At 44.1% G+C, this 286994-nt stretch overlaps 1 protein-coding gene across 5 annotated transcripts; it reads right to left on the reverse strand.

Moving 5' to 3' along the window:
• Positions 1 to 96167: 96167 nt before the first annotated feature.
• Positions 96168 to 238764, reverse strand: TBC1D30 (TBC1 domain family member 30). Of its 5 annotated transcripts, none has more exons than XM_088467776.1 (15): positions 238563 to 238764; positions 236952 to 237954; positions 180871 to 181035; positions 143688 to 143749; positions 138360 to 138425; positions 137954 to 138079; positions 136715 to 136900; positions 130805 to 130973; positions 120186 to 120354; positions 110480 to 110585; positions 108918 to 109030; positions 106120 to 106259; positions 104719 to 104925; positions 99310 to 99369; positions 96168 to 98122 (listed from the first exon to the last, which is right to left on the reverse strand). In XM_088467776.1, the coding sequence occupies exons 2-15, from the start codon at positions 237439 to 237441 to the stop codon at positions 97380 to 97382; spliced, it is 2802 nt and encodes a 933-aa protein (XP_088323902.1). In that variant the 5' UTR covers positions 237442 to 237954; positions 238563 to 238764; the 3' UTR covers positions 96168 to 97379. The 5 variants fall into 5 exon arrangements, with proteins under 5 accessions (XP_088323902.1, XP_088323903.1, XP_088323904.1 ...); XM_088467777.1 differs by having other exon boundaries at positions 238533 to 238764; XM_088467778.1 differs by lacking the exon at positions 99310 to 99369.
• Positions 238765 to 286994: the final 48230 nt, after the last annotated feature.

A 286994-nucleotide genomic window follows, 5' to 3' on the forward strand; every position in this document is an offset into this window, starting at 1 on the left:
TAAAGTGTTGTTTATTTAATATTCAACTTACAGCAAACTATAGGCATGGGTAGCTATTCTGACTCAATAACCAGGCTGTTAAGTGTAAGGCCCCTGAGATAATTGCTCTGTGTTTATCTGTATTGAACCAGTACTTACACCAAGAGACTTTGGGCCTGATTCAGAGCCGTTCGTTAACAGCAGTACGCTCGTTGCGTTCCGATGTTGAGTAACCGCGCATGCGTCGGTGTAACACTGCGCATGTGCGTACGGCAGATTGCGAGCTTTTTTTGTCTCGTTCGTCAAATAGCGTACAGGAAGTGACATGTCAAATGTGATTGACAGAACAGGGCATTTTGGGGCGTTGACGGGGGTGGAGATGGAAAAACGCAGGCGTGGCAAGGCGTTTTTGGGGCGTACATACATTATCAGATGCGAACGTCAAATGTGTTCGTACCAACTCATACGTCACTGGATGATCCTCTTTCCCTTCAAAATGCTCGCACAGCTTAGGGTCTGGATTACTCGACCACATTGGCGATGGCCTTCTCCTCCGTCCCGGCACTCCACGATGTTGCATCGATTAATCACGGCTTGTCAGAAAATCAATTAGTGTTGTATTGAAATCCGGCTTGGTATGTGTTTTGAAATCAGTTTTTTGGGTTAGCACAAAACCGTACGCAGGTGGAAATCATAGCTGCTAATGTCAGGATTACACAATCAATTTGCGTACATTTGTGGGGGTTTATTTTTGGGTTGATATTTGGTTTTTGGCCTATTGTAACAATAATGACATCATGTTTGTGTGTTTTTGGCCATTTTGCTTTTGCCTGGTGAATTTGCATCCTTATGTAAATTTTAAAACGTTCCTTAAAGAGCCCTTTTTTTTTCTCATGTAAAATGTTTGTGTTGCGCGTTTTTGCCTTGTGGGCCAGGATTAAATGTAAACCATTTCTACAATAATGTCAGAATACAATGTCGTACATTTTTGGCAAATTTATTGGTGAAAAAAATCAATTTCATGCACATTTTTTACCCAAACATTTTTTGCAGTGTTAATTCCAACAATTTTAATAATTGTGCAAACATAAAAGTTATGGAAACGTAAAGCTAAAAATTAAAAACAATTCACAAGAAAGGAGAGGGAAGTTTTGGCCAGAAAGGAATATGGGGCAAGCACAGAAGGAGTGTGGGAAAAGTAGCCAGTGCTGTCAACGTTTTTTCCCCCGTTTGGCAGGGGGAGGGTGGGCGCCAGACCAGGTCCGGGATGTCATCGGGCTGGCCCGTCCAGAGGCAGATGTTGTGGCCTCTGGACTAGGCACAGGGCTAGGCACATATTGGAGGATTGGCTGATGTTGTGCCAGAGGTGGAGGATCCTGATGTTCCGGCAGGAAGGGAGGTCGGCTCCACCATGTGCTGGCGAACGAGCTGCTCCAGGGCATTGGCGATGCGGATGTTGGCCCTGGTATTTTCCGCCAGGGCCTGAGCAATGGTCACGTTGGTAGCAGCATTTTGCTCCAGGCCTCAGCCACCCGTACCAGACTGGCGTCCATGCTCTGCAGAATCTCCGTATGGAAATCCGATTTAAAATTGAGTTCTGTGAGGAGGGACACTGCCTGCGAGGGGGATTGCCCAGGACTGGCTTTTGCACTATATTATGTTTCAAATTAATCATTGTTTCCAAATGCCTGAAATACTTACCGCCAGACTGTTGCCCATTGTTTCCCTGGTCTGTAGCCATGTCTTAGCTCCAAACAAGAAATACACCAGAACTTTTTGGTTGGCTCGTGACGTATTTATACATGCGTCCTTATTTTTCGGCCATATCATTGATTGTGCGTTCCTATGATCCCTCCTTAATTTGTGCGGGAAACTAAACACTATTTATGGCTTGGGGCGTCTCGAGTCGAGGTGGCGTTTGTTGATTGTTGGAGGTTACGTTGGTTGGAGTTGATTGTTGGCGGGTTTTGGAGTTGGCGTTGGTGGGAGTTGTTTTTGTTTGCTATATTTTTTTTTTTTTTTTCCGTTCGCTTTTTTTCTGGTGGTTTTTTTTTGAGCATTTATTTATCTGGTAAGTTTTTGGCAGTCTAACTTTTTATCAATTTGTGTCTCCTTCTTTTCCTGAATTTTGGAACGTTAATTTATCCAAATTTCATCTTTGTTAGGTTTTTTTTGGCTCTGCCCCAACGACCTTTTGATCCAGAGACTTATATATTATCTATTGGTAAGTTTATTTTTTCACTTGGTTAATAAATGTTCATGTTTGTATTTACGCAACTTTGTTTGACCTTACACTTGTAACCTTTGTTTTGATTAGTCAGAAATGTTTCAAATAATTCGTGTTTTTCTATCTGCGTATTTTTGTACTTGTATTTGCAAACTAATTAGCGCATTTTTAACTGTTTCTATTGTGACTGGTATTTGCGAACTAATTAGCGCATTTTTAACTGTTTCTATTGTGACTGGTATTTGCGAACTAATTAGCGCATTTTTAACTGTTTCTATTGTGACTGGTATTTGCAAACTAATTAGCGCATTTTTAAATTCTTATTTAGACCCGTTAAATTGGTTGTTTTCCCTTTAGCATTTGTGGATTACATTTGGTCCCAATTTGAGGTAGTCTGCGCAATGTCGTTTTGCTATTTGGGCAAATGTGTGTTTCTCCCCTTTTATGTTTTGTCTTGCACCCAATTTTGATTCATAAATGCCCAGCATAAATTGTTGCATTTTTATATTGTGATTATTTACAGTTTGGCCCAATCATGACAATACCCCGGCATGTAAGCATCAATGGATTGTATCATCAAGCTAAGTAAAAATCTATTTTTTTGGGGGGGAAAAAAGCCTTACATTCAAATCTTGCCATTTCAGGTTGATCTGGGTCGGATTGTTCTGGCCATGCTCCCGGAAGCCGACCAACCTCAATCTCGTCCCAGGCGTAGGCATCGTAGGCGTGCAAGGCCCCAGATATTTTGAACACGTGTCACCCTTTTTGGAATGCCCGATGATGAGGTTTTAAGACGCTACCGTCTTCCTCCCAAAATCATCATAGACACTCTCTCATTAATAGAGAGTGATCTTGAGCGGCAAATTGACAGTCCAACAGCAATACCACCACTTACGCAATTTATGGCGGTGTTACATTTCTGTGCCTCTGGATCGTTTCAAACAACGGTGGGAATAGTGGCGGGCATCTCCCAATCCTCCTTTTCTCGGATTCTGAGGGCAGTGATGGAGGCACTTTTCAAGCACCTCCATCATTTTATTCAAATGCCTTTGGATATGGGTGCCCTTAGTGTGGCCAAGGCCAATTTTTACCAAATAGCTGGCTTCCCACACATCATAGGGGTTGTGGATGGTACTCACATACCACTTCAGCCTCCAGCATGGCTGGAGGCCATATTTCACAACCGTAAACACTATCACTCCCTGAATGTAATGGTGGTATGTGATGCCTCCCTCCAGATCCTGTCACTGAATGCAAAATTACCAGGAAGTGCACATGACTCATTCGTCATCCGGCAATCAGGGATATGGCACAAATTAAACAACCTACAAGCTGGTGATGCGTGGCTTCTGGGTAAGTGAAGACCTTTAGTACATAACAATGTTAAGCTTGATACACAGTGATCCTGATGTTATCACTTCTTTTTCACAGGAGACAGTGGCTACCCTTGCACGCCCTGGCTGTTCACTCCTTATTTGGCTCCCACACCAGGGCCACAAAGTAATTTTAATGCCGCACTTACAGCCACCAGGCAAGTGGTGGAGCACTGTATCGGCCTTTTAAAAGGCCGATTCAGATGCCTCCACCGCTCTGGTGGCGAGCTCATGTATTTGCCGGATATGGTTTCGAAAATTGTGGTCCTGTGTCGGATATTTCACAACATCGCCATAAGGAGTGGTGTCCCAATGCAGCCAGAGGATGCCTTACCTGAGGATGGCCCCCCCGAGGTTGGTCGGAGGTCAGTATGTGTGGTGGCCAGATATTTTAGGTAATTATTGGCAACACAACAGTGTTTAGACACAATGTGGTAAGGATTGTTTGAGAACATCTAATTATTTTGTGCTTTTTTCTCCATCTTCTGTTTGTTTTCATAATCTTTGGGACTCCAACGATGACTACTTCCTGCTACCCTAAAAAAAACCTTCATGTGAAAACTTTGGGAATATATTATGGAACCCATATTGCAACGCCACATTTGTGGAATCATGTTGGCATGGTCCTTCGTCAACCAGTTCTTGATTTTTAGTTTGAATTTTAAAAGTTTGGTGTATGTGTTGTATTTATGATTATCACTGTGTGTTTTGTTTCTGAGTGAACACTTTGTTATTTTAGTTATGTTGTGAATAAATGTTTTGAGAGTGTAATTTTGTACCTTTTTTTGCCCATTACAAGCAAGTGTAACCAGGTTCACACACGTTACATTTGCCTAAGGGGTAAGCCTGTAATGACGCAAGTTGAGCTAAAATGTAAGATGTTTTCTGGGTCCAAACCAACACCCAAAGGAATCCTGTACAATCAGTTGGCTTCGTAATATCGGCCTAAGCAGCTTGCCCCCCAAATAGGAACATGTAAAATGTAGTAATATATAATTTGTACAACACCAAAAAAGGCCAATCAGATTGTTACTGTTAGGTGTTTCTTGTGCCTGTTTTCCTAAAAAATACAACACACAATCTTAGTGACAATAATTGCAAATCCTTGCTGGAAGAGTCTACTTATGTCAGTGTAAACAATCTCTGATTTGGAAACAAGGAATGAGACAGAACGTTAAGTTTAAATTTTTTATTTATTTAACTTTTGTAAAAAAAAAAAACTAAAACTGGTTCCTAAGGAGGACCGACATATGGTCAAGGACCACCAGCAGCCCGATGATGTGGTCACGCATACGCCCCACACATCCGGCTAATTCAGCCATACACCTCTGTTCCTCTGTGGGTTAGAAAAGTGTGGGGATTACTACATCAATAATGAAACCACATTAAAAAACAAGCCAAACCAAGCTACCCAAAAATGCCAATATTGTGGCCCAAAGCAGAATTACACCGAAAAAACCAAGCCCCCCAAAATGGTCTACCCCAAAATTACAAGTCAAAAAAACAGATTCAGACAGGTGTGATAAGTGTATGGTGAAATCAGCAGTAACAGGTAAAGACGAACCGAAAACTCCCAAAAATTCGGCCAAAAAACACAAAAAAAGGGACCGACACATGATTACATACAAACAGTTTTTGACAAAAAAAAAACAAAAAGAAAACCCATACCGTTCAAAATAACGGCCGCTCCAAAAGCCACTACAGAACGACCTTGGCGGGGTGATTTGGTATTCAGGGGAGGGGGTAATTAGAAGAGGGGTGGTTGGAGGAGAGGGGGAATTGGGATGGAGGGGAAGGGGCCCCGAAACATCCTCCACAGGGTCTGTGCAGGCTGGGGAGGAGGGGGAAATAGGGGAATTTGGGGGTGTGGAGGGTTGGCTTGGGGTTGGGGAGAGTGGGCGAGAGTGCCGTCTTGGATGGCGATGACGCCGTAGTCTTCGCTGTGCCCCTAAAAGATGTGAAACAAATTGTGGTTAGTTTCAATCAAAACCGAGTTAAACACTAATTTATGACAACACAAATATGAAAACATGGCCATGCAGATATGAGTACAATGAATAAATAGGATATACATGAAAACATGGCCATGCAGATATGAGTACAATGAATAAATAGGACATACATGAAAACATGGCCATGCAGATATGAGTACAATGAATAAATAGGACATACATAAAAACATGGCCATGCAGATATGAGTACAATGAATAAATAGGACATACATGAAAACATGGCCATGCAGATATGAGTACAATGAATAAATAGGACATACATGAAAACATGGCCATGCAGATATGAGTACAATGAATAAATAGGATATACATGAAAACATGGCCATGCAGATATGAGTACAATGAATAAATAGGACATACATGAAAACATGCACACGCAGTTAGGGACACAAAGATAAACATGAAAACCACAGTCCCAAAAACTTACTTTCCGCGATCTGCATGCGAAAGCATGCCAGCAAGCGGGGCGTCCGCCGTTGCAGGTCCGACCACCTGCTCTCCAGCTGGCCGATCTGGCGGCGTGAGCCGAAGGAACGCAGGCGGCCACGTACCTTCGCATATGCGGAACGCTTCTCGCGATTTGTGATGGGTGGAGGCTGGCTGGTGATCCGCCTATCCATCACCTCGGTTAACACCAGCAGCTCGTGCCTGGTGAATGCCGAGGCTCTCATGATGGCAATGGTGTATTTGTTAAAAATCATTTTTAATAAAGACCCGAAAATAAATTTGATTGGCTAATGTATTTGGGTAATTAACAGGACCAATTCTATTGGTTAGTGTATGAGTCATGTGTTCGACAGGGCCAGAAATCTCTTGAGAGTTATGATAGGCTTGATGCAGTGACATGCGTAAGCAAATTTAAATAAAGAAATGAACCCAGGAAAATATGCGTGGTTAAAAACAAATAAAACAATTGTTTAATTGGCTCTAACATGTAATTTTGACAAATAAAAGCGAATGTTTAAGCCGTACGTATTCTGCGGGTAAACACAAACACGGACAAGATTAAAGTTTATTGCATTGTCAAAAAAAAAAAAAAAAAAACAATTAAGCTAATTGATATATTGATTGGCATGATACGATTGAGGGAGGTAGGCAGAAAAAAGGAGCAGGTAATCGGAATCTGACAGTCCCACTTCCGGTTTGTACTTGTGCGTGCGTTCCCTTCAAGCCACTTCGGGGATGTACGCTCGCTATTTGGCACGCTAGTTAGAGGAGGGGTCGGTAGAGTTTGGGGAGGATGTTTAGCTGCGTTCGAAAATACGAGCGAGTGCTTGAATTTACATATTTTTTTACGTACGCAGAACGTGAGAACGGCTACTTGCGTCCGGGTCTGAATGAGGGCCTTTGTCAGACAGTGTCAACTCAAGTAGTAAGGCACGTATGAAGAATCCAGATGAGGGTTTAAAATGGCAGACACACACACTGAGCTACAGACAGGAAGAAATGAGGGCTGATTACATCAGATCCTAGCTACAGAGAATCAGGTAGGACAAAATTAATAAGATGCAAAGTCTTGCAATAATAACATAACAGAAACTAAAACAGCATATGAAACACATATATCCTGGGACATGACACTCCCCATCTAAAATATTTAGATTTCACGATAAATCAAACATTATAATAATGTCCTTAGATGAAGTCCAGAATTGATCTTGGGACCTGTAATCTATAACAGAAGGGAAATGTTAGATCAAGTTCAAAGCAATAACCCATGTTCGGATTGGGGAAGTCGCAACTTGCAAACACTTCCACCTACCCACAGTATAATCCAAATAATAAAGTGTTGATGGTATATCATAGCTGGAAGTTTGTGGTAGAATACTCTAATGATGAGCTGAATCTGGTGGCCAAGTCCTTCTTTATGTGATATCTTCTTTTGGAAGAAGAAGCACTAGTTCAGTGATTTAATGGAGGAAAACTTGGACAGAGCCTCATTTGGTCACTTTGGCCTCCACCTTACGAACATTTCCATCATCACTAGGAGCAACCTTGGTGATAAGACCCATTGGCCATTCATTGCGATGAGCCTCCTTATCCTTCAAAAGAACAAGGTCACCAATCTGGAGGTTGGGTTTTGACATCTGCCATTTGTGACAACTTTGAAGCATATGTAAATACTCTGTCTTTCAGCGATGCCAGAATGCATTGGACAGGTGTTGAACCTGTTTCCACTGACGCCTGTAAATGTCACTGTGGTCTAAGATTTCAGGAGGAATTGAAGCAGTTCCAATCTTCTGGGTAAAAAGAGTGGCTGGAGTAAGAATGTTTGGAGAATCAGGGTCTAAGGATACCGAGACAAGTGGTCTTGCACTGATTATGGCAGATACCTTTACAAGAAAGGTAACTAAAACTTCATGGGTAAGAAATGACTTGTGGTCCAGCAACATCTTGCCATGGATGGTGACCGGGGCTAAAAACACAAGAGTATCATATATACTATTTATGAAAGATAAAACTCCTCATTTGGTGAAAGGTTTGTCATAGGATGATACTTGGAATGTAAATATGTCCTGTTTGATGTCCCAGAGTAGGCCTAGGTTGCGTTGTATGGGAGTAACATCAGAACCAAGATTAAGATCCTTCAAGTTGGTGGCATGATCATCAGTGGGAAATGCTTCCATTACCCTTTGGCTGTTGGAGATAATCTTGTGGAGCCTGAGGTTTGCTACAGAAAGCATTTCTTGTGTTCTGGTGAGAAGATCAATTGCCTCTTCGCTTGTGGGTAAGGATTTTAGTCCATCATCAACGTAGAAGTTCTTTTCAACAAAATGATGAGTGTCAGATCCATAGTCCTTCTCACCCTCTTGGGCTGTTCTCCTGAGTCCATAGATTGCTACTGCAGGAAAGGGGCTGTTGCAAAATACATGCACCTTCATCCGATAATCTATTACTTCATTGTTGACATTGTTGTCCTTGTGCATGAGAGCCTCAGGTAGTTCCGATTGTGGGCATGGCTGAAAATGAGTGCTGCGACCATTAGGCAAGATGTTTGTCTTATATGAGGATATCCTGGTAGGCTTCCTCATCTTGTCTATATAGACATTGCCTATGATAACCCAGCCTAGATCAAGACATTGGGCAAACGGAGCATCATTTGGTCCATTGATCTGCTGGCGTACTTTATGTACTCTGAGGATGTCTCTACTGAGCAGAAGTAAGATCTCTGCATTTTTGTCAAGGGCTGGTATTTCATTGGCTATATGCCTTAGGTGAGTGTGATGAAGAGTGACCTCTGGTGTAGGAATCTCCTCTTTGTTGGATGGAATCTGGTTACACTCAACAAGTGTGGGTAAGGGTATCTCAAGATTGTCCTTGAGAGAAGCTACAACCAGTCCACTGGCTCTTCTTCCAGAGACCTCTGTAATTCTACTACAGGTACCCAAGGTGTAAGCATCTCCCTTTAAGTTAAACAGATCAAAGAGTTCTGGTCTTGTGAGTGATTGGTTGCTCTGGTCGTCCAAGATGGTGTACACCTTGGGAAGCCTTTCTGGCTGTCCCTTGGGGTATACATTGACTAGACATATATTTGCACAAGACTTGTCACAAAGATCTTCCCCACAGACTACAGATACAATACTTGCTGGGGATCTGCATTCTCCCCACCATGCCTTGGTGCAGAAGGAAAATGTGCAGGCAGAGTAGGATTAGATTGAGATGGGTGAAGTGCCTGCACGTGGTCCTCACAGCCGCACTCTATGCACTTAATAGTGGTTTTACAGTCCTTAGCAAAATGTTCAGTAGAGGCACAATGTCAGGACTATGACTATCCCAGTACATAAAGATAAACTACATTTGCCAAAGTTCCATTGTGGTCGTTGGAGGAGCTATCCTGGTTGTTGGCATTCCCCACATACAGGGGATAGAGAGTTAAAATGATCAACTGCATCAAAGGTGTTATCAGGTTGTGGGATTTCTGATTGCTTATTATTTCAAACCTGATTCCATTTGGGTCACATGTTCTGAACTTCCTATGGAGCACAGACCCATAGTATAAAGCCTGTTACTAACTGTGTCTCAGTGTCTGTGCAACGTTACTTTCAGGTCTTTCTTGGACTCCTGCCAGATCCCTGCTGTGCCTGTGGTTTGCTGTGGACTTTGCTATATCTCTGCACGTGTCCCAGTTAAACTTCTGATACTGGTTACCAGCCGCACTACAGAGCTCAGCATTGCCAATGCCTAAGTATTGTTATCATGCTTCCATCGCTGTGGTTGCATCCCCTGCTGGATTATTTACTCTGCCTGTTGTCTTCTACTTCCATGGACATTGAACTCACCTCTATTACAGTTGTCAACTGCACCGTTACGCTTATCGTCGCCGGACCCTTCGTGCATCGTGGGACTCAACCCCGCTCCGGATCCCCGTTACGCCGCAGGGCTCAAGCCTGCTCCCGACCTTCACAGCATTGCAGGGCTCAACCCTGTCCCAGATGTTCACTACATCACACGGCTCAACCCTGCTCCGGATCTTTACTACATCACAGGGACCTGGTGACTTACTGGCATATTGGTTTGTGACCAGATGTTTGTATATTGGGCTTGTTGAGGTGTTGGGCCTTGGTGCACTGTGGTGGGTGAAAATGGGTCAGGATGATGAAGTGGTTGTGCATTGATCCTACCTTGGATGTGGCGTGTTGCATAGGGATCTGAGTCCTTTTGCTCTGGAAAAATGTCCACAATGTTAGGAATATCTGCAGCAACTAGGGGTTCACTGTTTTGACTTAGGACATAGTCTCTTGTGCGCTTAAGAGAATCCTCTGCATACACTTCACTTACACTGATGCTGTCCCTTTCACTTCCACTGGCAGCTTATTCCAAAACCTTTAAACCATACCATTTCTGTTGTGTGCTCACATTGTTTCTCTAAAGCTTCTATTTCCACTGCTCTAGCTTCCAATTCTGCCTTTTTTTGTGCAAAGTCGGCTTGTATTTTGGTAGTCTCTGCATCTGAACGCGCCTTTATAAGTTGCTCGCTGAGCATGGAATATTTTGAACATCGAGACTTAGTTGATCGCTTTGAACGTCTGGTGGACACAGAAATATATGATGATGTTTGCAATAATTGTGCGATTCTTGCTGCTGACCTGGATTTAACGTCACATAATAAACTGTCTTGATCCAAGTTAAGATCATTAAAGCTTTGCAATTCTTCTAAAGAATCCTGAGTATTGGGTTTCCTTAGAATGCTTACATATTCCTGGCTTTTCAGTGTATAAAGTTAATATACTGAACAAAGCTGTCCTAGGGCTCCCTCTAGTGGTGACACATTAGAAACAGGTTGAGAGATGGTGGACATATGATTTAGCAACTTTTGCCATAAGTTTAGGACATCGGAAGAAAGTTCATGTTTCCTACCTTCAAGATTCTCTGTAACCTTCCAAGTAGGCTTAGCAGGGCATTTAAACTGCAGGTTGGGATCCAGTATTTCTCCTTGTTCTGATTGTAGATATTGTTCATCTTGATCAGGCTGTGCAGTGCTCCATTCAGCCATGATATCACACAGGTAGAATGGATCTGAATAATACTGGAGTGAGTTTGTAGCTTGCTAGAAGAATCTATGCTGAAGTGTGTAGCTGCATACACTGATGATTTCTTCTTACACTGTATGCAAGCTTATTGTCTTTGTATCTGCAGAAGCTGCCACTGGCTTACTGGTGTATAAAACAGTATTTATCAACCTTCTTTTCACTATTCTGACTCAATAACCAGGCTGTAATTGTAATGCCCCTGAAATAATTCCTCTGTGTTTATCTGTATTGAACCAGTACTTACACCAAGAGACTTTGGACCTAATTCAGAGTCTCTCGCTAGATGCAATCGCTCGCCCCCAGCGTATGCAAATTCGTCAAAGTGACGCCACGGGAAGCGATCGCTCACCAAGGCATAAGCACGCCCACAATGTCTTAGTGAGTGGCCAGCATACGCCCAATTGCATAGGCAGAGCTGAAGTGTGTAGCTGCATACACTGATGATTTCTTCTTACACTGTATGCAAGCTTGTTATTGTCTTTGTATCTGCAGAAGCTGCCACTGGCTTACTGGTGTATAAAGCAATATTTATCAACCTTCTTTTCACTATTCTGACTCAATAATCAGGCTGTAAGTGTAAGGCCCCTGAGATAATTCCTCTGTGTTTATCTGTATTGAACCAGTACTTACACCAAGAGACTTTGGACCTCATTCATAGTCTCTCACTAGATGCAATCGCTCGCCCCCAGCGTATGCAAATTCGTCAAAGTGACGCCACGGGAAGCGTGCATTCGCACCCCTCCACTCCCATGTTATTAGTGTCCTGCCCCTGTTACCACCCACAAATGATCTTTCCTGTTACTCATTTCACTGGGCTGTCTTTGCTGGGCGAGCGAGTGGCCTGCGATCACACAGAGTAGTTTGCGCACGCGCAGAATGAAGCATGCGCATGCGCGTACACAAACCATCAGACCGCTTGTGAGCACACAGCGCTAGCGAGAGACTCTGAATGAGGTCCTTTGTCAGACAGTGTCAACTCAACTAGTAAGGCATGTATGAAGAATCCAGATGAGTGTTTATTTCAAGCTGATATTCTTGTAATTATGCACAACATAGTAGGTGAAAAGGTGATAGTTTACCAGAGCTCAACAGGATCAACTGCAAGCTAAAATGGCAGACACACACACTGAGCTACAAACTGGAAGAAATGAGGGCTGATGACATCAGATCCTAGCTACAGAGAATCAGGAAGGACAAAATTAACAAGATACAAAGCCTTGCAATAATAACATAACAGAAACTAAAACAGCATATGAAACACATATATCCTGGGGCATGACAGTAGCCCTATCAAGGGCATTGTTAATGATCAGGAATCAGTCAATGTTATGATGGTTTCTTCTATGAAAGTTGATAGTTACAGCACTAAAGGCATATTATCATCAAACAAAACATCAATATCTAAAATAGAGTGATAAAAAAAACACTTTTTACAGGTAATAGACCCAACCCTAGAAACACTATGGAGGGTATCCTATTACAGGGGGTAGTTCGTTGCTTGTAAAAAAACGGGCTTTTATCGCAATAAAAGTATGATGGTCATTATTGGGCTATCCAAATATAGCCCATTTTCATGCATTAAATTAGCCTTTATTTGCAGCAGTGATCGGGGTAATAATGCTTATTGGAGATTTGGTTTCGACTGCCTGAGGCAGGCGAAACAATATCCCTGATAAGTGTCGGCATTGGAGCTAATTGGATGGCCCCATCGGTTGTAATTAGCCACGGCAAATTGCCATGAGTAATAGGATACCTCCATAGGCGAAACTAGACATTTGGTAATGGGTGGTCCCAGTTCCAACCCATCACCAGAACTTATGTCACCTTCAGTGTTACAAAATAAATTTAAGAGACTCTTTGGAAAAACAGTATCTTACACCCAGCATCGGGGCCAAAGGGGATATTAGATAATTAACAAACAGATAATGAACACAATGAGAAGCAGAAGGGTGAGCAGCTTATTATGTTACCTGCACTGTGTCTGAGCTGCTCCATGGGGACCCCACATGTTGCTTACATAACGCTGCCAGACCAGAAGCTGCTCCCAGCCATTTAGACTTTTAACCGACTTTAAGGCTCTAACAGCAGCAGCAGCGCCGCCACCCGGGGAAGCTAGTGACCTTACTGCTGTGCGCGCACTATGTAATACAGCAGCCACACCCGTGTAGTGAACCAGCAGTGATTAGTTGGGGAGACGCTGCCTGTGGTGATTGGCTGCTGCACACATGCACACAGAGCTTCCTGCAGGACCCGCTCTGTTTTAAAACAGGGTCCCAAAATGCCTATAGAGAGTAAAAATGCACTATAGCGCATATTTTGCGATCACTTAGTACCCTATCCACATTATGCCACATAACTCCACACAGTAGTGCCCACAATGCCACACAGTAATGGTCCTTATTCACATTACGCCACACAGTAGGGCCTGTTATACACATTATGCCAAACAGTAATGCCCCTTATTCACATTATGCCACACAGTAGTTCCCCTTATTCACATTATGCCACACAGCAGTACCCTTATTGCACATTATGCCACACAGCAGTACCCTTTATTCACAGTATGCCACACAGCAGTACCCTTATTACACATTATGCCACACAGCAGTACCCTTTATTCACATTATGCCACACATTAGTTCCCCTTATTCACTTTATGCCACATATGAGTTCCCTTTATTCGCTTTGTCAGACAGTAGTGCCTCATCCACATTATGACACAGTAATGCCCCTTATTCACATTATGCCAGCCACAGTATAGTCCTCTTACTCACCTATTCATCTTCTTTCCTCCGATAAGCCCTGCCACCTTTTTTCCTCTCTCCAGCCCCTTGGGTTCCTGGGAAAAGAAACCCTGGCTCCCCATTGGTCGATGGTGATCATCTTTAATTAGCTTTCTATGGGGACAGCCATTTTCTGTTAGCCCCTGCTACACAGAAAGAGCTCTCTTGGCTGGGGTTACAGCAGCACAGAACGGCTGGGGAACAGGTGAATGGGCAGACCACCCCTTAGCTTCGTCTATGGATACCGCCCTATAACTTAATAAATACTCATGAGTTTGTACATTTTCTTCCCCTCCTTTCTTTCTCCCTCATCTTATCTGCCTCCCTTTGTTTATCTATTTGTAGATGGACTTTTTAAATTTAATTAAGGGGAAAATGCTTAGGAAAATAAATCCATAAAACTTTTGTATATACATGTTGGTACCTGCTATTTCACATAATTCAGCTTATATTTTAAGTGTAGTAAAACTTTTATCATGTGTACATAACACATACACTGAGTTCTGCTACTCACAGTCTATCTAGAACACCTACTCGTACAGACATAGGGCCTGATTCGGATTTGTATGTAAACTAGGGGTGAGCGGGTTCGGATTTCTGAAATCCGAACCCCCCCGAGCCCCCCCGATCCGAGTCCGATCCGAATCAGGCTCGACTTTTCCCGCCTGACTCGGATCTGAAATCGAGGCAAAACGTCATCATCCCGCCTTCCGAGTCTCGCGGGTTTTGGATCCTATATAAGGTACCCACGTCGGCGCCATTTTCTCACTCGGCTGTGGACAGTGAAGAGGGAGGGTGGGAGTTAGGGCTGTGTAGTGTAGTGTAGTGTAGTGCTGCTGTTGTCCACTACTTCAAAGTCCATAGGGGCTGGCTGTGTTGTGCTGTGCTGCTGTTGTTAATAGGGGCTGTGTCCACTACTTCAAAGTCCATAGGGGCTGGCTGGACTGTGTTGTGCAGTCAGTTCTCCATAGGGGCTGTGTCCACTCCAAAGTCCTGTGCAGTGTCCCAGTCCTAAAGGAGTGCTGCAGTGTTGTCCAGGGGGTGCTCTGTCCATCAGGGGTGCTCCCCCCAAGTGCTAAAAAAATAATATATTTTCTGTGTTTGTGAATTGTATGCGCAGTAGCCGCACGTGCATCAACAAAGTAGTGCCAAGCGTGCGCCTGTGTCATAAGTAAAGGGCCGGCTGGCTTGACCGTTAAGGGTGCTGTAACCCCCGAAAGTACACTCCAGTCCAAACCAAAAAAAAAATTATTTTCTGTGTTTGTGAATTGTGTGCGCAGTAGCCGCACGTGCATCAACAAAGTAGTGCCAAGCGTGCGCCTGTGTCATAAGTAAAGGGCCGGCTGGCTTGACCGTTAAGGGTGCTGTAACCCCCGAAAGTACACTCCAGTCCAAACCAAAAAAAAAATTATTTTCTGTGTTTGTGAATTGTGTGCGCAGTAGCCGCACGTGCATCAACAAAGTAGTGCCAAGCGTGCGCCTGTGTCATAAGTAAAGGGCCGGCTGGCTTGACCGTTAAGGGTGCTGTAACCCCCGAAAGTACACTCCAGTCCAAACCAAAAAAAAAATTATTTTCTGTGTTTGTGAATTGTGTGCGCAGTAGCCGCACGTGCATCAACAAAGTAGTGCCAAGCGTGCGCCTGTGTCATAAGTAAAGGGCCGGCTGGCTTGACCGTTAAGGGTGCTGTAACCCCCGAAAGTACACTCCAGTCCAAACCAAAAAAAAAATTATTTTCTGTGTTTGTGAATTGTGTGCGCAGTAGCCGCACGTGCATCAACAAAGTAGTGCCAAGCGTGCGCCTGTGTCATAAGTAAAGGGCCGGCTGGCTTGACCGTTAAGGGTGCTGTAACCCCCGAAAGTACACTCCAGTCCAAACCAAAAAAAAAATTATTTTCTGTGTTTGTGAATTGTGTGCGCAGTAGCCGCACGTGCATCAACAAAGTAGTGCCAAGCGTGCGCCTGTGTCATAAGTAAAGGGCCGGCTGGCTTGACCGTTAAGGGTGCTGTAACCCCCGAAAGTACACTCCAGTCCAAACCAAAAAAAAAATTATTTTCTGTGTTTGTGAATTGTGTGCGCAGGAGCCGCACGTGCATCAACAAAGTAGTGCCAAGCGTGCGCCTGTGTCATAAGTAAAGGGCCAGCTGGCTTGACCGTTAAGGGTGCTGTAACCCCCGAAAGTACACTCCAGTCCAAACCAAAAAAAAAATTATTTTCTGTGTTTGTGAATTGTGTGCGCAGTAGCCGCACGTGCATCAACAAAGTAGTGCCAAGCGTGCGCCTGTGTCATAAGTAAAGGGCCGGCTGGCTTGACCGTTAAGGGTGCTGTAACCCCCGAAAGTACACTCCAGTCCAAACCAAAAAAAAAATTATTTTCTGTGTTTGTGAATTGTGTGCGCAGTAGCCGCACGTGCATCAACAAAGTAGTGCCAAGCGTGCGCCTGTGTCATAAGTAAAGGGCCGGCTGGCTTGACCGTTAAGGGTGCTGTAACCCCCGAAAGTACACTCCAGTCCAAACCAAAAAAAAAATTATTTTCTGTGTTTGTGAATTGTGTGCGCAGTAGCCGCACGTGCATCAACAAAGTAGTGCCAAGCGTGCGCCTGTGTCATAAGTAAAGGGCCGGCTGGCTTGACCGTTAAGGGTGCTGTAACCCCCGAAAGTACACTCCAGTCCAAACCAAAAAAAAAATTATTTTCTGTGTTTGTGAATTGTGTGCGCAGTAGCCGCACGTGCATCAACAAAGTAGTGCCAAGCGTGCGCCTGTGTCATAAGTAAAGGGCCGGCTGGCTTGACCGTTAAGGGTGCTGTAACCCCCGAAAGTACACTCCAGTCCAAACCAAAAAAAAAATTATTTTCTGTGTTTGTGAATTGTGTGCGCAGTAGCCGCACGTGCATCAACAAAGTAGTGCCAAGCGTGCGCCTGTGTCATAAGTAAAGGGCCGGCTGGCTTGACCGTTAAGGGTGCTGTAACCCCCGAAAGTACACTCCAGTCCAAACCAAAAAAAAAATTATTTTCTGTGTTTGTGAATTGTGTGCGCAGTAGCCGCACGTGCATCAACAAAGTAGTGCCAAGCGTGCGCCTGTGTCATAAGTAAAGGGCCGGCTGGCTTGACCGTTAAGGGTGCTGTAACCCCCGAAAGTACACTCCAGTCCAAACCAAAAAAAAAATTATTTTCTGTGTTTGTGAATTGTGTGCGCAGTAGCCGCACGTGCATCAACAAAGTAGTGCCAAGCGTGCGCCTGTGTCATAAGTAAAGGGCCGGCTGGCTTGACCGTTAAGGGTGCTGTAACCCCCGAAAGTACACTCCAGTCCAAACCAAAAAAAAAATTATTTTCTGTGTTTGTGAATTGTGTGCGCAGTAGCCGCACGTGCATCAACAAAGTAGTGCCAAGCGTGCGCCTGTGTCATAAGTAAAGGGCCGGCTGGCTTGACCGTTAAGGGTGCTGTAACCCCCCGAAAGTACACTCCAGTCCAAACCAAAAAAAAAATTATTTTCTGTGTTTGTGAATTGTGTGCGCAGTAGCCGCACGTGCATCAACAAAGTAGTGCCAAGCGTGCGCCTGTGTCATAAGTAAAGGGCCGGCTGGCTTGACCGTTAAGGGTGCTGTAACCCCCGAAAGTACACTCCAGTCCAAACCAAAAAAAAAATTATTTTCTGTGTTTGTGAATTGTGTGCGCAGTAGCCGCACGTGCATCAACAAAGTAGTGCCAAGCGTGCGCCTGTGTCATAAGTAAAGGGCCGGCTGGCTTGACCGTTAAGGGTGCTGTAACCCCCGAAAGTACACTCCAGTCCAAACCAAAAAAAAAATTATTTTCTGTGTTTGTGAATTGTGTGCGCAGTAGCCGCACGTGCATCAACAAAGTAGTGCCAAGCGTGCGCCTGTGTCATAAGTAAAGGGCCGGCTGGCTTGACCGTTAAGGGTGCTGTAACCCCCGAAAGTACACTCCAGTCCAAACCAAAAAAAAAATTATTTTCTGTGTTTGTGAATTGTGTGCGCAGTAGCCGCACGTGCATCAACAAAGTAGTGCCAAGCGTGCGCCTGTGTCATAAGTAAAGGGCCGGCTGGCTTGACCGTTAAGGGTGCTGTAACCCCCGAAAGTACACTCCAGTCCAAACCAAAAAAAAAATTATTTTCTGTGTTTGTGAATTGTGTGCGCAGTAGCCGCACGTGCATCAACAAAGTAGTGCCAAGCGTGCGCCTGTGTCATAAGTAAAGGGCCGGCTGGCTTGACCGTTAAGGGTGCTGTAACCCCCGAAAGTACACTCCAGTCCAAACCAAAAAAAAAATTATTTTCTGTGTTTGTGAATTGTGTGCGCAGTAGCCGCACGTGCATCAACAAAGTAGTGCCAAGCGTGCGCCTGTGTCATAAGTAAAGGGCCGGCTGGCTTGACCGTTAAGGGTGCTGTAACCCCCGAAAGTACACTCCAGTCCAAACCAAAAAAAAAATTATTTTCTGTGTTTGTGAATTGTGTGCGCAGTAGCCGCACGTGCATCAACAAAGTAGTGCCAAGCGTGCGCCTGTGTCATAAGTAAAGGGCCGGCTGGCTTGACCGTTAAGGGTGCTGTAACCCCCGAAAGTACACTCCAGTCCAAACCAAAAAAAAATTATTTTCTGTGTTTGTGAATTGTGTGCGCAGTAGCCGCACGTGCATCAACAAAGTAGTGCCAAGCGTGCGCCTGTGTCATAAGTAAAGGGCCGGCTGGCTTGACCGTTAAGGGTGCTGTAACCCCCGAAAGTACACTCCAGTCCAAACCAAAAAAAAAATTATTTTCTGTGTTTGTGAATTGTGTGCGCAGTAGCCGCACGTGCATCAACAAAGTAGTGCCAAGCGTGCGCCTGTGTCATAAGTAAAGGGCCGGCTGGCTTGACCGTTAAGGGTGCTGTAACCCCCGAAAGTACACTCCAGTCCAAACCAAAAAAAAAATTATTTTCTGTGTTTGTGAATTGTGTGCGCAGTAGCCGCACGTGCATCAACAAAGTAGTGCCAAGAGTGCGCCTGTGTCATAAGTAAAGGGCCGGCTGGCTTGACCGTTAAAGGGTGCTGTAACCCCCAAAGTACACTCCAGTCCAAACCAAAAAAAAAATTATTTTCTGGGTTTAGCCGCACGTATATATCAAATCGATATAACATAAATGGAGGACCAGACTTTCTCCGATAAAAATAAAATAGAGAAAGATCAAGAACCACTTCCTCCTAGTGCTGAAGCTGCTGCCACTAGTCATGACATAGACGATAACATGCCATCAACGTCGTCTGCCAAGGCCGATGCCCAATGTCATAGTAGAGGGCACATACAATCCCAAATGGCAAAGTTCAGGAAAATGACCTTGAAAAAGACATTTAAATCAGCTGAAGAGAAACGTAAACTTGCCAATATGCCATTTACGACACGGAGTGGCAAGGAACGGCTAAGGTCGATCCCTAGTATGTTCATGACTAGTGGTTCAGCTTCACATGACGATGGAAGCCCTCCTCCCACTAAAAAAATCAAAAGAGTTAAGCTGGCAAAAGCACAGCGAAGAACTGTGCTTTCTAAGAAGATATCACAAATCCCCAAGGAGAGTCCAAGTGTGGTGGTGGTTGCGATGCCTGACCTTCCCAGCACTGGACGGGAAGAGGTGGCTCTTTCCACCATTTGCACGCCCCCTGCAAGTGCTGAAAGGAGCACCCACAGTCCACTTGCTGATATGCAAATTGAAGATGTCACTGTTGAAGTACAACAGGATGAGGATACTGGTGTAGCTGGCGCTGAGGAGGAAGTTGGCGAGGAGGATTCTGATGGTGATGTGGTTTGTTTAAATCAGGCTCTGGGGGAGACAGTTGTTGTCCGTGGGATGAAAAAGCCCATCACGGTCATGCCTGGGCAGAAGACCAAACATTCCACCTCTTTGGTCTGGCAATATTTCTATCCAAATCCGGACAACAACTGTCTTGCCATATGTACCATATGTAAAGGTGAAATAAGTAGGGGTAGGGACGTCAACCACCTAGGAACATCCTCCCTTATACGGCACCTGCAGCGCGTTCATAAAAAGTTACTGTCAAGTTCAGAAACTTTGGCTAAGACCGTAAGCAGTCCAGGGACACCTAAATCCCGTTGTCCTGTTGTATCCAAGCGCCTGCAAACCACACCGTCAACTCCCTCCTCGTCAATTTCCTCCTTAGTCAGGATCGGAAGTAGTCCTGCAGGCCATGTCACTGGCATGACTGACTCTCCTATCCGGGATTCCTCTGGAGGATCCTGCATTGCTACGCCTACTGCTGCCGCTGCTGCTGTTGCTGCTGCTGGGAGTCGTTCATCATCCCAGAGAGGAAGTAGGAACACCACTACTTTTACTAAACAATTGACCCTCCAACAGTCCTTAGCGAGGAGGATGAAGTACGACAGCAGTCATCCTGAAGCAAAACGTATAACTGAGGCCTTGACTGCTATGTTGGTGTTAGACGTGCGTCCGGTATCCGCCATTAGTGCAGTGGGATTTAGACAATTGATGGAGGTAGTGTGTCCCCGGTTCCAAATCCCGTCTAGATTCCACTTCACTAGGCAGGCGATACCGAGACTGTACAGAAACGTCAGAAAAAGTGTCCTCAGTGTCCTGAAAAATGCCGTTGTACACAATGTCCACTTAACCACGGACATGTGGACAAGTGGAACAGGGCAGACTAAGGACTATATGACTGTGACAGCCCACTGGGTAGATGTATCACCTTACGCAGCAACAGCAGCAGCGTCACCAGTAGCAGCATCTCAGAAACGCCAGCTCGTTACAAGGCAGGCTACGCTGTGTATCACCGGTTTCAGTAAGAGGCACACCGCCGACAACCTCTTAGAGAAACTGAGGGAAATCATCGCCCAGTGGCTTACCCCACTTAGACTCTCCTGGGGATTTGTGATATCTGACAACGCCACCAATATTGTGCGGGCATTACATCTGGGCAAATTCCAGCACGTCCCATATTTTGCTCACACAATAAACTTGGTGGTGCAGAATTTTCTGAAAAGCGACAGGGGCGTGCAGGAGACGCTTTGGGTGGCCCGAAAAATTTCTGGCCACTTTCGCCATTCAGCGACTGCGTGCCGAAGACTGGAGCGCCAGCAAACACTCTTGAACCTGCCCCGCCATCACCTGAAGCAAGAGGTTGTGACGCGGTGGAACTCAACCCTCTATATGCTTCAGAGGATGGAGGAGCAGCAAAAGGCCATACAAGCCTATACATCCACCTATGACATAGGCAAAGGAGGGGGTATGCACCTGACTCAAGCGCAGTGGAGAATGATTTCCGTGTTGTGCAAGGTTCTCCAGCCCTTCGAACTTGCCACACGTGAAGTCAGTTCAGACACAGCCAGCTTGAGTCAGGTCATTCCCCTCATCAGGCTTTTGCAGAAGCAGCTGGAGAAAGTGAAGGAGGAGCTAAGACGGAGCGATTCCGCTCAGCATGTGGGACTTGTGGATGAAGCCCTTCATTCGCTTTGCCAGGATTCCAGGGTGGTCAATCTGTTGAAATCAGACCACTACATTTTGGCCACCGTGCTTGATCCTAGGTTTAAAGCCTATGTGGTGTCTCTCTTTCCGGCCGACACAAGCCTGCAGAGGTGCAAAGACCTGCTGGTGAACACGCTGTCAGCTGAAGCGGAACGTGACACGTCAACGGCTCCTTCTTCATTTTCTCCCGCAACTGGGGCTGCCAGGAAAAAACTTAGGTATCCTAAGCAACCCGCTGGCGGTGATGCAGGGCAGGCAGGACCAAGTTTGGACATCTGGTCCGGACTGAAGGACCTGGCAACAATTTCTGACATGTCTACTGTCACTGCATATGATACTGTCACCATTGACAGAATGGTGGAGGATTACATCGGTGACAGCATCCAAGTAGGCATGTCAGACAGTCCATACCTGTACTGGCAGGAAAAAGAGGCAATTTGGAGGCCCCTGTACAAGCTGGCTCTATTTTACCTGAGTTGCCCCCCCTCCAGTGTGTACTCCGAAAGAGTGTTTAGTGCAGCCGGGAACCTTGTCAGCGAAAGGCGTAGGAGGTTGCATCCACAGAATGTGGAGAAGATGATGTTCATCAAAATGAATTATCAGCTCTTCCAGGGAGACCAGCCTCCAGAAGGTACAGAGGGACCTGTGGTGGTGGATTCAAGTGGGGACGAGTTAATACTTTGTGAGGATGAGGATGTACACACTGAAGAGGGTGAGGAATCGGTGGATGAGGAGGATGAGGATGACATCTTGCCTCCGTAGAGCCAGTTTGTGCAGGGACACATTAATTGCCAGCTTGTTTTGTGGGGGCCCAAACGAACCAATCATTTCAGCCACAGTTGTGTGGCAGACCCTGGCGCTGAAATGATTGATTTGTTAAAGTGTGCATGTCCTGTTTATACAACATAAGGGTGGGTGGGAGGGCCCAAGGACAATTCCATCTTGCACTTCTTTTTTTTCTTTGCATTATGTACAGTTTGGGGCCTAGTTTTTCTAACTGCCATCCTGTCTGCCACTGCAGTGTCACTCCTAGATGGGTCACGTTTTTGTGCCGCCCACTCGTGTCGCTTAGCATAGTCATCCAGCTACCTCGGTGCAACCTTTTGGACATGAAAACACTATTGTGAGGTGTGAGGTGTTCAGAATAGACTGGAAATGAGTGGAAATTAAGGTTATTGAGGTTAATAATAGCATAGGAGCAGAGAAACCAACAAATTCTGTGATTTTAGCTGTTTTTATGCTTTTTAAAAAAAAAATACAGATCCAAAACACAAAACCCAGAACCCAAAACACGGAAGGGTGGTTTTGGCAAAACCAATCCAGATCCAAAACACGAAGAAAGATCCAGATCCAAAACCAAAACACAAAACACGAAAAGTGGCCGGTGCACACCCCTAATGTAAACCCGATCGTTTACATACAAATCCAATGGTTTAATACAGTGCTCGAAGTGAGCCAGTATACAGAGGTATGCCATACCGATACTTCAGCCAGTGTCCCAACTTATTCTTCATGCTGGGAGCTAAAGAGCAGCTGCAGCATAATGTGGAGATGTGTCCCGCTGGGGACACATCTCCAAGCAGCGCTGGCCTGACCGAGCATGAGGTGAGGGTCCCGGCACCATGAAAGATGCGGCCACAGTACTACAAACACGTCGCCGGTCGTAAACCTATCGCGTATCGGCGGCCATTTAAGGACTCGAGAATCATCACGGTGGTCCTTTTAACCTTGGTGCTGGCCGCTAGCCAATCACGGCTTGCAGACCGGCAGCCAATCAGAAGCATGCACGTGGCTGCATCTGATTGGCTGCTGGTCCTTGCCATGCTTGGTTTACAGCCAGCACCAAGTCTAACCTGGAAGGAGGATGCTGATCTGCCGCGGAGCTTCACTGCCAGCTGGGGAATGGAAGGAGAAGCCAGACTGTCAGCGCTGACTCCGGACATGGAACAGGTACAGGGGGTAAGAGAGCGAAGTATTTAGTGTGATGTACAGGGAATGGGGCGATATCAACTGAAACTGCCATACCCCCACTTCAATTTTCTCACTTCGAGCACTGGTTTAATAGATATAAATATCTGTTATTCCTTTAAATCTGGCTTTCCTATGGTAGTCCAAATGGAAATGGCAATTAAGTGATGTTAATTGACACATATATATTTTAGCCATGATGTTAATGATTCAACAGTTATCTACTAGAAAGGTCAAGTCTTAAGCAGAAGTGAATTGGTAGTGCTGCTCATAGTCATCATTATCATCATTGTTATAACTGCTCTAGCCCTCAAACACCCAAAAAAGATACACCTCCTAAAAGGTGTATCTCCGGATATGTCCACCTGTAGTTGTGTCGTATTCAAGGGTGCAGAGAGGGAAGGGGGCAGGCACTAGTTGCCTAGGCTGTTTGGGGAGGCCTGGTGGGGGCCCTGGTCAGCTGCTGAGGGCAGATGCAGCAGCCTTCCACGCGAGTGCTGCATTATGAAGCTATGGGCCCGCAGCCAATGGCTGAGCTCAGTAGCCAACAGTCCACACAGGACATCTGATGCTACCCCCTTCCCCCACTCCCCAAAGCCACCCCTGTGCATAGTATTTTATTCAAATTCTATGTTAGAATACTTGGCTATGCCCATTCTGTGCTCTTGAAGGCTCTGGTCATAATTATACCACCTTTAGTGTACTTTGCTTGCTATGCTTGTTTGGTCTACAGGCATAAAAATATATATTTGAACATATGCATATAAAACGTATTTCCCTACTGCATGTGGACAAAAATGACGCGATTCAGTATAAATCGTGTCACCGCCCCCCCCTGCTTGCCTGCCTTTCTGGGGGGCAGGGAGCGGCACCCGATTTTTGGGAGGCTCCCGGCCGAATTGGGAGGGTAGGCAAGTATGTATATATATGATTTTTTTTTGGTGGTGTGTGTGCGGGGAGTAGGTGGGGGATTACACCATGAGTTACAGCACCGGGTGACACCAACCCTAATGACGCCTCTGTCAGCAGGATCAAGGTCCTTCCATCTTAAATTGTTTGGTTCTGTATCCCCTGTGCTGTCAGACTCTTTTGAGTGCTGGAGGAATGGTGCCGCTGCGGGGACTTGGTTACGCCCCCTGAGAACAATCAGTGTTCGGCTCTCAGCTGCAAGTGCTCTCTGGAGCTGTAAGTTATCACCGTCGCGCCAAAAACAGTCATATTTTGCCTAGAAATGTGCGCCGACCCTCGTATTTTGGTTTTGGATCTGGATCTCCCCTGGTTTTGGATCTGAATCTGGTTTTGGATTTTTTTCCTTGGTGTTTTGTTTTTCGGTTCTAGATTTTTTCTTAGAATATCAAATATTTTTGTTCCTACAGTATTATTAACCTCAATAACATTTATTTCCAGTCATTTCCAATCAATTTTGACCACTTCACGATATAATTTTTTTCATCTAGTTGACTAAGCTAAGCGACACAGTGGGCGGCACTAACATGTGGCAGTTCAGCTTCCAATTTCCAACATGGATATGTTATATAGTGTGGGTTGGATACACCATTAGTGCACTTACTGTGACAGCAGTGTCGGCAGAGCGGGGTTCTGATGGTGTCCCCAGTACATGTAATGGCAGTGCTGTGGTGCTGGCAGTGTCCTCAGTGCAGGGTACCAGTGGTGTCAGAGGAGCCGGGGTGCCAGCGGTGTCTTCAGTGTAGGTTTGCTGGCTATGTCGGGAGTGCAGGGGTTGCTGACGGTGTCCTCAGTACATGGAATGGCAGTGCTGCGGTGCTGCCAGTGTCCTCAGTGAAGGGTACCAGCGATGTCGGCAGTGCCAGTGGTGTCTTCAGTGCAGGTTTGCTGGCTGTGTCAGAAGTGCAGGGGTTGCTGATGGTGTCCTCAGTACATGGGATGGCAGTGCTGCGGTACTGGCAGTGTCCTCAGTGCAGGGTACCAGCGGTGTCAGCAGAGCAGGGGTGCCAGCAGTGTCTTCAGTGCAGGTTTGTTGGCTGTGTTGGCAGTGCAGGGGTTGCTGACGGTGTCCTCAGTGCATGGAATGGCAGTGTGGGAGTGCTGGCAGTGTCCTCAGTGCAGGGTAGCAGCGGTGTCAGCAGAGCGGGGGTGCCAGTGGTGTCCTCATTGCAGGTTTGCTGACTGTGTCGGAAATGCAGGGGTGTTCTCAATGCAGGGAGCCAGCAGTGTCGGCAGCATGGGAGAGCCAGTGGTGTCAGTTCTAATAACAAATGTAAGAAAAAACTCAGTTACTAGAATTCCTGGAGGACATATTTGATTGTTAGAGTTGGGGTGTAGCATTTGTATGCCTACATATTCTAAAGAATTATGGCCCTGATTCAGACCCACTCGCAAGCGGGCGCACGTACGTTAGGCGTACGTACAAAAATATTTAAATTCAATGGCTCGCTCGTATTTTCGTTCGCATCTAAAATTCCTCCCTAAACTCTGACGACCCCTCCTCTAACTAACGAGCGTACGAAATAGCGAGCGTACATCCCCGAAATGGCTTGAAAGGAACGCACGCACAAGTATAAACAGGAAGTGGCCTTGTCAGATGTCGATTACCTGCTCCTTTATTCTGCCTACCTCCATCAATCGTATCATGCCAATCAATGTATCAATTAGCTTAATTGTTTGTTTTTTTTCAACACAATGCAAGAAACTTTACTCTTGTCCGTGTTTGTGTTTACCCGCAGAATACGTACGGATGAAACATTCGCTTTTATTGTTCAAAAAACATGTGAACCACAATTAAACAATTGTTCTATTGCTGTGGATCCCCGCATATTTCCCTGGGTTCATTTCTTTATTTAAATTTGCTTACGCATGTCACTGCATCAAGCCTATCATAACTCTCCAGAGATTTCTGGCCCTGTCGAACACATGACTCATACACTAACCAATAAAATTGCTCCTGTTAATTTCCAAAATACATTAGCCAATCAGAAAATTTTTACACACTTTATCAAAAATGATTTTTAAGAAAAACACCATTGCCATCATGAGAGCCTCCGCATTCACCAGGCGCGAGCTGCTGGTGCTTACGGAGGTCATGGATCGCCGGATCACCAGCCAGCCTCCACCCATCAGCAACCGGCAGAAGCGCTCCGCGTATGCGGAGGCACGGTCCCGCCTGCGGTCCTTCGGCTCACGCCGCAACATCGGGCAGCTGGAGCGCAGGTGGTCCGACCTGCAACGGCGAACGCCCCGCTTGATGGCATGCTTTCGCATGCAGATACTGGAAAGTAAGTGTTATGTATTGTGGTTTTCATGTTTGTGTTTGTGGGGCAAACTGCGTGTGCATGTTTTCCTGTCTGTCCTATTTATTATTTGTACTCATATCTGCGTGTGCATGTTTTCCTGTCTGTCCTATTTATTATTTGTACTCATATCTGCGTGTGCATGTTTTCCTGTCTGTCCTATTTATTATTTGTACTCATATCTGCGTGTGCATGTTTTCCTGTCTGTCCTATTTATTATTTGTACTCATATCTGCGTGTGCATGTTTTCCTGTCTGTCCTATTTATTATTTGTACTCATATCTGCGTGTGCATGTTTTCCTGTCTGTCCTATTTATTATTTGTACTCATATCTGCGTGTGCATGTTTTCCCTCTATTTCTGATTTATTCATTCTACTCCTATTTGGCTTATTTTTTGGGTTGTGTTTTTTTTTTAGTTTTGGTCCCCGGATTTGTCCATAAACTAACCGCAATTTCTTTGACATATTTTAGGGGGACAGCCAAGACTCCGCCGTCACCGTCCGTCCAGACGGCGTTCCCGGCCACTATCCCCAACCCCCAGCCAACACTCAACCCCAAATCTTTCCCCTATTCCCCACTCCTCCCCATCCTTCCCAGACCCTCTCCCGGAAATGTCGGGCCTCCTTCCCCTCCGTCCCACTTCCCCCTCTCCTCCACCCACCCCTCTTCCAATTACCCCCTCCCCGGAGTCCATCATAACTCCTCCCCATTCTTTGGGGAATGACAGATCCTCCGAGGAGGATCATGGAGGCATTTCCGGAGCTCCCGTTTTGGCTCCCGGTATGTTTTTATTTTGTTTTTTTTTAAAGCACAAACTGTTTGTATGTAATCATGTGTCGTGCCTTTCTTTGTGTTTTTGTGGCTTGACTTTTGGTGATTTCGCAGTTTGCCTTTACCTCTTCCTGGTGATTTCAACATACACATATCACACCTGTGGGAATTTGTACATAGGCCTTGTATTTTTGGCAGCACCCCCTTTTTTTATTTTTTTTTAGGTTTAGGAGTGATTTTGTTGTGTTTTTGTTTTTTTAATGTGGATTCCCTATTGTTGTATTAACCCACACACTTTTCTCACCCACAGAGGAACAGAGGCGTCGGCAAGAGGTGGCGGATAGTGTTGGCCAGATGCGCCAACATGTAATTGGCATTCTTGTGGCCCTCGACCGGCTGTCTGGCCTCCTTCGCCAGTAGTTTTTTTAGTTTTGTTAACTTTTCAAAATAAATTTTTTCATACAAATATACGTTCTGGCTCATTTTTTAAATCCAAAACCAAGATAGTTTATCCTGACATAAGTAGACTGTTCCTGCAAGGATTTCCCTTTGTTAAAAGTTAGATTGGGTTTTGTCTTTGTATGTCAAACAGACACAAGAAACACATAACAGTAACAATGTCATTTCCCTTTTTGGGTGTAGTGTCAATTACATATTTCTACATTTTACAGGTTCCTAGTTGGTGCGCAAGCTGCTTAGGCCAATCTTACAAATCCCAAGGTTGGGCCAGGCTTCCTTTTGGTGTGGGTTGGGAAGCTGAAAACATTTCAGTTTAGCTCAACTGGCGTCAGTACTGGATTACCCCTTAGTCAAATGTAACTTGTGTTAACCTGGTTACACTTGCTGTTAACGTCCCAAAAAAGGAAGACCATTTCACTCTCCAAACATTTATTCACAACATAACAGAGAAAACAAAGTGGTCACTCCCAAAAAAAGAACACAGTGATAAATTCAAATACAACACATACCCAGAAATAATTAAATAAAAACAAAAAATCAAGAACTGGTTGACGAAGGACCATGCCAACATGATTCCACAAACATGGCGTTGCGATATGGGTTCCAGAATATATGCCCAAAAGGACCAGATCCAGGTTTGGTAAGGGTAGCAGGAAGTAGTGAGCGTTGGAGTGCCAAAGATTATGTGAACAAACAGAAGATGGTGAGAAAAAAAACACAAAATTAGATGTTCGCAAACAAACACAAACACATTAGGTATAAACACTGTAGTTTTGTTACAACTTACCTAAAAAATCTGGCAACAACATCATCGCATATGGCCCCCCCACATACTGACCTCCGACCAACCTCGGGGGGGCCATCCTCAGGTAAGGCATCCTCTGGCTGCATTGGGACACCACTCCTTATGGCAATGTTGTGAAATATCCCACACAGGACCACAATTTTAGACACCATATCCGGCACATACATGAGCTCGCCACCAGAGCGGTGGAGGCATCTGAATCGGCCTTTTAAAAGGCCGATACAGCGCTCCACCACTTGCCTGGTGGCTGTAAGTGCGGAATTATACGCACTTTGTGGCCCTGGTGTGGGAGCCAAATAAGGAGTGAGCAGCCAGGACATGCAAGGGTATCCACTGTCTCCTGTGAAAAAAAATAGACAACATCAGGAACACTGTGTATCAAGCTTAACATTGTTATGTACTAAAGGTCTCCACTTACCCAAAAGCCACGCATCACCAGCTTGTAGGTTGGTTAATTTCTGCCATATCCCTGATTGCCGGATGACGAAGGAGTCATGAGCACTTCCTGGTAATTTAGCATTCAGGGACGGGATCTGGAGGGAGGCATCACATACCACCATTACATTCAGGGAGTGATAGTGTTTACAGTTTCTAAATATTGCCTCCAGCCGTGCTGGAGGCTGAAGTGGTATGTGAGTACCATCCACAACCCCTATGATGTGTGGGAAGCCAGCTATTTGGTAAAAATTGGCCTTGCCCACACTAAGGGCACCCATATCCAAAGGCATTTTAATAAAATGATGGAGGTGCTTGAAAAGTGCCTCCATCACTGCCCTCAGGATCCGGGAAAAGGAGGATTGGGAGATGCCCGCCACTATTCCCACCGTTGTTTGAAATGATCCTGAGGCACAGAAATGTAACACCGCCATAAATTGCGTCAGTGGTGGTATTGCTGTTGGACTGTCAATTTGCCGCTCAAGATCACTTTCTATTAATGAGAGAGTGTCTATGATGATTTTGGGAGGTAGACGGTAGCGTCTTAAAACCTCATCATCGGGCATTCCAAAAAGGGTGACACGTGTTCGAAATATCTGGGGCCTTGCATGCCTACGATGCCTACGCCTGGGACGAGTTTGAGGTTGGTCGTCTTCCGGGAGCAGGGCCAGAACAATTCGCCCCAGATCTACCTGAAATTCAAAGTTTACAATGTAAGGCTTTTGAGCCACCCCAAAAGTAACATAAAACAACTTAGCTTTATGATACCATCCATAGCTGCTTACATGCCGGGGTATTGTCATGATACGTATAAACTGTAAAAAAGCCAAAAATGAGACATCAAAAATTTAGAGGGTGATTTTATGTTTGTCAAATTGGTGCAAGCCAACACATAAAATAGGCGAAACACACATTTGGCCATCGATGAAAACGACATTGCACACCGTACGTCAAATAGGGGTCAAATGGACCCCAAAAATGGAAAAGGGAAAAGCAAAACTGGTTTACATGATGAATAAGCCTCGAAAAATGCGTTAATTATTTCGCAAATGCAAGTCACTACACCAACAGTCCAAAATGCATTAATTAGTTCGCAAATGCAAGTCACTACACCAACAGTCCAAAATGCGTTAATTAGTTCGCAAATGCAAGTCACTACACCAACAGTCCAAAATGCGTTAATTAGTTCGCAAATGCAAGTCACTACACCAACAGTCCAAAATGCGTTAATTAGTTCGCAAATGCAAGTCACTACACCAACAGTCAAAAATGCGTTAATTAGTTCGCAAATGCAAGAAAAATAATGGACTTACCAAAATCGAATATATAAGATTTCCCTCAAAAAGGTCTTTGGGTCCGAAAGCCAAAACAAACTAAAATAGATGAAATTAGTGTTAAAAAAAAAATATCAAACAAAAAACCAGAAGTAGACACCAATTGGCCACAAATTAGACTGCACAAAACTTACCAAATCAGGAAACGATGGCAAAAAATAAACCAAAAAAATGCGAACGGAAAACCAAAACAACTGGAGCAAACCAAAAAAAAAACAAACACCGCCAAATCCTCCAACCGCAAACAACAAAATCCAACCAACTTAACCGCCAACAATCCAACAACGCAACCTCGACTCCACACACACCAAGCCATAAATAGTGTTTATTTTCCCGCACAAATTAAGGAGGAATCATAGGGACGCACAATCAATGATGCGGCCGCAAACTAAGGACGCATGTATAAATACGTCACGAAATCACATTTAATTTCTGGTTGATTTCATTCTGGAAGCAGAGACATGGCTTCAGACCAGGGAAACAATGGCCAAAATTCCGGCGGTAAGGCCTTCATGCATTTTGTCTCAATGATTCTTTTAAAACATAATATTGTGCAAGTTGTGAAGTGGCTAAATCTGCATATTTACCCAAATAGGTGAGGAGGATGACATGGAAGAGACTGCTGGCCCCAGTCAACCCGCCAAAGCTGCCAAAAAAAAAAGGCAGCCACATTTCACAAGCAAGGAGATGGAGGTTTTGATCCAGAAGTGCGTTGACATCCTGCCCCAGGCAGCCAGGAATATGAGCCAAAGCCAGAAGTGGAGAATGTGGGAGGAGGTCGCCGTTGCTGTCAATAGGGTGGGTGATTATGTCCGTCTAGCCCGGGATGTCAAACGGCGGTAAGTAAACACTTTCCCATCCTATAAACAAACCCCATTGTAAAAAAAAGGATAATGGTTCCAATTTCATTCCACAGATGGGCAGACTTCAAATATCGTCTCAAGCAAAAACTTGCCGACAGGGCTAGGCATGCAAGGGGGACAGGTGGGGGTCCCACCCCTGTGTCATTGGAGTTGACAGACTTAGAAGAGCTGGCACAGGGGTGTGTGCAGGCTGTGGAGGTGTTTGGCGTGTCCAACATGGATACGGACATGCCAGACTTTGCGGCTCCTCATGTTGGCCAAGGTAAGTCTTGTGATGTCACCAACTCTGAAATGCTATTGTGCCAATATGTAGATTCTAATGTGAGTCTTTTGGCATTTTTCCTAACAGAGACAGAGGCGGATGAGTCTGCTCCAGAGGGGAGCCTTGGCCGCAGAATTTCTGCTGGCTCTGCAGGGGAGGAACCAGTACATCCGGCTGAGGACCCTGCAGAAGCCAGTCCAGGGCGTGCCCCCTCGCAGGCAGTGGGCCTCCTCACAGAACTCAATTTTAAATCGGATTTCCATACGGAGATTCTGCAGAGGATGGACGCCAGTCTGATACGGGTGGCTGAGGCCCTGGAGCAAAATGCTGCGGCCAACGTGACCATTGCTCAGGCCCTGGCGGAAAATACCAGGGCCAACATCCGCATCGCCGATGCCCTGGAGCAGCTCGTTCGCCAGCACATGGTGGAGCCGACCTCCCTTCCTGCCGGAACATCCGGATCCTCCACCTCTGGCACAACATCAGCCAATCCTCCAAATGTGCCTAGCCCTGTGCCTAGTCCAGAGGCCACAACATCTGCCTCTGGACAGGCCAGCCCGATGGCATCCCGGACCCGGTCTGGCGCCCACCCTCACCCAGCCAAACGGGCGAGAAAACGGTGACAGCAATGGCGACTTTTCCCACACTCCTTCTGTGCTTGGCTCATATTCCTTTCTGGTCAAAACTTCCCTCTCCTTTCTTGTGAAATGTTTTTAATTTTGGTATTTACGTTTATGTTACCAGTTATGGCTTTTTTTTTTTTTTTAACAAATATCTTTGCCACAAAAAAAAGGCAACAAAATATTAGGCCAATTTGTTTGTGTTTAAACAATAAATTTAAAACAAAAAACTGACATTGTATTGTGACATTATTGTCCAAATGGGTTACATTTAATCCTGGCCCTAAAGGCAAAAACTGACCCTCTTAAAAAAAAAAAAAGGCCTCTTTAAGGAACGTTTAAAAAATCACATAGCGATGCAAATTCCACAGTAAACCAAAAAAAAGGGGAGCTAATTAAAACATGATGACATTATTGTTACAATAGGCCATAACCAACAAATTGTGGCCAAAATAAAACACCAAAAATGTACGCTAATTGATTGTGTAATCATGACATTAGCAGCTCTGATTTCCACCTGCGTACGCTTTTGTGCTATCCCAATAAACTGCTTTCCAAACACATACCAAGCCGGTTTTCAATCCAACACTAATTACTTTACTGACCAGCCGCGATTAATCGCAGCACCATCGTTGAGTCCCGGGACGGAGGAGAAGGCCATCGCCAATGTGGTCGAGTAATCCTGACCCTAAGCTGTGCGAGCATTTTGAAGGGAAAGCGGATGTTCCAGTGACGTATGAGACGGTCCGAACACATTTGACGTTCGCATCTGCTAATGTATGTACGCCCCAAAAACGCCTCGCCACGCCTGCGTTTTTTCATCTCCACCCCCGTCAACACCCAAAAACGCCCTGTTCTGTCAATCACATTTGACATGTCACTTCCTGTACGCTATTTTAGGAACGAGAGAAAAAAAGCTCGCAATCTGCCGTACGCACATGCGCAGTGTAACACCGACGCATGCGCGGTTAGTCAACATCGGAACGCAACGAGCGTACTGTTGTTAACGTGCGGCTCTGAATGAGGGCCAATATCTGTTCCTGATTGTCACCCAATTCCATGTTATACCCCTTTCACACTTGCTGCAATAACCCGGGTTATTGCATGTGAACGCGCAGCAGCTTGGATTACTGTGCAGTGTGAAAGGGCCAGATGTTGTGATCCATGGCAGCAGATCATCTTGGTGGCAGGTCCCGGTCATGTTAGGTGACTGGGACACTGCATCATGCCTAGATTCCAGTTCTGGCTGTTGTAGGCAGCTGGAACTCTGGGCCTGATTCAGACCCGGACACTATATGTGGACGGTCGTTCAAAAAAAGGGGCCGGCTATTTAAATTGTGCGCTCGCTCATTGCGGTTTTTGGACGCCTCTATGTCTGAGCGAGCGAACGAAAAATGCACTCGCTATTTTGTAAAGACGCCCCTTTGCCGTTCGCATCACACGTCATCTCCGGTATTTATTTGATTAATCGGGTACATCGAAAGGCATCTGAACTGCTCGCAGTGCTTGTGGTAGGTTTTTCCTACCGCAATCACTGCGAGCAGTTCAGGCTAAAAGACAACCAAGTGACGTGGTCGATGATGCTCCTTTACTAATTATGCACTCCCATTAAACGCCCTTTTTACCGTTAGGCACGCCAGCGTTCAGATCTCCACTCCCCCGTTGTCAAGCACCTTCCCCTGTTACCACCCACAAACGGTACATTCTGTCAATCAAATTAGCAGCCCCTCGATGTTTGGCGAGCGCTCGAATCAGGCCCTCTGTCTGTGTCTGTGCAGCTCATAGCTGCTTTCCTGACTGCCAGTCTGAGTGCAGCTCACGGCTGCAAACCATTCATTCATCAGGGAGGCTCTCTGCAGGGAATGCTTTATTTGGTCCCTGTTTCTGATAAGTTACAGCCACCCCTATACTTCCTGCCGGTGATATTGCCTGACTTCCAGAGTATGTGTTTTTCCCTGTGCTCAGAAACCAAAGTTTTAGCCTGTCTCATCTCGTCCTGTAGTTTTTGTGTTCTGAGGTTATTGTCACCACTTTCCTGTGCCTGTCTGTTTGATCAGAAGTCACCCTGGTCTCATCTGCTGTTGTTCCACCTGCTCACATTCTTGCTGTTGGTACCACCCAGGGCAGCGACTTCTGCAGCTGCGGCATACCTCTCCGCAGCCCACGGCATTTCCACACCACAGCCTAAGTCTAAGCCGCATCAGTCAGTGATCAGCCGCTTCAAGTCAGCAGTGCCCTCCATCTCGCTGCCTCCAGTTTGTGTTCCTACTTCTCTGCAGCCTGCTGCATTTCCACACTGCAGCCTAAGACTAAGCCGCAACAATCAGTGATCAGCCACTTCAAGCCAGCAGTGCTCTCCATCTCGTTGCCTCCAGCTTGTGCTCCTAGCCGCACCTGTGATCATCTTTCTGCCATACTTAAGTCGGTGGCTAGTCGCACCTCAGCCCTCAAGGCTGCATCTTGCTACTCTTGTCGCACTTCGGCCCTCAAGGCCATACCTTGCTACACTTGTCACACCTCAGCCCTCAAGGCTGCACCTTGCAACTCTTGTCGCACCTCGGCTCTCAAGGTCGCACCTTGCTACTCTTGTCGCACATCGGACCTTAGGGCCTGATTCAGACCCGCTCGCGAGCGCTGAGCGCTCACAAGTGGGTCAATGTTGGCCCAGTGCACATGCACACGACAGACCTGGCTCCGTCGTTGTGCGCATGTGCGTGACCCGGATAGCGACAGGCAAGCCGTCGCTATGGGTCTCGCTACAAAGGGGGTGTGCTGTCGATGGTGAGTGATAGCACCTCCCCTTCCCCTAGCCTAACCCTGACCCTTCCGGGGGGGTCCCCCCCGAGTGCCCTAAACCTAACCCTCCCCCCCCGTGGCTGTCCGCTCGCGGCACCTGGCATCCCTTCGATTGGGATGCCAGGCGCCGGTCTCCCGGCATCGGGTAAATGACAGGCGTCTAGATATAGACGCCGGTCATTTATCCCATGCCGGGATAAAGCAGCTGGAAAGCTGGCTGTCGGTATTAAGGCAGCCAGTTTCCAGACTGCATACCCAAGCCGCACCACGGCACCCAGTTTTGCAACCCAGTGTGCTGCTGCTTGTGTCAACCTGTCGGCGCAAGCCACACTGCAGCATCAAGTGTACGCAAGCCAGCGTACTGCCGCTTGTGTCAACCCAGCGGCACAAGCCGCACATTAGGGTCAGGTGTACACAAGCCAGTGTTACTACTGCTTGTATCAACATGGCAGCACAAGTCTCACAACAGAGAAATTCAACCAAGGGTTCTCAGGGCTGCTACACGGCCCAAAGGCCGCATCCTGCTGCACGGCCCAAAGGCAACATCCCACCAAGAGTTCTCAGCCCTCAAGGCTGCTACACGGCAAAAGGTCGCATCCTGCTTCACGGCTCAAAGGTCACCTGTCGTCACTCCTCACCAGCCCTCGAGACTGTAATGGTCACAACTTGCCAAGAGTTTCAGCCCTCAAGGCTGTTGTAGGACTGGTTCCTAATCATAGCTCTGTATTCCACTACTACTAAGCCCGGAGGCTGCATCAACAATTAACTATCAACTATCAATTCTTACTTCAGCCAGTGGCTGCACCAATTATCATGTATCAGCTCTTCTTACTTCAGCCAGTGGCTGCACCAATTATCAAGTATCATCTCTTCTTACTTCAGCCAGTGGCTGCGCCAACTATCAACTATCAATTCTTCAGTCAGTGGCTGCACCAATTATCAAGTATCAACTCTTCTTACTTCAGCCAGTGGCTGCGCCAACTATCAACTATCAATTCTTCAGTCAGTGGCTGCACCAATTATCAAGTATCAACTCTTCTTACTTCAGCCAGTGGCTGTGCCAACTATCAAGTATCAACTCTTCTTACTTCAGCCATTGGCTGCGCCAACTATCAACTATCAATTCTTCAGTCAGTGGCTGCACCAATTATCAAGTATCAACTATTCTTACTTCAGCCAGTGGCTGCACCAATTATCAAGTATCAACTCTTCTTACTTCAGCCATTGGCTGCGCCAACTATCAATTCTTACTTCAGCCAGTGGCTGCACCAATTATCAAGTATCAACTCTTCTTACTTCAGCCAGTGGCTGCGCCAACTATCAACTATCAATTCGTACTTCAGCCAGTGGCTGCACCAATTATCAAGTATCAACTATTCTTACTTCAGCCAGTGGCTGCGCCAACTATCAACTATCAATTATTACTTCAGCCATCGGCTGCACCAATTTTCAACTATCAATTCCTCCTTAAGTCAGTGACTATCAGTTATCAAGTATCATTCTTCAACCCTCAAGGGGTGCCCCAACCATCATCTTTGCACAGTCCTCAACTTTATTTATCACTCAGTTTTGAGCCAGCTAGCTGGATGCAACCTTTTGGCCCTTAACTAGATGAAAAAAATCAATATTGTGAGCTGTGAGGTGGTCAAAATTGACTGGAAACGAGTGGAAATAAATATTATTGAGGTTAATAATACTGTAGGAACAAAAACAGACCCATTTTATTTGATTTTAGCTGTTTTTATGATTTTTTAAAGCAAAAATCCAGATCCAAAACCAAAATACAAAACACAGAAGGGAGGTTTTGGCAAAACCAATCCAAAACCAGAGGAGATACAGAACCAAAACCAAAACACGTGGGTCGGCACACATCTCTATCACCCATCCCAGTGAGGCCACTAACTTTTATTTTTGCCACACACTGTCTGCGCACAACATCCCTATTTAGAATATAAGGAGGGGGGGGGGGGGGGTTTGCCAGTCCCTTACTTTTCCAGGGGCATTCGGACCCCTAGATACACCCTTGTAATTAATTAAAGGAATGCAAGATATGCACATGGAACAACATTCACAAAGGGAATCAACTCCCAAAAGACAAAAAGAGAGAGTAGCTGTTTTAAAGATCTCCAAAGGGAATATAAGGCCAAAGATGGTAATGAGCAATAACATAATGGGGCATATTTATCCTCGTAGACACCTTTTCGGGGAACTACCTGCAAATATTATGCTCCCCCAGGATGTTTGTATGGGGGACTTCAGAAGATATAAAAAAAAACCGTGATCCCTGTTTTTGACCACAAAAGCACCCACCATGGGTTTCTATGGAGCTGCAAAAATGCCAAATTTAGCTAACACCATCTTATGGACTACACACTGCAAAAGTTTCCATGAGAGGGATCCATATGATCCTTCCCTGGCACTCTTTGCAGTAGCATGCCGGGTCTCGAACCTGCAAGTAGAGTGATAAGCAAAAGCCACAAGGGTGTAAGAGGAGAATAATTCTTCTTTCAAGATTCTATTATTAAAATGTTAATTATGAAATAGAAAGTCAGAAATATAAAATCAGAAATATATCAAAAAAAGGAGCTTGGGAGAAAGTTTGAATATCAAGCAATCTCAAACTCCCTAGACTAGTGTTTTCAGGGGGGCATTTGCTGAAATTTGTTTAGTAGCCATAAAATATAGCATTTATATCAAGCGGACATATAGAAGGAAGCCAAATTTCTGAAGTTTGGAGCCAAATCTAAAACTTTTCAACATCAAGTGAAGGAGAAGACTGGGATCCCCAAATATGTTGGATAGTTGTCAAAACCTTTCTGACTTTGGTGACTGAATGTTGTCCCCAGATAAACTCAGTTTGATCTTTATGAATGATGTCTGGGAGCAGGGCCACAATCAAGGGGGTCTCCCGAGACAGAGAGGAATACCCGCCCCTGGCTCCTCCATCGATACCTGGAGAGCTGCACAGTGGCAGAACTCCCGGAGGCCATGAAAGCATTGGCCTCCAAACGCCAGCTGTCAGGGGGCACAGAGAGATCCATCAATAACTGCTGCCTGTGCCTTGCTGATCACTGCAGTGGTGCAGGCAGAGGTTATAGATGGGCCTATCCTATGCATTACTGTGGGGTTCCTCTTGTCAGCGGATGCCTGGTACATTAAAGGTTTTTTTATTGAGACAAAGTGTGCTTGACATTCATGACGTCACTCACAGTGCACTACTGGCAGAGGAGCCGGTCGCAGCGTGAAGAGCTGCTGCCGGAAGACACAGGAGAAGGTAAGTGTCTGTGGGCTGCAGGGGTTGTATGTGCTGGCTGGGGAGACAGAAGGGGGGCTGGCTGAGGAGACAGAAGGGGTGCTGACTGGGGAGACAGAAGAGGTGTTGACTGGGGAGACAGAAGAGGTGCTTGCTGGGGAGACAGAAGGGGTGCTGGCTGGGCAGACAGAAGGGGGGCTGGCTGAGGAGACAGAAGGGGTGCTGACTGGGGAGACAGAAGAGGTGTTGACTGGGGAGACAGAAGAGGTGCTTGCTGGGGAGACAGAAGGGGTGCTGGCTGGGCAGACAGAAGGGGTGCTGGCTGGGGAGACAGAAGGGGTGCTGGCTGGGGAGACAGAATGAGTGCTGGCTGGGGAGACAGAAGTGATGCTGGCTGGGGAGACAGAAGAGGTGCTGGCTGGGGAGACAGAAGAGGTGCTGGCTAGAGAGACAGAAGTGGGCTGGGGAGACAGAAGAGGTGCTGGCTAGAGAGACAGAAGTGGGCTGGGGAGACAGAAGAGGTGCTCGCTAGAGAGACAGAAGTGGGCTGGGGAGACAGAAGAGGTGCTGGCTGGGGAGACAGAAGAGGTGCTGGCTAGAGAGACAGAAGAGGGCTGGGGAGACAGAAGAGGTGCTGGCTGGGGAGACAGAAGAGGTGCTGGCTAGAGAGACAGAAGTGGGCTGGGGAGACAGAAGAGGTGCTGGCTGGGGAGACAGAAGAGGTGCTGGCTAGAGAGACAGAAGTGGGCTGGGGAGACAGAAGAGGTGCTGGCTAGAGAGACAGAAGAGGGCTGGGGAAACAGAAGAGGGCTGGCTGGAGCTGGAGAGACACTGCAGGGCTGCAGTTGCAGAAACATAGGTGGGACCATTCCTATTTTGTCATACCTGGACACCACAATATCTGATGGCAGCCCTAGTTGAGAGAATATTTTTTTATCTCTCAGGTAAGATTTTTGTAAAAAAATTGTAATCTGTGTTTATGAGAGAGATTGGGTGATAAGATCCTAGATAAGAACAATGTAATAATGTAAAGGTATAATCTTATCTGTAGTAAGTATATCAAAACATTTTTTTAAAGGGGTAAGTATCTGGTGTTTCAATTTTTTTTTTAAATTAACTTGTGAGATTATCTGGACCTGGAGCTTTAAGAGGTTTTAGGTTTTAATCACTTGGTTTATCACATCCACACTAATAGGTACAAGAACAGTAAGGTGGCCTGTTGCTCTTTGAGCTTTTTTAGCTTAATCAGGTGAATCTTGTGTTTATGGGTCACTGTAGAAGAGTGTTAAAATATAATTATTAATTTCAGTACCTTTATACTTCAGTGATGCTCTTTAATCTTTGGAAGCTTGGATACCTGTAGAGGATCTGCAGCATTTTAGCACTTTGCCAATATATGGTAAGGTGGGGTTATTTACCTTAGTGGCATTGAAAAACAAAGATGGCAGATGGCATATCCTTAAATATTTGAGAATTGGATGGAAATTTCCATTGTTTGCCTGAACCTCATGGGGGCTTTTCAGAGTTAGCCAAATCACGGTGCTGACTGAGACCAAAATATGGTCTATGCCTGTATTAACCCTCCTAGTGCATAATCATCATGAGCCAATCATCGATCCTAGAGAAGGATTTGTGAGTAGGGAAAAAAAATAGAACTCTAGGGATGATGAATGGTGGAGTCTCCAAATATTGGTTAAATATAACTGGTCACAAATATATTTTATTTCCACTTTTGCATGGGAGCAATTTCATCTCGCCAAAGCCCTCTGCATCTAATAACGCACACTATGTGACCACAGTCCCCTACATCTCACTACAACCCCCAGCATCTCACAACAGCCTACTGCTTCTTACTCCTAACCCCTGCAACTGACAAGAGCCTCCTGCTTCTTACTCCTAACCCTTGCAACTCACAAGAGCCTCCTGCATCTTACTCCTATTCCCTGCATCTCACAACAGCCACCTGCATCTCACTAGTGTCTCCACAATCTCCACTGCTGCTGCCCTGAAGCTGACTGGGGCCCGGCCACTGGGATGTGCTGTGCTGGAAAGAGCAGGAGGATCATGGATGAGAGATTTGTATTGGAGCTACCTTAAGCATTATCAGCAGCATGACACCGGGACTGGGGCACCTGTGTACATTCCGGCAACCTATATGCACAGCCCTCCCCAGCTGCCAAAAATAGCGATGAGCAGTGTCCTCTTTGCACAATGTACCCTGTATTTCCTGGGCTTCCTATTGAGCTTCCTCACTATAGTGCCCCTGTCCGAGAATATTGGTGACTTCCATGGGAGGTGCCTCCTGTTCATGTGGCTGAGTGGGAACATCATGCTGGAGAAGGAGCATTTCACAGTGGAGGAGTGGTGGCCGGAGTCTGCCTGCAGGTTCAATGTATGGATAGACATCGGAATCTGATGGATACTAACCATCAGTGTTTTTGTTCCAATGGCAGTGTTTTTACCATTTGATGGTGGTGGTCTGATGTCTGCCAAAATCGAATGGAAATCATTTGATGGTGTTCTGATGGTTGTTATTTTTTAAATTCCTGATCGCTATGACTCCCTGGCTCCTTCCTGGCTACTGTGTCTGCATCCGGGCCTCTTCAGGAGTTTGTTGGAGGTTGTCTCTTACTCTCTGTCTGCCTCAGACGTGATCCTGGTCAGTCCCAGACTCCCTTCCCTCTTTAGGCTTCTGCTAAGCAACAGGGCACATTGTTATCTCTTATTGGCTTTCACTGTCTCAGAGATCCAATCAGAGCGTAGCCCTCGTCGGCAGCAGCAGTCAGTCACTCACACAGCACAACAGTTTTTTATTTGACTTGCTTCATTCCAAGCCTCAGTTTCAGATGCTCTCTTGCTGTTTAGTCACCCTGGCCAGCTCCTATACAGCAGCTTGGTGCAAGATTTTTTCTTGCTTCACTAAAATTGTCACTGCTTGGCTTCCTTGTGTCACAGATGAATGGTTTATACACTTAAACTTTCTCGACCAATGCTGTTTAGCAGGGATGGGGAACTTCAGGCCTGGGGGGCCGTATAAGCGCCCTGGAATCATTTGGTCTGGCCCTCTGAGATTTTTTCTGCTAGCCTCATCTGGCTAGCAGGTTGCCTAGAATGGCACCCTGCAGACATAATCTATGCAGCAGTGCCGCTTGAAGCATCCTCAGGACGCTTCAGACAGTCAGACCACTGCCCTTACAGCTGCCCGGAGCATCCTCAGGATGCTTTGGGCATTGCTGTAATCACCGGCGATTGTGGCCCCGGAGGGGGCATGACCTGCACCGGGCCCGCAGACATTATTTTATATATCAAAATAGCCCTCAGCAGAAAAAAGGTTCCCCACCACTATTGTATAGAATACTGAATACCCCGTAAAAATCCATCCAGTGGTTTAAGAAATTAGCCCGAATGAACAGACGGATCTCCTAAACACTGGGGACTTATATATATATATATATATATATATATATATATATATATATAGCACAAAGAGTGCACTGCTAGGTCATCAGCTAGGGTGTACCATGTGGTTTGGGTCTGATGACTTCATGACAGCGCTGCCCGCTGGGGTGTGGTCCCAATACGGACATGGCACTTGTTCACTGGGTGAATGAACTGTTATAAGTTAAGATGTGTTAAGTTTGTTTTATTAGTCCTGACGAAAAAGCCATAAATAAAGGCTTTGAAACGTTGACTACATACGCTGTTTAAACCTTGTCATCTGTACCAGGAGTGCCGATTGCCTTTGCAATATATATATATATATATATATATATATATATATATTATTTGGGAGTCTGTTCTGTTGAATAAGTCCACATTGTGTTATGGTATTGTATCAGAGTGTGTTTATATGTTCATTATAGCAGAGGCTCCCAAACTCTGCTATTTTAGATCACGTTTTAAGGATATCCATGCTTGTACACAGGTGTCTTAAGTAGTACCTCAGTCAACTTAATTTAATCATCTGGACTCAAGTATGGATATCCTTAAAACCTGGACTGTAATGGCAGAGTTTAGGAACCTCTGCATTATAGATTATTTCCATAACGGAACAGTAAACATGGTTGCCTTGGCTTTGAGGAGTGGAAAAGTGATATCAGATAAGCCTGCTTTATTTTCACCTAAAATTACTCATAAATTTGACACCTTATTTAAGGGCACAATGTTACAATATCACACAATGAGCATTCTTCTCTTATCTATAGCTCCTTATCTATAGCCATAACATTAAAACCACTGAAAGTTGAAGTGAATAACATTGATTATCTTGTTACATTAGTACATGTTAAGGGGTGGGATATATTAGGCAGTAAGTGAACACTCAGGTCTTGAAATTGATGTGTTGGAAGTAGGAAAAATGGGCAAACATAAGGATCTGAGCAACTTTGACAAGGGCCAAATTTTGTTTGCTAAATGAATGGGTCAGAACATCTAGAAAATGGCAGATATTGTGGGGTGTTCCGGGTATGCAGTGGCTAGTTCCTAACAAAAGTGGTCCAAGTGTGCTACCCTGACCACTAGGATTGATTTGTGTAGTAAGGTGTGGATTTCTTACCAAATACAGTTCCTGGTTCGTCTGTTAGTCTTCCAAATTATTCAATACAAATATCAACAATAAGTTGAATTTATTCGCACATAACCATTTCACAAAAGAGCAAAGTGGTGCAAGACAAAGTTGAAACAACAATTCACATGAAAACAATGTATACATGCATAAGACTACAGGAAAGACACTTGGATCCCTGGGTAATTTTATTTACCAGAAGCACTTTGTTCTTGTGCTGCAAGGTAAAGGGGTTAGCAATACACTATTTTACCCACACCACATATAATAATACCATTAACCATTTGTATAAAACAATATTTGCAACCTAGTGAACATTTAGTCCCTGAATGTCTGGCCAGAACCCCTTGCGTTGGTGCACTTTTCAATAACCAAGGCCTTAAGGCTATGTTGCTAGGACATCTGAAGTTATCTGTGAATGCTACACTGCCACTGATGGTAATACTGTCGCTGGCCCTTGAATGCTGCAAGCCCGGGCTTGGAACCTCTTTAAGATAGCCTGTAGCTGTCCCTGAAGAAGGCTGCCTTTGCCTACAATGAGTATACTCTGGTAGTTTTATTCACGGGTGTTAGCAGAGAAAGTTTAACCCCGTATAATACAACATTAGTCAAGTTTAGTTGGTCTGGACGAAACAACACAGTTCCTTAATAACTGTTAATTCAAGCTGAGTATCTGGGTATAGGAGAAGGAATTATCCTGCTGCTATAAAGTAGATGAGGAATAAATTAACTCCATCAGGCTCTATCTATGGCTGTATTGTAGTTAATCTCTTAGTGTTGCAGACACTACTATGAGCTCACAGGTAATTAGCCCTTTAATTGTCTATACCTGTCTGCAGTTTCTGTCAGTTCCGTGTACTGCAAAACACTGGGCATCTAACAGACCTAATTCTTGTAGTCCAGTTGATCAGCGCTTGCAGCACCTGTGATAGCATCCATTCCTCCAATCCAGCCCCCGCTGTCAGTCACCACAGAGGGGGAAGGCTTCAGGACAGTCCCGCCTAGGCTGCTTCCTCTCCCAAGCAGCAACAGCTTCCTGACAAGCTCCGGGTGACCGCGCTCCGGTCAGTCCATCCTCTCACCCTGTAAGCGGCACCAGCGGCTCCCGCTGACAATCTCACAGCTGTCCGGTGAGTGCGCGGACCCTGCACTGTATCACACTGCCTCAGGACTAACTGCCAGTCAGCTGGACAGCTCCTCTTAAAGGCTCTGTCCGGGTCCTTGACACGCGCCGGCTCTGTTCCTGCCGGGTGTGCATGCTACATTACAGTTACAATTGCCATATATCACTGTAGGAGGGCGAGCTGGGCTCCCCTCAAGTCCAGTGGGGCAGTTCAGACCCTGCACCACCCCACCATTAACAGACCATGGCTGGGGACAGTTCATAATCCTGGGGGAGGGGGGTAAAGGGGAATAGAGACTGTCCAGCGGGCATAATATAAGACATACAAGTGCCAGTGTCCAGTACATAAATAATATACATCACAGCCCTGGGGCATCATGTATACCCAAATAAATATTAGACACATCTATCCCACATAAACCAGGCATCTTATTAGTGATACTCCCAGAATTGGGGGTATCACATAAGAAAGGACAACCGGTGAACAGGCAACAGGGTCATGGGCCCCCAAGGCTCATTGATGCACACGGGGATTGAAGGCTAGACCATCTGTTCCTATAACACAGAAGAGCTAGTGAAACACAAATTGCTGAAAAAGTTAATCCTGGCTATGATAAAAAGGTGTCAGAACACACAGTGCATCACAGCTTGCTGCATATAGGACTGCATAGCTGCAGACTAGTTAGAGTACCCATACTGACCCCTGTCCACTGCTGAAAGCACCTACAATGGACACATGAGTGTTAGAACTGGACCATGGAGCAATGGAAGAAGGTGGCTTGGTCTGATGAATCACGTTTTATTTTTTACATCATGTGGACGGCCAGGTGCGTGTCCTTCTTTTACCTGGAGAAGAAATGACACCAGGATGCACTATGGGAAGAAGGCAAGCTGGCGGAGGCAGTGTGATGCTCTGGGCAATGTTCTAGGAAACCTTGGGTCCTGGCATTCATGTGGGTGTTACTTACCACTCAACTAAATTGTTGCAGACTAAGTATATTTTTTTTTATGGCAACAGTATTCCCTGATGGCAATGACCTCTTTCCGCAGGAAATGTGCATAAGGCACATTGTAAAAATATTTCAGGAATGGTTTGAGAAACATGACAGAGAGTTCAATGTGTTGACTTGGCCTCCAAATTCCTCAGATCTCAATTTGATTGTGCATCTGTGATATCTGCTGGAAAAACAAGTCCCATGGAGGTCCCACATCGCAACTTATAGAATGTTAAAGGATCTGCTGCTATCATCTTGGTACCAGATACTACAGGACACCTTCAGAGGTCTTGTGGAGTCCATATCTCAATGGTTCAAAGCTGTTTCGGCGGCAGGAGGGGGAACTAGACAATATTAGGCAGGTGGTTTTAATATTATGGCTGATCTACACACACATATAAATGTAGAACTGGCAAACTGAGCACTTGACTAGATTACTAGATTGCAGTCAACACCCTGATAGCCAAAGGTTGCTGACCCCTGGTTTAGAGGAACTTTGTAGATGGTATGTACGTATGCTGAAGATGAGGGTTAGTATGGACCATAGGTTAGCAAATTAAGAGGCACAAGAGGATAAACATAATGAGAGAGTTATTCTTCTAAAAAAGTAATATATCTGCACTTCCCGTTGGAAACTGCTATGAAAACATAACTAGTGTATTTACTCTCCAACATAAATATATATATATATATATATATATATATATATATATATTAATTCCCAAGGAAACATGTCTTGTGGCATTTAACTGCATCTATTTCATTAATTGAAAAAGTTTTAAAAACCTATAAAATAGTATGTGAAAATCTGCCTTCAAAGCATCACAGAGCTGCACTTCACTAGCGGTCAGGAGCAGAAGGACAATAATGTTAGAGAGATGTTGTGTTTAGCAGCTGGTTGATATTAGCTTGTGATGATTATGTCTTAATGGTATTTATGATGGGTTTCTGCTGCCAAACTGTTTGATGGAATTCCACCTGGGGAATCTAGCAGCAGACCAGCAGTAACCGAGGGACCTCGCCAGTGTTTTCATTACTAACTGAACTAGCAAAGGTGGAGAACAAGCTAAATAGCTATGTATATTTTTCCTTTTGCAGAGATACTGTAACCTCACTCACACCTAGGCTCATTTAAAAAATATACTCTTGAATTTATAAGGTAGGTTATTTCAACAGATTTAAAAAATACAACATTTCACTGTTAGAACATTGGCTATTTTATTTAGACTAAAACATTTACAATGTGTATTAACTTCTTTATCATAATCAGTAGGCTAGACACACAGTATAAACTACTGCTGGTTCTCCTGATGTTTCCTAATATAGCAGGGCTCCCACGGGCTGGGGGTGTCTTATGGCTCCAGCGGTCTGGTCATGCAGTAGTAAATAACATCCCTAAACTCTAACCCTCCCCCTAGTTCCTAAGCCTAACCCTATGCTCTCACAGCTTAACCCTAATGTTGGCATTCCACAGTATGTTGACATTTCTCATGTCAACATATTGAAGGTACCATGTCATAACTGTCAACATTGTACTGGCGACATTATGACTATCAACATTGTGATTGTCACCTTGGTGACTGCATCCCATAAATACAGTATGGTATAAACGAAGACCATCAACACTTTCAATTGTGTTCAGAATTCTGTTGAAATAATAAAAACAGTACTCTACTACTATATCATAGGCGCCGGATGAAGAGGGGGGAAAGGGGGCACTCTCCCGCCTCCCCACAAACATTTCAGAGTTGCCACTCTGACATTAGAGAGGTGGCAGTGGAGTGGCGGGTGCTGAAGGTCAGTGGCTCTGCATTATAGCAATAGGCTGCAGGGCCCCTGCACTCCATGAAAGATCTGTAATGTGCAGTCTTTTAAGTTAAAAGGCCGCACATTACACCACCTCCTCCATGCAGTGTAAGCGTTGTGCAGCCTATTGCTGTCTCCTGCTCCACTGTGGTGCTGCCTCCTCATCACTGGTGGTCCTGCCCTCCTCTTCTTCCGTGGTGGCAGCCTCCTCCCTTGTAGTACCACTTCTGCCTCCACCCAGCAACAGGTAAGTTGGAAAGTGGGGAAAGGAGGGGGGTGCCAAAATGAACTTATATCTTACCCTCCAACATAAAAAATGTTCTGGAGTGGCCACAAGGAGTGAGGAGTAACATCTACAAGTGTCTGGGCTAATTTATATAAGCCTGGTTTTATTGCTGTTCAGGGAATGACATATGTCCTATTTTTGTGTAATAAAACATTTTATACATGATTACGCTGTGTGATATCTATTAATTGGAAGTCAAAGGTTGGAATAATATGAAAATGTCCTGTTTAGTTCCATCAATATACAGTTTAATCAGCTGGTTCCAGGGAAACTGAAATCAGATAAGCACTTTTTACTTTTTACTTGGTACAAAGCCAAACACATTAACATTATAATGCTATATTTCACTTGGTGAATGTTATGTACATTAGTGTTACATACACACATATATAAATACGGTACATTCTCACGTTAATATGCATTCCAGACACATGCTTCAAAAGGTACTCAACAAATTCCAGTCTAAATAATACAGCTCAGCTCCTTGTACTGTTCTTCAACTGTACATCAAATCCATGCAGAGGAGAATAAATAGGCAAATAATAAATATAGAACAAATAGTGCTATCTTTGGATAACACATACATCCTACGCCATATGGGTGCCTACAGGGCTTCCGCAATGCGGTTAAGCTGTCTCTGCGCAGTAGGGGAATGCCCATCTAGAAAGGCGCTGCCTTCTCCATTTGCCGGGCGCCCGCAGAGATTTTGTTACCAGCGCGTTCCATCCCTGCAGTCGGAGGTTGGAGCAAACTCCCGACTCCACCTTCCGGCTCCTGCAGTGTGTGTAGGGAGAGATGTCATGACGTCTCTCCCATAGTGTCAAGCATGAAGAGCTGTCGGAAGGCAGCGGGCCAGAAGTGGGGCTTCAGGTAAGTAGAGTGTTGTCTCTATGTGGCATTACGTGTAAAGGGCACTGCTACTGTTATGTGTAAGGGGCACTACTACAGTAGGCATTGTGTGTAAAAGAGGCAATACTACTGTCTGCATTATCTGTAAGGGGCACTACTACTGTGGGTATTATGTGTAAGGGGCACTGCTGCTGAAGGCATTATGTGTAAGGGCCACTACTGCTGAAGGCATTATGTGTATAAAGAGCAGTACTGGCGGCATTGTGTATAAGGGGCACTACTGTAGACATTGTGGATAAGGGGCACTACTTGTGGCATTATATGTTTAAGGGGCACTACTATGAGCATCATGTGTATAAGGGGCACTACCACTGCGGTATTATGTGTATAAGGGGCACTACTACTGTGGTATTATGTGTATAATGGGCACTACTACCATATGGTGTAACATGAATAAGGGTCACTACTGTGTGATGTAACTAGAATATGGGGCACTACTGTGTGTCATAACGTGAATAAGATTGCACTACTGTGTGTCATAATTTGAATTGGGGAGCACTATTGTGGGGTCATGCCCCTTCCTTGTAAGACCATGCCCCTTTCTGTAATAAATTGGGAGAGCGCAAATTTATAGTTTGCAAGGGGCACCGAACACCCTAGCATCGGCCCTGGGTGCCTATGTACCAATATATTATGTAATCAAAGGCTATAAGCCAGTTATTTAGATTCTAATTTCACCCATGCCAAAAATAGTAGTGTGATATCATTAATTACTACAAAGCAGTGAAAGTAATAATAAGTGAGGGGGTACCAAAAATGTGTATATAATTATCTGCTTATCTGATGTTACTGTACTTCCATTTTAATATATCAAAGTAAAATCACAAGAGCTTATCTGAACGTCCTCCTAAACACAGCCCAACATACATGAATAGAGGATGAATCCTGGAGGATTATATATGATATACTGTATATAAAATTAATGTTTATTTATTTTTTCAACAAGCAGAATATATCCTGAAATTTCAGTGGACCTTGCATGTTGAAGGAGTATAAATGACAAAGGGGCTGATTCAGCATTGCACGCAAGTCCACTGCTGTATCAGATTATCAATTATGGGGAATCTGCGTGTGCACAGTGCTAAATGAGGCTTACTCAGCTGGCTGTCAAACCAGCGCCATCCACCATCGCGACCATCGACCACCGATGGTGATCCCAGCCTGGGACCTTGGTCTCAGTGCTGGGATCGCAAATGCAGCAATGTCATGCAGAGGAGAAATATTCATATGTTAAAAAAATGGAAAGATTTAAAACAATGTTCAAATTTGCATGTAACATATCTGAGAAAAATGCAAAAGGAAAATAATATAGAATGAAGATGAATAAATGCATTAGTTATATGAACAGATAGGTTCTTGAATACATTACCACAGCTTACACGCTGACATAGCTTTGTGCAACACTGACATCTAGTGTGCAAAAGTAGAGTATCAGTTTTGAATGCAATTTTTTTTTTCTTATCTGGTAAAGTGACACTTTGGGGCCTATGTATTACAATATATTACAGTATATTTGCGGCATATCCCCCAAAACTACTACTATTTGGTGTAATGTAAATCAGAGGTACAACGTGCTGTGTAATGTAAATAAGATTGCGCTACTGTGTGGTGTAATTTGAATTGGATGTACTATTGTTTGGCCATGCACCTCTTTTTGCGGTAAGCATCTTCGGTGCGCGCAGTCACTTTGTAAAAATGGGAGGGCGGGAGCAAATTTATACTTGCAGGGGGAGCCAAACACCCTAGCACCAGCCCTGGTTCTGAGTATATCAAGCATTCATTAGAAGAATTAGCGGAATAGAAAGGTGCAGCCTGTACTTTGAAATTATCAGTATTCTTACTTTTGATTGAATGTACAGCAAATCCATCCGAAGTAGATGAGCTGCATTGTTGTGGGTTAGGAAAGATTTTCAGGAAAGGTTAAGGGAAGGGGTACAGTAAAGGTAGGAGATGCTGTCTGGTCACTGTCTATTTCATTTGTACTGGTCCTCACAATTTCTAATTGCAGCCCTCTTATTTTAATAATGGTGCTCGGTTATTAGAGACCAATGGACAAGCAACCCAGACTTATACCCCTTTCAGACATCTCGAGATTCCCGGGAATTTGCCCTGCTTCAGCCAAATTCCCGGGAAGCCAAGTCTGTCTGAAAGGTACCTACCCGGGAACACGTTCCCGGGTAGCCGCCCCTGCAATCGACCAGGGTTTTTCCCGAGACTCAAGTCCCGGGAAACTACCCTGCCTCTGTCTGAATGGTGCTACCCGGGAATTTACTACTCCCGGGCAGCACCAAGCAGCTTTTACATGGAGTTGGCATCCTATAGGATGCTCAGCGCTGCTGCTTTGAGCTGACAGCGCAGAGCGTCCTATAGGACGCTCAGCGCTGCCGCTCACCACCCGTCCACACTCCCGCTGGACCACCACTACTGCCCCTATTTCCCGGGCATAGCATCGGGTGACAGGGTGAGATGCTGGCTCGCTGGGGGTTCTGCCTGCCCCGGCCACTGTAGAGGTGAGAGGCGGGGAGGGCTGGGTGGGACGCTGCTGCTGCCGCAAATATGGGTGGGCGACTGCTCTTCGTGCACCTGTACCCGGCCTGTCTGGCCCTGGCACCTCGGCCGCTGCTCTGCTCTTCTCTGTGCCCGTGATCAGTGCCAGGCAGGAGACTTGTGTCCAGGGGCAGCCCAGCCAGAGACCTGGGGATGGGGGCGAGCTGCCAGGGCAGGTAGTTTGGGGACATGTTGGACAGTGATTCAAATTATGTGCACCCCCACATACACAGCATGCCAGTCACAGGGGGCACATTGTTGTGTGTGATCAGGGCCTGGCACCACTCACATCAGCTCCACCTCATCTTTGTGTCCAGCAGTTGCCATGTAATCTAAAAAACCTGCTTTTGTCTGAAAGGGGTCTACCTGGGAATTTCCCGGGTAGACGTTGTAGTGTGAAAGGGGGGTCTCTACCAAATACCCGGGAATTTGCACAGGAGAAATTCCTGGGTCTGAGCAGGAAATTTCCTGGGTCGTATGTCTGAAAGGGGTATTATTAACATTTTACACAAAAAACACAGACTATACTCAAAGAGGACGAATATATTTTCAAATCTATTTAACTGAGGGATTGGAAGTAATTGGCCATGGACAACTCAAGTTTAATACAGAAACCCCTCGGCCAGAGACAATTTCAAGTGAACCACCATGTAAGCAGAATACCTATTTGACTACTTACTAAACAAGCCATCAATGTGTCTGATAGTAGAACTTTGAAGGGAATGAAATGAGCAATCTTGGAAATGTGCCCTAGAGGCAAACAGCTGACAGCAGAAGTGAGAAAGTAGATTTAACTGCAGTATAGTTGTCAGTACATATCTCTTACTAACTGTTCACTGCTAATCTGGCACACAGTGAGCAGCAGAATTTGGAATACAATATCCCACTATCCTATAACCATTCTCCTTGAATCAACACTGATTTATGTTGTGAGTGTATCATCAAAATCTGTTTGGTGTATTTCTCCAAATAATTGTGATGCAGCAATAACCTTAAGAAATGTATACCTTTAATTACACATGGTGCTTTTTAATTATGTGTATGTGATCATTGTTATTTGTATTGTAATTGTTCAGTCGTACTGCTTAGACATACTGAACACATTATCCTTATCATGTTACGCTTCAGCACCTCAAATACCTTATCTGTCATTTGTTATATGTCACTATCCCGACCAGAGCCGTAACTAGACTTTTTGGTGCCCTGTGCAAGAGAAAGCATTTGCGCCCCCCCCCCCATTTTTTAAATAGGGACATAAGAAAGTGCAACTGAAAAAGGGCCATGGGTAAGGGCCAGGGAAGAGATAGGGGAGGCCAGGAGATGCTGGGGATAAAAGAAGAGTAAGCTACAAGTGAGAATGATAATAAACAGGAAAATTGACAGTCCCAAATAGCGCCCCCTGCCCTGCGGTGCCCAGGGCCGGATTAAGGTCTATTGGGGCCCCTGAGCAACAAACATGTGGAGGCCCCTATTAAATGTGACAAGCTTGGCTATGCGCAATGGGGACCTTATGCAGAGCCCCCAGTAGTGTCAGTGCCCACAGTGATAGTGCCCCGTATGCAGTGCACCCAGTAGTAGTGCCCCTTATGCACTGCCCCTATGCAATACTCCCATTAGTAGTGCCCACTGTAGTAATGCTCTCTGTATAAATGCCCCCAGTAGTAATACCCCTGTAGTTGTGCCCCAAATAGTAATGCCCCCCAGTAGTAATTGGGTGTGTGCCCAATAGTAATGCCCCTGTATAAATCCCCCAGTAGTAATACCCATGTAGTTGTGCCCCCAATAGTAATGCCCCCAGTAGTCATTCCCCCTTTAGTAGAGCCCTCTGTAGAAATGCCCCCAGTTGTAATGCCCCTCTATTAGTGCCCCCAATACTAATGCTCCCTCTCTAGTAGAGCCCCCAATAGTAATGCCCCCTGATTAATGCCCCCAGTAGTAATGCCTCCCCCTCTGAGTAATGCCCCCAGTTGTAATTCCCCCCCAGTAATGCCCCCAGTAGTAATGCCCCCCCCAGTAATGCCTCCCCCCTCCCCGATTAATGCCTAAGTAGTAATGCTCCCCCCTGAGTAATGCCCCCAGTAGTAATGCCCCCCCGCCAGTAATGCCCCCAGTAGTAATGCCTCCCCCCTCCCCGCGTAATGCCCCAATAGTAATGCTCCCGCCCGAGTAATGTCCCCTGTAGTAATGCCCCCCACCAGTAATGCCCCCAGTAGGCCGCTTGCACTAAAAAAAAAAAAAAAGCTCATACTTACCTTAAGCTAAGCCCCACGTCCGCTGCTGTCTGCTCGGCTGCTCCTCTGCACTATGGCAGAGACGTTATGACGTCTCTGCCATAGTGCACTGCGTGAGCCAGAAGCTGGAGCTCACGTGAGCTCAAGCCTCCGACTCCGGCTGCCGCTGCGGGGAGGGAGCCGGGCGCTAACCAGCAGGCGCCTGGTAAATAGAGCCTCCCTGCAGCGCCGGGGTTAGGTTGGCCGGAGGAGGCGGAACTGGTTCCGTCTCCTCCGGTCCACTTTAACCCCGATGATTGTGGGGCCCCTTGCCGTGTGGGGGCCCAGGGACGATCACCCCTGTCGCCCCCCCGTTAATCCGCCCTGAGCACGCTCACTATGTCTTAACGTGCGATCGCATTGTGTATGCAGACACCCACTAGCCTGTCTTAAGATGCTCACTAATGCACGTCATCTCCAGGAAGTGTATGCAACCATCGCTAACATCGAGTACCATCAGAAGCGAATGCAGCACTTGTGGTTGACCATACTCAAGCACTTCAGCACTTCAGTGTAAAATTCACAAGCCATACCAAGCACTTCAGTGTAAAATTTAGCCAAGTGACGTGTACTATGATGCTGCCACTTAATTATGGCGTTAAGACGCTCAGGCACGCCTGCGTTCGCACCTCCACTCCCCCGTTTCTAGTGGCCAGCCCCTGTCACCACCCACAAGCGGCTTCTCCTGTCACTCATTCAGCCATGCTGTCTATGCGCAGCGAGCAAACGCTTCCCGATCGCTCGTACTGGTTCACGCACTGCAATGCGTATGCATGCGCAGAATGCAAACATCGGCTGGTTGCATGCAAATGCATCCTAGCGAGAGCGTCTGAATCGGGCCCAGTGTTTGCACTCCAAATAGTAGTGCTGGACTTGAACTGCAGAAATCATTAAGATGCATTGCTCTCAATGCCTGCTTGCTAGTACTCAGACTGCACACCAGAGTTCCTTTCAAAACTCAGTTTGGGCGCAGCCATGTTGGACTCACATGACTCTCCCCCACCACTCAGAGCACTGCTCCCAGACCAGCTGACCACAGCAGCCAAGCCCCAACAGTCCAGGGATATATAAGGATTTCCCTGCAGTCTGCTGGTGCCAGTGCTTTGTAGTCTGTATCCTGCTGCAAACTGATAGAGAATTTCTTCAGATTCTTCAGCACAGTGACCTCCAGCACAGTTCTCATCTTCAGCACTCCTGGTTTCAGCTATTCCAGTTCAATCCCGTTGTCCAGTATTCCATTTCAATTCCGGTGTCCAGTATTCTGGTTCAATCCCGGTGTCCAGTATTCCATTTCAATTCCGGTGTCCAGTATTCTGGTTCAATCCCGGTGTCCAGTATTCCGGTTCAATCCCAGTGACTAGTAGTCTGATTCAATCTTGGTGTCTAGTATTCTGATTCAATTCCGGTGTCCAATATTCTGGTTCAATTCCAGTGTCCAGTATTCTGGTTCAGTTTCGGTGTCCAGTATTCCGGTTCAATCCCGGTGTCCAGTATTCCGGTTCAATCCCTGTGTACAGTTCTCCAGTTCAATCCTGGCACTCAGTATTCCAGAATCCGGAATCAGTCGTTACCACTCCTCTCTAGGCCACCTGACTGCATGAGAAAAAGTTACATAAGATCTCCCAGCTTCTGCCCAGACCTCTCAGACATTTTTACAGCCAGAACCCTTAGGGCTCTCACACGGTATGATTTTTTAACGATATGGCTGTTTTCGACAAATTGGAACAACATCTCATTTAAAAAGTGCAGTATGCGGACATGATAACGATGCCGATGCTCCCGCTGTCATTGATCATTGAACATGCAGAAAGATCTCGACCTATCTTTCACGATTTGGCACACATCGTCCATGTGTATGCACGCTGAACAATGTCATGGATGACACAGATGCACACACGGATCTAATCTAATAATATGCAAATCATTAGATTGTGCACAATAGATCTGGTGTACATCATGCAGCTTTTGCTGCACATCGTGCACTGGAGCTGCCAGCGAGAGTTCAAGATCATTAACTACATTGTACCATATGTACCCACCTTAAATCTTGTCCACAACCAAACACATCCATGATATTATGTTATATGTTTTAAGTGATATTTTACTTAAGATTTCCAATAGAAGTTGTTTTAGAATATTGATTTTTATGAAAAACAGTGCCTCCTCCAATAGAGTACTTTCCTCTATCACTTCTTCATTTCATAAATTGACTCTTAGGGAGGACCGCAACTACTACTCTATAGGACCTCACAGTCCTCACTTTCTGTATAGTGGTTTTTCCTATACTCAGTACGCTATTAGCCAGTTCAGGTGTCCATTTTCCTTAAGTTCCATGGTATGTAATCGTTCTCATTTATTGTTCATTGGTTGTGGACAAAGAGAAGGAAGTACACTGTAGTGCCAAAAGTAATGGGATGGCAGTATGTAAAGGTATTGGTAGGTGGCATCACTGTACTGTGACATCTTGGAAATGCCCAGACCTGCATCAGATGTAATCTGACATCTCGTGAGACAGTTTGAACACTGGCTAGGCTGCTCCTGGCAAGGCAATTTGAATTATTTCAGTTCGAACGGGGCATGATAGTGGGTGCTAGGCAGATGGGACATTCCATTTCCAAAGTTTTGCAGACATTCAACATTCCTCGATTTTCATTATCATGTTTGTACCGGGAATACCTCATGGAAGGCATTACAGCCATGGACAGCGCATTGGCCGACCTCGGGGACTCAATGATTGTGACCAGTGATATCTGGATAGAATTGTCCGTGGTAACAAACAAGCGACACTGGCTCAAACCACTTCCACATTCAATGCAGGAGGTACCAGATGCATATACAGCAGGTCAGTGCAGTGTTCTTTAGCTACCATCATATATGGGAGCAGAAGACCTACCAGAGTCCCCTTGTTAACACTACGGCACAGGGCCTCACCTGGGCTTGTGATGTCACTAATTGGACGCTGGCGGACTTACAACATATTGCGTGATCTGATGAGTGATTTTTCCAGTTGTTTGACTAAAGGTAGAGTCGGGTGTGGCTCAGACCACATGAGGCCATGGACCCCAGTTGTCAAGGCACCATTCAGGCTGGTGGTGCTTCCATAATGGTGTGGGGTGTGTTCACATGGCACGGGTTGTATCCGCTGGTCTGCCTGAACACATCATTGACCGGTAACCGCTACGTTGCACTGCTTGATGATGATTTGCAGCACTTCATGGACTTCATGTACCCCCACAACCATGGAATATTCCAGCAGGAAAATACACTGTGTCATCGGTCCAAAATTGTCCAGAATTGATTCGGGGAGCATTCCGGAAAGTTCCGACGAATGGTATGGCTGCCATGTTGACCCATCATGAACTCAATCAAGCATATATGGGACATGGTGGAGAGGTCCATTTGCTCCCACGATCCTGCACCTACAAATATCATGGAGCTGTGGGAAGCTATCCAGATGACATGGGTCAACATCTCTCCAGCGGACTTCCATCCACTAGTGGAGTCGATGCCACAGCGCATTGCTGCTCTTTGCCTGGCTAGAGGAGGTCCAACACGATACTAGGCATCAATCCCATGACTTTTGGCACTTCTGTGTATAATCTCTCAATTGATATGAATAGTAGAAAGTACCTTAGCTAAGAAACTAGGGGATGAATTAACTAAGAGGTGGTTTTGCCATCAATTACAAATCCATGAACATCACCAGCGGTTTAGTGTCTAAAAATACATCATTTACTAAACATCGTTTTTTACTGTCTATTGAATTGCACTGTCGATGTCCATCTATTTAGAATATCTAAAAGCTTCATCGGTTTCTATTTTCTCAGATGGAAGCCTCTGTCAAATGCACCTGTAAAACCTACTGAAAACACTTCCAGGTGCTTTTCTATTGATTTCACCATACTACGTGCTATTTGACATCACAAACCATTTATAAATACCCCAAAGAGTGTAGTGAGCTGCTGGTTAGTAGTTGTTGGTTATTGTTGGCGATTTTGGAAACATAATTTCAAGTTTTGATTGCAGCTGTAAATTGTCTTATTTTCTGTTATCTTATGTATATATTAAATTATTAATTCAGTCCTGTCTGTTTTTATTTGTATGTGCCAATGGGGTGCTTGTGTGTAGTGTAGTGTTAGTGTAGGTTTTATTTATCAGTGTTTCTTTGTCTTCTCTTTTGTGTTCTTTGTTAGTATGGAAGGGGAGAGTCGGCTATTGGACAATAGGAGAGGGAGATAGAAGTTGGAGAGGAAGTGCAGGAGGTGGAGCAGGAGGCAGGGGAGGGCAGCCAGCTCTCAAAAACCAAGTCTGGACATAATGTGAAATTCTCTTATGATGTTTCTGCTATAGCACCTAATTACATAATACTTGAAATTCAGGCAGCTAAGACTTCTGTTAGGCGAAAGTAGCAGATCTGGTTATCGATAGCGCAGACTGTCAATGACCCCTCTGAAGAGATCCCAGCTATGGGAAGAAACACATTAGGGAACAGATTTACCATATGCAAGTTGAACCTCTGTATCATCTTCAGATAGGAGTCCTCCGTGGCATTATCTATCAAGTAACAGCCGGCTGCAAGGTGCATGTCAAGACATGCTGGACCTCTACCTGCAGAGATCTCCAGCCTCTCAGCTACACCTGCAAGCAGTAGTCGGCTGTAGCACACAAGTGTTTGTGAGGGGTCACCGGACATCTGCCCCTTCAACCCACAGTGGTTTTCAGCCTCTCAGCTACATCTGAACTGTACAACCACCCAGGGGCGCCATCAGGGGGGAACTGCCGGGACTGGAGTCCCTGGCCCGGACACTTGGGGGGCCCGCCCGTCCGCTCCTACCCCCTGCTGCTGCACAAGCCCATGTAAGCCCTCTAGCTCCGCCACCTGCTCCTAACCCCTGCCGCCGCACAAGCCTAGGGAGGGATGTATGCCCTCCCGCTCCATCCCCCTTACAGAGCAGCAGCCGGACACTCGGGGGCCCTGCCCGCTCCTAGTGCAGCCGCCAGCCCACGCTGCACATCCGTCTCTAACTCGTCATAACAGCTGCCGAGCAAGACCATAGAGAGCTCAGCAGCGTGGCACAAGCCCTACCTGCAGGACTGCTGCCGGTGCAACGCTGACCATGTGACATAGCGCTCCCTGCAGAGGAGAGGAGGAATATACCAAGAGAGGAGCTGTTGGCCGGTTGGGAGTCCCGGACCAGCAAATGGTAAGGGGGACATCAGGATGGAAAGACAAGGGGGTGGAAAGGGTGCAGGTGGCTGGATATACAAGAAGCAACTGGTTGGAAAAACAAGGGGGCAGGAGGCTGGCTATACAAGGGGGAAAGAGGCTGGATATACAAGGTGGCTGGATATACAAGGGGGCAGGAGGCTGGAAAAACAAGGGGGCAGGAGGCTGGAAAAACAAGGGGGCAGGAGGCTGGATATACAAGGCGGAAGGAGGCTGGATATACAAGGTGGCTGGATATACAAGGGGACAGGAGGCTGGAAAAACAAGGGGGCAGGAGGCTGGATGTACAAGGGGGAAGGAGGCTGGATATACAAGGTGGCTGGATATACAAGGGGGCAGGAGGCTGGAAAAACAAGGGGGCAGGAGGCTGGAAAAACAAGGGGGCAGGAGGCTGGAAAGACGGGGCAGAAAGGGGGCATGAGGCTGGAAAGACAAGGGGCAAAAGGCTGGAAAGACAAGTAGTGAAAGGCTGGAGTGCCATAAGGCAGGAAGCTCAGGTGAAATGGGACAGGAGGTGACACAGGGATGAGGAGACTAGAATGACATGGAGTAGTAGGCTTGAATGACACAGCGAGGTGGAGGTGAAACAGAACTGGAGGCGACACAGGGCAGAGGGCAGGAGAGATACAGGAGGCTGGAAGGAACATGGGGCAGGAGACACGAGGTGACACAGGGAGCAGGAGGCTGGAATAGACACAGGGCAAGAAGCTGGGATGTTGCTGGAGGTGACATAGGGAGTAGGAGGCTGCAGGAAACATGGGTCTGGAAGTTGGAATGGTGCAGGGATCTGGAGGTGACACAGGGCAGGAGGCTGGAATGACGCAAGGTACTGGGGGGGAGACGGGGCAGGAAGTTGGAATGTTACAGGGATCTGGAGGTGACATAGGGAGCAGGAAGCTGCAGATGACACTGGGTATGTAGCTGGAATGACAAGGGGATAGATGGGACATGGAGCAGGAGGCAGGAGTGACACATGGGCAGGAGGGAAACAGGTGGTTGAACCTGTGTTGTATGATAATGACATTAATTATATTTCTACACAAACAGGCATCTTCCGGACAATGGGATTTCCTACATGAATAGTGAATATCGACTGAAGACACCGTCTGCTCAGGGAGGGCTATCATAACGTCACACTGCGTCACTGAATAAGAGAGGAGACGTGGCATGTGAGGACTGGGGAGCAGTTAGAACGGAAGAAGAAGAAGAAGAGTGGTAACTATGGTAAGTGTCTGGGGTTGTGAGGGTGGGGGCCTGCCTATCTTGGCAGTCCCGGGCCCCATAAATTCTGATGGCAGCCCTGCAACCACCACAGCACCCACAGCCAAATGACATCAGGAATTACCTAGTACCGGTAAATCAAGAACGCCAGATGTGGCTGCTCTGTTAAGGTACAATTTATCAGGGACTTATCCTTCCAGCCAGTGGGCACCAGCACCTAGCTGAACTTTAAACATCATTGCGAATAATAAAGGTACTGTGTTTCTACTAGATTTATTAACTCCCAGTCTCGGAAGCTTGTGCCATATGTAAATAATCTTCAGGTACAAAATACTGATAATATAATGATACATAATGATGAAACTGAGGCCCTGATTCAGAGCCGGTCGCTCTGACAGAGCGCTCGTTCTGATTCAGGGCCGGTCTTTTTTTTCAAGACCATCGCGACCATCAAGTTTGCAACGAGACCCTTGTGGTAGGGTCTCGTGGCCGCAAGCCCCAGAGAGCTTCTGGCTCTAATGGAGGCGGAAGCTCTCCCACTGACATCACTGGTGATGTCAGTGAGGCCGCCCACAAACAGCAGGAGTTCACATGGGAACGCCTCCGTTTGTGAAGCCACCCCCACACCACGCCTCCAAAACGCTGCGAGCTGTCGATCAAAATCGACAGCCACCCCCTTTTGGTGCGAGACCCGGAGCGACAGAGCGCCCGTTGCTAGCCGGGTCTCGCGCATGCGCACGTTGGAGCCGGCTCCGGCGTGCGCATGCGCAGTGGCCTAACATCGACCTGCTCGCGAGCACATAGCGCTTGCGAGCGGGTCTGAATCAGGCCCAGTGTTCGGTCTCCACTTGCTGCATTGGTACAGCACAGGTTTTCATACAAGATACAGGATCCATTTAAATTTTCCTAAATAACCTTATCTTTGCTGCTACAGAGGGTTCTGTGATATTTTACCAATCATTGATTTAGCAGTGCTGCCCATTTGGACATTTGTTATATCTAAATAAATATATATATTGACACATGTTTTTCTTTGGTTGTGGTTGTTTAATTTCTTATGTTTTTGCTTGTTGTATGTATGTATGTATGTATGTATGTATTGCGACAGGGACAGCATGTTTTCAAATGAAGTTAATGCATACTTGCCAACTTTCCCTCATTGTCAGGGAGACTCCTTGAAATTACAGCAATGTCCCTGTCTCCCTGAAGAGTCTAGCAATCTCCCTGATGCACCTTAACCCCCATTATGTAGCTGTTATATTCAAAATTATTTTCTAAAAAGTATTAGTGTGTTCATCAACAAGCAGATCTTACTAACTGCTTTTGGGCTCATTTACAGTTGGATAAAAGTCAATTTAATGACACGCCTCTCAGATGTAGCAGTACATGTCGACTTTATCGTCTGTCGAATTTTACTCTGGTCTATGTGATTCTTGTCACATTTGGTGCCTGAACAGGGGATATTACAGCCATGGCCAAAAGTTTTGAGAATGGCACAAGTATTGGTTTTCAGAAAGTTTGCTGCTTCAGTGTTTTTAGACCTTTTTGTCAGATGTTACTATGGTATACTGAAGTAAAATTACAAGCATTTCATGTCAAAGGCTTTTATTGACAATTACATTACGTTTATGCAAAGAGTCAATATTTGCAGTGTTGACTCTTCTATTTCAAGACCTCTGCAATGCGCCCTGGCATGCTGTCAATCAACTTCTGGGCCACATACTGACTGATGGCCGACCATTCTTGCCTAATAGTAAAGCATCGTGAGACCATTCATGTGTGGGGTTGCTTCTCAGCCAAGGGAGTGGGCTCACTCACAATTTTGCCTAAGAACACAGCCATGAATAAAAAATGGTAGCAAAACATTCTCCAAGAGCAACTTCTCCCAACCATCCAAGAACAGTTTGGTGACTAACAATGCCTTTTCCAGCATGATGGAGCACTTTTCCATAAGGCATAAGTGATAACTAAGTGGCTCAGGGAACAAAACATCGACATTTTGGTTCCATGGCCAGGAAACTCCCCAGACCTTAATCCCATTCAAAACTTGTGGTCAATCCTCAAGAGGCAGGTGGACAAACAAAAACCCACAAATTCTGACAAACTCCAAGCATTGATTAGGCAAGAATGGTCGGCCATCAGCAGAGGTCTTGAAATAGAAGAGTCAACACTGCAAATATTGACTCTTTGCATAAATGTAATGTAATTGTCAATAAAAGCCTTTGACACTTATGAAATATTTGTCATTTTACTTCATTATACCATAGTAACATCTGACAAAAAAAGTCTAAAAACACTGGAGCAGCAAACTTTGTGAAAACCAATACTTGTGTCATTCTCAAAACTTTTGGCAATCGCTGTACTACACAGCAAGAGTCCAAATACATTGACCGGATCCACCCACAGCGGCAGTGAGACGCATTGCAGGATGCTACCCACTGCACAGCAGCTTGAGTCGCAGTCGCATTCTTAGCAGCTAGGTAGGTGAGTGTGGCAGGCCAGCCATAAAATGGCAGTTATTCACAGTGATAATCTGACCATATGTATATGCAAATTGTGCACAATATAAAACTGCTTAATTCCTGTGTATGGGGCTGGGAGCCCAGGAAATGTAGTGCAGTTTTAAGGGAAGCCAGCTAATATAGATTGCTGTGAATCTGGATTGCAAGAGAGAGTTAATTAAGCCTGCTATATTTATCCACAAAGTGGAAAAGCAGTGTAATATGGAGGAAGTGGTGAAAGTGTTTGCTGAATTGGTTGCAGGGCAGTAAACTCTGGCTGCTGGGCAGCAAACTCAAATACAGTTACTACATGCTGAATTACAGGAAATAAAATATGCTGGACAGGAGCGTGTTATAAAAGCTTACACCAACAGATGATATTGAGGCATTTTTGTGCACATGTGAACGCACTACTGGTCGCTTAAAATGGGCAGAGGAGGAGTGGGCTGCCAAATTAGCTCCCTGTCTCACAGGGGAGACACAAAAAGCATATGTTGATTTAACAGTGTCTGAGGCCAGCTCCTAGCCTCTTCTGAAAGAGACTATACTCAGCAGGGTTGGGGTAACTGGCCCCAGTAAAGCCCAGGAGTTTCATGAGTGGCGGTTGAACCTGTCTGAGCCTCCTAGAGTACAATTGTCAAAAATAGCCAGACTGAGAAAAGCCTGGTTGCAGCCGGATAAAAATTCTGCACAGGGTGTGGTGGAAATGGTTTCTCTAGACCTTGTTATACGGGCATTAGACCGAGTTGTACAACAAAGGGCTCTACAAGCTGACCCCCAAACATTTGAGGAGTTAGCGGTGGTAATTGAGCAGTACCTGACTCTTGGAAAATTGAATAAAGCTTGGCATGATCACAGCAGATGGACCATGTCAGAGGTGTCCCGAGTACCAAGCTCTGCAGTATCCCAAAGTTTTGTGGCTGTAACACCCTCCTTGGCCAGTGAGCAGCAGATGGGGAGTGAGACCGAGGCACAGTGGATTCCCATCGGCAAGGAAGTGTCTTTACAGGACTTTGGCCAAGACCAACAGAATGATGGGAACTTGATAAATGCATTTGAAAATGTTGTAGAAGTAAATGGTAAAGTAATTACCAACAGAAGGTGTACCATACTTTGCATTGGAAAATGATTATTACTTGGCTGAGGTGCGGCCCTGGGGCCGAGTTGCAGCCTTGAGGGCTAATGTGTACTTGTCTAAGGTGCGGCCTTGGGGATGAGTTGCAATCTTGACAGCTGATGTGTACTTGATTTAGGCTTTACTGTCGTAATGCAGCTGAGACCGCCGGGATGTAAGAAACAAAAGTCCACTCAGATGCTGCAGTGTGGCTGAGACCGCTGTGATATTGGTAACAGGAAGTCCACTCAGACACTAAAGTGTGGCTGAGACAGCGGGGCTGTCAATTACTAGAGTTATTCAGATGCTGCAGTGCGGCTGAGACTGTTGTGAAGTTAGTACCATAGTCCACTCAAATGCTGAAGTGCGACTGAGACTGCAGTGCAGTCTAACAACAAGAGTTCACTCAGACACAGCAGTGCGACTGAGACTGCCATGATGCTTAGGAACTAAAAATTCACTCAGATGCAGTAGTGTGGCTGAGACTGCTGAGATACATGCTGGACAGGAGGAACTGGAACACGCACACAGGAACCGGAAGGCACGTACTGAACGCTATCACCGGCATCAGAGCAGAGAACCAGCAGTGGTGAAAAAGGAAGAGGATCCAATCAGAGCAAGGTGGAGGTGATGGAGCAGTCAGGTAGGAGGATCTAATGGAGTAACCACCTGGCGTCCTCATCTCCTAGCAACAGATGTGAGAGAACCACCAGGAGCACTGATGTCAAACAATGGGCACATGGGTTTACCGCTGACCCTGAGAAATGTGCCATTGGAGTGGTGGAGGCAAAAAACTTGGGATATATCATAGGCAGAGGGCAGGTTAAACCTCAGCCCAGTAAAGTGGAAGCAGTCCTCAACTGGTCTAAACCCAAATGTAAATCACAACTCAGAACATTCCTTGGTCTGGTGGGCTATTATCGCAGATTCATACGTGATTTTTTCACTAGGGCGGCTCCACTGACTGAGTGCCTTAAGAAACAATCCCCAGACCAGATAATGTGGTCTAGGCCAGCAGAGACTGCTTGGCAAGATTTAAGACAAGCCTTGTGTGTAGAGCCTGTTTTGCAAGCATCTGACTTTAAGAAGCAGTTTGTGTTGCAGACTGATGCCTCTACCTCCAAAGAGGTAGATGGGAAGGAGAAACCTATACTCTGTCTTACCTGGAAATTGCTGCCCAGAGAAAGCAAGTGTGGAACATGAGTGCCTGGCGATTAAGTGGACAATAGAGTCGCTAAAATATTATCTGTTGGGGCGAGAATTCCGGCTAATCACAAATCATGCTCCCTTACAGTGGTTGAAAATACAGAGGTGACCTGCTGGTTTTTGGCTTTACAGCCATTCAAATTTGAGGTACAGCATCGACCAGGGAAACAGCACCTCAATGCTGATGCCCTTTCCAGAAGGTTTGTGGGTCCCGAACCTCCAAGCAATCGTATGGTGAAGCTAGGGGAGGAAGAAGGGGTGCAAGGCGAGCTCTGGAAAGTGGTAGGGGAGAGCTCGCCTCAAAAGTTTTAGCTTCGCAAGGGTGGTTGAAGCTAAGGGGGGGAAGGAGTATGACAGGGACAGCATGCTTTCATATGAACTTAATGTGGAGCAGCAGGTTTTTGCAGAGATGGAGCAATAAACAGCATGGTAATGAGATCCAGTCCAGGTTTTCCTGGGATTACTTGTAAGCCACAAGCAAGGCTAATTAGCAGCACTTGTTATCTGTCTGTAAAGTTGTGTCAGTGCAAATCCACAAGGATCCTAATGGTGAATTAGTCACCCAGGTTATAGGCCCTGGGAGTGACTAGTTTAGGGATCCTGGACCTGAGGGTCCACTAAAAGAACTGTGTTGCTGCATGGAAGATTCTGTGTACCTGCTGTAACATCTTGCCTGTGAACACTGCACTGACCTGTATATCTGTCTATGGTAAGAAAGTAAACTTCTGTTGGATTTTACTCCGGTCTATGTGATTCTTGTTACAGTATGTATGTATGTATACAGACAGTCTCTGTGACATTATTCTTATCATAAGTCTCCAAGTGCCATCCACTTGCCTGTATATATACTATTCATTCAGGCAGGGCACTGAAGCACTGAATTTTGCTGTATCTGGAGTGCCAGACTCTATGCATATGTGTGTGTATATATATATATATATATATATATATATATAAATACATATATATATATATATATATATATATATATAGTCCAGCAGAGGTCCGGCACTCCCAATAACTGGCAACAATGTCTAGAGGTGCCCTCACATATAAAGTAGTATAGCCATGCGAAGGTGCGGCACTCTCAGTAAATAAAGCACGACAACTGTGTCTTAAATAATAATAAAATTTATTAATAATCAATTATTTAAGACACAGTTGTCGTGCTTTATTTACTGAGAGTGCCGCACCTTCGCATGGCTATATATATATATATATATATATATATATATATATATATAGTCAGGTGCATAAATATTGGGACATTGACAGAATTTTCATATTTTGGCCTCTATTCACCACCACAATGGCTTTGAAATGAAACAAGATGTGCTTTAACTGCAGACTTTCAGATTTAATTTGAGGGTAATTACATACAAATCAGGTGAACGGTGTAGGAATTACAATGGTTTCTATATGTGCCTCCCACTTTTTAAGGGGCCAAAAGTAATGGGACTATCAACTCAAAAGCCATTTCATGGACAGGTGTGGGCTATTCCCTCATTATTTCATTATCAATTAAGCAGGTAAAAGGTCTGGAGTTGATTCTAGGTGTGACATTTGCATTTGGAATCAGTTGCTGTTGACTCTCAATATGAGATCCAAAGAGCTGTCACTATCAGTGAAACAAGCCATCATTAGGCTGAAAACTCAAAACAAACCCATCAGAGAGATAGCAAAAACATTAGGTGTGGCCAAATCAACTGTTTGGAACATTCTTAAAAAGAAAGAACGCACCGGAGAGCTCAGCAACACCAAAAGACCCCGAAGACCACGGAAAACAACTGTGGTGGATGACAGAAGAATTATTTCCCTGGTGAAGACAAACCCCTTCACAACAGTTGGCCAAATCAAGAACACTCACCAGGAGGTAGGTGTATATGTGTCAAAGTCAACAATCAAGAGAAGACTTCACAAGAGTGAATATAGAGGGTTCACCACAAGATGTAAACCATTGGTGAGCCTCAAAAACAGGAAGACCAGATTAGTGTTTGCCAAACAACATCTAAAAAAGCCATTACAGTTCTGGAACAACATCCTATGGACAGATGAGACAAATATCAACTTGTACCAGAGTGATGGGAAGAGTAAGGAGAAGGAAAGGAACTGCTCATGATCCAAAACAGGGGCTGGCTGGCAACTTTTAGCCTGGGGGGCAAATGCATGCAGGTGGCCCTGGCAGAGGAGTAGCGTGCAGCCAGGATGCCTGAAAGAACATGCGTGCTACGGCGCCCCCCCTCAGGAGAGGACACCCTTATGCAGGCCTCAAGTAGTGCCCCCAGTAGTGATCCCCCCTATGCAGTGCCCCTTGTGCCCCCAGTAGTAAGCCCCTTATATAGTGCCCCCAGTAGTGGTAACCCTTATGCAGTGCCCCTTAAATAGTGGCCCCAGTTGTAGTCTTCCCCCTATGCAGTACCCCCACTATTGCCCTTTATATAGAGCCCCCAGCAGTGGTCCCTCAATGCAGTGCCCCCAGTGGTAGTCCCCTCCCCCCTATGTAGTGCCCCTAGTAGTAGTCCCCTCCCCCCTATGCAATGCCCCTAGTAGTAGTCCCCTTGTAGTGCCCCTAGTAGTAGTCCCCCCAGTAGTAGTACCCCCCTTGTAGTGCCCCCCTTGTAGTGCCCCCAGTAGCAGTAGTCCCCCCCTTGTAGTGCCCCCAGTAGTAGCAGTCCCCCGCTTGTAGTGCCCCCAGTAGTAGTAGTCCCCCCTTGTAGTGCCCCCAGTAGTAGTAGTCCCCCCTCTTGTAGCGCCACCAGTAGTAGTAGTCCCCCCCTTTGCCCTTTGTAGTGCCCCCAGTAGTGGTCTCTTCCTTATAGTGCCAGACCCCCCACAGTAGACACACATAATATGAAAAAAAAACAACACTTACCCGCTCCTGCTCCTGGTCCCGCCGCCGAGATCAGCTCCTCCATCTGCCGCTTTGCATTATGGTAGTGACGCGTCACTCCCATTACCCACTGCGGGAGCCGGAAGATGTCCGGCTCTGGCAGTGGGAGCAGCAGCCGATGAGAGTCTGTCTGACTCTCATCAGCTGCTAAAGCAAACACACAGCTGCCGGCTCCAGCGGCTGTGTGTTTGTGCTGTGTAGCGCTGACCGAACTCCGTCCGGTCAGCGCTACACACGCGGTGCAGTCTGTGTCACAGTGACACAGACTGCCCGCGGCCCGCATGACGCTGCGGCCCGGGGGTCACATGGCACCCTGCCCCCCAGCCTAGCCCGCCACTGATCCAAAACATACCACCTCATCAGTGAAGCATGGTGGTGGTAGTGTCATGGCGTGGGCATGTATGGCTGCCAATGGAACTGGTTCCCTTGTATTTATTGATGATGTGACTGCTGACAAAAGCAGCAGAATGAATTCTGAAGTGTTTTGGGCAATATTATATGCTCATATTCAGTCAAATGCTTCAGAACTCATGGGACGGCACTTCACAGTGAAGATGGACAATGACCCGAAGCATACTGCAAAAACCAAAGAGTTTTTTAAGGCTACAAAGTGGAATGTTATGCAATGGCCAAGTCAATCCCCTGACCTGAATCCGATTGAGCATGCATTTCACTTGATGAAGACAAAACTGAAGGGAAAATGCCCCAAGAACAAGCAGAAACTGAAGACATTTGCAGTAGAGGCCTGGCAGAGCATCACCAGGGATGAAACCCAGCGTCTGGTGATGTCTATGCATTCCAGACTTCAGGCTGTAATTGCCTGCAAAGGATTTGCAACAAAGTTTTAAAAAGTGAAAGTTAGATTTAGGATTGTCTAGTTTGTTCCATTACTTTTGGCCCCTTAAAAAGTGGGAGGCACATATAGAAACCGTTGTAATTCCTACACCGTTCACCTGATTTGTATGTAATTACCCTCAAATTAAATCTGAAAGTCTGCAGGTCAAGCACATCTTGTTTGTTTCATTTCAAAGCCATTGTGGTGGTGAATAGAGTCCAAAATCTGAAAATTCTGTCAATGTCCCAATATTTATGCACCTGACTGTATATATAATATATATATATATATATATATATATATATATACACATACATGACTCCAAAAAGCAGCACTCAGCGGTCTTGTAAATAACGACTCCACACAGCTTTAATTAAGCAATGTTTTGGGCTTTAATGCCCTTCATCAGGCTGCATACATATAAAAAATACATAATGCAAATGTTTACCATAAATACCTGAGATCGTCACCTGCCAGCGTCCGGTCCCCAGAAGCAATCCTCCGCCTCATGGGCTCGGCTTCTGGAAATGCCGGATGTGCGTCACTGCAACACCTGACCGGAAGATTGCCATGGTAACCCGATGCCAGCCGGGGAAGATCGTGTATGCCACAAACATTGTTATATCACCTATAAAAAAAAGTTAAAGAAAGAAAAAAATGGAATACAGAAAATAAAGGTGAATAAAGTGTACCTGTGCTTACGAATAAACACAACTCCCTTAAAGGAAAAATCTACCATCAATTCCTCAATTGGCAGTTGAAACTAAGGGACTTTTTAACAATAATCCAAACCCACATCCTAAGGTGGAGAATCCCTTGAAAGCTAAATCAAATTTTGAACCACCCTCAAATAACATTTCTATAAACAGTTATTTCAGATATCTGGATACGAGAATTAGTGGGGATTTTAAGGAGGAGGTACTGTACCCTATAGAAATAATCTTAATAAAGAGGAATGGATAGCATTGAATAATTTAAGTTCCTACAAGGATATTGTGATTAGACCAGCGGACAAGGGGGGTTGGGTTGTAGTGCTTGATCTAGATAAATATTGTGATGAGATCTATCAACAACTATCTGAATTATCTGTATATGAGAAGTTAAACAAAGACCTCAAAGATACATTCAAAGGCAAAATATACAACCTACTTGGGGTGGCATTAAATGGAGGAACCATCACAGAAGATGTCTACAAAATACTTAACAAATGAACAACCAAGGGTACCATTACTTTACACCTTACCCAAGATCCATAAGAGCCTCAACCATCCCCCTGGATGCCCTTTAGCCTTGGCAAGGGGCTCTCTTTTTAGTAACATCACAGTCTATTTAGACTATTTTTTACAACCTTGCGTCCAAGCTGAGAATACTTACCTTAAGGATACTGCAGAACTTATACTTTGGTAGAATTAAACGAGATACCTACTGGGACATGGTTATGTACGCTGGATATATCTAGCTTATATACCAATATACCCCATACAGAAGGGGTGAAAGCAGTAAGAAAACTTATCACCAATAATGATTTATACCAAGGGTCAAAGGTGGAGTTCTTTCTATTTCTACTGGACTTATCCCTGAGAAGAAATTACTTCTATTTCGACGGGCAATACTACCAACAAAAAATTGGATGTGCAATGGGATCGCATGTTGCACCAACATATGACAATGCATATATGGGAGAGGTCGAGAAGGATTATTTTTTCAATAGAGATACACGGGAAAGTATTCTCTGTTATAAGAGATACATAGATGATGTATTACTTTTTTGGAAGGGGAGATGCAATGATCTGATAGACCTTATAGAAAACATCAATCATTGGATCACCCAATTAAGTTTACACACCATATGAGCCTAGAGGAAATACATTTTCTGAGCATCACTATCTCAGTGAAAAATAAGAAAATATCTACAAAATTATTTACTAAACCAACGGATAGAAATACCCTTTTGCGAGCAGATAGTTTCCACCCGAAGTCAACAATCAACAGTTTACCATACAGTTGCTGAGAGTAAAGAGGATCTCTAGTGACCCTAAAATCTTGGAGGAGAAAATGAATAATATGATGAAAAAATTCAAACATAGAGGTTACTCAGAATCAGCATTACTCTCAGCTAAAAACAAGGTGGATCTCATTGCCCGTGAAGACACTCTGAAGCATGTGCAAAAAAGAAAAATCGGATGATGTCATTAATTGGGTACACACATATTCCACCTCATATGACGTCATACGAAAGGTTAACAACCAACTTTGGCCAATGGTACAAAGTGATCGAGATTTACCCACTCTCAGAAAGACGAGAATTAGAACATGTTACAAAAGGGGCAAAAAGATCAGGGACTGGATAGTCCGGTCTGATATTATGGAATATAATAGATTACCCAATTATACATGTAGACCTAAAAATGGGTGTCACAAATGTGTAGGCTGCACAACATGTGGCCACATGATAATGGGAAAACACTTTGTTCACCCACATTCTGGATACAAGTTCGAAATATGACATCGACTTACCTGAACAAGCTCTTTTGTCACATATTAATTAAATGTCCTTGTGGACTTTGCTATGTAGGGAAGACCATGCATTCTTTTAGGGAGCGCATGGCCCTACATATATCCTCCATCAGAGCAGCCAGTAGTGGAAAAGGGTCTAAACAACCCGTGGCTCTGCATTTTGCCAAATTGAGACATAATCTATCTAGCCTCAAACACATGATAATTGACCATGTCCCCGATAATGGGAGAAGAGGAGACAGGAACAAGAAGCTTATGAGGTTGGAGATGAAATGGATCCACCTGTTGGACACGATTAGACCAAGGGGACTTAACGATCATCTCAACTTTAATGTCTTCTTGTGATGTCCCGAGTAGATGCCATATTAGGGAGATATTTATATATTTGGATTGTTAGTACATCATGCATATGCTCTTTTCTCGCTAGTGCACTAGCTTCCCTCATGTATGGATTCACTTTTTAATTGATTTTTTCATTGTTTTAATTTTTTATTTATATTATTATTTATATTTTGTATGTTTCAACTAGTATTTGGTAATTATTTTTTCAGGTACACTTTATTCACCTTTATTTTCTGTATTGTATTTTTTTTCTTTTTTTTAACTTTTTTTATAGGTGATATAACAATGTTTGTGGTATACACGATCTTCCCCGGCTGGCATCGGGTTACCATGGTAACCTTCCAGTCAGGTGTTGCAGTGACGCACATCTGGCATTTCCAGAAGCCGAGCCCACAAGGCGGAGGATTGCTTCCTGGGGACGGATGCTGGCAGGTGACGATCTCAGGTATTTATGGTAAACATTTGTATTATGTTTTTTTTATATGTATGCAGCCTGACAAAGGGCATTAAAGCCCGAAACGTTGCCTAATTAAAACTGTGAGGAGTCGTTATTTACAAGACCGCTGAGTGCTGCTTTTTGGAGTTATGTGTCTGAATACTACTGCGTGCACCGCGGCAGCTTGTGACTACATGGGAAGGAGTGTGCCGCGCGATTTGGAGTTCTATATATATATATATATATATATATATATATATATAGTGTGTGTGTGTGTGTGTGTCACAAGTCCTGACACTCTGTTATATTTTCTTTTGGGTGCTTAGTCATATATTAATAAATAGCAGCAAATGTCCAGAAGATCTGACGACCAGCACACCAATATTATGCAGCAAAAGTAATTTATGTCATCAGCTTATTTGTCCAAAAATGAAACAGGTAGAAAATGTCTGTTCACAAAAGAAAGTGCATTAGTGCCAAAGTGATCATCATAGTATTCATCGTATAAAGTGAACCATCGCTGCGGCATCAGTGTTTATGGTCCGGCCCTTCAGCTGTTTCGGTACCCGCCGGTACCTTCTTACAAGGGCACCGAAACAGCTGTCGTGCCAGACCATACACACTGATGCAGCAGCGATGGTTCACATGTAATAATCAATCATAAAATAGACAAAGGCATACAAAGAGTTATAAATAGTAATATATATATATATATATATATATATATATATACACACGTCTAAGCCTCCGGCACTCACGGGTTCCACAATGTCCTGAGCCGGGTGCCCTCCACAGTCAGCCTCTGGAACCAGGACGGACTGAACATAACAACCACAGGGCGGCACTCCGTAGAAAAAATGACAAACTGTAGAAATTATCCTCTACAGTTTGTCATTTTTTATATGGAGTGCCGCCCTGTGGTTGTTATATATATATATATATATATATATATATATATACAGTCAGGTGCATAAATATTGGGACATTGACAGAATTTTCATATTTTGTCCTCTATTTACCACCACAATGGCTTTGAAATGAAACAAACAAGATGTGATTTAACTGCAGACTTTCAGATTTAATTTGAGTGTAATTACATCCAAATCAGGTGAACAGTGTAGGAATTACAACTGTTTCTATATGTGCCTCCCACTTTTTAAGGAGCCAAAAGTAATGGGACAAACTAAACAATCCTAAATCTAACTTTCACTTTTTAATACTTTGTTGCAAATCCTTTGCAGACAATTACAGCCTGAAGTCTGGAACGCATAGACATCACCAGACACTGGGTTTCATCCCTGGTGATGCTCTGCCAGGCCTTTACTGCAGATGTCTTCAGTTCCTGCTTGTTCTTGGGGTATTTTCCCTTCAGTTTTGTCTTCATCAAGTGAAATGCATGCTCAATAGGATTCACGTCAGGGGATTGACTTGGCCATTGCTTAACATTCCACTTTTTAGCCTTACAAAACTCTTTGGGTGCTTTTGCAGTATGCTTTGGGTCATTGTCCATCTGCACTGTGAAGAGCTGTCCAATGAGTTCTGAAGCATTTGACTGCATATGAGCATATAATATTGCCTGAAACACTTCAGAATTAATTCTGCTGCTTTTGTCAGTAGTCACATCATCAATAAATAAAAGGGAACCAGTTCCATTGGCAGCCATACATGCCCATGCCATGACACTACCACCACCATGCTTCACTGATGAGGTGGTATGTTTTGGATCATGAGCAGTTCCTTTCCTTCTCTTCTCTTCCCATCACTCTGGTACAAGTTGATATTTGTCTCATCTTTCCATAGGATGTTGTTCCAGAACTGTAATGGCTTTTTTAGATGTTGTTTGGCAAACTCTAATCTGGTCTTCCTGTTTTTGTAGCTCACCAATGGTTTGCATCTTGTTGTGAACCCTCTATATTCACTCTTGTGAAGTCTTCTCTTGATTGTTGACTTTGACACATATACACCTACCTCCTGGAGAGTGTTCTTGATTTGGCCAACTGTTGTGAAGGGGTTTTTCTTCACCAGGGAAATAATTCTTTTGTCATCCACCACAGTTGTTTTCCGTGGTCTTCCGGGTCTTTTGGTGTTGCTGAGCTCTCCAGTGCGTTCTTTCTTTTTAAGAATGTTCCAAACAGTTGATTTGGCCACACCTAATGTTTTTGCTATCTCTCTGATGGCTTTGTTTTGATTTTTCAGCCTAATGATGGCTTGCTTCACTGATAGTGACAGCTCTTTGGATCTCATATTGAGAGTTGACAGCAACTGATTCCAAATGCAAATATCACACCTAGAATCAACTCCAGACCTTTTACCTGCTTAATTGATAATGAAATAATGAGGGAATAGCCCACACCTGTCCATGAAATAGCTTTTGAGTTGATAGTCCCATTACTTTTGGCCACTTAAAAAGTGGGAGGCACATATTGAAACTGTTGTAATTCCTACACCGTTCACCCGATTTGGATGTAATTACCCTCAAATTAAATCTGAAAGTCTGCAGTTAAAGCACATCTTGTTTGTTTCATTTCAAAACCATTGTGGTGGTGAATAGAGGCCAAAACATGAAAATTCTGTCAATGTCCCAATATTTATGGACCTGACTGTATATATATATATATATATATATATATATCAGTGTAGAATGGCAGCGGCACTCCAAAATAGACAATTGCCTTTGCCATTCTACACTGCTATTTCCATTACTGCAGAGGGCACCCATGTTTCTATATGTCTGAAGGAGGAGTGCCGAGCCTATGCTGTACATTATATATATTTATATATATATATATATATATATATATTATAGTACTATTTAGATCTCTTTGTATGCATTTTTCTATTTTATGATTGACTATTAAATGTATCTGTTTTAGCATACCTGCAGCAACAATTTTCTTTTTCTATTATCATTTATTGACACGGTTTTTCAACATATGTAGCATGCACATGGCACTGTTTTTTTCTTCTTAGATTGTCATTGCTGTTTGGTAATTCGAGTTCTCTGAGACCCATTGTCAGAAGAGGGTTCCCGACATCAAAAATGAAAGACAAAATGGCAAAGAACAAAGCTGCATTAAGGACAGGTGCTGGGCCTGGCATAGGAGGAGCAGGTGCAGGGGATCCTTCCACCTGATCTTATCCATATTTAAAAGGTCTGCAAGTATTCATTACACGTAAATGTTATGACATAACCACATCATTTCAGGTTTAAGTTGTCTTATATTGTTATACTGTTTATTTCACAGCACTACCATGAAGATGCAGAGGCAGACATACAACTCAGGAAGTAGCAGGTAAATACTTAAACTAAACCTGGATTTTGTATAATGTTGCCAGAGGTCTTTATCAAATAATTTTTCTTCATAATAAAATTGTTTTATTCTCCCACACGACCACCGCGCCCAGTTGCAGGCACATCTTCAAGGGATGTTGATGAGGAGGAAGCAGAGTTGTAACTAGACATTTTGGTTCCCTGTGCTAGAAAGAGTATCAGTGCCCTCTCCACACACTCACACTCCCATGACTCTCTTTCCCAGATGCAGCACTCACTGGCCAATAGATTAAAATGAACATACTGTTCCAAGTATAAGGTAATAATTTAACAGGTGCCAATAAACAATATCATCTTCGTGTTTGCCATAATCTTATTTAAATGAACAGAAGTGCCTTGATGTGGCCCGGCACTTAACCATGTATTTGCAATTTTATGTAGCAAAGACCTTTCTATTATCACATAGTATACAAGCCTTTTTGCTGGTTTTTTTGCTGTGCGCTGGAGGGAAACTTTTTTCTTGTTTTTTTCTGTAGTACAGAGTAATCCCCGCCCTTTACCAGCACCTGTGACAGACCATTAAATTGATATGAGCAACTTCTATTTTGTATTGCAGTTCTAAGAGGCATGGTTTGGACCAGCATTGGGAGGGTGTACTGGTTTCTGTAGTGCTATTTGGAGGTTTCTGGGGTACCTCCTAGTTGAGTTAGCTCTCAACTTAAATATATTTATGTATATGCCGTTATCATGTGGCACAGCAGTATGCAATTATGACCAGGGCTGGTGTAGGTTTCTTGGCACCCTAGGCAAAGCGTCAGCTTACTGCCCCTCCTACCCCCAATATCAATAATAAGCCCCAATCATTTTATTACTGTTTCAATATGTTTTATGTTGGGCTCCTGCTTGTTTTCTTACTTTAGATTTATTTTGTCCTATCCAATTACTATTGCTGCCATTATAAAATCAACCAATAAAAAAATATATTCAGAATACCTTACAGCACCATTTTCTAACTATAATCACCACTTACCTAACCATTTCATCACATATTTCCTCCAAAACCCCTTTCTCCTAACGACACACCTCAAGGGCCTAGTTCGCACCCTTCTACATATAAAATAGAAAGAGTAGCACCAGCTAAGGCTTTACTGGCACTGCCACTTACCATCAGGCTCTCTGCAGGCTGCACACAGGTCTTCGTGTTGTCTGGGAGGTGAACGTCTCGCTATGCCTGGCTGGGAAGGAAAGGGAAAGAGAGAGCAGGGCATGGACACAGTGATGGCAGCATCACAGTCCCATGACATGCGTCCTCCATTGAAATACCCCACACCTGCCACCACACCATGGCACCATACCTCAACCACTGAAATATCCTTCGCCCACTATGACTTACCAATTGTAATTTCTCTTACTCACCATCACTTCCTAACTCTATGCCTCACCTATACCCACTCCCTGGCACTATACCTTACCCACAGAATCCCTTTTCCAAAATCTGACAAAAAGAAAAGAAATTGTAATTTATTAAATAAAAATTATATACATTGTCTTACCTCTGTATGACACTTGTTGCTATTCATTCCTCCTCCTACTGTCTGCATTTGTTGGAGGCTTTTTTTTCAGACCAACAACGGTTGGGATACAGGGATAGCAGTTCTAATGCTGGGTACATACTAAATGATAGGTGTACCCAGCGATGCGATGAACGACACCCCCACCTCCTCCCCGCCAATGGGCCAACATATCAGGCGTTCCGTACACACTGGATGATCCAATGCCCAAATGCCCGATGTTGGCCCCTTCCACATACCACGTTAGGGGTAATCAGTCACATCGTCTGATTGGACTGCACGTAGGGAAGATCAGACGGGCATACTAGGGATGAGCGGGTTCGGATTTCTGAAATCCGAACCCCAACGAGCCACCCCGATCTGAGCCGGGAACCAAGTCCGGCTCAGGTTTTCCCGCCTGACTCGGAACTGAAATCGAGGCAAAACGTCATCATCCCACCTTCCGGATCTCGCGGGTTTGGGATTCTATAAAAGGTCCCCGCGTCGGCGACATTTCTCACTCCGGATGTGGACAGCGAAGAGGGAGGGTGGGAGTTAGGGCTGGCTGTGCTGCTCTTGTCCATAGGGGCTGTGTCCACTCCTCCAAAGTCCATAGGGGCTGGCTGGGCTGTGTTGTGCTGCTGTTGTCCATAGGGGCTGGCTGGACTATGTTGTGCTGCTGTTGTCCATAGGGGCTGGCTGGGCTGTGTTGTGCAGTCAGTTGTCCATAGGGGCTGTGTCCACTCCAAAAGTCTATTGGGGCTGGCTGGGCTGTGTTGTGCAGTGTCCCCTAAAGGCTGTAGTCCTAAAGGGGTGCTGTAGTGTTGTCCAGGGGCTGATCTGTCCATCAGGGGTGCTCCACTCAAGTGCAAAAAAAAAACATTTATTTCTGTGTTTGTGAATTGTGTGCACTGTAGCTGCACATGCATCAACAAAGGAGCAGGGCCAAGCGTACGCTTGTGTCATAAGTCTGTTAAAGGGTGGTGTAACCCCCAAAGTGCACTCCCAAAAAAATTAAAAATTCTTCTTTTCTGTGTTGTGAATTGTGTGTGCTGTAGCCGCACGTGCATCAATAAAGGAGTAACACCAAGCGTGCGCCTGTGTCATAAGTAAAGGGCCGGCTGGCTCATCTGTTAAAGGGTGGTGTAACCCCCAAAGTGCACTCCAAAAAAAAAATTATTTTCTGTGTTGTGAATTGTGTGCGCTGTAGCCGCACGTGCATCAACAAAGTAGTGCCAAGCGTGCGCCTGTGTCATAAGTAAAGGGCCGGCTGGCTTGACCGTTAAAGGGTGCTGTAACCCCCAAAGTACACTCCAGTCCAAACCAAAAAAAAAATTATTTTCTGTGTTTGTGAATTGTGTGCGCAGTAGCCGCACGTGCATCAACAAAGTAGTGCCAAGCGTGCGCCTGTGTCATAAGTAAAGGGCCGGCTGGCTTGACCGTTAAGGGTGCTGTAACCCCCGAAAGTACACTCCAGTCCAAACCAAAAAAAAAATTATTTTCTGTGTTTGTGAATTGTGTGCGCAGTAGCCGCACGTGCATCAACAAAGTAGTGCCAAGCGTGCGCCTGTGTCATAAGTAAAGGGCCGGCTGGCTTGACCGTTAAGGGTGCTGTAACCCCCGAAAGTACACTCCAGTCCAAACCAAAAAAAAAATTATTTTCTGTGTTTAGCCGCACGTATATATCAAATTGATATAACATAAATGGAGGACCAAACTTTCTCCGATAAAAATAAAATAGAGAAAGATCAAGAACCACTTCCTCCTAGTGCTGAAGCTGCTGCCACTAGTCATGACATAGACAATAACATGCCATCAACGTCGTCTGCCAAGGCCGATGCCCAATGTCATAGTAGAGGGCACATACAATCCCAAATGGCAAAGTTCAGGAAAATGACCTTGAAAAAGACATTTAAATCAGCTGAAGAGAAACGTAAACTTGCCAATATGCCATTTACGACACGGAGTGGCAAGGAACGGCTAAGGTCAATCCCTAGTATGTTCATGACTAGTGGTTCAGCTTCACATGACGATGGAAGCCCTCCTCCCACTAAAAAAATCAAAAGAGTTAAGCTGGCAAAAGCACAGCGAAGAACTGTGCTTTCTAAGAAGATATCACAAATCCCCAAGGAGAGTCCAAGTGTGGTGGTGGTTGCGATGCCTGACCTTCCCAGCACTGGATGGGAAGAGGTGGCTCTTTCCACCATTTGCACGCCCCCTGCAAGTGCTGAAAGGAGCACCCACAGTCCACTTGCTGATATGCAAATTGAAGATGTCACTGTTGAAGTACAACAGGATGAGGATACTGGTGTAGCTGGCGCTGAGGAGGAAGTTGGTGAGGAGGATTCTGATGGTGATGTGGTTTGTTTAAATCAGGCTCCGGGGGAGACAGTTGTTGTCCGTGGGATGAAAAAGCCCATCACGGTCATGCCTGGGCAGAAGACCAAACATTCCACCTCTTTGGTCTGGCAATATTTCTATAAAAATCCAGACAACAACTGTCTTGCCATATGTACCATATGTAAAGGTGAAATAAGTAGGGGTAGGGACGTCAACCACCTAGGAACATCCTCCCTTATACGGCACCTGCAGCGCGTTCATAAAAAGTTACTGTCAAGTTCAGAAACTTTGGCTAAGACCGTAAGCAGTCCAGGGACACCTAAATCCCGTTGTCCTGTAGTATCCAAGCGCCTGCAAACCACACCGTCAACTCCCTCCTCGTCAATTTCCTCCTTAGTCAGGATCGGAAGTAGTCCTGCAGGCCATGTCACTGGCATGACTGACTCTCCTATCCGGGATTCCTCCGGAGGATCCTGCATTGCTACGCCTACTGCTGCCGCTGCTGCTGTTGCTGCTGCTGGGAGTCGTTCATCATCCCAGAGAGGAAGTAGGAACACCACTACTTATACTAAACAATTGACCCTCCAACAGTCCTTAGCGAGGAGGATGAAGTACGACAGCAGTCATCCTGAAGCAAAACGTATAACTGAGGCCTTGACTGCCATGTTGGTGTTAGACGTGCGTCCGGTATCCGCCATTAGTGCAGTGGGATTTAGACAATTGATGGAGGTAGTGTGTCCCCGGTTCCAAATCCCGTCTAGATTCCACTTCACTAGGCAGGCGATACCGAGACTGTACAGAAACGTCAGAAAAAGTGTCCTCAGTGTCCTGAAAAATGCCGTTGTACACAATGTCCACTTAACCACGGACATGTGGACAAGTGGAACAGGGCAGACTAAGGACTATATGACTGTGACAGCCCACTGGGTAGATGTATCACCTTACGCAGCAACAGCAGCAGCGTCACCAGTAGCAGCATCTCAGAAACGCCAGCTCGTTACAAGGCAGGCTACGCTGTGTATCACCGGTTTCAGTAAGAGGCACACCGCCGACAACCTCTTAGAGAAACTGAGGGAAATCATCGCCCAGTGGCTTACCCCACTTAGACTCTCCTGGGGATTTGTGATATCTGACAATGCCACCAATATTGTGCGGGCATTACATCTGGGCAAATTCCAGCACGTCCCATGTTTTGCTCACACAATAAACTTGGTGGTGCAGAATATTCTGAAAAGCGACAGGGGCGTGCAGGAGACGCTTTGGGTGGCCCGAAAAATTTCTGGCCACTTTCGCCATTCAGCGACTGCGTGCCAAAGACTGGAGCGCCAGCAAACACTCTTGAACCTGCCCCGCCATCACCTGAAGCAAGAGGTTGTGACGCGGTGGAACTCAACCCTCTATATGCTTCAGAGGATGGAGGAGCAGCAAAAGGCCATACAAGCCTATACATCCACCTATGACATAGGCAAAGGAGGGGGTATGCACCTGACTCAAGCGCAGTGGAGAATGATTTCCGTGTTGTGCAAGGTTCTCCAGCCCTTCGAACTTGCCACAAGTGAAGTCAGTTCAGACACTGCCAGCTTGAGTCAGGTCATTCCCCTCATCAGGCTTTTGCAGAAGCAGCTGGAGAAAGTGAAGGAGGAGCTAAGACGGAGCGATTCCGCTCGGCATGTGGGACTTGTGGATGAAGCCCTTCATTCGCTTTGCCAGGATTCCAGGGTGGTCAATCTGTTGAAATCAGACCACTACATTTTGGCCACCGTGCTCGATCCTAGGTTTAAAGCCTATGTGGTGTCTCTCTTTCCGGCCGACACAAGCCTGCAGAGGTGCAAAGACCTGCTGGTGAACACACTGTCAGCTGAAGCGGAACGTGACACGTCAACGGCTCCTTCTTCATTTTCTCCCGCAACTGGGGCTGCCAGGAAAAAACTTAGGTATCCTAAGCAACCCACTGGCGGTGATGCAGGGCAGGCAGGACCAAGTTTGGACATCTGGTCCGGACTGAAGGACCTGGCAACAATTTCTGACATGTCTACTGTCACTGCATATGATACTGTCACCATTGACAGAATGGTGGAGGATTACATCGGTGACAGCATCCAAGTAGGCATGTCAGACAGTCCATACCTGTACTGGCAGGAAAAGAGGCAATTTGGAGGCCCCTGTACAAACTGGCTCTATTTTACCTGAGTTGCCCCCCCTCCAGTGTGTACTCCGAAAGAGTGTTTAGTGCAGCCGGGAACCTTGTCAGCGAAAGGCGTAGGAGGTTGCTTCCACAGAATGTGGAGAAGATGATGTTCATCAAAATGAATTATCAGCTCTTCCAGGGAGACCAGCCTCCAGAAGGTACAGAGGGACCTGTGGTGGTGGATTCAAGTGGGGACGAGTTAATACTTTGTGAGGATGAGGATGTACACACTGAAGAGGGTGAGGAATCGGTGGATGAGGAGGATGAGGATGACATCTTGCCTCCGTAGAGCCAGTTTGTGCAGGGACACATTAATTGCCAGCTTGTTTTGTGGGGGCCCAAACGAACCAATCATTTCAGCCACAGTTGTGTGGCAGACCCTGGCGCTGAAATGATTGATTTGTTAAAGTGTGCATGTCCTGTTTATACAACATAAGGGTGGGTGGGAGGGCCCAAGGACAATTCCATCTTGCACTTCTTTTTTTTCTTTGCATTATGTACAGTTTGGGGCCTAGTTTTTCTAACTGCCATCCTGTCTGCCACTGCAGTGTCACTCCTAGATGGGTCACGTGTTTGTGCCGCCCACTCGTGTCGCTTAGCATAGTCATCCAGCTACCTCGGTGCAACCTTTTGGACATAAAAACACTATTGTGAGGTGTGAGGTGTTCAGAATAGACTGGAAATGAGTGGAAATTAAGGTTATTGAGGTTAATAATAGCATAGGAGCAGAAAAACCTACAAATTCTGTGATTTTAGCTGTTTTTATGCTTTTTTAAAAAAAAATACAGATCCAAAACACAAAACCCAGAACCCAAAACACGGAAGGGTGGTTTTGGCAAAACCAATCCAGATCCAAAACACGAAGAAAGATCCAGATCCAAAACCAAAACACGAAAAGTGGCCGGTGCACACCCCTAATATATATATATATATATATATATATATATATACACACTGCCGGCCCTAGCCCAAATGTTTTGGTAAGCGAGTAGGTTTTTTGGCGCCCCCCCCTATGCAGTGCCCCTTGTGCCCCCATTAGTAAGCTTATATAGTGCCCCCAGTAGTAGTCCCCCTATGCAGTGCCCCCAGTAGTAATCCTCCTTTCTAGTGCCCCATTAGTAATCCCCCCTTCAAGTGCCCCCAATAGTAATCCTCCCTTCTAGTGCCCCCAGTAGTAATCCTCCCTTCTAGTGCCACCAGTAGTAATCCCCCCTTCAAGTGCCCCCAGTAGTAGTCCCCACAATAGTAATCCTCCCTTCTAGTGCCACCAGTAGTAATCCCCCCTTCAAGTGCCCCCAGAAGTAATCCCCACTTCTAGTGCCCCCAGTAGTAGCCCCCCTTCTAGTGCCCCCAATAGTAATCCTCCCTTCTAGTGCCCCCTGTAGTAATCCCCCCTTCAAGTGCCCAAGTAGTAATCCTCCCTTCTAGTGTCCCCTGTAGTAATCCCCCCTTCAACTGCCCCCAGTAGTAATCCCCCCTTCAAGTGCCCAAGTAGTAATCCTCCCTTCTAGTGCCCCCTGTAGTAATCCCCCCTTCAACTGCCCCAAGTAGTAATCCCCCCTTCAGCTGCCCCCAGTAGTAATCCTCCCTTCTAATGCCCCCAGTAGTAATCCCCCCTTCAAGTACCCCCAGTAGTAATCCCCCCTTCAAGTGCCCCCAGTAGTAATCCCCCCTTCTAGTGCCCCCAGTAGTAATCCCCCCTTGTAGCCCCCCCAGTAGAGACACACGTAATCAAAAAAAAAAAAAACACTTACCTGAACCCCCTGCTCCTGCTCCCGCCGCCGCTATCAACTACTCCCGACCATTCTCCAGGGCCGCTTTGCATTATGGGAGAGACTTCATGATGTCATGAAGTCTCTCCCATTACCCACCGCGGGAGCCGGAAGATGGTTCCCGCAGTGGGAGCAGCAGCAGCCGATGAGAGTGACAGACTCTCATCAGCTGCTGAAGCAAACACACAGCTGCCGGCTCCAGCGGCTGTGTGTTTGGCACTGTGTAGCGCTGACAGAACTCCGTCCGGTCAGCGCTACACGCGCGGTGCAGCTGTGTCACAGAGACACAGTCTGCACCGCGGTAATTCTGCGGCCCTGAATATATATACACAATCACATACACATAGATACACTGCTGCATCTTTGGGTGCGGCAGTGGATAACAGGAGCTGGCAGAACATGTCTATTTACAAAAGACTACTCCTGCGGCATTGACATACTACTGCACAGCAGCTGCAGACAATGGGTCGTGTTCAGTTAGAAGCAAAAAGCCGTTGTAACCCATTTTTTGCAAAAATTTTGCCTGAAAATTTATCTCCGTATTGAATTCCAGTCTATTTTCGCCTATGCATAAAGTCAATGCACTGAAATAGGCGATACTTTTTCTCCACAGAATAGCAGAAGAAAAGAAGTGCAAAATCTATATTTTGGGGTGCAGATGCTGGGAAACCACTCTAAGCCCTTGGACAATTCATCCAAAAAGAAGAATTAAAAAATTCCGGTAACACCACAAAAAATGCATTAGAAATTTGGGATGAAAATGTAAAAAGTGGGGGGACAACTTCAAAAACTAGCGAATTAAGCTTCTATGGGGGCTGCAAGAAGGGGCCAAGTGTTTTGGGGATTGCAGGTGCTTGTATGACGGAGGAATTTCATTTTTCTAAAACTTCACTTTAGAGACATTAAAATATGGTAGTACCCATTTTCAAGCACCCCAAATTTGATGGGACTACTTATTTTCTCAAAAAAAACGTTGCTTTATGCCATTCTTCACCACTTTTACCTAGACGCTAATACCAAGCAATTACCACCACTTAAGTACCCTAACTAGTTCAATTAGGGCTAATACTAAACTACCATCATGATTTCCGAAGTCAGTCCATCTTTTTCAGGTGTACAGAGTGATTCCCTCAATTCAACCTGCACTTTTCGCCTGTTTCACAATCGTCGGGTCTCGTTCTCACCTGTTTGGCAATTGAATACAGAGTAAATCTGGAACGCGCACAAAAAGTTTTCGCTTCCAAAACACGCGAAGGTGGCAAAAAGTGAGGCAGGCGGAACTTTCTCACCGATGCAAAACTAATTGAATAAGGCCCAAAGTTGTAAAACTCTGTCCATGTCTCACCAAGCTAATTAGTTCATTAGAAAATCATGCCATTAAGTGACCTTGTACAGTATGTGAGGGTAGTACCATCATTGTACAAGTTAGCACACAGTCAGCAAGTGAGCAGGTCAAAAGGCTCCAAATCAGCTTTGATGAACACAGAAAGATTAGCAGCAGGTTTCCTTTTGAGCTGCTCAAACAAGTCTCTCCAGCACAGCAAGCCGGTGCTATATAAAGATCCGTGTGGGTAACACTAGTGAACTCCCACTAAACTCCCACTGCTGAGTGACTTTTTCTCTGCACAGCTCACAGTACTGTGTGTGCTCCTACCCCCTCTCAAACTATCGATAAGTGGCAACATTGCATAATCGTGACTGTCTCTTCTGTGACTGATGCTGCCTGGAGCAGAGATCAGCTGCTGCAGTACAGTCTCTGCTTGCTGATGTCCGGGGACTCTGAGATCATCAAGCTTTATTAGGAAGAGCCTGGTGTGCGTACCCTATGTTCCCCCTCTCACTCAGCGGGACACATACAGCAAAAGTAGGGATATAAGGAAAGGGGATAGACCAAATTCTGCAGGCTCACCACTGATGTAGAAGAAAGATGTCTGTGACATCTTTAATTTTGGAGGTAGGCAGACTCTGCTGCGCCCCCTAGGTGGTGGCGCCCTTAGGCAGCTGCCTAATGGTAGAGCCAGCCCTGATTAATAGTGGGTGCTATTATTATGTAGCGTTAGGGATGCCGGTACAGAGGAGCCTAGACGCGGCCCGGTGCTTAACCATGTAGTTGCAAATATATATAACAAAGACCTCTGGATTTCTGTCATGTTGTATTCAAGCGTTTTGCAGTTTGCTGAAGGATAAAACTTTTTTTTCCTGATGTCCAGAGTAAACCCCTCCCTTTACAAACACCTGTGAAACACTGTGCACGAGCTTTTACGTACGATGTGCCATTCAATGGAATCAGTTTCATCAGGTATTTGATAAACAGGTACCTGAAGATTATTTATATATGGCACAAGCTTCAGAGACTGGGAGTGAGTACATTTCAACGAAATATAATATTATTAACAATGATGTGTAAAGTTCAGCTAGGTGCTGGTGCCCACTGGCTGGAAATAAGGATAAGTCACTGACAAATTGTACTTTAACAGAGCAGCCACATCTGGCTGTTCTTGATTTACCGGTACTAGTTAGTTCCTGACGTCATTTGGCTGTGGGTACTGTGATGGTTGCACAGCTCAGATGTAGCTGAGAGGCAACAGCCACCATAATATCCTAACAATGTTATGCAGCAATTATTATGATATCCCTTTAAACATTTATTTTTTCCAAAAACGCTCAGAAATTGTCAGTTTTTTATGATTGAATTAGGACAAGAACATCTATTTATAACATACCCAACACGATTATTTTAATTTTTTTGTAACACATAACATTTATATCAATTTTGTAAAATATCGACCAATGATATATATCAATGTTCAGGATCACATTTCCCCGATGACCACTCCTTTGAGCAGCAGCTGGGTATACACTGGGCAGCTGTTTCACTTACATTTTTCCTACCTGCAGGTTCCGGGTGGGGGGTGCTGACGGGATTCCCGATCAGCAGTGATTGGCAGCATGGCAGGCACTAGGGAAGAGTGGAAGAATGCAGGGTGGCCAGGAGGTCCCAATGTGATTGGCAGCTACTGGAAGCATATTTCCCAACAACCATCCAGCAGGCGTTTCTGACTTGTCGCATTGTTTATGACAATGTCAAGGAATGCACAGCCTGGCATGGTCGCAAACAATGACCCAGCCCTCTTACTACAATCAACCTTCCTTAGGGACCTATATTCTTCTTCTTTTTTTTTTTTTTTTGGGGGGGGGGGGGGGTGCAAATATTAAGAATACCCAGTATGTAAGAAGGCGGGATCACAGCATATACCTCCATTTTCGACAGCAGAAGCAGCCTCAAAGGATTCTATGGGGGCTGCTAGACTGTCAGATTTACCAAGCTTTGGAATGCATTCAGGAGCTTGGCCATGGCAGCTAACGCTATCTTCAGAAACCTAGCGGCAGAGGGTACCTCCGCTCCGCACATGCTCAGTAGTCCTGTGGGGTCCTGATAGAGGAGTGAAGTGATCACATCTAACGCTCCTTTCTGAGCCTGTTCCTGCATGTGTATTTTAATATATAATTTCAAATCTTAATTTCTTATTGCCTTGAATAGCGGTGATATGAAATTATAATTATCGGTCCTGGGACACATTACACAATATAGTTGTTAATGCCCAAAAATTAAACATTTACTACTACTTACAATGTCAAGCTACATCTCCTGGCATAAACCCATACTTGCCTACTTTTGAAAAAGCATGCCAGGGAGATTGTGAAAGCATCACTGTTTTTTTCTGGGATAAAGTATCGGGCGCGTGCCCGCTTTATCCAAGTATTCAATTAGGATCCGAGAGCGAAAACGGGACCCGGCGGAAAGGTAAGTATGGAAAAGTCCAGGGAATTTTCAGGAAATCATCCTGGGACCTCCCTAAAGATGTCCTGACATGGGGGATCACTATGGGACCGTTTTGGCCTGCAGAAGGTAAGTCGGGTTTTTAAATAGCCGTGGCAGGTGCATAAATGCGCCTGTGAAGAAGGGGTGAAGAAGAGCATTTATCTTTTTTTTTTAATTCTTCAAATATGCACCTGCCGCTACGACCCGCATTCTAGAAAACACCTGCCGCATACTTGGGAACCCCCCCGAATCAATTTCGCTAGTTTAAAACTTTGTTCCCCAATATATTTTTTTTCACCCCCCCCCCAAAAAAAGTACATTTTTTGGGGTGTCCTGAGGATTTTTTTTTTATTTTTTTTACACAGATTACTTTAAGGGGACACTCCCAGGGCTGCAGGCTATTTTTTTTAAGCCTGCAACCCTAAACCCCAATTCTGCACTTTTTTTCGCCATGTATTGGTGATAACTTATGCCTGTTTTTTAACAAAGACTTTTCGCACCTGCGAAAAGTCTTTGTAATTGAATATGGGGATAAGTGAAACAGGCAAAAATGACGTAATCGCAGCCTAATTGAATACGGTCCTTAAGCTGGGTACACACTGAAAGATATATTAGCCAATCAATTGACCGGCCAATATATCTGCTGCCCGTCGGCCAGTGTGTACGCGCAAGATGTTGTTCGCCAACATATCACATTGGCTGTGCTGCACAGCCAATGGACAGATATGTCCTCAGACATCTGTCCATCGGCGCGTGTGTACAGGCGGTCTGCAGACTGTCCGTACACACCCAGTGGCAGCCGCCGAGAGGGGGGCGGGGCACATCCCCAACATGCTCCCCAGCCGCCAGGACCCGCGGCCAGACACAGATGATGGCCGATCAGTGTATAGGAATGACCATCATCTGCAGATATATCTGTATAGTGTGTACCCACCATTACATCTAAATGTAAACAAGCAGTTAGTAAGATTTATTTGTTGATGACAACACACTGATACTTTTCAGAAAATGCATTTAGCCATAGGGATTCTTGTACCTTATTAACCAATGCAGGGAAATTATACTAGTGATTCCATTTGAATGTATATTTCTCTGGGTTATTTTTTAATATAACAGCTTCAGAATGGGGGTAAGGTGCAATCAGGGAGATTGCCAGACTATTCAGGGAGACTGGGAGATTGCTACTATTTCAGGGAGTCTCCCTGACAATGAGGGAGAGTTGGCATGTATGCATAAACCATGTACAGTACATATATTACTGGTTACTATGGTTTTCCCCTGTAATCGAACAGGCCCATTTTCCACAGTTCTAAAACGGCTCATATGTTACACTTGTGAATCTGTATGCATCTTCCTGCACCCCATTTATGGCCATATTTTGCAACTGTGCCTTTGGCAGCAAATACATCCAACTCCATGCATGAGCTCCTGCCTGTCTGCCAGTCTTCTAAATCCTATATTTTTCATTTTCTAGCTATAAAAGTAACTCAATTACTTTTTTAGATACTCCTTTACCTCTTAGCAATGACCACTCAATCAGCACACCCTCAATATCCTAGTTTTTGGAATGGGTTGCAGATGATCCGATATGTTTCAGAATCATTACACAATCCACAGGGAGTGTGGAAAAAATGGTATCACTGCCATAACTTCCATATGCTAGTTTGAAATTCCGTGGCATTAATGGGGCATCTTTTGCCTGTTCTGTTGCTTGAGGATGCTATCATCAAATCTATTTTAGGAAGCCCGTATTTCTGTACAAAGGGTTGAAAAATCTTTGTGTAAGGCCCATTACCCTAGATAGACTGAATAGCAACATGGCCACGATCGGGTAGTACAGGGGGGCATGTGTAAGGGGCCAAGAGTATTTTGCGTTGTCCCACTGGTATCTTATTTTCTATATTATTTTTTATCATTCTTTCAATTCAACCAGGGGAAGGGAGTGTGTTGAGGGCAGCTGTCCATACTCACCAGTGCTCACCGTTCAGCAGTGACTTGGCAGCCTAGCAGTGAATCAGATTGGGTGCCTGTCGTTACAGTGCAGCAGCCGCACAGGGCACTCAGTCTGCATGCCAGTGTGGTGAGCAGGGAAGAGCTTAGGAGTTTCCCTGTTCACCACATGTACAGACTGCAGAGCTACCTGCTCCGATGGTTACGTCTGGTGCCTACCCAAACTGCTGCGACCTGCGGGGTAACAGCCTCAAATTCCAAACCTTGCAGGGGCCGTGGTAAAGACCTGTGCCCCATCAGACTCCACATCCCTTGGGAAGAAGAGCTGTACCAGTACTGACTGAACCAGATTCATAATATCACTTTGTATTGTGATAGTAAGATCTGGCCAATACATGTATCCGGCAGGGAATCCTACTGCAAATAATATATATATATATATATATATATATATATAGAGAGAGAGAGAGAGACAGAGAGAGAGAGAGACAGAGAGAGAGAGAGAGACAGAGAGAGAGAGAGAGACAGAGAGAGAGAGAGACAGAGACAGAGACAGAGAGAGAGAGAGAGAGAGAGAGAGAGAGACACACACACAGAGAATGGACCGGCACTCTGCTAAACGAACTGGACAACCTGCTCCTGTGCCGACAGTGTAATAGAATAGGACAGCGAATGAACAGCGGCACTTGGAGACTGTCAGAGAGGTTTTAATGTGATCCTTCACAGCACCAACATTTCGGGGCTTACACGCCCCTTTGTCAAGGTAAATAGTGCTAAATATAGCCACTATTTACCTTGACAAAGGGGCGTGTAAGCCACGAAACGTTGGTGCTGTGAAGGATCACATTAAAACCTCTCTGACAGTCTCCGAGTGCCGCGGTTCATTCGCTAATAAATATATATATATATATATATATATATATTACAATTTCTGCCAGTGACTTTTTGAAAGCTTTATCTCCTCTGATGTATGCTCTTCAAGCTTCCTTGGACTGCTCCACCTTCGCCACCATCTCTCGTGCTGCATGAAGAACCAGGTGTAGCCTTCTACAGTATTTTGTGTATTCCTACTTCTGTTGGGGCTTTCTGAAGCAATGTGCCATACAATTTCAGATGCAGCCTGCTAATTTCTTGAACGATAGGACCAGGGTGGCCTACGTCATTGCCCTCCTTACTTGTCAGGCGTTCACCTGGGCATCCCCACTTTGGAAGAAGAGTGATCCGGTACTTCAGAGATATACCTATATATTTGATTGTTTTTGCATAATTTTCTAAGACCCAGGCCAGGTGGCCTCCCCTACATCCAGTATGCATCAGGAATGGTCTCAGGCCGTGGGACAGTATGTGGTCCAGTTCTGTACCTGATCTTCAAAATTGAAATGGAATAATAAGTCACTCATAGTGGTAATCTGAAAGGCTTCTCTAATAGTATCAAGGATTATCTGACATCACAGGGGGTGATCTCTCGATTTCGTGAAAGATCACTGAAAAAGGAGGACAGTCAAGGAGGAATCAGACTCGCTTCCCATTACCAACTCCCACCCACACATCTGAGGAGCCCATGCAGCTTTGTCAATGCAGTACAGTACAGTCTGCATTGTACTGGTTCTGACTACCTGCTGACCAGCTAACTCAAACGTCTGGGCAGTCACCAGATACTACTTGGCATGAATTAAGAATATCATCTAACTTAGCTTTAAGTCCCAAGACTGTTCTACTATGGTTACTATTGAATACCCTTCTGTTTTAGTTACCATTCCTACATTGTTTTATTCTGGTGCTGCTGGAAATTTCATATCTTCAGTACTTGGGGTAGATTTAATAATACTTCTACTTTTCACTTTTAGAGGTGTTGCCCGTTGCAACCAATTAGATTATACCTATTATTTCTCTGATGCATTCTAGAAAATCACAGAATCTGATTGGTTGCTATGAGCAATACCTCCACTTGTCTATGTTAGAAGCTTTAGTAAACCTACCCTTTGGTCTCTATGCTGGCTCTTTACTTGCTTCCAGTTGAAGCTCCCATCTTTCTCATCACTATCAATAGAGGCAGGATACCCAAGAGCACTGTTCATTTACAAGTGGCTCCTCTACAGCTTAGAATGTGAGCACTTCATGTGGAAAGAATCTCCTCCTTCATGGTCATTGCTTGGATTGCCATGGCTCTGACATAATTATTTTCATCTGAGTTGGTCTTCCTTCCAAATTCTCTCTTGGGATCCTTCAGTCATCAGATGCTGTCTCACTAAAGTGGTGCCTTCCCGAGCTTTTTCTACTGCTACCACAAGTTCAAACTTCTCAATCCACCAGAATCTTTGGGCTTCCGTATTTTCAATAAGCAGCGGGCTGAGGTTCTTCCACCACATTAGACTTGCCATTGACCCATCAATCTGGTCCCTAGTAAGATTCCTCCCCAAAGATGGGTATGTGTCTTCCCTTTGTCTTGGACTGAGGTGATATCTGATTACATTAAAGAAAACCACCAGCTGGGAAACATGCACCCTACCTCAACTCCAAAAGGTGGCAGCTTACTCTGGCCTCCGGTCCTTTATCGCTTGCTAAATGCTGTTGCAATTAAAAATTGATATCCTCTTCTATTTATCACAAGCTCATTTTAATTAAAGGAGCATCCGTCTTTACAAAGTTAGATCTACGCAGGGCATATAATGTCATTAGGATTCACAGTGGGGATGAATGGTAAACCACTTTTAACCCTTGGGATGGACGCTACGAATATTTAGTTATGCCCATTGGCCTATGTATTGCCCCATCTTTTTATGAAAATAAGATATTCTGGGACATGCTTTATATCTCGATGCTGGTTCATCTCAATGGTATTCTAATCTTCTTTCGGGACCTTCATTTTCACCGGGGCCATGTAGCATAGGTCTTGTCTAATCTCTATAAATATAAGTTGTACTGCAAATTAAAGAAGCACCTCTTCAAGCAGGAAGAGATAGTTACTTTTGCTATATTGTCTCTGGCACAAGGCTCCAAATTAATATGGAGAGGGTGTTTGCTATTTTGAATTTTCTGCAACCCACTGATCTCAATTCAGTGCAATGTTTTTTATGCTTTGCCAGTTACTACCAACAATTTATCCTTGAGTACTCCTCACTGGTATCACCTCTCTCAATAAAAAGCATAATACTGTAATCCGAGAACATGGTTCTCCCCCATGGCACTTAAGGCTTTTAGAAAATGAAACATGCTTTCACCACGACCCCATTCGTGACAAGTAATTTTTGACTATGCAACTGGCCGTAGAGGAATGAACATACCTACAGTAAGGGCTCAGATTCTAACCTTTACGACTCAAAAATACCTCCTGTGTCTACTTCCATGCCAAGCACATTGATCCCTATGGTTATCCTACTTAGAGAGGCATCTGCCAGAAGGTAATTTGAATATCAAATGCCTTCCATTCCTCAGAAGATCCTGATCCTGCCAAGATTTGCCCCATAATTGTTCGCAAATGTCTGCTATATACATCAACAGTTTCCACTCCCACACAACCTCTTAGAAACTTTTAAAAGGCCTAGACCATGGGTCTTCAACCTTTGGCCCTCCAGCTGCTGAGGAACTACAGATCCCAGGGTGCCCTGCCACAGTTTTAGCATGCTGTTATATCAAAACGGTGGCAGGGCATGCTGGGATGTGTAGTTCCACAGCAGCTGGAGGGCCAAAGGTTGAAGACTCTTGGCCTAGACTAAGAAACTCCTCTTGTGGCACCATTTTTCTCAATTTGTTCGTGCCCAAAAACCGCTGGAGCGCATCCGCCGAGACTACTGGTGGCCTTCCCTTCATCAGGATGTGAAACAATTTGTAGCAGTATACTATAAGTATGCACTAAATAAGGCTGCTCTTCAGGCCTCTTCATCTTCTATCTATTCACAACAAACCCTGGAATCATATTGTGATGGACTTCATTACTGACCTCCCTCCTAACAAGAAGTTAAACACAATTTGGGCTGTTGTGTTTTTTTTTGTTGTTTTTTTAAAAAGCCCACTATGTGCTTCTCTTTGGGCTACCTTTTGCCGCAACTTCTTACTAATCTTTTTGATGAAGTAGTAATCTTCCATTTTCATGACTGCCCAGCTGATATAGCTTCTGAGTGGGAGGCACAGTTTCTCACAAACTTTTAGCGATCACTGCACAAAGCATTACATGCCTTGATCAATATTTCTTCAGCCTCACCCCCAGTATAATGGACAAACCGAATTAGTCAGTCAAATCAAGACCTGGAGACATTCCAAAGAAGATATATACTTCAGCCACTTAGTATAAGTGCAATAATTTCTTATCCATAACAATAATTTTCATTATCATGAATATCCAGCTTCTACTCCTTTCTTTACAGTCTACGATACTCATCCCTGGCTACCTCAGTTTCCATCAGATATTCCCCCAGCAGAGTCTCTACTTCGAGACTTTTGGAACAAGGTTAAAGTAAGTCTCAAGAAAACACCAGACTATAATAATTTTTTGGCAGACATGAAACTTCAGGCAATTGCTAATCTAAAATCAGGAGACAGTCTGGCTATCCACCTGGATTTACGCCTTTGTCGCTCCTATGAAGTGCACCTCTAGATATTATTTTTGTGTAATTTATCCAGTGACTTACAAACTCCAATTACCTTCATCTTTTCACATGCCCAATGTCTTCCACTTATCCTTACTTCAACCTTTATTTATCAATCGCTGACCCAGGCTCCACCAGAAATGAAGGCTAAATGTGGAGAATTCAAGGCCAAGCAGATTCTTTATTCATGAGTTCTGTCACAAACCATGCTAGAGACCTCCATCTCAGACCCCTACATCTTCCCATGCGGCTTTGCCATCGCTACCTGCTGAGCTGTTGGCCTGTTGTTCCGATGATCCCCGATGCGGGGCTTCCGCCTGAGGATCGTCTGCAGCATCCCCGCTGTTGCCTGTGTCCCTCTGCCGCAGATCTAAGCGCGCACGGCACGACAGTATGCAAGTTTTCTGGAACATGGGCACGGACATCTTGGGCCAGGTCAGGTGATACTCGTGTATCCAGTCAGCAGCCGTCTCAAGTTGCTTCAGCCAATCTGCTTCAGCCTGATGGTATAAAAGACCTTCCTGTAACACATGCTAGTTGCCAGTGCAACAATGTCCATTGCTGCTGCATGACTTGTGTTCCTGAGCTCCCAGTGTGAAACCTATGCTTCCTAGCATAGCTAGGCTGATTCTCACTTAATACCTATGTTCCTGAGTTTCATGCGTGTTACCAGTGCTACTCCAGTCTGGAGTCATATTCCAAGTTATTCAAAGTGAATTCCACGTTACTCCAGTCCGGAGTCATATTCCAAGTTTTACAAGTTCAATACTCGTTGCTCCAGTCCGGAGTCAAATTTTATTCTTCAAGTTCATTCAGTTCCAAGTCTACAGTTTCTTTCTACAGTTCCTTTCCAAGTCCAGTGACTATTCAGAGACTTTTGTTTTACAGATTTATTCAGTATCTTCTAGTTGCGTTATCTCTGCACAGAGGACTATATTATAACATCTTATATCAGTCTCCTCTATTACTGTATGAAATTGGATGGTTTAATGTAGTTTCTGCTCAAACTACCTGTTGGTTCAGGTGTATCTGTCTTACAACCCAGTTCAGGTACACAACCCCAAGTTCCCCAGTCTGTGACAGTTTTACAAGGTGAAACTGCAATATTTAATTGATTGGATGGGATACGGTCCAGAAGAATAAGCCTGGATTGATGTGTCTAATGTCTATGCCCAGACTTTGTTTTTTGCAAATTGATGGAATTTTTTGACAAACATTCTCGGGTGTTCTGAGTCCACCCTTAAGAAGCAGGGTACCATGACTAAGACTTAATGTGTCCCGCAGTGATGTGCAGTGAGGTGAAGCAGGTGAGGCAGAGCCTCTTCTGTCATACTTAGGCATACTCCAGAGTTTTGACTATAAAAATAAAAAAAACTTTAAAGAAAATATTATAAATATATTCTTTGTATTATTTTTAGAGACAAAACTCTGGAGTAAAAAGTGTATGGCAGGTGAGGTAATGCCTTCCCTGTCTACATTTTTTGCAGATCCCTGATCAAAACACACCAAATTTTCAGCACTATATACTGCTGCACCTTTGTATAATGCCCACATGAACCCTCAGGTTCATATATGTATTTGTAAATCTTGCTCTGATACTAGCCAGTGCTTCCCCAGCCATTTACCTCACTGCACGTCACAGAGTGTCCCGTGTACTAGGCATTAACTTGCTGGCTCCAGATAATCCTTCAGCTCACAACAGAATGTGAAATATTCAGGGTGATATCTTCCTGCAGTAGGCTGTGCTAGCTTCCTTTATGTAAACTTTAGACATGTGATCAGCTGCTCCAAATGACTGATTCTCCTCTGTTTTAGCACCCTATGTAAACCTACTTAGATTGCTGTTCAGTGTCAGATCTTCATATTACCTTCTAGATAGAGGCATTTTAAGAGAGGATGGGGCCCGTGTGCAGACTCAGCATGGGCCCCCTGCTCTCTCAGTGCCGTGCTGGGTGGTGCAGCAGTCGATTCTAGCTTAGTGCCAGAATCTACTGCGGTCTCCGGGAAAATGTCCGCCGCCATTTTCCCAGTGATTTTTGCTGCTCTGCAGTGCCAGGCCGGCGTTGTAGAACAGCACTCTGGAGACAATGGACAGGTAAGTATAAATAGTATATGGGTGCGGTGTGGGCCCCCCTGGACCCAGGGGCGTGTGTGCACCACACACACTGCACCCATTATAGATATGCCCCTGCTTCTAGATGCTTGATGACTTGACTCCCTGGGATTCCTGGTGACTCCCAGCAGACTATGATTCTTACTGCTATTGTGTCTGGATTCTCTGTGTCACCCCTTATGCTGCATGGTACGAATATCTGCCTCCTGGTGCTTCATGCCTCCCTGTGCTGCATGGTGCTAACATTCACCTCCTGGTGGCTCGTGCCTCCCCGGACTGCATGGAGTTAAACTCATACCTCCTGGTACCTTATGCCCTCCTGTGCTTCATTATGTTAAACATATACCTGAATGCTCTCCGTAGTATAAGTTATCATATTTTGCCTTCTGGACGGTGTATCTCACAAAGTCATGCTGTTACCAATGCACCTCCAGAACGCCTGGTGACTTATGCCTTAAGCCACCTCTCTTCCTTTTATTCTCTGCCAGTTACATCTAGTGTCTATTTGTAAGAATTTCCAGCCCTGGGCTGACCAGTTTGGGGTTATGGCAGGGGGACCAGCCGCTGGCCGTCAGATGCATTCGTTTCATTTTATTATGACTGTCAACATTATGGCTGTTCACATTTTAACTGTATCTACATTTTGGTTGTTGACCTTAAAATTTGTCTACATTTTAACTGTCGACATTTCAACCTGTTATATATTGTCTACATTATGTCCCTGTTGACATTTTTGACTGTCTACATATTAAATTGTAGACATAATCCATGTCAACATTTTAGTCGTATAAATAATGTTCTTGTCGACATTATGGTGTCTAAATTTTGTCTAATATATTTATTAGCTCTTTCTATATATGCACACAAATAGACATCAGTCATAATATTAAAGTGAATAACACTGATTATCTCATTACAATGTGGTGGAAGTAGAATAGGTAAGCATAAGGATCTGAGCAACGTTGACAAGGGCCAAATTGTGCTCTCTCATGGTGTGTATGCAGGGAAGATGAGGGAGGGGGAAGTATGGTGGTGCATTGACTGAAATTGCGTAGATGGATGACAGAGGTGAAGGGGGTCTGGTGGTCATAGGGAGGAGGAGAGGGATTGGGAAAAAGGGAAGAAAAGAGGGAAGAGTGGAATTAGCACCTGAGGTGTTTTGTAGATAAAGGGTGGGATTGTGATTGTTGGTCCGGTCTGTAATGATTAATAAATGTGTTGGAAGGTGGTGGATGTATTGAGGTGGCCAAGTCAGGTAGTCTGTGGGAAATAAAAGGCGGACAACAAATGTGCAGGGCCAAACAGTTTACTGAGGAGACACAGTGCTTCTCTGGAATGGTGGTGAAGGTTTGAGATTGGTTCTAGTGTAACAGTCCTGTCCGGTCAGTGTTTAGTGCTGAACACTGCTGATGTAGATGGTATACGACTAGCCCCGAGCTAGTCGTATTCCAAAGGCAGATGGTTTTGATGTTATGGCTGATAATATGCAATTCACTCCCCCATGGTGATAGGGTCTCTTCATAACATGATACTCAAATCAATACAACAAAACAAGATTGTTTCAGTACTTTATTACTCAAAGAAAGAAATCTAAGCTATAAGACAATACATATCAAATGTCTATTTCCAGCCCTGTAATTTTACCTTTCCAAAGAAACCATGCATTTTGGCACTTTAAATATTCGTGGGAAACAGTAAAACAGTTGGGCAGACATTTTAAAAATAAAAATATAAAGTAAAGTTACTATATAGGTGAACTTTTATATGAAGACAAAGATCACCATGAACATCTTTACTGCATTCTAGAAAGTAAGAAATCTTTCCAATAACACATCTGAAGAGCAGGGCAACACAAAATGCAAATGACAGCATGCAGAGGTTATGCATTTAGTTGGAGACTGTCCCTTTCATCTTTAAATAACTGCATTTCCCAGTCCTTTGCTAATGATTAAAGACACATGCATATTTGCATGCTGTCTTACTGCACAAACCCCAGCCAAAAACAGACTATCATCAGGTCATGTAGGACAGTTACCGTCCCAATTAACTACATTCGTAGGATGGCAAAGGACAAAAATCATTGCATAAAATATATATTCAACTATTCTGACAGTATGCAATAAATTATTGAAAATGTTGAGCATACATACAATGCTACTGGAGTAATACAAGTGCTTCCATACATGGCTCATACCTTTAAATATGGCACCTCATATTGGCTATAGTAATGTCCAGTTTTTGCATTACTTTAAATAAAGTTATTTTACAGAAAATTAATAAGAGCATATTAAATGGTGAGATTCACTAAATGATCATATGCAAAGCGTTGTGGTTCAACCGAAAAAGTGTAAAGCAGTTATGTGGCTTTCTATGTGCAGAACTTCAATACTCTACATGTTCTGCAATCTAAGGATCTACTCATGAGTAGAGTACTTTACACTATGAGAACATGCCACCAGCAAGTAAAGGACTAATTTATTTTGCAGTGCTCTACCTTTATACATAAATGACTGCTAAAAGCGTATACATAGGAAATGTATAAACAATCGATGGCAAAATATTAAGAAGCACTTAAACATATGAATTTGCTAGCATATTTTATTTTCAGGCTTGAACTGTGTAATTTCAATAGAATCACCTTCAACAACGAAGCAGAGTCTCCCGCCCCAATGAACCACAAATCTACACAAAGATTTCAGAAATACCTGCATGGTCAGAATAGGGACAGAAAAAAAGTCTGCATGAAGGATAAAGTGGTAGTGCTGCGTTATCGTTTCTTACTCCCAGTGACACCATTGACTTGTTTGTTGAAGCTCCTGCTCATATGTGGGAAGTTTACTGTCGGGGTTCTATTGTTTGGCCCGTACAACCCCAAATTTCTTGCCGCTGTGGATTTTCTAAGCGGCTTAACGCTTGGGAAAGGACTGAAAACATGCCCTTTGGGTGATCTTGATAATGTTTCACTTTCACTTGGTGAATGGTGTAAATCAGACTGGATCACCCCAGACTTGTCTTTATTTTTGTTACTGGAGTTCAGCTCCAATGCCTCCAGCTTGTTCTGTACAACAGTCACATTTGCATTTTCATCTTGGTAAATGGGCTCTGGAGAGTGTCCATCAGCCTTCATAACAGTCCTATCCAATCTGCTTTCTTCTCTCACCAAAGCAGGAGGCGGCTGCACAATGTCCTCACTTTCTTTAGCTGCATCAACCTGATCTTTGGGGACTTCATTTTGCTCCTCTATAAGTCCAATTGTGTCTCCATAGCCAATCTGGCTTTTGGACCTTGCAATGTTTTTTCGGTGAACTCTGATGTGGGACCGCCATGGTGAGTTCAGCTTGCCTTTGGTTTCTTCGTTGGGAAGGATCATTGACTTGGATGATGGTAATTGGATGACTGTACCTTTAGAAGACCTATTTACTTGTTTTAACTTCTTGCCGAGCAACAGATGGTTTATAACTGGGGAATGATTAACTTGTGAAGGCAAAATGCTGCTCACAGGCCCTTTATCTGGAATGAAATTAAATATAAGAACATATTTTAGGGAGAACAGAAGAAAGAATGTATATATGTACTCATAGATTAGGTAATTTTGAAAAGTAGTGTTTCATAATGTGACACATTGAATATAATACTAAATATTAAAAACATATGAACATAATTAAACCACTAAAACAATGAGTGCTAACAGAAAGAAAAACATAGCAACTCAATGGCATAAGAGAGGTACTACTAGCCAAGAATGATATTATGAATAAAGGGTTGGGGGGGCAGAAAACAAAGGAGTGATATTTAGATAAAATGTAGACCTACTTACAGGGCCGCCAAGAAATTGGCTGGCCCACAATACAAGGGGGTATGCTCATGTGCAGGTTATTGTTTGCCCTCTCTACACAGCTAGTGCTAGAACGGTACTTTAGTTATGATGGGTACACTTGTATGTCCAGAACAACATAAAAAACAAATGTTGATTTGGAAGCATCATAACTATTATCTTGCATGTAAGAAAAAGAGAAGTGTTTTTAGTACAGGCTTGTAGAAAGAGGACTACCTCATTGTCCATGTTCTAGGTGTGAAGGGAAAGGCGGAAAATACCAAAATATCTGTGAAGTTATTAAAGAGAGAACGAAAACGGAACACACTCTTAAAAGTCTTTAAATCATGATTTGTGTAATCGATTTGTGAATCCTTCCTCATTTAAAAATAATATTGGGTCATTCATACTGACTTTGGAAAGCAATCAGTGCAAAAATTACACCACCATCCACCAATTACTACCACATATGCAAGTGGTTAAAGTTAATCATTTTCATGTACTTTGAATTGAAGAAAAAGTTTGTAGAGCAAGATAGTAAATTTAAACATGACTTCTATAGAAACATACATAGTAATCCTTTTCAGTGGAAAACATCTGTAGAGTCAAACAAACTACTCCTATGAGCTACAATATGGTAGACAGCTATAGCATCAAGCTGGCTATTATGCACAAGATTCTAATGTAGGCAAATATGGAACAGGTATGTGCAACCATATCCCCAAAGTAATAAATTATCATACACAATACACAAGAAATATACATATTGCACACTTATTTTGTTGACTACACATTTATCCAGACGTTCCATTAAAAAGGATGACCAGGCATATTGGTTAGAAACCGACCCAAGAACCCAAAAAATAATTTTTAATTTAAGTACCATTAGTCAGCTGATCCCTGGGATCAAATGGGATCCCAGGATCTTTTTCTTCTTCAAGTCCTATGTTAATAAAACATAAAATGTGTAATTAAATGACATTGCAAAGCAAATGAGCTACGCTTTAGCATTACTCTTTGTGCAAATTAAATTATTAAATCTAATTAACTGCGCAAAATCATGGATTTCAAGAACAATGAGAGATATATACACACACTCTGTATATATATATATATATATATATATATCTATATCTATATCTCCAAAGTGTCCGCACTTGCAATAAATGAATTAAGTTTGGGGTGCTCAATTAAAGACAAAAAAAAGCTCAATTAAATAGAGAAATTGGAATCGGCACTCACCAGGTAGCTGACAAAAAATATTTAATTACCCATTCTTGATGGAGGAAAAGTGCATAGAGCCATAAAGTGCAGAAGTCTATGTTTGGGTCCAATGATGGACCTTCATCAGGACATAGCAGCAGACATGTACATCTTAACAACCAAGGAGAGACTGAACACTACCACCACTAGCTGACATATATACCCACATCAATTAGATAAGACTCCGCCCACACAGAACACAAAGCCTGCTGGGACAAAATCAATATACCTATTTAAAAGTCAGAGTGTATACATCTAAAACAACAATAAAGCCAACCATTCAATAGTATTAAGTCTAATTGCTATGATAGCGCTGGATTTAACTCCAGAGTATAATAAATAAACAAGTAAGGAAAAATGCTACTACCGGAAGTTCTATGCGTTCCAAAGCAATGGAACGCATACCCTTAAACGGAACTACCGCACAGATCACAGAAAGTGAAGCCACTGAACCCGGAAGTAACAAGCGCTCCACCTCAGTGGAACTCATGCACAATCCCAGAAGTGGCATACCGCTACATCAGAGAAATCGCACATACACCAGCGTAGAACAAACGCCGCTATGTGTACGTAACAGCCCTCATAACAGGCAACCTCCAAATCTGGCCCATAGAGCTGCGTGCATAACCACAGAAGTGGAAAGCATGCAGCACTGTCAGAGGTAATTGTCACACCCTCCCTAGTGGTCGGGAGGGTAAATACATCATATAAAAAAATATATGTATGAAAAAAATGTTGATGGTAATAGTTGCATATAATATCCACCAGCCAAAAAAGGACATTATTTAAAAGAGGATATCGGTATATATGTCAGCATACCACATAACACCCAACATTGTGAAAAAAATGAAACCATTAAAAAATTCATATGAAAAGCAACAACATATATGATATACACAATCTGTACAGAGGTCATTCCAAAAAAAAAAAAACTCCCATAAAAATATTGGGATATAACTCATTTAAAAAAAGATATTGAGTGGGATGGATTCGTTAAGTCCCCTAGGAACTAGAGTATCTAACTCAAAAATCCATTTTGCTTCACATTTGCGTAGAGCAGCTTCCGGTCACCACCTCTTCTCAGAACAGGAATATGGTCTATCATCATACACTTAAGGCTACAGACCGAATGTCCAACATGTAAAAAATGTAGTGCCACGGGTTTAGCGGTTCTCGGCGTATCTAAAGCCAATCTGATGGATGAACGGTGATTGGCCATCCGTTCCCTGAAGGATCTTTTTGTCATGCCGACATAATATAGTCCGCATGGACAGATAAGAATGTATACAATAAAGTCCATAAGACAATGTAGCTTGTATTTTATTCTGATCCTTTTGCCATTGTGCGGATGAGCAAAAGTCGGACCAGTCAACAATGACCGACAGGTCGTACAACCTGGACACTTGAAACATCCCATCTTCTGATTAGAAATCCAGGTACTAGGCCTTACTTCTGGTGTCATAGTGGGCCCATCAGAAGAATCCGAAGATTGGGGCCACGTCTATAAGCACACAAAGGCAGCTTCTTGCCAAGTGCTCCTAGTTCACGATCCGACGTAATTATCGGCCAGTGTTTGCGAACAATTAGCATCCTTGTTGGATCCAATCTGGGATCTTCTGTCAGACCTGTCTGTGCGTGCAATATTTTTGCTTTAGAAAGACATCTACGTAAAGTAATTTCCAAATACCCCCATTCCAGAAATCGCTGGGACATACCAGCAATCTGTGATTCTGCTTTTAAAGCTGAAGAGTTATTCCTGAGAATGCGTAAAAATTGGGAAATTGGCAAACTCTTTTTTTAGATGACTTGGATGTTGACTCATAGAATATAGGAGAGTGTTGCGATCCATGTCCTTTCTGTAAAGGGTGGTGCCAAGGGTGCTGTCATCTCGATAAACTGTGACATCTAAAAAGTTGATTTCACAGTGATTTTTATAGTTGAATCCAATTTATTCAAAAAGCTAACCATGTCCATAAATTGAGCCTCAGAGTCCAACCAAATCAAAAACAAATCATCAATATAGCGTTTATAAAATAAAATTTTTGACCCAAACAAAGGTAAGATATATGTCTGTTCAAATTGCGCCATATACAAGTTGGCATACGCCAGCACCAAATTGTACCCCAGAGCGGTGCCATTCCGTTGTACAAAATAACTGTTGCCATATTGAAAATAATTGGTCAAAACCAATTCAGTAAGTTCTAACAGAAAGTCAACCGAAGGACCCTCTCGTCAATCCAACCATGTTGGCATGCCAAATCAATGGCAGAATCAACTTTACGTTTCACCCTAAACATGGGACTGACATCAACCTTGGTATAAGTATTTTCATCAGACAACTGGCGTTTGATCTCCCTGTCATAGGCATGCCAGTCCTGCACGACTGTAGCTCCGCCCTTGTCAGCTTGCCTAATCACAATCTGATCATTCTGAATTAGAGCTTTAAGGGCAACTCTCTGGGCTTGAGACAAATTATCATATTTCGGTTTGGAATTGACAGACATCATATCATTTTGAAAAAGCCGTAGAAAGGTTTTGATGCTTGCATTACTACTTGGTGGGTCAAAAATACTAGATATCTAAATGATGGATCAGGCATGGTGTTGTTGGAATTGCCAAAAAATTCCCTGAGTCTCATTTTTCTACCAAGTCAACTGACCAAATAAAGCTGTTATGTCTATTGGTGGGAACAAATGAAAGGCCAAGAGATAAAACTTTCAACTCTGCCAAATCATAGCTAGATAAGTTGAACACTGTATCTAATAGCGGCTGCCCCTGCATCTTCTTCTTCTTCTGAAGAGGTGGTGACTGGGAAGCTGCTGTACGCAAATGTGAAGCAAAATGGATTTTCAAGTTAGATACTCTAGTTCCTAGGGGACTTAACAAATCCAACCCACTCAATATCTTTTTGAAATGAATTATATCCCAATATTTTTATGTTAGTTTTTTTTTTTTTTTGGAATGACCTCTGTACATTAGATTGTGTATATCATATATGTTGTTGCTTTTCATATGAATTTTTTAATGGTTTAAATTTTTTCAATGTTGGGTGTCATGTGGTATGCTGACATATATACCGATATCCTCTTTTAAATAATGTTCTTTTTTGTCTGGTGGATATTATATGCAACTGTTACCATCAACATTTTTTTCATACATATATTTTTTATATGATGTATTTACCCTCCCGACCACTAGGGGGGGTGTGACAATTACCTCTGACAGTGCTCCATGCTTTCCACTTTTGTGGTAATGCACGCAGCTCTATGGGCCAGATTTGGAGGTTGCCTGTTATGAGGGCTGTTACGTATACATAGCGGCGTTTGTTCTACGCTGGTGTATGTGCTATTTCTCTGATGTAGCGGTATGCCACTTCCGGGATTGTGCATGCGTTCCACTGAGGTGGAACGCTTGTTACTTCCGGGTTCAGTGGCTTCACTTTCTGCCTTACTTACTTGTTTAATTGTTATACTCTGGAGTTAAATCCAGCGCTATCATAGCGATTAGACTTAATACTATTGAGTGGTTGGCTTTATTGTTGTTTTAGATTTATACACTCTGACTTTTAAATAGGTATATTGATTTTGTCCCAGCAGGCTTTGTGTTCTGTGTGGGCGGAGTCTTATCTAATTGATGTGGGTATATATGTCAGCTAGTGGTGGTGGTGTTCAGTCTCTCCTTGGTTGTTAAGATGTACATGTCTGCTGCTATGTCCTGATGAAGGTCCATCATTGGACCCAAACATAGATTTCTGCACTTTATGGCTCTATGCACTTTTCCTCCATCAAGGATGGGTAATTAAATTAAAATATTTTTTGTCAGCTACCTGGTGAGTGCCGATTCCAATTTTTCTATTATATAAAATATATATATATATATATATATATACACACATATACATATATATATATTCACACACATATACACACATGCATACATACACAGTATATATATATATATATATATATATATATATATATATATATATATGCAATGAACGGCGGCACTCACGGGTCATGCAATGCATTAAATAGGAAGCAAATGTAAATTCAACGTTTCAGTATATTCGACCTTTTTCAAGAATTGAAAAAGGTTGAATATACCGAAACGGCGAATTTACATTTGAATCCTATTTACTACATTGCATGACCCGTGAGTGCCGCCATTCATTGAATCTACAATTTGGGCTTGGAACACAGACCCTGGAGGGCACCTGGGCAAGTTCAGTTTTACAGTTGGAGTGCCGGCCTGCCTATCATATATATATATATATATATATATATATATATATATATGTACATACATACGTACAAACACACACACATACACCCACCTACATACATACATACACCCACCTATACATACTTGCGATCCCTGTTGCGTGGGTTATTGTAGATATTACATATTTTATCATTTCCTATTTGTACCTTCTGGTTTTATTTGCTTATTTGTTTTCTTGCAGTGCCACAGCGGGTCCCCTTGTTAAGATAGAATTATGCTATTGTTTTACATTGCTGTGCTAGGCAAAAATGTTATATATGGTTACGGTACAATTTGCTGGCATTTTACTTTGAAACAAAATACATACAGTACTCCCAGTTGCCTGTTTTTTCCGCTGGGAAGATTTAAGTTCTATTACTTTGTCTGCAGTCCAATAGAAGACAGAACTAGTGGAAATTATTTCCTGGAATTGTTTTATTCTTCCAAAGAAACCAGGGGATGGTGTTACTGGACTGAACAAACATTATGTAAGAAGGGCATCCCAGTTTTGCATTTCAAAAACAAAAAAGTGTTGCCAGTATGCTTGTCAAAGTAGTGTCTACATCGCTAGACCACATCGGACCCTGCCATAAATACATGGACTGAACTCTTCTACCCTGCATTCTTTGTATCTACTTTGTATTTGTTTAATTTAGCTTAAAAAAACATTTAAAATAAAAAATGATCTAGTTGATCAAATCGTGAAAAGCTTAACAAACCAAACAAGGTTAAAATTGGGTGTACAAGGCTCAATAGTAAAGAGTAGTACCTGCTCGAATGTAAACTTGGTGAATTTGCTGCAGTTGTCTTTTCTTAATCCTGGAATATTGCTGTTTTAGGGCATTGATATCCGTTGTCATGCGCTCCATCATCATACTATTAAACACAGCATGGTATTCCCCCCTACAGGAATCAATTGCACCTGGGCTGAGTTCTGCAATGTTGCCAAGTTTCAAACTTTGTTCCTCTTTTTGATCTGATTACAAGACGGAGAATGCAAAGACTTCAGTTCTAAAAAGTATAACAGGTATCTTTAAAAGGGCCACTGAAACTCAGAAACAAGTTGGACACCTTATGAAAAGCCAACTAGTAAATCTAAAATTATTAGTTCCCATGCTCGATATATTTGACATTGCACAGTCACTATGGAGCTCATATAGAGTTGGGCGCATTTTACTGGTGAAAAAAAAATGCAGGTAGAAAATGCTCTTGATAAAGAGATGAATCTGGCTCCGCATACTGTGAAAATGCATCTAAAACTGCAGGGTTACATCTGAAGAACACTGTAGAACATGTGACTGGTTTACACACTAGGATAAAAAACAGTAGTGTATGTGACTAGTTTATGCCAGTCGATGTGGGTTGGCAATATTAGTAGTAAATGCTACAGTTACAGTAGACAATCCTCACATGATATAGTACCTTAATACAATGTCATACATAAGTTGCATTATCATGAAAAATAAAATTAAATACAAACACAAAATAAAAGCAGTAATTAAGTTCAAGTAAATACAAACATCCGTTGTCTACCCCTCTCAAAATACATTGGATTATTTTTTCCTGCCACGGACCAAATGCAAACACCAATAAAATCATGAGAATAGACTGCAGCAGCCATACTACTAATTAATATACAAATGAGTGGGAGAGATAAGACGCACACAGACAAACAAGTGATTGCTGAATGCTATCGTAGTAATCATCATGCTCCCACGAGATACAACATAGATACAGTAAGTGGCGTAACCAGGGTATTTGGAGCCAAGGGCAAGATGAAAAATGGAGCCCCACACACACACACACACTATGCGCGAGTGCCAAAAAAGTGGGAGTGGCCGCATACCACAAGGGGCCTGGCCACTGAAAAAATGGGGCGTGTCAACATGACACCACCATTTCTCGTCACTCTGGGAACATTCCTTTTCATTCCATATGCACCTTAATGCCCCCAGTAGTATTACCCCTCATGCAATATCCTCAGTAGCAGTGCCCCTTGTGAAATAAAGACACTTATGAAATAGTTACCCTTCGGAATGCCATTACTATTTCACTCATACAAACCAATATAACAGTTGAATGGTTTTATAAGAAAAAGAATAGTTTGGCAGACAGATAATACTATCAAGACTCAAATCAATTCTGCATTGTGAAAATTATTTCTATTTACCTTTAATTTGTTTCTGGTATTTTTGAAATTCTGGGGACAAAAGTCCACTAAATGGGCCAAGACATCCAATAGAATTGGCATTTATATCTTCTTCATCAATGTCATTTTCCTCATCGCTGTCTCGCATTTTACTTGGGTTCCTGTAACAAGAACGTTGACAATCCACATAATGTGTCTGTATTGGCTTGCTTTTGATTCAGGATATTAGTGTTATTCATAGTGTGTATAACCATTTATGAGATAATGCTTGTGAAATACTGCTGTGTTTCCAGAAGCACATGTTTTCCTGGTCTATACTGGAAATCAGTCAGTTATAACATTTGGGATAGTATCTATCAGGAACATTTTTCTGAAGTTATCACCAAAAAAAAAAAAAGTAAAAGCAATTATTGATCAAATAAACATCATATCACGAGTGTAATTTATTCTAAATATATGTACACACACAGTCAGGTGCATAAATATTGGGACATTGACAGAATTTTCATATTTTGGCCTCTATTCACCACCACAATGGCTTTGAAATGAAACAAACAAGATGTGCTTTAACTGCAGACTTTCAGATTTAATTTGAGGGTAATTACATCCAAATCAGGTGAACGGTGTAGGAATTACAACGGTTTCTATATGTGCCTCCCACTTTTTAAGGGGCCAAAAGTAATGGGACAAACTAAAGAATCCTAAATCTAACTTTCACTTTTTAATACTTTTTTGCAAATCCTTTGCAGGCAATTACAGCCTGAAGTCTGGAACGCATAGACATCACCAGACGTTGGGTTTCATCCCTGGTGATGCTCTGCCAGGCCTCTACTGCAAATGTCTTCAGTTCCTGTTTGTTCTTGGGGCATTTTCCCTTCAGTTTTGTCTTCATCAAGTGAAATGCATGCTCAATCGGATTCAGGTCAGGGGACTGACTTGGCCATTGCATCACATTCCACTTTTTAGCCTTAAAACACTCTTTGGTTGCTTTTGCAGTATGCTTCGGGTCATTGTCCATCTGCACTGTGAGGCGTTTTGCATCTGAAGCATTTTACTGAACATGAGCATATAATATTGCCTGAAACACTTCAGAATTCATTCTGCTGCTTTTGTCAGCAGTTACATCAATAAATACAAGGGAACCAGTTCCACTGGCAGCCATACATGTCCACGCCATGACACTACCACCATCATTCTTCACTGATGAGGTGGTATGTTTTGGATCATGAGCAGTTCCTTTCCTTCTCTATACTCTACTCTCCTCCCATCACTCTGGTACAAGTTGATCTTTGTCTCATCTGTCCATAGGATGTTGTTCCAGAACTGTAATGGCTTTTTTAGATGTTGTTTGGCAAACTCTAATCTGGTCTTCCTGTTTTTGTGGCTCACCAATGGTTTACATCTTGTGGTGAACCCTCTATATTCACTCTTGTGAAGTCTTCTCTTGATTGTTGACTTTGACACATATACACCTACCTCCTGGAGAGTGTTCTTGATTTGGTCAACTGTTGTGAAGGGGTTTTTCTTCACCAGGGAAATAATTCTTCTGTCATCCACCACAGTTATTTTCCGTGGTCTTCCGGGTCTTTTGGTGTTGCTAAGCTCTCCGGTGCGTGTTTTTGTTATCTCTCTGATGGGTTTGTTTTGAATTTTCAGCCTAAAGATGGTTTGCTTCACTGATAGTGACAGCTCTTTGTATCTCATATTGAGAGTCGACAGCAACTGATTCCAAATGCAAATGTCACACCTAGAATCAACTCCAGACCTTTTACCTGCTTAATTGATAATGAAATAACGAGGGAATAGCCCACACCTGTCCATGAAATAGCTTTTGAGTTGATAGTCCCATTACTTTTGGCCCCTTAAAAAGTGGGAGACACATATAGAAACAGTTGTAATTCCTACACCGTTCACCTGATTTGGATGTAATTACCCTCAAATTAAATCTGAAAGTCTGCAGGTAAAGCACATCTTGTTTGTTTCATTTCAAAGCCATTGTGGTGGTGAATAGAGGCCAAAATATGAAAATTCTGTCAATGTCCCAATATTTATGCGCGCGTGTGTGTGTGTGTGTGTGTGTGTTTACATTTTTTTTTTTTTTAACAATGCAAATAAAATATAAAACATAGGGGAGAGATACGAAAATTGGAAAAAAACAGGTTTAGCTGTGGAGCAGTTGCGTAAAAGCCGAAAGCTGTAGTTATGTGCTTTGCATAGCAGACAGCATTTACTCAATGCTGCTGCAGTAATAGTTGTAGCAGTAGTAATATTCCCCAAAGGCTGACACTAGACGAATAGGATGGACTTCTGGGCAAGAGATTCCTGAACCAGCCAGTACACAGAATTTGTAAAACAAAAAAAAAACATTTTCTGAATTTCTTTTTTCTTTACATTTAAAAAAAAAAAAAAAAAAAAAGGGGTTCAGACATTTTCAATTTTAAATCAATAAATTATATAACTTGGTGAACTGCAAACCTAAAATGTGTATGAAAAAAAAGTTGCAATACTTTAAATTATCTCAATATGTTATTTAAATAGTGATCAAAAATCTATTTTTTAAAAACTTATTTTAAACCAAATGATCCACGAATGATGAACATAAGCCAAACCTGAATCTCGCTCAGTTGGCAAACTGCCCACCAACATGATCGCTGTACATTGAATACACTCAATTCAATCAAATGTAGCTATGCATTTAACTATATGCATATGTTATAAAAATGTAAGTGGCTAGAATTTTGTATTATAATCACACTGATAAAACATTACATTGCAAATCCACATGTACCCTTTCCCAGAAAACAAACTTGAGTGCCTACCCGGAAAATGAAGCCGATTTGACTGGTGCTGGAAAAGGTGTGATGTTATAGGTGTACTTCTCTCTTAGCTCAGCCAGTTGTGGGAATGGAAAAGAAGCCATTGAGTAGACAGTCTACAGAAAACAGATTTAAACACAGAATAAATCAGCACAACTTTAATTATTAATATCATGAACCAACCTTGTACCAGCTTTGACTAAACATCTTTGCATGCCATACAAACATTTGTAAATGTTACAACCAAGTAGCGCATGGTACAAAAATGATATACATTAGTTTAGCATAGACAAATGCCACCTTGCTTACGCACCACCTTGGGAAATGTTCATTATAACAAAATCCATGGGTGCAGTATCAAAAAACTATAGGCCTACTGAGAACAGAGTAGCTGCAGATAAGGAGAAAAGGAGAGTCATAATCAGCAATAAATGCAAGGCAGCATCCATGAGGATGTTATGGACAGTGACAATTGCATTTTAGGCCACATTCTGGCCATAAAATGGATATAACAGTAACATAGTGGCTCGCATTGCTCCCCCAGTAGAGACTGTGTGGAGTTTGTATGTAGGAGTGTTTCCTCCAGATTTTCCACATTCCTCCCACAAGTACAAAAATATATATCTAGGTTAATTCATTGCTGTCAAAAACAGCCTCTAGTGTGAACAGCCTCTAGGGTATTGTAGAGAATATAGACTGCAAGTTTCAAAGGGGTAGAGACTTACAGAAATGTGTAATATGGAGGCACAAAAGATAGATAGCCGAAGGGAATGCTGATCCTTGTAGTGCCATATTGGGGGATCTTGGGGTGCCTCCAGGTGAGTTGGCTCTCATTGTAGAAACACATGAATATATGACCCAAAGTGGGGCTATTATTATATAGCATAGGACCACAAGAGCAGGCCTTGACATGGCTGTTGGCTTAGTCAAATGTTTGCAAATGTGTGTAATGGAGAAGTCCTCTGCATTTTATTATTAGGCACGATGCATGAATCTTTTTCTGACCCATTGCAGAGTGCTGGGAGAATTTGTGATTTGTTTTTTCATATAACTAGCTGTAGACCGTGTTATTGGCCGCGATTCAATTTAAAGCGATGCTGGACAGCCCTGGGAGGGAGCTCCCGAAGCGATTCAATTCAGCGCGATGTTTGGTTAAACTAAAGGATTTCTTCTCGCACCCTCCTGAGGGTGGAAGGAGAAATCCGACTAAAATGCCGGTAGCGTGGCTATTTGTCGGCTTAGCGTGGCACCTCACGGCCTGCACTTTAGTCGGAGAATGCCGGTTTTCACGACTAAACACCCAGGGGCTATTCAGCATCACTTTGAATTAAATCACGGCCCTTGTTAAAATTTTATACAAGAAATTAGAAAATTAGTAACAGTGACAGATTATTAGAGAGAGAGAGAGAGAGAGAGAGAGAGAGAGACTAGTTCTAAACAGAATACACTCACAATTGTATGCAGATTTAGGTGAAACCTGTAATATACTGTGTAGCTGACATACTCTATCATGTTTCTGTAAATTACAACATTTTTAGCTCATTAGAAAGGAAACAATTTATAACCTGCATTAGCTCATTGCTGTCCATCAGATTGTCCTCAAGCATCTCTTGGGTCAGTCTTCCCATTGTACTGTAGAATTCATCTGCATTTTGGCAACATTCAATCTGTCTGAAATTATACAAAATAAAAAAAATTTAAAAACACAATTTTGTAATGAATTTAGTTGAATTACAATCAAACAATCTTTGCCACTACAATATACTACTATAGACAGGGACGTGAAAAAGTTTTTGCCCCCTTCCTGATTTCTTCTGTTTTTGCAAATTTATCACACTTGGGGCCTCATTCAGCAAGCAATGCAAAAGAGAGAACGCATGCACTTGGCCGATGTTTTTGTACTGCGCATGCATCTCACAGCGCGAACTAGCCAGTGCGATCGGGTAGCGTGCGCAGACTACACGCAGCATGCACGCAGACCCCTTCCAATATTGACTGACAGGAAGTGCCGTTTGTGGGTGGTGACGGCGGGCGGTTGGGCGTATGCAGGCATGCCTGTGCGTTGGAACGCTGTTTTAGGGTCATCCATAATCAAGCCAGTGCGGCGACGGATGCAGTGATGAGACTCCATGCACACAGGAAGTTGCCAAGATCCTGCTCGAGGTCTGGTCAACCACTATTATGCAAATATGGTCGATGGTTCTCGATGTTTAAGCTATCTTGAAAGCTGAGAGTAAAGGGAGATGGGCGGTTTAATATGGGCATCTTGTGCTGCTGTCTCCCTGCGTATGCATTGATTAGCATATTCTCGCAGCGGACAGGTGTGCGCGTTCTCTCCTTTGCGTTCCTCGCTTAATCAGGCCCTTAGTTGTTTTGGATTTTCAAACAAGTTTTGTTTCTATACATTTTATTTTCAAGTACATTTTTCAGTATACAAAAGTTTTATCAATAAAATAATATAATATGTAGGTATGACAATTTAATTAAATTAGAAAGCATTACACACACAGATAAGAACAGATTTGACTCATGCGTATGTGTTCACAGTGGGTTGCATAGACTTAAGATCATGAACACATCAACATGAGGAAGGAAAGATAAACCAGGAACACACAAGGGGGGGTAAGCGAGGGGAGGAGGGGGCATACGGGGTGGTAAAAGGCAGTTGCAGAAACTGAAGTTGTACAATGGGAAGAAGTAGTCTTTCAAAGTCTAACCAGCAATCTATCGTTCAACGAAAGCTACGAGAAACAGCCAGAACCAGATATTTAGCCTGCGTCCTGGTGCATCAAGGCCTTATAGGAGGAGGAAGATTTGAAATCCATCCAATTGAACCATAGTGTCACATATAATAATGAGTGCTTCTCAAATGGCGAGCGAAAGATATCGTCCATGGACATATAGAAATCGAAGCATCAATTCCACACTGAAGGAGGTATAAGAGACCGCCAACGAACCGAATTATTGCTCTGGCCACATTGTTCATATGTTTTAGAAGAAATTTTTTATAATTAGATATAGGGATGTCTGAGTGCGATAATTACCAAAAGTCAGATCCACCTTCGGATGATCCAAGCGAACGACTTCGGAACACAACGGAATGACATTTAAATGAAAGTATGTGGATATAGACTACAAGTCCACCCATTGTTTCTCCTCTGAACCCCTGGTCTAATCTAAAATCCTACTTAACACAGAGCTTGAAAGTGATCTGAAATCATAGGCAACTTCCTACCTCCCTGGGATCGCTGTCAAAAAAGTACCTGATGCTTAAACCTGGGTCTCCTGCCGCCCCACCCAAACTCGCGAACAAAATTATGTATGGCTGGAAAATGTGAGGGTGGGCCCCACAGGGATCGTTTGAAACAGAAACAAGAGTCCAGGGGGCACATTAATTTTTATGGTCATTCGACCTACCCACGAGATTTTCTGTGAGAGCCACTGGGTCAATTCCACACCCAGCTTGCTAACCATAAGAGCATGATTTAAGGGGAAGCAATCGGGAAGCAGACTGCCTAAATACCGGCAGCCGGCTTCCTGACTGTCTTATCCCGGCATGGGTGAAATGCCGGGCGTCTAGATGTAGACGCCCGCATTTCCCCGATGGCGGGAGACCGGCGCCTGGCACCACGATCGTAGTGATGCCGGGCACCGCGAGCGGACAGTCGCGGGGGGGATGGGTTAGGTTTAGGGCTCCCGGGGGGGACTTAGGGTTAGGCACCCCCCCGGGAGGGTTAGGCACCCCCGGGGGGGACTTAGGGTTAGGCAGCGGGGAAGGGGGTGGTTAGGGTTAGGCACTTGGGGGGGAAGTTAGGGTTAGGCACCCCTAAGGAGGGTTAGGGTTAGGTTAGTCTATACTTACCTATCCACGATCGGGATTTCCAGCGCTGTCGGGCTTCCGCTGCTTCTAACTCTGCTCCTGTCGGGCTGCCGCTGACGGGAACAGTTGAGAAAACCTCAATCTATAAGAGTATGTGGGGGAGAGTAAAATGTGTAATCCCTCTCTGCTGGATGAAGCAACCTCCATGTGTCAACTAGTTGAAAATCGTGAGGTCAGTTGGTCTAAGATTCTTAGAGAATAGAATGGCAACATCTCTACCCTTGGCACCAGAAAAAAAAAAACTGTTAATATACCCTAGAGGAAAATGGCGAGAGGGTAAACCTGGAGAAGGAGCCCTTCTGAAGGGTGTCTGCTGTAGAAAACCAACATCAATCCTATCAACATGTAAAATACGTAGCAGGTGAGACCGCTTCTCCGGAACATTGTTAGAGAATTAAGATAAGTTAACCATACCGGAACAACAACATATGAGCCTGTAGCAGCGATGACCGCTGTGCAGCTTCCGCCCTAATGCCGACAATGGTGGCATCTGCCTGACAGGAAGAAGGGAAAAGGGGGAAGGGGATCGACAAAAAGAAAAGACAAAGGGGGACAGCAACACTAAACACAAAAGCACATTAGTATAACAGCTTAACACAGTTGGTAAGAAAAATAAAAAAACAAGAGATAAAGCAAAGTGTTAATAGAACACACTGCATGAGAAGCCATGGTAACCCCTAGCTGGTCCACGGTCAACTTTGTGCAGAGAAGGGGGGAATTTGAGGGTAGTAGCGTATATGACGCCCTTTAACGGACTGTCGAAGCTGGATTAGTGGCTGAGACGGAATCAGCGTAGAAATTGGCGTGCGTGACGCCATCTTGCGAATGGCAGCTAGACTCCATTTTAGAAACAAGAATCTGCAAGACGCCATTTTACGACCAGTGCCATTTTGAGTTACAACTCACGAGCTAAGTACAGATGGCAATGTTTTTGATAATCTACCAAGGGCAACTGAAAGAACAGCCTCCTGAGAAAAAGTAAATAGAATAGACAATGCACCAGAATACTGTGAATGTTTTACATACAAATTGGGAATCCCTGTATGTAGAAAAGTATAGTTGGGCAATTGTAATATAACCCAAACATTGATCTACACAATTGAATTTGTCTGAATCCTAAACAGGTTTTATTCCCACACCCAGACAGAATGGCCCCCGGCTTCACAGCTGGGGTAACACATTTGCATTGCAGTTTGAAACTGAGTGAGGAATGAGATGTGAGTGAGGAATGAGATGTATGTATGTATGTATGTATATATGTGTATATATATATATGTATGTATATATATATATATATATATATATATATATATATGTACATGTATATGTTAAGTCCATCGTAGATGGAATCTCATGCATAAACACCGCACATTATGCACAGTTGAGCTGCTAACATGACGCTCAGTAGCGAATGCACAATATCCTGCATGCGAATGCTGTTTATTAGCCTCAGGCGTACGCATCTGCCCCAAGTTAACTAGCGTCTTTCTATCGAACCCCACATACTTACACATTACATATTTACATACAAGGTTCCATAAGCTTTAAAGTATAAGATTCAAGTTTGTTAATTTATTATAATTGCTGTGAAATAAAAGTTATTTAGTAGCTCAGGTTTAATACATAAGCATGCCGTGCTTGGTATTATACTGATCTGCACCCTCTCCACAGCTTCCCGGTATCGTCGGTGGGAAGATCGCAACATGCACTCGCAACTTATGGGCCGCAGAGACTTCAAGCACCGAAATGTACATTATAAAACCAACTGTTAGGATTTGCATGAGGCGGGAAACAGAGGCAACCAGCTGTCGGAGGCTGGACTGTGTCTATTTGAATCAACCTGTTAAATGCTCTAACAGATGCGTCCCCCTTGGGAACCAATGGCATCAGCAACAAGCCTTTCTATTGTGTTGTCTATTTCTAGGGAGGTATAATTATGTGTGCTCTGACCCTGGGTTTCTAGTCTTCTTGCTGATTGCTGATTGACGTAGGTTATCTTGCTGATGCCGGGATCTGGTCCAGAGCGCCTGCGTATGTATAACTGTACTTGGGTCTGTATAATTTCTTTGCGCTAAATTGTACTTAGATCATAGCGTGTAACTGACTGTACTTTAGCGTGTACAGGTTCAAGGTCTGGAGTCTTTATTTACTGTATGACTGCGTACGTAAAATAGCATCATCCTTAGAGGTTTATAGGAAGGATATTAGAAGGTATAGGCAGGAGTGTACAGAGGTTAGAATACAGAATCCTTAGGTCCCACCTATATGTGGGACAAACTTGTAGGAAATCTTCAAATGCCTATTCCAAGGAAATGTGAAGTAAACATGGGTAGCATAGAAACTAGAAATAAGTGAGGTGAAGAAAAAAATATATAGACTAAATTGTAAGCTTAGGCAGAATACATACAATAATATTTTAGGTGGCCAAGGATCAGATTTTAATGGAGTATAACAGTTCTAACTATCATAAGAAAGCACAAATTTAACAAACAGAAAAAACATAGCGAGACTGTTACTGCAATGAACATCACAATGAAGATACACAGACTGGACACGAAGTCCCAGCTCAGGTGACTGCAGCAGCGTCGTTACGCAGCCTGCGCCTGGAATTGCAGACTTTCTGTCAAACTTAACTTTGTGGTTGAGACGTGGCAGGAGGTTCAGGAGGGGCTAAGCCTATTTGTCAGCGACATAAGATTGTGGTGCCAAGGAGGAACAAAACTGTGTAACATCCTCAAAGTTCTTCAGTGTACAGAGAACCCCCTTATGCACAACCTGAATACTTATAGGGAAACCCCATTGGACTCTAAATGTCCCATTTCCATAGTTCCTCAGTAAGCGGATGAAGCATGTGTATCTGCTGCAACATGTTCCAGGATAGATCTTGGTAAATTTGAACTGGATTTCAATTAAAGTTTAACTCCTTAGCCTGCCAAGCCTTTTTCAGAATCTCCTCTTTAACCATATAGTAATAACGGAGACGACATATGATGTCCAGGGTCGCTCCGAGTGCATACCTTCGGGGCACAGAGCTCTATGCGCACAGCCGAACTGTATCAGGGACTCCGGATCTGCCCCCGAAGTGTATTAAAGATTTTGGTTAGTACATCCACTAATCCTTGCTGTGGAGACATTTTCTGGCAACCTCAACTCTCCAATTTTTTGACATCCCCTAAATTATACATCATCAATCCGCTGCTACATGTCAATCAGCAGATGAGATCGACAATGAAAGACAGCATTGAAACCGGTGTGTTTGGAGTCAGTCTCTTCTTTATGGTCCTGACTATACACAATCCGCCACGTGGATAAAGTTTTATTGGATGAATGCTATGCAGGTCGTAACTGTTTTTTGAATCCTCTGTTGTAGGAGCTGCAGGTCTTGTTGTATGTACTGTGTGGTTGAAAGAGACCGCAGATGGGTTAATATTTCGCTGACATTTGCGACATCGATGGTAAATGAGGGGAGCAGGGCTCAGGTTTAGAGCAATGGTCAGACCTCCCAAAGGCCACAGGTGGAGACCTTGCACCCGATGGGGCAGCTGCTGTTGCGGAGGAAGTTCCAAAAAGAGGAACACAGTGATCGGAGAAGACTTAGCAGGAGTTGCAGCAGGTCTTTTAGAGGTACTTTGTCTACCCAAAAGGCAGGTTGTTATGATAATCCCACGTAGAAGTTATGCATATATATGTAGGCAGTGTGAAGTAGGTGTAACATCTCAGGTACCCCTCAGCACATCATAATCAGTGCCAAGCAGTCATCATACGCTCTTGAGGTCCTGAACAAGCACAGCAGAAATCAGGTGCATTTGCATACATATGAGGAGGGAGGTGAGCCAATAAGAGTGGGTAGAGTAATGTGTGTCAATAACGGACTACAAGAGCACAGATAGTGGTGTAGTAGGGAAAATGACAGTAGAGTGGAATTATAGAGGCCATCCACAAGAGGGAGCTCCAAAACCAGAGACAGGTATCTCCTTATATTGAATTAGGGAGGTAAGTGAGATACACATAGCCCACTCTATACGGGAGCCACATAACATTCACCCCAAAACTAAACCGAAACTGGTGCTGGAGGCCCCAGAAGTCTAAGGGAGAGCCAGCAATCAAAGCGTGGCTGACAGGTCCCCCACTGTCCTCAGGACTCACCTCTGGCTGGCTGAAGGTGCAATGGATGGTGCCCGCAGGACCTAGCGGTGACAGCGGCTGCACAGCTGTAGGGCACTGGGTGTGGACGAGCCAGCTACCCCAATACATCTAGAGCCAGCCGTGATGCAACGGTGGTCGATAATTGCACCAGGGAGTACAGCAGAGAGGTCAACAGTTGGGCTCCGGGTCCAGCAGTCCCAATTGCGGTCTATGGTAGGTGTCCCCTCGGTGTAGTGTCCGGCAGCTGGTGGGAGGCAGCAATGGGCAGGTGATTTGAGGTGGGAGCCTCCAGGTCACCGGCCTCTGCAGCTGGATCATCCCGCAGCCTTTTCCTTCCGTAAATTTACTCCCCGCCTTCAGATGGGTGGATAGGCTGCAAACCGCAGACACACAACTTCGTGGATCTTATCCTCTGGTGTGGCCAGGCAGCTGTGCGTTTGGGAAGGTGAGCAGGGGCCCCAAACAATCCCAAGGGAGACCAAAAGGATGCAAATAGCAGATGCCAAGCAGGAGCTCAGCTCAGGCACGTCTGCTCCAGTTGCCTGCTAGGCCATGCACCCTTTCAAACAAAATGTAATACAAGACAAAGACAACTCAAGTAAATACAAAACAGTTTTTAAATGATCATTGCATTTATTGAAGGAAAAAAGTTATCCAACACCTATATCACACCCATGTGAAAAATGAATTGCTCTCCTAAACTTAATAACTGGTTGTGCCACCTTTAGAAACAACAACTGCAACCAAACGCTTCGATAATTTGACATCAGTCTTTCAGGAGGAATTGTGGACAACTCTTCTTTGCAAAACTGCTTTGATTCAGTCACATTAGTGGGTTTTCGAGCATGAACAGCCGGCTTAAGGTCCTGCCACAGCATCTCAATTGGTCAGGACTTTGACTAGGCCACTGCAAAATCTTGTTTCTTTTGAACCACTCAGAGGTGGAAAGCTCTTGTACTTCTGATTGTTGTCTTGCTGCATAAATAAGTGTTTGCTGGAGTGCCAGTCCTAAGAAATGGCTTTATAAACCTTTCTAGACATATATTTCAATAACTTTCTCTTTCTCATCTCTTCCGGAATTTCTTTTGTTCGCGGCATACTGTGCTGTTTGTCGAGACCTTTCAGCCAACTTCACATTGCTGGAAATGTTCTATTCAAGTGATGTTTAGATTCAGCATAGCAGGCAGTAATCAAAAAAGAAATAACCTATACATCGTAGCCGCAAGGTTACCTCGCGACATTGTATCATTGATGTAACCACAAGATTAACCTCAATTAATCTTGCGGTTACGATGTAGCGGCTCCCTGCATAGACTTCTATGGGGAATTCTCACCATAGAAGTCTATGGGAGACACAGGCTGACCGCATTCAGCCAATCAGAGAGCTGCTCCGACGGAGATGCTCCCTGATTGGCTGGCGGCCCCTTCACTGACGGGGCACATGTGTGTCCCCCAGTCATTTACGCGGAGCAAAGGTATGTGAACACACATACCTTTGCCCAGTCCGCATGGATCGGGTTTTTTGCGTGTTTGTTATTTTAACCCCTGGATTGCCTACTTGGACAAGTGGACGCGATCGACGCATAGGAGAGGTGAGTATGGATTTTTTATTTCAGGTACACCCCTATGGATTATTTCGGATACTAGGTGAGTATGTGTGAGTGTGCATATATGTTTAATTAAAATTTTACAGTCACGGTGTATGTTTGTTTATTTACGTATTTCTTTAGTTGTGGAACTACAAGTGCCAGCGGGCCCGTAATGCACCGCATGCTGGCATTTGTGGTTCTCCAAATACCAGCATGCAGGGGAGGCTTGCTGGTACTTGTGGTTCTACAACTAAAGACAATATTTAAACTTTATTTTTACACTTTACACTAGCACTATCAACCCGGCACCCATGGCCATAGGGTGCCGGGGATAGCCCCGGGCTATCAGTCTAGGCCTGGGGTGCCCTGGAGAGGGAGGCCCCTTTATTGGGGGGGTCCCCAACTCCCCAGGGACCCCCGGCCTGGACTGACTAGCGGTCAGGGATAATGCTTTGGCCGGGGAAACCGGTGAAAGGGTTTCCCTGGCTGTGGCATTATCCCCCCCACTAGAAAGAGTTCGGTGCTGGTTCTGGAATTTTCAGGGGACCTCTACTCGTTTTGTCCCCTGATTTTCCAGAAACAGGACCAGCTCAACAAAGCCCTGTGCTGGCTGTTAATATACAGGGGCCCCCTACTCATTTTGGCCCCTGTATTTTTAGAACCAGAACAGGCTTTATAAAGCCTGGGGCTGGTTATGCTTTTGGGGAGGGGGTGCACGTAATTTTTTTTAAATTTAAAAACATTTTACATAAGTACACACAGAAACAAACATATCTCATGGATATGTGCATGTTTCTGTGTTAATCTGACGTGCTCAGGATATACTCGCTAGCCTGAAGCAGGTCTAATATTTGGGGACTTTTGGTAATCTTTTTTTTGCGAGTCTGAAACAGACACTCTATTACATTGGGCGAGTTGATTGTTTTCAATATGAAAACATCTGGATGCAAGTTTGAGAATGGGGAGTTTTAGTAACTCTGAAAAATGCGAGTTTTAGTGAACAGACGCCCTATTACATTGGAGAGTTGTGAAAAATTGCGAGTTTAGCACCAAACTCGCAATTTACCAAAACAGATAACCTATTACATTTGGCCCCTTGTGTTTACTTAGGGTGTCTGTCTTCTATTCAATTATTGTTGAAGATCTAACACAATTAAGTGTGACAAATATGCAAAAATAGAAGAAATCAAGAAGAGGGCAAATCTTTTTCAGGCCACTATATGTAAACAGATACAAAGTATACCAGACTGCAATACATTATCAGACAGTGAGCTTTACCAAAACCCAGCTAATGAAAACTAGTGCATGTCAGTAGTTATTGTCATACACAGGAAGCTTAGATTACCCCAATACTAAAAAACAAGTCAATGCAACATGACAAGTCACTGTGGTACATATATAGACATGTAATTGATCCCATTCTCTGAACAAATATAGAGCTGAGGGCAAGTAGCCATCTGTGTGCTGTCTCCATCAAAAACCTTAAAATTGGATGTCTCTTTACGAATACATACGGAATTCATGGCTATTTCAAATATGTTTCGTTTCTGAAGTGTCCAAAGCATTGTTTGCATGTGTGTGTATGATAGTAGCCACACCTATATAAAGACACTTGCATATTAGGTAATGTAGACTTTGCGATCAAACTAAACTTACTCTCCTAGCTTTGCCCAAATGGCCAGTGCCACCCTTAGAGTGATCTCCGATCCTTCGAAAAACACAGAGTCCCAGATTTTCAGAACGGTGTGGTTAGGAAGACAGGTTGCAAACAGAGTCAAGAACCACTGCATGGTGAAGACATTAGTGAGAGGGGGCTCATAACCTCCTGTAGAGAAAATGGCAATATAGATTAGTCTTCTTTGTGCTGAACAAAAACATAATACTTCTAATAGCAACTAAAGCTGTGAATCAACACATTTTAAAACTCTGCAAATGATTAAAAAAGTAATAAATTGAGAACTAAAAGATTAAAGTAACTGTTGCAGAAAACTTCAGTATTGTTATTCTAAGGTAAATTGGGACATAAATATATATTTCCAAACATGGTAGGAAATGTATTAAGCACTGGAATGTGATAAAATGGGAGGTGATAAGCTACCAGCCACTTGGCTCCTAACTGTCACGTCACAGGCGGTGTTTGAAAAATAACAGTTAGGAGCTGATTGGCCATTTATCATTCTCCAAATTATCACTTTCCAGAGCTTAATTCCTCTGCCCCAATATGTCTAAGATGGAGGGGAAAGCCACAAAACAGGATCAGAGTCCAATTTAACCACACACAAAGTGGACAGATTGCATGACATGTGCCCTTTCAGCGCTCAAGCTGAGCAGCCGGATCACTCTTGGCATCACTGGGACCTGTTAGTATGATCTGAAGGTGATGGTGTATACATATACAGTCACCTTCTAACTGTGTTTATCAACATGTAAGATAATGGTATGGACTTTGATGAGATTATCTTTAGCAGTTTGTCCAAAAATGACCCCCATGCATGATGTAGTATACACTGATCAGCCATAACATTAAAACCACCAGCCTAATATTGTGTAGGTCTCCCTTGTGCCGCCAAAACAGCTCTGACCTCCGATGGTGTCCTTGTGGTATCTGACACCAAGACGTTAGCGGCAGATACTTTAAGTCCTGTAAGTTGTGAGGTGGGGCATCCATGGCTCAGACTTGTTTTTCCAGCACATCACACAGATGCTCGATCGGATTGAGATCAGGGGAATTTGAATTCTTTGTCATGTTCCTCAAACCCTCCCTGAAGAATTTTTCCAGTGTGGCAGGGCACATTATGCTGCAGAAAGACCACTGCCATCAGGAAAACTGTTGCCATGAAGGGTTGTACTTGGTCTGCAACAATGTTTAGGTACGTGTAAAAAGTAACTTCCACATGAATGCCAGGACCCAAGGTTTCCCAGAAGAACATTTCCCAGATCATCCCACTGCCACCGACGGCTTCTTCCATTGCTCCATGGTCCAGTTCTGACTCTAACAGAGCTACTGTAGGTGCTTTGGGCAGTAGAGAGGTCAGTAAGGGCACTATGACTAGTCTGCGGCTATACAGCCCCATACACAGCAAGGTGCGATGTATTCCTACACCTTTCTATAATAGCCACGATTAACATTTTCAGCAACTTGTGCTACAGTTGCTCTTCTGTGGTATAGGAACAGATGGCTAGTGTTCGCTCACAATGCACATCAATGAGCCTTGGGCGCCAGCTTATTAATTAGAGGATGGACAGAAAATGGAGTGAGAATGTGAATTAAACATCAAATTACTATTTAGAATCTTTAAAAGCTACAGCTGATTTTTATTGCTGCTTCTCTCAAATAGTCTCACTAAGTACCCAGTACTTAGTACTTGCTGCGTTCCAATCATACGTCAAATACTACAAGCCACAAGATCTATTGACCCCTAAGGGAGTATTATGATTTACGTGCAATGCAAAACAAGTACTTCCTGAAAAACACTGTACTATATTTTAACTCCTTCACAACCGCCCACCACCCCTTTATGGCAGACATACATGGGTTTGAAACCAATTACCATGTGCTTACAGCACACAGGAATGGGATACCATAAGCTGGTTTCTGCAGCCACACACCTGAAGACAACTTCCAGAAAGGTGGGCAGGTACCATTATCACATTCTACTAATGACTAATCATGATTATAGAAGTATAGACCTAGAAAAGTAATTTTTTACCATTTTCAATTAATTTAGCTGGTATCCATTATAAAATTGTACCCTGATCTAAATGTGTTCATCACACACGACTGCGTGATGACCTAATTGCGGCTGTAGCATGGGAGAGAAGAGGACCAGGCACAGGAGGGTAAATATAACGGAAGAGAAAGGGCTGGGAGCGATGGAGGGACAGATGATGCTGCTGCTGTGGGGGCAGGGCAGATGAGTTGACACAGCAGATGCCAGGCCCATTCATTTACTAGTAACGAACAGTGGCGGCTCCTACCTTTAGACTTGCGGGGGGCTGCAATATCAGTTCAGAGTTTTATATATGCATTCATTTGGGGGGGGGGGGGGGGAGAGAGGTTGCTGCTGCTGTGGGGGCAACGCAGCTGGGTTAACACAGCGGATGCCAGGACCATTCATTTACTAGTAACGAACAGTGGCGGCTCCTACCTTTAGAATTGAGGGGGGGTGCAATATCAGTTGGAATGTTCTACATGCATTCATTTTTCAAATACTTATATAATCATAGTGGGTCGTGTTCTAAAATGGTTTTCGTTAGTAATGTTATTAGGATTAAATTTCCACCTGTCGGCAACTTGATCACTAAAAAACAAAAGCTTAATTATAATTTATAATTAACTACCTTAGAGTTCAAAAGATAAACCTCCCGAAAGGTGAAAATTTCAAAACTTATAACATTAGTAAGTAAAATCATTTTAGAACACTAACCCACTTTGGTTATATTAAAAAAAATTATGCATTTATAACACTACAATTGACTTTTAGGGGCTGATTTGTACGAAAACCCTATTTGGATTTTACTTTATTAAATGTTTGTGTCAGGGGGCGTGTCCTGGCAGGCAAGGGAAGCAGCCACGTTTGCAGGAAGCTCCTGACCACCGGAGATAAAAGCCTCACTATCCCTGGTTACCTTACCCAGCGATGACCAATTTTATGCCACAAGCTCCCTCAAGTCTCTCTCACTAACAGGGGGTTGTTTGCGGAGCCGGGACGCATTTATTAATGCGTTTGCAGGTTGCGCCTAACCACCCCGCTGAAGCCGGGGACTCGCGACCGGAAGTGTGCCCGAACAAACTGTACTTTACCTGCCGACTCATAGGCCCCACAGGGACACGCTGACTGTGCCATTGTTGAGCGCCAAGACCAGAGACCGACTAGACTCTCAGGTGGGGTGTAGTGACTGAGCGCTTCTCCTTCCTTCCGATGCGGAGAGCGCACATGGGGCAGTTTGCTCCTTGCTACATGGCCCGGTCTCCCCATACATCCTGGGCCTTAATTCTATACAAAGCCCAGTGACACCCCACGGTCCACGTGAAATGTTACACGTGGCTCCGCGACCACTTCTCAGGCCACAGGTGCTCCTTTACCACTTAACCCTACAGCCCTCTTATTCAGTATCCAGCTAATGACTCTGCTCTGGACTGCAGATAATTGCTCTCTAGAGACCCCATAGACAACCATCTATATAAACAAACTTTAAGGCAATAAGGGGGTACACTGAATTTCTGAAAGTTCCCAGATAGAAACTGCCTCCTTGTGTCTACCTGGTTGTTTTACTGTTTGGGAGATAAATACATTGATGAGTCCCATAGTATCACCTGAACACGACAGATAATGTGTGACTGACACTCTGACGATCCTTCTTTGGGAGATATAGCAGTAAACAATCTTTATGTAAGTCAACTGGGAGACCACATGGCTGCCCTATGCTTTGCTACTTGATGTAACTTAATGTCAATGTAATGCCAGACCACAGGGAATCACCGTATGCAGGATCTCAACCTAAGTAATATGCCTGCAACCTGATGTCGCTTACTGTGACCTACGCTACTATTTACTGATCATCTTTTTATGCTACATTATGGTCAAAAATAAAAAACCACCTCAAAAAGGCAACACACCTTTATCAAAAGGGCACCAATCTCAGGCAGATCTGCGACCATTTCTTCATACTACTCCGGCCACGGACGGAGAAACAATGGCCCTCATTCAGAGCCGTACGCTCTGAGCAGAGCGCACGCTCTGAATGAGGGCCGGGCTCAATGAAAATGGAGCGTCCTCCTGGACGCTCGTATAGCTGTGGGTCACCACCCACAGGCTATACGAGCGTGCATTGTGATGGCCGCGATGGTCGTGACCATCGTGACCATCGAAATTGCGAGCCGGAGCCTGCGGTTGAGGTTTTCAACCGCAAGCTCCGGAGTGATTTTGGCTCTATCAGAGCCAAAATCACTCCCACTGACATCACTAGTGATGTCAGTGGGCCGGCTTTTGACGGGAGGCGTTCCCGTGGGAACGCCCCCGTTAGGGAGGCACGCCCCCGGCACGCCCACCAAAGGGGGCGTGCTGTCAATCAACATTGACAGCACGCCCCCTTTGATCGGACACAACGAGCGAAGGACTTTCCTTCGCTCGTCGCGTCTGGCGCATGCGCACGACGGAGCTCCCTCCGTCGTGCGCATGCTCAGTCCATAACATCGACCCACTTGCGAGCGGACAGCCGCTCGCGAGTGGGTCTGAATCAGGCTCAATGTTTGTATTAGAGGTCTACCAGAAGAAGTCCCCTAATCTGGTCTGATAGACGCACTTACAAAGATATTTAACTAAATTCTGGGAAATGAACCGAATGAGCTTATCACCTTTGATAGAGCTCACCGAGCCTTAAAACCAAGAGGTCTTCAAGCTGATCGCCCCCCTGTGATGTCATACGTTGTCTGCACTACTATTCACAGAAAGATGAACTTATGCGCAAAGCACGACAATTGGACGGAATTGACTTCGATGGGGCAGTGATCCAAATATTCCAAGATCTATCCTGGCATACGCTCCAACAGCGTAAATCCCTTAAACCTACCACAGATGAACTTCGTAAGCGCCAACTGAAATACAGATGGGGCTTCCCCTTTAACCTCCAAGTATCCTCGGCTGGGAAAACGCATTCTTTAACCTCGTATGCCGATCTGCTTTCATTCTGTTCTGGACTTGGTATACCAAAGCTTAATGTCCACAATTGGGAATTTGATCTGCCTTGAACTGCAACTACCTCAAAAGACCCGAGAATTACCCTCCTTGGCAAGAAGTTCGTAGCTCCAGGAGAAGACCTCACGTTTTGTCACCTTCACTGGCAGAAGGTACCACCTGAACGGTCTTATTTGCTCTCAGTCTGAGTTTTCCCTCTGTCGGAAGCGGGTGAGATCCATCTATTTGTTGATTTCATTGTGTGCCAAATATTTGCTTTATTTACCAATTTGGTCTTTTCAAGTAATGGATGGTTGAGATTTTTTCAATGATCCATTAGGATGTCATTTTAGATATCTTTGAACTATTAGGTGTGTTCTCTTTTTTAGAATTCATTAAATAATGTTAGACATTTGTATGTTATGTTTCGTTGCGACATTACTATTTGTTTTTCTAATAAGTTTTGTGCGGTGATCCCCTAACCCCATACCCGCCCTTGGCTTAGATGCCTATTGGGTTTCTGGCTCCTAAGAGTGCCAGTTTCTCCACTGCGGGTTTAACCCTGTTTTTGCAATTCCTTCTCTCCTCATGTCTCACTCTATATTTCTTTTCAGATGTAATTGTTTTTATTTGTTTTTCTTTTTTTCTTTATTTGACCATGTTGGTTTTGTATTTCTACAATTACATGATCTCCCCAAGTACAATTAAGATACACTCGATTAATGCTCGGGGCCTCAATATACCTGAAAAAAGATCTACCCTGTTGAGATCCCTATGGGCTGATAGGGTAGATGTTGCACTGATACAGGAGACTCACTTTAAAATTTCGTCCCGCGGCCCATCCCTAACTAACCACCGATACCCACTCGCATACTACTGCAACACCCCTGACAGCAATTCCAAAGGAGTTGCGATCTTATTTTAAAAAAATCTACAAATTTCTATAACTTCGGTTCACAAGCCAGTCCCGGGTAGGATACTCCTAATAAATTGTAAAATATATAACCAACCCTATACTTTTATTGCAGTCTACACCCCTAATCAGGATCAAACCTCCTTTTTTCAATCTCACCTTACGAAGCTTTAATCTCTTTGCTCTGGGATTATAGTTCTAGGGGGAGACCTTAATTGGACTCTGGATCCAACCCTTGATATCTCGACCAAAGTACCTAGATATTCCTAACAGAAATATAGTAGAGTCAGGAAATTGTTTCACGACCTTCAGCTAACTGATACATGGAGGGTCTCTCACCCGTTAGGTCGCGATTATTCGTTTTATTCACATCCTCATAAAACATATACACGATTGGATTTGTTTCTAAGTCACAAACACCTTCCATTCCTTTTAGATGCCTCGATTGGCTCAATTACTTAGTCAGACCATGCCCACATATCAATAACTATCGGCTCGGCATCAATCTCCTAGTCAGTGGACCTGGCGCCTAAATGAATCTTTGCTACACGATATTACTTGTAGAGATGAAATCAAACCCTGATTGATTATTTTTCCATTGACGATACTGAAGTGATCTCTAAAATTACCTTATGGGAAGCTCATAGGTGCGTACTGCGAGGCAAGATTATCCAGATTGGTTGCCATATGAAAAAAGAAAAAATGCAACGCATGGCGAGTCTATTGCAGCTGATTCATTCTTTAGAGTCCTCACACAAATCCACTTTGTCTGGGCCAAAGTATGCCGAGCTGATGGAGGCTAGAACCCAATTGAAGAGGCTACTTTCTGACAACGCCCAACTTTCTCTCCGTAGATGTAAACGTAGATATTATCAATGGGGTAACAAACCGGGATGCTTGCTTGCTCAAGCGCTCCGGTCTCAGAGAGTGAATTAATTTATTAGCTCCATGAAAGATGAAACTGGTTCTCTTCATTTTAAAGACACTTGACATAGCATCCTGCTTTCAAAAATATTATACAACTTAAACAAAGCCCCTAAAACAGCAGACCCTACCTCCTGCTTATTAAATGCTAAAGAATATTTGGCAAATGTCACATACCCCACTCTTTCGCTTGCTGACCGCGATACACTTGAAAAGCCTTTTACCCTTCAAGAACTAGAATATGCCATCTCATCTATGCCGTCGGGCAAGAGCCCCGGCCCAGACGGATACACCATAATTTATTATAAAACATTCAGAGATATTTTGGCTCCTAGACTCCTTCAAGCTTTCAATTGTATATCAGCAGACACTCATTTTTCCCCCCAGTCTTTGGAAGCTCACATAACTGTGATCCTTAAGCAGGTTAAAGACCCCTCAGTATGCTCCAGTTACAGACCTATTTCCCTCTTAAACTTGGATCTAAAATTATTTGCAAAACTAATGGCAAACAGACTGAATAGCCTACTCCCCTCACTGATACACAGCGATCAGGTGGGATTTGTCCTGGGCCGAGAGGCAAAGGACAACAACACTAAAGTACTCAACCTAATCCACTTAGCTTCCAGAAGTCAGATTCCTACTGTTTTGCTTTCCACCGATGCCGAGAAAGCATTTCATAGGGTGAATTGGCACTTTATGAGATCTGTGTTGGAGCATATCGGGCTTGGCTCTCAAGCATTGCATAGGATCTTGGCTCTATACAATATGCCCACTGCTAGGGTTTGGGTCAACGGCTCTCTTTCTGATCCTTTTTCAATAAGTAATGGGACGAGACAGGGTTGCCCACTGTCCCCACTAATTTTTGTTCTTTGTATAGAAGCTCTAGCTAGATCAATTAGGGCCAATAGACATATATCCGGCCTTCAGATGGGTGACGAGGAGTATAAATTAGCTATGTTTGCAGATGATATTTTGGCATTGGTCTCATATCCTGAGGTATCCCTGCCTCATCTGATGAAGGAATATGATTTATATAGTACACTTTCAGATTTCAAAATTAACATGTCCAAATCATGCGCCCTTAATATATCAACTTCTACTTTACATATGGTGGTAGGGTTGAAACGCTCTTTCCCTTTTCAGTGGCAAAACTCATATATCACTTACTTGGGTATCAAATTGCCTCGAAATTTATCCTGATTAGTCTCATTAATTTACACTCCGCTCCTTAAAGTATTAAGAACTGACTTTAGCAGATGGCACTTTAACCAACTCTCGTGGCTAGGAAGGATAGGAGTCGTCAAAATGAACACTCTCCCTAAGTTGCTATATGTCCTCCAGACATTGCCGATAGGTGTTCCCAATTTCTGGTTCAGCTCCAGTCCATACAGCTTTTGAATCAACAATTTATCTGGTCCCGTAAAAGACCCAGGCTTAAACGATTAATTATGACGCAATCCACCTGCAGGGGAGGGTTTCAACTCCCTGACATTAAAAATTACTACTATGCGATTCATTTAAATAGGGTGTTGGACTGGACCAGGAGTCGGGAGGTCAAGCAATGGGTAGAGATGGAGGGGGTATGCATTCAGCAATATCCCGAAATTTTCCCATGGCTTCCGGCACTGCCGAGGCTTCCTTACTCCCACCCGACTGTTACCCCGACCCTTTCAGTTTGGAGAACTCCACGCCGTACACCCGACATCTCTTCAGTATTCGGCCCCCTAACTTCATTTTTAGCTAATGCTGACTTTCTTCCTGGCATGACTCTTTCACACTTTTCGGGCTGTGCGGTGGAGGGGCTTTTTAGGGTCGGCCAGCTGGTGACTTCCAGCAGTGTAAAACAGTTTTCAGATATTAAGACTAAATGGAAAGTTCCACAAAAAGATTTCTGGAAGTTTTTACAGATCAGACATTATCTCCAATCGGGGTCTAGGCTCACATTGGCTTCTACAGAGATGACACAATTTGAGAAGATTTGTGTGGCCCCTTTAAATCCTACGCATATGATATCCAAAACATACAAATTTCTACAACATCAAGGATCCCAGACCCCCCTCACTTCACCTTAGCCTGGGAAAGAGACTTAATTTAAATCTAACCGAAAAAGATTGGGAAAACATATTTCTTAAAGCTCATAGTAGCTCTGTATATGTCCAAACCAGAGAGACCCAGAATAAGATACTAATGCGCTGGTATAGACACCCTTTGTTATTACACACAATGTTCCCTTCAATATCAGCTAAATGTTGGAGATGCCTTGACACAGTAGGATCTCTGTTACATATATGGTGGTCCTGTCCTCTCATCAAGCCCTTCTGGAAAGATGTCATTGCTACCTCCCATGATATTCTTGCGATACCTGTCCCTACAGATCCAGCCTTTTGGTTGCTAAATCATTCTTCTACCCCACTGTCACAATATAAAAAATAATTGTTACGCAATTTAAGTAACGCTGCTCGAGCGTCGATACCTATTCTCTGAAAATCATCTGTCCCCCCTACTCATAAGACATGGTTTGCCAGATTAGAGTATTATATGTCAATGAAGGACCTTCTTCTATCTTCTATAGATAAACGGTCTATTTTTATATCCACTTGGCACCCTTGGTTTGATTATAAATCAATACATATACCAATTATATTTCCACGTGTATCGATGCAAACTGATTTATTGTTAAAAAAAAAAAAGGTGTATGGATTTTCCCTTATGGAGGTGTCCTCTAGGGTCAAATATTTTTGTTTTTATTTTTTCTCTTCCCCTACCCTTTTTCTTAACCCCTTCAGTTCTTCAGTTCAGAAATTTGATGTGTATATTATTTTGAATGTTTCTTCATCTGTATATTGTTATGTATAGCAATGTTAATTTCTCTCGCTGTGTCGAGACTTGAAACAAAGTTTTGTAAAACAGAATGCTTTTTCACCAAGACTGAATGGAAATTGTTTTACTTTATTATTCTAATAAAAAACAGAATTTTAAAAATAAATAAACAAACAAATGTTTGCGTTCGACCGTGACACATAAGTGAGCATACCTTGGGGGTCTGATGTTTGTGATTCCTGCCTGACTCTGACATGAACGTCATTCGGATGCCCCCGCAGCCAGTATGCAGTTGCACTGAAGCAGCTTCTGGGGACTGCATAGTCTGCAGCCGCTAGAAGCAATGCAAGACTGGTGATTATCACAGTGTGGGCCTCCTGCTGGAATCTCTAACTGCTAATCATCACACTCCGGACAGGCAGTCCCAGGGGGAGTGGTTTCCTCCCCCTGGGGCGGCTAGCTCTGTGAGAGAGTAGCAGTAAGAGTTTCCAATGGAAAGCTCAAGCCAGTACATATCACCTCTGGCTCCTTCTCATTAAGGGCGGGCTGGTGTCTGCATTGACGGCAGGGTCCAGGTTCATCTCCTGCTGTGCCCTTCTCTACCAGTGAGTAACAATCATACATTACTCACTGTGGGAGTCCTGTCTTGAGCTTATTGTGGGGTTGAGAGTGGTGGCAGATGTTACTGGGGGGGCTGCAGCCCTGCAGCCCATAGGTAAAAGCCACAACTGGTAACAAATAAAAAAATCTATCAATGTTGCCAAAAGAGAGTTTAACATGGCATCATGACAAGTAACAGGACGAATGCTAAAACATGCCTGTTCTCCCTAAAGGATGTTAAAACAATAAATAAAAACAAAAAACCAGTAATGACCATGTACATTTAAGCAGGTTGCATTATAGGATTATACACTACTGAGGAATGAAACAACTGAGCATACCTCCACTCTCCCTATTTGCGGTTCTCTGAAGTACATCCAGGTGGTAAGATAAATCTGGCAGCTTCATTCTCAGGAGGTCCCTGAAAACAGCCATATCCACTGACAGCGCTCGGAGGTTATTGACAAAGTAGCTGTCAGGCAGCACTTTGTCTATAAGATAAATCATTATCTGTAGAAAGTAACAAATTGAACCTATTTTAGACAAAAATGTAAATAAATAAAAAACAGTTTAAACTTTACAATAGATTCTTGCAGTACATTGTTTTTATGTTCTTATATCAAATGCTTTAATTCAGCCATCTTGTTTTTACTCTTAACATTAGGACATTTTCGGAAAATCACCTTTACCTATACATGACTGTACCAGCTAGAGATCTGCAATATTTTACTAAGTGGAGAATTCTAAATATTGTGAATAAGATTTTTATGGGAAATTATGTTATTTTGATATTCATTATGTAGACAAGCAGGAGTTCAATAAGACCACAGTATGTCAGCAGCACTATGTTGACAAGGTTAAAATGCATTTTAAAGGTGTCTGCAGTATAAGTGTAAACATGCTAGTAAAGGAGCAAGTTTACACTTCTACTGCCGACACCGTGTACATACTTTAAGCTGCATCTTAACCTTGTCTGCATAGTGCCGCCAATCTGCCTTTCAGTATGATTTTCGACCTCCCGACTGCATCCGTTTTTATGTACTTTGCTTACAGCTCTCTGGTACACAGCTTGTACTGTTACGGATTCAGCCAAACCACTTCATAATGTAATTGATTTGAGCAAGTAGCAATGCATTACTAACGAAGATGCCTTTATTTGTGTTTAGGGGGGAGGGGGGGGGGAGGGATATTGTGCATCTTTTCTCTCCACAACAATAGTTTTATAGTGTGTTTAATTTTGTCTATCCTGGAAGAAATATCATAAGAATAACGTAAAATATGTTCCTTTTTAAAACCACTGAACTGAAATAATGAACAATTATTGATAAAAGTAGAAAATCAGTATCCAGGATAATTTACAAAATTCCAGAGTGTAGTTTAGAACTTCAACTTTTCATTTACCGCTCTATTTTTCAGGGTCTAGGGGCAGAGGAGAGGTGGTTTACAGAAAATAGAATTTCAAGATGCATTGACTGGACAAGCAAATAAATGAGACAACACTTGTACAAGCAGCTGTGATCAGATACCCTGCCTCAGCACAATTAGCATCTGTTGGTTTATCCCGGGAGTCTCCTATTCACTGATTTTATATATTACATAGAAAAAAAAATAGATGAAGTAGATTTCTTAAGTATATCTTTGATTTTGCTTCATTTGTACTGAAATAAATGTTGAATGCAAACAGCTTTGAAGAAATTAACACATGACTAATTAATGATTCTGTGAATTATGAGGCTGATGTAATCCATAAATTATTAAACAAAACCAGGAGCTTTTTGTATAGTTTGTTGCCAAGAATGTTTCAATCATGCATGCGTTGAGTGCGCACCGGAAATATCCGAATAGCTGCTCTTCTATCCAAAGAGAAAAGATTTAGGGGTCGATTCAGACCCGGACCCTAATCCGCAATCACTCGCTTCCAAAAGAGGCCGGGTATGTAAATTCCGCAATCGCACTGTCTGGTGTAAGGACGCCCTCTATGTCTTAGAGAGCGACGACAGAGTGAGCACACGCCGGTATAAAGTCGCCCACTTTTCTTCCTTAGCACACGTCATCTCCAGGAAGTGTATGATTAATCAGAACCATCGAGAGCCATCGGAGCTGCACGCAGTGCTTGAGGAAGACCCTACTCCACCGCAAGCACTGCAGGCTGAAATACAACCAAGTGACACATACAATGACGCTTCCATGCTAATTATGCACACCCATAAAACTCAGTTTTGACGCCCAGACACGCCTGTGTTCTCAGCACCACTCCCCCGTTCACAAGCACCTTCCGGTTACCACCCACAAACGGCACTATCTGTCAAAGTAGCACTCAGTCTTTATGCTACAAGCACATGATTCCAGATCGCAGTGACTGGTTTGCGCACGCGCACTGCGATGCCCATAGCGTGTATCCAAGGCTTAGCGTCTGGGTCTGAATCAGGCCCTTAGTGTGGTGCATCAGGATGTAAGAAAATAATATGTGCTAGAACTGCAACTTTTTAGATTTTAGGTATTAGTTGCTTTAAAAGAATCTAAAGGGTTCACTAAAAAAGCTAACTTTAAAGAAATATTAACATCTTAAATGTCATTAACATATTAAAATTGTTATAAATCTGACCCAAATAATATACTGTTCGCTACCTCTATCAGTTGGAGTACCACAAGGCTCTGTCTTAGGTTCTCTGCTTTTCTCATTTTATACCACATCTCTTGGCAAACTTATTAGCTCTTTCGGATTCCAGTATCATCTGCATGCAGATGATACTCAAATCTACCTATCCTACCCAGATTTGTCACCGTCTGTATTAGTCCGAGTTACTGAATGTCTCTCTGTCATTTCATCTTGCATGTCAACTCAGCCACCTCAAACTTAACATTTTCAGCACAGAAATAATAATATTTCAACCGGTTATTAGTAATTACCAACATCTCTATCACTGTTGATAACGGAACAATCATACCCACCCCACAATCTCACTGCCTAGGTGTCATCCTTGACTCAGAACTGTCCTTTGTTCCCCACATTGAATAGGTCTCCAACCATGTTACATACAGTGCCTTGCAAAAGTATTTACCCCCTTGGCTGTTAATTTTATTTTTTTATCTGAATTTTATGTGATGGGTCTGCACAAAATAGTCTAATTTGGTGAAGTGAAGTGAGAAAAATATATATAAAAAATAATCTTTATAAATAAAATTCTGCAAATTGGCATGTGCATATATAATCACCCCCTTTGCTATGAAGCCCCTCAAAAGTTCTGGTGCAACCAATTACCTTCAGAAGTCACATAATTAGTAAAATGAAGGACACCTGCTAAAGCAACACTTGAGTGGTTTAAGGGAAAACATTTAAATGTGTTGGAATTGCCTAGTCAAAGCCCAGATCTCAATCCAATTGAGAATCTGTGGTCAGGCTTGACGATTGCTGTTCACAAGCGGAAACCATCCAACATGAAGGAGCTGGAGCAGTTTTGCCTTGAGGAATGGGCAAAAATCCCAGGGGCAAGATGTGGCAAGCTCAGAGACTTATCCAAAGCAACTCGCAGCTGTAATTGCTGCAAAAGGTGGCTTGACAAAGTCCTGACTTTAGGGGGGTGAATAGTTATGCACGCTGAAGTTTTCTGTTATGTTGTCCTAAATGTTGTTTGATTCACAATATAAAAAAAACACAACTTCACATTTGTAGACATGTTCTGTGAATGAAATGATGCACACCTCCAAACAATCCAATTTAATTCCAGGTTGTCGGCAACAAAACATGAAAAATGCAAAGGGGGGTGAATACTTTTGCAAGGCACTGTACATCTAAAAAACATATCCATAATACTACCATATCATACACAAGACACTGCAAAACTACACCAACATACATTCACTTATCTCAAAATATATCCCAACCCGATCTTGCAACAAGATCTGCATCTCTCATCCACGCGAATCACTTGCTCCCACTTTTTTCGTTCTGCACCCACTCTGTGAAATGCTCTCCCATGCGTAATAAGGCTATTTCTAGTCTCCAAACCATCAAGCGTTCCCTGAAAACTCATCTCTTCAGACAAGCTTACCAAATTCCAAAATAACCTTCATAAGCTATCCCATTGGTTCTCAAACTCAGTCCCCAAGACCCCACACAGTTCACGTTTTTCAGGTCACCATGCAGGTGCACAGGTGTAGTCATTACTCACCAACATATTTTTCTATAGTATGTAAGCTTCTGCTATTACCCAGTCTTGTTTTATTACTGTTTATTCCCAACTGTAAAGCGCAACGGAAAATGCTGCACTATATAAGTAACTTATTATTATTAGTAATACTACATCAATGAGACTGATTGTGGTATTAGAATCTAATCTCACTAAACAAAATTATTTAGTCTCTTACTGGGACATTTTGTGTTTCTCTATGCTTTTATCTAATAGATATTAAAATACTGTATAGAGAATGCATGTGGCACATAAGAATCTGCAAATAATAAAAAGGAAAGGAATGAGATGATATGAAAGTACTTGTTGAAACAGGCATTAATAGCAAGAAAAGGTAATTAAAATGAGCAGCTAGGCTGCAAAACAAACATGAAATATTTAAATATCTGAAGAAATAACAAGAGAAAAACAGTTCTCATGACAAACACTGAACTATATCAAAATTGTTTTTAAAGTTTATGAAGATAGAGGGGTCTAATTCACCAAAAGTGACGATGTTGCCCAGAATATTATCGGGCAACATCGTCACGATATTTTATCAATTATGATAAAAAAAGTAAGCTATGTAGCAATATTTTGAGCAGGGACAGCGGTTGTGGTAACACGCTGTCCCTGCGATGCCACAGAAGGGATTGTTTTCGGGATTCCGAAAACAATCCCTTCTGTTTGTTCCCTGCGCATGCTCAGTCATGTGCTCGGGAACAGTCTCCGTCCCTGTTTGCGGTGACCACCGACGGGGTAAGTACAGCTCCAGCCTCCCGAAACTGATTGATATGTGTATACAGGCTTTATACTAGCCTGTATACATGTATATTTATGTGCTTTTATATTTAACATTTATATTTAAATGTTAAATACAATAGCACATAAATATACATGTATACATGCTAGTATAAAGCCAGTATACACATATCAATCAGTTTCGGGGGGGTTTAAAAGTGACTTACCTGCTTCCTATCACTGGGAAACAAGGACGGAGGCTGGGCGGGCGGGCTGCAGGGACTTATGGGAAAATTTCCCTCTGTCCCTGCAGTTTTCGGGAAATGTAAGTATTTTCTTCATTTAACGCCATTATGAAATGGCGTTATATAAAGGAAATATTTATGGAGTGATTTAACACTTTTTCCTCTGCTGAATAGTAAAAAGTGTTAAAGCACTGTATAGATCAATGGCTGATCCCTACAGTGCGGAACTCTGCGAGATGGGAAGTAATGGAGAAAATAATTGCGTTATCTTCTCCATTATCCCCTTGCAGAATAGTGGATTTACATAAAAAAATACGGAAATCATAGTTTCCGTATTTTTTATGTAAAAATATCAATGCTGAATAGACCCCAGAATATTTAAAAATAAATGGATTTCTAGCACAGTCAGTCAGTCTGACATTGTTGGGGTGGGAACTTTACACAGAAAGTAACTTTTTTTTTTTTTTTTTTTTCACAGAAAAGGTATTGCATCCATGCATCAGTAAAATAATTTAAGAGTGCAAGGTGCAAACATTTTATTATGTATTAGATATCAGATATTAAGAGAAACAAAACCCTACATGCACACAGAAAACAGTTTGTTGGACGACCATTTCAGTGGCCATATTTCATCTACAAACGAAAAGAGGCATAAAAATTTTTACTCAAAAGGAGACTAAAATAAATTTAGCAATTACCATCATAAAGAAGTGTTTGTGTCTTACTGTATAATAATAGTAATAAGGAAACTAAATTTGTTGGATATTAAAACTTTAATCAAAACTTTTTTTAAGCAAGTATTCTTTAAAAAAAGAAAAAAATGTAAAGCTCCTTTCTTACACATACACGACCACCTTAAAACATTCATGATCAGAGTGGCAAAGCCCAGATGATTTGTTGAGATGTTGATAATAAACAAACAATCTGTGCCACAATATATGGTATGCTAAGTTAAGAAGCATGTTATTTAGCCATCAGAGAACTTTTAGCAAAGGCCAAAGAAATTGTGGTGATTAACCTCCTTATATGCACAGTTATGGAGCATAACCAAACTTTTTTAAAGTTTCTAGTTTTTAGTTAAAGTAGCTATACACACCTTGAGTGCATCCCCCTCATTGCCCTCCATCACCTCCAGGATAAGGGCAGCCAGAATATTGAACCCTTGGCAGTAACCAACAGACTTATTCCATCTGGCATAAGCCAAAAGCACACGTTTCAGTACTACTCTATCTTGTTCTGCCTCCTGCCCACAATAGGAGCTGCAACCTGTTCTGTGGAGATCCTAGGACAGATAAATAAAAAATAAATAAAACATAAAGCAATAGATTATAAATGACAGATTTAATTTACACTGAATTAAAATGTTAATTATAAGGAACAAATCACTGCAGATATTGCCAAGAAATCTAACTGCAGTCTACTTTTTAAAAACAATGTATAATTTTATTTCACTATAGCTAAATGGGATAAGCAAAGGTCTATGGAGGAAACTCAATTCTCTGTGATGGCCACAAAGTGCCTATCAAAAAAGTTTGCAAAGGCACTTTGTGGAAAATCACATTGCAAATGTTCCCATGCACCACATAAAAGTGTGCAGAAAAGTTAGCAATGTTTAGCTACAATGATACAAGTTTATGTGCACAGCCGAACATTGCAGTGGCACATCTCTGAGAATGAAATCTATGTCTATAAAGAAGAAAACATATTAGTAAGTGAAATGCATAAGAGTAGAATAGATTTGTGGACTGGTCTTCAGCAAAATCAACATTTTGTGTTTCATGGCTTCTTTAATTGGAATTTTACTACTTCAAAATATTAAAAAAACAAATGCTAACTTTTTTTGTGTATTCTTGGAATAAAGCTGCACACATGGCAAATTTTGTAATTTCTGCTTACATACAACTTAATAAAAGTCTACAATGCTAATTTAATTTATTTTATAAAGCTAACTTGTATGCTTTAGTGACTCAACAACTCAAAACTACTTATAGGCAATTTTAAGCACACAAACAGACAGTTTGTGTAATGTCAATTATGCAAACCTGCACTGTACACGCCCACATTGAGAACGCACAAATATGAACCAATGCAGAATTTTATTTTAATTTTTTTGCATAATTTATGGGCATTTTGCAACCAACTGTGTACCAACCACATACTCTGTGTTTGTGCTGTATCCATCCTGAATACATTTGTATAATTATATCCATGGATGCCACTGATAATTATTAACATCTATGACACTGAATTTCAGAACACAATCAATCAGTTAAGTGTTATATAGATCATAATGATGTAACACAATCTACTGATCCCCAGCTTTAAAGAGAATTACCTTGACAATTTGTATTCCCATTGAGTCATCGTCAGGATTGCTCCTTTCATTGAATGTAAAGCGCATTGTTTTATCCCAATCTATAGAGATGCTATGCAAGTACTGGTCTGCAAGAGTCAACCATACCTGAAAAAAACAATGGAAATTTATAAATATTAACATAGTTCAACAGTCCATTATTAACAAAAATCAGGTGTTTTTTTCATTGTTTTTTTATAGAATTTTATTTTACATTAACAATAAATTTAGAAAAACTATTGAAAGCTATCTATCCAATAATGTACATTAATTATTGCAATATTTTGCATTACAATGTGGATAAGGACACTTGGGTGCCACGTGCATCACACAGAGAATCATCCACTTCCTGCATTAGGAAAATATAAGAATATTTAAAAGAACTTACTCTACGTCTCCATTCTTTTGGTATTCCAGTGGGCAGTCTGGCAACCGCTTTGAGAGCATCATACCACTAGAACAACAAAATTGTATCACAAGATCACTAAATATTCATAGGCAATAATATTATAAAAAACCACAGACACAAATTATCGGGTTGGGTACGGAATGCCGTCACTCGGGATCCTGGCGGTCAGAATCTCGATGCCGGCATCCAGACAGGGTTAGGATACAGACAACTGTCAGGTAAGTATCCTAACCCTACCCCTCCCTTTTCGCACCCTAAACCTAACCTCCCCCCCCAGTGCCTAAACCTAACCATCCCCCACCTAGTGCCTAACCCTCCTCCTAACTTCACTACCTACCATCGGAATGTCGGTGCTGGGACTCTGACTGGTGTCGGAATTCCGGAGCCAGCATCCCGACCTCTGGTATTTTAACTGCCTCCCAAGTCCTCCCTTGTACATATTCTACAGTAACTTGTTGAATAATTCTGTCCAAAAAGTTAAGTATACAAATAACTGAAAAATGTGGAAGTCTATGGCTACCTTGTATTTAAATACTTAATAAAATTCATCAAACTAAAAAAATGCAATAAATACTCTAAAAACAGCTGCTTTAGGAGGATTGTCACATTAAGTATCAGGCCATTTACCAAAGTGGTCCGCTCCCACTCTTTATCCACACAAAAGCAGTCTAAAATTTGTCCACGCAAAATAGACCTATTTACAGTCCAAAACTCTGAAAATCTTAGCTTGTAGCCTTTGGGCTACACTTTAAATTTATTTTATTCGGAGAGGGATCCTTTGGATCTTTGTCCAGCAAATACTGCTTGCACATGTGTGGCAAGATGACCACTCTTGTGCAGGGGGCTCAGTCGGGACAGGCTCTTTTCGGAGATGTCCAGGCATGTTACTAATTAAATAGCCCTGAAAGTAAATTCCACATTACTAGATTGCTGCATTTTTTGTTGACTGGAAAGGATAGATTGAGCGCTAATATGTACTTGTGTTATTGTGAAGTGAAGAGTAAAATAAAAGTGGGTAGGAAGAAGCAAAAATTAGGAGGACTAAGAGGGATAAAAATGAAAAAAAAACATAAAATGCAAAAAAAAAGAAATAAAGTTAAAACCAAATGAAACAATAAAAGTAAATAAAATAGAATTAAAACTCCAGCACCAATGTTTATACTCTTTTTGAAAAAAGGTGGGCTGTAGCCCGAATCAATAGCGGTAAAACTTTCCCTATCACTCACCCTACCTGGTTCGGGTTCTTCAGACTGATGCTGCAGTCCTGCCAGTTACACTATGGTGCTGCTGGTCCTTCTCCTTCCTGTCAGTCTGCCTCCTTGGTTCAGGTAGCGTGCAAGTATTATGCACAACTTATAAAACAAACACTATTTTACAATATAAAGCAAACAAAAACAGCTTGCAGATGGAGTGAATATATCCTCAAGAAGTATCAAAAAAAAGGAAATGTCCTGTGTGGGCAGTCCCAATGAGTTTCATCCCATGTAGGGACTTTTTCAAGGGGGAAGAAAAAAAAAAAAGCATAAACATTGGTGCTGGAGTTTTATTTCTATTTTATTTACTTTTATTGTTTCATTTGGTTTTAACTTTATTTCATTTTTATTGCATTTTATGTTTTAGTTTATTTTTATCCCTCCTCTTATTTTTGCTCCTTCCTACCTACTTTTATTTTACACTTCACAATAACACAAGTACATATTAGCACTCAATCTATCCCTTCCAGTTAACTATCATTTATTGAGCAGCTCTCTAATACTGACTGAGCGCAGATAACCTTTTTCATTCTAACTTGCTTTTTTTTTTCTTTTCTTTTTTTAAATAGACCGCAGCATCTCCATGTCAGAAAGCAAATGATTTATATAGGCACTCCTTTCCATAAAAAAAAAAAAAAAAAAAAAATTATACTTTCGGAATTAAAGGATAGCCTATATTTATATTAACTTTCAGTTTTATAATCTCAATGTTTGTTAATTGCGAGTTGCCATGACGAGCTATATAATGTGAGTGTTGAGGAACTGATCCTGAGTTGCATGCAGCAAGTCGCAATGTGCACACATCTCTCGGATTTCAGCATACTGCGCATGCACCAAAGAAATCGGCTTCTGCCTATGCATCGGATAAGGTATCTGCACATGGCTGGAGATCACTAATGCGTACAGATTGATCAGTCTGTCAACAGACCACACTTTCCATGAAATGGGCATTTCTTGGCAGTGCCCATGCGATCGCACTAAAAACTTTTCTGTGCCATGGGAGTATTATTGGCGTATAAACGAACTTCAATGCTCGATCGTAACATGCGGACAGAGATGGGTCGTCTGTTTCAGCCAGATCTTTTGCACTCAGCATGGCTCTGTTGTAAGTACTAAGGGTGGCTGTGGACATAACATTGGGCAGAATAGGCTTCCACATCACGCAGTCACACAGACTTTTAGGCCCATATGCAATTACAGGCAAAAAGTCGTCAAAGTTTCGCCTGTCCGACTTTCCACCTCATTCGCCTGTTTCAGAAGCGAATTCTTTCCGTGCGCGCCCCCGTTCTTCACCTAATTCAATTCCAGAACAGGCGAAAATGGAAAGCGGTGAATGTGAAACAGGGGGAAAGAATTGGGGAACTCAGTCTGTACCCCCAAAAAAGATGCACTAACATAAGAAATCCATATAGATGTGTACTAATAGCCCTAATATAACTATTTTGGGTACTTAAGTAGTTTAAATTGCTTGCTATTAGAGTCTTTGTAAAAGTGGTGAAGAATGGCATAAAGCAGTATTTGTTGGTGAAAATAAGTTGTCCAGAAAAATTGGGGGTACTTGAAAATGGGTGCTAGCATATTTTAAAGTCTCTAAAGTGAACTTTTAAAAAACTTGTAAAATCAACCTACTACATGCACCTGCAATCCCCAAAACACCTGAGCCATCCTTGCAGCCCCTCAAGTAGTCTATTTCGCTAGTTTTTATGTTTGTCCCCCCACTTTTTCGCCCCAAAAAGGACGTGTCATTTTTTGGGGTGTTCGGAGGTATTTTTTTTTTTAAATTGTCTGATTTGTCCTTTGGGGTCTGTCCCAAGGGTTCTGAGTCTTTTTCCCATATTTGCACCCCAAACTAAAGATTTTGCACTTTTTTTCACCTCCTAGTCATTGGAGATCATTTTCCGCCTATTACAATGCATTGGGTTTCCGCTTAGACGAAATCATCCTAGAATTGAATATGTAGATACTTTGAGAACAGGCGAAAAGTCCAAATCGGCAAAAACTTTTCTCCAAACTGCACTTTTCGCCTCTAATTGAATCCGGCCCTTAGAGGGAGATTTAATAAAGCTTGGAGAGAGATAAAATTGGAGATAAATAGCACCAACCAATCAGCTCCTAACTGTCACTTTACAGGCTGTGTTTGTAAAATGACAGTTAGGAGCTGATTGGTTGGTGCTATTTATCTCCAATTTGATCTCTCTCCAAACTTTATTAAATCTCCCCCTTAGTATTTAAAGGCGAATTCTCACATTATGATCAACTAGTAATCAGGCTGCAGCGGCCATATGGGAGAGTGGCGCAGAGGCCTCCAACTCAGAGTCAGGCCCTTAATGTGTATGTTGAAAGCAACTGAATATATCAGTGAAAAATAGACATTCTATTTTTTTCTTATTTAGAAAAGAGAAGTGTATATAGATAAAACAAAAATGTTGTCCTTTGTATATATTGCTGATAACAGAGTAGCGCATTTACTTATCCAAGTAAGTGGCTCTAAATGTGTGACCATGTTAAATAAAATAAAAAATAGAATAGTTTGAGGCAAACAAAATTAATTTTTCTGTGTAGACAAAGCTGTATGGACAGCCAAAAACATTCAAGACAGTAACATTTCACTTTTTAGTAGAACATTAAAATAAGGGTTTTACTTTTAAGTCTACTGTAACAAAAACAGATATGAATACTACACACTGAATACAAGTCCGCTGTCACCTCTCTTTTTTGGTATTTTGCATGTCCCAATGTACCTGGTTAAGCGATTGTCAGTCAGTTCCCTTCTCAACTCTGTATTTTGGACGCAGTCATACGCCGGGTCGCTAGCTCTTGTGACCACCACATAGCCTCATCCTTCCTGTGCCTCTCCAGCCTCAACTCTCAAAGATTACTCCGGCCTCATGTCACCATCCTGTCTCTCTCCAGCCTCATTCCACCCTTCCATGTCTCTCCTGCCTCATGCCACTCCCCTTCCATGAATCTCCTCCCTCATATCCCCAGGGTATCTCTTTGGCTTCATGCCCCTTTCCCCTCCTCTCCAGACTCGTGCCCCCCATGTCTCTCCAAGGGTGTTGTGGAGGCATGTGCGCACCACCCGTGAAGTTTACATGCAGCAGCATTGGGAGTTTGCCATGAGCACAGTTCTAAGTAATGTAGTGTTCCAGATATTTTAACGTAGGTGAATGGCTCTGTGAGTAGGGCCGGGCAGGGGAATATATTGCGTCTTACAGAGCTGTGTGCTGTTGCGGAGTGCACGCCTCCCTTTAACTGCTTTTAAGTGGGAGAAGTGTCAAGACTATGTAGAGCTATGAATGGAAATGTGAGAAAGCAAAAATACAGGATGACATTTAAATAGCTAGAAACTTCACTACATATAAAAGTAACCCTTTTAGATGACTGAACTCTAACCTATAATGTTTAAGTGTTTAATCTAAAAATCTACTTTTATATCTATTTCTGGCAACTAACATACTACTGTGCATGTGACATCAAATAAAAAAAGCCTCACTTCTGTGTTACTATTACCACAGCATTGCCACGTATTCTGCAAAAAGTATCTGGACTATCAATATGTAAAAATCTGCCCAAAACTTTTTAAAATGTGTCCAACCATTTCATCCTGAGGCCTAACCATAGATTGTACTTTATGGTGGAGTGCTGAAAAATAGTTTTAAAGAAGGCAACAGTACTTAAACCATGTTTGACAAACAATAGGGATTGGGGTATTACCTTACAACTATCATAATAAAATCTTGAACATCACCTGCTGTTTACAGTGATTAAAACAAACAGCCAAAAATGAATGTTTATCTGCTGAATAGTGCTCTCTCTACTGTTTGTTTTCACATCTGCATTTATTCTGTCTTGCTTGTATATCCATGTTTTATGTATGTATGTATGTATATTCTGTTTGGTGCTCAATGACAATATTATTAATAAATGCTTTCAAATTAGATATAATTACCAATAAAAGTAGCTATACTGTAGATTGTACAGACCTTTAGGGTAGAAATTGCAGTTGATAAGAGCAAAAACGCATTTATATACACAATATTGCACACCGTACCTGTTGAAAGCCATTCTGTCCTAGTGAAGGCTCAAGTGTAAATTTCAACTTTGTGTCTACACCTAGTGGGAAAAAAAATAATTTAGCCATCTAGTAATACAAATCAACACACCACTAATGCATCCTTCAGCTTACATTTCAACTTGAAAAGTGAATAAAAAAAACACATTACAGTGTAGAGTGCTATTCCTCCGGGCGTGGAAAAAAGCTTTAGCTACAGATATAGGCAACACCAACAACACGAAAACGCTGTACGGTTTATGTTTACCGTAAGTTCCCAGCACTAATGTGGAACACAACAGCGTGTTAGAAGGGCGCTGTCCAGTGCTGAAACACTGCTGTCAACCAGCGGACGAATCACAGAGCTAGCGCAACTCTCACTGCACAGTACATACAGGCCTCACATTTGTTATTTAATCATACATTGATCAGATTCTGCAACATGTTCTTAAACAAAACCCCTCATTGCACTGCCCTGCAATGAAAGCTCCTGCAGCTTTGGAGACAAAGGACGGCTATCTGCAGGAAAAGCACCACTAGCAAAACATAACAAGCGATCTCCAATATGATTTTTCCCTACCGAGCAGATCCATCGTGCACGCTTATAGTAGCATCCACGTCTCTAGTCTCCCCTGCTTGTGTCACTGGGTTATAATGCACACACACACACATAGCACTGAAACTGGTACTGAGCCGATTACTCATAATGCCATGATTAATAACTCATTCCTAAGTAGAAGGACTGATTGCCTTATGACTGACTCCCATGTCATACGCAGCCAAGGATTTCCACAAGCTGCACGTCGCCTTCGTGACACTCTTTGCTGCAGCCGTGGGCTGAACGATTGGGGCTATGTAACCTCACCTGGCTCCAGGGTGCAGAGCAGGCGGGGAGCCGTCCGGGAGATGCAGTTCCTCTTCTTCAGCACGTTACTGAGGATGTTGCCCACTCCACCTCCTCCTCCTGCATTTTGCCTTTTCAAGCACCTTCCCCCTCGCCGCAGGCTGCAAGCCAGTCTCTCCTGTCTCATGGAGGAACACCGGGTATAGTCTTATGGCTAAGTCCCAAAGGCAGGAGGGCAGCAGCCTCGGATCAGTCGGCTTTCAGAGACAGCAATGACGCAAATGCGTGTGTGAGATAACGCAGCCTCTGTGCGGCGGCTACCTGTGAGGCTCCCTGCAGAGGACCAGGCTAGCCGCAGTCTTCCTCCTATGCAGGATCCCTTCCAGGCCCCCCAAATACACGGTCCCGATCGCTGCTGCGTTCCTGGTGGTTTTCTTTTGTGGAGGAAATCTGCAGTGCAGAGGTAACCACCGAGTATAGATGCAAGAATGAGGAGGGACTGGGAGAAAGAGAGGTGGCTCCACCTACCCACCATTATATCATTCTTCCAAGCATCACAATCTCTCGTTCGTTTTCTTCCAAAAACATATCATTTGTTACCGGATTGCTTTTTACATCAATGACCTGTGTCAGACGGAAATTCTATACTAGTTTCTTAAACATCTCTTTTTTTAACAGCAGTAAATACATTATTATTAATTTGAAATACAATGCAACAGGAGCCACGTCAGGGTTGGGAGCAGGTCATATTGTACCTTAGATGTCATTATTTACAACTAACTGAACGAGCCCTAAACAGGTAACTAATGCTATTCATACCTGTAATACTGCAGCGTATTAAAGGAAGGCTAAATCCTGGAGGATATGCACAAACTCTAGTAAAGTTTAAACACTGGTCAAGAAATTATATACCATTTTTATACATAAAGTCCAAAACAGCCATAAAACACCACAAGCGAGTAACATGCATCACTGAGGGTCACGGTGATTGCTGTGATGTAAAAATGGATATTACTATAGATGGAAAACAAATATATATATATATATATATATATACATATATACACACACACACACACACACACACACACACATATATATATATATATATATATATATATACATACATACACACACACACACACACAGTGCATCCGGAGAGTGTTCACAATGCTTCACTTTTACCACATTTTGTTATGTTACAGCCTTATTCCAAGATGGAATCAATTCACTTTTGTCCTCAAAATTCTACACACAATACCCCATAATGACAACGTGTAAAAAGTTTTTTGGGGATTTTTGCAAATTTAATTAACAACAACAAAAAAATCTAAGACATAACATGTACATAAGTGTTCACAACCTTTGCTCAGTACTTTGTTGATGCACCTTTGGCAGCAATTACAGCCTCAAGTCTTTTTGAATATGATGCCACAAATTTGGCACACCTATCTTTGGGCAGTTTCGCCCAGTCCTCTTTGCAGCACCTCTCAAGCTCCATCAGGTTGGATGGGAAGCGTCGGTGCACAGCCATTTTCAGATCTCTCCAGAGATGTTCAATTGGATTCAAGTCTGGGCTCTGGCTGGGCCACTCAAGGACATTCACAGAGTTGTCCTGAAGCCACTCCTTTGATATCTTGGCTGTGTGCTTAGGGTCGTTGTCCTGCTGAAAGATGAACCGTCGCCCCAGTCTGAGGTCAAGAGCGCTCTGGAGCAGGTTTTCATCCAGGATGTCTCTGTACATTGCTGCATTCATCTTTCCCTCTATCCTGACTAGTCTCCCAGTACATGCCACTGAAAAACATTCCCACAGCATGATGCTGACACCACCATGCTTCACTGTAGGGATGGTATTGGCCTGGTGGTGAGCGGTGCCTGCTTTCCTCCAAACATAATGCCTGGTATTCACGCCAAAGAGTTCGATCTTTGTCTCATCATCGTCAGAGTCCTTCTGGTGCATTTTAGCAATCTCCAGGCAGGTTTCCATGTGCTTTTTACTAAGGAGTGGCTTCCTTCTCGTCACTCTACCATACAGGCCTGATTGGTGGGTTGCTGCAGAGATGGTTGTCCTTCTGGAAGGTTCCCCTCTCTCCACAGAGGAATGCTGTAGCTCTGACAGAGTGACTATCGGGTTCTTGGTCACTTCCCTGACTAGGGCCCTTCTCCCCCGATCGCTCAGTTTAGACGGCCAGCCAACTCTAGGAAGAGTCCTGGTGGTTCCGACCTTCTTCCATTTACGGATGATAGAGGCCACTGTGCTCATTGGGACCTTCAAAGCAGCATATATTTTTCTGTACCCTTCCCCAGATTTGTGCCTTGAGTCAACCCTGTCTCAGAGGTCTACAAACAATTCCTTGGACTTCATGCTTGGTTTGTGCTCCGACATGCACTGTCAAGTGTGGAACCTTATATAGACAGGTGTATGCCTTTCAAAATCATGTCCAATCAACTGAATTTACTACAGATGGAATCCAATTAAGCTGTAGGAACATCAAGGATTATCAGTGGAAACAGGATGCACCTGAGCTCAATTTTGAGCTTCATGGCAAAGGCCGTGAATACTTATGTACTTGTGATTTCTTAAAGGGGTATTCAATATGGGAGCGATAACATCGTTTTTGCGTTAATATCGCATTTATGACGTCATTATCGCAGGTTTTAGTTTTACATCGTATTCAATTTCAAAGACTTATCACAGTTTTGAAAAGTCTTTGATAAAAAAACGGTGATAACTTTTCACCATTGAATAGGTGTCGAAAAAAGTGCAGAATTGGGGTTTAGGGGTGCAAAAAAAAATAGCCTGCACCCCTGGGAATGACATTTAAAAAAGAACTGTGTCAAAAAAAGTTTAAAAAAAAATAGGGACACCCCAAAAAATGAATTTAAAAATTGGGGTGAAAAAAAAAATGGGAAAAAAATGATTAACAATAGGGAAATAGGTTCAGGGCTATTCTGCAAGTATGCGGCAGGTGTTTTCTAGAATAGATTTATAGCGGCAGGTGCACAAATGCAGAATTTCTAAAAACTTACTTTAGGGACATCAAAATATGCTAGTACCCATTTTCATGTACCCCAAATTTGATGGGACCACTTAAAAAAAAGAAGAAAAACAAACCTAAGTGCTCTTCTGCATCCCTTCTTCAATGTCAGGAAAAAACACCTGCTGCGGCTATTTAAATGCCCGACTTTCATTTAAAGGCTAAAACGGGGGTACCCATAGTGATCCCCCATGTTTTTACAACTTTAGGGGGGTCTTACAATTTTTTTAAGGAAAAATTCGTAACTTTATGCAAATCAAACTTCGGAGGCTCCCGTTTTCGTTAATTTTATATTGAACACGGGGATAAGCGGGCGCGCGCCCGATACTTTAACACAGGTAAAAACTTCGATATGAAACGTAAATTTCGACAGTGAAGTTAACGTTTCATATTGAATACCCCTCATAGTGTTTTTTTTTTTTTTCAATTTGCAAAAATCTCAAAAAACTATTCACACGTTGTCATTATGGGGTATTGTGTATAGAATTTTGCCATTTCATGCTCATCAAACCATTGGGTAACCACATGTACTCTGAATGGGGCTCTGTCATACTAGGAGACACACCTCCAGTCGGAGGAGAGAGGCTGCAAAAGGGTTAAGATTATCACACACAACGTACTTAAGTAGTGCTTTGCATTGATTTTACATTCTAAAAGGAATGACTGCACCCAAACTATGCCAGGAAAATAGGCCCCACAATATAACAGAACCACAGCTCTTCAGTGTTTGAAACAAACAGACAGAGTAGTAGAATTCTACAGGTTGGTGCCACAAGTGCACTCATCCCTTTTCTCATCAAGAACATGGTGCAAGATAACAATCCGCCACTCGGTAGTCTACGGTCTGATCTTTTTGCCACTGAATTTGCAAACATAAATTGAGATGTGTGATGTGCATTTTAAGCACAGCAGACTAAGGAGTCAATCCTATTCCATGCCATACGAAGGGTGCGAGGTGCTGTTGCAATTGTGTTAATTCTCCGGCAACAGACCGGAACCTCGCTCCGAGCCTGAATTTGCTTAATTTTGCGCGAAGCCCTTTTAAGTAAATCTGAGCTGCCGTCAAGCGCGGCCAATTTTGCGATGACTTGCACCCGCAAATATATGGCATGGAGTACGACTGACTCCCTAACACAGTGTTGGCTAACCTTGACACTCCAGCTGTTATGGAACTACATAACCCAGCATGCACTGCTACAGTTTTGCTATTAGGGCATGCTAAAACTGTGGCAGGGCATGCTGGGATATATAGTTCCACAACAGCTGGAGTGTCAAGGTTAGCCAACACTGCCCTAGCATGATACCCTGCTATGTGGAAATAGTTATTGATTAAGTTAGCTGCTCAATGAAATTTGCAGTCAGTTGATTTGCAGGTACTACATTTTTTTGCCTTGCACTTTAAATCAATGTACAATCATGGAACATGCACTGACGCCCAATGAAATTTGTCAATTAAATTTTTCACTTTGAGTTCCATGCTAACAGTATATTAGACATTATTGCATTTTAACACAATATTCTGCCCATGATTTTTACACTGTCCCTATGCATATTGTGACACCTTCAGCTGGCTTTGCACATTAGGCTTAAAGTGGTGAGACAGCTATTTTACATCTTAAGCACGGTATACAGGCTAAAAATCAACCCTCAATAACCCAAAATGATCATGTTTAGCAGATTTAATTTTTTCAGAATGTGTCATGTTTCACTATATATCAAAAACTTCTTTCACTTTTTCTTGGTCAAAGGAAAGACCAGCAGATAAAATGCTGTCTATTCTCCTAACAGGACACAGCACACTGCAGACAAACCAAATCAGGCTTATAATGTGCAGCTGTATTTAAAAAAGGTGGCTGCTATGGAAACACATGCTGGAGGTTATAATTTGATTAGTGTCCTGTTAATTTAGGAAAGTATCAAGTTACACACACTACTAGTGCTAAATTATGGAGAGCCATTTCACACTATCTGTATTTTAGCAGAAAACTTCTGTCTTATATTAAAAAGTGTGTGGCAAATTTCTATGAAAAATGTGAAATCCACAAACTAAGGGGTAGCTTCAATTCAAAGCAATATGCCACCGATCACGTCAATACCCATATATCAGCCATTTACGGTTGTGCAGACATTGCAAGTTAGCTACTAATAACATTCTGCGCAGGGAAGTGGGGGGGGGGGGTTATGCTGCTGTGTGCTAGGCTGGAGGGGGTCCAGGGAGTCTATTCTCTCTCCCTGCCTGATGCACCGCTGCACTGCTATACAGCAGCCAGTGGTAGTAAGCAGCCCCATTTCTGACTAATCCTACATAGAATACCATATGGTGTAAGTAAATGTTTTTCAAATCCATTCCTAATGCAACCCCAACAGCTCATGGTTTCAGGATTTCTGTCTGTGAAACATTATATTTGGCTTGGACAGTAATTATTTTAAGTCACCTGTTCAAATCCTGAAAGCATGAGCTGTTGGGGGCATGTGAACCAGATATGCGAGACATTTGTATTAGCTTTTTATGTACCAATTTTAAACTCTTTTTCTGCTACGTACACTGTCGTTAAATGTGTGTTTTTAAGATGCATCAAAATTCATTTAAGCACACGTAAACCATTCATTCAACCAGTCATTGTTCATTACACTAAATAAGACTGTACATATTTGCACATTTACATGTTTAACTTGCATTTCACTGCAATGTGTTTTTTTAATGCTTGTTCCATTTCAGTGTGTCCGAGGTACATGAACACAGTTGAAAATATACATTCAGCACAATGGGTGCACATTGTAAAAGCCAGCAGTTAAGAAGTATTTGCATGCTATTGTCGTATAACAAAATTATTTACGGTTGTCTCAGACGGGTTAAAAAAAAAATACAGATTGAAAGCTTTAGTAAATGTGTGTGTGTGTAAAATATATATATATATATATATATATATATCACATACACACACACAATATGCCGTTGACTTTCATGTTTACTCATACTTTAACGTGCAATTAAAAGATGTATAGCAACTGGCAGTGTGTATATAATCATAGACCAAAATCACTGAACCTATTTGTAAAGGAGTGAAAGTGATGTACCACAACTTAACAGTTATCTCCACCGGAATCGGTATGATTTACCGCCAGACCCATGCTCGGCGGTTGGAATCCCGACAGCAGCATCCCGGCAGAGGAAATCCCGATCGTCCAAAGTAAGTATTTTCTAACCTAATTCTACACCCTAACCCTCCCTTAGGGGTGCCTAACCTTCCCCCCCAGTGCCTAAACCTAACCCCCCCCCCCTTCCCTAGCCTAAACCTAACCTCCGGGGGGGGGGGAATAACCCTAAGTCCCCCCCTTCCCCTAGCCTAAATCCAACCTCCGGAGGGGTACCTAACCCTAAGTCCCCTCCGGGAACCCTAGACCTAACCCTCCCCCCCTGCGGCTATCCGCGCTCGGCATCCCTTCGATCAGGATGCCGGGCGCTGGTCTCCCGGCATTGGTAAAATGACAGGCGTCTAGATTTAGACGAATGTCATTTAACCCTCGCCGCGATTAAGCAGTCGGGAAGCCGGCTGTTGGGATTAGGTCCGCCGGCTTCCCGACTGCATACCATCTCCACCATCTATTTAATTTTCAAACCGTAGAGGAAATGCAACAACTTAGGAAACTTATGTTCCCTGATTCTGTCTCCTGCAGCATACTGTCTCTTCTTCACCAAAGTGACTGCCTTATCAAAATGATCAATCTGCACATCAATTCAACAAATATAGAACTCGCTTAAAATAAAATGCTCAACAATCTCTTCACAATGGTTACAGACTGCTATAGAAAACAGTCGTTTGAAAGATGTCATATGCTGTAGTGAAGTTAAATTATGTTCAAGCTTATACTGAGGTGCTCCTGCACATAAGCTACGGTGTGAGTCAGCCATAACAAGCTCAAGGCAGTAAAAAGCATCTGGGACACTGCTGGGATGCTAAGTTCAAATATATATTTAAAATGTTAATGGCCATATTTAGTTAACATCGGGGAAGAGAATTGGGACTTCAAATTAGGAGAGGGTGCACATAACCCCTAGAAGTTTGTCTAACCCGTTATAAATAGAGTCAGTTATATGGAGTAAGACATAGGGGTAAATTTACCAAGAGTTATGTTTAGTGCAAGTTTAAAAATGGTGGGCATCACAGGGACACATGAACGTTTTTCAAGATCAAACACTCAAATTTACTAAAATTCATGTGACAGAATCTGGTTTTCAATGGTGTGTTTAGTCGTGTTTATTAGTGTGCAAGTTCTGGCGTGTTGTGCCAGAATTCTATAGACAACCCAATCAGCATGTTTGCAGAAGCCTGCACAGATCAGTGTGATCTGTGCACTGCTACTCTGTGTGTAAATGTACAGAAAGACAAAAATCTTGAAAATAAATTTGTGTAGGTTTCCTCCAAAAGCATAACCAGCACCGGGCTCTTTGAGTCTGCCCTTTTCCTAATAATATGGAAAACAATTTGCGTAGGGATACCATGTACTTTAAGAACCAGCAGCAGTGTCAACTAGCAGGGAGACAATACCACAGCCAGGGGACACACCTGACAGGGTCAACCCATCAGAAAAAGCATTAACACCTTCAACTAGTCAGCCCAGGCCAGGGATTCTTTAGGTGAAGTCCCCCCCCCACAATAAAGGGGCCCTCCCTCCTAAATATACCCTAGGCCAGGGCCATCCCCAGCACCCCTGAGCAGTGGTTGTGGGATTGATGGGTGTCAAGTACAGTAACATTGTCCTTTACAGTAAGACTACAGGTACCAGCAAGTCTGTCCCGCTTGCTGGCACTTAGAGAACCATAAGTGCAAGCAAGCTCAGGCATTAAGGGCCCACTGGTACCTATAACTCCCTGTAAAGAAAATATATTAATATAAGCACAATATACACAGAATGTTGTATTTTTTATTACATACTCACTCACTGAACAATACTTACCTTGTCCCTTGTGCCATTTGGTCCCCTTGTCCAGTAGGCATCCTAGGCGCCAGTCGGTCCTCTTCTCCAGTAGCATCCCTGGTGGGTGTGAAAAAAAAAGCTAACCCATTCCTTGCAGTCATAGAGGAGCTATATGTGGATACATATAGCTCTTCTCCTGAAAGTGATGGAACCCACTTGTGTTTACTGCACTTCTATGGCTGAAAGCCAATCAGCGGCCACTACCATGGGAACAGGGCACTAATTTGCTGTGAGTAGTCAATATCGTAGTCAATCAGGCTGTTTTTCAGTACTTTTTTCCAATAGGCTGTGTGGCTGGTTACAGATCTTCCAACATTTAGTTTAGTATTGGGATGGGAGTCATGGCTACGGAACGTCGGGGATGTGAATTCACAATAGTGTGACTATGTAGTGGCCACAACCTAAGACCACAGGGGAATACTTAGACTTCGCTTGAATTTCAAATGTTAGAGAGAACTGCAACATTTGTGTTCCTTCCAATCATCTTCAAGCCAAACTAAACCTAAAGGCTCCTACACATGATATATTGAACGATATGGCAGATTCCGACGCATCGGAACGACAAATCATTCAAATCGTCAAGTGTGTACGCACAATGCGCGCTCCCGTGGCATTGCCTGTCGCATCTTCAGATCTTCCCTACATGCAGGAAGATCTGTCAATCTCGTTAAAGATTCCCCCAGATCGTGCAGTTTGTACGCTCTACCGAACGACAAGGCGATATGGTTACCGAATATTCATCTGAAACATCCCTACAGGAAAAAACAGAAAAGAATAACCTGCAAGAATGTTGAAAAAAAGGGAGAACCCTATGTGGGGGCACAACTTATATACAGACAATGGTAATTAGAATAAAACATAACTTTTAATATTACTAAAATAAAAAAAGATTAGTCAAGCTTGTGAGGTTTAATGGTACTACTTCAAATATAATACATATCCTTCAGGTCATACATGAAAGAAAATAAATGTGATCAGGACATATATAGTAGCATCAACTTTGTTTATAAATATTGGTTGATGTAACTAATCCTAAAAGAAAAAATACGTAATCTTATAGTAGGCTAATAGTGAATGAAATTGCCCAGTTTGGTGAATATTGTCAGGTTAATAAATTCTCACAGATTATATATGTGATATCTGGTGAACAAGCCCCGCTGATTTAGGGTGAAATGTGCGTCCAGCAACAGGTCCCGCCAGCGCCGATGTGAACTTCTATTTCTGGGCATTAGGAGGAAACCCGCTGCGATTGCTGACCAAGCATACTCATAGGCACTCCCCTTGCTCGTCACCCTCTCATGCGGTCTGGCGCAGGTACCATGCAATACTTTGTATCAGGGACCTCGCCGGTTAACTTTCTACATGGACAGCAGAGGTGACCTACTGTATCTTTCTTCTACATTGCTATCACCATATGTCAGATCCCTGAGCTGTTTGTTCACTGCTCTAGCACACATCCAACCTCAGGTTTTCTGACCACGAACGTGCAATTTCTTTATTATTTTCTATTTAGACTCATATTTGTACTATACTCTAATTGATCTCACATAAGATCTATTCATCATGCACTGTATGTCCTATTGGGTCACTACACCATAGATACTCTTGATTTATTTATCGACCTATTTCTGGTTTATCTTGGAGTATATTTTTGTGGACAAACTCACTACTATGCTAATTCCATCTAATTAACTTGATAGTTGTTATTTTGACACTTACAAAAGATCCAGGTGACATAATGCATCTCTCTAACTTGCATTGATGTATTTTATACCCTCATGTTACAATTTATCGCTTATGGTGTGTACACACTATACAGATATATCTGCAGAATAAGTGATCTGCAGATATATCTGCAGATGATGGTTGTTCGTACACACTGAACAACCATCATCTGTGTCTGCCCGTAGGTCCCGGCGGCCAGGGGACGTGTCGGGGGTGTGCCCCGCCCCTCTCCTTGCGGCTGCCGACGTTCACCGACATATCGTGGGTAAACACTGCCCGACGGTCAGCAGATACATTGTCCAATCAATTGATCGGCCAATGTATCTGTCAGTGTGTACCCAGCTTTACAAACAGCAATCTATTTTTATATTTGTATTACCTGATATCTTTGCATTACCATGATAAATTGTTGTATTAGATTTTCAATTTGCTAACCTGCTAATTGCTAGATTAATCTGTTAATCTGATAATTACTTGATTCATTCTAACTATGTAATATATTATATATCTTTTTCATCCCTTATTTACCCCAACAAGTGCATTTGTACAATTAGGATACTGACCTTTGTTCATTGTTACAATTATGTCCTCTTAGAATACTCATTTCAGATGTCAATGTGTTAACGATAAGGACAGAATGATTATCTAACAGAACATTTACAAGTAACAGAGAATTGAGCTGTCAAGATACAGAATTTAGCTTACTGTTATAGCTTCTAAATAACAGAGATTCTGGCAAATAACTTTTGAAATTCCTGGGTGCCTTAATCTCCATGAAAGGGTAAAGGTGCCTATCCACTAGACGATTAAATTGAGCGATCGAACGATAAGGATATCGTTTTAGTTCGCAAACAGTTTTGAAAAATGTCTAAAACGACCAGCGATGCGCGCTCCCGCAGGTCGTTTAGACATCTATCATCGGGTAAATGTGCTGTACAACCTGACGATAACGTCAGGTTCAGCATGTTAGAAGATGATTGATGTGCCTACACTGACTGACAAACGACTGCAGGATTACAAAGTCGTAATCGTGCAGTCGTTTTGATGTCTTTTAGTGGATGGGCACCTTTACATTGTTTTTCCTCCTTCCTTTATCTCACACATATATTATCTGTGAGAATTTATTAACCTGACAATATTCACCAAGCTGGGAAATTTCATTTACTATTAGCCTACTATAAGATTACGTATTTTTTCTTTTAGGACTAGTTACATCGACCAATATTTATAAACAAAGTTGATGCTACTATATATGTCCTGATCACATTTATTTTCTTCATGTATGACCTGAAGGATATGTATTATATGCGAAGTAGTACCATTAGGCCTCACGAGCTTGACTAATCTTTTTTATTTTAGTAATATTAAAATTTATGTTTTAATCTAAATACCATTGTCTGTATATAAGTTGCGCCCCCACAAAGGGTTCTCCCTTTTTTCAACATTCTTGCAGGTTATTATTTTCTGTTTTTTCCTGTAGGGATGTTTCAAATTAATATTCTACAATATTGTTTCTTACCCTGGGGAGCACCACCAATAATATTTATCTTTATTAGGGACTATTTGATGGTTGGTTCTAAAAATGTATGATCTCCAATTATCATTATATGATAAGCAATTACGCCTGTGCAGGATAACCACCATTACCTTGTAGATATGGTTACCGATACAGATTATATAGTTAACAATCTAACCACCAAACGATACAAGATATATTGTATGTTTGATTGCACAGTGTGTATGCACTAGATCACTTGTCCGTGAGTTCAAGGGAAATAGTTGACGACATTGCATTGTTTGCAAGTCATCTAGTTTGTACTAGCTTAACCCAACTTCCAATCTAATCTATATTAGAGGGCAATGACACCATTTCAACATACACGTGTCCTCATACACTGTTGCGGGAAACAGCCCACCCCAGAGCAACAGGTCCCGGGCGACTCAGCTGTACCTTGCGGCTTTTCACACAAAATGAATAAAACTAAAATAAAACTAGTCGAAGTGACAGAAGTGCATTGCTGAGGTATGCAGACCACTGATTTGTGAAATGTGTACATCTGTATGCGACTGAGTTCGAATCTGTGACTCTAATGTGAGCAGCCCCAGCTTTTCCTCACGCCAAGTTCCGTTGTGCTTAATCTGCGACTTTGTATGTGTGTAAAACCAATTCTTGTGCGGTTACAGTCGCAGCCTAGGAATTCTAGCACTCTGTGTATGGTTTCTCGCTGATTCTGCAATGCGTATAATATGCTAAATGTAAAGAAATATATAAAGCATCTCAGTCACGCTCAGTTTTTTTGTTAGTTTAATAAAATACAAAAACAAATTAAAAACATGTAGGCAGAAGTTTTTCCACAACCTCAAAACATTTCCTCTCTACTTATGTTACATTTTAAACTTCCATGACTGGACTATGGTCACTGTTTCATGTGGCATCTGTTTTAACAGGAAATATTAAGAGTTATGGTAAAACTTACCCTTGTTAAATCTAGTCAGGTCCATAAATATTGGGACATTGACAGAATTTTCAGATTTTGGCCTCTATTCACCACCACAATGGCTTTGAAATGAAACAAACAAGATGTGCTTTACCTGCAGACTTTCAGATTTAATTTGAGGGTAATTACATCCAAATCAGGTGAACGGTGTAGGAATCACAACGGTTTCTATATGTGCCTCCCACTTTTTAAGGGGCCAAAAGTTATGGGACTATCAACTCAAAAGCTGTTTCATGGATAGGTGTCGGCTATTCCCTCGTTATTTCATTATCAATTAAGCAGGTAAAAGGTCTGGAATTGATTCTAGGTGTGACATTTGCATTTGGAATCAGTGGCCATCGACTCTCAATATGAGATACAAAGAGCTGTCACTACCAGTGAAGCAAGCCATCATTAAGCTGAAAAATCAAAACAAACCCATCAGAGAGATAGCAAAAACATTAGGTGTGGCCAAATCAACTGTTTGGAACATTCTTAAAAAGAAAGAACGCACCGGAGAGCTCAGCAACACCAAAAGATCCGGAAGACCACGGAAAACAACTGTGGTGGATAACAAAAGAATTCTCAAAGTCAACAATCAAGAGAAGACTTCACAAGACTGAATATAGAGGGTTCACCACAAGATGCAAACCATTGGTGAGCCACAAAAACAGGAAGACCAGATTAGAGTTTGCCAAACATCATCTAAAAAAGCCATTACAGTTCTGGAACAACATCCTATTGACAGATGGGACAAAGATCAACTTGTGCCAGAGTGATGGGAAGAGAAGAGAAGGAAAGGAACTGCTCATGATCCAAAACATACCACCTCATCAGTGAAGCATGGTGGTGGTAGTGTCATGGCATGGGCATGTATGGCTGCCTATGGAACTGGTTCCCTTGTATTTATTGATGATGTGACTGCTGACAAAAGCAGCAGAATGAATTCTGAAGTGCTTCGGGCAATATTATATGCTCATTTTCAGTCAAATGCTTCAGAACTCATTGGACAGCGCTTCACAGTGCAGATGGACAATGACCCGAAGCATACTGCAAAAGCAATCAAAGAGTTTTTTAAAGCTAAAAAGTGGAATGTTATGCAATGGCCAAGTCAATCCCCTGACCTGAATCCGATTGAGCATGCATTTCACTTGATGAAGACAAAACTGAAGGGAAAATGCCCCAAGAACAAGCAGGAACTGAAGACATTTGCAGTAGAGGCCTGGCAGAGCATCACCAGGGATGAAACCCAGTGTCTGGTGATGTCTATGCATTCCAGACTTCAGGCTGTAATTGCCTGCAAAGGTTTTGCAACAAAGTATTAAAAAGTGAAAGTTAGATTTAGGATTGTTTAGTTTGTCCCATTACTTTTGGTCCCTTAAAAAGTGGGAGGCACATATAGAAACCGTTGTAATTCCGACACCGTTCACCCAATTTGGATGTAATTACCCTCAAATTAAATCTGAAAGTCTGCAGTTAAACCACATCTTGTTTGTTTCATTTCAAAGCCATTGTGGTGGTGAATAGAGGACAAAATATGAAAATTCTGTCAATGTCCCAATATTTATGGACCTGACTGTATTTCTTTGAAGTCCAGTGTCCACAGGGATCACCATGGGGTGTACTTGGTTGGAGTCAGCCGTGCACCAAACAGTTAAAAACTTTAGCTTCCTGGATGCACTGGCACTCCTCCCCATATTCCCCACCGGCCAGTTTTGTAAGCAAGACCAAGGCAGGAGAAAGAGAAGGAAGAACAAAATACACAAGAAACACTCACACAAAGGATGAGGGAATCAGTGACAGAGAAAAATACTCATCGCCAGGTGCATCAGGGTTGGCGTCCTGTGGACCCTATTGAAACAGAGTTAACAAGGGTAAATTTTACCAGAACTCATAATTTCTTCTTCAGGGTCCATAGGGGGGTCCACAAGGATCACCGTGGGGATGTCTCAAGCAGTTTCCCCTAAGGGTGGGGAAGCTCCTGAGCAGAAAGGAGAATGCTGCGCCGAAAGGCAAAAATCCTAAGGAAGGTGTGGACTGAAGCCCACGTGGCCACCATGCACAAATGTCTAGCAGAAGTGCCACAGCAAACCGTACATGAAGTTCCGACAAACTGGAACCACACACTCTTCAATCAAAACGAAAAACCCGGGATACCACTCTTGGAAGGTAACCATCCGGGTACTGAGGACAACACTGTCCTAGATTAAAAAATATAAAAAAGCAAGCACCCAGATACCACTAAAACATAGGGTCATAACATCTGGGTGAGCAACCTTAAAAATAAGAGAGTGTTAAGTTCTGTGACAGATATGGGCTGAGGAAGGCTTCCTCGCCCCAAGCATTGTCCTGACCACAGAGCTAGAGACACCTTTGTCTTTGGCGGCGTTGCTCTTGAGCTATTCCCTCTTAAGAGCTAGACGAGGTAGGTCCGAGTGCAGACAAGGACCCTGTGCTAACAGGTCCGGCCATAGAGGAAGTGAAAACGGAGTGTCTATGGAGAGACTCCGTAGATCGGTGAACTAGTGGCGTCTGGGCCAGGCTGGAGCCATCAGTATCACTGTGGCACCTTCTAGCTTGAATTTCTGGAGAACCATTGGGAGGAGGGAAAAAGGTATGCAAGATTAAAATTCCATAGCACTGCCAGAGCATCCACGAAAGCTGCCGAGAGGTCTCTGGTCCTGGACCTGTACCTTGTGGTTGTGACGTGAGGTCATGAGGTCTACGTCTGACAGGCCCCATTTGTCCACCAGGAGTTGAAAGACATCCCGGTGAAAAGCACATTCTCCTGCATGTACATCCTGACGGCTTAAGAAGTCCGCTTCCCAGTTAAGGACTCCGGGGATGAATACTGCAGAGATTTCCGGGAGATGACGTTCGGCCCACATTAGGATGTGTGCTACTTCCCGCATGGCTGCCAGGCTTTGCGTGCCTCCCTGATGGTTGAGGTAGGCAACTGTGGTCGCATTGTCAGACTGGATTTGGACCGGCCTGCCTTGGAGAAGGTGTCATGCTAAAGTGAGCGCTTTGTAAACTGCTCGAAGCTCCAGGATGTTTATGGGCCGGCGACTTTTCCTGGGTTGACCATCTTCCCTGAAAGGTATGATGAGCCATCTGTGATGGCTGGTATCCATAGTGAGAAGCTCCCACTCTGGGATCCAGAAGGGGCGACCCTTGTCCAGATGGGATGTCTGTAGCCACCATGAGATGGAAAGCCGAACCTCTGGAGAGAGGAGGATCGTTTGGGACCGGATCAGACAGTCCATTCCACCGTGATAGGATCAGTTGTTGAAGAGGCCTGGAGTGGAACTGGGTGTATTCACCATATCGAAGGTGGATACCTTGGACCACAGGAATTGCATTGCTGCGTAAATGGATACTCTTAGATTGCAAAGCAATTTGCGCACACGCAATTGCAGTACCGAAATCTTTCCTGCTGGCAAAAAGATCCTTTGTACCTGAGAATCCAAAAGTGCACCCAGATTTACCATCCTCTGTGTTGGAGAGAGGAAGGACTTTTCCAATAGATGATCCAGGCGTGTGCTTGCTGGCAGGCAATGGTCCACTGGAGATGGCGTTGTAAAACAGCCTGTGACTGTTAAAATTAAAAGGGCGTCTAGGTATGGCAGGATTCTGACTCCCTGACACCTCAACTGCCATTATCTTGGTAAAGACGCAAGGGGCCATTGCCACACCAAATGGCAGTGCCTGAAACTGGTAATGTCGCTGCAGAACAGCAAACCGTAGAAATCGTTGGTGGGATAGCATAATAGACACATGCAGATATACGCATCCTGAATGTCTAGGAAAACCATAAAATCCCCAGGTTCCCTTGCCAGAACAATAGTTCTGTTGAGAAACCTGTTGAGGAATTTGAGATTCAGAAAGAGAGTGGAATAGAAACCAGTTCCTCGAAGATCTGAAGGAAACAGGTATTACCACACCTGAAGTCGGTAGGGAGTGAATGGCTTCCTCGAAGGTCTCGGCCTTGATGGGGTCTTATGGAAGAACTGTGAAAAAAAATTGCTGGGGAGGATGTCTCCGAAAGGTGAGAGCGTATCCACAAGAGATTACTTCTCTGAACCAGGCATCTGTGGTTGTCCATAAGTCGGCGAACCGCAGAAGTCGGCCTCCCACTCTGGGATCTCCCAGGAGGAGGTCCGCCCATCACGCAGATAGTTTGTAGTCAGACTTGGAAGCTGGACATCTGACCACTTAGATCTAGACTTTGTGGTCTTGTTTGGAAAGAACAGTTCTTCTTGGAAAGAACTGTCCTTTTGCCTTACCTTTGGTATGAAAGGCCCGCATATAAGGGTAGCTGCTCATGGTAAAGATGCAGATTTTGATGTTGCTAGATTAGCCACAATCTCGTCCAACTCTGCGCCAGCTTGTCTCCAAAGAAGGGTAAGGATTCAAGGGCCTTGGAGTCCATTTGCGCTGTCCAGGAACGTAGCCAAAGAACTCTGTGGGGTGACTTCCGAGGTCGCAGATGCTTTAGAAGCAAGGAGTTCAGTATTCAATGCAGCTTCTCCTAAATAAGAAGCTGCTTCCCGAATATGGGAGATGTAGGCCAGTTGCTCCCTGATAGCGTCTGATGACATGCTGTCTTCCAGGGCATCTGTCCATCCTTCAATAGCCTTAGCTACCCAGGCTGCGGCCCTAGCCGGCCTAGTAATAGCACCAGAAAACGAGTAAACAGACTTAAGACAAGTTTCTAGTTTACTACATGTAGCGTCCTTAAGGGAGGATGCGGATGATATAGGCAACGTAGAGCTCTTAACTAAACATGCCACATGAGAATCCACCATAGGAGGGACTTCCCATTTAGTACACTCACCAGGTGGGAGAGTGTAAAAATACGCTAGTCTTTTCGGAACTCTGGAACAGTTTGTTAGGATTATTACATGCTTCCCCCATAAGCTCAGTGAGCTGTTCTGATTGAGGGAACTCAATCTTAACCACCTTTTGTCTCTTAAACACAGAGGCTTTAGGCTTAGGAGCGGGTTCCTCATCCTCTATATTCAAGATTGATTTAACCACCCTCACTAGGGAAGGAATATACACTGTCACATGATGGTCTTCCTCACCAGTTAGGGATCCTGGAGGAGAACCCTATGTATCATCTCCCTCCTCAGATGATGTGTCAGAATTTGAAAGCTGGGCAGACTGTTTAAGTAATGCAGTCTGCCTATGTGCTTTGGTGGCTAACGGTCTGTCCGCCTGTAGCATATCTTGCTGAAAGGCGCCAGATGTATGAGCCATATTCTGAGCTTTGTGGGCGTAAGCATTCATCCAGGAAGGATATATGGGTGGTACAAAATATAGCAGGCTGAAACTGCTGTGGGTACTCCACAGTGGGAGAAAGCATGGGGGCTCATAAGCGATCCACTAACTTCCCCATAAACTCTGCTAAGGAGGACATCTAAGGTGGCTCCTGCACCAGTACTGGTAAGGTAGGCTGGTGAGAAGGTTCATGACAATTAGCACACTGAGCATCCTGCACAAAATCCTGAGAGAACACGGCTGCTGAACAGGTTTTGCATGCAAACAGCACAGGGGCCGCAGCCTCCTGTTAATCCTTGCCCTTGGAAGACACAGTAATACCAGTAAGCAGCACACAATACAGTGTATAGCTAATAATGCAATATGACACCCTTCACATTTACAGGTAAATGTGAAGTGCAAACAAACCCCTACACACCTGTTAGTGATGAGTTAAGAAAGAGCAGCAGGGATAGCTATAATGGATAGTCAAAGTTAAAGGCAGTATATCACCACAGCAGAGCTAGCACAAGTCACATACAATGAAAATAAATACAAATATACTTGCAATGGGCACTGAATCAACTACTTGAGTGCATAACCTGCATAACCTGGCTCCGGGGAGAGGTATACAGGGAGACCGGACCCGATCTCCTGAGACCTATAGCTTCAGAAAAGCCCTGATTAATGGCCACGGAGCATCTCATAAAAGAAGGGTGTAGGAAGAACAGCCCAGAAGTTGGAAAACTCACCTGGGAAATCGTGCTCTGAGCTGGGAGAGAGTCTGTCGAGGGAGAGCCTTCCTCCCCATTGCTGTAATAACCACCAGGTCCACTGGCCTTATAATTGCCCCAGACGGCAGTATTAAATGCCCTAGTGGTCTAGTGGGAACGGAGGCATCAGTGGCCCCACAACAGCGGCCTCCTGCTGCTCTCTACAGCCGAAGGCAGGGACTGCATAACAACGCGATTCCCCACTTTCAGGGAATCGCCTTACCCGACATCCCCACTATCCGGCTGCAGTCCAGGGTCTCCCAGGGAAGCACTAGCCAAGCCCCGCTGGTGCCTGTTGTAACCACCGGACCGCTCACAAGTGTTGCGGCACCAGCGGGGGTAGTAGGAGCAGGCACGCAAGAGTGACGCTCTTTAAAAAAATAATAATAGGGGCATGGCCTGACTGGCTTCCTGGGCAGCAGCACTTCTCCGGAGCTCTTGATACCCGCGCCTTCAAAGGCAATTTAACACGGCTCTTTGCCTCCCAAACATCTCCCTTCACCTCCCTGGTGTGCCCACTCTCCTCCTGCTCAGATTCCCGTGCTTTGCTGCGGCTCCGTCGGACCCCGGCTAAATTTTGGAGCCTGCTGGCGGGCCGCGTGATGTCATCGTCGCGGCCGCCGCTGCACTCCCAACACACCACCACCTCTGCTCCTGACCAACAGGATCTGAACCCCCCCTCTTCAGGAGTGTCTCCCCCCTGGATGATACAGTTATCCCTGGGGATCGACGGGGCCGCCATTTTGACTGACAGCCTGCTCTCCTCAGTGTACCTGGACGCTGTCTCCTGGGACCCTGCCAGCTCCTGCTAGTTGTTTATGGCTCTCATGTCTCCTTTCTACTCCTACACCCAGGTTGGTGATTGACGTTTATTTCCTATTTGCCTTCCTGAAAGACTGTGACCCCCTGCATTTCCATGCTGTTCCAGTGATACTTTTCTACCCTCCCGATGAGACCTCCGCAGCTCCTGCTCTCCTGATGGAATCGCAGCTAGTAATATCTTCCTAATGTGATATACAGTATAACACTCCATATCTATTTGCTGAGATATATGCATCTCTTGCCTATGTGATACAAGAATCCAGCATCTCTAAAACCACTTAGTGTGCAATTTTTCCTTTTCGGACATCCGTGCCTCTGACCTCTGAAGACAGTCATGCTCACCAAATGAGGCAAACTTTCAACCCATGCACCTCCTATTAAATTTGTTTCACAAAAAAACCCAGACACCGTGTCTGCCGGAAAGACCTCGGTAGCGTCCACCTCCATGGCTAATTCTCCATCTAGTCTTACGACCAGCCTGGACCCCCCCCCCCCTACTGATGCACCGCTTACAGTTCGTATGCTCCATCAGATGCTCCAGGCATTTCGGACAGGCCTCACCTCCGACTTCCAATCCTCTGTTAAGCAACTATCTGCTGAGGTAACGAATGTGGGTGACCGCACTAATCATTTGGAAATAAAGATGCCAGAATGTGTCTCCTCCCATAACAACCTTCCCACCTCCCATAATTCCGTCCTGATGGAGTTAACAGCGGTTAAGGATAAACTCGGTAACTTGGAGGACAGATCCAGGAGAATTATCATCAAGATTAGAGGTGTCCCGGAGTCTGTGCTTAATGATAGTCTCCAGGACTATGCCCTGGCCCTTTTCCAGAAATTATTACCGTCTGCTGAGGACCGTGACATGCTAATTGAACGTATCCATCACCTTCCTAAACCCCGCACAGCCCCTGGCAGTTGTCCCCGCAATGTTCTGCTATGCCTTCAATTCTTCCATATTAAGGAGGACGTCCTTAGAGCTGCACGGATGGCAGAAAATAGAGAGGTGCTTAATCTCCAACTTTACCCGGATCTCTCGATCCACACCATTAACAAACATAGGGCCTGATTCAGAGCCGGACGCTCTGACCAGAGCGCTCGCTCTGAATCAGGGGCCTCCTCCATGAAAATGGAGCGTCATCCTGGACGCTCGTATAGCTGTGGGTCACCACCCACAGCATATACGAGCGTCCAAAAAGATGGTCGCGATGGTCTTGACCATCGCGACCATCGGACTTGCAACGGAGACCCTGCGGTAGGGTCTCCCTGCCACAAGCCCTGGAGTGATTTTGGCTCTATCAGAGCCAAAATCACTCCCACTGACATCACTAGTGATGTCAGTGGGGCCGGCTTCAGACGGTAGGCGTTCCCATGGGAACGCCTCAATCTGGCAGGCACGCCCCAGGCACGCCCACCAAAGGGGGCATGCTGTCAATCAACATCGACAGCACGCTCCCTTTGGTGCGAGACCTGGAGCGATGGGAAGCCCATCGCTCCCCGGGTCTCGCGCATGCGCACGACGGAGCTCCCTCCGTCGTGCGCATGCGCAGTGGGGACCATCGACCCACTTGCGAGCGTACTGCCGCTCGCGAGTGGGTCTGAATGACCCGCATAGATCTTTCCAGCCCATCACCAAAGCTCTCAGGGACAATGATATTCAATACCGCTGGGGTATCCCGGTGAAGCTCTTGTTACGGAAGGATGTATCTACATTCATCAAATTGTCTTTAGAAGCTGGTGCCAAACTGCTGTCAGAGTGGAAAATTTCAGTCTCTATTGCATCGTCTTCTTCAAATCCCCCTCTTCAGTCGGAGTGGACCCAGGTTGGATGAAGATTTCCTGGATTTATAAAATTTCTCTTGATATTTTATTGTCTGAGCCATATGCATTTTCCTAGACCGAGCCACTGCTTGTTAGTTTATTGTAGCATCATTAATGTTTGCCCCTTCTCGGCAAGACATTTCTATGGTTCCTGTTCCTTGTTGGTCACTACGTTCCAGGATACTACGCATTGGACTTCTCAGCCACAAGTATTCATAAGTTTTAGGCCTTTGCTGACAATTTGGCCACTGTTACTTCACAGGTTTTACGACTACGATGTTTTTTCTCTCCCTCTGTTCTTCTCTTATTATATCCTGTTTGTTATAATAACTAGGATGTTTATTTTCCTGTATAGGTTTTGAGAGACGACTTACCTGTTAATGTTTCCACTTGCTTCTTGTTCTCAGCAGTACTGATATTCTTATTCTTTACTGTATTTCATATATGTCAATATCCAAATGTAATAGGGTCGCTATTCTATTTCATGAAAATACCCCGTTTGTACTACATAGGAAAGTTGAAGATATAAATGGGCGATTTCTTATCCTTACTGGTATTTTGAGGAAGTCCATATTACTCTAGTTTCTTTATATGCTCCCAATTCTCGTCAGGTCCTTTTCCTTAGAGAAACTTTCGAAGAAATTGCTAAGGTCCGTCAAGGCGCCCTTATATTAATGGGTGACTTTAACCTGGTCTTTGATCCAAACTAGATCGCTCCTCCCCACAGGGACACTCCTCTTCCCCCCCGTGATGTAGGCCCCTCGCTTGCTTTTAAGAAACTATTAGCATTGATTTGTATGACACCTGGCACACCCTTTCCCCAGATGAGAGAGACTACCCCTTTTTCTCCTCGGTCCGTAATGGCTACTCCAGAATAAATCTTATTCTATTAGATAAAAGGTTCCTTCAGTCCACTAAGAAAAACAAAATTCTCCCTATCACCTGGTCCAATCACTCTCCTGTCCTATGGTCCTGGAATACTGATAAACACTCTCCCCCTACATGCCCCTGGCGATTCCCTGATTACCATCTCCATGATCCTGAGAGTCTAAGGGCTCTTACAGATTATCTTACGCTATACACAGACCAATTCGCCTTCGGACACTTCAATTTTTACATATTGGTGTGCGCTAAAAGCGGTACTTCGCTGCACTTCTTTTCAAAAAGGTGCTCAACGTAAAGCTCGCACCCGTAAAACACAGAGCAATTTGGAGTCTACCCTTTGATCCTTGGAATCTCAGAATCAGGCCCTCCAACTAGAATGTTGCGTAAACAACTGCAAGAGGTCTGACAAGAGCTCCAAAAACTGTTCTTGCTCCGCATGCACTCAGCCCTTACTCGTTAACGTCATAAGTTCTATACTGCCGGGAATAAAGCTTCTTGTCTTCTAGCTCGTAAACTCCGTGGCCACCAAGCCCGAAATAGAAATCAAATGCCTTCTTTCCTCCTCCAGTTCCAGGTGCCTTAACCCCCTTGATATTGCCAATCTGTTCTCGGAATACTATGCAAAACTATATAACTTGTCAGAGGACCCTTCCATCCCTCAACCCATAACCCCTATTATTTGCTTTCTTAGATAGTTTGTCCCTTCCTACCTTAGATGCAGGTAGCCCGGCATCCTTAAACTCCCATTGGTCACTGGAGGAGATACAGTTTGTAATCCGGCAACTCCCTAAAGGTAAGGCCCCGGGCCCAGATTGCTTTATTAACTCTTTTTACTCTGAATTCAGAGGAGTCCTTTCCCCAATAGTTCTACAGCTGTGTTTGGAGGCTTCCAAAACTGGCTCCTTTCCAGCCGAAATGGTGGAGGCACAAATTGTGACTATCCTAAAGCTGGGCAAGGACCCCTCAGACTGTAAAAATTATAGACCTATAGCACTTCTTAACACGGACATTAAAATCTATGCTAAATTAATAGCTGTCTGAACCCACTACTCCCTCAGTTAATACACCCTGACCAGGTGGGCTTCATTTCTGCATGTCAGGCTCCCGACAATACACGTAGGGTTCTGGATTTAGTGGAATGGGTCTCATATAACAAAACTACCATTTCTCCTCCTATCACTAGATGCTGAAAAAGCATTTGATAGACTCCATCGGGACTATATGCGCCAGGTGTTATGCAGATTTGGACTTCAAGGTGATATCCTCAGCTCTATCAACGCTCTTTACACTGGCCCTTCAGCCCGGATTTTTAGTAACTGCTTTCTCTCATCATCTTTCCAGATATCTAACGGTACTAGGCAGGGATGCCCTCTCTCCCCACTAATTTTTGTATTGGCTATAGAACACCTCACTCAAATGATACGTTCATCCACTGATTTCCATGGTCTCTGGATAGGTAACGCTTCTCATAAACTGTGTCTCTTTGCACATGAGGTTTTATTATTTATTTGTGACTGCCCCGGAGACCTCGTTGATTCCCCTCCATAATATTTTAAACAGCTATAGTGCTACTCCTTATTAAAAAATGAATACAACTAAAATGTAAGCCCTACCTATCAATGTTCCCCCTTCAATTCTTCAATCCCTGAAAGGGCACTTTAATTTTTCCTGGAAAGACTCTTCCCTATCCTACCTAGGTATTTCTATCCTCTCTTCTATCCATAATGTTCACATAGTTAATTATGCCTCTTTGCTGATACAGCTAACAACTTTAGCCAATGCCTGGATGAACCTCATGGTCTCCTGGTTAGTCCGCCTAGCGGCATTCAAGATGATTTTACTGCCTAAAATTGATGTACCTGTTCAGTGCTACCCCATATGCAATACGCTGTAAGATGCTACAGCAAATGCAGAGACAAGCGGGTTTACGTATGGAAACGCAGAGCTCCCAGAATGGCTTATAGCCCCATGATTCGCTCTAGACAACAGGGAGGCCTCTCCCTGACCTGCTTCGATTCCACGAAGCAGCACTCTTCTCCCAGCTTTGTGATTGGTTTCTACCCCCCACACTAAGCCTTGGGTGGACCTAGAACGTGCCCTTTTTCAAGGATTTCCTTTATCGGACCTTCTATAGCTACCTAAACAACTACGTCCACATCCCATCACTCCCCAAGTCTGCCCTTGACACCCTAAAGATATGGGATATTAGGCTCCCGACTCATTTTAACTTCACTCTCCCTCTAAGGCCATATCCCTCCAAGCATTAGATAATTTGTTTCCCAATCTTCATATGCCTTATTGGACGCGATTGGGTATTAAGTCCCTAGCAGATCTTTTCCCCGTCCTCTCTTTAACCATTCTCTGACTTATGTGCCAAATTTAAATTGGGCCCATCGGCCTGGTTTTACTATCTTCAACTTCAACATTGGATAGCTTAATTAAATACTGGCCCCGCCTCATTCAGACACCACCAGACCAAATTCTAAATAGGTTATCTAGATCCTCTTCCCGTGGGGCCATATCCTTTTGGTATTTACTGCTGTCTCCTGCTGACCTGACGACCAAATCCTCTGTTCAGCTTCGTTGGGAAATTGATGTCCAATGCTCTTTTACCTTTGAACAATGGGAAACTATTAATTTATCCTCCTTATCCCTACCTAAATGCACTAATCACACTGAAATGCATATTAAACTCCTAAATAGATTATATTTGACCCCTTCTAGACTACATGGGATATGGCCTACAATCTCTAAATATTGCTGGCATCTTTGCCACTCTGAAGGTATGATATTTAATATTTTCTGAGAATGCCCCTCTCTACGCCCTTTTTGGACAGAAGTATTTTCCCTCATAAGGGAAGTTCTCGGCCTTACTTTACCTCTAGATCCCTCTCTAGCCCTTTTACGCTGGTATCCTCTCACTATTCCCAAATCTGCTCGTTATGTTCTTGGTCACATTTTAATATCCGCTAGGGCTACTATAGCCCAACATTGGAAGTCTCCTCTCCCCCCCCCCCCCCCCCGCCAAAGTCATTACAAATACCCAATTCCATTTCGAAATGGAGACTAGGGATGCTAGTTATTCTATGACTTTCCTATTATGAAATGGTACCCATGGCATATCTATGTCACTGATGGCAGAGGTGCACCTTCTACGAGTCTTAGTCCTCTAAGCCCGTCCTCCCCTTGTAATTTAAACGAACCTACCATAGGAGATTCAGATGTCTAGTCTGTCCATTTGCCATACTTTTGTATTGTAATAATTGTTAGATATTTATGGATGTCCTGTTACTGCTTTATAATTTTTATTGTTATTCCTTTTGCCTCCTCTTTCTGTACCCCAATTTTTTCAATAAAAATTTACTGATGGAAAAAAAAAAAAAAAATAAAACACAATAAAAGCATAAAATAAAAGCTTGGGGCTGCCTAACACAGGCCCACTGTTATAAAGGTGCGACTCTTCTGCTTGCACCAAACGTAAAAAAACTGGCTGCTGTGGCTGTGGGCAGGGTATATAGGTAGGAGATCCAGTGCATCCTGGCAGCTAGTTTTTAACTGTTTGGTGCATGGCTGACTTCTACCAACTACACTCCATGGTGATCCCTGTGGACCCCCTTATGGACCCTGAAGAAGAAACTTCTGGATTTTGGCATCATGATCCCTAATGGTAAGTTATGGCAGTTGATCCCAGGGTTACATCTCTAACTGCCCTGGAAGTTAAGTAACAGAATCATTCAATTTTGCCTCTCATGGAACAGTATCAAAGCTTCTTGGCTTTATTGGTTCCAAAGCCAGCTGGGTACATTATTTGGACTCAGGGCCACCATAGATATAGGTTAGGTTTTATGGTTTTATTTGCAACATGGTCTCTACCAGCTACACATTTCCATGGGATGTAGTTACTTAACCGGTGGTCGAGATGCCGGCACTCAGAATACCGGTGCCGGAACATCGTCAGCAATCATAATCCCAGCACCAGAATCCCGACTAAGTATTAGGGTTATTGGGAGGGTTAGGATTATGCTGTGGGGAGGGGTTTAAGGTTAGGCTGCACTAAAAGTAATCGAGGAAGGGGTGTTATGGAGAGACACAAGCATGCACATATGTAAACCATTTGATACCACAATGCTTATGGCAGCACAAAATCTAAATACAGTGTGTACGGCACAATGATATCTATCATATATACGTGATATATATCTATATAAATATAGAACTATCTATACTAATCTAATAAGAACGTTGTGTCTGTTTGTTCCAAGATGTTGCAAAAACTACTGAACAGGTTTCATGAAAACTGCAACCTTTTGTAGTGGAAACTCCTAGAAATAATCAGAACCTTGTTCTATCTTGATCAATCAAGTTAAAGCTGAGCAGTAACAAAAACAATGTATTGACATCATCAATGCAAGATATATGTGTGGCATCATGCGCGCGGCTGGTAAGGGGTGGGGGAAGAGGTGCTTTGGGCCCGTGGTCACTTGAATAGGATAGGCTACATAGCAGTCTGTGCATAGGGCACAGAGAGACATTTGTGTGAGTGGTCGGTGAAGGCGCTGCTGCTACCAGTCTGTAGAGTGCTGCTGGTCATGTGGGTCAGTCCCGCAACAGGGTCCCTATGCAAAGCAATGCAACTAGAACACCTCAAACAAAAAAAAAATGGTCAGGAGCAATTTTATCGTGGGTGAACCTGTGGGCAACTGCTAATTAAATATATATAATATTATATATATATTTCCCCCCCCCCCCCCCAACTGACCGCCACTCCTATGCAATATGTCCAAACTTGCCCGAGTGCCATCTACAGAAAAATGCTAAATATCATACATATCCAGACTGGCGGCACTCACTAGGACTTCTTAAGATGTAAAACAGGCTCTTAAGCTTGGTACACACTATACGATTTCTCGGACGCACGATTCAGATGGATCCGTACGACATATCATCAAAATAGCGTAGTGTGTACCCACTATGTCAGCTGTTGTGCACTCCCATGGGGTCGTCAGCCGCATCGTCAGGTCAACCTGATGATGCGACTGACTACTCCATGCAGAGGGATGCGGCAGTAGCAGACATATCGGACAGTTGGGCACTGGTTCGTCTTTTGTGTACTGGCAGGCCAATAGTTCGGCCCGTCGGCGGTGGAAAGGTCACCCATAGTATCGCTGGGTACACATCATATAGTGTGAACCCAACTTTAGGTAAACAATAGCAAATCTGACGTTTCGGTTTTATTCCAAACTGTATGAGAGAGAGAGAGAAGTATTGAACACAACAACATTTTTCTCCGTAAATATATTTGTAATGGGGCTATTGTAATTAAATTTTCACCAAATGTCAGCAACAACCCATGCAATCCACACATGCAAAGAAATCAAACCATAGATGTCCATAAATTAAGTTAAGTGTAATAATGTGAAATGACACAGGGAAAAAGTATTGAACACAAGAAAGGGAGGTGCAATAAGGCATGGAAAGCCAAGACACCAGCTGAAATCTATCACTAATTACAAAGCATTCCTGCCCTTTGTCAGTGCAAATTAATATAGGCTGGTTCAGTCCTAACTGATGGCCTATAAAAAGGTGTCTCATTACCAACGTGTCACACAAGAAACATCTCATAATAGGTAAAAGCAAAAAGCTCTCTCAAGACATTCGCAACCTTATTGTTGCAAAACATACTGAAGACATTGGTTAAAGAAGGATTTCCAAACTTCTGAATGTTCCAGTGAGCACTGTTCAGGCCATAATCTGGAAGTGGATAGAACAGCATTTCACCATAAACCAGCCACGACCAGGTGCTCCTCGAAAGATTTCTGACAGAGGAGTGAAAAGAATCAGAAGAGTTGTCCAAGTGCCAAGGACCACTTGTAGAGAGCTTCAGAAAGATCTGGAATTAGCAGGTACAATTATTTCAAAGAAAACAATAAGTAATGCACTCAACTTTCATGGCCTGTATGCACGTTCACCACGCAAGACTCCATTGCTGAAGAAAAAGCATGTTGAAGCTCGGTTAAAGTTTGCTGCACAACATTTGGACAAGCCTGTAAAATACTGGGAGAATATAGTCTGGTCAGATGAGACCAAAATTGAACTCTTTGGATGCCATAATACACACCATGTTTGGAGGAGAAATCTCACTGCACATCACCCCAAAAACACCATACCAACAGTGAAGTTTGAAAGTTGGAACATCATGGTGTGGAGCTGTTTTTCAGCATACAGTACTGGAATACTTCATATAATTGAAGGAAGGATGAAAGGAAAAATATACAGAGACATTCTTGATAAAAATCTGCCGCCATCTACCACGATGCTGAAGATTAAACAATGGTGGACATTTCAGCAAGACAATGATCCCAAACACACAGCCAAGGACACTCAATTGGTTTCAGAGAAAAAAAATGAAGCTGCTAGAATGGCCCAGCCAATCAGCTGACTTGAATCCAATTGAAAATCTATGGAAAGAACAAAAAGATGAGTTCATAGAAGAGGCCCATGGAGCCTTCAAGATTTGTTGACTGTGTGTAAGAATGGGCCAAAATCACACCTGAGCAATGCATGCGACTAGTTTCTCCATACTGGAGGCATCTTGAAGGGAATGGGATTGAAATACCAGCGGCTCAGCCGCCGCCGGTTCAAATCCCGACAGTGAGTCCGACAGTGAGAGATCCCGATGGGCATTGGTAAGTACCCCAACCCTCCCCTCTCCACCCCCCCTAACCCTCCTTTAGGGGTGCCTAACCCTAACCTCCCCTCCCCTCCGAGTGCCTAACCCTAACCTCCCCCCAGGGGTGTCTGAACCTAACCTCTCCTCCCCGTAAACCTAACCTACCCCCCTAGTGCCAACCCTAACCCCCCCCCCCCCTTCACCGGAGGGGTGCCTAAGCCCCCCCTCTCCAGGCTAAGTGTTATACTTACCCGTCAGCAGACAATTGGGATGGCGGGGGTCGGTCACCCGGCGTTGGGATTAAGATAAGATAGGCATCGGTATTTCAATGCCTAAGTCTCTTGTCGGGCAGGTCGTGTCGCGATTTAGACCAGCGGAATTGCGTCCGCCGGTCTATTAACTACTTCCCGTCTTGAAGCTGTCATTACCAACAAAGGCTTTTGTACAAAGTATTAAATACATTTCAGTAAGCGTATTCAATACTTTTTTCCCGTGTCATTTCACATTATTACACAATTTATGGACATCTACGGTTTGATTTCTTTGCATGTGCGGATTGTATGGGTTGTTACAGACATTTGGTGAAAATTTCATTACAATAGCCCCATTACAAATATATTTACTGAGAAAAATGGTTGTGTGTTCAATACTTATTTTACACGCGATAGATATAGATAGATAGGCGTAAGTTCATCCCAGATGCAAGTTATAATTTGGTGCCCCCCATCACAGCTGCTGCCACTGTAACATAGTATTTTGCATGCAGATACAACCACAATTGCACACAAAATATAGACATGCGGCATATCATTGTAATCAGCAGAAGCTGCTTGTGTGTCCTAATTACATCGCAAATAAGACTTATTTCAATGGAAATATTCGCACAAAAAGATGCTCGGCGCTACAGAGTCACACTGTGCTCACACGTTGTGTGTTACATGACTTGTAGCGCACGGAGCAGTGGCGTAACTATAGAGGGTGCAGGGGGTGCGCATGCTATGGGGCCCGGCGGCTCAGGGGGCCCGCTGGCCAAGCAAGCAACCCCCTGCACCCTGCTACAGTAGTTTAGTCTGGGGCCAGTGGCAGCCCACTGAAACTGCAACCCCCTCCTGCACGTTGACCGGCAGTTCAAGTAGTGTACTGATTACTGAATGATCCTGGCGGTGGGACTGGGCTTCATAAGCTCTTCCATGCACTGCGCTCTGTTATTTTGTCTCCTCGTCTGTTGCGTGACATCACTTGTAGCCGCAACCCCAGCGCAGCTACCATCACGTCAGCATCAAAATGCCCTTCACCTATGGGACCCTACCATCACGCCCAACAAGCTGAAGCTCAGCTCTGTGACAGTGGTTCAGGTGACAGGTAACAAGCTCTTTGGCTTCTGTTGCTGCAGTTCGGGGACAGGCTGCAGCTGATCAGGAACATGGTGTCCTGGAGCCTGATTGCAGTGCCTCTGGACATGGTATGCTCCCTGGTGAGTGCACTGCCACTGACTATATTATTTTTATGTTTGTAATGTGATATATTGGTATGTGTGCATAGTGTCTGTAGCTATATTGACGCATGTGTATATGGATATATTTAAGTGTATGTATATACTGTGTATAATATATATATATATATATATATATATATATATATATATATACTGTGTATAATATATATATATATATATATATATATATATATATATATATATATATATATATAGGCGGAACTACCGTAGATGCGGCTATGGTGCCCGACCCAACCTGGGGCCGGCCCTCCCCCTGCACCTACAGTGCCAGGCCTCTGTCCGTGGCCCTCCCTTCCGCACTCCTCCATCCCCCAGCACTCTCCTCACTCCCCTGTACTTCACTTACCTGCTCCGTGGTCGCGTCTTCCCAGTCAGCTTCGCCTCCGACCCTCCCCATTGACTGATACTGGCAGGATGCGTGGTCACCTCCTCTCATCATCAGTCAGTGAGATGGAGCCGACCGGGAGAGAAGGTGCGCCTGCCCTGCGCAGTGCGACCATGGATCAGGTAAGTCGGGGAGTGAGGAGGGTGCGGGGGGGTGCCTCAGGCGAAGGGGAGTCCACGGGACGAGAGCAGGGGCAGTAGGCTGAAGGGGGGGGGGCGTGGGCTGAGAGGGGGGGGCCTGTAAAATTATTTGCTATGGGGCCCCCGTAAGTATAGTTACGCCCCTGGCACGGAGGATAGATGTATGGTGTGGGATGGGGAGTTGTAGGTGAGGGAGTGCGCCAGGACTGCTGAATGGGTCTGAGACTAGTGCGACCAGGAGTTGTGTGTGAGGGGGGGTGCCGGATGTGTCACACTGACATGATCTAATGAGCAGCAACACCAATGAGTAGGGACAGGCTACATAAATGGATGCATCAGCTGCTGGTCTGACACAAAGCTCTCCACTAGTGTATGGTGGCTTCTCAGGTGCCAAAAAGAGGTGCCATGTATTAGGCGGCCGTGACAGTACACTCTGGGTACATAGTTAGAGCCTTAAGTGTGGTGTATATTGTGGGCAATGGAGGGGGTGCCCCTTCAGTGCTGGCACCCGCGGCAGATGCCTCCATTGTCTCCCATGGTTCTGCCCCTGCATAGATAGATAGATGTGTCCACATACAGCTTACCTCGATGAGCTAAAAGTCGCGTTAAACTGAATGCGTGAGCGCTGTGCCACTTGGTAGTGCCGAGCATCTTTACCTTCTACTTTTTGCCGTCAAATGCGTCTTATTCACAAAACGATGCGATAAGACACACAAGCAGGTTCTGCTGATTAAAATGGTATGCGGCATGCCTATATTCTGTGTGCAACTGCAGGTGTATCTGCATGAGAAATACTATGTTACAGTGTCAGCAGCTGGGACACTAACGTTGCATTTCTCATGCAGATACATCCGGAGTTGCACACAGAATGTAGGCATGCCGCATATCGTTTTAATGAGCAGAATCGGTTTGTGTGTCTCAGTTGCAACACTTTGTGAATAAGATGCATTTGAAGGTAAAAGTTGCCCAAAAATACGCTTGGTGCTACAGAGTCACACTATGGCGCGACTAAAAGGGTTGTTTAAAGTGCAAGGAAGTAAGATGTATGTGGACACATCTGTAGATAGATTAGATAGATATATGGGTGGTAGTTGAAATTCGGCTGTCGGGATGCCGGCATTTAGAAAGCCAGCACCGGGATCCCCACAACACTCAGAATCCCGGAGCCGGCACCCAAAACGGTAAGTAGTGGGGTTTGGGGGGAGGGTTAGGCACAAGGGCGGGGAGGGGGATCAATAATATAGGATATCGGTTTTATAATTCACAACCATCTGCTAAATAGATTTTAGTAGATCATGGCTATAGTGTTACAACACAACAGCATCCTCATTCTCTAGGAAATGTCCAAACACCATTTTCCTGCTTTTCCTGACACTTTTCATAATGGGTTATAAAACACCAGAAAAAAAATAAAAAAGATAGAAAATCATAAACACCAACAGAATAAAAACCTAAAAAAGATCAATGTCTGAGACAATAGACAGATGAGATGACTGAGGAGCAAACATTGATGCAGAAACCATGCTCTCTGTATGTTTACCATACCTTAAAATAAAATATTGCCGTGCTGCATGTCAACAAAACAGAGACAGAGGTGTTAGCTTATCAACGTTATAACACATTATTAGGTTTGTTACCCTAGAGAAATTTGCTGGCTTTATTGAAATATTCTATTGCATTTATTAATACATTTCATATCTTGAATCTGATTATCATCTGGTTATGGTACTTAGCATGTACAGACGTGGACAAATTTGTTGGTACTCTTCCACGAAAAGATGAACCCATATTTTTCTCTGAAATAACTTGAAAATGACAAAATTGGCATCAATCATTGTTTATTCCATATTTAATTGAAATCAGACTTTGCATTTGATTTTTGATTTAACAGAATATTTTAAATAATAAAACAAATGAAAATGGCATGGACAAAATGATGGAACCCATAACCTAATATTTTGTTGCACAACCTTTAGAGGCAATCACTGCAATCAAGCGATTTCTGCAACTGCTGCACCTGTCAGCAGATACTATAGTTTGTCCCACTCCTCCTGAGCAAAGTACTCCAGCTGTCTGAGGTTGGATGGGTGCTCTTCTCCAGACTGCATGTGTCAGCTATTTCCATAGATGTACGATAGGATTCAGAATAGGACTCATAGAAGGCTAGTTCAGAATAGTCCAATGTTTTGTTCTTATCCAATCTTGTGTTTGGGTCATTATCCTGTTGGAGGAACCATGACCTATGATTGAGACTGAGCTTTCTGACACTGGCATAGCGACAGCGCTGAGCGACAAAATATGTGAGTCCCAGGGACCCGCCATGTTAAAAAAAAATGGGGTTCTACCCGACCATTTCTGGGACTCATCATAATTTATGCTGTAGAGCTCCCCACATGCCCCTCAGACCACACCACATGCCACCACACTTCCCATAAGTTTTGTACACAGATGTCAGACTTCAGTACCCATTGACAATAATGGGGACTGCAGTCTGTTTCGGTAGTTAGTCTTCTGCAGGAGATTTCTGTACATTTTTCTGCATTAGACTGTTCTTACATAGCAGTGATACATAAAATTATGCAGAAACTGTAGTTTCTGCATCATTTTATGAAAAACCACAAACCAATAAAATATAAATACATTTTAAAAATATACCAAAAAGATTTTCTTTTCTTACCTTTGAACAAAAATGCTCAAATAATTCTCAGTTTCTAGCTGTGCACTGTTCTGTATTTTTTTGTGTGTGAGCTGGATGGGGGAAGCTGCACTCATGCTGCTGGTCCATATGGCTCCTCATCTTCTTGATGTGTGGGAGGCAGAGTTGGGGACAGGAGGAGTAGGAGGTGGGGAGTTGGGGACAGGGCATAGGAGGTGGGGAGCTGGGGACAGGAAGAATCGGGGAGTCAGATTATAGGTGGAGGGGAGGTGGGGACCCAGGGACAGGAAGAATTGGGGAGTCAGATTATAGGGGAGCTGGGGACAGGAGGCTTAAGCAGGGACAGGAGAAGGGGCTTGGTGCCAGGTATTAGATGTGGAGGGAGCCAACTTACAGGAGGAGGTGGAGGGGAGCTAGGGACCACGGGAGTAAGCAGGGACAGGAGAAGGGGCTGGGTGCCCCTGTGTATTAGATGTGGAGAGGAGGCAGGGATTAGAGGCAGAAAGCCGGGGACTGCTGGGGCCAGGCGTGCTACAGTACTCTCCATCCTCATTCACAGCACTATTGTCACTCTGCCCCCCTGTCCAGCCTGCTGCTGGCTTCTGCTCCTCCATGTGATCCTGATCTACGCCTCCAAACAGTAGGAATGGTGTCAGCGAATGACGTTACTTTCAGCACCCCCAGACCCTGTTTGAAATATTAGCAACACCGCCAACGCTGCGCATTGTAGCCAAACACCCGCCGCTCCTAACCAGCCCCCACCCGCTGACGCACTACCCGCTATACACTCACCTGTCCTAGGGAGTGCAGATGCATGCGCAGTGTCTTGCCTGGTCAACGGCGCCAACTGTATACTGGGTGCTGTCTTCAAGCCAGGGGCCAGGCCGCAGTCTTCACTCTGGGGGGCTGGGCCGCAATGACAGTCTACGCGCCAGGGCAGTCCACACCAGTCCTCATGTATGAGCTGCTGCTGGCTCCATCCCATTCTAGTTCTCCCTGCAGCTGGGCCTGCGGATACATCAATCATCTAACTAGGAGCCAAGGGATTGGCTGGCAGCGGAGCGTGACCCTGGGAACTCTCCCATTTTGAAAAAGTGGGTCCCCGGTCCTCATGTGTGGGTAAAATACGTGCTATAGCGTGTATTTGCGATTACTACTGGCAGTATATTTTTGATCCAGAATACCTCGATAGTCTTGAGCTTTTATTGGACCCTGCACAGAGTCAAGGCACCCTGTGCCAGATGTAGCAAAGCAGCCCCAAAACATAACCAAGCCTCCTCCATGTTTTACAATAGGTATGGAGTTCTTTTCTTTAAAAGCTGCATTATTTCCTGTGAGAAAGAGTGGACTTCCAAAAAAGCTCCAGTTTTGACACATTCTCACAGAAGAACTGTGGTTTGTCAATATGCATTTTAGCAACTTCCAGTCTGGCTTCTTTATGGTTTTTTTTTTTCAAAAGTGGACATCTTCATGAAGCCCGCTGTCGATCGAAAGGCGTCAAATAGTGCGATCAGACACTGACGAACCTTGACCTTGGAGTTCAGCTTGTATCTGTTTGAAAGTTTTCCTTGGCACTTTTGCTACCATTTACGCTATCCTTCTGTTTAATGTGGGGTCGATTTTCCTCTTTCGGCCACGTCCAGGGAAGTTCGCTACAGTTGTAACTGTAGTCATGGCAACATCAAGCTGCATGGAAATAGACTCATAGCCCACATCTTTAACATGCTTGTCTGAGGAGATCAGACATAAAATGATGGAAAACTCTCTCCTTTGCTTCCTCTGGTCCATGTTCAGTGTGGTACATTTTAAAGAGGCATAATAACTAAATAGAAGATTGAAAACAAGTGCTAATTCAAGAAAGCAATTATAGTTTGAAATATCACTATAATCCAATTATCTTACCAACAAATCTATACAGGCCATTTTAGAATATTTTTGATGAATAAGTAATAATTTATTCTCTTTTCACAGTTTCTTTGCTTAAGACAATGGGCTCTATTTACTACAATCCGCATTGGTAATGCAGATTGTAGTGTGATATTACCGAGTGAATTTGCATTGCGAATTCAGGCAATATCACAGGGATTTACTACAAATCCCTTGAAGGGACAGAGCTTGTGATAAAGCTCTGTCCCTGCTAATCCCCTTCGGAGACTTATCACGGTATTTTCGCAAAAAATACCGTGATTAAGTGCCCGCGCATGCGCCGACCGGTCGCCGCTGCTACCCCCCCTCCGGCGCTAAGCCCCACCCCCCGTGATCGCGGACCTCCCGCGACCCCCCTCTCCCTTACTTACACTTACCTGCATGCTCCAGGCCTCCGGTGATGTTCTCCATTCCTCCGGTCAGGTGATCTCCCATACTACACTGGGGCCCGATCACCTGATGACCGGGCAGCAGTGCACTGTGGGAGACCAGCTGACCGGAGGGGAGTCATCACCGGAGGCCTGATCACCGGTCCCTGGAGTCAGGCAAATATATATTTTTTTTTACAGTAATCAGCTTGTGGTCTGTTTAGACCACACAGCTGATTACAGAGACCGACTCCCGGCTCTGCTCTCCACGTTAGAGCAGGGCAGGAGGCCAGTAACCGGGGGGAGACCCTGGATAACGCCACCTCCAGGTGGCGTTATTATCACAGGGCTTTCCCTTGTATTTTTTTCACATTTATTTTTAGTAACTATGGTCAGATCGCATTTCCCATTACAGTTATGGGAAATGCGATCTGCTTTACTAAAAATAAGTGATACTTAGGGCTTGGAGTAGAATTTTACAAATTCTACTCCATTTGCCCTGTAATAACTATAGGTGATACTAAAATAATGTGAAAAGGGTGTGAAAACACCCTTTTTCACATTATTTTAGTAAAAATAATGTTGATAAATAGAGCCCATTAGCTTTTAATTTCATCAGTTTTCAGGAAAAATGAAGCATTGATTCAATGAGCTGCATGAGTACCAAAACATTTGTCCACATCTTTACAAATAAGTCCCTGACCATCTTTTTATAATTTTTTTCCAACAAGCAAAACATACCCACTTTTATAAATGAATCTGGAAAAGAAACCATAGCAAATACATTTATACATGTGTTGCTTAATTCATACAACATTTATTATTCTCAATTTTAAACATATTTCACCACTTCTATAAATAAATGCCAGCATCAAGCTTCCCAATGGATACTCACGACGTTTTTGTGACACGGCCTGCAGACACGCGGTCACAATATCACAATTCTTCTGCAACTTGTGCTGGAGTCTGTCCTTCTGCTTCAGCTGCCGTAGTAACTTGGCAGATTGAACCCGAATACGGTGTTTAAGTTCTCCTCTTATAGTCGTCAATTCATTGCAATCTGTAAACATGCAGAAAAATGTCAAATAAAATAAACAAACAAAATCTAAATTGCTTTATATTTGCTGATTGTTTTGTTTTCTTTACCAAATGGGCCTGCCACTAATGAACACTGAACAACCATCATCTGTGTCTGCCTGCAGGTCCCAGTGACCAGGGGCGTGTCCTGGCAGGCAGGGGGCGTGTCCCTCCCCCCTCCTCGCAGCTGCCGCTGTGTGTGTACGAACCTGCCGATGGTCAGATATGTCTGCAGCCAACGCGATATGTCGGTGAACGCCGGTGCTCACCGACATATCGCGGGTACACACTGCCTGACGGGCAGCAGATATGTATCGGTCAGTGTGTACCCAGCTTAACATCATGCATTTGCTCAATCAGGTTCTAATTATATTTGATTGAGCATGATAACCACATTGCACGCTTGTGTTTTATCAGATGACAAGGATGACTGAGGTAATTACCAAATGACCAGACGTGCACAAAGCTGTGGCCTAAATACTTACAGATTTGGCCATTAAGTAACTGTAAAATCATTGCAGCAGAAAGTGTGTGCCCAGCTTAAGCCAAGACTACAGAACTAATGTCATGTCCTGCCAAAGTCAGAAATATTAAATACACTCATATATCATTATTTAACATAACGGCATATTCTCATGGCATATTTCAAAAAGCCATAACCGGTGTGTATTTCTGTGATCTATACACATACATCACTTTCTTCAAAGGAACCTTATTCCATTCTATTGACACCATGTTGTTAAGTAACAAATTCCAAGGTTTGGTAAACAATAAAGGCTTGTTGTCCCCCCCAGCAGACAGGGTGTCATAAAAGGTGGTATTTCTATTCATTAATAATCCTCCTTTACTTGGTTGTGTTTGATGTGTAAATAAGCTTGTCATGCCTGGGATCCACCATAATTTATGACTTCTTATCTGCCAATAACATGGCTCCTCTTTTGACCCATACTGGACAATAGACATGTCAGTTTATAATTACCAAAAGGTACAATACTTTGATCCTGATTAAGAACTGTAGGCATACACCTATGCATACCACTATCTGTGTGTATTTTTAAGTGATCTAAGCAGGAAAAAAAACCTGTCTCTTATACAATGACCCATAGTCTCATTGTGAAAAATAAATCTACATGCATGCTACTAAACAGTTAACTTATACAGTGTGTTCAAACCTATTTAATTTATTTATTTGAAGAAAAAAAAATTTAGAATATATATTATATATATATATATATATATACACACACACACACACACACACAGTAATCATTATCTTACTCTATTGTAATGTTAAATATATATATATATATATATTTAACAACGAATTACACATTTATATTACAATTAATAATGTCCAATGTATTATAAATATCCCTGCTTTCATAGCTCACACAATACAGACCTGCCTCCTACCCAACAGCTTACCGTACACATAGTAGTCACACATATAACCAACAGTTTACACAAAAATACAAATATATATTGAAGAGAAGAAAAACAGTTATACATATAGTCCAGGGATGGAACCACATATTAACATCGCGTTTGGGGTCATAATGTACAGAATTGTGTTAGCAGTAATTCAGTGTTTGCGAATAGATTGTCACACATTGCATCAAGCAGATATTAGCAATGCCGGATTTATGTTTAATATCGAATATAACAGTGGTTTATTTGAATTAGCTTTCGGAGGGAACCCAGAGGTGAACTTCTGTAACAGCATCCTGAGCCTAGGCATCACCCACTGTTTGAACCAACCAATTACCCCCAGTGAACTGGAAACGTCCCGCCCTTGGACCAATGGAAGAAGACACAGCTTACTATTATACTCACCCATAATTTAACTGTATAAATTATGCTCCCCTGATCCAGAGAGCAGTAGCTGTATTCTACCAGTCATCTGGTGACGACTGTACTCTGGATCCAGGGAGTGCATGAACGTATGTATACTGGTTTGTAACTCTGACCTCTTTTCTTGAACTATATTGTACCACTGTATGACTTGTAATAATAATGTTATATATACTTTTAATACAATATTTACTTTTGGGCGTTGGAACACAGAAACTGGCCTGCGTGTGTTCACTTTCTTTCACATAAGGTTATTATACTGTGATATATTGCACTGTAATTCACATTGTATTTTTGATATAAAGATAGCCACTATTATGCATACTAGTGGTGTTACAATAAGGGATGGTATTGTGTATGCATCACACGTTGCATGCACTGTGCATACACATTTTCATATTGCCATACGCAAGGTGCATCCACGTGGCATCAACAGCCATAGTGAGATTTAAAGTAGGATTCCACAGTTCTCACTTGGTTAACTTGATTATCGCATTTATTTTTAAATCAATTTTTTATCTCCTGCTCATCAGTGTCTCATCTTTTTTTTTTTTTTACTTTGTTTGGGATAGAGTAATCTGTAATCAACCAGTTAATTACAATGTTCACTGCAGCACAGAGTACTTCAGGAGAGGAGTGGGGTGATCTTGTGGGAAACCGTGACATGTCCACTCATGCGATTGTCTTAGAGCTTAGCTGAATGCGAAGGGACAGTTTCATGCTGTGGGGAAAGGAATGAAGACAAGCGGGAAGCTATATAGAAAATGTAGTGGAGGACGCAGGATACCCCTTTAGCTCAGAATAGTCGTGTCTTGTAAACTGTTGCAGGATGATTGTTTCATAGAGAGAGGCAAGTATTACAGCAATGATTAATTTTATTTGATCAAACAGTCGATCCTCCCACTATACCTGTTTTTGAGAATTGTAAAACTACTTAAACTTGATTATATTATGCAAAAGTTTTAATGGATAAATGGTAGGTCACTTGGAAGAAGCATTTTTTCTATAGAACATCGGCATGTAAACCAAAGTTTATGCAGGGAACATTAGTGATTCATATATGGTTATGGACACGTACATGCAGGGGGGGGGAGTTCTGTGCACCTACAAACCTCCCCTACCCGCCGATCAGTAAGTGTAGTGCGGACCGCAGTGAGTCTGGGCCGCACTGCACAGTAACAAGCACACTGCCGCCAGTTAGTACACTCAGTTTGTTTTAGCAGCCAATGAGAGTCAGACAGACTGTCACTGGCTGATGCGCCCACTGCCAGAGTCAGGCTGGAGCTCCCTCATGAGCTCCATCTTCCAGCTCCCGCAGTGGGTGATGGGAGACACGTCACTACTGGGGGGCCATTCCATGTCAAATCAACACACTTTTTGTTAAAATTTTACCTCACCAGCTCAGATTTTGTTCAAATTTGGTATATGGAGGTATATATGTAGTTAAGAAAAATACAAATATTTAATTTAAATATCTCAAGCCGTTTCCAAAATATGGCTATGTAAAAGTTTCAAAAATCTGTCAAAAACACACAACCAGCATATTTTCAAATTGCCATAGGACTTCTCCTAATTAAGCTAGAGAGGTGAGAGTGGAGTCATTTTACTGTGTTTTTATGCCCTATCCTATTATATACAACACAATAGGCATTGTGAGGGAAAAAAATTTCCAAATTCAGACTGAAATTTTTTTATCATGATTACCTCAAAAAATGCGTAGACAAAAAAGTTTTTAAAAAAATCTGAAAATAATCTATACGAATGTTAAATGTTTTTCAAAATTTAAAAGTGGGAGGATAATGAGTTGACAGTTAAACATAATTTTAAACAGGAGTAGGCACTACGTTTGAAAAAAAATCAGGGCCTACTTTTAAATCCAATTATATGATGGAACAACTAAAATTATCCCAACACTTAATATTTGAAGTACATGTAAATTCTCTTTATTACTTTTTGGCAATATCTACATGTGAGAATATATAATATAGATATTATATATTCTCACATGTAGAGATTGTCAAAAAGTAATTAAAAGCATTTACAAAAATTCAAATATTGTCGGCCTAATTATAAAAGTTCTTATATGACTTTATTAACTAAAAACAATGAATAATGCTTGCAAGAAAATAAATAAATGATCTTCAATAATGTTGATGCATTGTTTATGAATCATGCTCATGAATCATTGTTCTCATGAATCAATGGTCAGGAATCATGCTCAGTATTGCAGGACAGTTTGTGGCATGTCTGTGCAAGAAAAACTTCACAAACTTGTGTTGTCACAAGCTAGATTTCGATGTTGAGGCAGAGTGGCATTTTTCGGCCACAGCACATGGGAAAGGCCCCTGTGATGGAGTTGGCGGCTCAGTCAAGAGACTGGCAGCTAGAGCAAACCTACAACGTCCATATGTGAACCAAATCCTCACACCACTGCAACTTTATGAATGGGCAGTAGAAAATATATCTGCAATTAATTTGACGTTCACAACGCAAGACGACTATATTGAGTCTGGACATTTTTGAATGATCGTTTCAGCCAGTCAGTAATTATTCAGGGAACACAACATCATGCTTTTATGCCTGTTGATTCAAGTACATCAAAAATATCTGTGAAAACCTTTTCTAAGGCTACAATATCATCTATAGTATTCGTTACAAAATCTCTACACAAACTCCAGTTGACACAAACAAATGGCTATATATCCGTTGTGTATAACAAGAAATGGTGGCATGCTTATGTGACAGACAAAAATGAAGATGAATTAAAAGTGACCTTCCTTCATCCAGCTGGACCTTCACCATCATTCTTCTATCCAAGGAAGCCTGATGTATTATGGATACCTCTAATAGGTGTCTTATGCAAAGTCGACCCTATAACTCCAACTGGAAGAATTTAAGTCATGTCTCCTGATGACACTGTAAAAACCACTGAGGCATTGTCAAACTATCTTCAGCTAACATTGCTGACTGACTATTACAATGTCAAGTATTTCTATTCAACTTGATTTATATAATTAAACTAATGAAGCCATGAAATTTATTATTACCTTTTACTACTTCAAATACACCCGTTTTTCTTGAATAAACCACCTTGCTTTAAAATTATTTTTAACTATGAACCCATTATCCTCCCACTTTTAAATTTTGAAAAACATTTAACATTAGTATAGACTATTTCCAGAAATGTTTTGAATTTTTTTGTCAACGCACTTTTTGAGATAATCATGATCAAAAATTTCAGTTTGAATTTGGAAAACGTTTTTCCTCACAAAGCCTATGGTGCTGTATATCATAGGAAAGGGCATAACAAACACAGTAGAATGGCTCTATTCCCACCTCTCTAGCTTAATTAAGAGAGCTGCTATGACATTTTGAATATATGCTGGTTGTGCGTTTTTGACAGATTTTTTAAAACTTTACATATTTTGGAAACGGCATGGTACATTTAAATAATATTTTGTATTTTTCTTAGACTACATATATAGGGCTCCATTTACTAAGAGTTTCAGCTGTTACAACTCGTTAGTGATGGTAAATAACTGATCCTGATATTTATTAATGGCATGTTTAGGGTGTGTTTATGCAGCGCTATTTCTTAGCCTCTCACCATTGTTATCAGATGGTCACCTTTATTTAGGAATGAACGGTAATGATAACTTACCGTTCGTTTTCAGTAAAAAAATTCGCCAGGTAAAGGGGTCTGTTAAACAGCGCTCACATGCGCTGCAGTCCCGGCGGCCAATCAGAGGATGGCAGATGGTCATCCTGGAAGTTCCTGTAGCGTGTACGGGAGGACACAGCCGCTCATTACCCCCTTGGTGCTCGGGCTCCTCAGTCACTGACACCATCAGGGGTTACCCATAAACCCCCTGTACAGCACCCGGCGCCCCCTCCCCCAGTGCACATCAACCGCAAAGCCCCCATTTTACCCCCACAGTATATTCCGCCCTCCGAGTCCCGCAGCAGCCCAGCACGCCTAGTTCCTTGCTTGGCAGCAGCTACAGCCTCCCTCCCCAGTCCAGCAAACAACACTATATGCTGGGCTGGGAGGGGAGGTTGCTGCCGCTGCCAAGCAGAGATCCTAGAGGTGAGCAAAACAACATATAATAGAAAAGCCGGCCGGGAACCATACAAGCCCTCCAAGTAACCCACCATAATGACGTTCGCCGGTCTCACCACACGGCGCATGCGCCTATTACAGAAGATAATAAACCACAACTTCGTCAGCGCTGTTTGGACAGATAAAACAGCGCTGACAAGGTTTTTAACACTACCGCTCGCTGGGGAGCAGGTGGTTGTTAAATACCAGCAGAATAACGGAAAAAAGCGCAGAGAACGAAAAACTAAAATATCACTCGCCCTCAAACTCGTTTGTAAATGGAGTCCATACTCTCCATATAGCAAATTTTAACAAAATCTGAGCTGGTGAGGTAAAATCAGTGTGTTGATTTGTCACGGAATGACCCTGGGGGCACTGTATAAGGGGCACTGCATAGAGGGACCACTACTGGGGGCACTGTACAAGGGTGCCCCTTATACACCCTGGGGAGGGGGGTCTTTAATAAATCATGCTGGCTGTATTTATTTAACTGCTGAATTAATAATGTTTTTTAGTGATCGAGGTGTGTGTGTGTATGTCTGTGTGTGTGTGTGTGTGTGTGTGTGTCAGTGTGTGTAAATGTAACCCCCCCTTTTATCACTAAAGGGTCACCAGGTTACTACCACCTTTGTTACTCCTAATGTACCCACCCTTAGCATTCCTCTAAGCGGTGTACATCCCTATTGTCAGTGCCTCCACCCAGGTTAATTATTTTAAATGTCAAAGGGGCTTACCTGGGAAAACCCAGTGATAGAATATACAGTGTCAGTACACATTTTCTTTGACTACCATGTATGCTGCGTGTGTAATATATATATATATATATATATATATATATATATATATATATATATATATATATATATATATATACACACACACACACATATTCAACCACCTGTTATTTCTTTTTTTTCAGGTCTCTCAATTCTCCACTGGTGACGCTGTTCCAGTTCCTAAAAGATAAGTTCTATGCACCACTCTTGAATAGGTTAACACTTTGTATTATGTAATTCATGAAGCTAAATAACTCATATCATGACATGTTGCATAACAAACACAATATACTTTGTTTCCATATGCAAATGGAATATTCAATTACAATATAATCACTTAACTCTGAATAATATGCCCAACACTTTGCCTTTGCCTACGAGTCTGTTAGCGTAGAGAATACTGAGTGCTTAAAGGTCCAGAACCCTAGAGCATAAGTCCTGTTGTACTTAAAGTAAAAGGAAGTTCATATATTTATTCCAGTTCAAGGCTGTATTCTCTAAGTGCTGGCGTGAATAATATTGTATATTGACACTGACAAGTATTATAACAACCAGGGCTGCAACTAGGTGGGGGCTGGAGGTGCACGTGCACCGCTGCACCCCGCGCCAGTGTCCTACAGCCCGGCGCTGCAGAGAGACTCCAAGCCGGACGCCCGCTGAGATATTAACAGCGGGCGCCCGGCTCCTTCTCTGCAGCGACGCGGTGTAGCCAGAGCCTGGAGTTCTCTCCTGAACTCCAGCTTCCGGCTCTCCCCACGGGCACTATGGGAGAGACATCATGATGTCTCAGCCATAGTTCAGAGGAGCAGCCGGGCGTACCGAATGCGACGCTGGATGCAGGAGCAGGGTTTAAGGTAAGTATTATTATTTTTTAATAAGCTGCACTACAGGGGCATTATTATGGGGGCATGGACATTAGCACAGGGGCATTACTATGGGGGCATGACCAATACAGGGGCATTACTCTATAGGCACTATAGGGGCATTACTATTGGGGCATGGGCAACTACAGGGGCATTACCACAGAGGCATTACTATGGGGGCATGAGCACTCCAGGGGCATTACTATGGGACCATGGGCACTACAGGGGCATTACTGTATGGGCACTACAGGGGTATTACTATGGGGGCATTTCTTTGAGACCATGGGCACTACAGAGGCATTATTATGGGGGCATGAGCATTTCCACAGGGGCATTACTAATGGGGCATTAACACTACAGAGGCATTACCACAGGTACATTACTGTGGGGTCACTACAGGGGCATTACTATGGGAGCATGGGCACTACAGGGGCATTGCTATGAAAGCATGGGCTCTACAGGGGAATTACCACAAGGGCATTAATATGGGAGCATGGTCACTACAGGGGCATTACTGTATGGTGGGCACTACAGGGGCAATACTATGGGGGTATTAACATATGGGCATTACTATGGGGGCATTACAATATGGGCACTACTACAGGGGCATTACTATATGGGCTCTACTACAGGGGCATCATATGGGCACTACTACAGGGGCATTACCTCAGGGGGCATTAATATAGGGGCACTGATGCAGGGGGGAATTACCAGAGGGGACGCCAAATTACTGTCTTGCCCCTGGTGACAAAAATCCTAGTTTCGGCCCTGTAACAACTTACATGTTGAGTCTTAAAACATTGAACTACAGGGGCATTGCTATGAAATCATGGGCTCTACAGGGGCATTACCACAAGGGCATTAATATGGGAGCATGGGCACTACAGGGGCATTACTGTATGGTGGGCACTACAGGGGCATTACTGTATGGTGGGCACTACAGGGGCATTACTGTACGGTGGGCACTACAGGGGCAATACTAAGGGGGTATTAACATATGGGCATTACTATATGTGCTCTACTACAGGGGCATTGCTATGGGGGCATTATCATATGGGCACTACCACAGGGGCATTACTATATTTGCATTACCTCAGGGGGCATTACTATAGGGGCACTGATGCAGGGGGGAATTACCAGGGGGGGCACCAAATTACTGTCTTGACCCTGGTGACAAAAATCCTAGTTTTGGCCCTGTAACACCTTACATGTGAGTCTTAAAAAATGGAATTAGTGCCTCATCCTTACAGCTAGAATATGCTGTTTTCAGATAGTTGTAGTAAGAATATATATCCAATATCTATATCCTATGCTGTAATCCTCAGGTATAAGTTAAATTGCAGTATTATGTATTTAATTGTATCCTTCCCTCTCTTCTTTCCCTTATGCTGAAAGCTATCTCCTTTTGATATAATAAAATGTCTCATATAGACACTATGAATTCTTCTCTTTTTCCTTTTCTGTTCTTCCCCGAATGTAATGTAAAGATTACTGTAATGTTCCTTGAATGGCATATACTTCTTATTACCACTGCCACTATTTAGAGCATCATCCACACAGCTAACATGCGCTGAAACTCTCTCTCCATATGAGTGTCAGTACCACAACCAAGTATGTACTCCTTGTGGACAGAGTATATGAGATATTACTGCTCTTCTGTCCTCAACAGCAGTCTCTATATATGGGCTATATGTAGCTGTGTAGTGCCAAGTACTATTTACTCACAGTCCCCTCAACATTGCTGCTTGTATAAGCGCTGCTCCTGCTTTCTCCTTGTCACTGCTGCTACCTCAGCACTGATGCCCCTGTCAGGGCTGCTGCTACTGCCATCCTTTACACTGACACGGCCCCGCCTTCTGGCTCTCTCTCTCTCCCACTGGCTGCCGTCCTTTGCACTGAAATGGACCCCCGCCTCCTAGCACTCTCTCTCAACTGGCTGCTGGCTGAGCTCACATGAGCCAAAGGAGGAGGCTTGTAGCTGACAGAGAACCCTGTAACTCCGGAGGTGCTGCCCAGCATAGCGGGGACTCACCAGGCACTCTCACCCACACTGGCCACTCCGTGATCAGCGCGAGTCCCTCCGCTCCTCTCCGCCGCCGGGACCACCTCCCGCGATGCCGCCTCTCCTGCAAGACAGGGTGAGTACCCTTGTCTCACCTTCTTCCCCAGCTATGGCTGGGCTCCCTCTCCGGCTCTGTCCCCCTGCGCCCGGCAGCATATCGCTGCTCACTGGCTGCCTGGGTCACAAGAGGGCAGGCACTGGAGGGAGGGACCTGCAGACTGCCTCTCAGCTGCTGCTAACAGCTGTTATATATCCTCCCTCTCACCGGATCCTATTTTCCTGACAGGAACCAATTCACTCTATCTATATTACTCCGCCCCCTTCTGCAACTATCACCAATGTCTGTGAAATGTGTATTTGCAGCATGAAGCACTAAAGTCCACTGGCACCATAGATATCTAAAATGCACAGGGTACATACATTTCCACTTATTTACATCACATCACATATATCCCTACAGTATATTTAAAATTTACCTCATAAATGGCATTTTGCTGTAAATAGATTAATGAAAATATATACCTGTTTCAATTGTATATATGAATTATATTTATATGTAATATATCTCCGTAACCCTAACCAGGGTTACATAAATATATATTTGCGGCTAGATGTTTTTTCATTGGTTCAGCAACCAAGGAGTTGGAAACCTCCCCTTTCAAAATCTTGCGTTTGCCACTGCAATGGCTTACATGCTGATAGCCAAAAGAATTACACTTTTATCCCCAAATAAGTAAATAGTGCCAGGAGAGGGTTTGGAAGAAGGCAGTGAAAATGAATTATATTGTGTCGTGCAATATTGACCAACATTAAAGAAGCACTGAAGGAGACTTCTAAAAATGCACATAGACAACTATCTTATACAGTCCAAGATTGCAATGAGAAGCAAACAAGGTCCAAAAAATTGTTGCCACCTAATTCCAATGGGTTGGGTATGGGAGACCAACACTCGGGATGCTGGCTGTCAAAATACAGACAGCGGCATCCCGATGCTCATAATCCCAACAGGGACTAGGTAAGTATCCTATCCCTCCCTAACCCTGATCCTCCCTTCCTGCATCCTAACCCTCCCGGTTAGTGCCTAAACCTAACCCTCTCCCCTTAGTGCCTAACCCTACCACCCCGCAGTGGTGCCTAAACCACCCCACGCATGGTGCCTAAACCTAGCCGCCCCCCCCCTCTCCGCGGCTACCAGCTACTCCGGTCCGCTATACTTCTGATCGGGATACCGGCTGTCAGGATTCCGGCGTCAGAATCTCAACTGATGTCGGGAGTCCGGCGTGGGATTTCAACAGTCGGCAACCCGATCCTAAGTAAATTCACTACATCCCAGCTCAAAATATTTAATGTGCTGTCACAGAATTGAATTAAGTAGATATACTATCCTCATGTCAAATAAGAACAATATACTGCACCTCCCAAGTATTCTAAAGTTTCTCATTTTCATTACACTTTCATTAGCTCTTAACATGTTTGTTTGGCTTAAAATAGGTCAAAGACATACATTCATGTCCTCAAGTAATCGGTCACACACTTATCTTTACATTTCATTGTGCAGAGAATTATTTTATGAATGTGCCTTGAGCAACAATTGGTGGAGAAAACGTAATCAAGAAGGCATGGTAATGCTCCAGCAGAGACCTTACACAGTTCTTCCCACCCTCCCTTCATACACTAAGCTGGGTACACACTGACAGATATATTGTTCGATCAATTGATCGGCCAGGGTATTTGCTGCCCGTCGGGCAGTGTGTACCCGCGATATGTCAGTGAGCGTCGGCGTTCACCGGCATATCGCATTGGCTGTGCTGCACAGCCGATGGACAGATATGTCTGCAGACATATCTGTCCATCGGCAGGTGTGTACGCGCGGTCAGCAGAATGCCCGTACACACACAGCGGCAGCCGGAAGGAGGGGGATGGGACAAGCCCCCCTGCCTGCTGGGACACGCCCCCTGGCTGCCAGGACCTGCGGGCAGATACAGATGATGGTACTTCAGTGTGTATGAACAGCCATTATCTGCAGATATACAGTATCTGCAGATCACTCGATCTGCAGATATATCTGTATAGTGTGTACCCACCATAATACACATACACAACAGTAATAATTTCAGCCACACATTCACATTAAACAAAGACCGGGACCACTTTAGCTAACATACTGTATTTAATATTTGAAATTGTTTTTTAAAATGTTCATTTGTATAAACTACAAGATGACTTTTAAATCATCAAACATTGTATTTTTCCGCAATAGATCAAATGAAGGACCCTTTAAAGCAAGCATCTCATAGACTTTGTCCAGACTCTGTCTGGAATGCCTCCGTTTGGCCGGGCAAACCCCCGGCCCACCCAGCAAACAGGACGAGCTGTCACTCAACATCGACAGCTCGCCCCGTCTGCTAAGAGACCCCTAGCGACTGAGCGCCCGTCGCTAGCCGGGTCTCGCGCATGCGCACGGCGGAGCCAGCTCAGTCGTGCACATGCTCTGTGGGGACCATCGACCCGGTTGCGAGCACATCGCCGCTTGCGACCGGGTCTGAATGAGACCCTAAGTTTGAAGCTGCATACACACACAACGATTTTATTACCAACGATTTTATTACCAACGATTTTCTGAACGATTTTCTGTCAGATTATCTGCCAGATTTTTTAAAGTGTAAGGAACAATTTTTTTGAACTACAAACGATTTTTACATATTCCCTTAATGAAAATCGTTCAGTTGGTCAGTCTGACTGAACTACAAACGTGAACGCGCATGAACGATAATCGTTCGTTTTAACTTAGAAAGTGAACGTTTTTTTCAACGATTGAACTATAAACGATATCGTTAATGATAATCGTTAAAAAATTCATTGTGTTGGTATGCACCTTGAGTGCTACTTTTATGTCAGGGGACAGTGTGTGAAAAAAGGGAAGCCACACAGAAAAATTTACCTGCCAATTTTTCTTTATGAATGGATGTTTATTATTTTCTTTTAATACATCTTAGAAGGACAAACAAAAATATGGCTGCTACAGACATGAAAGTCATACGAAGTCAGAGGGGGAGAAAGAGGTGTAAATGTCAAAGTGAAAAAAGAGCTGAGGGGATGCATTCTAAAGTATCTCTGCACACTATAACGTGCCATGTAACTGTGGATGACATGCTACTCACATAACACTGGAATAATCTTCAGTTATCTATCAGCAGTCTAAAGAACCAAACCAAGTCGAAAAGGCATTTGTCAAGCTGCTTTTTTTAGTCACCACCATGATTTATATGAAGAAAAAACATACTTCACTTTTAGAAAGCGAAGGTTGCCTAAACGTGAGATGAAATAAGATTCCTGGGGTTTTTGCTGATCGGCTGTCTTGACAGCCTTGTTACTAGGAAGATTAAGTGGGTTCAGGTGGTTAAGCTGACCAATGCTGTGAATTCTGGGTGTGCCTGTGACAGGGGTATAAAAGAGGTGGTGTGCATGTGATCTGCCTCTTTGCTGAATCTGGAGGACAGATAAATAATAAAGCTGCAAGCAGCTGGATACTCATTTTTCTTAATCCCCTTCCAGTTCCCCCCTGTCATCCCCCCCCCCTTGCTCCTTTCTTTCCATAAGTGCTTTCCTCCTATTTAGCACCCCTGTAGGCCGAAAAATATGATTGTCTAATGTAATACTAAATATGGAATACAGCTGAGGAGGGAATGGGTATGAAGTCCCGATGGCATATCCCGACGCCGGCAGCCCAGAGGGAGAAGATCCCGACAGGGCAGGTATGTTCCCTATCCCTATCCCTCTCCCCCCCCACAACCCTCCCTTAGTGGTGCCAAACCCTAACCTTCCACCCTAGTGCCGAACCCTAATCTCCATAATCCACAGTTTCCCCCTTACCGCACCCTAAACCTAACCCTTCCGGGGAGGGTGCCTAACCCTAACCTCCTCCCTCAAAACCGAACCCTAACCTCGCTATGCTCTCTAACCTAACTCTCCCGCCCTTCGCGGCTAGCGCTAAGGGCACCCCGGACTTACCTCTTTCGGGCTGGCATCCTTCAATGTTTCGGCGTCGGGATTAAGATTGGTGTGGGTATTTCAATGCCTATCTTAAGTCCCTTGTTGGGATTTCCTTGTCGGTATTGAGAACGGCGGCATCGCTGCCGCCAATCTCATAATTACATCCTCTCAGGAGAACTCCCCTCTTCCAGTGATGCAATCTTTTCCCCATTTCAATAGCCAGGATGAGGTTAGAGTCAAAGAAAGCAGTATTAGCACCTTGTCAACTGAACATGTGATGCCTCTGTCCCATCGGTGCCCGTATTACTGACATAACAGTTTTACTTTGAAAGGATCCATTTTATATGCACCTAGACAAAGAGCCCTATAACGGGAAAGGGGGACAGATGCCCTAGCATAAAATGTTTTGGGGTTTAGTTGGTCTTTAAACTGTAGCAAGAATACCATGAGTCATAGTAATTGCCTGTGCTATAATGAATAACCATCACTCTTCTTCTTTGTTGGTTATTTAATAATACATTTTATAAAATATTGCTATGAAAAATAATTATATTCAGTGAGTTGTAATGTCAGAGGCCACTGGTTATAAGCTAACAACAGGGACGTGCAATGAGGTCAATGGCTGGGAAGGCACACATGGATATGGGTGAGTGCTGGGAGCCTCTCTCACCCCCTACTCACTGTAACTCTCCCCTCACTACACCAAGCTTCAGTATCCATTGATTCTCCTATCTGCAACACAGTCTTCTCATGCTGCTGTTGACTAAGCTCTGATCTCTAAACAGTGCAGTGCACTTCCTGGTCACATGACACATCCAAGGTGTCCATCAGTGCTCAAGGCATGTCCCCCAATGCTCAGAGGCATGCCTCTATTAGCTCTCTTTCTGTGCAGTTTACTGCCTGTGGTGTGGCTACACCCCCAGCTCTGCAAGCAGTGGCTGACTATACAGAAGCGAGGCTGAGCTGTTGCTGCCTCCTATCACATCTCCCTGCATTCCCAGGGAGCTCCACAAAGCTGGTGAGTGCTAACTATAAAAATGATTACAATAAACAAAGAAGATGTTTAGAAGTTATAAATATATTCTTTGTATTATTCTAATAATTTTTAAATAAAATCTCAGGAGTATGACAGGGGAGGCTCTGCCTCCCCTGCCTACCCTGACTGCACATCCCTGTTGCACACAGACTCCTTCAGCACACCGTTCATATATAAGGAATGAATTGTATCATAGTGCACAGAACAGCAGCGTATGTAAAGAAAAAAAAAAGAAATACCCTCCAGTTTCCATAATGCACTTTGCAACAGGCTATTTTTTACCACAAATTGGGGACAGCCTTTACTATAATCATAGAAACACAAAGCTGATTACACCTAAAAACAGTCTATACATAAACTACTGTACATTTCCCACACCTCACCCTTCACCTGACAGCACTTTCAGTCAGGGCCAGATTTAGGGGTCAGACTGTCCTTAGGCACAATATTGGGAACCCTTCAACACCCCCCCACCCCTTCCCTAATGTGGTACAAGAACCTCTTCTTCCAGGCTTCCGTATTGTACATGTGAATGCATCCAAGGCTCAACCTGCTACGAACCAAACCTACTGGGCTTCTGGACTGCACATGTCCCCATACCCCAAACTCCCCCTGATACACCATGGGGGATGTAGTCTTTGTACAGCATCCAAATTGCCACAGCTCAATTGGGGCACTTTAAAGCTCTGTTGTAAGGGGACATCTAGTCACATGCCTAAACAGAAATCCAGCACTGCTTTCAGAGACATTTTATTTAATTAACTTTATAATTCAAGTATTTTAAATTTATAAAAGGAAAGCATACTTTAAACTTTAAAGGATTTCAAAAGTCACTTTTGTCGCACCTTTATGTATGGTGGGAAAGTTGAGCGACTTATAATGTACTTCTAATTTATAGTATAGTACATATTATCTAGGGGCAAACGCAGGAATTCCAGGGGGAAATGTGTTTGTCATCTCTCTGGTTAAGCATTTGGGCACACCTGTACCGATTGGGATGAAACCAACGCGAGGTGGTTATAGATGTGTATCCTGCTAGCAGGGCCGTAACTAGGGTGGTGCGACCTGTGCCGTGGCACAGGGCACCGCAGGGCAGGGGGCGCTGTTTGGGCCTATCAATTTTCCCATTTATTGTCACTCTCACTTGTAGCTTCCTCTTCTTTTATCCCCAGCAACTCCTGGCCTCCCCTATCTTTTCCCTGACCCTTCCCCATGAAACCATGGCCCTTTTTTCAAGTGTACTATCTTATGTACCTATTTAAAAAATGGGGGGGGGGCACCAATGCTGTCTCTGGCACAGGGCATCAAAAAGTCTAGTTACGGCTCTGCCTGCTAGGACCCTGCAGGATGAGACTTTCTCTGGATCTATGCATGCTGGGAGGGAGTTTCCGGTTGGTTAGTCAGTTCAGTTAAACTAAGTAAAAGGTGTCTCCTGCTCTCCAGAGTCCATGAGTCTTGCCTGATCTACAGCACATCTACATGGTGAAAGAAGTGGGATACAATGGCTCAAGGACTCCACCACATCGACCCCCTTGTGTTTGATGAAACTATCGCTGACAGATGGGTGCAGTTCAGGAGAGAATGGGCTGTGTATCGCATTGCTGGACTGTCTGAAAAATCAAAAAAGGTACAAGTATACACTGCTTAATCTGGCGGGTGCAGAGGCAATTATTAAAGTTGACACATTTACATATGCAGAGGGGGAAGACAAGGAAGACCCAGATGTATAACTTGCAAAGAGATTATACATCTGGTACAGGTAGAGATTTGTATACCTGTTAAATATGTCATAATGGACAGACACACATTCAACTCCACAAACCAGAAAACGGGAAAATATACAATCATACGTGTCCACTTTAAGACTGACCGACGAGCTGATCAGAGACTGCATCGTATGTGGAACCCATAGTGATGCAGTACATGCACACTTAGTACGAGGAAAGGATCTGACCTTAGACCCCACCATTCGCATCTGCATGCAACACAAGCAATCAGAACAGGGAACAATGGAGTTACGGAGGGAAGCTGAAATATGCAGTGTAAAGCGCACACAAACGCAATACAGGCCATGTTACAACTGTGGGGGACGCCATGCATTTGCACGGGAGACAAGCCCTGCTTTTAACAAACGCTGCAACCACTGCAAAAAGCTTAACCATTTTGCAAAGTGTTGCAGATCCAGACATACCCTGGCTTATTTACTAAGCCTTGGATGGAGATAAAGTGAATGGAGATAAGGTACCAGCCAATCAGCTCCTGTCATGTCACAGGCTGTGTTTAAAAAAATGACAGGAGCAGATTGGTTGGTACCTTATCTCCGTCGACTTTATCTCCATCCAAGGCTTAGTAAATAGACCCCACAGTGAGCCACATACGACACAGGGAGAAAGACAGATGCATAAAGTCAATCACGTGGGCACGGAGTCAAAGTACACACCTCTGAGATCATATACTGTGAAAGCATATATCTAATTGCAAACCAAGGAGAGATTTTCACCAACCTGTGAGATAAAAGAGTGGCAACACATTGAAGATTAAAATGGACACCGGTGCCAAATGCAACGTAATGTCCAGAACCCTGCTGCACAAAACCAGCCTGCAGGCAACAATAGTCCACACAGACACCGTAAACTTAGTGGTATAGGGGGGTCAAATTATTAAGACTATGGGCACTGCCACCATCGAATACACGTGTGCACCATTGCTATTCCACATAGTAAATTGTGGCGTTAGACCATTGCTTGAACTGCCGGACAGCGTGCGCCTTGGGTTGATAGATTTGGGGCCTAAAGTACACATGATACAACAAGACACCCCAGAGTTCCCTGACTAAAGATTTATTCACATGTGACACCATCGGCAAAGTACCTGTTATCTACCACATGCGCTTGGACGAATCAGTCAGCCCTACAGTGTGTGCACCCCGGAGGGTTCCAATCACTATGAAGGATAAAGTCCTAGCTGAGTTGGAGCGCAGGACCGCTCTTTGTGTCATAACCCCTATTGAAGTAGCGACCCAATGGGTATCTGCAATAGCGGATTCTGTAAAAAATAAAAATAAAAAATAGGACTGTAAGGATTTACATAGACCCCGTACGCCTCAATAAGGCACTGCTAAGACCCAGTCACCCATTAAGGACAGTAGAACAAGTAATTGCTGACATGCCGGAAGCCAAGGTCTTTAGCACATTAGATGCCAAGTGTGGGTTTTGGAGAATCCCATTAGACAAAGAATAGTCAATCCTCACTGCTTTTATGACACCAGCTGAAAGATATGCCTTACGTATGCCATACAGCCTGACTACTGGCAGCGAGGTATTTTAACGGTGTGTGGAACAACTGTTTGCTGGGTACCTCTATGAGATTTTAGTAGAGACATCCTTGTCTGGGGCCGTAATATGCAAGAGCATGATGAGCGTCTCCACCAGGTATTAGAAAGAATATGCGCTATCAACTTAAAGCTCAAGTGTGGATTCAGATTGGCTGAAGTTTCATACGTGGGTCACCTCTTCATGGAACAGAATGTTAAATCCAACCCTGACAAAACGATGGCCATCCTGCATATGCCCCTGCCGGTGGGCAAACTTAGTCTTCAACACTTCTTAGGGATGACTAATTACCTGTCAAAGTTCATCCCCAATTATAGTGAGATCTCTGCACCCCGCGGCATCTTTTGCACTAAGATACAGAGTAGTGTTGGTTGGAACCACACCATGCTGCGGTGTCAAGACTTAAGTGCATACTCATGAGCCCTCCTGTTCTGTAATACTTCAATGTACACCTACCAGTAGAGATCTCAGCTGACGCATCACAGCATGGGCAGAGTGCAGTTTGCCTCCAGAAGAACAGACAAATTGCTTTTTATTCCAGTACCCTCACAGAAACAATCACGTTACGTGCAAATCGATAAAGAGCTGCTGGCGTCGGAGTTTGCTTGCCACAAATTCCATGATTTCATCTACAAAACTGACCACCAACCGCTCATCACCATCATGAGAAAGCCCCTGCACAATGCATCTGCCCAGATTCAAAGGATGATGCTCAAATTACAGAGGTACCACCTTGACGCCGTCTACAAGCGCAGCAAAGAAATGTTCGTGGCTGGTGCCCTTTCCAGAGTGTTCCTCCCTCTTTCTGCTCCTCAACAGGTTGCCGATGACTATAATGTGATGTCCGTGCACTTCCAGTCCTCTGCACGTATGGAGGAGCTGCGAAAGAATCTTTGGCGGAGGATTTATGTCAACGTTTCTCATAGGGGTGTGCACCGGCCACTTTTCGTGTTTTGTGTTTTGGTTTTGGATCTGGATCTTTCTTCGTGTTTTGGATCTGGATTGGTTTTGCCAAAACCACCCTTCCGTGTTTTGGGTTCTGGGTTTTGTGTTTTGGATCTGTATTTTTTTGAAAAAAAGCATAAAAACAGCTAAAATCACAGAATTTGTAGGTTTTTCTGCTCCTATGCTATTATTAACCTCAATAACCTTAATTTCCACTCATTTCCAGTCTATTCTGAACACCTCACACCTCACAATAGTGTTTTTATGTCCAAAAGGTTGCACCGAGGTAGCTGGATGACTATGCTAAGCGACACGAGTGGGCGGCACAAACACGTGACCCATCTAGGAGTGACACTGCAGTGGCAGACAGGATGGCAGTTTGAAAAACTAGGCCCCAAACTGTACATAATGCAAAGAAAAAAAGAGGTGCAAGATGGAATTGTCCTTGGGCCCTCCCACCCACCCTTATGTTGTATAAACAGGACATGCACACTTTAACAAATCAATCATTTCAGCGCCAGGGTCTGCCACACAACTGTGGCTGAAATGATTGGTTCGTTTGGGCCCCCACAAAACAAGCTGGCAATTAATGTGTCCCTGCACAAACTGGCTCTACGGAGGCAAGATGTCATCCTCATCCTCCTCATCCACCGATTCCTCACCCTCTTCAGTGTGTACATCCTCATCCTCACAAAGTATTAACTCGTCCCCACTTGAATCCACCACCACAGGTCCCTCTGTACGTTCTGGAGGCTGGTCTCCCTGGAAGAGCTGATAATTCATTTTGATGAACATCATCTTCTCCACATTCTGTGGAAGCAACCTCCTACGCCTTTCGCTGACAAGGTTCCCGGCTGCACTAAACACTCTTTCGGAGTACACACTGGAGGGGGGGCAACTCAGGTAAAATAGAGCCAGTTTGTACAGGGGCCTCCAAATTGCCTCTTTTTCCTGCCAGTACAGGTATGGACTGTCTGACATGCCTACTTGGATGCTGTCACCGATGTAATCCTCCACCATTCTGTCAATGGTGACAGTATCATATGCAGTGACAGTAGACATGTCAGAAATTGTTGCCAGGTCCTTCAGTCCGGACCAGATGTCCAAACTTGGTCCTGCCTGCCCTGCATCACCGCCAGCGGGTTGCTTAGGATACCTAAGTTTTTTCCTGGCAGCCCCAGTTGCGGGAGAAAATGAAGAAGGAGCCGTTGACGTGTCACGTTCCGCTTCAGCTGACAGTGTGTTCACCAGCAGGTCTTTGCACCTCTGCAGGCTTGTGTCGGCCGGAAAGAGAGACACCACATAGGCTTTAAACCTAGGATCGAGCACGGTGGCCAAAATGTAGTGGTCTGATTTCAACAGATTGACCACCCTGGAATCCTGGCAAAGCGAATGAAGGGCTTCATCCACAAGTCCCACATGCCGAGCGGAATCGCTCCGTCTTAGCTCCTCCTTCACTTTCTCCAGCTGCTTCTGCAAAAGCCTGATGAGGGGAATGACCTGACTCAAGCTGGCAGTGTCTGAACTGACTTCACGTGTGGCAAGTTCGAAGGGCTGAAGAACCTTGCACAACACGGAAATCATTCTCCACTGCGCTTGAGTCAGGTGCATACCCCCTCCTTTGCCTATGTCATAGGTGGATGTATAGGCTTGTATGGCCTTTTGCTGCTCCTCCATCCTCTGAAGCATATAGAGGGTTGAGTTCCACCGCGTCACAACCTCTTGCTTCAGGTGATGGCGGGGCAGGTTCAAGAGTGTTTGCTGGCGCTCCAGTCTTCGGCACGCAGTCGCTGAATGGCGAAAGTGGCCAGAAATTTTTCGGGCCACCCAAAGCGTCTCCTGCACGCCCCTGTCGCTTTTCAGAAAATTCTGCACCACCAAGTTTATTGTGTGAGCAAAACATGGGACGTGCTGGAATTTGCCCAGATGTAATGCCCGCACAATATTGGTGGCGTTGTCAGATATCACAAATCCCCAGGAGAGTCTAAGTGGGGTAAGCCACTGGGCGATGATTTCCCTCAGTTTCTCTAAGAGGTTGTCGGCGGTGTGCCTCTTACTGAAACCGGTGATACACAGCGTAGCCTGCCTTGTAACGAGCTGGCGTTTCTGAGATGCTGCTACTGGTGACGCTGCTGCTGTTGCTGCGTAAGGTGATACATCTACCCAGTGGGCTGTCACAGTCATATAGTCCTTAGTCTGCCCTGTTCCACTTGTCCACATGTCCGTGGTTAAGTGGACATTGTGTACAACGGCATTTTTCAGGACACTGAGGACACTTTTTCTGACGTTTCTGTACAGTCTCGGTATCGCCTGCCTAGTGAAGTGGAATCTAGACGGGATTTGGAACCGGGGACACACTACCTCCATCAATTGTCTAAATCCCACTGCACTAATGGCGGATACCGGACGCACGTCTAACACCAACATAGCAGTCAAGGCCTCAGTTATACGTTTTGCTTCAGGATGACTGCTGTCGTACTTCATCCTCCTCGCTAAGGACTGTTGGAGGGTCAATTGTTTAGTAAAAGTAGTGGTGTTCCTACTTCCTCTCTGGGATGATGAACGACTCCCAGCAGCAGCAGCAACAGCAGCAGCGGCAGCAGTAGGCGTAGCAATGCAGGATCCTCCGGAGGAATCCCGGATAGGAGAGTCAGTCATGCCAGTGATATGGCCTGCAGGACTACTTCCGATCCTGACTAAGGAGGAAATTGACGAGGAGGGAGTTGACGGTGTGGTTTGCAGGCGCTTGGATACAACAGGACAACGGGATTTAGGTGTCCCTGGACTGCTTACGGTCTGAGCCAAAGTTTCTGAACTTGACAGTAACTTTTTATGAACGCGCTGCAGGTGCCGTATAAGGGAGGATGTTCCTAGGTGGTTGACGTCCCTACCCCTACTTATTTCACCTTTACATATGGTACATATGGCAAGACAGTTGTTGTCCGGATTTGGATAGAAATATTGCCAGACCAAAGAGGTGGAATGTTTGGTCTTCTGCCCAGGCATGACCGTGATGGGCTTTTTCATCCCACGGACAACAACTGTCTCCCCCGGAGCCTGATTTAAACAAACCACATCACCATCAGAATCCTCCTCGCCAACTTCCTCCTCAGCGCCAGCTACACCAGTATCCTCATCCTGTTGTACTTCAACAGTGACATCTTCAATTTGCATATCAGCAAGTGGACTGTGGGTGCTCCTTTCAGCACTTGCAGGGGGCGTGCAAATGGTGGAAAGAGCCACCTCTTCCCGTCCAGTGCTGGGAAGGTCAGGCATCGCAACCACCACCACACTTGGACTCTCCTTGGGGATTTGTGATATCTTCTTAGAAAGCACAGTTCTTCGCTGTGCTTTTGCCAGCTTAACTCTTTTGATTTTTTTAGTGGGAGGAGTGCTTCCATCGTCATGTGAAGCTGAACCACTAGTCATGAACATACTAGGGATCGACCTTAGCCGTTCCTTGCCACTCCGTGTCGTAAATGGCATATTGGCAAGTTTACGTTTCTCTTCAGCTGATTTAAATGTCTTTTTCAAGGTCATTTTCCTGAACTTTGCCATTTGGGATTGTATGTGCCCTCTACTATGACATTGGGCATCGGCCTTGGCAGACGACGTTGATGGCATGTTATCGTCTATGTCATGACTAGTGGCAGCAGCTTCAGCACTAGGAGGAAGTGGTTCTTGATCTTTCTCTATTTTATTTTTATCGGAGAAAGTTTGGTCCTCCATTTATGTTATATCGATTTGATATATACGTGCGGCTAAACACAGAAAATAATTTTTTTTTTGGTTTGGACTGGAGTGTACTTTGTGGGTTACAGCACCCTTTAACGGTCAAGCCAGCCGGCCCTTTACTTATGACACAGGCGCACTCTTGGCACTACTTTGTTGATGCACGTGCGGCTACTGCGCACACAATTCACAAACACAGAAAATAATTTTTTTTTGGTTTGGACTGGAGTGTACTTTGGGGGTTACAGCACCCTTTAACGGTCAAGCCAGCCGGCCCTTTACTTATGACACAGGCGCACACGCTTGGCACTACTTTGTTGATGCACGTGCGGCTACTGCGCACACAATTCACAAACACAGAAAATAATTTTTTTTTGGTTTGGACTGGAGTGTACTTTCGGGGGTTACAGCACCCTTTAACGGTCAAGCCAGCCGGCCCTTTACTTATGACACAGGCGCACGCTTGGCACTACTTTGTTGATGCACGTGCGGCTACTGCGCACACAATTCACAAACACAGAAAATAATTTTTTTTTGGTTAGGACTGGAGTGTACTTTCGGGGGTTACAGCACCCTTTAACGGTCAAGCCAGCCGGCCCTTTACTTATGACACAGGCGCACGCTTGGCACTACTTTGTTGATGCACGTGCGGCTACTGCGCACACAATTCACAAACACAGAAAATAATTTTTTTTTTGGTTTGGACTGGAGTGTACTTTCGGGGGTTACAGCACCCTTAACGGTCAAGCCAGCCGGCCCTTTACTTATGACACAGGCGCACGCTTGGCACTACTTTGTTGATGCACGTGCGACTACTGCGCACACAATTCACAAACACAGAAAATAATATTTTTTTTGGTTTGGACTGGAGTGTACTTTCGGGGGTTACAGCACCCTTAACGGTCAAGCCAGCCAGCCCTTTACTTATGACACAGGCGCACGCTTGGCACTACTTTGTTGATGCACGTGCGGCTACTGCGCACACAATTCACAAACACAGAAAATAATTTTTTTTTGGTTAGGACTGGAGTGTACTTTCGGGGGTTACAGCACCCTTTAACGGTCAAGCCAGCCGGCCCTTTACTTATGACACAGGCGCACGCTTGGCACTACTTTGTTGATGCACGTGCGGCTACTGCGCACACAATTCACAAACACAGAAAATAATTTTTTTTTTGGTTTGGACTGGAGTGTACTTTCGGGGGTTACAGCACCCTTAACGGTCAAGCCAGCCGGCCCTTTACTTATGACACAGGCGCACGCTTGGCACTACTTTGTTGATGCACGTGCGGCTACTGCGCACACAATTCACAAACACAGAAAATAATTTTTTTTTTGGTTTGGACTGGAGTGTACTTGGGGGTTACAGCACCCTTTAACGGTCAAGCCAGCCGGCCCTTTACTTATGACACAGGCGCACGCTTGGCACTACTTTGTTGATGCACGTGCGACTACTGCGCACACAATTCACAAACACAGAAAATAATATTTTTTTTGGTTTGGACTGGAGTGTACTTTCGGGGGTTACAGCACCCTTAACGGTCAAGCCAGCCGGCCCTTTACTTATGACACAGGCGCACGCTTGGCACTACTTTGTTGATGCACGTGCGGCTACTGCGCACACAATTCACAAACACAGAAAATAATTTTTTTTTTGGTTTGGACTGGAGTGTACTTTCGGGGGTTACAGCACCCTTAACGGTCAAGCCAGCCGGCCCTTTACTTATGACACAGGCGCACGCTTGGCACTACTTTGTTGATGCACGTGCGACTACTGCGCACACAATTCACAAACACAGAAAATAATATTTTTTTTGGTTTGGACTGGAGTGTACTTTCGGGGGTTACAGCACCCTTAACGGTCAAGCCAGCCGGCCCTTTACTTATGACACAGGCGCACGCTTGGCACTACTTTGTTGATGCACGTGCGGCTACTGCGCACACAATTCACAAACACAGAAAATAATTTTTTTTTTGGTTTGGACTGGAGTGTACTTTCGGGGGTTACAGCACCCTTAACGGTCAAGCCAGCCGGCCCTTTACTTATGACACAGGCGCACGCTTGGCACTACTTTGTTGATGCACGTGCGGCTACTGCGCACACAATTCACAAACACAGAAAATAATTTTTTTTTTGGTTTGGACTGGAGTGTACTTTCGGGGGTTACAGCACCCTTAACGGTCAAGCCAGCCGGCCCTTTACTTATGACACAGGCGCACGCTTGGCACTACTTTGTTGATGCACGTGCGGCTACTGCGCACACAATTCACAAACACAGAAAATATATTATTTTTTTAGCACTTGGGGGGAGCACCCCTGATGGACAGAGCACCCCCTGGACAACACTACAGCACTCCTTTAGGACTGGGACACTGCACAGGACTTTGGAGTGGACACAGCCCCTATGGAGAACTGACTGCACAACACAGTCCAGCCAGCCCCTATGGACTTTGAAGTAGTGGACACAGCCCCTATTAACAACAGCAGCACAGCACAACACAGCCAGCCCCTATGGACTTTGAAGTAGTGGACAACAGCAGCACTACACTACACTACACTACACAGCCCTAACTCCCACCCTCCCTCTTCACTGTCCACAGCCGAGTGAGAAAATGGCGCCGACGTGTGTACCTTATATAGGATCCAAAACCCGCGAGACTCGGAAGGCGGGAAGATGACGTTTTGCCTCGATTTCAGATCCGAGTCAGGCGGGAAAAGTCGAGCCTGACTCGGATCGGACTCGGATCGGGGGGGCTCGGGGGGGTTCGGATTTCAGAAATCCGAACCCGCTCACCCCTAGTTTCTCACAGGTTGCCCTGCAAGGCTGGCCTCAGTCCTCAAGGGAGCTTCCCCAAGACTTACGCTCGTTCTTTGCTATGCGAGAGGAGTTAACTTTTTTCAGACATGATCATTTTGCGAGGTCAGAGATTTGTTATACCTTACACATTGCAAAAGTACTACACCACGCAACTGCACCAAGTACACCCTGGTCTGGAGGCCACCAAGCGCAGAGCCAGGAAACTGCTCTACTGGTCCACCACGTTTCATGATCTTGAGGGAGGTCTCTATTTGTGGCCCTTGCGCGACCCTTCACCTATACCAACCTAAAGAGCCTCTGCGTCCACATGACATTCCAGATCTTCCATGGTCTATCACTGCTGCTGAAGTTTTTGTATGGAGGGGTCATGAGTACTCGGTTCTTGTAAACTCTTAAGGCACACATCCACTAGACGACATTGTAATCGTGCAGTCGTTTGTCTGTCTGTGATGTGCCTTCACTGAACGAGCAGTCGTTCAGTGTAGGCACATCAATCATCTGCAAACATGTTGAACCCGACAATATCGTCAGGTTGTACAACATATTTGTACAATGATAGATGTCTAAACGACCAGTGGGAGCGAGCATCGCTGGTCGTTTTAGAAATCTTTTAAACAATCTGCAAACTATTTTCAAATGATTATCGAACGATCACGATGTCGTCATCGTTCAATTCAATCTTCTAGTGGATGTGTGCCTTAACTCAGGTTTGAAATCGATCATTTACCCACTCTTACCAGCACCAACATTTTTACCAAGCTCAAAAAACACTGCCACATGTAGAATACCTCAGAAACTCATCAAAGGCAATGACACAGTTCACGAGCAGCGAAATCAAGATGTTTGCTAGTACTTGGGATTTCACACACATCACCAGCAGTCCACTATGGGCCTGATTCAGACCCGGTCGCATTCGCTAAGCGATCGCAACCGGGTCGATGGTGGCCCAGAGCGCATGCACACGATGGAGCCGGCTCCGTCGTGTGCATGCGCGAGACCCGGATAGCGACGGGCAATCCGTCGCTCCGGGTCTCGTACCAAAGAGGACGTGCTGTTGATGTTGAGTGACAGCATGCCCCCTTTGGTGGGCGGGCCGGGGGGGGGGTGGCTGCCCAGATGGAGGCGTTTCCATGAGAACGCCTACCTTCTAGGGGCGGCCCCACTGACATCACAAGTGATGTCAGTGGGAGAGCTTTCGGCTCTGTTTGAGCCCTAAGCTCTCTGGGGCTTGCAGCCACGAGACCCTACCACAAGGGTCTCGTCGCAAGCCCGATGGTCGATGCTCTCGACCATCGCGACCATCTTCCTGGCCGCTCGCTTTAGCTGTGGGTGGTCAGCGACAGCTATGCAGGAGGCCGTTCTAAAAAAAAAAAAGAAAGACCGGCCCTGATTCAGAGCGAGCGCTCTGTCAGAGCGACCGGCTCTGAATCAGGGCCTATATCCACAATCCAATAGGATTGCAGAAAGAGCTGTTCGCTCCGCCAAGCATCTATTAGATATATGTGCACGAGACCAGACTGATGTCTGTTTGGCGCTCTTAAACCTACGTAACATACCACAGGATGGAATATCATCCCCTGCACAACGGTTATTATCACGTTGCACCAGAACCCACATCAATTACTAAACAGCAATTACAGCCTCAATTACAGACACAAGTGCAGGCAGCGCAGGCTTCTAAGTGCATGTCTATGAATTATGACTGTACAGCGCACGCTCTCCCTCAGTTGGTCCCAGGACAAGCTGTTCGAATACAGACCACTCGAGGATATGACAAGCTTGCTACTGTTGTAAGGGAAGCCAACCGGCCCAACAGTTATGTCGTTCAGGCAGATGGAACTGTGTATGAGCATAATCATCGCCACCTGTTGAGTCTACCTGAGGAGACCTATTACTGTGCCCAGTGTGACAGTGGACAATACAGACCCTTCTCACATCACACCATACTTGCCAACTATCTGACTGACCCTTCCGGGAGGGAGCAGCCAGGTCGGCATTACTGGGGGGGGGGGGGGGGCGGCCGTATGACAAGTGTTTGCGGGCGAGGCCATGCAAGCGTGTCATTTTGGCCCCGCCCCCGCTACACACTGCCTATATTACAGGCAGTGTGAAGCAGGGGGCGGTGCCAAAATGACGCAAATCGCGTCACCACTGCCCTTGGCTGCCGGGGTTTTACAAGTTATTGCGGTGGGACAGGAGGGGTCGTCGGCAGCCGGGAGACTTGCCTGCCTTCCCGGGAGGTCGGGAGCGGCACCCGATTTTCGGGAGGCTCCCGACCAAATCGGGAGGGTAGGCAAGTATGCATCACACCAAGCTCCAGGTTGTCATAACCTATGTCTTCCTCAGTCGATAGTGAATCACCATCTGACTCAATGGCACCTCCAGCTATCACTCACAATGACCAGGCGCCCATGCCGCATTTGTATACCATCAAGTCGGGACATGTAAGCAAGCCTAATACCTGATTTCAGGACTATGTCACATAATCACCCATCTTCTCTCTCAATTATTTTCTTTTTATTGTGTTACCCCTTTTCCACCATCTTCCTGAAGGGAGGGATGTAGATGTGTATCCTGGTAGGACCCTGCAGGATGAGACTTTCTCTGGGGCTATGCATGCTGGGAGAGAGTTTCCTGTTCGTTTAACATCAGGAACTGAACTGACTAACAAAGTAAAAAGGTGCCTCCTGCACTCCAGAGTCCATGAGTCTTGCCTGATTTACAGCACATCTACAGTGGCCCAGATGTATTATGGCCAGGGGTTAGGGTCCCGGTTGGACCTCCTGTTGGTGTATGCTGGGCAGAACTTTGACTCAGGGAGGCTGGGCCTTCCACTGGATGGATTTGGATGAAAACTTTACAGAGGGGTAGCAATTGGTCTGGGGTGCCTAATGGAGTGGTTGGGGTCCCGGTCAGACCTCAGGGCAAAGTGCGCCGAGAAGAACTTTGAGCCAGGGAGCCTGTTCTTAGCTTTTCACTGGATGGATTTGGACGACATCACATAAAAAAAAAAAAAAAAACGTATTAACTAGAAGATTTTAACCTGGGCAAAGCAGTGTACTTCAGCTTGTACCCTAAATACTGGAAAAAAAAAAAAAAAGTTGTCAAGATTTAACTAGCTCTGTTTTTAGTAGTTTGAGGACAGGTTAGGGAGTTAAATGAAATTATTAGCCAGGATAACATTAGAGAAGTGTTTCATTGAAAAAAAAATATACATAGTGTTATAAATAGAAGAGATTGCTGAAAATCGATTATAAAGCCAAGCCTGCAATACAAACACACTGGGCTCTATTTACTAAAATCCGTATTTTGCGTGCAGATTGTAGTGTGATATTAACGACTGAATATCACAGGGATTTACTACAAATCCCTTGCAGGGACAGAGCTTGCGATAAAGCTCTGTCCCTGCGAATCCCCTTCGGAGCCTTATCACGGTATTTTCGCAAAAAATACCGTGAGTAAATACCCGCGCATGCGCCGACCGGTTGCCGCTGCTACCCCCGGCGCTAAGTCAAAATAATGTTAATAAATAGAGCCCACTGTGACTAAAGCTACTTCTGTTTAACTCAGACCATGAACCAATTGTTGAAACGTACAAGTCATCTGCTCACAACCAGTACAATGGTAAATCAGACACTCACTATATTCTGCTGCTCACTTACTGAATGCTAAAAAGATAAGAAACATAAAAGTTTTATTCTATATGAGCAAACATCTCCAGCTAATGGCTAGGAAAGAATTGTGGTACAACTGTGAGAGTGTACATGATTCTGAAAATCAGATAACTAGCCAGCCCAATTACATTTGCACCGTGAATCTAACTATGCTTTTAACACAATTACTTTAGTACATATTAGACTATTAAATCAGGGTTTCTGTTAACATATGGTGACCTTGCACAGATCTTTTGATGTCATGGTTACAGGAACAAGATTCTAGGAATATTATTTTTAACCTGACAGTGTATTATTTATCAATAGGGAATAGAACAATATTTTGAGGTTCAAACTTGCACCAGACAAACTATTACAATCATTATTTTATTCTCAATCTGTGCTCTCATCAAGCATGTACAGGGAGATGTTTTATAACATATCATAACGGGCATCTTTCCCCCCAGCGCAGGTTCGTGATGGGTTTGTCGGACACTAGTGATTGTTCTATATGTGGAGTGGCTAATGCAACTTTTGTACAATGTATGTGGTAATTTCCCTTAGTACGACAATTTTGGACATTGTTAATTAACTAGATAAGAGGACGCAAATCTATTATCTCCTTTGTTGGCAGAGTGGACGATATTAGGCATTTTTGCCCTCAAATGTCAGCAAGAAATTGTTGCTGACAATTTCGGCGTATACTCCAAACATGGACCAGCCCACAGCCCCCACATCGGTTTCTTTATTTAGAAATAAATAATTTTACGTCTTTGAGATGGATTGGCTAGAAACCACCCTACATAAAGAAGTCAAAACAGTAAGTGCAGTGGGGGGCGAATGTGTCACTGGTGCCCGGGAGGCTTGCCTGCCTTTCCGGGGGGCCGGGAGCGGCACCTGATTTTTGGTAGGCAAGTATGATTTTACTCCATATACATTTTTGTTATGGAAACTATGTTGTTCCTTTATTGGATGGTGCTTGTTAGCTACATATTATTACTGTAATACGATTACCAACTATTTTTTGAGAAATCTTGTGCTATGTTTTTGCTCTGATTAATAAATGTTATAAAAAAATTAAAAAAAAAATGCATCAAACAACAGCATATTTGACAAAGTAACATAGTTCACGTTGTTTATATTGTCATTTGTTTAACAAAAAAACAGAAACACGGAACGTTGCTCAATAGTGCAAATCTGCACTAAAATCCTAGCAATTCAACTGCCAAACATTCATCTGTGTAGTAAAAGAAATTCTGATTGGTTGCTATGGTTTATCGAGATGAGCACTTTTGAGCAATTCTCACCAATGTGTCCAATTAGGTACCCCTGGCCTTCCTATGTAATGGTTTGATTAATAAAGGATGTGCATGCATTTGAAGAAGATGGACAACAACTAGTGGATCAAGGATATCCAATTAGGAGGGAAAGAAGTATGGCAGCAGAGCAGAGCTATAACAAGAATTTTTGGTACCCTGTGCCAGAGAGAGCATTGGTGCCCCCCCTCCCAGCTATTAACTAAGGACATAAGATCAGGGCCGTAGCTAGGGTAGTGCGGCCGGTTCCATCGCACAGGGCACCACAGGTCAGGGGGCGCTGTTTGGGCCTGTCAAATTTCTGTTTATTATCATTCTCACTTATAACCTTCTCTTATTTCATCCCCAGCATCTCCTGGCCTCCCCTATCTCTTCCTTGGCCCTTCCCCTTTTTTTGGGTGCATTATGTCCCTTTGAAAAATGAGGGGGGCGCCAATGCTCTTTCTGGCACAGGGCACCAAAAAGTCTAGCTACGGCTCTGCATAAGATAGTGCACCTGATAAAGGGCCATGGCTTTATGGGGAAGGGCCAGGGAAGAGATAGGAGAGGCCAGGAGATGCTGGGGATAAAAGCAGAGAAAGCTACAAGTGAGACTGATAATAAACAGGAAAATTGGCAGGCCCAAACAGTGCCCCCTGCCCTCCGCCATGGCACAGGTCGCACCACCCTAGTTCATACTTGCCTACTTTTGAAAAAGCATTTCAGGGAGATTGTGAAAGCAGCACCTATGAGCGCGTGTTACAGTGGGCGTATACTGATAAATCTGAGAGACGTGTCCTAAACCTGACTTGCATCCAAATGTAAACCCAGCCCAAAAGCAGTCAGTAAGATCTGTTTGTTGATGAAAACACACTAATACTTTTCAGAAATTCATAGGGATCATTGTGCCTTATAATAACCAATGCAAGGAAAGGACACTAATGATCCCATTTGAATGTATATATATCTCTGTTTTTTTAATATAACAGCTTCATAATGGGGGTAAGGATGAAATGAGGGAGATTGCTAGACTCTTCAGGGAGATTGCTACTATTTCAGGGAGTCTCCCTGACAGTGAGGGAGAGTTGGCAAATATGCCCTAGTTACAGCCCTGCAGCAGAGTTCCACTTTTGTCAGTGAAAAGCAAGAAGCGACAGTTGCAATGAGCCAAAAAATACAAACATTGGGGGTTAAAAACAAAGAATCATTGATTAGCGTTATGGTCACTGGTACCTGGGGGTTGATGTTGATTTCGAGATCCAGATAAAGTAATCAACATATGACTCCATCCAGTAGGTGGCATTAATGTAATATTAGGTCTGTTTTGGGGAAAATATTGAGTTTTTGATACGGTTAAAACAATGGAATGCGACAGGCTACACGTGCATTGTTGGCAAGTGCATCCTTTCATGGCAGCAGTATATCAATTTTTACATTAGCTTCCATGGCACCATAATACTCCTTGCCACGTAGGCAAGGAATCTCTTGAATTAGCTAAACATGGCAGTTTAATGAAGTGGCCAGCTCAGCTTCTAAACACAGCCTGTAAAATGGTAGATACTCATTGGTTGGTACTTTCTCTCTCTCTCCAAGGGGCCTATTCATCATAACTAAAAAAAAAAAAAAAAAAATCAATGGAGGTAAGTAGGTTTAGAACTCGCATGGAGTTCTACCTAATTACCGGAGGAATTCATTATTCCTCCTCTCCATCAGTATCTATTTAGAAAAGCTGTCATTTTTGCTTTTCGGGAAATAGATACCTTTCCCTGCCTGCTCTACCTTACTGTAGCTGTAATCAGTGCTGCACATGCGCCTTTACATTCACAAAATCGGCGCATGCGCAGTACTGACAACAGCTGCGGTAATTCTGTGTCCCCCCCTCCGCGTCCCCCAATTACCTGGCTGCTGCAGCCACGGACCCCGACCTCCTGTCTAAAGAAGAGAAAACAGTAAAGTTAAAAAAAATTATAATATAGGTTTTTTTTTTAAAAAAAACTTTACTGTGTTCTGCCGGGAGAACACAGTCGGAGCAGCAGCCAGAGCCGGAGGAGGGACCAGGGAGCAACAGAGGGAGCCGAGGAGGACCAGCCCAGCTGAAAGCCGGTAAGTATAACCCGCTGTAGTAACACCATCAAATTCCGAAAATACATAATTTTTGGAATTTGATGAATAGCCTAATTTCTACATCCCCATACTAATGAATGGGGAGTGTGTAAATTAAAGCAGGCGGCCTTAACCAGGAGATATCAGTGATATGTGTTAAGTGTGTTAATGAATACTAAAAATTTCGATAATTAAGGAAAATGTCCTTAAAACCGTTATTTTAGTGTGGATGAATAGGCCCCCTAGGCTTGATACTGTAAATCTCCTCTAGCAAGTCAAACATTACGTAATGAAATCAAAACGTGTTATTCAGGGAACAGATCAGAGACATGCTAGAGTTAAAATAAAAAAAAATAGAACAAACCTGTACTCCAATTTCAGTTACAGGCTCATTTTATTAGTATTAGATAGTTGTACCTTAAAGATGAAAAAAAATATATATCCGTGTATATTAACAGGACAAAATAACTAGGGCATACAGTACATAGCTCTCCAGCAGGGGCGTATCTACCCATTGGCCAGGATGGCACTCGCCACGGGCGACGGCCATAAGGGGGGGCGCCGTCTGGCAGTGCCACCAGCAGCCAATAGGTGGACCATCCCGCTAGTACCCCGAGCCCCAAGTGTAGGGCAGACCGCAGTGAGAGAGGTCTGCCCTACACAGTTTACAAACACACAGCCGCCAGTGGAGTCAGACAGACTCCCATTGGCTGCTGCGTCCACAGAGGGAGCCGGCTGGAGCTCACTCGTAAGCTCCGTCTTCCCCCGCAGCGAGAGATGGGAGAGACGTCATTAAGTCTCTCCCATCCCATAGTGCAGAGTGAGAGTGGGCCCGGAGGAGTGGACAGCGGCAGTCGTCAGCAGGAGCAGGGATCAGGTAAATGGCTTTTTTTTTCTGGCACAGCACAGTGGGGGAGTGTGGCTACTAGGGGGCACTGTATAAGGGGTGGCTGCTACTGGGGGCACGTTATGGGGAGGGGGGATGGACGCTACTGGGGGCACGTTATGGGGAGGGGGGATGGACGCTACTGGGGGCACTGCACAGGGGGGGGGGACTACTACTGGGGGCACTGCACAGCGGGGGGGGGGGGGGGGACTACTGGGGGCACCGCACAGGGGGGGCTACTACTGGGGGCATCACACGGGGGGGGCTACTACTGGGGGCACCGCACGGGGGGGGGCTACTACTGGGGGCACCGCACGGGGGGGGGGCTACTACTGGGGGCACCGCACGGGGGGGGGGCTACTACTGGGGGCACCGCACGGGGGGGGGCTACTACTGGGGGCACCGCACAGGGGGGCTACTACTGGGGGAACCGCACAGGGGGGGCTACTACTGGGGGCACCGCACAGGGGGGGCTACTACTGGGGGCACCGCACAGGGGGGGGCTACTACTGGGGGCACCGCACAGGGGGGGCTACTACTGGGGGGCACTGCACAGGGGGGCTACTACTGGGGGGCACTGCACAGGGGGGACTACTACTGGGGGGCACTGCATAGGGGGAGACTACTACTGGGGGGCACTGCATAGGGGGAGACTACTACTGGGGGCGCTGCATAGGGGGCGCCAGTCCATTACCTTTCCAGGGGCGCTCGGATCCCTAGATACACCACTGCTCTCCAGTCACCTTTTGGAAATAGTTTACTTTAGAAAACCTCTATTATCCCAGTTTCTATTAAATACAGGTTTACATAATCATTTTCTTCCTGCCAGGGGATCCCTGACAAAATTTGATCTTCATGCAGGAAACAATAGTGATTACATTAACACATACCTGCCTACCCTCCCGGTTTTCGCGTGAGGCTCCCGATTTTTCGGGTAACCCCCCCGCACCCCCGGAAGGGTAGGCACTTCTCCTGCATTCTGCCCACTTCCTAATGAAGTGGGCAGAATGGGGAGAACTTCCGCGGCAATCGTGGGTCCCTTTGTACAGGGCGGGGCTTAAAGACCCGATTCTTCATGAATCACGTCATTTAGCCCTAACCCTTATTTAAATTAGGGGTGTGCACCGGCCACTTTTCGTGTTTTGTGTTTTGGTTTTGGATCTGGATCTTTCTTCGTGTTTTGGATCTGGATTGGTTTTGCCAAAACCACCCTTCCGTGTTTTGGGTTCTGGGTTTTGTGTTTTGGATCTGTATTTTTTTTTAAAAAAGCATAAAAACAGCTAAAATCACAGAATTTGTAGGTTTTTCTGCTCCTATGCTATTATTAACCTCAATAACCTTAATTTCCACTCATTTCCAGTCTATTCTGAACACCTCACACCTCACAATAGTGTTTTTATGTCCAAAACGTTGCACCGAGGTAGCTGGATGACTATGCTAAGCGACACGAGTGGGCGGCACAAACACGTGACCCATCTAAGCGTGAAACTGCAGTGGCAGACAGGATGGCAGTTTGAAAAACTAGGCCCCAAACTGTACATAATGCAAAGAAAAAAAAGAGGTGCAAGATGGAATTGTCCTTGGGCCCTCCCACCCACCCTTATGTTGTATAAACAGGACATGCACACTTTAACAAACCAATCATTTCAGCGCCAGGGTCTGCCACACAACTGTGGCTGAAATGATTGGTTCGTTTGGGCCCCCACAAAACAAGCTGGCAATTAATGTGTCCCTGCACAAACTGGCTCTATGGAGGCAAGATGTCATCCTCATCCTCCTCATCCACCGATTCCTCACCCTCTTCAGTGTGTACATCCTCATCCTCACAAAGTATTAACTCGTCCCCACTTGAATCCACCACCACAGGTCCCTCTGTACCTTCTGGAGGCTGGTCTCCCTGGAAGAGCTGATAATTCATTTTGATGAACATCATCTTCTCCACATTCTGTGGAAGCAACCTCCTACGCCTTTCGCTGACAAGGTTCCCGGCTGCACTAAACACTCTTTCGGAGTACACACTGGAGGGGGGGCAACTCAGGTAAAATAGAGCCAGTTTGTACAGGGGCCTCCAAATTGCCTCTTTTTCCTGCCAGTACAGGTATGGACTGTCTGCCATGCCTACTTGGATGCTGTCACCGATGTAATCCTCCACCATTCTGTCAATGGTGACAGTATCATATGCAGTGACAGTAGACATGTCAGAAATTGTTGCCAGGTCCTTCAGTCCGGACCAGATGTCCAAACTTGGTCCTGCCTGCCCTTCATCACCGCCAGCGGGTTGCTTAGGATACCTAAGTTTTTTCCTGGCAGCCCCAGTTGCAGGAGAAAATGAAGAAGGAGCCGTTGACGTGTCACGTTCCGCTTCAGCTGACAGTGTGTTCACCAGCAGGTCTTTGCACCTCTGCAGGCTTGTGTCGGCCGGAAAGAGAGACACCACATAGGCTTTAAACCTAGGATCGAGCACGGTGGCCAAAACGTAGTGGTCTGATTTCAACAGATTGACCACCCTGGAATCCTGGCAAAGCGAATGAAGGGCTTCATCCACAAGTCCCACATGCCGAGCGGAATCGCTCCGTCTTAGCTCCTCCTTCACTTTCTCCAGCTGCTTCTGCAAAAGCCTGATGAGGGGAATGACCTGACTCAAGCTGGCAGTGTCTGAACTGACTTCACGTGTGGCAAGTTCGAAGGGCTGGAGAACCTTGCACAACACGGAAATCATTCTCCACTGCGCTTGAGTCAGGTGCATACCCCCTCCTTTGCCTATGTCATAGGTGGATGTATAGGCTTGTATGGCCTTTTGCTGCTCCTCCATCCTCTGAAGCATATAGAGGGTTGAGTTCCACCGCGTCACAACCTCTTGCTTCAGGTGATGGCGGGGCAGGTTCAAGAGTGTTTGCTGGCGCTCCAGTCTTTGGCACGCAGTCGCTGAATGGCGAAAGTGGCCAGAAATTTTTCGGGCCACCCAAAGCGTCTCCTGCACGCCCCTGTCGCTTTTCAGAAAATTCTGCACCACCAAGTTTATTGTGTGAGCAAAACATGGGACGTGCTGGAATTTGCCCAGATGTAATGCCCGCACAATATTGGTGGCGTTGTCAGATATCACAAATCCCCAGGAGAGTCTAAGTGGGGTAAGCCACTGGGCGATGATTTCCCTCAGTTTCTCTAAGAGGTTGTCGGCGGTGTGCCTCTTACTGAAACCGGTGATACACAGCGTAGCCTGCCTTGTAACGAGCTGGCATTTCTGAGATGCTGCTACTGGTGACGCTGCTGCTGTTGCTGCGTAAGGTGATACATCTACCCAGTGGGCTGTCACAGTCATATAGTCCTTAGTCTGCCCTGTTCCACTTGTCCACATGTCCGTGGTTAAGTGGACATTGTGTACAACGGCATTTTTCAGGACACTGAGGACACTTTTTCTGACGTTTCTGTACAGTCTCGGTATCGCCTGCCTAGTGAAGTGGAATCTAGACGGGATTTGGAACCGGGGACACACTACCTCCATCAATTGTCTAAATCCCACTGCACTAATGGCGGATACCGGACGCACGTCTAACACCAACATAGCAGTCAAGGCCTCAGTTATACGTTTTGCTTCAGGATGACTGCTGTCGTACTTCATCCTCCTCGCTAAGGACTGTTGGAGGGTCAATTGTTTAGTAAAAGTAGTGGTGTTCCTACTTCCTCTCTGGGATGATGAACGACTCCCAGCAGCAGCAACAGCAGCAGCGGCAGCAGTAGGCGTAGCAATGCAGGATCCTCCGGAGGAATCCCGGATAGGAGAGTCAGTCATGCCAGTGACATGGCCTGCAGGACTACTTCCGATCCTAACTAAGGAGGAAATTGACGAGGAGGGAGTTGACGGTGTGGTTTGCAGGCGCTTGGATACAACAGGACAACGGGATTTAGGTGTCCCTGGACTGCTTACGGTCTTAGCCAAAGTTTCTGAACTTGACAGTAACTTTTTATGAACGCGCTGCAGGTGCCGTATAAGGGAGGATGTTCCTAGGTGGTTGACGTCCCTACCCCTACTTATTTCACCTTTACATATGGTACATATGGCAAGACAGTTGTTGTCCGGATTTGGATAGAAATATTGCCAGACCAAAGAGGTGGAATGTTTGGTCTTCTGCCCAGGCATGACCGTGATGGGCTTTTTCATCCCACGGACAACAACTGTCTCCCCCGGAGCCTGATTTAAACAAACCACATCACCATCAGAATCCTCCTCGCCAACTTCCTCCTCAGCGCCAGCTACACCAGTATCCTCATCCTGTTGTACTTCAACAGTGACATCTTCAATTTGCATATCAGCAAGTGGACTGTGGGTGCTCCTTTCAGCACTTGCAGGGGGCGTGCAAATGGTGGAAAGAGCCACCTCTTCCCGTCCAGTGCTGGGAAGGTCAGGCATCGCAACCACCACCACACTTGGACTCTCCTTGGGGATTTGTGATATCTTCTTAGAAAGCACAGTTCTTCGCTGTGCTTTTGCCAGCTTAACTCTTTTGATTTTTTTAGTGGGAGGAGGGCTTCCATCGTCATGTGAAGCTGAACCACTAGTCATGAACATACTAGGGATCGACCTTAGCCGTTCCTTGCCACTCCGTGTCGTAAATGGCATATTGGCAAGTTTACGTTTCTCTTCAGCTGATTTAAATGTCTTTTTCAAGGTCATTTTCCTGAACTTTGCCATTTGGGATTGTATGTGCCCTCTACTATGACATTGGGCATCGGCCTTGGCAGACGACGTTGATGGCATGTTATCGTCTATGTCATGACTAGTGGCAGCAGCTTCAGCACTAGGAGGAAGTGGTTCTTGATCTTTCTCTATTTTATTTTTATCGGAGAAAGTTTGGTCCTCCATTTATGTTATATCGATTTGATATATACGTGCGGCTAAACACAGAAAATAATTTTTTTTTGGGATTGGACTGGAGTGTACTTTGTGGGTTACAGCACCCTTTAACGGTCAAGCCAGCCGGCCCTTTACTTATGACACAGGCGCACGCTTGGCACTACTTTGTTGATGCACGTGCGGCTACTGCGCACACAATTCACAAACACAGAAAATAATTTTTTTTTGGTTTGGACTGGAGTGTACTTTCGGGGGTTACAGCACCCTTTAACGGTCAAGCCAGCCGGCCCTTTACTTATGACACAGGCGCACGCTTGGCACTACTTTGTTGATGCACGTGCGGCTACTGCGCACACAATTCACAAACACAGAAAATATATTATTTTTTTAGCACTTGGGGGGAGCACCCCTGATGGACAGAGCACCCCCTGGACAACACTACAGCACTCCTTTAGGACTGGGACACTGCACAGGACTTTGGAGTGGACACAGCCCCTATGGAGAACTGACTGCACAACACAGTCCAGCCAGCCCCTATGGACTTTGAAGTAGTGGACACAGCCCCTATTAACAACAGCAGCACAGCACAACACAGCCAGCCCCTATGGACTTTGAAGTAGTGGACAACAGCAGCACTACACTACACTACACTACACTACACTACACAGCCCTAACTCCCACCCTCCCTCTTCACTGTCCACAGCCGAGTGAGAAAATGGCGCCGACGCGGGTACCTTATATAGGATCCAAAACCCGCGAGACTCGGAAGGCGGGATGATGACGTTTTGCCTCGATTTCAGATCCGAGTCAGGCGGGAAAAGTCGAGCCTGACTCGGATCGGACTCGGATCGGGGGGGCTCGGGGGGGTTCGGATTTCAGAAATCCGAACCCGCTCACCCCTAATTTAAATATGCGCCAATCGCGGCAATTTGCCGCGGAGGGGGCGGGGCTTAATGCCGTGAATCGTTTGGCCCTGTCCCCGTCGGGACCCAGCTGCTTCTCCTCCCCGGGTTCTCCCGGGGAGGACATTTAAAAGGTAGGCAAGTATGCATTAACAATGAATCGTTATGACACATGGGGGTTGCAGTCTCCATGATAACTCTTTCCCAGTGTGTCTAATTAGCAACTGGCTGTCTACCTCACAGCAACCACAAGCAGTGCCTTGTGATTGGTGTGGAAAAGGTCCTTGTCTGATGCAAATCCTACACCGATGGCATTAATAGATTTAAATTAAATTTAGAGTTAAACCTGCTCAATACTAGTTCTATTTAGAGTCAGAAAAGTATATATTTGGGAATCCCGGCAGTAACCGCCTGCGTTATGGAGGATATTATGGATATTAGTTACTAAGGATATTCTGATGAGGAGTCTGTAATTTGAGGGCATTTGTCAATAAGGAGTTCTGCTAAATATGGTGGAACAACCACATTGGGCACCAAAACCTTTCCATTGTGACAGCAGTCGAAAAATGGCCGTTAATCTCCTCTATCATGAAATGTAGGGCACCACAGTACACACATTGCATCCCCATAAGACCCAAAGAGTAGTATTGTGGCGAATAGGTCATGTCCAATCAGGGGAGTAGCAAGGGTGGCTCCAGTGGAGCACCTGCTCCAGGCGCCTGCTCTGGCTAGGGCACTGGAGATCAGCCATTCCGAGGAAGGGCAGAGCACCTGCTGAGCTGAGCATAGAACACAGATCAGTGCTTCCAGAAAAAGGGCATTGTGTGGACGATGCGGAGCTTGTGGCTTCGCCCAGACCATGCCCCAGCAAGGACGCACTGATCTCTGTATAAGGCACAATGTGAATAAGGGGCACTACTATGGCATAATGTGAACCATGGATATTACTGTGGCATAATATGAAATGTGGGGATTAATGTTTAGCATAATGTGAAAAAATAGCCCAAACTGTGGCATGACGCAAATTAATGGGTACTAATGTGGGAATAACGTGCATTGTGGCCATTATTTTGTAACAATGTGAATAAGGGGCACTACTGTGGCGTAACATGAATAAAAGACACTACTGTGTGGAGTAATGTGAATTGTGGGCACTACTGTGTGGTTTATTTTTAATTGGTGGAATTACTTTAGTGGGTTGGAATATATCTAGCCCTCCATGTCCCAGTTTGATACTGCCCATAATGTTTATTTTTATTTCCCTTAAATTTGCCCCTACATGCTGGACACGTCCCATACCTGGCACACTTGGGGGGTGGGGCGCAGTAGCACACACATGCTCCGGGCGCCATGGCTAAACACTACACCCCTGTGTCCAATGCAAGCAGCGTATCAGTTGAACTTGTTATATGTAGTTTAAGATCTTTGAACTGCGCTCTCTGGTCGACCTGTAAGGGTCTCACCATGTCTACATCCCCGAGGCAGACTTCTAGGCATGTTTGGTGTAAACAATGCGAGGTGAAGTGAATAATATAAAAAACAGAAAACATTTTCCAGAGCACAATGGTGATGCATTGTAAACGGCAGGCGGACATTTTGCCCCCTAACTCCGAAACAAAACCACCAATTACAGCACCAGTATTTTTTTGCAAATCTACGGACCAAGACCTTTCATTTGGTATATGATGTGCGCTGCTCGGAAAAACGTCATAATAGAGATAGGTCACTCATACAAGTCGTCCTACTGCTATTAATAAATAGATTTTATGGAGGCTGAATAAAAGACAATCTGCTCCTAAAAAAAATATAATGGAGTATTTCGGTTACTTTTATATAAAAAATAAATGGAAAAATTATCAAAACCTACAAGTCAAAATGCACTATGGCAGTGATTCTCAAACTCGGTCCTCAGGACCCCACAGAGGTCGCTTTTTCCAGCAGGTGTACAGATGTATTCATTACTCACTGACATTTAAAAAGTTCCACAGGTGGAGCTAATTATCTCTATTGTGATTCTGTGAGGAGACCTGGAAAACATGCACCGTTTGGGGTCCTGAGGATAGAGTTTGAAAACCTGTGCACTATGGCATTAATCTTACTCAATTCACATACTTTTTGCTAAGGTTTATTTTTATTTATGCTGTCTTACAAATTATTTTAGTGTCAGTTTTGGATTCGGCCACTCAATGTCATAGTTAGTGACCATAGTGAAGTTCTAGAAAACCAAGCAACTGTTTTGGGTTTGCTCAGAGCACATTTAGATCTGCCTCTAACCCATACTTGCCTACTTTTGAAAAAGCATTTCAGGGAGATTGTGAAAACAACACCTATCAGCGTCCGTCAAAGTGGGTCTGTACCGCTACATCTGGGGGGCGTGTCATAAAATTGAATTACATGCAAATGTAAACGAGCCCAAAAGCAGTTAGCAAGATCTATTCGTTGATGAAAACACACTGATACTTTTCAGTAAATGCATGTAGCCATAGGGATCATTGTGCCTTATATCCAATGCAGGGAAATTATACTAATGATCCCATTTTAATGTATATATCTCTGTTTATTTTGTAATATCAGCTTCATAATGGGAGTAAGGTGAAATCGGGGAGATTGTTAGACTCTTCAGGGAGATTACTACTATTTCAGGGAGTCTCCCTCACAATGAGGGAGAGTTGACAAGTATGCTCTAACCTTGGTGTCCATACTTCTGACTAATCAAAGTATCTCTGCTATTATAGATTAAATCTCACATAGTAGAAAGATATATTGAGCATTTCTATTAAAAATAATCTATGCATGTTAATGTACTTTGCTGTGACCCTAGATGCCATAGGTACTAATACTTCATTTAAAAAAAAGAGAGAGACAGAATTTGGCTTCCTCTCAAATTTTAAAATAAACTACTCTAAATCTATAGCGGTTAACCTTACGGTTGCCATCACGGTGGTAGAAGGTCTAAGGGCTCCTTTTTCTTTTCTCCCGGCACCCCTAGAGTATTAAATACTTGGGGATCATGTTACACAGAGATGTGTCACGGCTATACTCCCATAACTTCCTGCCCCTCCTTACAAGGATTCGAGGTGAGCTCCATGACTGGAGTCAGGGTACGTTCTCGTGGTTGGCTAAAGCAAGTATAATTAAAATGAACATATTTCCTAGAGTACTTTACTTGCTGCAGAACCTCCCAATGCACGTGTGTAGGAACAGGTTTCTTTCTTAGCATTCATCTTCTGGTGTGGGAATTTGATTTGGGGTGGGCGATGACCTAACTTCTGTGCTCTTCCAATGTAGACATTTAGGTGGTTTTCAGCTGCCCCACTTCCTTACTTATTATGAAGTGTCTACCAGTAGAGTTCTATAGTGGTCTAGGCCGAAGTCAGACAGACAGTGAGTGATCATTTAGAATCAAGGGCAACCTGTTTGGCTCGGGTTGGCGGTATGGCTACCTATCCTCCCTTCTGTTGCTCATCCTACTGAAGGCCTGACCCTGGCTCTCAGGAGATCATTACGAAATGGGCCCTGTAGCTCTTCATGGCTCTCTCTTTTGACTCCTCTCATTCAAAATGCCTTCCTCTTCTTGCCTCTGGATGCAGGTGGTTCGTGTCGACCATCTGGTGTTCTATTCTGGAGTGCACTCCTTTAGCCATGTTTGAGCAACTTGGGACCTTCCCGTCTCCAACATCTGGAGATACCTCCCACTTAACTTCCCATCAGTGGCAGCTCCAAAGCTGGGGCTGTAGCTTAGTCCAAAATACAAATAGGACAGCCACACCAAATATCACCGGCCGGGACTCACTAGCCTGGAGACGGCACTGCTTCCTATCCAGCAAATCAAGGCTTCTCAAAGACCCCTACCCTTCTCAAATCACTCTGCCAATTCCAGGCTCGCCCTCAACACACTCTCCATGGGTTACAAACTCCTCATAGAAGATACTTTCTCCACATTACAGAGCTTCACGGCTGACAGAGATCTAAGCATCTAACTAGATCCTAAAGATTAGGACAAGATCTTTCAGACCATGCTCAGATAGCTATTCAGTGGTGGAGACTCAGTTTAAGGTCCTTGCCTGCTGGTACAGATGCCGTTCAGTGCAAAACGTTCCCTGGGATCGCAGCCACTTGTTGGAGATGTGCCTCAGCTGTTGGCTCCCTGTTTCATATCTGACGGGATTGTGCTGCACTACAACCCTTTTGGAATTCGATCACATCTTTGTCTGGAGAAATTATAGGCCATGGGGTTAGTTGGAACCTGTATTCTGGTTCCTCATTAAGATTACTGTGTTGTCCTATAAAGTCACTTTTGAAATATCCAAAGAGTGGAGCCAAAGCGGTCATTCCAGTTCACTGGGGATCTACGGCTCCCCCCACCATAGCATTATGGTTGTCCAGACTGGAGTTTTACATGACCATGGACGACCTAATGATGTCTGGAGCTACTAAATGTAGGGAGTTTAGTGATATGTGGGGACAGTGGCTCTTGTTTATAGAGTCTCCCTCCTACTTTGATAACATCCACAGTAGTAGATAATCCGCTCAGCAGCCGAATTACTTGCCCTAACTCCTTCTCAGATGGTCCCCTTCTTTCCCTCTTTTTGTTCCAAGTCTCTTTGTTGCACTATTTTTCCTTCATATTTACTTCTATAATCACTATTTACCCTGATAATTGGTGCCTATGCTGAATTGTGCCTTGTTCTCATAATTGTGGTATGTCTCTCTATATATACTATTATGATATAGATCAGTGTTGGCTAACCTTGACACTCCAGCTGTTGTGGAATATCCCAGCATGCCCTGCCACAGTTTTAGCATGCCCTAATAGCAAAACTGTAGCAGTACATGCTGGGTTATGTAGTTCCATAACAGCTGGAGTGTCAAGGTTAGCCAACACTGATATAGATTGTACCTTGTTTTCTATGTCAATTACTTTGGTGATCTTAATAAAAACTTATTGAAAGAACAAAAATAAAAAAGGCAATGAGAAATAGATTTTCAATAAGCCCTGCTACTTTGAGTTTCAAGAACAAAAGTAATAAAACATATCAATCCTAGCTAGAGCCCTTTGTGTGCCACAGCAGTAAGATTTATGCCTGTTGTACACTATGCTGGCTCCTGGTCCCTCTAGATATCCTACTATTACACACTTAGGGAGAGGGAGAGAGAGGATAGTTAAAGTACCAACCAATCAGCTCCTGTCATTTTTCAAACTCAGACTGTAAGATGGCAGTTAGGAGCCGATTGGTTGGTATTTTACCCATAAAATATTTCTATCATTGAAAAACATGCCCACAATTACCTAAAGCCAAGCCTACTTTCTTTTATGTCCTTTTCATGGTCCTCAAATTGAGACAGTTTCACAAACAATTGGCAGGTCAAAAAGGGAAATTTTCTCCAGGACAAACGAAAGTACACAAAATGTTGGGGCCTCCTAAATTTGTGTGGAATCATTGGAAAATGATAATTTCTTTGAACAAGGCAAATAATCGCCATATTAAATTCACTGAAACAACAAACTCTTATACAACATACATTCTAATTTCCCTAGAGGGAACTTTACATTGAGCTGTAAATATTTCAGATTATGGCACACTGACATATTGAAGCATTGTGCAAAAATCATACAAATTCCATTTTCAGTGCATTTATCCGCCTCTGCATAAGATAAGCTAGTGGTGTTAGAGGATGCGCTAGTAAACAATCATAAATTATCGAGTCCCATGATTTACTACTGGAAGGGAAGATCAAATATAAATAACAAAAACCTTTCTACCTTCCCCAGCACACACTATGGCTTTGATTACCGGTGTCTTCATGGCCCTGACCCTCACTGCAAGATGGCATAAAGCATGGCACTGAGCCAGTGGCTTAAGTTCATCTCAGGTGCCCGGAGGAAAGTTATAATTTGGTGCCCCCCCTAAAAAAATAAGGGAAAATAAATACGGTGCATATCTATCTATTACATATGCACAAAAACACTAATATAAAATAGCCTTAAGTGGGTGAATATATTGTGGGCAATGGAGGAGGTGCCCCTTCAGTGCTGGTGCCCAGCAGCAGGCGCCTCCATTGTCTCCCAGAGTTCTGCCCCTGCACTGAGCAGCATATGGGGCATGATGATGTGAATTACGTTGCCACACCACCTGCTCCTCATACGTGGATCTATAATAAGTTGGTATGCAGCTTACTGCAAAAGCAACCAAAGAGTTTAAGGCTAAAAAGTAGAATGTTATGCAATGGCCAAGTCAATCCCCTGACCTGAATCCGATTGAGCATGCATTTCACTTGATGAAGATAAAACTGAAGGGAAAATGCCCCAAGAACAAGCAGGAACTGAAGACATTTGCAGTAGAGGCCTGGCAGAGCATCACCAGGGATGAAACCCAGCGTCTGGTGATGTCTATGCGTTCCAGACTTCAGGCTGTAATTGCCTGCAAAGGATTTGCAACAAAGTATTAAAAAGTGAAAGTTAGATTTAGGATTGTTTAGTTTGTCCCATTACTTTTGGGCCCTTTAAAAAGTGGGAGGCACATATAGAAACCATTGTAATACTACACCGTTCACCTGATTTAGATGTAATTACCCTAAAATTAAATATGAAAGTCTGCAGTTAAAGCACATCTTGTTTGTTTCATTTCAAAGCCATTGTGGTGGTGAATAGAGGCCAAAATATGAAAATTCTGTCAATGTCCCAATATTTATGCACCTGACTATATGTATATAAGCATATAAAAATATATATATATTTATTAACCACTATTACGGCATAGCCACCGCTAAATAGATTTTTGCTGGGCACATACTCCTAGAGAACATAAACCTTATGCCCAGGGGAAGACCTTCGGGAGACAATGGAGGCGCCTGCACAACATATTCACCCCACATAGGGCTGTAACTATGTGCCCGGAGTATACCGTCACAGTCCGCCCAATACATGGCACCCCTTCCTGATGCCTGAGAAGCCACCATACACTAGTGGAGAACTCCATGTCAGACCATGAGCTGCTACCTTCATCTATCTATGGCCTGTCTTCAAGTGAATTGCTACATTACAGCGTCAGCGGCTGTGAAAGGGGGTGGGCACCAAATTATAACTTGCCTTCGGGTGTCTGGGATGAATTTACGCCACTGCTTATGCCAACTGTAATAGGGCAGGATGGAATCATGGTGGGAGCACCTCCACATTGCTAGTCTCCCATCTATATTTCCACCAGCCAGGTTAATATCAGGGGATTCCACATCGGTTTCTCCCGATTGCGTGCTAACCAGCACTAGGCTTTCAGCTTTTTATAGATAAATTATATTTGAAAAGGCAAGTGGATGAAGGTGTTGTGAAACAGATATTTACAATTAAAGATACATTTTACATAAATAGCACATAGCACTATTATCCACAAAATATATCAGTAAATAGACTGTCAACATTTAAAATAATATTGTTGCTATGAACCCTAGGTCATGACACCTTCATCCATTAAAAAAAAAAAAAAGTAAGTTTTCAAAAAATTGTTACACAACACCTTCATACACTCGCCTCTTTATTTGCTTTAAAAAAAAAAAGTGATCGGGAACATTCAAATGGAGTCTGCTTGGTCGACATTCGTGTAGACTATTGGTAAAGGTGTATGCACAAACAATCATTGGATCTGTCGTCCGATCCATCGGCCCAGCGTATACCCCACATTACTCTCTCCCTACTTACTTTGTACAAATAGTATCACAATTTACTTTTAGTATCTATCAACAGTTGAGGTACTGTAATCATTCTGTAAACATCATAAGGTATACAGGAGAGCCAGGGGCAAATTACATAAATAAAACTTAAAAAAAAAAAAATATATTAGTTTCTAAATTCATATTCCCAATGTTTCTGTTCACTTTTCCTGTGGACCTGGTCCCTTCGCTGCTTAGGCATTTCAAGGGACAGGCTGACAGAACATCACCTCGAGCACTGTAACCCGGAAGGGCACAGCCAGCTACCTTTGTGCCTGCGCAGGCCCACAGCACACTGCCACCCACATGCAGGCCTGCCTAAGCCTGCCCCACTGCCTGAAACTAGCTCTCCTGGCTCAGGCAGGAGCATGTATTGGAAATAGCTGACTGCATTCGCTGCCTCCTTACTGGCTATAGTCACTTCTCCCCTCTAACCTTCAGACCCCCAATCACTTAGCCAGACACTATGGGGAGAAATCGATTATTTTCTCATGGCCGATCACTTGTCTAAAGTGACGGGCGATATTCAATTGTTTTTGCCAGCAGGTGAGAGTTAGTGGGTGCCTATTACTTATCACACATCTTTAGAAAGGTACTACGGGCAGCGCAAAACAATTGGATTTCCCCCTATATCCTCCTAAGATCCAAGTCCACATTAACTTTGTTGGGAGAGGGATTTAGCAATCTGGAAAAGGGTTATGAGACATATACAGGGGCATATGAGGGCTCTGGGGCTGATACATTGAAAGTATTGTACCGAGATATGTTAATTTGTGGCAAGAGAGGACCAAAGGAAATTTTCGCCCTGGGCGAACCGGCCCTGTTTAGAGTCCACTTGCAGGAGTCAAAGTAGTAGGATTTATATGTGAAGATGCACACAGAGAAATTATAATACTCCTGCTTAAATATTCCAGTGCCTTTTTATATGATGCTCCTTCTCTTTAACCTCATAACTGGCTAATATTTTTCCACAAATCATCCAGAAATTCTATTTATTTATTTTTTATTTAAGTTAAAAACATAATTTTAAAACCATATTTAATATAATAGATGAAACAAAAAACATATAGGGGGTGTCCAGTACACCCATAGCATCTATATGCCCCATTATAACATTACCCCCACCACACCCAGATGTAAAAAAAAAAAAACAAAACACAGCAGCAGCATTACCCCCATCCCCCAGTGTCAGTAGACTAGCAGTGTTATCCCCCACCTCCTAGTCCCCATCTGTAGCCACTGAAGCATTACTCCAGCCAACCTCTTGTCCTATAGTAATGGTAACTCTACCCCCTTGTATAAATCACCTTCATTAGTCCCCATGAGAATGACACCACCTCCCCTTCCTAATACAGAGTGCAGTGGGTCACATGGGGCACTAATCATCAAGTCTGGCAGATGATCCTTGCACTCAGAGTGCGATTGGCATGACTGGCCTTGGGCCATCTTTGGGTGTGTGTTTGGTGCTTGGTTCAACTTGCAGATACAAAGGGGACTTCAAATCCTTGAAATCTCAATTGAAGGAGGAAGCTTAAAAGATTATATTTTATGTACAGCGATTAATTTTAGAACTTGGTCATTCTGCATATAACTACTACACTACAAGTACTTTTCTCGTGCATTTGTTTTTACCTTTTTAAGATCCTCTACTTGCTTGGGATCTTAAGCGGCCCACACGGTGCAATTTTTTGCATGATATTTGCAAATTAGGTCAATCGTAACAACCAATCGTGTACATCGTGCGCGGTATTTGTACGATTACAATGACGATGCGTGTCCCTGCAGTCGTGAATCTGCATCGTTGATCTTATGGAAAAACGGTGATATTATGCCCTATCGTGTACGATGTGACACACATGGGGCTCTATTTACTACAATCCGCATATTGAATGCGGATTGTAGTGTGATATTACCGAGTTAATTCGCATTGCGAATTCAGGCAATATCACAGGGATTTACTGTAAATCCCTTGCAGGGACAGAGCTTGTGATAAAGCTCTGTCCCTGCGGATCCCATCCGCACTCTAGTCGCGGTATTTTTGGAAAAAATACGGCGACTAAGAGCCCGCGCATGCGCCGACCCACCGTCGCTGCTAACCCCCACCGACGCTAAGCCCCGCCCCCCGCGATCGCGGACCCCCCACGACCCCCCCCTCCCTTCATTACACTTACCTGCATCCTCCTGGCCTCCGGTGATCTTCTCCAGGCTTCCCGATCAGGTGATCTCCCATACTGCACTGGGACCAGATCACCTGATGACCGGGCCGCAGTGCACTATGGGAGACCAGCTGACCGGAGAGGAGCCATCACCGGAGGCCCGATAACCGGTCCCTGGATTCAGGCAAGTAAAAAAAAAAGTTTCAATTTTTTTTTTTTTTTTTTTTTTACAGCAATCAGCTTGCGGTCTGTTTAGACCACATAGCTGGTACCGGCTCACGCCTCTGCTCTCCCCGTTAGAGCAGAGTGGGAGCCCGGTAACCGGGGGAGACCCTGGATAACGCCACCTCCAGGTGGCGTTATTATCAAAGGGCTTCCCCCGGTATTTTTTTACAATTTATTTTTAGTAACTCTGGTCGGATCACATTTCCCATTACAATTATGGGAAATGCGATCTGCTTTACTAAAAATAAGTGATACTAGGGGTTGGAGTAGAATTTTACTAATTCTACTCCAATTGCCCTGTAATAACTACAGGTGAAACTAAAATAATGTGAAAAGGGTGTGAAAACACCCTTTTTCACTTTATTTTAGTAAAAATAATGTTAATAAATAGAGCCCATGGTATGTTGTTTTGCGTGATGTACGAGGTCTTGCAAAATCCCTGGCCACTCCCCCCCCTCCATATTGTGAGAGACAACGCATCAGTATCATATGATTGTATGTACAATCATACACCATGTGACCAAATCGTATAGAGAATTTCAAGGGAAGAATCTCAAGGGAAATCGTACAACACATCTTAATGTTAGGAAATCGCACCACGTATGCCGGCTTTACAGGAGGGACAGCAGATATTATGTACAGTTTTGGAATAGTGGAATGTGATTATATTAGCTATAGATATATAGCCCTGAACCTTCCAACTGGTATAGCCACAGGGGTGCCATGCACCAGCACAAACAGCGGATGTTTCGTCAGACATAACAGTAAATTTTGTACTGCTTGGATTTAAAATTCTGCAGTCTGTCCTAGCTGTAGAGTCAGCTATTGCTAGTTAAAGATCTACCAGTGAAAGAGTAGACATTTTGCTTGGAGATGTGAACATAAATTAAGTTAACACCCTTTTGTGATTTTTTTTTTTTTCCCCCACATAAATCCACAGGTTAACTATTAGTAAAATGTACAGAAAAGCCAAACCATATATGCAATCGCTTGGGAACTGAAGGAAATACAAAATAAAACTTGTGATTATTTTACAATCTATGCCCAACTCAAATTTAACAGCACTCCTATGAAAAACACATATCAGGGTGAGAAGAAAGTGCTGCAGTAATTACAGCTGCCTCTTGTCACCATTCTGCAGTGTTTTTCCCTTAAAGAGATTGATAGAAGCTCAACGCCACCCAGACACCTCTGTCCACAAGCCAATAGACATTCCTAACATGCATTGTGAGATGACCATCAGTCATCCCATTGGGTGGTGGTGTCACCAGTAAAACGCAGACCTTAAGGTGCCCACACACATAGCGATATTTTAACTGATCTGGCCGATTCCGATGCATTGGAACGGCAGATCGTGTAAAATATGCCGAAATCTTAAGGAAATCGTGAGTCCCCACTCACCATCACGATGCGATGCGCATCACCGCTGGTCGCACATCGCATCTTCAGATCTGCGGTGCTGTAGGGCAGATCTGAAAATCTAGGAGACGATGCACTGTGAAAGTCTGACTGCAGGAGAGATCGTTTGAAGATTGGACACCAAATTGTGTGCATATCGTTTGCAGATCGTGTGCAGAGCTGTCGGGGAGAATTACAAGGGAAATCGTACACATCGGCTGATCGTGTGCAGATCGCCATGTGTGTGTGCACCTTTAGGTAATAAACAACTGCAATCTTACGATCTGCGGACTTGATTTTTCAATGCTGCTGAACATCTGAGTAATCGCAAGCAACAGACTTCTATTAGCATATATGTGAAACCTATATAACATCCTCTGGTTAAAAATGAAGTTTAACACAGATATGGAAGCACAAAACAGCAACCTAGCTTTGTATCTCACCTTTGCTAGGGACCCTGTATTTCTACAACAGAACCTGTGCAACACTGTTATCCTTTGTATTCAGTATTACTAACTAATGCCCATATGCTCTTGTGATGAAATCCCAGAAACCATGAACAATAATAGATTTGCATTTTTAGCCTCACGTTACCCATTTTTGGATTCCAATTGCAGAAAGGAGGTTATAAATCACATGGTTATTGCCTCATACCTCTAGGATTTTTTTATATACATGTAAATGGATTTGACACTGGTGTCTCCACTTGCATTGTATGTCATAGGTTGCTTCTTGTTCTAATTTTTGCATTTTCCACATGAGAAAGTCTGCAATGAGCTACAAAACCCGTATCTAATGTGTTTTATAGGCATCTAAGGGGAAAAAAGACTAGTGTGTATGGTGCATTAAGTGTGCTCAGTGGCAATGGCAACCTATTTCTACAAGAAAGGAAAGACGCACAATGAGGACAGCACTTTACTGCACAGCCCTAGGACTGTATAATCTAGGCAATGTTATAGTGCTATGCAAGCAGACGCATTCAGTATTGGTGAACATCACAACGTATTTTAAAGTAATGACTTTCCAAGCATAAAATTGCACAAGCACTGCCCTATTTCACATCATTTACTCCCTGACAATCCTATCTGTACACAGAGTCACATAGTAAGATTGAATATACAGGTCCATCAAGTCCATTTCACTATTCCCTACATTTCACTTGTCACACAAAGCTATTAAAGCACAAGTTACAGTAGCAGCAAATAAAAAAGTTACTACATTAAAACAATTTAGCGAATAGTTAATATACAGACATATTATAGTGCAGGTAACATAGATACAATTTAAGTTCTGAAAGAAATATTGCTTCTCCTACAGATCCAATAACATAGTTTTACAGATATATTGTATTATGGTTACATTTTTGCAAAGGCATTATTTCTGAGAGGTATTTTAAAAGCTGCATCACCACCTAGTACAGAGGTTCCCAAACTCCACAATTACAGTCCAGGTTTTAAGGCTATCCATGCTCGAGTCCAGATGGTAAAATCAAATTGACTGTGGTACTAACTAAGGGCCTTATTCACTACCAATCGCAACTGCGAAAGCAATAGCGATTACGCACACAGTTCAATTGTGATAGTATGCTAATCCATTGTAATCGCTATGCCACCGCAGCAAAAAATAAGGACGCTCACTTACACACATCCGTAATGTTTAGCAAGACTGCGAAACCATTGGTACAATCGAGTATCATCGCAGCCTCCCGCACACTCAGACCTTACTCAGAAATTGCTAACTGCAGCACATGCTATGAGTCCTCAAGTTGCGTAAGGCATCGCAGTGGATATTTTATGCACGCCCCTGCAACAGCGTTTAAACGCACTGGCACGCCTGCATTTCACCGACCACCCACAAACGGTACTTCCTGACAATCACTCTGGGATGGGTCTGCATAGTAAGTGTGATCGAGGTCCCGATTGCAGTGGCCGGTTCGCACACTGTGATGCATGTGCAGTGCGCAACAATCGCCCCATTGTGTGCATATTACCAGTTGTGATCCAATCTGAATCAGTCCCTAAGTCACCTGTGCTCAAGCATGTATATCCTTAAAACATGGACTGCAATAGTAGAGTTTGGAAACTTCTGACCTAGTGTATACATATAACTAAAGCTGGGTACACACTGGGCGATATATCAGCAATCCAACGGCCAATATATCGCAAGTACGTCGGCGGATGTGTATCCCCACTATGCCTGTGAATTACGTCGTTCAGACATTTCGCATCTGCTCTGCAGCACAGCAGATGGCCGATATATCTGCAGATACATTGGTGCATCAGCTGTATGTACACTTGCTGCGGGAAGCACCGGTGACTGATAGCTCGACTGGGCGAGCAATTTCAAATGTCCGCCCAGTTGTGATGTGAGGGAACATACAAAGTGGCCGATTGGTAAGTCTGTATAGCTTACCTGATCGGCCGCTGTTTCAGCTGATCCGTCAGCATAGTGTGTACTAAGTTTAATTTAGTAATTTCCCAGATGAAACCTCAGGGATTGCTCTGTGCAATAAATGATTCTTCTCGCAGCCCCAGCTGAAAATCAGAGCAACGTGAAGCTGTAATGGAAAGGGTTAGTGGAGTGTGTGCAAAAAAATTAATAAGGTTTTGAAAATAAGAGATTGTGGCTTCTGATTTGACCTTCTGCTCATAGCCTTCATCTGCTGAGATTTTAAATTGGTGAGGGATACTGCTAGGGCAATCTCTAAAATAATAAAATGTGTGTATTAGGTGGTAGGTAGTACATAGTTAAAGAGTAAAGCTGGGTACATACCTATACAATCCTCAGTCCGATTACCAGATATTGGGTAATCGGACTGATGATTGTATAGGTGTGTATGCAGTACCATTAGCCGTTTAACGGCTTATAACATTCTTGCAAAGGTTGGATTTGGGAGGTCGCATCCTGTATGCCCAGTGGCAAACGCAGGATTTCTAGAGGGGGGTTTCCAAATGCTTGATTTTAGAGTGAGTGTGGCCAGTCCATGAAGAGGACATAATTAGCACTTAACCAGCTTTAATATGCATCATACAAAGTATATTGTGTGTCATAATTCCAGCATATACAGGACTAGTGATCACAGTAAGACATTAAATGCGGCAGTAGGGCCACCCTGCCTGAGCTGAATGTTTTTATTTTAGATGTGGTCGCCATTCCAGAGTATTAGAGCAAGTCCGGGAGTCTGAGAGAGCAGCAGAATAACCTAGCACTGCCCTGGACATATACATGTACATATTGGGCTATAAAGCAGCATATCCCTAACCGTGAATGTTATCCAGATCTCCTAGGTGGTGCACAGGTTATTTATTACTGACTGATGCATGTTAAAAGATCCACAGGTGGTGCTAATAATTTTATTTGTGATACTGTGAAGAACATGCTGTACTAGTAAAATTCTATTACATTACTATTTCTATTGTGGTCATGGTGTGGGCTGGGGAGGGGGGTTTCGAGGCAGATGGAAACCCCCCCTGCATTTGCCTATGGTGCCGTTTAATATTTCTTGGTCCAACCTTATTGAAGACCGTGCACAGTGTGTACAGGGCTGCAGACAGACGAGAGCGCATCACGCCGGGGACAGACTTCTTAGCTGATCAGGAACATATAACCTGATCATCATCGGATCGAAAGTGTGTGTAAAGGCATTATTTGACATTAATATATAGAACAAAAGCTGTGTATTATGGAGCTTTATATCATACTTTAAACAACTGTGTCCTCTGCAGCAGGTTGCTATGTGTAGAAGGTGTTTTTATTCTCTCTTTTTTTTTTTTTTATATTTATGCCGAGTTTGAATGAGGGCTTGTAAGTACATCTTTGTAGAAATGCACTGTGTGGATTGGTTACTGCATACACAGGGGAATGGTCATTTACATTTAAGTCCCAGTAACTATGAGGAGTGCAAATGCATATTTTTTTTTATTTATTTTTTTACCAGTATGGTAACACTTTAGGGGGGAGATTTATCAAATCTTGGAGAGAGAAAGTACCAACAAATCATCTCCTGTCATTTTTCAAGCATTTGATACAGCTCCCTGCAGATGTGGGAGGAGCTTTAGCTGTCTGCAGTGAAGATTTGGAGTCAACTTAATAATGAATATATTTTAACGCTACAGGTCATTTTCAACATTGAGGTTCAGTGGTCCATTAAATACTCCTTGTGTTATGCTCATTTCTTTTGCACCTGCTAAATTAGTTAAATACACAGAGACAAATCTTATCAAAGTTGCGCGCAGATGGCTTCCTGCTAGCTATGGATGGAGTAGTACAAGATGGCATTTGTCCAAGATTGCACTTGTGGAAGCTTTTATCCCTACCAATTTTAATTAACACAATTACATTTCTGGTGCAATGAGCATTCAGTGGGCTTTATTTACATAGCAGCAGCTACACGGCGAGTTGCAGATGAAAATGTAATATGGTACCCACAGTCCGTGTAAAGCCCAGCGGGCTTTATACAGACTGTGGGTGCTGTTTCACATTTTAACCTGCAACTCATCAGGAAGCAGCTGCTTACAAAAGCCAATGCTTCGTAAATAAAGCCTAGTATGTCATGTATAGTCAATGCTCAGAGATGCACTAATGTCAATACTTCAGTAAGAATAAAAGGTAGCTTAAGCTGGCCATACGCAAAACCAACTTTCATCCAACCATCAAATAGTTGGTTGGTTGGAATGGAAATCTGGTAATGTATGTGAGCAAATTACAATCAATAATTTGCTCAAAAACAGGTAAACAGGCAAAACTGGTCGTTCATACAAGGTCGTTAAATCGGTCTGATTTTAACAACATCTCTCAACAACAGTTTTTAGCCATTTTCTGGGTTTGGGAACAAATGGCCGATTGTCATTTGCTCCCATACATTACCAGATTTTCATTTCACCCAACTAGTTGGGTGAAAGTTGGTCTAGTGTATGACCAGCTTAAGGTTCTTAGAAGTTCCTATGTATTAGTTTTGCAAAACCTAAAACATTAATACAAATCAGTCCCAATTTTATGATATTCACAATTAGTTAAATTGTTGCTATCATTTGGAAATTGTGTCTAATGTGCAAAAACTATTTTAACATTTGTGTAGTCTTTCCCACCAAACCACTAGAAAGCCCTACATTGAAGAAAATGTATGCAGACATATCGAGTCATGTAGTCTGCTTTCAATATATTGCTAAAATGTTTTTTTTTTTTTAAAAATAGTCAAATGAAATAAGTCACACTCACCTTTTTGCCTCAGGGATTGTATTTGATGCCTGCGGCTCCGCTTCTCTGAAAGCTCCTGCAGGAATGCAGATTCAGGGTTGCTCCTGCTCAGAAAGGCATCCGAGCCTGATGCCTCTGTTGAGCTGTCCACACTATCCTGATGTTGTCCATGGCCAGAACCTGTGCCACCGCGGTATGTGTCATAGAGTTCTGTTAGTAGACCATTTACGAGGGATGAAGTGCGACTGCGTGCTTCCTGGGGGAAAGGGAAGTTGCCACTATCAGTGCTACCTCTGCCACTTGAGTTCCCGCTAGGTAGCACCTCAGTTTCACAATCTTCTGAGGATGGAAGCGGCCAGACAACAGAGTTACTTTTATGCCATAAATTCAGGTTTTGTCTGAAATCAGTGTCAGGGTTAGATTTTTCCTCAAACACATCATTATCATCTATACATAACTCATCATAATTAGTTTCATCTGTGTTCTCTTCAGCAGTTAACTGAGAAGACATGTTTTCAACACAGTCATTTCATCCAGAGAGAAGTGAACAGGAACAATACTGTAAACTCCACACCGTCTTGTCCGGACTTCTGCACTCCGCCAACAGATCCAACTTTTGTGCACTGTATAAGTTCCGGGACTGTACTATACAGAGTGGCAGGGAGTGGAAGTACTTTCCATTTTTAGGTGCTTATGGTGGAGTTACTTTATTTATTTTTTCTCCCCTCCCTCTGAAGTGGTATAAACCTGTCTGGTAACTTTCTTAGTGGCTAGTCTAACAGGTGAATAAGGAGTGTGACGTCTCCAATCTATCCACCTGCAGCAGCATGCATGCTTGTCAGCTTTCCCAGCTCACTTACATGGTGGGAGGGATAAAGAGACGGAAAACAGGGCAATTACAAATACTCCTAACATACCAAGGTGCTCTGTAGAAAATGTAAAGCAATGATATCCAGAAGCACTAGTTTGATCCATTTACGCTCTTCATAAAAACCAGGCTCTTGTAGAAGTCATATTGAAATTTCTATATAAAAAAGAAAAAAAAAAGAAAAAACACTATGAAAAACACATAAAAATTAAAAGTCGACAAATGCTATAATAATAATAATAATAATAATAATAATAATAATAATAGCTATGTTGACACTGAAATACCATGACTTCCATTGACAAATGGCCTTTCCTGTGTGACTTTCCTATATCCTGTCCGGTGTTAACAGACTTTATACAAAGTAACACACAAACATTCTCTCAGACACTGAAACTAACGTAAAACAAAGACAAGAGCAGCATTTTTACAAGGGAGTGGGGTATTCAACCTTGCATTTCACATTTAAATATTCATAATCAAGGTATATACATATTTTATAATTCGTACAAATAACAGTGAACATATACACATCCTGCTCTGGAAAAGTCCATAAAACACAAACAGATCAAGTGTAAATGCTTACAACGTGCTAGATATGGCCGCAAAACAGCTTTTATTTATCTATTAAAAACTATTTCTGCCCTAAAAGGGGAGTCCCGGCACTTGTAACACCCCCACCTGTGTACTGTGCACATATGCTACACACAGTCTGATAGAGAATCCTGAATTACCTCTCTTCCTCTGTCGCAGATAATATTTACCTGTCCTTATACCCCCACATTTTTGTGCGGATGCAGAGAACTTGCAGCAGCCCGGCCAGTACGTGCTGTCTCTAGTGCTACCGTGCCTCTGAGCCGCCTGCCGGTGTGTGAGAGGCAGAGACAGACTGGCCACCCCGCCGTGCACTCCAGCAGGGCGGAGCAAGGCTGTCATACAGGAGGAGGGGGGAGGCCAAACACTTGTTGCCTGCTCTGGGAATTGGGAAGCGCCGTGTAGTTAAGCCTTGATATTGTTACTCCGGGTTTTTGCTACAATACAAAGTATCATGTGCTAGGATGTGCAAAGCATCTGTAAACATACACTCACATGGTTTTTATGACATACTTCATTTTAAGTGGCCATTTGTAATGTCATGTTTTAGCAGCTAATCTCAGGTTGGGACGGAGCTAAGGAGCTAATCATGACCAGTTATTTAATGTTATGTTACTGATATTAACAATGGTGAAAAGTTCCATCTCACAATGTTATGGCTAAAGAGACAAAACCCTTTTTTTTTACTGTTTTTATTTTCAACAGACACATAGGCCCGTATTCAATTTGAGCTGAGCAGCGATACTTTTTCGCCTCCTGGACTTTTTGCCTACATCACGTGTTTTGCAGGCGGAAAGGTATCACGCGCATGCCCGCGTATCGCCGTATTCAATTTGAAAGTAGGCGAAAACGGGACCCGGCGAAACTTAAACAAGCGGAAAGTACTGACAGATTTGGGGAAATCAGCCTGACACCTCCCAAAAGTGGTGCAGAATAGTGTTCTGGGTTTTTTTTGCTGAAATAACTTATCCCAGTAAATTTGGGGCACTTAAAAATGGGGGTCAGCATATTTTAAAGTTGCTAAATTTAATTTGGAAAAATCATGAAAAATCCACCTGCTGCAAGCCCCTGCAATGAAAAAAAACATGGGGCATCCTTGGGGACCCCCCCAGAGTCAATTACGCTAGTTTTTAACTTTGTCTCCCAACTTTTTTTTTGTCGCCCCCAAATTCAAAGTGATTTTTTGGGGTGTTCTTAAGTGTTTTTTTTTTTTTTAAATGTTGACACAGTTTACCTTTGGGGGACTGTCTGAAGGCTGCACGGGGGTTCCCGCAATGTTGCACCCCAAAACCCCAATTCTGCACTTTTTTCCACCTGCTATTCATAGGCGAATCTTTTTTGCCTATTACATTGCATTGACTTTCCGCCTAGGCAGAAAGTCTTTGAAATTGAATACAGTGATACTTTTCCGCCTGGTGAAATGACATTATTGGTGAAAATTTTTCGCCCAAAACACGCGAAAACGGCTTTTTGCTCCAAATTGAATACGGGCCTTAATACAAAATGTAGAAAACTCAGTAAAAATGTAGCTCCAATTATAGTACTGTACATTAGAATGTAAAAATAATAAACGTATGGCACATTGTAAGCATGCAGATGGAGGCACTACATCTTTATATACTTAAAATGAGTCATATATATTAAGCATATGGTATGGGCCCCCAATCCATCCCTTTCCTGTAGGTAATCCACAGGAAGATAAGAATGTTATATTAAGGTAAATAAAATAGGGTGTGGGTAAAAGCTAGATCCATACTAAATACACAAAAAAGTGTGTGAATTTAGTATGTAAGCTTGCGAGCAGGGCCCTCTTACCTCTATGGGCCATATTCAATTAGGCTGCGAAAAGTCGGATTCTGTGATAAATTATCGCTGATGACGTCATTTTCGCATGTTTCAATTATCCCCATATTCAATTTCAAAGACTTTTCGCCGGTTTGAAAAGTCTTTTAAAAAAAAACGGGGATAATTTTTCACCATGTTTTACATGGCGAAAAAAAGTGCAGAATTGGGGTTTAGGGGTGCAGGCTTAAAAAAAAATAGCCTGCACCCAAGGGAATAGCCCATAAAAACGAACTGTGTCAAAAAAAGTACAAAAAAAAAATATATAGGGACACTCCAAAAAAAATGATTTTAATTTTGGGGTAAAAAAAAAAAAAAGGGGAACAATCTTTAAAAATAGCGCAATAGGTTCAGGGGTATTCTGTAAGTATGCGGCAGGTGTTTTCTAGAATAGGCTATTAGCGGCAGGTGCATTTTTGCAGAATTTAAAAGAAATTAGTTTAGGGACTTAAAAATATGCTAGTACCCATTTTCATGTACCCCAAATTTGATGGGACCACTTAAAAAAAACGAAAAAAAAAACTTAAGTGCTCTTCTGCATCACTTGTTCTAATGGCGGGAAAAAACACCTGCCGCGGCTATTTAAAAATGCATAACACATGCTGCAGGGCTAAACTGAGGTACCCAGAGTGAACCCCCATGCCTGGACATCTTTAGTGGGGTCCTAGGAAAAAAACCTGAAAATTCACGAATTTTTAGCGATACTTTCCTCTGGCTCCCGTTTTCGCTGCCTCCTAATTGAATATGGGGATGAAGCAGGCACGCGCCTGATACTTTATCCCCGGAAAATCAGCACGGACTTTTCGCTCCCAAATTGAATATGGGCCTATGTCTGTCTGTTATTGCCTAGTCTTGTTCTATTACTGTTTGGTCCCAAATGTAATGTAAAGTGTAACAGAATATGCTGGTGCTATATTAGTAACTTATAATAAATAAATAGTATGTTTTCGGCTTTTTCTGTATATTTAGAGTGAATTCCGCTTTTCTGTATATTTAGTACAACAAGATTCCATGAAATTGCAATGTTGGGGAATGACGAATATGACATAGGCCCCCATTTAATAATGATCGCTTTTGCAATGCGATCAGGGCATGACAGTACTGCCCATGATCACATTGCAAAATGCGATCATAGCGGCCGGATGTATCATAACCCCTGAAAATGGGTGTTTTCGGGAATTATACCTCAAATATACTTTGATAAGTGGGCCCCATAATAACAAAGAGGGAAGTAATTATGTGGTTAGCATGTATTTTTCAACATGTTGCTAAGCTTTCATAAAAAATATTCTGTGGTTCTGGGGCTATCATTGTCTAAATCAATTTACAAAATGGGTCACCACTGAGAAATCATGTTTGTCATGAGGTCCCATCATTTTCAGAGATACAGCGTTGGGTTCAATAGGAAGTTATGGGGATTGCTTTCTTTAGTCAAGTTATAATACCCCTTTCACATCGCAAACCCGGCTCTGACCCGGGATTTTGAACACAGGTCCAACCCGGCTGTTACCCCTTTCACTCTGCCCCAGAGCCGTAACTAGACTTTTTGGTGTCCTGTGCCAGAAAGAGCATTGGCACCCCCCTAATTTTTCAAAGGGACATAATGCACCCAAAAAAGGCCCATGACTTCATGGGGAAGGGCCAGGGAAGAAATAGGAGAGGCCAGGAGATGCTGGGGATGAAATAAGAGGAAGCTACAACTGAGAATGATAATAAACAGAAATTTGACAGGCCCAAACAGCGCCCCCTGACCTGTGATGCCCTGTGCGATGGCACCGGCCGCACTACCCTAGTTACGGCCCTGCTCTGCACCTTCGACCAGGCTTATTCCCATGTTGGCCCTGTTCACACTGAACCCGGGTCAGCCCTGTAAAACCCTATGGATGTCATTAAAAAAATGACTTTTTCAGGCTCACAAAGATAAGATCACAAAAGGGAACACAAGGGAGGGATGGGGACTGCTCACAGCATTGCAGGAAACATGGCTGATGGATTACCACTGTGTAGCCCTGAGTTCATGAGTGTTTGTGCTTTACAGATATTTGATTCATCCAGTGAGAGCATGACGCAGCTTCTGGCACCATAGAGCACAGTTCACTTCTTCATCACTCCAATTAGCCATCACTGTAATTACAGTAGTGGTATTCAGGCCCGTCAAGAGCCGCGGCGGCCCCATTAAAAGAATGCGGCATGGCCTAATTGCGGGAGGCGTGGCTATGCCCCCTTAGCTTAAAAAAAAAATCAGTGATGGTCACGATCAGCTTGATTGCTCCCCCCACAGGCATAGGAGACTGCTGTGGCTGCATCTTAGCAGCCGCGAGTAGTCTCAAGGGCAGCCCAGCACACAGCAGCGTGTGCTGGGCTGCTGTGTGATGTAAGAGGGGGGGAGCGGTGCCGGACCCGGGCCCCCGCCGCGCCCCTCCAGCAAGCCTGGGTAATTTGTACTCGCCCCCTCTCTCAGCGCCCCTGGTGGTATTAACCCCTTTCAGACTGCCAGAATGCTGTCTCTGCTGTTGTCTGCAGTGTGCTGCCTGTGTGTCTGGCTGCTGACATCAAGTGAGGCCCAGGAACATCCAATCAGTGGTGTTTGCTGAGTCCCGGGTTGGATAACCCAGGTAAGGCCCGTTCATACTGCACTTCAACCCGGCTTGTTCCCGTGTTCAACCCTGCTGGATTACAAGGTTCAAATGCCAGATTGCTCTACTCGACTCTGGTGGCGCATTCACACTGTACCCCAACCCGGGTCAACCTGGCAATTTCCCGGGTTAATTTTGCTATGTGAAAGGTGTATAAACCGTGAAAAGCCGGCATCTTGACCGCCGGCATCCCAATGGTAAGTAGTGGGGATAGAGGGAGGGATAGGGTTAGGCACTAGAGGGTAGGTTAGATTTAGGCTGTAGGGGGGGTTAGGTTTAGGGGTAGGGGTTGAATAATTAACCAACAGGTGTCAGTATACTAACCCTGTGGGGATGCCGGCGTTGGGATTGACCGCCGGGATCCCAAGCGCCGGCATCCTGTACCCAAACCAAACAAACATATCACCAGCTCAGGCTGATGTTATGCATGTGCTGTAACTGCCAGAGTAGAGATGTAACACAGAAAAGTAATCTCATCCTGTTCCCTATCATACGGGAATGGCAGTACCAGTGCAGAAAGTCATGGGTGTAGCTATATGGGGTGCAGTGGGTGCCATTACTATGGGGCCCAGAGGCTTCCAGGTCAGAAAATTGTCTAACAAGTGCCCAGTATTTCTCACTAATTACTGTATGGCATAATGTGAACTGGTGGCACTGTGTGGCATAATGTGTACTGGTGGCACTACACTGAAATGCCAAAAGTCATGGGATAGCAGTATGTAAAGGTAATTGTAAAGGTAATTGTAGGTGGTGTCACCGTACTGTGATGTCTTGGAAATGCCTAGACCTGCATCAGTTGTAAACTGGCATCTCGTGAGTCAGTTTGAACACCAACTAAGCTGCTCATGGCAAGGCAATGTGAATTATTAGAGCTTGATCGGGGCATGATGGCGAATGCCCGATGGATGGGACATTCTATATCCGAAGTTGTGCGGTCATTGAATGTTCCTCAATCTACGGTGTCACATGTGTACTGGGAATACCTAACTGAAAGCCTTACCACCCACTATGTACAGAGCAGTGGTCGCCCGTATCTGGCCAGAATTGTCAGTGATAACAAACAAGTAAGTTACACTGGCTCAAATCACATCCACATTCAATGCAGGAGGTACCCAATGCAAACCCAGCAGGTCAGCGCAGCATGCTTTAGCCTCCATAACTAGTTTTTTTTATTTAATAACAATATAAGGCGACTGTTGATTGCGGGCCACATAGAGTGTCTAAACTATTGGCTACCCCCTTAACTAGGGTTTGGCAGTTATTATTTTGTAGTCCGAGTTTTATGTAAGTTAGTTGATTTTTGTAGTGAGTTCCTGTATATACTAAAATTAATTGTATTCTCTTGTGATAGATATAAATGGAAAGAGAACGTGAGTTCCTAACAGGATTCATTGAAATATTCAGAGAAAAGGAATGTCTGTGGAAGGTCCAATGAAAGGATTATCATAACAATGAAAATAAAGATGCAGCCCTTCAGGAACCTATGGACTTTAGCAAAAACCACCATAGTGAAGCTTCCATTCCTTGGGTCCGCAAGAAGATCCAAAATCTGTGAACAGTGTTCATCAAGGAGCACAAGAAAAACCAGGGTTCCAAGTCATATGGAGCGGGGGCAGACGACATATACCACCTGAACCTCTGGTATTATGACTTGCTCCTCTTCATCATGGACAAGGAACCTAAGTGACCATCCCAGTGCGTCATGGTTAAGCACACGCCTATTGAGGAACCTGTAGATTTGGGGGAAACTGCAAGCGTGGATTTGGTAAGTAGAGACACAGTGCATATACACAATGCTATATGTTTTAAAAGTCCTCAAAATCCCATTTTGTCAACTCTTAATTTATTTGAGAAAGTCTTCCTGCCATGGCACTTCTGCCACTTCATTAATATAGGCCAGGTATTGCTCCCTGACCGGTTTTGCACGTGCAGTGCCAGTTTCAGGAACCCGTGATGCTGCCACAGACGACTACCGATCCATGTCCTCTGGCTGTTCTGGGTCAACTGGCATAGCTGTGCCTATTGTCCTTTGCTGGGTGGTTTTCTGCCTTAGAAATTTATGTAGGACACAGCATGCCAAGACAACGCAGTCGATCTTGTCCACGCACAGATTGATGGCCGCGTGGAAAAGCAGAATCGATTACTCAGGATGCCAAAGGCTTTCTCCACAATCCTGCGTGCCCTTGAAAGACTGTAATTGTATATCCACTTTTCTTTTGTCAGTCCCCTTCATAATGTGTTTGTGTAGTGCAAAGGCCTCATCTGCCACAAACACAAAAATTAGGCCGTGCTTGGTTTTCTCAACAGACGGTAAGTTAAGGGTTTTGGAGCTGAGCCTCTCGTAGAAAGCCTTCTGTTTGATGGACCGTTCATCCAAAGCACTGCCATTCTTGCCAACATGTACACAAATAAATTTATAATTGGCATTCACCACAGCATTGAGAACTATAGTAAAGAACCCCCTATAATTATATTAATAGGATCCGGTATTGGCAAGCGGGGTTATGCGCACGTTTCCCATCGATGGCTTCACCGCAGTTAGGGAAGTTCCACCGCTGTTCAAATTCCTCATTAATGGTTTTCCATTCCTCCATGCTGTAGGGAACTAAAAAAAAAAAATTGGGTTAAAACATGATCTTTATGTTATTTATTTTATTTTTTTTCATCAGACTCCCATCTAAGACCTGGAAATTAATTCCACTCCAAACCTGAGTAGCATTTTTAGAGTGAGGGGGAATCCTCCAATCCACTTCGCCCACCACCCTCCAAAAGACAGCACAGGAATGCAAGCAAACAACCCCAGAGTAGTGCTGCAGGACAGTTTCTGAAAAAAGCAGAAACTGTTCTGCAGAAACCACCCGACCACATCGATATACTGTGGCCTCCCATCTCGGAAGCTTGTTACATCAATGAAACCTGAACAACAAATCCATTTTGAGAGGCTGATGTACGAGCTGGTGATTTTGGGTAAAACTGACAAACTCACCCACGAAACAAGCATTACAAGGCCTCAGCACCTGGCACCAGTCCCTCCCGCTAGAATTCTGGGTCCTACCCCATTAATCCGTCCTCCCCAGCCTCCTCCTATCCATCCACTTCTACTGCAGGCATTTATAGTGCCTTTCTGGAGGCAGAGGAGGATGTAAAAAAATATCTAAAAATTTTTTTCTTTTAGAAACCCCAATAGCTACTGTATAATATATGGTGGGTGCTTCTCCAACAGATTGAACTAGGTCAATGAACACATGCCGCAAGAGGTAGATAAATGGGGCCTACATTTTCGACCTACTTCAATCTACGTCACAAGCACCATATATCATAGAGCATTATAGTTATTGGGACTGATAAAATATATTTATTTTTTAACATAAAAAATAAAATGCAGCCATGTTCAGGCTGCGCAGTTCGTACTTTATTAATAAAAAATATCTTACCTTACAGTACTGGTACTTCAGCACGGTAACAATCGCTTTGTAGGTCTCCGGTATGATGGGACCCAAAGCTTGAGGGGAGATGAGGGAGCCAAACTTTAGGACAGCCAGGGATCTTCCTCAGCAGGGATGGCCCTCCCCAACTTCGTATTCTGCCTCTGGATGTAGGGAGTCACCAGACGCAGTAACTCCTGGAAGGTGGCATCATCCATGTGCAGGAAGTTGCGGTAGTCATTTGTTCTCCCGAATCAGTCAGCAGCGGCATGAGAGCGAGTATCCCTCTGCAGCAGCCACTCCTTTGTCCAGCATGATCTCTGCCTCCGCAATGCACATGCACGAACACTCCACTGCGATCGGGATTGCGATAGCAGCGACTATGCAGACCCATTGCAGAGTGATTGACAGGAAGTACTGTTTGGAGGTGGTGACAGGGGTGGTTGGTGAAACGCAGGCGTGCCAGTGCATTTGAATGCTGTTGCAGGGGCGTACATAAATTAGCCACTGCAATGCCATACTCAGCTTGGGCTTTCACTGTGTAGATGAGGTTAGCAATTCCGGAGTAAGGTCAGACCTTGTCCAAGTGTGCGTGAGGCTGCGATTGTACTTGATGTTACTGATGGTTTCGCAGTCTTGCTAAGTATTACGGATGTGTGTAAGGTAAAGGGGTCGTCCTGTTAGGCTACGTATGGCATTGCAATCGCAGTCATTACCATATCTTCGCAGTGAGACTGCGTGTGTAATCACTATTGTGATCGCAGTTATGATCCATACTGAATCAGGCCCTATATAGTTAGTTTAGGAGTTCCGGGAAGTTCAAGGGAAATCGGTAAAGACATTGGATTGTTTGCAAATCGTCTAATGTGTACCCACCTTAAGGTGCAAATACAAAATTAAAGTTTTTATTATGCTAAAATAAATACACACACTGCCTTCCCTTTTAAAAGATTAAATGAAAATATGCTTTATTGCTGCAAACCCATTGCTAATATCGCTGTAATAATGCAAATTGATTACAGCACCAACATTACTATAGTAGTAGCATAAGTGGGAGGTGTTCTGATGCATTCTGCCATTCTGAAGCTGATTGTCTTTGAAAGGTAACGCTGGGTATTCAATCGCTCATACTGACAACTGAAGCTGGATCAATAAGGTTTCTTTATTAACACACAGAGGGTATGTGCTCACACACAGAGGTACCAAAGAAGGGGGGGAGCGGGTACTACTTACCCAGGTCCACTGTGGTTAAAGTGACCAGGGGAGGAAGGGGGGCAGGGGCAGCAACTCTGCCCACTACCGCTGACCATGCCTCATGCCTGTATAGCAGTGGCACATTGGGCAATGAGAGAGTGGATAGCAAACAATAAGGAGATTACAAGTGGAGGCAATCAGTGCGCCACCACCTGTGCTCAGCATGCCACGCATAATACTTTCTTTCTTTCAACTGACAAAAATAACTGAACAACCCAGACATGAGAACATTGACCCAAAGGGAGCCTTGGGTCGACAACTGCCTCTAGGCACTCTCATGTCTACAAACTAGTAGCAACGCCTGGCTTATTTAACAAGCAATACCAGACTAATATACATGGGCGTAGCTATGGCGGGTGTAGGGGGTGCTATTGCTACGGGGCCCAGAGGCTTAGGGGCCCCGGACCCAGGTTATATACCGTAGTTGCACAAAAATTTCCCAGAATTGCCTGCTAAGAAATTGCATCTGATTTGTTATCCAGCCTGAATGGGGTGGCATTCCATTTTCAGTGAGAGGTGTGTGCAGTAAATGTCATAATGGTACAGGGGCACTGTAATGTGGCATAATCTGAAGTGGAGGTCAATGTAATATGGCATAATCTGACCTGCTCATTTTAATGTGGTATAATATGAACTGTAGGTCAATATATTGTTAAGAGAATCAGGGGAGTATCTACCCATTGACCAGGATGGCATTCACCAGGGGCGCTGGCCAAGGGGGGGCACCAGCACCCAGGCATGCCCCTAGCCGATGTTTAGGGCCCTGTAGCCGCTTGTGATTGCCGGCGGCTGCCTCGTATGAGCAGCTGATTAATAAAGGTTTTTTTACACAAGGCGCACGTGACGTCATGACGTCACACCCGCTGCATTGCTGCTCTCACTGAGGAGCCTGCCGTAGCCACATCACAGCAGGAAGATACGGTAAGTATCTGTGTGGGCTGCGGGGGCTGTATGTGGGGGGGGGGCATAGAAGTGGGATGCCTGGGGACACAGAAAAGAGATGGCTGAGAAGAGAGAAGGGGGAAAGGCTGTGGAGAATGAAGGGGGATGCCTGGGGACACAGAGGGGGTTGGCAGGAGACACAGAAAAGAGAATGTTAGGGACACAGAAAGGGGAAGGCTAATGGCTGGGTACACTGAAGGGGGATGGCTGGGGAGAGAGAAGGGGGATGGCTAGGGAGACAGAATGTAATTATTCAGAAAATTAGGAGGGAGGGGGCACTAGTCCATTATTTTGCCTGAGGTGCACAGACCCCTAGATACACCCCTGAAGAGAATATGAACTGGGCCATTGTAATGTGGCACAATATGATTTGGAGACACTATAGCATGGCATAATATGAACTTGGTGCACTGCAACGAGGCATAACAAACTACAGGAGACTGTAATGTGGCACAATATGAACAGGGGGCATGCACTGTACATCATAATGTGAAATGGGTATACTGTGTGGCATAATGTGTACTGGCAGTCCTATAATGTGACATAATGTGAACTAGGATACTACTATGGTTCATAAAATATATTAGGCCACTACTATGGGGCATATCTTTAATTAACATTGGTGCATAACATTAATTAGGGCACTACTATGGGGGATACATTTAACAACTGCTGCAAAGAGGTGTCATTCTAGAAGCATTGGAGCAGAGCCCCCTTTAAAATGCTGCTATGGGACCAGAAAAGGTCTGGCTACACCCCTGCTAATCTGTGTACTGATGTGTTATTCTATTGTTACTAAATAACTGAATTATATAACAGGGAGCACTCTGGTTTCCTTTATAGTCCTCATTATCAGGGGTGTAATTTGTGGAGAATAAAAGGTGCAAATTGTATTTGCACTCAACTGTTCATGAGCCTCTTAATCTCATGAACAATTCTGTTGTGTTAAGGTGCCCATCCACTTGCAGATCTGAAAACGACTACACGATTAAGACATTGTAATCGTGCAGTCGTTTGTCAGTCTGTGATGAGCCTGCACTGAACGAGCAGTCGTTTAGTGCAGGGTCATCAATCATCTGCAAACATGCTGAACCTGACCATATTGTCAGGCTGTCCAGCATGTTTGCACGATAGATGTCTAAACGACCAGTGGGCACGCGCATCGCTGGTCATTTTAGACATTTTTGCAAACGATTTGCAAACGATTGAACGATCGTTATCGTTCAATCACTCAACTTAATTGTCTAGTAGATGGGCACCTTGAAGATTTTATACGGTAATTATTTTATACATTATTATTAATTATTAATGAATGATAGGTATTTTTATTCAGAATATTCTGTTGTTTGTTTTTCCTTTATTAGGGCAGTTTACAAACCAAAGTTTTAAGAACTTTGGTTTCACTCCTCTTCTTTCCTTTTTCTCTGCCTCATCAGTATCTTTTGAACTCTAAGGGCTCTATTTATTAAAATTATTTTTACTAAAATAAAGTAAAAAAGAGTGTTTTCACACCCATTTCACATTATTTTAGTATCATCTAAAGTTACTACAGGGCAATTGGAATAGAATTTGTAAAATTCTACTCCAAACCCTAATGATCAGTTATTTTAAGTAAGCAGATCGCATTTCCCATAATTGTAATGGGAAATGTGATCTGGCCAAAGTTACTAAAAATAAATTGTGAAAAAATACCGGGGAAAGCCCTGTAATAATAACGCCACCTGGAGGTTATCCAGGGTCTCTGACGGGGAGAGCAGAGCCCAGAGCCGGCCCCAGTAATCAGCTGTGTGGTCTAAACAGACCACATGCTGATTCACTGTAAAAAAAAAGTAAATAAAAAAGTAAAAAAAAAAAAACTTACCTGACTCCAGGGACCAGAGATCGGGGCTCCGGTGATGTCCTCTCTCCAGTCAGCTGGTCTCCCATGCAGCACTGCGGCCCGGTCATCACCTGACAGGATCCCAGTGCAGTATGGGATGTCAGCTGACCGGAGGACATGGAGGACCTCACCGGAGTCCGGATCATGCAGGTAAGTGTAATTAGGGGAGAGGGGGGGGGTCGCTGGGTGGGGGAGGGGGGTCACTGGGGGGTCTGTGATCACGGGGGCAGGGCTTGGTGACAGGGGCGGGGCTTAGCGCGGGGGGTAGCAGCGCCGGCCGGTCGGCGCTTGCGCGGGGCACTTGTCACAGTATTTTTTGGCAAAAATACTGTGACTAGTGTGCGGAGGGGATTCGCATGGACAGAGCTTTCTCGCAGGCTCTGTCCCTGCAAAGGATTTGTAGTAAATTCCTGTGATATTGCCTGAATTCGCAATGCGAATTCACTCCGTAATATCACACTACAATCTGCATTACCAATGCGGATTGTAGTAAATAGAACCATAAGGGGTAAATTTACTAAAGTGAGAGTTTTTACAAGTGGAGATGTTGCCCATAGCAACCAATCAAATTCTACTTAACAGTTAACTAGCACCTTCTAGAAGATAATAGCTAGAATGTGATTGGTTGCTATGGGCAACATCTCCAATTCTAAAAACTCTCACTTTAGTAAATGTACCCCTAATTCTCCTATTCTCTTGACATTATATGGTAATTTTGACCAGGTTTATTAGTACGAGTATTGCATCTTATTTAAAGATCACCAACATAGTCGACAGATTTGTACGGAAAATACCCAAGTGAGCGGTGCATAGATACCCTCCCCACAAAATCATTACTTACATATTTGTTTTTTGGGGGACACAGGCTAAGATTTTGGATCTGTCAAGTGCAGTGGAACCCTGATCATCTGTGCTAATGTGAAAACATGCAGCTGGAAAATCAAAATGAGATGCATAGACTAATGACGTGGCAGTTAACTGGAGCACAGATAATTAAGGTTATTGTGTATCTGCATACAGTAAATATTCACCAAGGAAGTATTACGGCTGTAATACTTTCTTCAGAACTGTAGTTAAACAGAATCAACAGAGAAAATGTCACTGACGTTCAAACAATGTAAACATGATCTGCATAGCCGAGACAAGGGACAGGAATATAATTCAGCTTCCATGAGTATAGGAAGATTGATTATAAGAAGTATATTTACTAAAGTGAGAGTTTTTAGAAGTGGAGATGTTTCCCATAAACGACCAGCAATCGTGACGATGTTCAGGGCGATTTGCCTTCACTCGGACATCGCATGATTGCCGGTACACACTTAAAAGATTTAATGAACGACGGAACAATCACTGTCCCGTCCTTAATTAATATGTACAGCTTCACATGCAATATCGTGTGACCGACTGTGCAGCATGGCCAATCATACGATATTGCATGCGACCGCGGGAGCGGACAAATTGGGCATACACACTACACGATATGCCCGATTTGTCGTTCCGATTTAGCCAAATCGGGCCAATGGCGCTCAGGTGTGTACCCACCCTAACAGTTCAAACTCCAGTTACAGAAGATTGGGGTGCACAGACTACCGAATCAAGTTTGGCAACCCTCTTGCCATTTGGTAAGCCATCAAGCCTGAGTTCGGCTTGACTGCTGCAATCAGTGCAATGCAGATGCGTCTCAGCTGAAAAGGAACAGAAAGATACTGAAATGGTGCCTGGTTTCCCTCTATGGGCCATATTCAATTAGTTTTGTACCCACGATACTTTTTCGCATGCCGGACTTTTCGCCTACATCGCGTGTTTTGCATGCGGAAAAGTATCGGGCGCGCTCCCGCTATTCGCTGTATTCAATTAGAAAGGTAGCGAAAATGGCACCCAGCAAAACTGAAACAGGCGAAAAGCTCTGTCAAAAATAAAGAACTCAGCCTGACACCCCCCAAAAGATGCACTAACATTGGGGATCACTATAGATGCCCCCGATTAGCCCTAATGATGGTATTTCGGGTACTTAAGTTGTGCTAATTGGTGCCAATTAGCGCATTAACACAAGTGGTGAAGAATAGCTTTAAGCAGTATTTTTTGTTGAAAATAACTACTCCCAGCAAATTTGGGGTACTTAAAAATGGGGGCTAGCATATTTTTAAGTTTTTAAAGTGAAGTTTTAAATGACATAAACAATCCACCTGCCGCAAGCACCTACAATCAAAAAAACACCTGCCTCATACTAGGGGACCCCCCAGAAGTCTATTTCGCTAGTTTTTAAGTTTGTCCCCCAACTTTCAACTTGTTCACCCCAAAATGAAAGTACTTTTTTGGGGTGTTCTAAAGTATTTTTTAAGTTTTTTTGACACAGTTTATCTTTGGGGCACTGTCCCGAGGGTGCAGGCTGGTTTCCCGAAGTTTGCACCCCAAAACCGCAATTCTGCACTTTTTTCCGCCTGCTATTCATAGGCGAAACTTTTCTGACGATTACATTGCATTGACTTTTTTGTGTACGCAAAAAGTCTTTGGAATTAAATATGGTGGAAACTTTCCGCCTGGTGAAATTATATCACCCGCGATACTTTCCCGCGGATTCCGACTTTTCACCTCTAATTGAATACGGCCCTTAATCTGGTTTATTTTCATGTTATCACTTTATTTAATAAACTGTGGCTTTCTATAACTAGCACCAGACTGAATCAGCCGGGGTGGTAATGCCATAGCAGGGGGACTCTCCAAAAATACAACGGGTTGCCCCCTTTCGAGGATCAACCAGCCTTTGGCTTAAAGCCCAATGCTCTTTCCCACACCCCTTGCGGTGGTAGGTGCAAGGGTAATGGATTAAAGATGTAATTAATATTGTTCTTGACAGTGTGACTCCAGGTCCCAGCAAGCCAGCCCTGCGGCACTTGTAGAACCACAAGTGACAGGAGGCCGCTGACACCTGTACCCCCACTGTAAAGAATTTTTTTTTTTTTTAAATAAATACAAGATACACACACCAAAGGATTACTACCTTTTATTACAACACACCACCCGGGGTGCAGAGAAGATGCAGGGCTTTCAGCCCAGGACTGGTTGATCCTCGGGAGGGGTGACACCATTTTAATTTTGGTTACCCCACTTTCAGAGAATTGCCAGTCCTGGGCTGACCAGTTTGGGGTTGGTTAATGCTTTGACAGGGGGACCCCACGCTGTGTGTTCCCCTGCTATGGCTGGTTCAGGCCCAGCGCTGGTTATAGGAAAATAGGGAGAACCCCACAACATTTTTTTTCCCCGATTTTCCTGTACAAAAACAGGCTCAGAGGTCTAGGGCTGGTTATGGTTTTGGGGAGGGGATCCCACACCATTTATTTCACCTATAACTAGAGATGAATGGTTTGGATTCTGTGGAATCCAAACCGCTATGAATATAGGGGATCCAAGTTCACCCGAGCAGCGGCTTGGGTTTTCCGGCCTGACTCGGATCCCACTTCAAGGCCAAACGTCATCCTCCCAACATCTGATTCTCGCGAGACTTGGGCCCTCATTCAGAACCGCTCGCAAGCGGGTCGATGGTGGGGCACTGCGCACGTGCCGGGTGCAACAAACGGGGTGGCTGTCAATGTTGTAAGCAGGGGGGGAGGGGGTGGCCGGACAAACTGAAGCGTTCCTGAAAGAATGCCTGCCGTTTGTTGGCGGCCCTACTGACATCACCAGTGATGTCAGTAGGGAGCTTCCTGCTCTGTTAGAGCAGGAAGTTACTTGGGGCTTGTGGTAGACGAGACCCTACCGCAAGGGTCTTGTCGCAAGCCCCGATGGTTGCGATGGTCGAGACCATCGCGACCATCATCTGGTCACTCACTAAAGCTGTGGGTCTTAACCCACAGCTTAGCGAGCGGCCAGGAGGCCAGCTTTTAAAACAAAAGCGTCCGCCCTCATTCAGAGCGAGCGCTCGCTTTTTGCGAGTGGCTCTGAATGAGGGCCTTGGTTCTATATAAGGCAACGCGACCGGGACTCAGCATCATTTGTTACTCGGCACGCACGCTGCGCACTGCTCTGCAATAAGTTGGCTGTGTACAGACTCCAGACTAGTGGCTGTGCTGTTAAGTGACTGTAGGGGCACACTGCACACTGATGTATACTGCACTACTCTGATAATTAAAGTGGCTGTAGTAGCCTGTGTCCAGACTTCAGACTCACAACAAGTGGTTGTGCTGTTAAGTGATTGTATAGGGGGCACACTGCACGCTAATGTATGCTGTGCTACTCTGCTGATTAAAGTGGCTGTAGGCTGTGTCCGACTCCAGACTCACAAGTGGCTGTGCTGTTAAGTGACTGTGTATAGGGGGCACACTGCATGGCACAATGATGTATGCTGCGCTACTCTCCTGATTAAAGTGGTTGTGTACAGACTCACAAGTGGTTGTGTGTACAAGGCATGCTGTGCTGTACTCATGCCCATCTGCACCAGTGTAAAAAAAAGTAAAATAATATTTTTTTTAAAAGTCAAAAAAAAATTCAAAGTTTAGAAAACTTTTTTTTTGTGCTGTATCCCACTGTGTACTGAAAACAAAAACACTGTGACTCCTTGGGCCTTAGCCCTCTGTGGATACAAGCACCATAACTCCTTGGGCCTTAGCCCTCTGTGTATACAAGCACTGTGACTCCTTGGGCCTTAGCCCTCTGTGCATACAAGCACCGTGACTCCTTGGACTTTAGCCCTCTGTGTATACAAGCACTGTTACTCCCTGGGCCTTTGCCCTCTGTGTATACAATCACCATAACTCCTTGGGCCTTAGCCCTCTGTGCATACAAGCACCGTGACTCCTTGGACCTTAGCCGTCTGTGTATACAAGCACTGTGACTCCCTGGGCCTTTGCCCTCTGTGTATACAAGCACCATAACTCCTTGGGCCTCAGCCCTCTGTGTATACAAGCACCGTGACTCCTTGGGCCATAGCCCACTGTGTATACAAGTTAATGTTATTGAGGTTAATAATACTCTAGGGAAAAAAAGCTCAAATGATGTGATTTTAGCTTTTTTGTAAATTTAAAAAAAAAATCCAAATCCAATCACGGCGGTTTGGCAAATCCAAAGCCGGACGACGAATCAGAGCCAAATCCAGCAACAATGGTCCGGCACACACTCTACCTATAACATACAGAAGCACTGCGCAGATCACACTGATCTGTGAAGTGCTTCGGCAGAACACGCAGCTCACAGGAACTTCAATTTATTTATTATATTCTGCTCCGTGTTCTATCGTGTTTTTAAACATGATTCTTAGTAAATCCATGGAGTTGTATTCCTGTCTTTGGAAAGTACTTGCATGTTGGTTTGATGGTCTGTTGACTTATATTTGCATGTTTTGCTGTCTATTTCAGTTAGGATCACTACTGCACTCCACGCAGGCAGCCGGAAAAACTGACTAGGGGGTTTCAAACAGCACCTAGAGATAGGAAGGTACTAGGAGGAGCAGGCCCCTGCGCTCCCTTGCGGCGGAGAGGTGAGCGAGAACAGCCTTGTGGCGCTTGTCAGGCCAGGTGCGCCTGATGCACGGTTAATAATGCCCTGCTCTCCGATCACCCCATTTATCTGTGCTTCTCATTTACCTGGACTGATATAATTGATAACAGAGTATTACACATCATTAACAAATAGTAGGACATTTGGAGCATTTTGTGCTGAGTGAAGTGGGTCAGGGAACAGTGCTTAGCAACTATACCCACTAGAATTGTTGGTGCCAAATTCAATTTTAAAGAAATTGAACTCCCAAATGAGAGGCACTAAACTCACATTTTCTGCCCAGAATCATGTATAGTTTTTCTCAAGTTTGAGATGTGGTTACTTTTCTATTAAAACTTTTTATCCTTAAGAAACTGTTGACTTTACATGAGTGGTGCAAAACATGTGACCCAACACCAAGTTGTGTGGTGTGTGAGTAGCAGAACAGGTTTAGGGAAAGATTTATCATATCTTAGGGAGAGAAAGTGAAAAGAGATAAGTACATACCAACCAATCAGCTTCTGTCATTTTTCTAGCACAGCATGTAATATGTCAGTTAGAAGCTGGTTGATTGGTACTTTAGGGGAGATGTATCTAGCCTTGGAGCAGGAGATGTATCAAGCCTTGAGATTGATAAAGTGGAGAAGTTGCCCAAAGCAACCAATCAGCTTCTAACTGTCATTTCATAGACTGTGCTAAATAAATGACAGAAGGGTCTATTCATTATCATTTCATTTTTACAAAAGCAGGTGAAAATAAACATTTTCACCTGCTTTTGTAGAAATTAAGTGTCCGTGCCATTCATCATAAGGGTAAAGCAGGAGATGTCACAGATACTCTAGGTCACGCAGTCGCACTAGCACTTGACTTGGCAGTGCTAAGTTTCATTGCTCATAAAGGGGCAGTGAAGGCGGTTAGGGGAGACAGCTGATTTTCGGATCAGCTGTCTCCGCACCGGAGCAATGATGAATTGCTCCGTCACTTGTGTCGAGTTAGTATGTTAATTATCGGGGTCAGCTCAGACTCCGATAATTAACAAAATGAATAGACTCCAGATGCTGATCATTTGCTTTGGGCAACTTCTCCACTTTATCTCTCTCCAAGGCTAGATACATCTCCCCCTTTATCTCTCTCCAAGATTTGATAAATTTCCCCCTTAGAGAGAAACTGTAGTATTGCTGATATATAAGGGTAGATTTACTAAACATCAGATTTTCGAAGCCGTCTATGGTTGGCAGTTTTGAATTATGTGTTTCAATTGGCAATAAGTAATGCTAAACCAGCCTGATTTAGCATTAATTGCTGCTGCCTTTTGAAATCCATCGGTCAAAGTCACCAAACATAGGCGGCTTCAAAAATCCAACAGCTAGTAAATCTATTCCAGGTCCCTCTGTATCTGTCCCATATTGTATCTGGTCTCACATGCACTGTCAGTACTTGTCAGGGAGGTCATTCTGAGAGCGAATCATAAAGAATGGTGCTTCACACTGGTTTGCTGTCAGACTGTGCTGACAAGAGAGATTTATAATGACAGGAAAGAATTGCGCAGGGTAATATGTTACTGCAGGTGAATTTGTTTCTACAGGGGGAGCAGAAGGTTGTGTTAAAGTACTATTCAGGTCAGGTCATACTTTCCTACTCTCCCAGAATGGCCGGGAGGCTCATGAAATCGCGTGGCACTCTCAGCAACCAGTAAAAGTGGGCAAGCCTTCCGGACCCTCCGCATCCCCCCAAACCCTCTGACATGTCCATGTGCACACACCCCCGCCCCCTGCCTCACAATGCCGATATTGTGAAGAGAGGGCAGGGCCACAATAATGCAGTTCGTGGGGTCACTCTCCCCGCTCTGCCCTTAATGCTGCATCATATCCCCGCAACACACTCCTTATGCCACATCATGCCCCCCTATGTAGAAGCCTGGCTGTCCTCTCCGGGAGAGGTATGCAACCGGGAAGCCGACTGCCTAAATACCGGCAGCCGGCTTCCCGACTGTCATATCCCGGCAAGGGTGAAATCCCGGGCATCTAGATGTAGACGCCCGGCCTTTCCCCGACGCCGGGAGACCGGTGCCCGGCATCCCGATCATAGCGATGCCGGGCGCCGCGAGCGGACAGCCGCGGGGAGGGGAGGGTTAGGTTTAGGGCTCCCGGGGGGGAATTAGGGTTAGGCAACCCCCCCGGAAGGTTAGGGTTAGGCTAGGGGGAGGGAGGGTTAGGCACCCCGGTGGGGGGGGACTTAGGCTTAGGCACCCCCTGGGGGACTTAGGTTTAGGCAGCGGCGAAGGGGGTGGTTAGGGTTAGGCACTTAGAGGGGGGATTAGGGTAAGGCACTTGGGGGGAAGGTTAGGGTTAGGCACCCCTAAGGAGGGTTAGGGTTAGGGGGGTTAGGTTAGGTTAGACAATACTTACCTATCCACGATCGGGATTTCCAGCGCTGTCGGGCTTCCGCTGCCGGGAATCGGCAGCGGCCAATTCCCCGGGAGAGAGGTGGCTGAATGTCGACAAGTATGGGTCAAATGCGAGCCTTGAGAGTATGGTAGACGGCACTCTTCTCTACTCTATAAAAGGGCCTCTTTCCATTGCTTTGTACCTTAGCAGACTAGTGCTGGGGAAGACAACTATTGCTCCTGAAACTGGGAGTGTGGCATTTGACTAACATGAGGATGGAGCTTATGTCATGCTTGCCTAGTCTCACGGAATGGCTGGGAGACTCCTGGTCACCCGGAAAAGCAGGCAAGTCTCCCTGCACAGCCACAAACTCCACCGAAAGGGGGGCGATGTAGCGATTCGCTGCTGAATCGCATCACCATGTCCCCGCCCCCTGCTTCACAATACCGGTAATCTCTGCATTGTGTAGCGGGGAAGGGGCCATGATGACGCAATCTTGCCCTCATGCCCCCACTCCACCTCCAAATCAGCGTCATGTCCCCTGCCACACCCCCACTATGCCGACCTGGCTTTCCTCTCCCGGATCTGCCCCGGAGGGGGCAGCCAGAATGTCAGCTAGTATGGCTTATGCTCTGGTCACCAGCAGGGGTAGATTAGTGGTCATTCTATCCCTCTTTTAGTCATTAATAGCCAATGCAGAAATATCAGTATTGCACCCATTCAGGTTGCACAATTGCCTTTAGCAATATAGAGGAAACATGCAGCCACTCTGTTTACATAAGGGACACAGAGCCTGATTCAGCATTGCACACAAGTGCGCAGGACCCATTTTGTGAGTGTGCAGAACGGGTCATGCGCATCGCAAGCCTGCCAACCTGAATAAGTCTTACTCAGCTGGCCGGAGGTCCAGCGCTGTCCATCAACCACCGATGGTCGCGATGGTAATCCCAGCCTGCAACCTCAGTCACAGTGCTGGGATTGCAAATGCAGCAGAGGGCATCTGTCATCTACCTCCTGCTGCATTTGCATATTAGCAAGGACAGAATTGTAAAGCTGCCTGCGTGCAGCTTTGCAATTCAGTCCGATGCTGAATCAGCCCCGCAGTTCTTACTGTGCACATTCTGGCCCCCTGACCTCTGACTGTCTCTACAGGGTGCACAGTGTTGGAAGGAGTGCACTCCTGTCCTGCCTCCCTCCAGCATCCTGTTAGTTACACTGAGCCAATGATCACTAATAACCACCAGAGCTCAGTCAGTAGGGGTCCGACCTCTGACATGCACTACTTCACATCTGCGAAAGAGAGATTGTAAGATCTATCTCCTGCTACTATGCCTCCATAGGCTTAAAGCAATTTAAACATCTCAATATGGTGTAGACTACCGGGGCCAAATTCCAAAAAGTTTTGCTTTTTGGAGTTTGCTACATAGGGGGAATGGGTATGTAATGCCGGCTGTCAGGATGCCTCCTGTCAGAATACCGACAGCGGCATCCTGACAGCGGCATCCCAGCGTCCCGACAGCGGCATACCCTCCCCCTTCCCCCTTAGCCCTCTCTTCTTGTAGCGTAACCCTAACCCTCCCCACCCCGCACCTTAACCCTAACCCTCCTGGTTAGTGCCTTAATCTACCCCCCCATCATGCCTAAACGTAACCCTCACTCCTTAGTGCCTAACCCTAACCCCCTTCCAGTGGTGCCTAACCCTCCCCCCTAGGGGCGCCTAACCCTAACCTCTCCCCCAAAACCTAACCTTAATCCCGCTACGCTCCCTAAACCTAATCCACCTCCCCCCCCCCGAGCAGCTAACGCTAAGGGCGCCCCGGACTTACCTCATTCGGTCTGGCGTCCTTCGGTGTTTCGGCGTTGGGATTAATATAGGCATCAGTATTTCGATGTCTATCTTATGTCCCTTGTCAGGATCTCAGTGTAGGTATTAAGACCAGCTGCATCACGGCCGCCGGTCTCATAACTACATCACACATAGGGGTCAGATCATAGTCCCCATTGATTATAATGAGGACTACGATCTGCAGTGCTAATTAGCACTTTGCCGGAGATTTCTGTGAAATCTCTTGCATTGTGCTATTAGTACATAGGAACAATACATAAAATTATGCAGAAACTGCAGTTTCTACATCATGTTCTGTAAAAAAAAAAAAAAAAAAAACAGCTTGATACATATGCCCCTGAGTGATTTATTGAACATACATTGGCGTTATAGGGTACTTACCTGTTTGTATATAGTTATTGATCTAAGCTTACAGTATGTAATTCACTGTTAGGTATTATGCATAACCGGATCAACCAATAGGCAACTTAGTTACATGCCTAGGGCCCAGTGGGCACTGATGGGTCCAGTTTAAACTAACCCATTTTTATGTTGTTTTTTTATTTTTTTTATTTACAAAGGCTGTAAACAATACAACTTGGCTGGCTGAAAGTGGTAACTATGGCACACAATGTTATTGTACTATGTATTTAGTCACAATGCACTGATGTTTTGAGGTATATGTAAGTATAAGGTCTTAAATATATTAACCAAAAAGATACATAAAATTAGGGATTTGCTAAAAGAGCATGCCTTAGGGGCCTATTCATCATGCCTAAAAATTCTCTGGAGGTAATTAGGTTTAGAACTCGTATGAGTTCTACCTAATTACCGGAGGAATTCATCATTCCTCCTCTCCATAACTATCTATTTCGAAAAGCTGTCATTTTTGCGATGACAGCTTTTCGGGAAATAGATAGTTTTCCCTCACTACACTAACTTACCGCAGCTGGAATCCATGCTGCCCATGCGCTGTTACATCTGTAAAACCAGCGCATGCGTAGCACTGCCAACTGATGCAGTTATTCTGTGTCCCACTCACCCCCCCCTCCGCATATCTCCCTCCGTCCCCGCACTTACCTGCCTGCTGCAGCGCCTCCGGCTCCGTCCTGCTGTTCTGACAGCAGCACACAGTTCAGTTTAGAAAAAAATATATGTATTTTTTTTTCTAAACTTTATTGTGCTTTGCTGGGAGAACACGTCTCAGAACAGCCACTGGAGCCAGAGGATGGACCAGAGCGCTGGATGGAGATGCCTGGGGACCTCACCAGATGGAAGCAGATAAGTGTTACCCGCTATTCTCACAGTAGTAACTCCATCAAAATTCCAAAATACATAATTTTCGAAATTTGATGAATAGCATAATTTCCATATCCCCATACTAATGTATGGGGAGTGTGGAAATTAACGCAGGGGGACTTAACCAGGAGATATAAGTGATATCTCCTGTGTTAAGTCTGTTCATGAATACTAAAATAACATTAATTAAGGAAAATGTCCTTAAAAACTTTATTTTAGTGTTGATGAATAGGCTCCATAGTCAGTTATTAGAAAAAAGTAAGAAAACAAATTATTGTTGTGTCAGAAATAAAATAACAATAAAAGTAAAAATAAATCAGATGTTTTTTCATAATACACAACTGTAAAAAGCATATATACACCTGTCCTGAAATATGAAAAACATAAGGTGCTTCTATTTAAACTGTGAAAAAAAGCTTGTATTATTGATTACCCAGATTCATAATAGGATGCAATATATGTTTCTTACCCTGTCTTGCCCTATACTTGGTGGTGGTGGTGGTGGTGGTGGTGAGGCAGAAAGGAGATTTCCATTGTGGTGAATCAGGATGGACTCTTACACTTTTCTATGACACTAGTCCAAGCTTTCATTTCACTGCTGTAAACCCAGAAGCACATACACCCCGAAAGGTGGCATGCAATGTTCCCCTGCTTCTTACTGGTGCCGAGGCTGCAGCAGTTCAAAATGTTTCAGTGTAGAAAAGCAGTCTCTGGCCCAAGGCAATGCTTAGGGATCTGGCTGGGATAGCAGATTTAGTAAAAATAATGGTAGTTCTTTTTTTTAAGGGTAGTTTGATAGCTCCCAAAGTTATATGTTCATTCATAGTATATTCGGTGTAGCAAGAAAAGCAAAATCATGCAACAGGCAACAATGAAGTGTTGTCTCCTACTAATATGTAATAGTACACTGCTGGATTCCAGGAGAATCAATGGCATACCACCATTCCAACAGCGAGAAAAGACAATGGCTTAAAGTGACACACACCACTATGGTTCATTCTTTTGCCGATCCTCAGATCAATACCATCTTAATTAGAACATTCCTAAACGTCTATGCAGTCACTATGGTCTGAGCTGGAGTAGCACGTTGTATAATGTGAGACACATGGCCAAGGCTTAAATTAAAGTCATTTGAGAATAACTTGACCAGGGCCGTAGCTAGGGTAGTGCAGCCGGTGCCATCGCACTGGGCACCACAGGTCAGGGGGCGCTGTTTGGGCCTGTAAAATTTCTGTTTATTATCATTCTTGCTTGTACCTTCCTCTTATTTCATCCCCAGCATTTCCTGGCCTCCCCTATCTCTTCCCTGGCCCTTCCCCATGAAGCCATGGCCCTTTTTTGGGTGCATTATGTCCCTTTGAAAAATGAGGGGGGCGCCAATGCTCTTTCTGGCACAGGCCACTAAAATGTCTAGTTACGGCTCTGAACTTGACTGTTGTATAATGGAATTGACACATATTATCAAACACAGTTCTGCATACATGTAATAAGAAATGTGCCCTTTTGTCCTGTTCCTTCTGTGTAAAGTAAATATGATTATTATATATCTTTCTGTAAATAACTGAAAGGACAGATGGGAAAATGATGAAGTCATGGTTGTAAAAATCTAATGATACAATATTTGTAATACCATTGCACTGAGCTAGAACCAAGCCAGCCTGACTGTAGGGGCAATAAAGTTGATGGGCACATCCCCATGTATACATACTCTTGCCTGTTTTGTTCAGTAAAACAGATGGGGTTAACTTCTATATTAAACACTTCATTAGTGATGTGCCTTTAGTTATTAAAATAGCCTTGGCAGTAATATTATGTGTCTCTTGATATATTCAAAAATACCATAGTTACAAAACAATATGATAGTGAAAGGTAGTAGTGATGTCATTGCACAAACTTGGCAGATCACTTTTTTAATACTAAAAACAATTTTCTGTGGTTTTGTCACAGGATTTAAACCAGCAATTTTTTTTTCACCTTTTAGTTTATAAACCTTCACATCTCTAATATAATGGCAGATATGCCTTGCTTTACGCAGGGCCTGATTCAGAGATGTATGCTAACCCGATGGTTAGCGCACATCTCCGATGTTTTGGGGGTCTGCCCATGTGCAGAATGGGTCCTGCGATCTAGCTCGCAGACCCCCCAAGCCGCAGCATGATTAACATGCTGTGGCACTTGGGGGGAAGGGGGCTTGGTTGGCCACCGTTTCCAGAAACAGGCACATGTCGCCCCCTATTTTCTGGTGGGATGAGGCCAGAGAGAGTCTGTGTCGGAGGATGCAGATTTCCTGGCCTCGCAAGTGACCAGGACCCAGTCAGGCTGCGGTATGCTTCAGCTTCCGCAGCCTGGCTAAAGGAGCAACCATCGTGACCGGTTGTAATGGTGAACCCAGACTGCGACCTCAGTCGCAGCGCTGGGATAGCAGATGCCTCCTGCTACAGACACTTCCTGCCGCATTATCATTTTAGGTGGACGGAATTGATCAGCCACTTTTGAGCAGCTCTGCAATTCCGTCCATCTCTGAATCAGGCCCTCAGAACGAAGAGTCATACAGCATCAATAAATATAGCTCTGTCGTTAAAATAAAGTTGTTAAGTGTACATTTTGTCCTGCTATTACAGTAATGCATCCAGGAATCAAGAACACAAATATGATCAATAAAACAGAGGTAGGAATAAATTATGGACTAGGAAAACCAAAAAAGAATATTTATACAATGTTTGTAGCTTAGAAAATAAAGTTCCAGAGCTAATAGCCATAATGACTAAAATGATTTGTATATTGTGTTTCTCACAGAATCATAGGGGTAAATTTACTAAAGTGAAACTTTTTAGAAGTGGAGATGTTGCCCATAGCAACCAATCAGATTCTAGCTATTATCTTCTAGAAAGTGCTAGTTAAATGTTAAGTATAATCTGATTGGTTGCTATGGGCAACATCTCCACTTCTAAAAACTCTCACTTTAGTAAATATACCCCATAGTGTATGTAATGAAAATCATGATAGGGATACAGCTAAACCAGGTTGCACCTTATTTAGGAAGGACAAAGGGGTAAATGTAATAGGCTGACGATTTCAAGTATTGGTGCGTCCCATGCAAAAATGCCCGATGTTTTACAGTAGCAGTAATTTAAAAGGCAAAACCAGATTAATTTTGCCTGTTAAATAACTGCTACTTAAAACATCGGACAGTCTCGCATGGGACACGTCAATGCTTGAAGTTGGCAGCCTTTTACATATACCCCACAACTGCAAGGAACCAATTAATTGCCAAAACAAAAAAAAAACAGTAAGTTACCTGAAATACCCTGTAAAGGTTTGATGTTCTAGGCATCCTCCAATTGTGGGTACAGAAGCAGGTAGGGGGTGGGGTACAGAAGCAGGGAGAGGGTGGGGTACAGAAGCAGGGAGGAGGGGAGGTACAGAAGCAGGGAGGGAGTGGGGTACAGAAGCAGGGAGGGGGTGGGATACAGAAGTAGGGAGGGGGGGTACAGAAGCAGGGAGGGAGTGGGGTGCAGAAGCAGGGAGGGGGTTTAGTGCAGAAGTAGGGCGGGGGTGGGGTACAGAAGCAGGGAGAGGGTTGGGTACAGAAGCAGGGAGGAGGTGAGGTACAGAAGCAGGGAGGGGTGGAATACAGAAGCAGAGAGGGGGTGAGGTGCAGAAGCAGGGAGGGAGTGGGGTGCAGAAGCAGGGAGGGGGTTTAGTGCAGAAGCAGGAAGGGGGTGGGGTACAGAAGCAGGGAGGGGGTGGGGTGCAGAAGCAGGGAGGGGTGGAGTGCAGAAGCAGGGAGGGGGCGGGGTACAGAAGCAGGGAGGGGGTGGGGTGCAGAAGCAGGGAGGGGTGGAGTGCAGAAGCAGGGAGGGGGTTTAGTGCAGAAGCAGGAAGGGGGTGGGGTACAGAAGCAGGGAGGGCTGGAGTGCAGATGCACGAAAGATTGTGGGGTACAGAAGCAGGGAGGGGGTGGAGTGCAGAAGCAGGGAGGGGGTTTAGTGCAGAAGCAGGAAGGGGGTGGGGTACACAAGCAGGGAGGGGTGGGGTACAGAAGCAGGGAGGGGTGGGGTACAGAAGCAGGGAGGGTGCAGGGTGCAGAAGCAGGGAGAGGGTTGGGTTTGGGAGGTTAAAACTGTTCATAAGTTTGTGACTTATGAACAGTGTAGAACATGCATTAATAGAAGTATAATACAAGTAATTGGTGTAGTGTCTGAATATAAAAAAAAGCTGTAATATTCCAATTATCTATAGAGGAGGGATGTGAGTTGTCTTGCACAGAGAAAGTATGCATTAATGTGCTTAGGTTCTTTGTTTTTATTAGAAATTGTATATTATGAAATCTGATACAATATAAAAGGAATTGGGAAAAATATTTTATGTACATTTTATTACAGATATAGCATAATCACCAGGGGGTATATTTACTAAAGTGAGAGTTTTTAGAAGTGGAGATGTTGCCCATAGCAACCAATCAGATTCTAGCTATTATCTTCTAGAAGGTGCTAGTTAAATGTTAAGTAGAATCTGATTGGTTGCTATGGGCAACATCTCCATTTCTAAAAGCTCTCACTTTAGTAACTATACCCCAGGAGTGCTAGACTGGGGTGCAGCAAGACTCAAAGCTCATCTATGGAAATGTAAAAAGGGAAGAAAAAAATAGGAGTCATTTTGCAAACAGGAGAATCAATGTCAAAGACAGAGATTAATCTTCTTTTATTAAAATATAACTGTTATTAATTAATAAATAAAATGGGTTAATTCAACAACATGTAAAATAGCAAAGTATTTTAAAATGCAGAACAGTGAAAATAAAATGAAAATAGTGTAATAAAAACAGATTAGCTGCTGTTATGTCCATCTTGTTACCCTATTGATATTACCTAAACATACTGTAGGTGATACAGTCCGTATGTTAATTATTTCTCCCCAAGATGGAATGTATGATGGTATCCCTTCAATAATATGGAGGATGAAATAGTTGATATTTTGATTCTGGTCAGTCCCTCTTTTTGAAGCATTCATACTGATGTCAAAATACGCAAAGGTGGATGCTACTATGTGTGTGGGTAATAATCTATTTGTTGCTTCTACAATTTCCCCGCAGTATGGCTGATGACAGAGGGGTATTCATTTAGTTAGTATAGGTAGCATAATTTGAATCAAGCCTTGATAAAGTTTACTAGCAAAATGCACTGTTACATGTTGGCGCGGAAGATACCCCATACATTGCCGCTTCATCCAAATATGTATTCTCCTGCCACTCCCCTATGGGATTACATTATCTTACATTGCCTCACCTGTGTGCCCAAACAAGAGACATCAGATAAAAGTCTTGGCAAATGTTTTCTTTTTTTATGTAAACTGTTTTTATTGAGAAAAGACCAAACAATTCCAAATGAAATACAGAGAGATAAAGTGTATACACTTATAAACAATTGCTTATTCCCTCTGGAGTAATACATAAAATTATCAATATAAAAAGTAATTTCAAAAATACAGAATATTTTAATCAATAATCCATAAAAAAAAAAAATATATATATATATATATATATATATATATGAGAAATAAAAGAATTAAAAAGGAAATAAACAAGAAGAGTGGGGAAATAGAGGGAGAATAATCAGAAGGGAAGAGGGGATTGAGCAGGAGACAATCTGGGGGTATTAGAGGAGACAATTTAACATTGACCGGTCTAGAACAAATGAATATACTTGAGAGTGTTCCCAAACTTAAACCAATATAGATGGGGGCGTTGTAGAAACGGATGTAGTAAGTACTCCATTGAAATTTTTGTGTAAAATGATCTTTAAATATCAACCAAGGTAGCCAAGTGGCAGTAAAGTCGGTAGGTCTACCTTTAGAAAAAGACACTATGTCCTCCATATTCATATAATAATCTATTCTCTTAAACCAGTCTTTAATGGAGGGAGGAGAAGTAGATTTTCATAAAACAGGGATGACGGCTTTAGCCGCATTGTTTAGGTGCCGTAATAGGGAATTCTTATATGAGACCGTGGAGGAGGAGGTTAAGTTCAAAAGCCAAAACCCAGGGTCTCTTGGGACCTCCCCTCCAAGAATTGATTTAGAGCATTCAAACACATTCCTCCAAAATGGAACCAGGGAAGGACAATCCCACCATATATGTAAAAGGCTACCCGGAACCGAATTACATCTCCAGCAATTCTTAGTAACCTGTGGGAACATTTTATTTAGAAGGACAGGGTATTTATACCAGCGTGTTAGAACTTTGTAAAGCATTTCCAAAGTAGCTACACAAGATGAACTAGCAAATGTATTACTAAAAACCACCCCCCAGTCAATATCCTGAACTGTATCTTGAAGATCTTTTTCCCATGCTTTTGTGAATAATGGGGGCAGATTAAACAAATTTCCAATAATTACTGAATATAATGTAGATATAGTATGAGACGGAGTTTGAGAGGCTAAACATAGAGATTCAAATAAAGTGGGGGACTTATTGAGATGAGAAAGTTTACATGAGGAGGTAATAAAGTGTCTTACTTGAAGATATTTCCAAAATTCGGACTGGGGGAGGTCACATGACTCCTGGAGTTCTGAGAAAGGACGCACCCCCGACGGACAACCCATCTGGCCTATTTGAAAAAACCCTTTAGTCTTCACAAATGTTTTCAGGGAGCAAGTCATAGAATAATTTAAGCAATTAAGTCCCAACGCTATTTTCCACTAATGTACAAAAAATAAATAAATAAATAAACGTATATATCTGTGACTTAGCCAACAGTATATAAATATGTTGGTGGTGAATCCTGTCATTGTGGAAGAGGGTGAGATAGTAACACTGACACTTAGTAAATTTACCCCATAGCAAGCTCAATTATTTAGTGTTAAACTGTTCAAAATACCAATGAAATGTTTGACTAATGAGTAATTCTAATCTTGTTCAACTATTTACTTAGTTTATACAAACCTCCAATAGTTATAGAAATGAAACCGTTTAACTTGCCTATCACAGCTGGGTGATTGAGCACACAGTGCAGCAACGACTTAGGGCAGATGCTACTGGTTCTGCTTGTATTGGTTGTTTTCTCTCTGTAGACTGTATGATATTGCACGGGTCATGTGAGCTTACTTTGCACATGCTTACGTTCATACATGTTTACTCTGTTATCTTGTCTGGTTAACATTACAGTGTGTTCCACCTCTGCCTTATCTACTGAATGATGACTTCATCATTTAGTGGGAAGACATTTGTGGTGTTGGTGTTTCATTCATGAAATGCTTTATGTAACCTTAGCAACAGTAACGAAGAGGAACTCTATTACAATATGAATAAATACCTAAATACTCTCAGTATCTGTGACATTTACTAAACTAGAAAAAAAAAATCAGTATTTTTTCTTTATTGAAATAGTCATACAAATCAAAAATATACAGAGATACATATAGCAAGTTGAAACAAAAATAAACTTAAGTTCCAACAAGGGCAATATAGACTGTCAAACACAAAAGGAAAACAAAAAGTCACACAAAATGAAAGGTTCAAATAACAGAGAGGTATAGAAACACAGATGCACTAATCATGGTCGGGCAGCAATATTAGGGTAAAAAAAGTCTTCCAAAAGTACTAAAGACACTAAAAGGGGGAGACCCTCTGGATAAGGTTTTTAAATTATACCATGATGTTCATTTAACTGCTTGCCCAGTGAAGTGTTTCACATGTGGGGAGGGAGGGAGTGAAGTAGATGTAAGCAAAAAAAAAATGTCATCCTGAGCTTCAACATCCAAAGACCATTCTATCCAATCCATTTGGTAAAGAAATGTCAATTAAGGAAACGTCAATGATATGGAACTGTTTTCCCTACTACTGACAGCTGCTGCAATTCTAGCTAAACTGTGACAGCGCACACTGAATAAGGACGTGGAAAAAAAGAGAAGATGATATCCCACAACGCTTATGCCATGTCAATTGTAAACTGTATGCCCAGATCCTGTGTGACATAAGTCTGTACAGTCAATCAGAATTCCTGTCAATCAGAACTCCCGTAGTTTAGCACAGGACCACATGCAGTGCAGTAGGTCTGCTTTAGGCTGAGAGCACTTGAAGCACTTTGAGTCTTAAAAGGCACCCGTCAGACATCTCAATTTCGGAATGTAATAAGCCCTGTGAATCAGGGAATTCTGGAAAAGAGAAATGGTCAAGGAAAGAGGAAAAGGTGAAAGGGGTATAACACAATATGGGGGTGCTTTCCCATTTGTCAGTTAGCTCTTTTATAAGAAGTGGACACCTTACCTTTTATAAAGTAAGTCTGTCTTGTGAGTTATATAGAAACCATGGGTTGCATATCTGAATGCATTTATCCACCTTATCTTCAATATGTCCAAATTTTATTGTAACTAATTCCATAGAATATATAGTGGGCTCTTTCAACTGCTAGTATAACATATGCAATAAACTACAGACTTGTGATATATATTATATTATAAGCTCCAAGGGCGTGTCAGTGAATGCGGCTGCATCCTCAAACGCAGAGGTGCAGCCAGAGAGGCCTTGATTAGAGAACGTTTCGAAGGAGACACTGCGCCAGCCATAGGGGGTCGTGTCAATGGTCATCGCGATGATGCGCAGATGGTGGAGTGTTTGACTACCCCGGTGGATTTCTACTGTCCACTGAAAGTGGGCGCCTCAGGGCTTGCAATCTCCTGCGCTCACAATTACAGTAGGGGAAGGCCGAGACTAGTATTTGCATATATTCCTAAAGAAATCCTAGCCACGCGTGCATTAGCGTCCACCTGTGAATGATGTCTTCTCTGCTGTTCTTTGATTTATTAGTTAGAGAAAATACAGGCCCACTTTCTACAATTCATTGTATTTTATTCACTTAAATGGAACATTTTTGTAAATTTTTTTTAACTAAATTCTTCTCTCTTAAGACGTGTTTTTCTTCAAAGAAGAATATGTCTGGAATTGCACATCACAGCATGATTTAACATCATAAAACATACAGTAGCTGTTATTGCTTTAAAAGCTTTTATAATTACCTACATATTGTGCTATAAATTTACATCAGGAATCTTAGTTGTTATTTTTAGTGTTAAAGGAACAAAGGTAAGCAGAAACTGCAGTAATGCTCTGCAAAATGTTATTTTCATAGTTATAGCACCCCTACATACTGTATATACATACATGCCTACCCTCCCGGAAGTCGCCGGAGGCTCCCGATTTTTCTGGTAACCCCCTGCCCCCCTGGGAGGTTAGGCACTTCTCCCGCATCCTGCCCACTTACTAGTCAAGTGGGCAGAATAAGGAGAATTTTCTTGCGGATTGGCGGGTCTGCGAGTAGGGTTGTGACCTAATGACTGAATCGCACCATTTGGCTCCACCCCTTATTTAAAGATGCGCCATTCGCGACAAATTGTCGTGAGGGGCAGGGCTTAATTACGCTCCCCATCCGGCCCCGCCCCCAACACCTCCCACCTGCTTCACCTCCCTAGGCTTCTCCCGGGGAGGAGAAGGCAAATGTCGGCAAGTATGTGTATATACCATTGAAATTATTCTACAACTTTTACAGCTGGGTATACCCTTTACAGTTATCAGGCAGATCAGACGAAATTTGTATGATTGGCCCGATAATTGTATAGTGTGTAGCGTTAGTCAAACCTGCAACGGGCGGATCAGAATTTTATGTGCTGCTTAAAAATTCCGAACCCCAACCTCCCGATCCCATTAAAGAAAGTACACACTGAGCTAAAAATTGCTCCGTGTGTACAGGGTGCATACCGATCGTCTAATCTCTTTTTGTTGGGTCAGAGCCTTTATCTGATCAGCATAGTAGATCTGCAACTGTATACTTTATATATATATAATATTTATACAGATTTTACATAGGTGTTCTTGGCCAGAAGTTGGATACCATCATGTGGGGTTATGGTAAAGTTTGTTTGTGAATGCTTTGTGGGTTTTAAAATGCTTTACACTAGTGTGTAAAGCTGGGTATACACTAGATGATATATTGGACGATTTGTTGTTTTGAGCCGAATTAAAATGACATATCGTCCACATCGTCTAGTCAGGGCCGGAGCAACGTTTCTGGGCGCCCTAGGCAACATTTCACCCACTGCCCCTGCTCCCTAAAATTTATCACATGTCATGCAGTAGTGTCCTCAATTTGTAAGATGCCACACAGCAGTGTCCCAAATTCATAATATACTATATAGAATATGCAACACAGCAGAGTGCAAAAATCATAATGTACATCATAACACTGCCTCCTATTCATAATATGCCACACAGTCTGCCCCAAATTTATTTCATGCCACATCACCGTGAATTATGCCATATAATGCATTCCTATACATATGCCACATGTGTCCCAAAGTCTTAATATGCCATACAGCTGTGCCCCAATACATTAAGCCACACATCAGTGCCCCAATACATAGTTATGGTACACACACATATAGAATCTGTTTGGGAGTGGTCAGTTATAGTTTCTTCTGTACAGTATGTGTCCCAGCAAAGTGAATATTTAGGTTTATATTATTATTGCTTGGATGGTAGTTATTAGGTTTGTTTCAAACCATAAAAAATTTCCCAGAGTTGCCAGTTTCACTTTATTTCTGCAGGATCAAACAAAATAAAAAAAACGACCCCCTTTTCAAGGCTCAGCATTTTCTTGTTGAAAGTAAAAGAGGAAATAATTAAAATGGTCTATACTTAATACATATATTTAAAGGGACCCATATGGTGGGAAGGTGTTTTTGCAAGTTTTCTTACCACTTCACATGCACAGTCCTCTCTACTGTATGTAAAAATGACAGCCCCCACCCCAAATGCTCCACCATCCCCAGGGTTTAATGGCTTTTGCTGCATTTCATTATCTCAGGGAAGCAGTGAATTGGTATCCACATGCTATTGTGAAACATAGCCCCAGATCTACTGAGGAAGGTAGACTGTAGCAGCCAAAATAATATAGCGTTATACTACTTATTCTACAAATGGGGAAAAAATATAGATACTCAATAAATTCAGCCACCCTCCACACGCACGCACGTACGTACGCACACACACACCCTGCCAGCACTCATAAACCCCCCCCACAAACACACACACCCTGTCAGCACTCAATAAATTCAACCCCTCACACACATACACACACACACAATGCCAGCACCTGGCTCTATTCAGCAGCAGCAGTTCTTCATAGGGATGGCCATCGACCATCGATGATTAACAATCATCAATAGTTTATGGCCGATGACAAATGTTTTTCCCATCGATAGGGGAGAACCAGATGTTTTTTTTTTTTTTTCAAGGTGTCGGGACATGGAGCTTAGCTCCACCCCCGACACCCGCATCATTTCGCATATCTTCTCATCTGTTGTGAGGCACAGCATGATAAGAAGATATCTTTAACGATTTTGAGTAAATCGTGAAGTGTGTATGCCCAAACGGACGAGCAGGCATTATGTCGTTCTGATGTGGGCTCTGAAGAGGTCACCTCAGCCATTCCCATATCCTCCATTTTCTCTTCCTACAGTCGGCTCGTTCCATACATTTTGCAGTAATCGTTAAAATAGTTGTATGCTGTTTAAAAAGCAAACAATATATTGTTAACAATCTAACGACCAAACGATGCAAGATATATCGTTCCGCTGTGCACATCGTCTAGTTTGTACCTAGCTTAAGTAGCAGTGAGTTTTAAAGCAGAAAAAAATTTGGAATCTTAGGCCAAATATTGTTTCCACTACTCTTTGTTATGTATTCTGTCATTTTCTGTACACGTTATTGTGCACCAATGGATTAGCATGTGAAGATAGCAGTGACTAGCAAGATACAAAACGTTGCCACGTTTGATGGAAGGATCAGTGTGGATTGGGGTTATTCCTGCCGAATGCAGGCTGCCCTCACTAGTGCAAAAAAAGGGTTTGTACTACAGGAAAAGATATATCTAGCTTTTTAAAAGTGCTTAAAATATAAATATTTATTTTTCTAAATACATTTAAGTGTTGAGGAGGGTTCCATCCAATTGACTATATTCCTGCCCCAATTCATATGCCAGAGGTTCTGGGAGTTAGACTTTTCTGTCAACAATGGGCTCAGGGCCTTATTCAGAGATGTTCGCTATTCCATTGTTCACGCAGCTGAGCGATTATCAGCTGTCTCCGCATGAATCTGAGTCGCACTGCGTATGTATCAAGGTACATTGCAGTAGTCGCTCACAGCGACTTTTCATTTGCAAAGTGATTGATAGGTGCCATTTGGGGGAGGAAAAGGGGAGTGATGACAAAAAACGCAGGCGTGTCCTGGCCATTCCCGGAGAGTGTAGTAGCCTGTGTCTGCAATCCTGTACGCAGCTAAAGTAGTTCTGATGTCTCAGTTCAGGCAGCCATTCTGCGCAACCATAGGGCTATTCAGATGCCAATTATGGATTGATCTGTTTGTACACAGTTGCTTGGATTTGCTATGGCATCGGTGGGCGTCTTACTACATATCCCGGCGTCTGCAACATTTTCATATTTTCACTCATCCGCTGCACAAGAGATCGTAGCTGCGCTTGCATTGGCGTACATCTCTGACTCAGGCTCTCAGTTGGGTATATATAGCCATTACTGCTAGCTACCTGAACAGGGCTCTGCTGTGTATACTAGTCACCAGAATTTAGGCTACACTGCGCATAGTGATTGCCAGAGCTACACTGTTGAAGAACTATTCACCGGGATAGGTTGTATTATTATTATTATTATTATTATTACTAATAATAATAATAATGATATTTATATAGAGCTTTTCTCTCAATAGGACTCACCGGCATCTCTGCTCGCCCCCTCCAGAAATGTACGATAAATCCTGGGTTTGGGCGCCCTAACTTGGACTTCCATCGCTGCACTTACTAAGATGCACCATCGTCTGAGCATGGCCATCTGGGTCAGTACAACTGCGTTTTGGACACGCCCGCATCTGGCTAGCCACCCTGCTGGTTGGCTCCCAGAAACACCCACTGACTGTCAACTTCCCTGTATGCAATTTTGATCTGCATTTTAGAGCGGTGACAATTAAGACGCAGCCAGGAGCAGAGCATCTCAGACCTGTGCACAGACTTATAACATTGTCTGCTTGTGTGCGCCATTGCCACTATGAGCACCTGACTCTATGGGGTTTATTGAATTAGGTGCGAAAAGTCAGTTTCTGCGGAAAAGTATCGCCAGTGAGGTCATTTCGCCAGGCGAAAACTTATCCCCTTATTCAATTCCAAAGACTCTTTACCGGTACGGAAAGTCAATGCATTGGAATAGGCGAAAAAGATTCGCCTATGAAAGCTGTAGACAAAAATTGCAGAATTGGGTTTTTGGGGTGCAAACTTGCGGGAACCAGCCTGCACCCTTGGGACAGCCCCCGAAAGGTAAACTGTGTAAAAAAAAAGTTTAAAAAATACTAAAGAACACCCCAAAAAAATGAGTTTGAAAAAGGGGGTGAAAAAGTACAAAGTTGGGGGACAAACTTAAAAACTAGCTAAATCGACTCCAGGGGGGTCCCCAAGTATGCTCCAGGTGTTTTTAAAATTGAAGGTGTTTGCGGCAGGTGGATTTTTTAAGTTTTTTAAAAGTTCACTTTACAAACTTTAAAATATGCTAATACCCATTTTCATGTACTCCAAATTTGCTGGGACAACTTATTTTCTACAAAAAAACCTGCTAAATGCTATTCTTCACCACTTGTGCAAAGACGCTAATTAGCAGCTATTGTGATCATGTAAGTACCCCAGATACCTTCAGCAGGGCTATTCTGGGGTATCTATAGTGATCACCAAAGTCAGTGCATCTTTTGGGGGGTGTCAGGCTGATTTCCCAAAATCTGACAGGACTTTTTGCCAATCTCTAATTGAATATATTGAATATTCTAATTGAATATGTGCGGGACCCGGAAGCTGGAGCTCAGGAGTAAGTTCCGGCTGCCAGTGGCGCCGGGGGGGGGGGGGTTTGAGCGGAGAGAAGGAGCGCCGATCCGGCCCAAGTGTTACCAGCGCACCTCGAGTTCCCTTGCCGGTGAGTTCAGCAGCCAGCGCAGAGTACATACACGGAACTCCCTGCAGCTGATATTTGCTGAGTATACACTACAAGTAGCGCACTTTCTATACCTTGTTGGTGATCTACACTGCTGGCTCTAGGCTTGTGCATGGCTGTTGTGATAGACAAATCCTGCTGCAGGTGCAGCTTCACCAGCGCTCTGCTACATCTAGAGCTGGTGAGTTTTACTGCATAATTACTGTGTATCATCACTTCAGCCATTGGATTCACACTGTATTTGTCAGTGACACCTGGATAACAGTGATACAATGGTATAGGTACACCTTCGTCATCGTATGGGGAAAATTAGACCAAACCCCTTTTTCGGTCACGCGTCTTATGTCCCTGTCTGAAAAATAGGGGGGGGGCAACAAAAAGTCTAGTTATGGCTCTGATAATCAACATACTGTAATGAGCCAGTCTGTGATTCTAGATGTTGATTGAGTTTGATAGTTATTTGGGCTCATATGTGGGTCTCAGTACCCAAAACAAAGGACAGGTACAGTACCCAAAGCAAAGTACAGGTACAGCAATGGTAGGCCAGGCCATGACATTTGATTATTTCACACAGAGGTAGCATGTATGCTGCAAATAGTATAGGAGATAGGATAGAACCCTGTGGAACACTATATGGTATGGGAAATAGGATATAATGGGAGATAGAATAGAACTTTGTGGAACACTAGCATGGGAGATAGGATAGTACCTTGTGGAACACTGTATGGCAGTGGTACTCTCTGTGGCATGTCAGTGAGAAATTATTTGAACCAGCTAAGTATTGTATCATCCAGTCCAAAGAAATGTTTCAGGCCTTCAGAATCGTATGGTCCACTGTATTAAATGCTGAAGAGTGATCATAAGGATAAAGATTGAACAATTGCAAATGTATTTTGTCATCAGAAGATCAGTAAGCATACACACTAGGGCTGTTTCAGTACTATGCCTGAATCCTGGCAGGAATGGATCATAGATTAAATGGGTAGACAGATGGGATTCCAGTTTGGTTGCAACCAATTGCTCAATTATCTGTCCTAGAAAAGGAAGGGTTGCTGCCAGATTTTAACTAGGGGCAGCAGGGTTGCAGCCGCCCCCAGTTAAAGCCAGTTGCAGTCCGCAACTGGGGACATTGCAGAAGGAGCACAACAACTGGGGGCATTGCAGAAGGGGCACAACTACAGGAGGAGTTGCAGAAGGGGCACAACTACTGGGGGCATTGTAGAAGGGGCACAACTAGTGGCGGCATTGCAGAAGGGGCACAATACTTGGACCATGTGCAGAATAATGGGATCTGCCCAAATTGGCACCTGTCAGGCCATATGGCAGTGAGGAGGAAGGCAATCACTTCTTAACTTTGAGATTCATGAATAGATTTGGTTAGTTTTCCAAAGGCAGCATAGTAAATAGGCACAGTGATGAACAAAGTAGAGCTAAGTTGTTAAATCTATGAGCTAGGATGACTATTTCAGTTAGACGGGGTAGATATGCATCCACAGATATTAGCAGAGAAAAACTAAAATAAATTTGGTGCCAGGTGTACCTTTTAGTGTAATTGTAAAATTAATTATATAAACTGCAACCTTACATTATTTTACAATTGCAACAGTACACTGGATACCAGGTTGTTTCGCAGCTATGGAATATATTTGGCACAAAACATGCTCACAGGAAAAGTCTGTGGTGTTTAAAAAACACAATCTAATATGATAATGATTACAAATTTGGAAGGGCATGTCATACAGGTCACTTACACGTAGTATTTGCAGATCTTGATTAAATTATTTGACTTGACTGTAACTAGTACTGTACCTATTTTGTTGTTTGCATTGGTTTGAAATTCATTGCTCCCTCTGCTGGTCAATCATTATAACTGTGGCACCCTTACAGAAATGATTGGCTTACTTGGGACATTTAGGGGTAACTTTACTAAAGTGAGAGGGCCTAATTCAGACCCGCTCGCGAGTGCATAGCGCTCGCAAGCATGTCGATGGTCGGGCAGTGATCACTCGCTCCAGGGCTCGCTACAAGACGGGGCGGCTGTTGATGTTGATCGACAGCTCGCCCCGTTTTGTAGGCGGGTCGGGGGGTGGCTGCACAAACGGAGGCGTTCCCGAAGGACGCCCGTGTGCGTTCCCAAAGGACGCACACGTGATGTCAGTAATGAACTTCCTGCTCTATTAGAGCAGGAGGTTCACTGGGGCTTGCAGTGGACGAGACCCTACCACAATCGCGACCATCGCCAGGCTGCCCACACAAGCTGTGGGTGATTAGCCACAGTTATGTGAGCGGCCTGAGGCAGATTTTTTTTTTTTAAATCCGCCCTGATTCAGAGCGAGCACTCACAAATAGCGAGCGCCTCTGAATTAGGACCAGTTTTTAGAAGTGGAGATGTTGCCCATAGCAACCAATCAGATTCTAGTTATTATCTTCTAGAAGGTGCTAGTTAAATGTTAAGTAGAATGTGATTGGTTGCTAGGGGCAACATCTCCATTTCTAAAAATTCTCACTTTAGTAAATATACCCCTTAGCATTCAGTCCTGAGAAATAACGTGTTGGCCAATAAAGTAAGCCTCAGTAGTCATTCCATTAAGACTAACAACAATGGGCCTGATTCAGCAAGGATCGCTATTCTGCTTATATGCATGCAATGCAGTTGCTAATATCAACGGTGACATGTAAATGTTTGCATTCACATTGCGATCACAGCCTAAAGACGCCCACTTCCCGTTACTCACATCTGTATACTGGCAACATAGCAAAATAATCGGTAACATCGGACCCATATGCACAGATAAGGCAGGTCAGATCTCACTCAGGAATTGCTTACTTCAGCGCACGCTATGAGGCCTCAGGCTGCGTATGGTATCGCAGTGGCTAATTTATGCACACCCCTGCAACAGCATTCAAACGCACTGGCACACCTGCGTTCGTCCAACCACCCCGTCAGCACCCACAAATGGCACTTCCTATCAATCACTCTGCTATGGGTCTGCATATCTTCTGCGATCGCAATCCCGATTGTAATAGCTAGTTCATGCACTGCGATGCATATGCATGCGCAGAACACAATAATCGGCCAATTGTGTGTATATAAGCAACTGCAATCATTGCCAGTGGTGTAAATATAAATTTTGCTCAACCCTGCCAAAAAAAATTATGACGCCCCCCCCCATGCAGGGCCCCAGGTAGTGGTCCCCCTATGCAGTGCCCCTTACATAATGCCCCCAGTAGTAGACCCACTTATATAGTATTCCCAGCAGTGCCCTTAGTAGTAGTCCCCCCCCAGCAGTGCCCTTAGTGGTAGTCCCCCCCCAGCACTGCCCTTAGTAGTAGTAGTCCCCCCCAGCAGTACGCTTAGTAGTAGTCCTCCCCCCCAGCGCTGCCCTTAGTAGTAGTAGTAATCCCCCCTAGTGCCCTTAGTGGTAGTAGTCCGTCCTCCCCCCCAGCAGTACCCTTAGTGGTAGTAGTCCCCCCCCAGTGCCCTTAGCAGTAGTCCGTCCTCCCCCCCAGTGCCCTTAGTAGTAGTCCATCCTCCCCCCCAGCAGTGCCCTTAGTGGTAGTCCCCCCAGCAGTGCCCCCCGCCCGGCCAGCAACACACACACACACAAAGAAAATAAAACTGTGCTTACCTTGATCCCCGCTCCGGCATGCTCCTCCGTGCAGCGTCCTCCCAGGCCGGCCCGCTCTGCATGATGGGAGAGACGTCATGACGTCTGTCCCATCACGCACTGCAGGAGCCGGAAGCCCAGCTCCGGCAGTGGGCGCAGCAGCCGATGAGAGTCTGACAGACTCTCATCGGCTTCTAAAACAAACACACAGCTGCCGACACCGGCGGCTGTGTGTTTGTTGCTAGTAATGTAGTGCGGACGGCACTTATGTGCCGTCCACACTACCACCCTGCCTGGGTGACTAACAGATGCTAGAGGTCCAGTAGGACCTCCTAGGCGGTGGCCATTTTGGGAGGGCTGATTTCTGCAGATTTCATGCGGATGGCCAGTCCGCATGGAATCTGCAGGCAGCCACCTCGCCCCACAAGCCTCCGCACCCCCAAGCCACTGCGGGGGCTGTAGTTACGCCACTGATCCTTGCTGAATATGGCCCAGTGTCCACCTCTGAATCAGGCCGTGAGTGTATATATACACACAAATATGGAGTATATGTATGTATACATGTGTATATATATTAGGGATGTGCAGGCTCGTATAGGTTCGAGTTTGCACACCGAGTTCGGATTTTTCCCTCAAAAAAAACGGAACTCAGAAAGAGGCAAAACGTCATCTTGCATGGACAAACATCATCATTCCTGGACTCCTTCCATATGTTTTCAATTGGATTTATGTCTGTACTATTTCCAGCAGGTCTTTGTGGAACAAATTGGTTGCGTTCATCCATAGTCTGTACAGTACTCTCATCAGAAAAGCACACCTGTAATTAGCAAATACAGTAAGAGTTATGGCGCCTCTGAACAGTTTTTAAAGAAACATTACCTCCTGCTTCCTTCCACACAATTATCATCACACGTTTGGCTGACAATTTTTGGTTTTCAGTTACAATTTTCTTGAGCAATCTGTTCTGTCTGGGCGTGTTTTTAGACTGATTTTGCAGTTCGAATGTTTTGTTGGCGTTACTGGTTCGCCTAACCTCAACATTCTCTTAATTTATTCTACACTCTGAGGTGAAATACTATATATTCTCTATTTTTGAGGTACAAACCCTAAAAATACACAAAAGTTAAAAAATTCCCAATTCATTGTCCAACCACTGTTTGTATGTATGACAGTATGTATGTATATATATATATATATATATATATATATATACTAGGGGTGAGCGGATTCGGTTCTACTCGGTTCCATTCGGATTTAAAAAACGAATCTTATTGGCTATCAGCTGTCACGAGTATTGGATAGCCAATAAGATTCGGTTTTTAAATCCGAACGGAACCGAGTAGAACCGAATCCGCTCATCCCTAATAAATACACATACATAAGAATTTGGTGGCACTTGGTGATAATGAACACAGGACACTGTTTAGTGAACCAACATTTCAATGCCTCCAATCGCGCATTTTCGTCAGGGTGTCAATGCGTGGACCAACATTTGAATCACACATTTTTGTCAGGGTGTCAATGCGTGAGTGGAGGCTGTCACAATCGTGGGATTTAAAGACTGTGTTCCCGGTCTGGGCCTTGGACCTGTATCACTTGGCGCAGACGCCCGCAGGAGGAGACTTGGTTTAATAAAGTTCCTCCGCATGAGAGGAAGCAGTGAACTAATAGGGAATTTGAGTACTGCTAGAAGTGGTGTGGTAGCTTGGAAGCCACTTGTAAAGACTGGATAGCCTTGTGTGGACGTTAGGAGCTGAGAAGCTACGTGGAGCGGCTGGATAGCCGTGGGTAGACGTTGATAGCTGGCTGACTACGTGGAGTGGCTGGATAGCCGTGGGTAGACGTTGGTAGCTGGGTGGCTACGTGGAGTGGCTGGATAGCCGTGGGTAGATGTTGGTAGCTGGGTGGCTTCGTGGAGCGGCTGGATAGCCGTGGGTAGACGTTGGTAGCTGGGTGGCTACGTGGAGCGGCTGGATAGCCGTGGGTAGACGTCGGTAGCTGGGAAGCTACGTGGAGCGACTGGAGCACAGTGGGAAAGCTCACTAGGAAACTAGTTGCACTGGCAACTTGTGTCAGCATTGGGGAACCTTATATAGTGGACGCTGGGAGCTGACAGGCTGAGAGAGAAGGAGAAGACTCCTCATTGGTGGTAGTGTGTCACATGGGCAATCCAAGATGGCCACGCCCATGGACCGGAGGACAGCGCTTCTCAGAAGAAGTCAGCGGGGACCAGCGACCAGCAGGAGCCAGCGTGGGAGCAGCAGAGCAGCGGGACCTTCCAGAGGACAGCGGAGACCGGCCAGAGAGAGAGGGAAGCAGCGCACAGCGCGGGAGCTGGAAGACAGCGTGGGTCAGCACCCGCAAAGGTAGGTGACGGGGTCTGATTCTGGGGTCTCCAGGGCGGCGTGTGACAGTACCCCCTTCTTCATGAGTGGCCACCGGACACTTCCTTGGTTTATGAGGAAATTTCATATGGAACGCTTTGACCAGACGGGGGGCATGGACATCGGAGGCATTTATCCAGATTCGTTCTTCCGGACCATAATTTTTCCAGTCGATGAGGAATTGAAGACGATTGTATCGACAATGGGAATCTAAGATTCTGTCAACTTCGAACTCCTCTCCTTGTTGTGTTTGAACACTAGAAGCTTTGGGAAGGACCTTCTGAAATCGGTTTAAGACCAGTGGTTTTAGAAGAGAAATATGGAAAGAACTTGGAATGTGAAGAAAAGGAGGAAGTTTTAGCTTGTAGGCCACAGGATTCAAGACTTTGACGATTGGGAATGGACCAATGTACCGCGGGGCAAATTTCATTGAGGGAACTCAGAGTCTTAGGTTTCGGGTAGAGAGCCAGACCATATCCCCAGGTTGGAAATTGGGAACCGCTCGTCTTTGACGGTTAGCAAATCTCTTGTACCGGGCTGAGGTTTTAGTCAGAGAGGAACAAACCTTTTCCCAGATGTTGGAGAACCGTTGAAGAGACATCTTGGCCGCGGGCACATCTAATGTTGGAAGAAGAGGAAAATCTGGCACTCGAGGATGATGACCAAAAACTGTAAACAAAGGAGTTGAGTTGGTGGACGTGTGATAATGATTATTGTGAGCAAATTCGGCCCAAGGAAGAAGGTCAATCCAGTCATCTTGGGAGGAGGAGACAAAAGTGCGCAGGAATTGTTCCAGGTCTTGATTGACCCTTTCGGTCTGACCATTGGTCTGGGGGTGATAAGCGGTAGAAAATTTTAGTTTAATTTGAAGGGCTGAGCAGAGTGACCTCCAGAACTTCGCTACGAACTGTACTCCCCTGTCTGAGATGATCTCTTGAGGAAGGCCGTGGAGCTTGAAGATCTCTTTTATAAAACTCTGGGCGAGTAGAGGTGCAGACGGGAGCCCAGTAAGAGGTACAAAATGAGCCATTTTAGAAAAGCGATCCACGATAAACCAAATGGTGTTGTGGCCCCGAGATGGAGGAAGCTCAGAGATGAAATCCATAGAGAGGTGAGTCCATGGCTTAGATGGAATTGCTAGAGGCTGGAGTTGACCGTGTGGAACCCGTCAAGGTATTTTGTGTTGAGCACATTTGATGCATGACGATACATAAGACCTGACGTCCTTTTTCATCGAAGGCCACCAATAGGACCGCTGGATGAATTCAAGGGTTTTATCCATACCCAAGTGTCCAGAGAACCGGGAAGCATGGGCCCAATGCAGCAACTTCTTGCAGAGTTCTGGAGTGACGAAGGTCTTCCCAACCGGGGGTATAGAAGATAATTTGGTGGAGGCGAAGAAAGCTGGATTCAGGATTGGTTGGGGCTGTTCCATGGGTAGATCAGGGTCACTTGTCATGGAACGGGAGAATGTGTCTGCTTTGAGGTTTTGTGAGCCAGGGCGATAGGAGAGTTTGAAGTTAAACCTGGAGAAAAACATTGCCCACCGGGCTTGACGAGGGTTCAGGCAATTTGTGGATTTAAGATAAAGTAGGTCTTGTGGTCTGTGAAAATGGTAATGGGGTAATGGGCTCCTTCTAAAAGATATCGCCATTCTTCGAGGGCTAGTTTCATGGCAAGTAACTCTTGATCCCCGATGGTGTAGTTTTTTTCTGCAGGCAAAAACTTCCGTGAAAAAAAAAACAGGGATGAAGTTTTTCATCTTCAAACCGCTGGGAAAGCACAGCACCAACACCTTCGGAGGATGCGTCCACCTCCAGGATAAATGGCCGGGTGGAATCTGGTTGCTTTAAGATGGGAGCGGAGATGAAGGCTTGCTTAAGGAGTTGAAATGCCGAGGTAGCTTCGACGGGCCACTTAGTTGGATCTGCTCCCTTACGGGTGAGAGCTGTAATAGGAGCTACCAGTGTTGAAAAACCTTTCACAAACTTGCGATAATAGTTGGCGAATCCTAGGAACCTTTGTATGGACTTTAAGGAAGAAGGAAGAGACCAATCAAGAATGGCTTGTAGTTTTGAGGAATCCATTTGAAGGCCTGTTCCGGAGATGATGTACCCCAGGAATGGTACACTTGAGACTTCAAACAGACAGTTCTCTAATTTGCAAAAAAGTTGATTGGACCGCAATCTCAGAAGGACTTCCTTCACCTGGTCTCGATGAGTTTGGAGGTCTTGAGAAAAAATCAAAATGTCATCCAAGTATACGACCACACTCTTGTACAAAAGATCCCGGAAGATTTCGTTGACGAAAAACTGGAAGACGGCTGGAGCATTACAGAGGCCGAAGGGAATAACGAGATATTCGTAGTGCCCATCCCTGGTGTTGAAGGCCGTTTTCCATTCATCGCCTGGACGGATACGGATTAAATTATAGGCCCCTCTTAGGTCGAGTTTTGTAAAAACTGTGGCTCCCTTGACTCTATCGAACAACTCTGTTATGAGAGGAAGAGGGTAGCGATTCTTAATAGTTATCTCATTAAGACCCCGGTAGTCAATACACGGGCGCAGCCCACCGTCTTTCTTTTTTACGAAGAAAAATCCAGCCCCGGCTGGAGACGTGGAGGGTCGAATGAAGCCTTTACTTAAGTTCTCTTTAATGTACTCCAACATAGCTTGAGTCTCAGGGAGAGATAGAGGGTAGGTTCGGCCTCTAGGAGGATTCTTCCCGGGAATCAGATCTATGGGGCAGTCCCAATCATGATGGGGAGTTAATAGGTCTGCACTCTGTTTGCTGAAGACATCCAAAAACCCACCATAAGCTTTGGGCAGGTCAGTAGAATCCTGTATGACAGAAGATTGGACAGGTACTACCCGCTGAAGGCAGCCTTTGAAGAAATTGGAACCCCAAGAGGTTATTTGCATGGTGGTCCAATTTGTGGTGAATGTCTCTGTAGCCAGGGTAGTCCAAGGACTAAAGAATGAGAGGCTTTGGGAATCACTAGGAAGGACAGTTGTTCGGTATGGAGCCCCCCAATGGTAAGTCTAAGTGGTGCTGTACGATGGGTGATGGTTCCACTAGTAATGCGACTACCATCGATGGCGGTTAAAGTGATGACCCGAGGCAACGCTTCTATGGGGATTTGATGTTTCTGGGCAAAGTCCGTAGTGACAAAGTTCTCTGCTGCTCCAGAATCCAGAAGAGCTAATACAGCTTTGGAACCTCGGGGAAGCTTTAAGTGAGCCTGGATGGTGGAATCAGACTTCCTATGTGATTCAATGGTAACTCCTAACTGAACCTCTCTGTCATAAGTTAGGAGGAGGCATTTCCCAGACGAATTGGACTGATGGGACAACTAAGTGTTGAGGAGATCCGCAGTACATAGAGAGGTTCTGTCTCTGCCTTTTCTGTCGTTCCTCAGCCGATAGACGAGAGCGGTTGACCTGCATGGGTTCTTTGCCCATAGGAGGAGAGGGTAAATGGGAAGCTGGACGTGGCCTTCCGCGGTCAAGTTTGCCTCTTTCCAAGGCACGCTCCCTGTGACGAAGATCCACCTTGTTGCAAAGGGAAATTAAATCATCCAAATTGGTTGGAAGGTCACGGGAAGCTAGGTCGTCTTTGAGTCTTTCTGAAAGACCACTCCAGAAGGCAGCGATGCGAGCGTCCTCGTTCCAATTGAGTTCTGAGATCAGAGTTTGGAACTGGACTACATATTGACCGACGGTCCTGCTACCCTGACGGAGGCGTAGAATATCAGCTGGTGCGGAAGTGGTTCTTCCAGGTTCATCAAAGATCTTGCGAAACGTGGAAATAAATTCAGGGTAGTTGGAGAGCAAAGGATCCGATTTCTCCCAAAAGGGCGAGACCCAGTCGAGTGCTTGGCCAGAGAGCAGAGAGATGATATATGCCACCCTGGTTCTGGCTGTTGGAAAATTGGCTGATTGTAGCTCGAACTGGATTTCGCATTGGTTTAAAAAATCTCTGCATAATTTGGGGTTGCCATCGAACTTGCTCGGAGGGGAAAGCTGAAGACGAGCAGGAGGTAGAAGCGGGGGAGCAGGTGACACCACAGGAGGAGAGGCGGCTTGGGAGCCAGAGGGATGAGCCAATAAGGACTGAATGTTGTCCAAGCGTGACGACATATCTTGGATGAACTGGATCAACTGGGCCTGAGAGGGCTCCTGTCTTTCCAGACGAGATAGTACATCCTGCGAGGGATCTACCCCAGATCCTTGACCACTTGCCGAGTCCATCTGGCCAGTGCAAACTGTCACAGTCATGGGATTTAAAGACTGTGTTCCCGGACTGGGCCTTGGACCTGTATCACTTGGCGCAGACACCCGCAGGAGGAGACTTGGTTTAATAAAGTTCCTCCGCATGAGAGGAAGCAGTGAACTAATAGGGAATTTGAGTACTGCTAGAAGTGGTGTGGTAGCTTGGAAGCCACTTGGAAAGACTGGATAGCCTTGTGTGGACGTTAGGAGCTGAGAAGCTACGTGGAGCGGCTGGATAGCCGTGGGTAGATGTTGGTAGCTGGGTGGCTACGTGGAGCGGCTGGATAGCCGTGGGTAGACGTTGGTAGCTGGGTGGCTACGTGGAGTGGCTGGATAGCCGTGGGTAGACGTTGGTAGCTGGGTGGCTACGTGGAACGGCTGGATAGCCGTGGGTAGACGTTGGTAGCTGGGTGGCTACGTGGAGCGGCTGGATAGCCGTGGGTAGACGTTGGTAGCTGGGTGGCTACGTGGAGCGGCTGGATAGCCGTGGGTAGACGTTGGTAGCTGGGTGGCTACGTGGAGCGGCTGGATAGCCGTGGGTAGACGTTGGTAGCTGGGTTGCTACGTGGAATGGCTGGATAGCCGTGGGTAGACGTTGGTAGCTGGGTGGCTACGTGGAGTGGCTGGATAGCCGTGGGTAGACGTTGGTAGCTGGGTGGCTTCGTGGAGCTGCTGGATAGCCGTGGGTAGACGTTGGTAGCTGGGTGGCTACGTGGAGCGGCTGGATAGCCGTGGGTAGACGTCGGTAGCTGGGAAGCTATGTGGAGCGACTGGAGCACAGTGGGAAAGCTCACTAGGAAACTAGTTGCACTGGCAACTTGTGTCAGCATTGGGGAACCTTATATAGTGGACGCTGGGAGCTGACAGGCTGAGAGAGAAGGAGAAGACTCCTCATTGGTGGTAGCGTGTCACATGGGCAATCCAAGATGGCCGCGCCCATGGACCGGAGGACAGCGCTTCTCAGAAGAAGTCAGCGGGGAACAGCGACCAGCAGGAGCCAGCGTGGGAGCAGCAGAGCAGCGGGACCTTCCAGAGGACAGCGGAGACCGGCCAGAGAGAGAGGGAAGCAGCACACAGCGCGGGAGCCGGAAGACAGCGCGGGTCAGCACCCACAAAGGTAGGTGATGGGGTCTGATTCTGGGGTCTCCAGGGCGGTGTGTGACAGAGGCATTGAAACATTGGTTCACTAAACAGTGTCCTGTGTTCATTATCACTGAGTGCCGCTGAATTCTTATGTGTATCAGGCTACCTGCACAAGTGGTCAGCGCAGAAGGCACCAATGTATTTATTCATTTTTTCATTGCTGTTCTTACACATTTCTATTGAAGAGTGAAGCTTTTC

The sequence above is a fragment of the Taudactylus pleione genome, unplaced genomic scaffold, assembly GCF_031769625.1.
Source record: "Taudactylus pleione unplaced genomic scaffold, aTauple2 ptg000075l, whole genome shotgun sequence".
In the NCBI taxonomy this organism is placed as follows: domain Eukaryota; kingdom Metazoa; phylum Chordata; class Amphibia; order Anura; family Myobatrachidae; genus Taudactylus; species Taudactylus pleione.

Coding starts and splice junctions, on each gene's coding strand:
- TBC1D30 (XM_088467776.1), bottom strand. CDS start 237,441: ATGTCTTCTCAGTTAACTGCTGAAGAGAACACAGATGAAACTAATTAT. Junction 104,926..106,119: donor ATACCAGAAACAAATTAAAG/GTAAATAGAAAT, acceptor TCTTGTAATCAG/ATCAAAAAGAGGAACAAAGT. Junction 98,123..99,309: donor CAGGGATCAGCTGACTAATG/GTACTTAAATTA, acceptor ATTTCATTCCAG/ATAAAGGGCCTGTGAGCAGC.